Source organism: Phycodurus eques, chromosome 20 (genome assembly GCF_024500275.1).
Source record: "Phycodurus eques isolate BA_2022a chromosome 20, UOR_Pequ_1.1, whole genome shotgun sequence".
NCBI classification, from domain to species: Eukaryota; Metazoa; Chordata; class Actinopteri; order Syngnathiformes; family Syngnathidae; genus Phycodurus; species Phycodurus eques.
Window position 1 is genome coordinate 16135711 of NC_084544.1, and position 288358 is coordinate 16424068.

General features: G+C 43.6%; 1 protein-coding gene across 4 annotated transcripts; it reads right to left on the minus strand.

Moving 5' to 3' along the window:
* Nucleotides 1-37957: 37957 nt before the first annotated feature.
* phf14 (PHD finger protein 14) lies at nucleotides 37958-197268 on the minus strand. 4 transcript variants are annotated; one of them, XM_061664633.1, is made up of 18 exons: nucleotides 197142-197267; nucleotides 191559-191669; nucleotides 188808-189571; nucleotides 185203-185335; nucleotides 177030-177189; nucleotides 175762-175873; nucleotides 172076-172213; nucleotides 164799-164945; nucleotides 160686-160956; nucleotides 156954-157060; nucleotides 152427-152522; nucleotides 140373-140479; nucleotides 136147-136278; nucleotides 127751-127913; nucleotides 115992-116054; nucleotides 114888-115009; nucleotides 61161-61278; nucleotides 37958-38375 (listed from the first exon to the last, which is right to left on the minus strand). In XM_061664633.1, coding segments are annotated over exons 1-18 (2820 nt in total). In that variant the 5' UTR covers nucleotides 197143-197267; the 3' UTR covers nucleotides 37958-38300. The 4 variants fall into 4 exon arrangements, with proteins under 4 accessions (XP_061520617.1, XP_061520618.1, XP_061520619.1 ...); XM_061664634.1 differs by lacking the exon at nucleotides 152427-152522 and having other exon boundaries at nucleotides 197142-197268; XM_061664635.1 differs by lacking the exons at nucleotides 37958-38375; nucleotides 61161-61278 and adding an exon at nucleotides 89148-89882 and having other exon boundaries at nucleotides 197142-197266.
* Between the last annotated feature and the right edge of the window lie 91090 nt (nucleotides 197269-288358).

Genomic DNA, 288358 nt, shown 5'->3' on the forward strand with positions numbered 1-288358 from the left:
ACTTTATTATTTTTAGCAAATAATCATGAACTTAGAATTTTATGGCTGCAACACGTTCCAAAAAAGCTGGGACAAGGTCATGTTTACCACTGTGTTTACCAACTTTTCTTTTAACAACATTCAATAAACGTTCGGGAACTGAGGGCACTAATTGTTCAAGCTTTGTCGGTAGAATTCTTTCCCATTGTTGCTCGATGTACAGCTTCAGCTGTTCCACAGTCCGGGGTCTCCGTTGTCGTATTTTACGTTTCATAACGCGCCACACGTTTTCAATGGGAGACAGGTCCGGACTGCAGGCAGGCCAGTCGAGTACCCGCACTCTTTTACTACGAAGCCACGCTGTTGTAACACATGCAGAATGTGGTTTGGCATTGTCTTGCTGAAATAACCAATGGCGTCCATGAAAAAGACGTTGCTTGGATGGCAGCATATGTTTCTCCAAAACCTGTATGTACCTTTCAGCATTAATGGTGCCTTCACAAATGTGTAAGTTACCCATGCCATTGGCACTAACACAGCCCCGTAACCATCACAGATGCTGGCTTTTGAACTTGGCATCAATAACAGTCCAGATGGCCCGGAGGACACGACGTCCACAATTTCCAAAAACAATTTGAAATGTGGACTCGTTGGACCACAGAACACTTTACCACTTTGCGTCGGTCCATCTTAGAAGGTCACGGGCATTCCATGTCGGTTTTCAGCACTGCTGCTTATCCTTTACTGAGTAAAAACAAAACAACAAGCAACGGCGTCGGTCGGCCTATCCTCACAATGTCCACTTTTTATTGACAAAATACACGATGCCCCAGAATTTTCACTCATGCCAAAGGCTGAATGCAAGAGTCGCCTTTGCAGCGTCTTGCTCCACATGTACAGCAATGTAACTACACATCTTCACGTTCTCAATTCGTAGTCTTCTTGTCGATTATGGCTAACGTCGTTCGAGAAACCGGGATGACAGTAACTTCATCAAAATGCGACTTCCATATTTATGTTTAGATAACAGCGGTGGGATCTTCAGAGGAGAAAGTAGGTAGCTTCTCTCATCTGGGCTCGAGAAAAATTGTCAATTTTCTGTCATGAATTGTATGACTTTTTTTTTTTTTAGCCAAGAAAAGGAAAGGGCCCCATTTGCCAGGAGGAATACCCGACTGAGGATTTCGTACAACATGCTCGTCTTTGCGGGGGCTGGGAGAATCATTTGGAAAGGTCTGGGATCAGTTTAGTGCAGCTATTAATCAGAGAGCAACTGTACCGGTGTGTGATATATATGTGTGTATATATATATATATATATTTGGAACTTCTCTGTCATGGCAACTATTTCGTTCCTATTAATGGGGGATTTTATCTTTCCGCAGTCCTGCTTCCTGTCTGGCTTTGCAGCCCTGTTGGGTTGCACAAGCTGCAAAAGTGAGGAAATGTCATGGTACTTAGATGGTTTTCTGCTTTCGACCCGGGAGTAGAGAGCATCTAAATCACCAGGAGATGCTTTCTGGAAACGGCACACTTGGCACAAATTGGACAGATGAAGGAGCTTTCCCAATTCACGAGGTTACCCTGGCTGAGGCCATGTTCAAACACGGCCATCCACTTAAGATTTGGTTGTTTTGATTCTCTCTCGTGCAGTGTGATAGCTGTTCTGTTGTCCTTTTGTTCTCGCGTGTATGTGTGTGTGTGTGTGTGTGTGTGTGTGCGCGCGCGCGTTTCTGTGTTTTTCTTTTGGGCAAAATAATTCCTACCTGAAATATCTAATGCATCCTAATTAAGAGTGCGGAGGATGAACCTCCTGGAACGTGGACTAAGGCTGCGGTAAGGCCAGAAGAACAAGCTCCCCGGTCCGCTGCCTGAAAGCTTTCGATTCTGGGATCGACACTGGTGCTTTGCCAAAAGAATTTTTTTTTTGACAGGTTAGGTTCTTTATCTTTTTCCTGGCTGATGTTATCTGATTAACATGAATGCTGTATGTTTTGTTCCATAATTTCACCAGAGATGATTACTCGGCTGTTTAATGGAGAGGATGGCCAGCGGAAAATGCCCAAATACTCCTTAAATGACCTTGACAAGGGTTTGTTCAAGTGAGTTGCAGAAATGAATTGAATTTTCAGTTGCGTGACTCGGCATCCACACCCTTACTCGTACTGTTGGAATATTTATTCGTAAAGATGCATTGTCCGTTTTTTTTTTTTTTTTGGTCATTCCATAGTTCTAGAACTGCAGGGGAAATATTCGCTGTAAGCCTTGCGCAGGCAGGCCCAGCGCCAAACTTCTTACAAGAATGGCGCTACAATTTCCTTCCGACTGGGAACCGAGAAAACATTGCCAAAGATGATGTTCCCGACCTGGAGTTCTCATCGTTGATCAAGATGGGAGGTTGCAAAACAAATTAGATCTTCGGAATGACAGTCTCATTGGATATTGTTGATTAATTTGCTTCGGTACTGCAGACGGTTCACTTGAAGATCATTTTCAAAAAAGAAGAATCTCGTGGACTTTGACCCGGTGACCTGGGATGCAGCCAACGCTAATTCTATTCATCTATTAGTCTGTCGATTATTTTTTTCCGATGAATCCAGGAATCGTATTTTTAAAAAACTGTTTTAATTTCCATCAGTTCATTCAAAAGAAAATTCCAAATGGCATTGAAGAGAATGCACACACAAATTGACTATGATTTAGTTACGTTGTAGAGGTTAAGGAATATAAAATGGTTGTACTCTGTTTTATTGCCTGTGTTTTGTGTCATTTCTGTACTAGAAATATGCTATACCCATTTAGTGTGTTCAATAACTGTCTCATGTGTGTACATATATATATTGGTGCATATTTTGTCCAGTAGGGGGCATCTCATTATTGTTAGTGGGGGAAGAAAAAAGGCTCAGTTCGACTCGTAGAGCTGTGGAGAAACCGTGTTATCATATTTGATATTTTTTTTGTCAGCAATTGAAAAGCTGTGTTTTTTTTTTTTTTTTTTGTGCATCTGAAAAAAATAGACCCTGATCAGGTCTTGGTTGATTTAGGACGTTGAAAGTCGAGGCAGAAACGCATTCAAATCTATTGCCGTGAAATTCAGTCATTCCGAATTGTCAACTTCAAATAATGATCTCAATGTTGTCAGATATACTTGAAAAATAAAGTACATGTGGGAACCTTGTACCTGACATCTGTTTTTCGATTTGCATTTGAAGAGCAATTGTGTCGCACTCCGCTTCAAGGCGAAGCGTCACGCTCACGCAACTTCAACTTGAAGGCCTCAAGCTGTGATGGAAAGGAACAGAGAGCTTTGCCGTGGCTGCCGACACTGAAAAGGTGAGCACTTTTTACACGCTTCTGAAATAATTTGACTCAAGTTACATTTAATTATATATTATTAAATTCCTCTGTGTGAAGAAAGTGGATCATCTCAACCGTTGATATTGATGCACTCAATGTCCCTCGAGTGACGTAGCGGTTAACTAGACAGTCACAGACACACTGTCAAGGTCAGCGTGTTCTTTGTTCATGCGTGTTTGGGGCGGATGCCGCATCACAAAATTTGGTATCCACTTGTAAGCGCATGCACACAAACGGTCACGTGAATGCAGTGTTAATGTTCAAACTGTTCCTAATGTTGCAGTGGGTTGGAGTACAATTTAGGAATTATACCTGTCAGCAGTAAAGCCTGCCTCATTTTAGTTGAACACTTGGGTCTACGACCCTACTTCATTTAAATATTGATCATTTTGGTGGCGCCTCGAGAGTGCAAAGTATTTTTAGAGGCAGGACTTCTCTGTCCCTTCTATATCTGGTCCGGCCACAGGTGTTTGGAGAATTCCGACGTACCGCAGCTGTTCCGGAGAAACGTTTCCTTCAGTTCCAACTCCTCATAAAGCACTTCGGATCAGACCACCCATGTTTGTGGACGCCATATACATTTTCAGATGTGATTGGCAAAGAATAAAAATATGGGTGAGCATGTCAGAGTAAGCAGAACATTGAAACACTCACCTGATTAATTTATGGTTGGTGTCTACATGAACCAAGGACAATGGTGCAGGAACACTAGGTTCTGCGAGCTCCAAATCCAAGTTGTACCATCCTTGCCAAAACTCCTGCTCCATCCACCCGCTGCACCCTATGCCACTAAATACGGTAGCCTCCGGCTAACAGCTCACCTTTTACCAGTCTATACCCAGCATGGAGCATTCTTGTTTTTATGAACCTGACAACACGATCAAGTTCATCGTCAGATATTTGTGAATAGAATCCACGAACAGAAAGCCCATGTTCTTTCATACGTCTGTTCACGGTTCTTCGTGAAACCCCATAAAACCTTGAACAATATTCCACTGGAAGACCAGTACATAGGAGACTATGAACGTCATCCTCGTCAATTTCCAGGCGTGGTCGTCCCCGATTCCCATAATTTACAGTTACAGTATTTGACACGTTAACTGAGGCTTCAGGAGCTGGAGCAGATACAACATTCAAGCTAAGGGCGTTGATCAACTCCTGTAGACTGTTAAGGACTACAGGACAGATATATAGCTAGATTAGATTGATAGACTACGGTCATTCTCGCAAAGACTCACTTCTGTCCCGAGTCGAGCCTCCACTACTCTTTCCCATAACTTCATTGTGTGGCTCATCGACTTTATTCCTCTATAGTTCCCACAGCTCTGCGCATCACCCTTGTTCTTAAAAATGGGCACCAGTACACATTTCCTCCATTCCTCAGGCATCTTCTCACGCAGCTAGAATTCTATTGAACAAGCTGGTCAAAAACTCCACGGCCACCTCTCCTAGATGCTTCCATACCTCCACAGGAATGTCATCTGGACCAACTGCCTTTCCATTTTTCATCCTCTTTAATGCCTTTCTAACTTCCCCCTTACTTCCTGGTCCACCACACTTGCCTCTTCTACTCTCCCTTCTCTCTCATTTTCTCATTCATCAGCTCCTCGAAGTATTCTTTCCATCTAGCTAGCACACTGCTGGCACCAGTCAACATATTTCCATCTCTATCATGAATCACCCTAACCTGCTGCACATCCTTCCCATCTCTATCCCTCTGTCTGGTCAACCTGTAAAGATCCTTTTCTCCTTCTTTAGTGTCCAACCTGGCATACATGTCATCATATGCCTCGTTTGGCCTTTGCCACCTCGACCTTTGCCCTGTGTCGTATCTCAATGTATTCCATTCGCCTCTCCTCGGACCTCTCAGTGTCCCACTTCTTCTTAGCGAACCGTTTCCTTGTATGATTTCCTGTACTTTGAGGTTCCACCACCAAGTCTCCTTCTCTCCTGTCCTGCCAGAAGATACACCAAGTACTCTCCTGCTTGCCTCTCTGATCACCTTGGCCTCAGTGGTCCAGTCTTCTGGAAGCTCCTCCTGTCTCTCCTCTTCCCGAAAAGTTTTCAGAATGAGCTGCATGGCTATTGGCCAACAGTGGCGTGCACCTGCCACCTGGTGGAAGTGGACGGCCAAGGCTCCCACGGGTCCTAAATCCTCCAGCCATTCTTAAAAGTGACGGCTAAACACTACACGTCAAATCAAGTTTCTCTGAACGTGTTTGTTATTTCATGGCAGTTCTTGTAACTAGAATCTCTGTCCAAGATTCAATTTCCCCAGATATGATGCTTTTTATATGTTATTTTTGGGGGGGCTAGAGACGCAGTCTGACGTTGAGCTTTTATTTTGGTACTTCAGCCTGTCGGCAGTTTGGATTTGCATTTTAGCTAAATATTTAGTTCCACCCGAAACATTTAGCTTTAACATTTATATTTAGATATATATTTATCATTTATCTATAACGTTAAAATTTCCATTTAATATGTAGATATACATGAACCATTTGTATTTATATAACATTTAGCTATAGATTTAACATTTAGATATATATTTTAACATTTAGATGTAACATTTAGATTAATATTTCACATATAGATTTCACATTTACATTCAACGTTTAACATTTAGATTTTATTGTTAGATATTTAGATATGAAATATTTACATTTACATTGAACAGTTTTTTATATATATATATATATATATATATATATTTAGATATACAGGGTGATTGAAAAGTAACTTCCTATTTTAAAATGCTTAGAATTTATTCAGATGTAATATTTTTCTCTTTTTTTTGTGTGTGTGTGCATGGAGTGGCCAGCCAGAAGTCCTGACTTAACACCCTGCGGCCCTTTTTTTCTGTGGGGTTGGTTCCCAGGCGGCTTGAGAAACCGGTGGCTCATGCTGGCGCCCAAATCGAATCGGAAATAAAACTCCAATGCAAATAAAATTTGAAATTTACATTTTTTTTAAAATTTCCAATAAAAATCCACTTTCTTCTCATGTTCATTTCTTGTCAGAATTATAGTTCAGAAATAAATGAAAAGCACTTAAAAATAGGGAGTTAGTTACTTTTCAATCACCCTGTATATTTAACATTTAGATTTCGTATTTATATTTACATTTACATGTAACCTTTAAATTTATGATGTAGGCGCACCATTTAATATTTCTATGTAACAATAGAGTTGACAACTATAGTACTAAATGTTCAGAAAAGTTCATTAGTTTGGTTGTTGAATATCAATATAAGAATGGTTAATGAATGAATTATGTATTAATGTGCCGTCGCTTCTGCGACGTGCATTGCAAAATAGTCGAATACGGATTCACTTGTGCGTCCGATATGTGCTTTGTCGTTCGCGAAATTGCACATGAGCGAGCGTTGAAAGAATTTTTCTCAGGTATGTTTGATAACTTGGCGCCACGGTGAGTGACTGGTCATCACGTCTGAGGACCCGGGGTTCAAATCCGGTCTCTCCTGTGTGGAGCTCGAATGTTCTCCCTGCGCCCGCGTGGGTTTTCTCCGGGTTTTCCTCCCACATCAAAAACCGCGTATGGAATTCACGAAAGGCACGAAGTACAGGTAAGCTCAATGAGCGATATGCTGGCAAATATGGCTGACGAGTTTTGTCTGAAAGGACGGATGCCCAATCGCCACTTGGGGTCTCTTTCTGCACGTATGTTGTATTTGCACTACTTGCTGCTATAACAGCCATATTAGCGCTCATGTTTGTAGTTTTGTCACTGTTTACTAACAATAGATTACCTCATACTGTGTATATAACCTTTGACTGATACACCACAACACACTGCACACTTGATGCTCTCTTTCCACTTCTGGTTCTACGTTCAACTCGATTTCGTTTTCAATTTTCGTGTTGCTCACAATGACAATCATTCTCAACAGTCTCATCGAATATGGCGTCGCCTCTCGTCTGTCCATCTGAACACGAGGTGGCACTATTGACTTTTTTTTTCTCCATGAGGTCTTCAGTCGTGAACCGTTTGCTGAAGCAATGGGCTGGAAAGCCTCCGTTTCATAGGGCTTCGCCTGCCCATCAATAACAAGGGCTCAAGGGGAAATCAAATCTAATTATTTAAAAAAAAAAAAAAAAAGGAAAGCAAAGACACGGTTCAGCAGGATTTAAAAAAATAAATAAAAAATAAACTCCTAAAAGCAAAACACAAAGTAACAAAGAAAGAGAAACTATATCCTCACCACCACGTCCTCATCAAACAATTTAAAAAAAGGTGTCCAAAGACTAAAATAGGACTTGAAGCCAAAAAAACCCCCCAAAAAACATATTCTTTACATAACAGAGAAGCCTCAACTGAATATAAATTGCATAAGAGCTGAAGCCATCCGTGGGTTGACGTCCTTACTTTCCATCGCGGTCAACTAAATTGGATTTCTCCATGTTGGGATTTCGATTAGAATGTGCGGCGTTTCCAATGCATTTGCGTGTATGGAAATCAAAGCCATTCTTATTGATTCTATTTCTCGTGCTTTACTTGAAACTGCTACCATTCTGAATGCAACGATACCTCACAATTCAAGAAAAAAAGAAGGCATCTTCTTGAGGTTTCTATGCAACGGTGTGTGCCTTCACCACTGTCACGTGTTGATGATTTTTGGGACCTTCAAAATATATTATTGAACACCAATACAGACTAAAACGTTACTCGGCTTGTAATGTGGCCCTTGGGTGTAATTGTGTGTTGTTGTCGGTTATTTAATTTTTGTTGTCATCAAGTTCTTCCAAATACTTCAGCGCTTGCTTATAGAGGTATTCATGGATGACAAAAGGCATGAACATTTAATTCAACGAGAACATTGTAATTGGATGAGTACTCTCTCAAAACAGGAATGTAAGCAACGTTTGCATTTTGAAATCATTTGGAAGAATAAGGTAGTCCAGCAGATGGTACTATGTCATCACAGGTTTTCTTGGGCAAGGGACATGGCCGGCGCGCCACCAGGGATTTGGGACACTGTCGAAAAACTCATATGGGCTCCTCCGCATCCCTCTCGCAAATTTTCCCGAGGGCCTGCGATTGGCTGGCGACCCGCATAGGGCGGTACCTGGCCTCTCGCCAAAGCCGGCTCAGTTCACCCGTGACCCTAATTATCATAGGCGGTGCGGAAAACGGACACATTTGAATTATTGGCAGTTGTTATCTGTCAAAATGTAATCATTGTTTCTAAGAAAAGAAAATATACTCAAGGAAGATTTGATGCCAAAATGTCTTTACCGTTAGGTGTCTGAAATAAAGTTCAAAATGCTAATTATAGTTGAACTACGATTTGCTTTGTTATTATGACTTTATTTTTTTATTCATGTGCAAGATTAAGTCAGAAATATGCAGAGGCCTGAGACATATTTGTGCCGAGGACAAATCAATACATTTTGAAGCAAGTGGCCACACTCCACTTTTTCTGTGTTCCAGGAAAGATAAAAGCATTGACGAAATAAATTCCGTACAATAACGTATTTCCATTTAAATGTCACATAGAATCTGAAAAGTATTTATGAATATTAACCTCCGCCCTCTGCTTTGTTCACTGAGTCCAATGTGTCCAAATATTTGTGTACAATGTTTGAAGGAGGCCATTGTGAGCGTGAAGGAGCTTGTGGTCAGCTCGCCACCTCTGGAGATGATGGCCTGCAGACTGGCCCAACTGTCAGATTCTCTCTTTTGTGAGTGTGTCTTGTGGGTCCTTTGTGGGGGCTGGACAGGCTGATCCCGCCGGAAAAATCCATCTGTCCTTCCAGCCTTGTATTCACGTCAAGCCGTTTCCGTCAGCCTTCGTGGGATTTCATTGTCTTGCCACCGCTAACCATCCCCACCTCCTCTCAAAGCGGACACCTTCAATGGTACCCCGATGAAAGAAACATAATAAACTGCCCTTTTGTTTGAGCAAACATTTAAACAGGAGAAAATACACTTATGCTAATGAAGCCTTATCGTGTTCAGCTCAGACGTGGGGTGGTTGTGATTGCGCCATCCAACTGAGGCTCCCTGCTGTGAGCTGAAGTCTGCAGCCAGCTGACTGGGATCCAGCAGATTCTTCTACTTAAGCACTGTTGTTGCTGTGTCTTCCACTTTTCACCCGCTGACCAATAGCAAGAAACTGCCACTGAAGACCAAATGTAGGAAGGATATGAGGGAGGGCGTTCACTGGCCTTGAGCACAGACTTCCATAGATGCTGGCAACAACCTTCGTCTGTTATCTTGGACTGGATAACGTACGAGTTCGTAAGTTGGTATCATCCTCTGGAATGTAAATGGCATTCGTTCACAGGCAAAACAAAACCAAATCAAGATTATGGACGAGAGTGTTCCCTCGCTAGCGCCACCTAGTTCAGATTTAGTATATTGCATTTTCTTTCATTGCATCATATTGTGCAGAATTTTCTGTGTCGTGGGTTTTGAGTGTATTTGTAATTTTTGGGTGATAAAACAAACACTTCCGAGCCTGCAGCATTGAAACTTGAAAAAAAGCAAGAAATATTCATTCAAAACACATACAGTATTTCAAGGAATAAAATACACATATGTTGATATGTTTAAGAGTTTAAAAGGTCTTTAAGAGTATAGACAAAGTATGGTAGAAGTCAATAGGAGTGTAGGAAAGAGCAGTCAGATTCTGCGGAGGTTAAGACAGATTTCAAATATTTAATAAAAAAAAAAGAAAAATGTTTGGTCGATACTTCACAGATTCGACCTATTGCGGAGTGGTCTGGCACCTAACCCCCTCGATAAAAAAGGGATTACTGTATATGGTCTTTTAAAAGCAGCTGTTTTCCACATAAAAGCATCTCAATTGTCAAAATCTGAGGAAAAATGTTTTCCCAATTAAAATTGCAGGCAGATTTTCTCAGCTTGCTAGAACAGAAGACGCAGCTGTGTCATGTATTTCACATAAGACTACTCTTTTCATGAAATAAAACTTAATAATATAAAATATTTAACAAATATACACAACCCCTCAGTCACTGATGGTGTAGTGGTACACTCGCCTGACTTTGGTGCGGCCAGCGTGGGTGCAGTTGCCACTCAGTGACGGTGTCAATGTGAGTGCGAATGGTTGTCCGTGTCTGTATGTGTCCTGCGACTGACTGGCGACCAGTTCAGAGTGTAGTCCGCCTTTCGCCCGAAGTCAGCTGGGATAGGCTCCAGCGTCCAGCGACTAACCAGGATGAGCGGTGTTGAAAATGGATGGATGGACCCAACCCCTCCTTGAGCCGTCACCTTATCGTGGTGGAGGGGTCTGTGTGTCCCAATGATCCTAGGAGCTAAGTTGTCTGGGGCTTTATGCCCCTGGCAGGGTCCCTCATGGCAAACAGGTCTTAGGTGAGGGACCAGAAAGCACGGCTCCAAAAACCCCTATGACGAACACAATTAATGGATTCAGGTTTCCCTTGCCCGGACACGGGTCTTCTGGGTCCCCCTCTGGAGCCAGGCCTGGAGGTGCCTGCACCCATGGGGACAGCCCGAAAGGGTAACGTGGGTCCCCCTTCCCATGGGCTCACCACCTGTGGGAGGGGCCATAGGGGTCGGGTGCAGTGCGAGCTGGGCGGTGGCCGAAGGCGGGGACCTTGGCGATCTGAACCAACGGTGAGGGATGCCGTCAAGCTGAAGAAGGAGTCCTATCGGGCCTTTTTGGCCTGTGGGACTCCTGAGGCAGCTGATGGGTACCGGCTGGCCAAGCGGAATGCAGCTTTGGCGGTCACTGAAGCAAAAACTCGGGCATGGGAGGAGTTCGGTGAGGCCATGGAGAAAGACTTCCGGACGGCTTCGAGGAAATTCTGGTCCACCATCCGGCGTCTCGGGAGGGGGAAGCAGTGCACCACCAACACTGTGTCTAGTGGGGATAGGGCGCTGCTGACCTCGTTGAGAGCCGGTGGGTAGAATACTTAGAAGACCTCCTCAATTCCACCGACACGCCTTCCCATGAGGGAGCAGAGTCTGGGTTCTCTGAGGGCGGGCTCTCCTATCTCTGGGGTTGAGGTCACCGAGGTGGTTAAAAAGCTCCTCGTTGGCAAGGCCCCGGGGGTGGATGAGATTCGCCCGGAGTTCCTCAAGGCTCTGGATGTTGTGGGGCTGTCCTGGTTGACACGCCTCTGCAACATCGCGTGGACATCGGAGACAGTGCCTCTGGATTGGCAGACTGGGGTAGTGGTCCCCCTTTTTAAGAAGGGTGACCGTGGGGGTGTTCCAACTACAGGGGGATCACGCTCCTCATCCTCCCTGGTAAGGTCTATTCAGGGGTGCTGGAGAAGAGGGTCCATCGGGAAGTTGAATCTCAGATTCAGGAGGAGCAGTGTGGTTTCCATCCTGGCCCCCCAACCAGTCTACATGTGTTTTGTGGACTTGGAGAAGGCGTTCGACCGTGTCCCTCGGGGGGTCCCGTGGGGGGTGCTTCGGGAGTATGGGGTACCGAACCCCCAGATACGGGCTGTTCGGTCCCTGTACGACCGGAGTCAGAGTTTGGTCCGCATATCCGGTAGTAAGTCGGTCGTTTCCGGTGAGGGTTGGACTGGCTGCCCTTTGTCACCGATTCTGTTCATAACTTTTATGGACAGAATTTCTAGGCGCAGCCGAGGCGTAGAGGGGGTCCGGTTTGGTGGCCTCAGTATTGCATCTCTGCTTTTTGCAGATGATGTGGTTCTGTTGGCTTCTTCAAGCCGTGACCTCCAACTCTCACTGAAGCAGTTCGCAGCCGAGTGTGAAGCGGCTGGGATGAGAATCAGCACCTCCAAATCTGAGACCATGGTCCTCAGTTGGAAAAGGGTGGCGTGCCCTCTCCAGGTCGGGGATGACATCCTGCCCCAAGTGGAGGAGTTCAAGTATCTTGGGGTCTTGTTCACAAGTGGGGGAAGAATGGAACGGGAGATCGACAGGCAGATCGGTGCAGCGTCTGCAGTGATGCGGACTTTGTATCGGTCCGTTGTGGTAAAGAAGGAGCTAAGCCGAAACGGTGAATAATGTAGGTGAAGAGTGATGTTTCACATTGATCTAAAGAATCATTGTTTTACCGACTTCAAAGCGCTGGATTAGGGGAAAGGATGAATGGAACAATAAAAACCAAAATTAAAAAGTGCATTGAAGAAACAGGAAGGCCGTGGACACAGTGTTTGGAATTAGTAAAGCTGTATATAAACATAACAAGTACTTCAGGGCTAACACCCTATGAAACATTGTTTGGAAGGCCTTATAAACTACCTCAATTTAAGAACCAATGGGAAACAAACGATGAAGCTAATTTAGCTGACTACATGTGGAAAATGTTAGAAAATCAACGACTAAATTGAGGCTCATTCCAAGTATTGTTGACAACCCCCACAGCTGTAAAGATAGCAGAAAGGTAAACTTGGATTCATTTGACACATTCCAAGTGAGTACAAATTAGTAGATCAAATAGCTGCAGGATTTGAGTATTCGATCTGTTAGTGGTGTACAACCAACAAAAACGTAGACAGAATCAACTACATCCATTACAACAGTGCAAAAATTGGGCAATTGGACGCAGAGTGGGTTTGAAGCTGTACATGAACAGCTATCAGCCACATCACTTATGGCATTCCAAAACAGGATAGCTGTTGACATGTTGTTGGCTGAGAGGAGGAGTATGTGCTATGTTCGGAGAACAATGCTGCACATTCATTCCCAACAACACAGCTACGGATGGCAGTCTCACCGAGGCCATAGAGGGACTCTGAACCCTTAATGGTAAAATGGTGTTGACACCTCCATGTGGCACTCCGGGATGAATGCCTTTGGAAAATACAAAGCCGTGGTGTCCTCAATTTTGGTATCCATCGCTGTTTTTGCAGTAATCTTGACCTTGTGTGGATGTTGTTGTATTCCTTGTCTGCGTTCTCTCATTAATACATTGATAACAACAGCAATCTCACCCATGGAGAACCGAATGGCTCACATGTATCCTTTACTTGGTCCTGACCCTGAAGATAATTACAGTAATGATGATAATGACGTGCATTATGACCTGCCTGATTTATTTCAAGATCCAGGTGACTATGTATAAAGGCGTGCTGGAGCCTATCCCAGCTGTCATCGGGCAGGAGGCGGGATACACCCTGAACTGGTTGCCAGCCAATCGCAGGGCACATAGAAACAAACAACCATTCGCACTCACAGTCACGCCTACGGGCAATTTAGAGTCTCCAATTAATGCATGTTTTGGGGATGTGGGAGGAAACCGAAGTGCCCGGAGAAAACCCACGCAGGCACGGGGAGAACATGCAAACTCCACACAGGCGGGGCCGGGGATTGAACCCGGGTCCTCAGAACTGTGAGGCTGACGCTCTAACCAGTCGTCCACCGTGCCGCGTGTGTGTGTGTGTGTGTGTGTGTGTGTGTGTGTGTGTGTGTGTGTGTGCGTGTGTGTGTGTGTGTGTGTGTGTGTGTGTGTGTGTGTGTGTGTGTGTGTGTGTGTGTGTGTGTGTGTGTATACATGTATGAGGCGTTGTAGATTTAATTGTGTTCCTGTATGTTGGTATTAAGTGGAATGCAGCCCTATGGGGGGCACAAGCAAGTGCAAAGAGTGGCCCGGATAAATGCACAGGGTTACGTCAGGAAGAAACTTTGCCAAACAAATATAAGCGTTCATCTAAAGAATTCCATACCGGATTGGTGGTGGCCCAGGCAAACAAAGTCAGTTAACCTACAGGCCGCCGGTGAAAATTCAGCTTCTGTGGGTCGAAGGAGGAGGAGGTGAAGTAGAGGTGGAAAGCAGATTCTTCGGCAGAAAGAGAAGAAGAAAGCATGGAGCCTGGAACTGATTGTGGGGGCTTCAAATGGGATGATGATGGGACTATGACAGGAAAAGCTCAGGAGTTGGTTGGACATGATGATAAGGAGAAAGGGTGGAATATTGTGTGTCCAGGAGAGCAGGTGAAAAGGCAGTAAGGCTAGAAGCTTGGGAGCAGGGCCCGAATTATTTTACAATGGTGTAAATGGGAAGAGAAATGGAGTAGGGGTTATTTTAAAGGGATAGTTGCCTAAGAATGACTTGGAGGTGTCTCATCAGGTCAAGTGATGAATGTGAAATTGACTGTGTGATGTATAATGTGATTAGTGGCTATGCCCCACAGGCATGTGACCTAGAGGTGAAAGAGAAAGAGATGAAGTAGTTTTGAAGATCCCAGAAAGACAGAGAGTCGTGATTGGTGAAGGAAACAGGGGTGATGAAGAAGTGATGGGTAATTTGGCATCCAGGAAAGGAACTTGAAGGGACAGAGGGTGGGAGACTTTACAGAAAGGATAGAAATGGTTGGAGTGAACACTTTCTTCCAGAAGAGGCAGGAACATAGGGGTACCTATAAGAGCGGAGGTAGAAGCACACAGGTTTTGTTTGCCCTGAAGGCTCCGTGTCGCAGTCCGCATGGTGAAGTTGCAGCTTATCCATTTTGTTGAGCAGGGAGCGTACTGTAGATATGCAAGATGAATCAATGGAATCGGGGTTCAAAATCCCCACTGGCGAAGCTTCAACAGGACGCCGGCGTGCTTTCCCCTGCCTGCTCGGCTGCTTTGTCATCCCGTATAAAGGATCTGTATACCTTTAATGCCAGAACAGTTTTTTCTGTGCAACAGGAGTTTTATATTGTCCCTCTGTGGTTATTTGTATTATGACGGCTAGTTATTAAAAATCACAGTCGGACAGAACGAGGTTTGAGAGAGGAGAGAGAGAAAAGAGAAGACACAAAAAAAACAAAAACAAGACAGGACACTAGATGTAAGAAAAACAAACAAAAAATACAACATTACAACACTACAATGTTACATTAATGCGGGTAGTCGTGCTCCACCCTGTGAGGGAGTGACTGGACAAGATAGGATAGGACAGGAGAGGGACAGAATGGGAACAGAACAGGACATGGGCAGTGAACCCAGCAGTGCAATGGGATTGTGGTGGGAGAGGCTACGTACAGTATTATCTCAACAACTGCAGAACCTGAGCGCAGGTGAGAAGACCATCCAGGAGGTGCCAAGTCATCAGCTTTGTAAAGCAATTAGGGAGTGGCCCCACACAACTAAGGACAAAGTCCCTTGGGTGTTTTTCTACGGACACAAGCAAGTGAATCGATGCGTCACCCATGAACAATAAATGTCAGAAGTGTCAGGGCGGTCCGCCATCCCCACCGAAGCACCCCAACCGGCCACCAAGATGAGAACGCAGGAACCTAATGCCGTCCCGTCGGCCAACGACCACCCCCACCCACCAACCCACGCGTCCTACCACCGTCAACCCCCGGGAGAGTGAGATGCCCTCAAACCCAGCAGAGCCCAGAGAAGTAGCCAACTGCCATCTCACCCAGAGGGTGAGCCGGTGGGCCAAGACAGGTTGGGAGGAGGGTACCGGCAACTGGTGACCTACAGCCTGCCCCCCCCCGATCTGGACCAAACAACTCCACAGAACATGTATATATGTCATGCATTAAAAGACATGGGGGATGAATTTGTGTGATGCTTTAAAACCTGGGTGACAGGCACGGCAGGGGAGCGGAGTATCTGGGCCAGAAACAGCCCAGATATAATGAATCCCAGTCCGCCGCCCGCATTAACTTGTCCTGCACTACCCCCTGAAGAAAGTTGAATATTTACCCAATGTAACTCCTGTTGTAAGAAGATTCACTGGCTGTTAAACTCCGGTTGGAAACACTACCTCTGAGGAACAGGCAGATGTTGTGTTTGACATGATTTATTACAAAAAAGGTGTAAAATTGAAATACAGAAAATGTATTTGTTAAAAAAGTGCAATAGAAAACACACACAAACAATCAAATATACATCAAATTCAAAGGTGTTACGTCATGAACAATTGTATAAAAATGAGGCAGAATATAGTGTCTACTAAAAATATATACACTTACTCGTATTTCCACTCAAAGGGCTGGAACGAAAGGTTTGATGTCAAGATTGATGTCGATGCATAAAAAGGAACACACTTCTAACTTCTGTGCAACAGTTTGTCAAAGACAACTTTCACCTTGTAACCTAAAATAATGAATTTATGCCCTCTAGCTGGTGGGAAGACTAACCACATGTAAAATTTTCAACTACAATGTGCATGTCCGGAAGTGTCCAGCACGAAAATATTTACAATGTATGGTCTGAGTGGGCGGCACGGTGTATGACTGGTTAGAGCGTCTGCCTCACAGTTATGAGGATCGGGGTTCAATCCCCGGCCCCACCTGTGTGGAGTTTGCATGTTCTCCCCGTACCTGCGTGGGTTTCTCCGGGTACTCCGGTTTCCTCCCACATCCCAAAAACATGCAGGGAAGGATAATCGAAGACTCTAAATTGCCCCTAGGTGTGAATGTGAAAAAATGCATACCGTGCTATACCTCGTGCAGCCCTGGGCTCGTCTGATCACTGCTTAATTCACTTAATACCGATGTACAGGCAAGAACTTAAATGCGCGAAGCCTACAGTGAAAACAGTGAAAAAGTGGACCAATGAAGCAAATATGGAACTTCAAAGCTGCTTTGACTGCACAGACTGGAGTGTCTTTGAAAATTCCGCTGGCAGCCTGGATGAATATACGGACACTGTTACATCCTGTATCAGTTTCTGTGAAGAGGTTTGTGTACCAACAAAATCATTTCGCACATTCAACAACAACAAGCCGTGGTTCACTGCTAAACTTAAGCAGCTTCGCAAAGCTAAGGAGGATGCATATCAGAGCGGGGACAAGGCCCCCTATAATTGAGCTAGAAACCAGCTGACTAAAGAAATTAACATTGCAAAGAGGATCTATGCAGCAAAGTTGGAAAAACAGTTCAGCGCTAACGACTCTAAATCAGTCTGGCATGCATTCCAATCGCTGACAAATTACAAACGACGATCCCCCCAAGCTGAGAACAATAGCACACTAGCCAACGACTTGAATACCTTCTACTGCAAATTTGACAAGGACACTTTCACACCCCACACCCACCCGGCCGCACCCCTGACCACAATCACACTTCTGACTTCTGCGTTAACCATCCATGAACAGGATGTGAGACGTATCTTCATACAACAAAAGATTAACAAACCGGCAGGCCCAGACCATGTGTCCCCATCCTGCCTCAAAGTCTGCGCGGACCAGCTCGCTCCAGTCTTCACACCGATCTTAAATAGATCTCTGGAACTGTGTGAAGTACCATCCTGTTTCAAACGCTCCACCATCATTCCAGTCCCCAAGAAACCTGCAATCTCGGGTCTAAATGACTACAGGCCTGTCGCCTTGACATCTGTGGTCATGAAGTCCTTTGAACGTCTCGGGCTGGACCACCTCAAGAGCTCTTCTCTCTCTACACGAACGACTGCACCTCAGCGCACCCGACTGTCAAACTCCTGAAGTTTGCAGATGACACCACTGTCATCGGCCTCATCAAGGACGGTGACGAGTCTGCATATCGACAGGAAGCGGAGCGGCTGGAGCTTTGGTGCGGCCGACACAACCTGGAGCTGAACACGCTCAAGACTGTAGAGATGATCGTGGACTTCAGGAGGCATCCTTCGCCACAGCTGCCCCTCACGTTGTCCAGCTGCCTTGTGTCAACCGTCGAGACCTTCAAGTTCCTGGGAATTACAGTCTCTCAGGACCTGAAGTGGGTGACCAACATCAACTCCGTCCTCAAAAAGGCCCAGCAGAGGATGTACTTCCTGCGGCTTCTGAGAAAGCACGGCCTGCCACTGGAGCTGCTGAGGCAGTTCTACACAGCGGTCATCAAATCAGTCCTGTGCTCTTCCATCACAGTCTGCTTTGGTGCTGCTACAAAAAAGGACAAACTCCGACTGCAACGGACAATCAAAACTGCTGAAAGGATTGTCGGTACCCCCCTACCCACCATTGAGGACTTGCACGCTGTCAGAACTAAGACAAGGGCGTGCAAAATCCTCTCGGACCCTCCGCACCCCGGTCACCAGCTCTTCCAGCTCCATCCCTCAGGTAGGCGCTACCGATCAATGCAAACTAGAACTAGGCGACATTCCAACAGCTTCTTCCCTCTTGCGATCAACTTCTTAAACACCTAAACTACAATTCCATTACAACATGCTGGCAATTTTTTGACTTGAGTTCGTTGTCACATTTCTGTGGGGCCAATTATACATTACTCGTGCACTCACTGTAGTTGTCTCGCCACGCTGCACTATTTGCATATCTGTTGTTGACCAATACTGGCCACTCATGCCAGAGTAACATTTGCTCCATTTGCACACTGATTGAGGAGTATCTGCAACATTTGCACAACCAACATTGTCCCAGATTATTGCACTACTCGTCACTTTCAACCGCATCCACTTCCTTGAAGTCTCTGCGCCCTTTGCACAATGGTCATTGCACCGGACTATTGCAATATTAGTCATTCGAACTGCTCGAAGTGCTAGAGGACTGCATTTTTTGCACAATTGTCAAAAAAAAAAAAAAAAAAAAAATGTACCAGCATTACCAGACAACTAGCAAACCTTTACTGCTCAATGACTGTTTTTTTTTTTTGGTTTTTTTTGTCAATGTCTTTCTGTCTCCAAAATGTTCTGTAAATTGAGTCTGTTGTCGTACTAGAGCGGCTCCAACTACCAGAGACAAAATCCTTGTGTGTTTTTTGGACATACTTGGCAAATAAAGATGATTCTGATTCTAATTCTGTGACGATCAGATTGTCCCGCATGCTTCTTTTCATCTATCTTTCATGATTTTCTTTTCCCTTTTGAGAATTTCTTTCTCTGCTGTTGCTGTCATCATGGTTGCAGTGGCGGTAATTGGCATGTGCGAAGTGTGTGATCACACAGGGCGGCATGGCTGGAGGGGCAGGGGTTTTTGTTATGGGTGATAATACCATGAGCCCACTCTCACACCGTTGAAAATCGACCCTTGGGCCCCATCTAGGGATGTTGGGGCCGCTACCTAGGGCCGTCGCACATTGCGCCATTCAAGTCAGCATCGCTACTGTGCAACATTTTCCTCTCTGAGCCCCTTTTGCTTGTTTGTGCATGAACCGCAAACTGTTTTTGAGCTCTATGATCTCTTAGTGCAACAAGTCATAGGTTAGTGATGATTACTTGTCGATAGAGTCAAGGACGCTGGCTAATGTTTTTGGCGAAGCAAGGAGTAGGTTGTCAGTTGCCATCGAAGAAGCTTTCCTTTTTCTCTACATATGGTGATCGCTGCAGTTGCTGGAATCTTCTATGACAAGATGATTGGCACAACCATCAATGAAAGTCTCGATGACTCCACTTTAGTTACTGGTGTTGGCAGAGTAGACAAAAAAGAACAACAGAACGGCATTTGACATTTCCCCTAAAGTCGATCAAGCAAATGGCCAAATGTCCATTTTTATTTTCTTTTCAAACAAAAATGTATACAGCATTGATAAACACAAATGTATATATTGTTGTAATCTGATTTCAAAATGCTTCTCATCATAAAATATAGTATACATTATGATATCATTCAATTCAAATGGGTTCAGCACATACCAAAACACTAAAAGCTAACGGTTGAATTTGTACTGTTGCTGTGTATTAACACTGGCACATTGTGCAACTTTTAATTGTATCCATCAGCCAAATGTGGCACTTACAGTTCACCAATAGTAAGGTTCACATAATAGTAGGATGTGGCTGCAGCGGGATCATGGGGACTGTCACACTCCCTCTAATTCAGAGATAAATCAGAACAATTTAATGCCGGCGACTCGAATGAGCACTGCGGTTAAAGAGAGGAACGAGCCCTTAATAAATAATGCTTCTTTGACAGTTCATGGAACTGTGGAAATGCAATTACCTTCAATTGTAAAATCACTAATGACCTTTAAGATGTGTGCCGAACAGAAGATACAGGCTCTAAATCTGGAAATGTTTTATTAATTATTTTTTTTATTTCCCTTACCTTTTCAATGAGGTGTATTTATTTACATGGTGTTTTTAACTATAGGCCATTTAAAATACTACAGTATAGTCTAAGTAATGGCTCTGCATGTTATGTCTTTAATTGTTATTTTGTAAAGGATATTTTAAGACACTAAATCGGAAAGTAATTTAATCTGGTTCTATTTCAGATTCTTTCATTTACTGTTGATTCTGTTTTGTTGTGGGGTCATGGGAGAAAATGATAAGATAAGTTAGTAATAATTGTGAATGCATAATGAATTAATCATCTATAAAGGACTAATTATTACTGCTACTTCACTTAAAAGAAGGCATCACTATGGTTTCTGTCTGCACAGAAAGGGACCCAATAGTTACTGTTGATGAGGACAGAACCTCCACATAAAACAAATGTCAAGGACCTATGTGACAGTAGAAATGTGCAGGGGAAAACGTTCCCCCTCCCTGAGCTGTCAACTTATTTTGGTGGAGGGGTTTGTGTGTCTCCACGGTCCTAGGACCTAAGTTGTCTGCGACTTCACGCCCCTGGTAGGGTTACACATGGCAAACAGGTCAGAGGTGCGGGACCAGAAAAAGCACGGCTCAAATGACCCCTTATGATGATGAAAATACATGGATCTCAGTTTCCCTTGCCCGGACGCGGGTCACCGTGACCCCCTCTGGAACCAGGCCTGGAGGTGGGACTCAAAGGCAAGCGCCTGTTGACCAGGCCTGCACGCATGGGGCCTGGCCGGGCACAGCCCGAAGGGGCAAAGTGGCTCTCCCTTCCCATGGGCTCACCACCCCTGGGAGGGGCCACGGGGTATTGGGGACCTTGGCAACCCAATACCGGCTACAGAAACTGACTCTAGGGATGTGGAATGTCACCTCTCTGGCTGGGAAGGAGCCAAAGCTAGCTGGTTGAGAAGTTCCGACAAGATAGTAGTCAGCCTCACCTCCATAAATAGCTTGGGCTCAAGTACCAGTCCTCTTGAGAGGGCTTGGACTATCATGCCCATAGAGAGAGGCACCAAGCAGTTGTGGACATAGTTATTGCCCTCCTGTACATTGGGGTTTACCCTGGTGGACAAGAGGGTAGCCTCGATCCGCCTTCGGGAGGGGGGACGGGTACTGAAAGTTATTTGTGTCCTTAGAGTGGGTGCTAGAGAGCACTCCTGCTGAGGACTCCGTCATTCTGTTGGGGGACTTCAATGCTCACGTGGGCAATGATGGGCGGAGCTTTCAACCGATCACCACCAGATGGTGAGTTGGCTCCAATGGTGAGGGTGGATACTGGTCCGACCTGGCAGACCTAAACGTGGGGATCTGTTGGGAAGATCTGGCAGAGTGCCCTGTCAGAGGGAGCTTCAACTCCCACCTCTGATAGAACTTCGGAAGCAGGGGACATTGAGTCCGGATGGACCATGTTCCGTGCCTCCATTGTTGAGGCGGCCGACCAATGTTGTGGGTGTAAGGTGGTCGGTGTCTGTTGTATGGGATTTCGTCAAGCTGAAGAAGGAGTTCGGACATTGTGAGCCGGTGGGCCGAAAACTTCGAAGACCTCCCCAATTCCTCCCCAATTCCAACGACAAGCCTTCCCACGAGGAAGCAGAGTCTGGGGACTCTGTGGCGGGTTCTCCTATGTCTAGGGCTGAGGTCACCGAGGTGGTTAAATAGCTCCTCCGTGGCAGGGGCCCAGGGGAGGACGAGGTCCGCCCAGGGTTTCTGAAGGCTCTGGATGTTGTGGGTCTGTTCTGGTTGACACACCTCTGCAACATTGCGTGGGGACTGTGCATCTGGATTGGCAGACTGGGGTGGTGGTTCCCCTTTTTTAAGAAGGGTGACTGGAAGGTGTGTTCCCACTATAGGGGTATGACACTCCTCAGCCTTCCTAGTAAGGTCTGTTCAGCGGTTCTGGAGAGGAGGGTCTTTTATGTAGTCGAATCTCAGATTCAGGAGGAGCAATGTGGTTTTCGTCCTGGCTGTGGGACAGTGGACCAGCTCTACACCCACAGCAGAGTCTTCGAGGGTGTGTGGGAGTTTGCCTGAGGACTTTGAGAAGGTGCTCAACTGTGTCCCTAATGGATTTCTGCACTGGGGTGCTCTGGGAGTATGGGGTACTGGACCCCTTGATATGGGCTATTCAGTCCCTGTATGACCGGTTTCAAAGTTTGATTTGCATTGCCAGCAGTAATTTCGTTTCCAGTGAGAGTTGGATTCCGCCAAGGCTGCCCTTTGTCACTGATTCTGTCCATTACATTTATGGACATCATTTTTAGGCTCAACCAAAGTGTTGAGGGAGTCCGGTTTGATGACATCAGTATTAAGTCTGTGCGTTTTGCAGATGATGTGGTTCTGATGGCTTCATCAAAACGTGATCTTCAACGGTCGTTGGAGCCGGTCGCAGCCTAGTGTGAAGTGGCTGAGATGAAAATCAGCACCTCCAAATCTGAGGCCTTGGTCCTCAACGGGAAAAGAGTGGAGTGCCTTCTCCGGGTCAGGGAAAAGATCCTGCCTCAAGTGGAGGAGTTCAAGTATCTCAGGGTCTTGTTCACGAGTGACTACAATGGGAGATCAACAGGCAGCATCTGCAGACATGCAGACTCTGTATCGGTTGTGATGAAGGAGCTGAGCTGAAAGGTGAAGCTCTTGGTTTACCGGTCGTTTTATGTACTTATCCTCACTTATGGTCACGAGCCATGGGTCGTGACCGAAAGAACAAAATCGCGGCTACAAGTGGTCGAAATTAGTTTCCTCTGCAGGGTGTCCAGGCTCTCTCTTAGACATAGTATGCGAAACTCAGCCATCCGGGAGACTTACAGAGTCAAGCCGCTGCTCCTCCGCATTGATAGGAGCAGGTGGCTCAGGGATCTGGGTAGGATGCATCTGGGTAGGATGCCCTCTGGATGCCTCCCTGGTGAGGTGTTCCGGGCATGTCCCACTGGGGGGAGGCCCCGGGGACAACCCAGGTCACACTTGAGAGACTACGTTTCTCCGCTGGCATGGGATCCTCCCAGAAAAGCTGGACGAAGTGGGTGAGGAGAGGGAGGTCTCGGCCTCCCTGTTTAAGCTGCTCCCCCACGAATTGCCCTCAGATAAGCAGAAGAAAATGGATAGATGGATGGCTTGGAAAAAGTGCACACAAGTATGGAAATGCTAACCCCTGTGTACACACATTTTGGAGACAAGGAAATTTAGCAACGCAGATGGTGAGATCATAATCATGTGTCTCACACAGATTTTGCACTTTGTATAAGATTTTATGTTGTCAAGAAGAAGAAGAAGAAGAATCACCTTTTATTGTCATGAACATGCATCCATGCACACAAAATTTGTTCTCTGCATTTCACCCATCACAGTGAACACATACACGTTAGTGGAACACACTGGAGCAGGGGGCAGCTGAAGTGCCCGGGGAGCATTTCGGGGTATCAGTGTCTTGCTCAAGGACACCACAGCTGTGAGTCCGGGGGATGTTGGCGGATGGTCCAGTCGGGGTCTTGAACCTAGGTCCCCCACGGTGGCAGGCGATGATCTGGTCCCTTTCCGATCACTAAAATCATAAATCCCACATCGGTTCAGTTAAAGCTCCCTCAGTCCCTCAAGATCCACCCAACATTTCATGTCTTTTTGCTCCAACCTGTCTCCATCAGCACCCTGAGCCCTCCAGCCAGTACAGTAATAATAATAATTGGGGCCCCCCCCACGCATTTCATGTGCCCCCACCCTTCCCTTTGAGACTGAGGTGTGGCGAAGGGTCTGCAGACAGGGAAGACACAAACAGGAGACAGGGGGAATAAAAAAAAACCTGATAATACAAAAGCTGGTCATAACACAAGCCAAAAGGGAAATAATCCATTCCAGTGTCAAACCAAAGAAAATACAAAAGATAAACAAAAACTCAAATCACACCAGCGTTACATTTGAAATATCCTTAAAAAAGGGGTATATGTTTTTATTATGATGATGATGATGATTATTATTATTATTAGTAGTAGTAGTAGTAGTAGTAGTAGTAATAGTAGTCGTCGTTGTCATCGTCATATTCCTTTAATTCTTTTAGGTGGAAGTAATGCACATTCCAACCATAATGAGCAGAAAAAGAAACCATTGGCTGATGACTTCTGTAGATTAACATTATTTTTACAATGAATTAATTACACTGAACATCATAAAATATATAATGATATTATGTTAAATATATAATCTCAAAATGAAGGCATGCCTTTAGGCATGTCAGAAAGCTGCTTACTGTGTGTAAAGATCTGTGTGGAGGAAATGAAAACAGCCATAAGTCAAGAGCAAGAACAGTGATTAGGTTGTCAGGCTGATGTGGAATCTGGTCTCCTCAGGAGCCAATCACGGGGAGGTCTATTTCCAGAGGTTGTGTGCACAGCACAATTTGGGCGGCAGATGGTATTTGAGTAGGAGTGGTGTGCAATTTACAGTAAACATATTTTTTATTCATGGCAGGTCATGCAGACAGCAGTATGCCATTTAATAAGAGCATTCCAACAACCTGATAGTACAAGACTAAAGTGAGACAGAGTAACCTCAGTGTGACTCTCTAACAAGCCATAAACTTGTTTACTTTGGTAACTTGTGCTGTCATCGGGCAGGAGGCGGGGTACACCCTGAACTGGTTGCCAGCCAATCGCAGGGCACATAGAAACAAACAACCATTCGCACTCACAGTCATGCCTACGGGCAATTTAGAGTCTCCAATTAATGCATGTTTTTGGGATATGGGAGGAAACCGGAGTGCCTGGAGAAAACCCACGCAGGAACGGGGAGAACATGCAAACTCCACACAGGCGGGGCCGGGGGCTCCAGAGTCTACTAGGGCTAAAACGGGCAGAGACGGATCATTCCAGCATGATGGTAGCAGAGATCTGAAAAGGGACAGAAGAGGAGGAACTTGCATTCTGACTCACCAACTCCTCCTTTATTGCCAGTTTGATGGACATGTGGGACAGTTTGCGATGTAGTGGCCCGCCTCTCCACAATACAAGCACAGATTAAAGGTTCTCCTGCGTGTTTTCTCCAAATCTGAGAGTTTTGTTCGGCCAAGTTGCATGGGTTCACCGATCTCGGGAAGCGGGGCTGGTGACGAAGTCTGCGGTTCAAAGGAGGATTTGAGCATGGAGTGCTGTGGAGAAGGAAGTGGGGTAGGCGGAGTCTGTGACTTCGAGTTGCGTTCCTTCCTCCCCTCACGGAGACAACAATACAGTCTGACAGAAAAATCAGCTGATCTAGGGAGCTTGGGTCATCCCTCGAGGCCAACTCGTCTTTAAGAGACTAATTTGGGGCCCCCCTCAAAACTTCCTGTAGTGCCTCATCATTACTGTTACTCTCGGCAGCGAGAGTCCGAAAAGTGATCGCAAATTCAGCCACACTGCGAGAGCTTTGTCGGAGTGACATTAGCCGTTTAGCGGCCTCCCTCCCGCGCACCGGGTGGTCAAAAATCTTCTTCATCTCCATGGAAAAAGAAATTTTGACGCACAGACAGCTGACCGTTTCTCCCATTCCACCGTGGCCCACGAGAGCGCTGTACCCCGGAGGACAGCCGATGAGAAAGGCAATTTTAGCGTTGTCGGTGGAGTACGACTGCGGTTGCTGTTCAAACACAAGTGAACACTGGACCACCAAAAAAGGCAAAACAAGATTGCCGTCGTAAGGGGCTGGTGCGGGTGCATACGGTTCACGCATTACGTGGGTGAGGGGGGCAGTAGGAGTGGTGGTTGTTGCAGCCGGTGGCTGTGCGCAAGGTTGCAGTAAGACAAATTGATTTTGCCGGGATGTGAGAGCTTGTGAGAAACCACGTACCATTTGAATCAGCAGGGTGAGGGCTTGGTCGTGTTGCTTCAAAAGCATGCTCTTTCCGGTAACTGTTTGGCGAAGGGGATCCGTCTCCGCTGGGTCTATGACAGGCCAGACCATGCTGTCAGGATTCAGGTTGCAAGTTGGACCCAGATGCAGAGAGGACAGGGAAGTGAGTTTGTGAATAATTTATTGCAGCTTGGAAGCGAACAAAGGAACTCTAAGAACTAAATCCGGTATTGGCAGGGTTCCAACGAGGACCGGTCTGGCAGGGTAGGAGTCCGTGTTGTTGGTGGACCGCAAGAGGTGAGCACTGGTTTGCGGGGAGCAAGGGCAGATAGCAGACTGGGGACAAAGAACAAGAATTAGGCAGCGGTAACTCACTATGTCTTCAGAAAGCAAATACAATATAATATCACTCGCGATAGCTAATTGGGCCAGTATCAGGGCAAGAATCCTCTCATCTGTTCTAAGCATTCCGTAATGTCGGGTAACAGCGACGTAAGATTGTCCTTCCTTATGTCAAAGTTTCACCTTCTCATGAATGTTCAGTCACTTCCCCTTCTTTTTTGGCTCACCAGAAGCCTTAACCCAATGGTTAAGATCATCGCCTACCACTTAGGTTCAAGACCCCAACTGGACCATCCGCCAACATTCCCCGGACTCACGGCTGTGGTGTCGTTGAGCAAGACACTGATACCCTGAAAATGCTCCCCGGGCGCTTCAGCTGCCCCTGATCCAGTGTGTTCCACTAACATGTGTATGTGTTCACTGTGATGGGTAAAATGTAGAGAGCAAATTTCATGTGCATGCATGTTCATGACAATACATTTTCTTGTCTGTTTGGTCTTTCTCTGGTTGCTTTCTTATAACTGTATAGTGACTCTGCCACCAGGGCAAAGAGCATCTCTGTGTTTTTGGCTCTTTGCATTTTTTTATTTCGCTGCGACTAGGCTGATTTTTATTTTATTGGTAAAAAATCCTACTTCAGTTTACTGCTTAAAATTCAGTCAGGCATGGCTCCCTGAATTTGGCTCCATCTGCCTCCACCATACGAATTGTGACATCTAAGGCATGTAGACTGACAGAAACATTTTTCATGCCATGATTTGTAAACACTATTCATCGATTCATTCAGTCATTGCGTGAATAAAGGTGTTATATGTTTGGCACTTTTTTTTCACTTTTTAGGCTATGATGGAAATATAACGGTAAGGTTTTGTTATAGTCTTAATCTATTCGGAACAACAACTAGGAGCAGGGATTGGCAATTAATTTTCCCAGCAAGGTGCCAGATGACAAACTGCAACAGCTGTTGAGGGCCATTACGCATTAATGTTCAATATAAATAGGTTTCACATCTTTAAGCAGTAAATTACTTTATTTTATTGATTTCGATAAACTGCTACGTGTTTACTGTTGATGTAATATAGGTTATTAAAATTAGCAAATAAAAATATAAAAAAAAATTAACTTGTCTTATTAACATAGCAGAACATACCTATACAAACAGTACATTATCCTATTTCATCATTATTAAATACCACTATTTAATGAACAAAATGTGCATAGTTTTTCAGTGTTTCAGAGAGCAGTATTCAACTAATTAGATGTCAATGTTGTGACAAAGTGTAGGTTTCCTTGACTGAGTTCAAGGCATAACAAAAGGTTGTCCCGTCATGTTCTGCAATGGTAATGTCCTGAGGTAGATCCTTGTTGGTTTTCCCAATGAAATAGAACTGGGAATAAAAAAAAAAAAAAGATAAATCCAGATAGGATGGGTAGCATATACCTGTAATTACCCATCATCTTTACCACTCCTACTACAATATGAGGTCTTTTATTGGTTGATATATTTCAGGAGGACTGTACATTGGCTGATAATTTTCACAAGGTAGACAATCTTCTATTCAGGGCCAATGATGGGTGATGTCTGTAATTTCCATAAAGATGTAATAGAAAGGACAATAAGCAGCTTGTATCTGTACAGCCTTGCAGGGTATTTACCTTTTTATGCAGGTGTAAATATGATAGGTGCCAAGGACATGCTTTTTCAGATAGATTTCCTTTTGGTATCAAAAGCACATGTGTGCGTACAAAACATATCTTTCAGGTGTTTTCATGTCTACAAAAATGTAAACAATTCTGATTTGTTTTTTTTTGTCAATATGGGGTGCTGTGTGTACATTCATGAGGAAAAAAATGAACTTAAATGATTTTAGCAAATGGCTGCAATATAACAAAGAGTGAAAAATGTAAGGGGGTCTGAATACTTTCCATATCCACTGTGTGTATATATATTAGTGACTCTGATCCAGTTGTCAAAGCAACCCCTCCCCCCCCAATACACGCACACACACACACACACACACACACACACACACACAACTAATAGACTCTACATTCTTCCCTAAGGCCCTGCTGTGCGAGGCGGCCACTAAAGGACGCCTGCTGGACCTTAACCTAATTAGCAGCTTCCTGTCAAATCAGTCCCATTTTCTGCCTGATTCTGATTCTTCATCACGTCACGGCGCCAGTGAACAACAGCGGCCAATTCTGAAATGGCATTTTAAGTGACAAATGGAAACTAGTTTTGGACACATTGTTCAGTCCCGACGGTCCGTTTTATCCGATATCCATTATATTGGGGTTTGTTTTATCAAGGTTCCACTGTATTTCCAATTGGAAGCTTTGACTGTGAAGGGTGAGCGGAAAACTGCAAATTCTAGCTCAAGTTCACCAATGACCTGACACCGTGACTCACTCGCACTGCAATTTTGTCTTTATACAGTTCCATGTCAGCATTATTGCCTGTTGCAGCCGTGGCCCAATGGTTAAGATCATCGCCTGCCACCTCGATCCTTGAGCTAGAAACTGACACCCCAAAATGCTCCCCGGGCGCTTCAGCTGCCCCCTGCTCTGTCTTTCAGCTTTGTCTTTAACAAAGACAAAGCTTCATCATGAATGTATGTATGCTATGGAAGTATGTCTGTGCCATCAGATTTGGAATCTGAATTACTAACACTGAATTTGTTTTACCATCAAAATATTCAACATTCTTTTCAGCTTCAAACATTCAATATATTCAGCTCCTAATTCAACATTCACCTGCACCATCCATCCATCCATCTTCCGTTCCGCTTCTCCTCACTAGGGTCGCGGGCATGCTGGAGCCTATCCCAGCCATCTTCGGGCGAAAGGCGGGGAACACCCTGAACTGGTCGCCAGCGAATCGCAAGGCACACAGAAACAAACCATCATTCGCACTCACATTCACACCCATGGGCAATGCAGAGTCCACGATTAATGCATGTTTTTAGGATGTGCGAGGAAACCGGAGTGCCCTGAGAAACCCCACGCAGGCACGGGGAGAACATGGCAACTCCACACAGGCGGGGCCTGGATTTGAACCCCAGTCCTCAGAACTGTGAGGCAGATTCCTTTAAAATTCAATTCACCTTGCGACCCTAGTGAGGATAAGCGGTATGGGAAAATGGAAATGGTATTATTGCTGGAGTGCAAAATAGCTTTTTCATGATGTGAGCTACAATGGAGCCTGTGCTAATAATGGCTAACATTAGCCTGGTGGCTTTGTTGTTTTCATTTGTTTTTGCGACCTGTACAGGTGGAGAATGTTTAAAAGTAAAGTACTGTGTAGCACTGAATGACCTCTGAACTTGGGATGCACATTCCCAATATGGTTACAACTGATCAATTGTTTATCAAAGATCAGAGCATATCCCTTATCTGGATATAACAGAATTCATGGCTTCTATACTGTAACAATTACTTTATAGAACATCAATACAGCTCAAAAGTAATATAAAAAGTAAGAAATAATCTATACAGACCCTTAACCCTATATATGCTAATACAATAATACAAATGATTGTAACATTAACAGCAGTATCTTGGATTTTATTGAAAAGAAAAAACGTTTAGACTCCCACAAACAAAACGAAAGCAACTATACCTGTATAATATAAATTGAAATGTATATGTAGCCCCATATAATAATGATTTATATTAATATCTGTACCGCTACCTCCTTATATTTTGTAATGATATGTATGTTTTTAAACTGATTGATGTTTGCAAATTCTTTTCAGCTCCACACTCATCTGTTCCTGAGTCTCACTCCCAGAGGTGGGATCAAGTCATTGCTTTGCCCTCAAGTCCCGAGTCAAGTGTCAAGTCAAGTCTCAAGTTGAGACAGGCAAGTCCCGAGTCATATCGCAAGTCCTATACTTTGAGTCATTTTTACTAACAAAATAAAAGCATATTTTAATATGCTTATTTGGCGGCATGGTGGACGACTGGTTAGCACATCTGCCTCACAGTTCTGAGGACCGGGGTTCAATCCCCGGCCCCGCCTGTGTGGAGTTTGCATGTTCTCCCCGTGCCTGTGTGGCTTTTCTGCGGGCACTCCGGTATGAATTGGAGACTCTAAATTGCCCGTAGGTGTGAATGTGAGTGCGAATGGTCGCCTCCTGCCCGATAATAGCTGGGATAGGCTCCAGCACGCCCGCGACCCTAGTGAGGAGAAGCGGCTCAGAAAATGGATGGATGGATGGCAAAAAATTGGCAGCATGCTGTCATGGAATAAGTTAGCAGTTTAAGAAGTTGATGGCAAGAGGGAAGAAGCTGTTAGAATGTCTGCTAGTTCGAGTTTGCATTGATTGCATATCTATATATAGATATATATGTGTATATAGTCCTCCACCCTTGCTATCTCTTCTCCCTGGAGCCTCACTCTTCCCCCACCACCCGTCTCATTTATGGACATATATTCTGTTTTACTTCGGCTAATCTTCATTCCTCTCCTTTATAGTGCATGCCTGCATCTTTCTAACTGTTCCTCCACCTGCTCCCTGCTTTCACTGCAGATCACAATGTCATCTGCAAACATCATGGTCCACGGGGATTCCAGTCTAACCTCATCTGTCAGCCTATCCATCACCACTGCAAACAGGAAGGGGCTCAGGGCTGATCCTTGATGCAGTCCCACCTCCACCTTAAATGTGTCTGTCACACCTGCAGCACACCTCACCGCTGTTCTGCTGCCCTCGTACATGTCCTGTATTATTCTAACATACTTCTCTGCCACTCCAGACTCATGCATGCAGTACCACAGTTCCTCTCTGGGTACTCTGCCATAGGCTTTCTCTAGATCTACAAAGACACAAAGTAGCTCCTTCTGACCTTCTCTGTACTTTTCCATCAACATCCTCAAGGCATCCAGCCATCAATTTTCTTTTACCGCTTCTCCTCACTAGGGTCGTGGGCTGCTGGATCCTATCCCAGCTATCTTCAGGCGGGAGGCGGAGTACACCCTGAACTGGTCGCCAGCCAATTGCAGGGCACATAGAGACGAACAACCATTCGCACTCACATTCAAACCTACAGGCAATTTAGAGTCCTCAATCAACCTACCACATATGTTTTTAGGACGTGGGAGGAACCCGAGTGTCCGGAGAAAACCCACGCAAGCACGGGGAGAACATGCAAACTCCACACAGGCGGGGCCGGGATTTGAACCCCTGTCCCCAGAAATGTGAGGCAGATGTGCTAACCAGTCACACACCGTGCCGGCCATCCTCAAGGCAAATAATATATCTGTGGTACTCTTTCTAGGCATGAAACCATACTCGCCATGTTGCTCGCAAATACTCACTTCCTGAGTCTAGCCTCCACTACTCTTTCCCATACATTTCAAAACTTCAAAAAGTTTTTTTTACCCCATTAATAAGGTAGTGAACATTGTGCAAAAATGTAAACATAAAATGCAAACTATAAGAAAAATGTCATCAATTTATTTCTTATTATCTATCAGTCGACCTATCTGGTCTTCAAACCCTTGCTGGGCTGAGTTCGGTTGAGCCAGCAACTCTTCGAGGTGCCTCTGACTGGCCTCCTTGGACTCACGGAGGATGTGGCGGGCGTCATCTTGTTCCCGCCGACGTTTATGAAGCCCTGTGGATGTTTCTGCTGGGTGGGTGCTGGAGCAAGAGGCAGGGTGACATCTGAGCATCCAAGCTTCTCTGGTCTGCTCTCTGCTCTTACTTCCACCCTCCATGATGTGCCAACCATAGGAAAGACAACATCATGATGCCCTGAGGTCAATATGGAACAGCGTCTTGTCTCTATTAAAGCCTTTGTTTGCAGACATGGCAGGAGATGGTGAAGGGCTGAGGGTGCAGGCAGCATTCTCCTCCAAGCGCTCTACAATACAGTACATATGAATAATTGGTTATCAATCAGAATCAGAATCATCTTTATTTGCCAAGTATGTCCAAAAAACACACAAGGAATTTGACTCCGGTAGTTGGAGCCGCTCTAGTATAACAACAGACAGTCAATTGACAGAGAACACACACAGACATTGTATTATAGACGTCACTTTTGTTACTTTTAAAATTTTATTTTGAATCTATTGTGATGTTTCTGTCCTTAGCCATAATCAGCTTTGCCACAGTGGTGGACGCAGTCGCGCTGATGTAGTTCGTAGCTGCATCATGTGTTCTCTAGAACATATGGGCCAGAAGAATTTGTCCTCCTGTGTGGACCTAAACACCGGCCAGTGTTATTGTCTACATAGACTCGAGGGGGGAAAACGTTTACATTGCAGCTATTTATATTTTTGAATGACAAATATTTTGTAATCCAATTTTTTTTTTGTTATATCCAGATTAGGGATATGACATGGTCGATGATAAACGATTGATCAGTTGAAACAATCTTCAGAACGTGCATCCCTAGTTAACAGGTTTTTCATTGCTACATAGTATTTTACTTGTAAACATTCTCCACATAAACAGGTTGTGAAAACAATATCTCCCACGAAGCCACCAGGCTAATGTTAGCCATTCTTAGCACGAGCTGCATTGTAACTCGCATAGTGAAATTGTATTTTGCACTCCTGCAACAATGCCATATACAACCCCAATTACCAATGAAGTTGGGACGTTGTGTTAAACATAAATAAAAACAGAAGACAATGATTTGCAAATCACGTTCAACTTATATTTAATTGAATACACTACAATGACAAGATATTTAATGGGTTGGGTAATCTCGCTCCAAACGGGGGCGCTTACTTGAGCTCCTGTTTGATCTCCACTTCTAGATTGTCAAAGATGAAGAAGGGCTGATCGTGACCTGATCGTGGGCACACGAAGAAGGGCTGATCGTGGGTACACATTCTAACATACATGCTTACATACACATACCTCTCTTTCCACTCAACTAGGCCGATACCTGTTCTGCCATTAAACATCATTCATCTGCGAGCTCTAGCTTTGAACAATCAGCTGTTCAAGGACAGTTGTGCTGGCACCTGCAGCAGAAGGATTATCATCTGAGGTGACGGAAGAGATGTCAGCTTTGCTGGAACCGGCCAGTGAAGGATCCTTTGCCCGAGACAGCTGCTCACTGTCTGCTATAAGATGTGCAAGTAGTTTGCTAAGTTGCTCCAAGAGCAACCTCCTTTTTTTTGCCGGTTTAAAGAAGTTTTTTTTTTTTTTTTTTTTTTTTTTTTTAAAAAGGCTGCCCCTCCGTAGCTACTGCTGCCTCTATACACCACCACAACACCTAACAACTCAACCACCAATGTCAGAAAAATATTACAAAAATAATACAGAAAAGACTAGAAAATGGAAGTCACATCTTTGTCCTCCAACAGCGAATGCTGCTGACAACTCAAAATGTGGCCAAATGGAGGACAATTTCCCGACAATGCCTTGAAAATTGCACCACAGGAAATGCACGTTGACCTCTACCCTTACTAATAGGTCACACAGATGCGTTACTCTAGAGAGGATAGGAGACGGACGTTTTATTGATTAAAAATGACTTGATTTAAAATAACACAAAGATGTCAAAAGTGCACCATTTGAGTGCCAAAAATACCAAAATGAATGAAAATAATACCAGACTATAATATTATACTTTAATAAAAAATTACAGTAATGACATGATGAAATGGAATTTAAAAACTTGAAACACTTTTTTGTCACACATTGTCCTTCAATGCACAATGTGCTGCGTTGTCATTCTGGTGTAAACTGGGGTTACTATATGACAGACATATGGTAGACAGTGCTGTACTGTAAAGTAATGTAGCTCCTCTCTTGGCTTCTCAGTATAGCAGTAATATCGTTCTTCTGCAGAGGATAAAGAATATATGTCTGTGAGTATTGTTATATTATCTGTCCACACGTTGCTGTACAGTTTGTGGTATATCCAATATCCATAGCTTACAGGGTAACAACACATAGCTGCTAATTGTTAGCCAGTGCTCCAATAGTGTTTCCCATTGTATGTTAGCATTAAGGTAGCGGAGGCTATGTGGTTGTTTTAAATACACTAGTAATTCTCTTTGATTTATGTTCCCGTCAGCTGAGAGTGGCAATAAACAGCTTGAAACCTCTTTTTTTTGGAAGAATATTTCCTAATTATATCTGCTAAATGTGTTATGTGGTTTTACAAATGATGACACAACACACCCTTCTGACAAGAGAGTTGTCAGGTAAGCACCATTATTCGTGTTTTGTACATAATCTTCCACTGGTACTTTTTAATATTCTGCCGGTGTAAGTGAGTGAATGGCATATGTGGGAGACTGGTGGGACACTTTGTCATTAATGTGCCCATTGCTGTTATCATACGCCTAATGACATCGCTCTCAGATGGCATGCTTGGAGCTCAACTGTGGGGAGCCTCAAACGACTGCAGAAGCCGACGCTTCAGTCCCAACATCAATTATGTCTTGTCACCCAAAACAGAAGCCTCTAGATAATGTCTTTCATGGTCCAACAATCTTACAGGGCTTCCCTCCTGCCTGGACTTGAAATGGGCAAATTAATAGTCTCTTTGAAACAAATGGTCATTACACCCCTCGGTGCCTTAATATCAGTATGCAGAGTATTGGCATCCTGGCTTTGACTGCTGATAGAAAATAGATCTGAGAATCATACTTAAAGGGAAAACTGTTTGACAAGGTTGCATAGAAGGTTGCATGCATGATGAAACCCCTCCCCCACACAAACTCTCCTATGCATGTGTCATACAATTTTCTCATAGTTATGTTTCCTCTGCCCTGTTTTGGACAGGAATAATGTTCATTGAGCCTTATAAAGTGGGTAAGGCGATGTCATTCATTCATATTCCATCACGTATCCTGTTTAGGGTCAAGGGTGAGCTGGAGCAATTCAAGAATACAATTCAAGAGAACCAGGATCTAACACTATCCAAATTGACAAACTGGATTAACCACGTTTAGTCAAATGGCTCAAATAAGAAGGGTCTTTTCTTTAAAAGAATGTATTTAAATAGGGCTAATATTTTTTAATATATATGTATATATATATATATATATATATATATATATATATATATATATATTTTTTTTTTATTATTAACAGAGGAGGTAGTTGTGTAAAAATGCTAATATTATTAAAAGCACTTACTATGTTGTAACGTGGTGGTCTACTGTCTTGGATTAAGGGGTCCCCACACTGTTCAGAAAGTATACCTTATTCACCCTTTTCCACTGCAGGAACCTTTTCAGGAACTTCCTGCCCATTTTTAAGAACAAGGGTGATGTGCAGAGCTGTGGGAACTATAGAGGAATAAAGTTGATGAGCCACACAATGAAGTTATGGGAAAGAGGAGTGGAGGCTAGACTCGGGACAGAAGTGAGTATTTCCGAGCAACAGTATGGTTTCATGCCTAGAAAGAGTAACACAGATGCATTATTTGCCTTGAGGATGTTGATGGAAAAGTACACAGAAGGTCAGAAGGAGCTGCATTGTGTCTTTGTAGATCTAGAGAAAGCCTATGACAGAGGACCCAGAGAGGAACTGTGTTACTGCATGCGGAAGTCTGGAGTGGCAGAGAAGTATGTTAGAATAATACAGGACATGTACGAGGGCAGCAGAACAGCGGCGAGGTGTGCTGTAGGTGTGATAGAGGAGTTCAAGAGATAGCGAGGGTGGAGGACTTTAAATACTTGGGGTCAACTGTCCAGAGCAATGGTGAGTGTGGTCAATAAGTGACGAAATGGGTCCAAGAAGGTTGGAACGGGTGGAGGAAGGTGTCAGGTGTGTTATGTGACCGAAGAGTCTCTGCTAAAATGAAGGGCAAAGTTTATTAAACAGTGTTGAGGCCAGCCATGTTGTATGGATTAGAGACAGTGGCACTGAAGAGACAACAGGAAGCAGAGCTGGAGGTGGCGAAAATGAAGATGTTGAGGTTCGCTCTCGAAGTGACCACCTTGGATAAAATTAGAAATGAGCTCATCAGAGGGACAGCCGAGGTTTGATGTTTTGGAGACATAGTTAGAGAGAGCAGACTTCGATGGTTTGGACACGTCCAGAGGAGAAATAGTCAGTATATTAAGAGAAGGATGATCAGGATGGAGCTGCCAGGCAAGAGAGCGAGAGGAAGACCAAAGAGAAGGTTGACTGGATGTCGTGACGGACGACATGAGGGCAGTTGGTGTTTGAGAGGAGGATCCAGGAGATAGGCTTACATGGAAAAGGATGACGCGGTGTGGCGACCACTAACGGGACAAGCCCAAAGGAAAAGAAGTGCTCTTGTGATTCATCCCGATTAATAAAAATTAAAATCTGATTTAAAAAAATAATAATCAATTGACAACCCTTATATAACTGGCCAGATGTGAACTGATCTGGATGTCCCCAGAACTGTGAGGGGCACATGTGCTAACCAGTCGCTCACCGTATGTGTGTGTGTGTGTTTATATATATATATATATATATATATATAATATATATATATATATATATATATAGTTCTGAGGACCCGGGTTCAATCCCCGGCCCCGCCTGTGTGGAGTTTGCATGTTCTCCCCGTGCCTGCATGGGTTTTCTCTGCGCACTCCGGTTTCCTCCCACATCCCAAAAACACGCATGCATTGGAGACTCTAAATTTCCTGTTTGTGTGACTGTGAGTGGGAATGGTTGTTTGTTTAAATGTGCCCTGAGATTGGCTGGCAACCAGTTCAGGGCGTACCCCGCCTCCTGCCCGATGATAGCTGGGATAGGCTCCAGTACGCCCGCGACCCTTGTGAGGAGAAGCGGCTCAGATTTTAATTACTTACTTTACTTTGATTACATTTTGATGAATTTTCTTAATTTCGAATGAGTGCTTCAATGGGAGCACGGTGATTGACTGGTTAGAGCGTCTGCCTCACAGTTCTGAGGACCGGGGTTCAAATCCCGGCCCCGCCTGTGTGGAGTTTCGCAGTGTTCTCCCCGTGCCTGCGTGGGTTTTCTCCGCGCACTCCGGTTTCCTCCCACATCCCAAAAACATGCGTGGTAGGTTGATTGAAGACTCTAAATTGCCTGTAGATTGTGAATGTGAGTGCCAATGGTTGTTGGTAAACCGGTTCAGGGTGTCTTGAAGTTAGCTGGGATAGGCTCCAGCACTCCCGCAACCCTTGTGAGGAGAAGCGGCTCAGAAAATGGATGGATGGAGTGCATCAACAGGACCCTTAGACGTTTTCTCTAAGAAAGTGGATTAAAACCATAGATTATTATTTTCAAATGAACCCCATATTTCAGACACTGGAGGCTTCAAAACAGTAATGGGCCATTTTCCTAAGACATTTTGGTAAAGACATTTTGGCATTCAAATTTGGAAATATATAACTTTAGAATAATTGTTTTTCTCATGATCAATTATGACCTTTTGATGGATAAAAACCACCAATAATTGAAATACTCAAATACGTGAAATGAACGGTGGCATGGTTTCAGTGCATTCTTTGAATCATTCAAATTCGGCAGGGTTGTTAACAACACTCTTCTCTGTGGTGTGTCAAATTCACAAGGACTTTATTTTTGCTTCATAGGGATTTTAAGAAAATAATACCTACAAGAATGTGAAGTGTAGAGAAACAGAACTTCGCGGCTGATGTTTGAACATGGGGAGAAAGTTCACTCACTCTATGTCACAACTTGTCAATAAAACAGGTAAAGCTTGTGTGAATGCGAAACATAATCTTACACACACAGAAGCTGTTTATGAGACTTCTGGCACTTCCAACCTTAGACTCATCTGAGCTGAAGAAGCCTCTATGTACTCTTCTCAAATTCTTCTGGGGTGATGCTAACATTATTTACTGATGCCGTTTAAGATCTACAAACTTTTGTAGTTTCTGTGTAGTGAAAAGGTGCTGTGCTGGGTTGCTAGCAAATGATCAAACTGGAGGGAAATTCAATCGGGGGTTTATCTTCAGTTGGGCATTTCTTGCTCGGATATCGCCTCTTCAACGGAGTACTCTTCCTCCAGTCGCTCCTCTTCTTCTTCCTGGAAACACATGACACACTGCTATTATTAAAGGCAGTTATGAAATACATAAGCAGTGCAGAGGACACACATACTTTCATCACACGTACTCATCATTTTGTGTTTGGCTCTTAGTAATTGCATATCTTCTCCGACCGATCGACACACATCTGCCTCGCAGTTCTGAGGACCGGGGTTCAATCCCCGGCCCCGCCTGTGTGGAGTTTGCATGTTCTCCCCGTGCCTGCGTGGGTTTTCTCCGGGCACTCTGGTTTCCTCCCACATCCCCAAAACATGCATGCTAGGTTAATTGACAACTCTAAATTGCCCGTAGGTGCGAATGTGAGTGCCAATGGTTGTTTGTTTAAATGTGCCCTACGATTGGCTGGCGACCAGTTCAGGGTGTACCGCGCTGGGATAGGCTCCAGCACGCCCGCGACCCTAGTGAGGAGAAGCGGCTCAGAAAATGGATGGATGGATGGATAATAATAATAAAAATAACGACATTCTTGCCTCACCATATCGCCACACTATCAAGCACTGTGTGTTGTGTGCTTGTGTATGTGTGAGTGTGCGTTTTCCTGTGGATGTATTTTGTGTTTATTTGTGTTTATAAGTAGGGATGGGATCTTGTTCTTGTACTTTTCTGGGTCATTTTTGCAAAATGGAGAGCAGATGTAATAAACTCTTATACATAGACCCTTTCCAAAAAGTTTGAATATCATGGAAAAGTTTATTTATTTCCATAATTCCAGTCAAAAAGTTAACCTTTCATAGATTATAGCTTCAGGGCTCACAATTTAAAACAAATTCAAGTATTTATTTGTTTATTTTTACACAATTTGTGTTTCCAGCTCATAAAACACACAGAATCAGGAATTTAAAAAATGTGAATACTCACCATTTACTTCTTAGTTTTTGAAGAAGAAAAAGAGAATTTAGGGTCACATGAAATCAATCAAAATATGATACTTTCAAAACAATATATTAATCTTCAATACTTGATTGGGAATCCCTTTGCTTCAATCACTGCCTCGATGCGCCGTGGCATGGAGGCAATCAGCCTGTGGTGTTGCCTGGGAGTTATGGAAGCCCAGATTCCCTTGATGCTTGCTGTCAGTTCTCCTTTGTTTTTGGGTATGGTGCCCATCATTTTCCTCGTGATAATACCCCATCGATTCTCAATGGGATTATCGCTGATAGATTCTTGAATCTTCTCTGTTTGATAATCCGCTGAAGCCCACAGTCATCTCTGTTGCTGGTGCATCTTCCCCTGCCACATTTTGTCCTTCCACTAGACTTTCCATTGAGATGCTTGGACGCAGCTCTCTGTGAACAGCCAGCCTCCTTGGCTTGTGCCCGGCAGCGGGCGGGGGTGTGTCTTGACTCCGTTGAGGTTGGTGGTCGGTCGCCTCGTTGACGCACTTGGGGTGTGTTTGTGTTGTGGGCGGGGGGAGTTTTGCGGTGTGCCACACACTTCGGTGGGCTCCTGTCCTGGCCTTTCCTCTCTTAGCTTGTTCTCTTGGTTAGTTTTTGCATGTGCCCCCCCCTTGATCCTCCCATCAACAGATTACTGTTGTAATGTTACTTCTGTTCAAATATCTAGACTATCTCACTATTGTTCTGCTGTGGTGTTCACCCCTAGTCCCCTTGTCCACTCTGTCCCCTAAAACCCTTTACTGGCCGGCTCCATTTTCAATAAACATCAGAATAATTAAAAAACATTTCAAAATTAAGCACACCAAAACTGTTCCAGCAAAAAGGCGTACAGATCCACGGGGTACACGATGAACTGGTCGCCAGCCAATCTAGTGAAAACTGATTTTTTGAGAACTATGGGAGAAGAGGAACATGTAAAAGCAAACTTACATCTATGGTGTAGGTTTTGATAGCCCATGTATTATTACCTTTTTACTGTTTTCATGTCTATTTCAGGGATAGCCCGTTTATGTCTTGGTTTTACCTTTATTAACAATCATTTTGGACGCTTGTATCCGTGATCTTGATCTTTTTGTCATGACCCATAGGGGAGGGTAGGAACGTAAATCAACCAGGAAATTGAGAGCTTTCCCTTTCGGATCAGCTCATTCTTTACGACAGATCGATACGGAGTCCGTATTACTGCAGATGGTTCACCAAACCGCCTGTCAATTTTGTGCTCCATTCTTACTTCACACGTGAACAAGACCCCAAGATGGATAACTTGAACTCCTCCACTAGGGGGAAGATCTCATTCCTGACCTGGAGAGGGCACTCCATCCATTTCTGACTGAGGACCGTGACCTCAGAATTAGAGGTGTTGATTTACATTCCAATCCCTTCACACTCTGTTTTGAACTACAGATCGACCGATTATCGGCCGGCCCGATTATAGGCACCGATATTTGGAATTCGGCTCAGATGCAGCCACGCCTCTCTCTCTCTCGCTCTCTCTCTCTCTCTCTCTCTCTCTCTCTCTCTCTCGCTCTCTCTCTTTCTCCTGCCATTTCTGTCTTAACCATTGTTCCACCCACAATGCCATCTGATAGGTTAAGCAGCCACAGAACGAGTGAAGGGCAGAGCCCAGCTGAAGCGGAAGCTTTCCTCACAAACACACGCCAGAGAGAGAGAGGTTTTTCTCGTGTGGAGAAGCTATGGAGAGCAAAACTCATGTGTCGAAGGTAAACGCAGAAAACTCTCCCAAAATAGTAATAAACATCCCAGTGCTCTACATCTCACAACTAGTAACGTTACATTACAGTGAGCAGCAGAGTTACGTAAGAGCGGAGTAAACAGCAGCCGCAGCTATGCTAGCTCCGAGTATCTCCGGACATGACTGAGAATTATTTGAAAGAAGGCTGCTGATAATATCGATATGGAAACAGTCCATGATAGCAAAAGCATGTGTGTGTGATTGAGAGAAAGTGCGCAAAAAACTTAATTCACTTGTTTTATTGGAGGGAAGCACGTAAGTCGGAGGCTCATTTGCTTTTACCGTAACATTTGTTCCCCGGTGTGGCTCTAAACGCTCAGCAGACTATGTATTAGCAATGGGGAGAATGTATGCAATGTGGAGGATAGTGTGTGTTCACATGAAAGTCACATGAAAAACTCTACAGCTCACGACTACCACAATAACGTAACGTTAAGGGCGGCACCTCTGCTAGCTCGGAGTACCTCCGATATGTCCGTGAATCACCTGAAATATTGCTGTTGATGACATCAATGTGGAAACAATCAATGATTGTGTGATTGTGTGTGTGATTGTGAGAGAGTAAGAAATGCAATTCAGTCTTGTTTTGTTGCAGGGAAGTACGCTGAGATGAAGGCTGACAAGTTTTGAGCATAACATTAGCTCGCTGGTCCTGCTCCAAATGCTGAGCAGACTCAAGGGGAGAATGTGCGAATCAAAGCACTTCCCGTTCTACGGTGCTTGATTCAAAACAAAGTATGAGTTTCAAAATAAGAGTCGACATGTATAAATGAACTAAAACCTGCGGGCCAGATCGGACCCCAGGATGGGCCAGTTCTGGCCCGTGAGCCATACGTTTGACACCACTGTGCAAAGGCATTGTGAGCTATCACCATCAGTCAGTTCCCTCTGGGAAGAGGAGAGAGGGGAGAGGAAGAGAAGTGGCTGTTGGGAAGGGGAGCAGAGGGAGATGCAGTGTTCTGAGTGCTCTCAGGTTGCTTTTCATAGGTTGGCAAGCCTTCTGGTGCTAACATACATTTTATATGAGTGTGAAATGCCACATTGTTCATTTGTTTTGAGGTTTTTATAGATCAGGAGCAGCATGTATCTGATGTCATGTGAAGCACAGAGAGACTGAGAGAAAGAGTCAAAATGAACCCTAGGTGGCAACAGAGACCAGCTTTAATGCTGCTTGGCTTGATATCGCCACAAAACAGCACACCTGTGCCAATAAATTCACACTGTAAAGGAATCTCAATGTATGACACGGGCTGTAGTTTATTAGGATTACAGCAACTTTATCAAACTCCTAGGCTTCTGAAGAATTTCCAGTTTGTCTTTTTGGAATGCCGAAAGTCCCAGCCACTTATGTCTTGTCCAGGTGTGCCTATGTCTCTCTTCAGTCTGTTTGCATTGAGTTGCTTTTCTCCCTCTCTCCCCCCCTCTCTCTCGCTCTCTTTCTGAATATTGTCCTGTGTTGGATCATGTTGCTTGTCATCTGTCGTAATGAGTCTGTCCCTTGTGTTTGCTTTACTTTATTCATCAGAATCAGAATCATCTTTATTTGCCAAGTGTGTCCCAAAAACACACAAGGAATTTGTCTCCGGTAGTTGGAGCTGCTCCAGTACGACAACAGACAGTCAATTGACAAAGAACACTTTGGAGATATAAAGACATTCATAAAAACAGTGACTGAGCAATAAAGGGTTGCTAGTTATCTGGTAATGCCGGTACAAATTTGTATTTATTATTATTTATTTTTTAACAATTGTGCAAAAAGATGCAGAGTATATGTGTGTATGACTAATATAGCAATGGCCATTGTGCAAATGGCGCCGAGACCTCAAGGAATGTATGCAGTTTAAAATGACTAGTAGTGCGATAATCTGGAAACAATGTCGATTGTGCAAATGTTGCAGATACTTCTCAGTCAGTGTGCAAGTGGGACAGATGCAACTCTGGCATGAGTAGCAAGTATTGGTCAACAACAGATGTGCAGCGTGGCGAGACTACTACAGTGAGTCCAAGAGTAATATATAATTGGCCTGACAGAAATGTGACAACAAACTCAAGACAAAAAATTGGCAGGATTTTGCCATAGAATTGTAAGTTAAGGAGTTGATGGCAAGAGGGACGAAGCTGTTGGGATGTCTGCTAGTTTTAGTTTGCATTGTTCGGTAGCGCCTACCTGAGGGAAGGAGCTGGAAGAGCTGGTAACCAGGATGTGGAGGGTCCGAGAGGATTTTGCACGCTCTTGTCTTAGTTCTGCCAGCGTGCAAATCCTCAAAGGATGGGTAGGGGGGTACCGACAATCCTTTCAGCAGTTTTGATTGTCCGTTGCAGTCGGAGTTTGTGCTTTTTTGTAGCAGCACCAAACCAGACTGTGATGAAAGAACACAGGACTGATTTGATGACCGCTGCGTAGAACTGCCTCAACAGCTCCTGTGGCAGGCCGTTTTCCTCAGTAGCCGCAGGAAATACATCCTCTGCTGGGCCTTTTTGAGGATGGAGTTGATGTTGATCGGCCACTTCAGGTCCTGAGAGACTGTAATTCCCAGGAACCTGAAGGTGATGCCTCCTGAAGCCCATAAACACTTCTACAGTCTTGAGCGTGTTCGGCTCCAGGTTGTGTTGGGCGCACCACAGCTCCAGCCGCTCCACTTCCTGTCGATATGCAGACCCGTCACCGTCCTTGAGGAGGGCGATGACAGTGGTGTCATCTGCAAACTTCAGGAGTTTGACAGCCGGGTGTGTTGAGGTGCAGTCGCGTAGAGAGGACACAACCTTGGGGCGCCTCGTTGCTGATGCCGTGTGTGGATGAGGTGGCCTCCCCCAGCCTCACCTGCTGTGTCCTGCCCGTCAGAAAGCTGTAAATCCACTGGCAGATAGCAGGCGAGAGGCTGAGCTGCAGAAGCTTGGAGGAAAGGAGTTCAGGGGTGATGGTGTTGAACGCAGAACTGAAGTCCACGAACAGGGAAAAGCTGCCAATCTTCCGGTCCTACTGCAATAAAAAGATTGCCGACAAACACATCCAGCCCAACCACATCACCAACATGGACGAGTTGCCGCTCACTTTCGACATCCCGGTGAGCCACATTGTAGAGAAGAAGGGGAACACCACGGTAGAGATACGCACAACGGGGCACGAGAAGTCGGCTTTTACTGTTGTGCTTGGTTGCCATGGTAATGGACAGAAACTGCCACCTATGGTGATTTTTAAGAGAAGGACGCTGCCTAAAAAAAGGTTTCCAGCCGAAGTCATCGTTAAGGCCAATCAAAAAGACTGGATGGACGAGGAGAAAATGAGAGAGTGGGTGAGTGAGGTGTACGTAAAGAGACCCGATGGTTTTTTCCACGTGTCACCGTCCCTGTTGATCTGTGACTCCATGCGCGCGCATCTCACAGCCGCTGTGAAAAACCAAGTGCAACTAAGACTGGGAAGCAACGGCGGGCGAGTTACGCCACCATATGTGAATGGATTGTGGATGCTTGGGCTAAGGTATCTGCTTTGACTGTTGTCCAAGCTTTCGCGAAAGCTGGCATCATTGCTGAACAGCCTCCCGGCAACGAGACTGACTCTGACAATGACGAGCGGGAACCCGGCATGTTTGATGGAGAACTTGCCCAGCTGTTCATTTCGGATACAGAAGATGAGGACTTTGATGGATTGGTGGATGAGGATTGATCAAAAAATAACGTGAGTACATTGTTAAATACTTCAATGAAGTACAACCGAACTCAGTTTTGCTCCCACTGCCTTTTTAAAAACATAGTTTTAGCGTGCATGCATGCTACCGTATGTTTTAAGCTAGCGTATGTTTTACCATGCCTGCGCCCAATAATACGGTGTGCCTTATGTATGTGTTAAATACGGAAATACACCCCATAACTGAGACTGCGCCTTATTTCTGCTTTTCAGAAATATTAATGACTAAATTGTCCTCCAATTCTGGGATGACAGAATTTTTTTGCCACGACATTTTTTCAAGATCTGTTCTAATTTTTAATATATATAACACTGGGGAAAAGGGTATGCAAATTTAGGCATTTATATTTGTATGCATGTTCTCAGCAAGGCGAACAACAGTGTGTCAGTGCTTACAAATGTGACTGTTTGGTTTCAATATTAAATCACGGGTTTACCGTTTATTTCTATTCTATTCTAGGAGTGGGTTTTCTACACTGTATATACATTTTCCTTCAAGTGCTGCTGGCTGAAGCTGGGCTTTATTCTTTTTTAGGAAGGCTTTTTTTAGTGGTTGCTTAAAATACTGTTGAGATCAACAATTGGCTGTGTGTATGTACACTTCTGTTAAAAGGGTTATTAGACATGAGCTTGGTCCAAAGAAATGGATCCCCAGGCGGCCGGGTCACAAACAGTAATCACACACTACGAGCTCCACAAATTGGCTCCTGAGAGGCGAACGGGTGTCCGTAGCATCTAGTTAAAGCGATTGAAGCGACTTCTAGCCATTGATTTCCCCTTCATCATCAGCAATCTGCCAGACACCCTTGACCATATTCTGTCATCCCAGAGGGCGAGTAGAGCTGCTCTTACTTGCCTTTAAAATTCACATTAAACTGTGGTTATACTTTGGCCATGTTGAAAAGACAACCGCCTAGGATGGGATGATCATTCCTTCAGGATCTCAGAATGCTTGAGTAAAAGCCAGACATTAAAAAAAAGAAGAAGAAGAAGAATTTCCAAGCAGAAGACAAATCAACTCAACTACGATATGTTCTCAAATACTGTTTCAATTAGTTGCCAGGTACATTGAACACTTAAACTTAAAAAAAAAACACTTTTCCCAAAATAGATACCTCCTTTCCCCCAATCAGAAGCTCCCACCAGCTGCTGATGTGAACAAACAAGCCACCAGAGCGTCGATGGAGCACTCGCTAATTTCATTCGATATGTAAAGAAGAGAGCGGCACGGTGAGCGATTGGTTAGCACATCTGCCTCACAGTTCTGAGGACCGGGGTTCAAATCCCGGCCCCGCCTGTGTGGAGTTTGCATGTTCTCCCCGTGCCTGCGTGGCTTTTCTCCGGGCACTCCGGTTTCCTCCATGCTTGTATTTGCATGTATGTATCCGGCGCTGGCTGTCTGTGTGCAGTATGACATCACTCACCGAGCAGGAAATGCAATCGGACCGCTCGCATTTCCTCGGTTATCCAAGGCCTCGGTTATTGTTTCAAATCCCGACGATAATCTGATTTAGAATATGTTTTTCTATGATTTTACAGGTGCAAATTGATCGATTCGCACACACGCCGCCGGTGCGGTGCTCGCTTGTGACGTAACACCGATCGACATGGCCCATATATTTTCTGTCGCTTCCAATGCTAATTTCATGTAATTTATCAAATACATTTTTGCTGTGCTATATTTATTCCTTACTACTGTGTATTTGAACAACATAATATATGCAGTGTTTGTTTATTCTCGCCTCTTTCATTGTTTTTTTTTTTTTTGTATACAGTATGTTTTATGTAACATTCTGTCATTCAACTTTGGACTTAATTAAAAATGATTAACATGATTATTATATGATGTCCGTTTCTGTGTTTAGCAAGCTTTTCGGTGATACCAATGTTTTGAAAAAATGTTCAAGATGAAGAAAGATTTTGACTTTTAATTTTTCAACTTTTACATTTTGACTTTAAACGTCCACGCATTGGCTGAGATGCAAATAAAAGGATGCCCCTTTCGTAGGGGGATGGAGGCGCGCTTTATGCAGATTGGAGCTCGTGGGCACAATGTCGTCATTTGAAATGAAACCTGATTCATTAACATATGCTGGGTGGTGAGAAGAAAACTGGCCGGTAAGTGTGTGTCAAGAATCCAACGGTAACTTTACATATACACTCGACTTGTGCACAAAGTGAGAACATTTCTAAGCATTTATTAACGAATGAGGTCCATTGACTTTATATAACAGCTACTGAAATGTTTTTTAACAAATCGGATTATGTCTTATCTGTAGTACTTAGCAATGCTTTCTTTCTATTTTTTTTCATATATAAAAAAAAATAAATTTGAGAGGAAGCCTTTCCTGTAAAATAGATACCTCTTTCATATACCATTCCGACAAACTCATTTGGAGTTGGTTCCTCTTTCGCAGCTATAGCAATTTATTTATACAACATTTTGGAGTGTGTATGTAGGAATTTTTGCAGAAATTTGGAAAGTCAATGTTCAATGACAGGGCTTGGTTGGTCATCTCTGTTAAACTTGGTATTTGATGGAGTTGAAGTCATGACTGTCTGCGAGCAGGTGGAACAATGGGGTCTAATTGATTACACCGCAGTGAAAAAGTCAAACATGCCCGATGTAAAATAGAGTTCAGTGCTTTAAGATCACAACAAAACATTAAACACGAAGGGCTTCCTGAGTAAAAGTGGCTCTATGGCTGTGAAGCATGGAATTTTCCAAGGACCAGCATTTTCAACAGCAATCCTTTTCATGATAAGTACTGCATCCCACACAAGTTCACAGTCGAACACTTTAAATGCTGCCTGGGCAGCTTTAAGAGCTTTTGGCATTTCAAACCTTTTATCCACGTCTTCTGGTGTGATTCACCATGGCGCCCAGCATGCAAGGCAGCGCCGCAAGAGTGTAAATAAAGCCTTAAACAAGCACGCCCTTGGTACTGTAACCGGCATGAATTAAAGACCATTCGTATATTGCGGCAAGATTGTGACTTTATTACTGAAATCAATTCAGCGAGGGCCAGGGGCGAGAGAGAAGGGATGAAGCCTTGGTCACAGCAAGGTTTATCTAAGCCACGCAGGCAGAGAAAAACACTGTGTCTATAATGAACTCAAGCCTTTCTGATTAAAGGTTTTATTGCCTCTATGCACAACCGAAACACGTGCACGCAAATTCCTGAATGTTCTGGCAACTGTAAATCAACAGCTTCTCGGTATTACCAAATCCCCTACACCTCAACAATACAAGACGATCACCAGGACAGATTGTCATCAAAGCTATCATTCGTTATCAATCAAGGAACTGGCAGACATTTCAATGTACCGTGACCTTTTGTAAGAAAAACGGCAATTTTAAGAAAATGCACAAAAAACATCAGAAAGAGCTTTTGGATTAAATTGGTAGGTCGGGTTTAAACACATTGATCCAAAAATATTAAGCCAGCTTCATGGCCCAGTCTCTGGAAATCACTATTGAAAACACTATTTAGTTGCTGCACATTAAAACATATAAATAGAGCTAAGTATTGTTGGAAAACACAACATATGTATACTTTTAGACTGTATTTGTACGGCTGAGACTCGCTCGCTTAAAACCCGGAAATGCCACGTTGTCGTTCAGTTGAGTCGAGTGGGTGGGTACAAGTGGGCAGGTATGCTTGAATATTAACTGACAAAACTAGGTCACGCCGTCAGCAATTTCAAATTCTGTCGGTCTTTGTGTTCAAAGGCTATTTATTGCATTCAATCGACAAACCGCATAGATGTCAACCTTATAACATGTCACAGACTCAGTATCCCCTATGTTATGCATAACATAATAGAAAAAAAAGATTCTGATGTAATTATATGAAACCAGTTATCATTAAATCTTAAAATAGAAATGCTAACATAGATGCAGATGTAAAGCAATATGCAATTAACATTACTACAAATGACAGTAGCTATGGAATTTTCAAGACAGTGTGACTTTTATTTTTGAAAGAAAAGTTGTAATTTTTTTGTGTCGTGCATGCTGCAAACTTGGGAACCTCAGGCAGCAAAGTGTGTAGTGTGCATGTTCTCCCTGTGCCTGCGTAGGTTTTCTCCAGGTACTCCGGTTTCCTCCCACATCCCAAAATCATTCATGGGAGGTTGATTGAAAACTCTAAATTGCCCATAGGTGTGAATGTGCGTGCGAATGGTTGTTTGTTTATATGTGCTCTGCGATTGGCTGGCGACCAGTTCTGGGTGTACCCCGCCTCTCGGCCGAAGCTGGCTGGGATAGGCTCCAGCACTCCCGCGACCCTCGCCCTCGTGAGGAGAAGCGGTACAGAATATGGATGAAAAAAAAGAGAATGGCAACTTGTAACTCAAAGATAAGAGAGACATCAACTTTCCGACACCATGAAACACTCGGTGCAGGTAAGCTACTCTAACTTCACAATTTAGCTCACTGATAGCTGATCAAATATGAACACATTTTCAAATCCGGTATGCACTGAATTGAAAACACATTCGAATGATAGACAAGACGGAGACTTAAACTGTAAACTACAATTGTGAGCATGTTAGCATAACAGAGGTTGAACGTATTTGTCGACTAATCGGCACGTTGACTTTGCCACTGCACAAGGACGCTTTATAGCTTGTGATCAACTAATCGCCACTCGGGTAGACACGGATGCCTTGCTGAAATCAACAGGTGTTGGGTTTACGTAGTAAACTAGCAGCGGTGCCTCAAGCGTGTAGCAATATTTGACTAAAACATGAGACTGAAAAGCAAGGTCGCCTGCAAAATATGCAAGACTCTCCTGCAATATAAGAAAGGTCTGTATGCACACCCGTCCGAAAAGGCTAATGCTAACACCAGCTGACAAGCTGTAAATCCTAACCACCAATCACTCTTGTACCAGTAAGAAGGGAATATACTTTAGAGCTTACACAATGACACGGAGGCAACCCAGGGTCGATTAATAACCTTTTCATTGTCAAAATGAACGCTTAATGTGTTAGAGAAACCGACTAACTGCTGTCTCTCGTTTTGCACAGTGAGCACGAGCAGAGCTTGAGGCGACACACACGCGGACGGACTGCCCACCCCCGACTCATTGATATCTTTAGGGAAAGTCGGATCTTGTGTAACTCTTGCAACAACAGTCCACGTAAACACAACTGAAGGTTTGATGAAACTTTATTTAACCTTTATTATTTAACCAGGTAAAAGCTGAAAAAGAGATGTAAAATCTCTTTTTCAAAAGCGACCTTGCAAAGAGGCAGCAGAAATTATACAGTACTAGGGCTCGACACTAACTTTTGCACTGGTAGCACATGATTTGGTCGCACCCTTTTTTGGGTGCTTACGGCATGACCATGCATGCTGATGCATAGTTGTCTTAATTGGCATACCGTAGTTTTATGGAGCAAAGATTGAGAGTGACTCGAGACATGATACTGTTTGCAAAATATTTTCCTGGGAACAAGAGGTTTGTCTGCAACAAGCAGCGGCTGACAATACAGGTCAATTATTTTATATACCGGGTGAATTCACGTTTTAAATCATGGCTCAGGAAGGCGATACAGTAAATCAATCTGTTCTTCTTACCAGGCTTTCAAAATTTAACTTCTCTCGCAAGGCTGTGAGCTGGATTGAATCATATCTGCATGATCGAACACAATCTGTATCAGTTAACAACTGCAGATCTGAGTCTCTTAGGCTAACCTCTGGAGTCCCTCAGGGATCAATATTAGGCCCCCTTTTATTTAGTATTTATATCAACGATTTGCCCACTGTTTGTTCTGAAGCTGAGTGCGTAATGTATGCAGACGACACGGTTTTCTTTGTTCATGGTCGCTCCAAAGATACTGTTGCTGCTAAACTCACTAATACGATGTCCTGTGTCACAACTTGGTTGCAGGACTGCTGTCTACAGTTTGTTTCTAAAACTGTAGGCATGTATTTCATCACCTGACCTTGTTAATGGAGAAAAAAAATGCAAATTGTCAGCCAATACAAATGTATTGGGTTAATAATAGATTCACAGCTTTCCTTTAAAGCCCATATTGACAAATTGTGCAAAAACATGAAATTAAAAATTCGAAATGAAATGTCAATTGAAGCCACAATAATGTACTTGCATTCAATGATTCTTAGTCACTTTAACTATTGCATAACCAGTTGGTCCCAGGCTGGTCAGAATGCAAGAAAAAACATTGGAGGTTTTGTACAAACAAGTAATTAAAGTGATGGATAAAAAACCAGGGCACTATCATCACTGTGCAATTTTAAAAAAATGCAGTCTTTTAAACTGGGTCAGTCTTCACATATTTGCAGATTTCAATTTGATTTATAAAGTAGTGCATGATTTGGCTTTTCATCAGCCAAAGAAACGGCTCTGAGCGTGTCACTCGAGGCTGTCAGAGGTGACTGTCTCGTTCCTCTGCGCAGGAGCACTTTCACTAAGTCAGCCTGGTCAGTGAGGAGCGCTGGCGAGTGGAAGGAGGTTAAACTGCTTTCAACATACAAGGCCTTCACAAAAAAACGGAAAATGTGGCTAGTTAACACCTACAGATGCCAACACTAAAAGACAAGTATGTTGTGATGTTTTTTTTGTTATGATCACATTTTTGTGGTTTTATTCTCTCTTAATAGCATAGAAAGTCTTTGATTATGTATCCTGTATTATATTGTCTTATAGATATATTTTACTGCTTTTTTTTTACATCATGGCCAGGGGACTACAGATGAAAACTAGCCTTCTGGCTAATCCTGGCTTTTTTAACCATGTGTACTTCATATGTTTTATGAAATTGCATTGTCCCCTTTCAAATAAACTGATTAACGATGGCTAAACTATAATGAATTGTTAACAGAATGCCTACCTGATCAAACATAGTCATAAACCTGTCTCAAATGCCAATCAAACAAAACAAATTCACGCCAATTGCAAAATGTTTTATCTTAACATTTGTGTATACACTAATTGACATAAATAAAAAATAATTGTGTAAACTGTACATGAAATTCACATTTTAAATCAGACAAGAGGTTGTAAGGGACATTTTGTATATTTTCATGTTGGCGACCAAGTTGACCACTAGGTATCACCATTGTATCTGTTCACATGCAAAGACGCTAAGACGCCACGTTGTTTGTTTTATGATTTGGAATGGATGAAACATGCAGAATTTGGACACCGTTTTGAATGCCAGGCGGTACTGAGAAGACCACTAACAATGAGAAAGATACATAAAGGCAATGACGATCAAGGACTTGTTTCATGAACTTGAACAAGCACGTCAAACCCTGCCTTGTCTACTATGACCCTCAGTGGCTTTAACCTGGACTTAGCCACTACAGTAGTATTATTAGGATTAGTGCATAGAGCAAAAGACAAAAAACCTTTTTAGTTTTGAAAAAAACTCTCTGTTTTTGTTTGCTGTAATAAATTAGGTGTTGGCTCAAAGTTAAAGAAAAAAGAACACTAAACTACAGGTATTTCCACAGATATTTTGAAGGTATTTCAATTCAGCTAGTGTTGACTAGATGCAACAAGACGTATCTACTGTAGCTAAGTCGGGATAACTGATAATATAGAGGTGTGTAAATTGCTTTTTTCTTTTAAGTTGAGCAAATGTTTTACAGTGTGGGGAGTCAGACGGGGTGGCTGATGTGTACAATTTTCACTGAGTCGGAATTTATAAAGTTTGCGACACGTAAAGCCAGAGTTGAGTGCTGCCAGTGTTTGCCAGCCTTACAAACGTACAAGAAAACATGCAAGTATACGGGTAGTGTGTTACGTGAGAAGCAGAGAGCATGAATTCCATGTCGGGCTTGTCAGAATTGTCTGCCTTGGTGAGTTGGAGATTAAAAAAGTGGAGGGAATCGATGTCACGTCATTATGAATCTGAGTGGGTATCGGTAATATCTTCGCCCTTGTCAGCGGCACTTCCTCGCCCGACGACGGAGGGGACCGCTCCGGCAAGCGAAGCTCCTTCTCGCCGTGGCGAGGGGGCACGCCCGTTGGCACTCCATAATAACGAGAAGGCGCTCTTTCTTCAGAAAGGAAAGTGTGCAGGTGGATGAGCTTGACAAAGCAGTGAAAAAGACTTTCAACAACTCTGTCCAATATATCGAGAATGTGCTAGAGGAGCATTAAAAGATGCGCTCGTGCAAGTGCGATCAAATAAAATCTTTACTCACGCACGATGCAAAAAAGAGTCGCCTATGTCTCAAGCTCAGAGTACACACATCAACATTCATAAATTCATAGATAAAAATAATTTAAAATAACAGCGATATTAAAATATATGGCATCTGATTTCAAAACAGTGACAAGGAATTCAACAAATGTGTCAAGCGGAATCCGGTCAGACAATTTTGGTTTAGCTTGCAGTGAGTTCCATGCATAACCAAATGCCTTCTTGCCCAGCTCTGTGACGACACGAGAGACAATCAGAGTGAGGAGGTCATTTGATTGTAAACTGTATTCTCCTCGGTTCCTAACGAGATGAATTCCAAGATAGGATGGGACCAAACCTAGTAAGGCCTTATGAATAATAGTCAATAAATTAGTAGATCTTCTGACAGAAAGGGATCACCATTCGATTTTTGGGGGGGCCAACATGCAATGATGATTCCGATTTTGATGATTCCGACAGTATACAGTGAACATAGACGTGACTGGTGCACGCACACACAGTACATCGCCATAATCAAGTAACGGAAGAAAGGTTGCTGACACACAGCGTTTCCAGGCTCCATGAGAGAAGCAAGATCTATTCCTAAAGTAAAAACCAAATTTTACTCGAACCGTGGTACTTGAAAGTTGAGACGATCATCAATCTGGAAACCCAGGCATTGATAACACGAGACCAGTTCAATGGCTGCACCCTGGCAAGTTAAAACAGGGAGATTTGACAGCAAAGTAGCTCTGGAAAAGAGCATAACCTTTGTCAGACAGGTCTGAACAACATTAAAGGACGACTGAAAAAGAGATAACTTGTACAACAGATGATGCGAAACAAATCATTGTGTCGTCTGCATAAAAATGATAGAAGGCAAGTTGACTCATTTTATGTTGCTACGTCAGGGCGTTAGCCATATTTAATGTGGCAGATCCAACCATAAACTAATGCAAGGTTAATGGACTGAACTGGACTGTAAAATGTTAGAGCCATTCACACACACTAATATAGTGGACACCAAAAACAATGTATGTCATTTGGAAATCTGATGTTTCCATACATTTACTCCCATATACAGGATATTTCAATATTTATCTTTGCAGTGACATTGGCAGCTGTAAACACACAAGCAAATGATCAAAAACATAACATGTTTCTCAATAACGAATATACATTTGATTTCATTTAACTTTTATAGGCATAAATGCATTTTTTTGGGTGTCATGATAAGTGAGAAAAACCTTCTAGTATCACTCCGAAATACATTATGTTGTAACTGAGCAATTGTGTAGAACTTGACTTATCTCTAGCCTCAACCAAGTAATGATTTGCCTCACCAATCCGTAAGTAGGTATATATTTCTGTAGTTTTGCGGCATTAAGAGGTCTGAACAATTACAGACAAGTTGTGATGATTAAACTAGTTGGTGTCTACAATGCACTTCTAATATCCATATCAGGGGAAAAAAATTATATGATACATGCATAGTAGGCAAAATGTATCTACTAGGTTTTTGATTTTAATACTTTTTCAATTTTTTTATTTCAGGTGAAAGTGGGACTGCATCAGCTGATGGCGAGGCTGACAGATGTGGTGGGACTGGAATACCCACGGACAATGATGTTCGCAGATGAGATTGTGATCTGCAGCGAAAGCAGGGAGCAGGTGCGAGAACATTTCGAAAGGTGGAAGCATGCGCTGGAAAGGAGAGGAATGAAGATAAGATGAAATAAGATGAGCGAGGCTACAGGGAGAAGAGATAGTGGCGGTGGAGGACTTTATATACTTGGGGTCAACAGTCCAGAGCAAAGGGGAGTGTGGTAAGGAAGTTGTGTCTACAAATTTATGTTTAATATATAGCAAATATTATTTCTATTAGTTTGATTCAACCTTCACAGGCTTTATTGTTATGTTGTGACTACTAGCATCATATTGTGCCTCATACTTGTTCCTAGTTATGTTGTGACTACGAGTGCAGCTGGACATAGATACTTGTTTGCTTTCCTTCTCGGTCTCTCTCACTTCGATATAACGGAGGGGTTTCCTGTCTGGGCTTCAGTAAGGGATGACAACTCGTAAGACTTGTACCTTTTCCTCTCTTTGCAAAGACTTTGTTTATAAAACAGTGGTGAGGCCAGCCATGATGTACGGATTAGAGACCGTGGCACTGAAGAGACCACAGGAAGCAGAGCTGGAGGTGGCGGAAATGAAGATGTTGAGGTTCGCTCTCGGAGTGACCAGGTTGGATCAAATTAGAAACGAGCTCATCAGAGGGACAGCCGAGGTTCGATGTTTTGGAGTCAAGTTAGAGAGAGCAGTTTTTGATGGTTTGGACACATCAAGAGGAGAGACAGTGAGTATATTGCGAGAAGGATGATGAGGATGGAGCTGCCAGACAAGAGAGCTCGAGGAAGACCAAAGAGAAGGTTGACGGATGTCGTGACGGACGACATGAGGGCAGTTGGTGTTCGAGAGGAGGATGCAGGAGATAGGCTTACATGGAAAAGGATGACGCGCTGTGGCGACCCCGAAAGGGACAAGCCGAAAGGAAAAGAAGAAGAAGAACATAATTAATAATTCCGACATGTTTATAAATTCATACATCATTCACATCTCAGAAATGTATTATCTATTTTGCCGTCTGCTACTGTGTGAATGCAAAATGGCTGTCTGTCTTATCCTGCCTGGCACTTCAGCTCACAGATCCTTCTGGCGTATTGCAACAAAATAATTCAGCTTTCTTTTCTGTGGTATTAACGGCACCGTTTGTAAAAGAACCCAAAAAAACATGAAGATGCATTTGTGTTAGTTTTCTTTAGAAAAGGCATATTAAGCAATAGGAAAAGAATCCTATGCTGTATATCCTAAAATGTAATTCTTATCTTCAGAAAATAAGTTGCAAATCATAAAATGTCATTTCAGACACCTAATAGTGAAGACATTTTAGCATTAAAAGCTAAAGTTAACATACTTCTGCATCTCACCTTTGTGTCTTCATGCTTGGCAGAACAAGAACCTTCAGGTGACTGACTTTTCAGGTGCATAACAGTTTGGAGGAGATTCATGTCTGTACATGAATAGACACAGTGCTAAAAAGTGTTTCTTTGTTCGAATCACAGTGGAGAGTACAAAGAGCAACTTCTTCCACACTCATTACTGCATAGCTCTTCTTTCGGATGCCACACATCTTCCTCTCAAGTAAGAGCTGATTCTTTGCAGCAGACTGAATTTGACTGGCTACTATCTCTGCCAACAGCTGCATCCGTTTCGGAACGATCACTTAATAATCTGCACTTAATGTTGGCATTTAAGAATCTGTCTCCCCTCACAGGAAAAGGTGGCACATGGGTTGGCATTTAAGGCAGATGATAAAGGTTTTCTTAAATACAGCTCTCATCACAGATTGCTTTTCAGACGCCCTTAGTGGAGTCAATTATCTCCCGCCACTTGCTATTACTGATACACTCTCAACACATTATGCCTTTACATGAGGTGTTCTCAAAAATGTCACATTCTTAACAGACTCTGAAAATATAGACTTTGCTACATTAGCAGTGATGTACAAGCCTGGCCATCTTTTGTCCATTTGTTGCCTCTCTCTATTCATTGTGATGAATTGATTATCTTGAACTGCAAAAATCTTTTGGAATATATCATCAGAGTAGACACACGACCCACTTGTAACATGTCTTTTAGCAGGCTCAACATATAGTCTTTGCTCAAGAAAGAGAGAGTTTTTTTTATGCTAATGAGTCACATACTGCACATCGCGTCTATACAGCATACGTAATTGCTGCCTTTTTCTGGAGGCAAAGTGTATTAAGAGAGCCAATGCCCAGAGGTTATTCCATTTGATGTAAACGTACGAGAAAGTGGGGGAGGAAGAAATGCATTCAGTGGGATATTTTCAAGGGACTGTGCTAAGAGGTGGCACAACGAGGAGAATAACAGAGCACTGTCAAATAAGCCAGTCCGAATTGACTTGTGTTAGCTGTAAAAGTTCTGTAAAATAAAAGTATATTTGAACAAAGTCTATACTTGAGGTGAAATAGGAAAAGGGAATGTAGTGAAAATTGTCTCGGGAAAAATGCTCCAAAATTAAAGTTGTGCCGATCTAACAGCTGTCACAAATGACATTATGAGAACTTATTTATCTGCAAATCTCATGAGAATTTGTGAGAATAAGCATCCAAACGATTACCTGATTGTTTTGATTTATTTTGTGATGCTACCACTGAAGAGGAAAATAACTAAGAAGGTGATGATCAGAGGACTTGAAATGGAGCTACCTGTGAAGTGCAATATGGCTAAAGTGACATCAACATTACTAATAACGAGATGAAAGTGCACCACAAAGTGGAATGTCCATCCGTCCTTTTTCTGCATCACTTGTCCTCATTAGGGTCACAGGTGATCTTGAGAGGGGTACATCATGGACTCGTCTTGGTGGCCGCTCAATCGCAGGCAAAGTGAGATCATCTGATGGAGTTGCACAGTTAATTCGTTCAAAGTGTTAATATACACTGTGATTGGCTGGCAACCAGTTCACGGTGTAACCCGCCTCCTGCCCGATGATAGCTGGGATAGGCTCCAGCACGCCCGCGACCTGCGTGAGGAGAAGCGGTTCAGAAAATGGATGGATGGATGGATGGATGTTAATATACAGCGGCTAACTCCCTCCCTCCATTTTCTTCTGCTTATCCGAGGTCGGTCGCAGGGGCAATAGCTTTAGCAGGGACGCCCAGACTTCCCTCACCGCAGCCACTTCATCCAGCTCTTCCGGGAGGATCCCGAGGTGTTCTCCCAGGCCACCCGGGAGACATAGTCTCCCCAACGTGTCCTAGGTCGTCCCCGGGGTCTCCTCCTGATGGGACGTGCCTGGAACACCTCACCAGGGAGGCTCCCAGGAGGCATCTTTATCAGATTCCCGAGCCATCTCATCTGGCTCTTCTCAAGGCGGAGGAGCAGCGGCTCTACTCTGAGGCCCTCCTGGATGACCGAGCTTCTCACTCTATCTCTAAGGGAGATCCCGGACACCCTGCGGAGGAAACTCATTTCCATTTTCCGGGATCTTGTTCTTTCGGTCACGAGCTGACCCACAGCTTGTGACCATAGATGAGGGTAGGAACGTAGATCGACCGGTAAATTGAGACCTCCGCCTTTCGACTTAGCTCCTTCTTTACCACAACGGATCGATACAAAGTCCGCATCACTGCAGACGCCGCACCGATCCGTCTGTCGATCTCCCGTTCCATTCTTCCCTCACTCGTGAACAAGACCCCAAGATACTTGAAATCCTCCACTTCGGGCAGGATCTCATCCACGACCTGGCGAGGCCACGCCACCATTTTCCAACTGGTCTCATCTTTGGAGGTGCTGATTTTCATCCCAACCGCTAAAGTGAGAGTTGGAGAGAACAGCTTGATGAAGGCAACAGAACCACATTGTCTACGAAAAGCAGATATGTAATACTGAGGCCACCAAACCAGACCCCCTCTACGCCTCAGCTGTGCCTAGAAATTCTCTCCGTAAAAGTAATGAACAGAATCGGTGACAAAGGGCTGTCCCCGATGTCAACACAATGTTGCAGAGCCGTACCAACCAGGACAGCCCCACAACAGCCAGAGCCTTTAGGAACTCTGGGAACACTGATCTCATCCACCCCCTGGGCCTTGCCACCGAGGAGCGTTTTAACCACCTCGGTGACCTCAACCTCAGAGATAGGAGAGCCCGCCTCAGCGATCCCAGATTCTGCTTCCTAATGGGAAGGCGTGTCAGTGGAATTGAAGAGGTCTTCGTAGTACTTTCCCCACCTACTCACAATGTCCCGCATCGAGGTCAGCAGCGCCCCATCCCCACTATATACAGTGTTGATGGTGCACTGCTTCTGCCTCCTGAGACGCCTGATGATAGACCAGAATTTCCTCGAAGCCGTCAGAAGTATTTCTCCATGGCCTCACCAAACTCCTCCCACGCTCGAGTTTTTGCCTCAGCCACCAAAGCTGCATTCCGCTTGGCAAGCTGGTACCCATCGGCTGCCTCAGGAGTCCAACAGGCCAAAAAGGCCCAATAGGACTCCTTCTTCAGCTTGACGGCATCCCTCACCACTGGTGTTCACCGACGGGTGTAGCCGTTGCCACCACGACAGGCACCGACCACCTTACGGCCACAGGTCCGGTCATCTGCCTCAGCAATGGAGGCGTGGAACATGATCCACTCAGACCCAATGTCCCCCACCTCCCCCGGAACCTGGGTGAAGTTAGCTGGAGGTGGGAGTTGAAACTCCTTCTGACAGGAGATTCTGCCAGACATTCCCAGCAGACCGTCACAATATGTTTGGCTTGACAGGTCGGACCGGGATTTTCCCCCTCCATTGGAGCCGACACACCACCGGGTAGTGATCAGTTGACAGCTCCACCCCCTCTTCACCCGAGTATCAAAGACATGCGGCCGCAAGTCTGATGACACAACCACAAAGTCGATCATCGAACTGTGGCATAGGGTATCTTGGTGCCAAGTCCACGTGTGTAATCCCTTATGCTTGAGAGCCTGCCTGCAGAATGATGGCCTCCCCAGCGGGAGCGCTCTCCAACACCCCCCTCCTAGGACTGCGAAAAGGGTGGATACTCTGAACTGCTGTTTGGGGCAGAGACACCAACAACAGTCTGGACCTGTCCCCCCACCAAAAGGCGGAGGGAGGCACAAGCTCGGGCTTCTTCCCTGCCAAAGAGGTGACGTTCCACGTCCCTAGAGCCAGCTTCTGTCGCCGGGGATCGGATCCCCAAGGTCCCTGCCTTCAGTTAACTCATATTTATGCTTTTGAATCTCACACATAGGGATGCGAGGTATATTCAGTATGCAGTAGATGGTAGAAATTCTGCCTACGGTGTGTGTATGTGTATGTGTGTGTGTGTATATACATATATAATACTGTTAGCGAGAGAGAGAGAGAGAGAGAGACCACTCTACCGACCAATCGCCATAACGCTTGTTGACGGAGATGGAGGAGCTGTCACCTGCCAGCACAGTTGTTTTCTTTAAACCCAGCGTGGAGCTTGTTAAAAGAAACGGTGCGTCCAAGTCAAACAGTCAGTCATGTTCCCTGCTTTCCCGGCTGCTCGCTAACTATACTGGCAGAATGCTTGGCACCATGTTGACTTGCTCCGAACCAGCTTCAAGCTGCGGCTGTCTCACAGCGCGGCTAAACTCTGACCTTCCACGGTGAAGACTTCGAGCATCTTACAGTATGTAAGTCATTAATCCTCACCTTTATGTCAGCAAATAAGATACACCTCTGACAAGTATCATCATCACTAATGGGCAACGAGGAGTAGCTAAGCATTTGACACAGCGGGCAAGATGGAAAAGCCATGCTAACTACTTCGCCAATGTGAAATCGAGATGAAGTAGTTGCAAAACACCAGTATAAGTCCTCAGATGGTAAAGTACACAAAGTCTGGCTGGAACCACATTTAATATGCACCGCAAATGAACAGGTGAATTAAAAAGTGTATAGAGAGAAGCAGGATAGGGTCAAGTGTATATTACTATTTTCATTTGTTATAATATCAGCAAATATTATATGTGCTTGTTTACATTATTTTCCACCATATTTGATCATTTTCACAATGAAGTTTATATCATGATATACACTGTTATTATGGAGAGGATTCAATTCATACCGTGATAAGAATTTTAGACCATATCGTTCAGCCAGAGTTACGCATGATGCATTCAAGTCTCCATTTTCTTCTAAGATATGAACCGACTGGTTAGCACATCCGCCTCACAGTTCTGAGGACCGGGGTTCAAATCCTGGCCCCGCCTGAATGTGAATGCAAATGGTTGTTTGTTTCTATGTGCCCTGCGATTGGCTGGCGACCAGTTCAGGGTGTCCCCCCCTCTCGCCCGAAGATTGCTGGAATAAGCTCGAGCACGTCCTGCGACACGCGTGAGGATAAGCGGAACGGAAGATGAAGGAATGAATTAATCTTATTATACATTGGCTAACTTATATTTATGACAGTTGAGAATATATACTGTTACAACAGGATATTGTCGTTTGTAAGGTGACAGTTTGACCCTGGAACAGAACAATTCAAATAAATGTTTCTAAATACAAACACATTTGGATTGGATCGTGTCGGACCTCAGAGGTCCCACTCCAAACACATGCTGGCAGCAGGTCATCTAACTGCTCAAGGAGTTTGTCCTCCATTGTTTTCACAAGCAGGCACACCCACTCAGAACGTTCACTCACCTTGGAGGAAGATATGTCACATTCCTGGCAGATCCAACCGTATCCCGTCTGCTTGGGGGATTTCTTTAGTGGAGGGTCCAGACACCCGAAGTGGTAGCAAAGGTGGCACTCATCACACCTGAGGTACACACACGGGTAGTGCATGTTATGCCTCATGCTAATAAAGGCAGATTCTTCAATGATGGGACCAGTTGAGGGGTGATGATTGATGATGACTATAGAGGTAGCTGTGATTCATGACAATTTTTTAATGTGTCCTCGTTCCCGCGAATCAGACCCCAGCATGTACCTTAAACAGCTATTGAGTGCCCACTAGTTCATATCACCTGACAGATAAATACCATACTACTGTCAGATAAAAATCATCCTGCAGCTGCAATTTGCTCAGGATAAGTTACTGAGTTACTTTGTCACCCTAGGTCGCAGTTCGATGATCGACTTTGTGGTCGTGTCATCGGACTTGCGGCCGCATGTCTTGGACACTCGGGTAAAGAGAGGGGCGGAGCTGTCAACTGATCACCACCTGGTGGTGAGTTGGCTCTGATGGTGGGGGAAGATGCCGGTCCGACGTGGCAGGCCCAAACGTATTGCGAGGGTCTGCTGGGAAGAAGGAGTTTCAACTCCCACCTCTGACAGAACTTTGCTCATGTTCCGGGGGAGGCGAGGGACATCGAGTCCGAGTGGACCATGTTCCGCGCCTCCATTGCTGAGGCGGCCGACCGGAGTTGTGGCCGTAAGGTGGTCGGTGCCCGTCGTGGCGGCAATCCCCGAACCCGTTGGTGGACACCAATGGTAAGGGATGCCGTCAAGCTGAAGAAGGAGTCCTATTGGGCCTTTTTGGCCTGTGGGACTCCTGAGGCAGCTGATGGGTACCGGCTGGCCAAGCGGAATGCAGCTTTGGTGGTCGCTGAAGCAAAAACTCGGGCATGGGAGGAATTCGGTGAGGCCATGGAGAAAGACTTCCGGACGGCTTCGAGGAAATTCTGGTCCACCATCCGACGTCTCAGGAGGGGAAAGCAGTGCACCATCAACACTGTGTATAGTGGGGATGGGGCACTGCTGACCTCGACTCGGGACGTTGTGAGCCGGTGGGGAGAATACTTCGAAGACCTCCTCAATTCCACCAACACGCCTTCCCATGAGGGAGAAGAGTCTGGGTTCTCTGAGGTGGGCTCTCCTATCTCTGGGGTTGAGGTCACCGAGGTAGTTAAAAAGCTCCTCGGTGGCAGGGCCCCGGGGGTGGATGAGATTCGCCCGGAGTTCCTCAAGGCTCTGGATGTTGTAGGGCTGTCCTGGTTGACACGCCTCTGCAACATCGCGTGGACATCGGGGACAGTGCCTCTGGATTGGCAGACTGGGGTGGTGGTCCCCCTTTTTAAGTGTTCCAACTACAGGGGGATCACACTCCTCAGCCTCCCTGGGAAGGGAGAGGAGGGTCCGTCGGGAAGTTGAATCCCAGATTCAGGAGGAGCATTGTGGTTTTCGTCCTGGCCGTGGAACAGTGGACCAGCTCTACACCTTTGGCAGAGTCCTCGAGGGTGCATGGGACTTCGCCCAACCAGTCTACATGTGTTTTGTGGACTCGGAGACGGCGTTCGACCGTGTCCCTCGGGTGGTCCTGTGGAGGGTGCTTCGGGAGTATGGGGTACCGAACCCCCTGATACGGGCTGTCCGGAGTCAGAGTTTGGTTTGGTCCGCATATCCGGCAGTAAGTAGGACTCGTTTCCGGTGAGGGTTGGACTCCGCCAAGGCTGCCCTTTGTCACCGATTCTGTTCATAACTTTTATGGACAGAATTTCTAGGCGCAGCCGAGGCATAGAGGGGGTCCGGTTTGGTAGCCTCAGTATTGCATCTCTGCTTTTTGCAGATGATGTGGTTCTGTTGGCTTCATCAAGCCGTGACCTCCAACTCTCACTGGAGGAGTTCGCAGCCGAGTGTGAAGCGGCTGAGATGAGAATCAGCACCTCCAAATCTGAGACAATGGTCCTCAGTCGGAAAAGGGTGGCGTGCCCTCTCCTAGGTCGGGGATGATCATAATTTTAAACTGCCCTGATAAATTCTAGCATGATTTAGACCAATATAATTAACTACACGCTTATTGGAGATTAATTAACTGAGAAGGGTAATATATATATTCATTTTGAAAGCTTTTGACACATAAACAATATTCTTTTTTGGGGGGAACACTGGTGTGATTTCCAACTATAAGAAACCCATCCACACAATCAAATTGAAATTACGAATTAATTAATTAATTATAAATAGCGTAAACCCCATTAATAAATAAAATCTGCAAAGTAGTATTTATTTTATGAATTCATATGTTTCATATATGAAATTCAATGCCAATATGTCACTTTAGAGAGGTGCAGGAATCTTATTTGTCCACTTGAGGTCACCATCCACATACTCAACAGAAGAAAGATGAATGTGCGCTGCTTTAATGACATGAACAACAGCCCACACGGACATCGTGTGGCGAGCCCATTTCCTGCTTTAAGCACTGGCGCCATCCTCAAACTGATGTTCCTGGCAATGAAGCCAGCAAAAAGCATTACGGAAACCCAGAATTCATGTCGGTGAAGTTTTTAACGACAGTAAAGCTGAAGAAAATCAAGCTAAATGTTGCTCTTTAAATGCATTTGTTCCTGTCGATTATGAGTGTGTGTGCAATGGTTATTCTTCGGGCTAAGGTTTGTGAATTTATTTCATAAAACTCTGACTGTAGCTTGTGTTTTAAAGTGTGGCTTTCCAGTAATGTTCTTTGAATCCTCAAGCAATTAGGTGATTTTATCTAATGTATTAATTGAGACCTCTTTTTGAGCCATCACCTTATCATGATGGAGGGGTTTGTGTGTCTAAATACGTTATCTGGCGCTTCACGCCCCTGATAGGGTCAACCATGGCAAACAGGTCCTAGGTGAGGGACCAGACAAAGCACAGCTCCAAAAATCCCTATGAAGAAAACAAATATATGGATCTAGGCTTCCCTTGCCCGGACACGGGTCTCCGGGCCCCCTTCTGGAGCCAGGCCTGGAGGTGGGGCTCAAAGGTGGCCGGGCCTGCTCCCATGGGGCCCGGCAGGGCACAGTCCGAAAGGGTAATGTGGGTCCCCCTTCCCATGGGCTCACCACCTGTGAGTGGGGGGGGGGGGGCATAGGGGTCAGTTGCCGAGCTGGCCGGTGGCTGAAGACAGGGACCTTGGCGATCCCATCCCCGGCTACAGAAGCTGGCTCTAGGGACGTGGAATGTCACCTCTCTGGCAGAGAAGGAGCCCGAGCTGGTGTGTGAGGTCGAGAAGTTCCGACTACATATAGTCGGACTCACCTCCACACACAGCTTGGGCTCTGGTACCAGTCCTCTTGCGAGGGGTTGGACTCTCTTCCATTCTGGAGTTGCCCACGGTGAGAGGCACCTGTATGTTGGAGTTCACCCCGGTGGACGAGAGGGTAGCCTCCCTCCGCCTTCAGGTGGGGGGATGGGTCCGGACTGTTGTTTGTGACTATCCACCAAACAGCAGTTCAGAGTACCCACCCTTTTTGGAGTCCTTGGAGGGGGTGCTGGAGAGCGCTCCCACTGGGGACTCCATTGTTCTGTTCGGGGACTTCAATGCTCATGTGGGCAATGACAGTGAGACCTGGAAGGGCGTGATTGGTAGGACAGGCCCCCTCCGATCAGAACCTGAGCGGTTTTCTGTTATTGGACTTCTGTGCTCACCACGGATTGTCCATAACGAACACCATGTTCAAGCATAAGGGTGTCCACACATGCACTTGGCACCAGGACACCCTCGGTCGCCGTTCGATGATCGACTTTGTGGTTGTGTCATCGGACTTGCGGCCGCATGTCTTGGACACTCGGGGGCGGAGCTGTCAATTAATCACCACCTGGTGGTGAGTTGGCTCCGATGGTGGGGGAAGATGCCAGTCCGACGTGGCAGGCCCAAACATATTGTGAGGGTCTGCTGGGAACATCCGGCATAATCCCCTGTCAGATGTTTCAACTACCACCTCCGGCAGAACTTCAGAGGTGGGAGACATTGGGTCTTAGTGGCCCATGTTCTGCGCCTCTATTGCCGAGGCGGCCGACCGGAGCTGTGGCCGCAAGGTGGTTGGTGCCTGTCGTGGTGGAAATCCCCGAACCCGTTGATGGACACCAGCGGTGAGGGATGCCGTCAAGCTGAAGAAGGAGTCCTATCAGGCCTTTTTGGCCTGTGGGACTCCTGAGGCAGCTGATGGGTACCGGCTGGCCAAGCGGAATGTGGCTTTGGTGGTCGCAGAGGCAAAAAAAAAAAAAAACCTGGGCGTGGGAGGAGTTCGGTGAAGCCATGGAGAATGACTTCCGGGCGGCTTCGAGGAAATTCTGGTCCACCATCCTGCGTCTCAGGAGGGGGAAGCAGTGCACCATCAACACTGTGTATAGTGGGGATGGGGCGCTGCTGACCTCGACTCGGGACGTTGTGAATCGGTGGGGAGAATACTTCAAAGGACCTCCTCAATTCCACCGACACACCTTCCCTTGAGGAAGCAAGAGTCTGGGTTCTCTGAGGCGGGCTCACCTATCTCTCGGGTTGAGGTCACCGAGGTGGTTAAAAAGCTCCTCGGTTTCAAGGCCCCGGGGGTGGATGACATTCGCCCAGAGTTCCTAAAGACTCTGGATGTTGTGGGGCTGTCCTGGTTGACACGCCTTTGCAACATCGCAGAGGCGTGTCGGGGACAGTGCCTCTGGATTGGCAGACTGGGGTGGTGATCTTTTGTGGACTTGGAGAAGGCGTTCGACCGTGTCCCTCATGGAGTCCTGTGGGGGGTGCTTCGGGAGTATGGGTTACCAAACCACCCTGTATGACCGGAGTCAGAGTTTGGTCCGCATTGCCGGCAGTAAGTCGGACTTGTTTCCGGTGAGGGTTGGACTCCACCAAGGCTGCCCTTTGTCACCGATTCTGTTCATAACTTTTATGGACAGGATTTCTAGGCGCAGCCGAGGCGTAGAGAGTGTCGGTGGCCTCAGAATTGCATCTCTCGATAATGTGGTTCTGTTGGCTTCATCAAGGCGTGATCTCAAACTCTCACTGGAGCAGTTCGCAGCTGAGTGTGAAGCGGCTGGGATGAAAATCAGCACCTCCAAATCTGAGATCATGGTCCTCAGTTGGATAAGGGTGGAGTGCCCTCTCCGGTTTGGGAATGAGATCCTGCCCAAAGTGGAGGACTTCAAGTATCTTGGGGGGGTCCGGTTTGGTGGCCTCAGTATTACATCTCTGCTTTTTGTAGACGATGTGGTTCTGTTGGCTTCATCAAGCCGGTCTCTCCAATTCTCACTTTAGCGGTTGGGATGAAAATCAGCACCTCCAAATCAGAGACCAGTTGGAAAATGGTGGCGTGGCCTCTCCAGGTCGGGGATGTGTTCCTCCCCGAAGTTGAGGATTTCAAGTATCTTGGGGTCTTGTTCACGAGTGAGGGAAGAATGGAACGGGAGATCGTCAGGCGGATCGGTGCAGCGTCTGCAATGATGCGGACTTTATATCGGTCCGTTGTGATAAAAAAGGAGCTAAGCCGAAAGGCGAAGCTCTCAATATACCAGTCGATCTACATTCCTACCCTCACCTATGGTCACGAGCTGCGGGTCGTGACCAAAAGAACAAGATCCCGGATACAAGCGGCCGAAATGAGTTTCCTCCGCAGGGTGTCCGGGCTCTACCTTTGAGATAGGGTGAGAAGCTCGGTCATCCGGGAGGGGCTCAGAGTAGAGCCGCTGCTCCTCTGCATTGAGAGGAGCCAGATGAGATGGCTCGGGAATCTGTTTAGGATGTCTCCTGGACGCCTCCCTGGTGAGGTGTTCCGGGCACGTCCCACTGGGGGAGACCCCGGGGACGACCCAGCACACGCTGGAGAGACTACGTCTCTCGGATTGACTGGGATCCCATCGGAAGAACTGGAGGAAGTGGCTGGGGAGAGGGAAGTCTGCTGCCCCCGCAACCCGACCTCGGATAAGCGGAAGACAATGGATAGATGGATTGTATTACTTGAGATTACTCAGTTAGGTTTCTTTCCCCGCTAAGAGCCTAACTGACATTATGTGAGTCATTGCTGCCACATTAAATTCAGATAGCCATAAAGATACCTGTGTCAATATGCAGGTGAGTAACTGCACTACACTGATTTATATATATTAGAAAAATGGATTATACTGAATAGATGTGTTCCCACTTTGTCAGATTATACACCAACATGATGATAGCTGGGATAGGCTCCAGCACGCCCGCGACCCTCGTGAGGAGAAGCGACTCTGAAAATGGATGGATGGATGGATGGATGTACTTTCACCAACTTTTTCAACCTTTCACTCCGATACCGTTGATACCAAGCTCAACATCAGCACACACAACACACACAACCATTCAGCATAATATTTCAGAGACATCTGAGAATCGGGACATTGCTGACTTTGATCGCATGGAGGGAAAATGTACAAATTTGGCCTGATTGTTGGTACAGTGGAACCTCGATAAAATGGACCCCGATGTAATGGACATTGGATAAAACGGACCGTCAGGACTGAACAATGTGTCCAAGAATAGTGTCCATTTGTCACTTAAAATGCCGTTGACAATGTCTGTTAGTTCCAGAATTGGTGTGGCGCAATGAAGGAAGAGAATGGGACTGAGTCACAGATATAAAATACTACTAAATCCAATTCCAAAAGAAGTGCCTCCCGTGCCTATGTGGCGGCCATGTTGAATGTGGGGCGCATTGATGTGGCGGCCATGTGATGATCAGAATCAGAATCAGAATCATCTTTATTTGCCAAGTATGTCCAAAACACACAAGGAATTTGTCTCCGGTAGTTGGAGCCGCTCAAGTACAACAGACAGTCAATTTACAGAACACTTTGGAGACATAAAGACATTGACAAAAAACAATTGTGCAAAAATATGCAGAGTCCTCTAGTACTTAGAGCAGTTCGAATGACGAATATTGCAATAGTCCGGTGCAATGACCATTGTGCAAAGGGCGCCGAGACTTCAAGGAGATGTATGCGGTTTAAAGTGACGAGTAGTGCGATCATCTAGGACAATGTTGGTTGTGCAAATGTTCACAGATCCTCAATCAGTGTGCAAATGGAGCAGATGCTACTCTGGCATGAGTGGCCAGTATATGCAAATAGTGCAGCATGGCGAGACAACTACAGTGAGTGCACGAGTAATACATCATTGGCCCCACAGAAATGTGACAACGAACTCAAGTCAAAAAATTGCCAGCTTGCTGAGGCTATAAATGGGCCTTTGTATTTATTTTAGTAATTGCAGATTACTCGGGTTAGATATTTATTGCAGGTCCCTTGTCTCTATACTCATCATTAAAAGAAGCCCCGAACATACCACAAAACAATAACCAACAAAAAGCAAAGGACCCATGCAATGGTCACGTTTAAAGTATGGGAGATAACAATGTCAAACCTAACTGATGAAAATTATCCACCGACAAAAGAGAATTGTGCACAATTGTCATCATGTGAGATGGAGCGACACAAAATGTGATCCGCAGAGACATGTTGATGATTGCGTATTTTTCCCTCATTCACTCACACTTCTATACACAAAGGAGCTAAGAATCCTGGTTGGGCTGAGTAGTCAGCATAACTGCCTGACTATGGGACTTTGAAGTGCCCTCTGGCCAACCAATAAATGCATGACAAACGACCAAAGTGTGTTTGTTTCCCTAATGAGAAAATTGTTGTACACAGCCGACCGACTTCACATGAATCTCCAACGAAGGAAACAGAAAGGTGAAACAATTAAAGTATGTTGTTCGGGACTTGTAAGGACTTCCTTAGATCCCATTAAGGGATCTCAATATGAACCACACATGCCATACCTGTCTATATTAAACCATCCATCCATCCATCCATTTTCTGAGCCGCTTCTCCTCACTAGGGTCGCGGGCGTGCTGGAGCCTATCCCAGCTATAATCGGGCAGGAGGCTGGGTACACCCTGAACTGGTTGCCAGCCAATCGCAGGGCACATACACACAAACAACCATTTGCACTCACAGTCACACCTGCGGGCAATTTAGAGTCTCCAATTAATGCATGTTTTTTTGGGATGTGGGAGGAAACCGGAGTGCCCGGAGAAAACCCACGCAGGCACGGGGAGAACATGCAAACTCCACACAGGTGGGGCCGGGGATTGAACCCGCGTCCTCAGAACTGCGAGGCTGACGCTCTAACCAGTCGTCCACCGTGCCGCCTATATTTAACCATATACAGTATATATGTCCAGCATATACAGTGGGTACGGAGAGTATTCTGACCCCCTTAAGTTTTTCACACTTTGTTATATTGCAGCCATTTGCTTAAGTCACAATTTTCCCCCCTCAATGTACACACAGCACCCAATATTGATAGAAAAAAATTGAATTGTTGAGTTTTTTTTGCAGATTTATTAAAAAATAAAAACTGAAATATCACACAGCCATAAGTATTCAGACCCTCTGCTCAGTATTTAGTAGAAGCACCCTTTTTTGCTAATTCAGCCATGAGTCTTTCTGGGAATGATGCAACAAGTTTTTCACACCTGGATTTGGGGAACTTCTGCCATTCCTCCTTGCAGATCCTCTCCAGTTCTGTCAGGTTGGATGGTGAACGTTGTTGGACAGCCATTTTCAGGTCTCTCCAGAGATGCTCAATTGGGTTTAAGACAGGGCTCTTGCTGGGCCATTCAAGAACAGTCACGGAGTTGTTGTGAAGCCACTCCTTCGTTATTTTAGCTGTGTGCTGAGGGTCATTGTCTTGTTGGAAGGTGAACCTTCGGCCCAGTCTAAGGTCCTGAGCACTCTGGAGAAGGTTTTCGACAACGATATCCCTGTACTTGGCCGCATTCATCTTTCCTTCAATTGCAACCGGTCGTCCTGTCCCTGCAGCTTAAAAACACGCCCACAGCATGATGCTGCCACCACCACGCTTCACTGTTGGGACTGTATTGGACAAGTGATGTGCAGTGCCTGGTTTTCTCCACACACACCGCTTAGAATTAATGCCAAAAAGTTCTATCTTGGTCTCATCAGACCAAAGAATCTTATTTCTCACCATCTTGGAGTCCTTCAGGTGTTTTTTTTAGCAAACTCCATGCGGGCTTTCATGTGTCCTGCACTGAGGAGAGGCGTCCGTCGGGCCACTCTGCCATAAAGACCCGACTGGTGGAGGGCTGCAGTAATGGTTTACTTTTTAGAACTTTCTCCCATCTCCCGACTGCATCTCTGGAGCTTGGCCACAGTGATCTCTGGGTTCTTCTTGACCTCTCTCACCAAGCCTCTTCTACCCCGATCGCTCAGTTTGGCCGGACGGCCAGCTCTAGGAAGGGTTCTGGTCGTCCCAAACCTCTCCATTTAAGGATTATGGAGGCCACTGTGCTCTTAGGAACCTTAAGTGCAGCAGAAATATTTTTGTAACCTGGGCCAGACAAACTGATCAACTTTATTGTTTCTAGCAAATAATCATTAACTTAGAATGTTATGGCTCCAACATGTTCCAAATATGCTGGGACAGGGTCATGTTTACCACTGTGTTACATCACATTTTCTTTTAACAACATTCAATAAAGGTTTGGGAAATGAGGAAACTAATTGTTGAAGCTTGGTAGGTGGAATTCTTTCCCATTCTTGCTTGATGTACAGCTTCAGCTGTCCCACAGTCCGGGGTCTCCGTTGTGGTATTTTACGCTTCACAATGCACCACACATTTTCAATGGGAGACAGGTCTAGACTGCAGGCAGGCCAGTCTCGTACCCGCACTCTTTTACTACGAAGCCACGCTGTTGTAACACGTGCACAATGTGGTTTGGCATTGTCTTGCTGAAATAAGCAGGGGCGTCCATGAAAAAGACGTTGCTTGGATGACAGCATATGTTTTTCCAAAACCTGTATGTCCCTTTCAGCATTAATGGTGCCTTCACAGATGTGTAAGTTACCCATGCCATTGGCACTAACACAGCCCCGTACCATCACAGATGCTGGCTTTTGAACTTTGCGTCCAAAACAGTCCGGATGGTTCTTTTCCTCTTTGGCCCAGAGGACACGACATACACAATTTCCTAAAACAATTTGAAATGTGTACTCATTGGACCACAGAACACTTTTTCACTTTGCATCAGTCCATCTTAGATGAGCTCGGGCCCAGGGAAGCCGGCGGCGTTTCTGGGTGTTGTTGATAAGTGGCTTTTGCTTTGCATAGTAGAGTTTCAAGTTGCACTGACGGATGTAGCGCCGAACTGTATTTACTGACATTGGTTTTCTGAAGTGTTCCTGAGCCCATCTGGTGATATCCTTGACACATTGATGTCGGTTTTTGATGCAGTGCCGTCTGAGGGATCGAAGGTCACGGGAATTCAATGTTGGTTTTCGGCCTTGCCGCTTACATGCACTGATTTCTCCAGATTCTCTGAACCTTTTGATGATATTATGGACCGTAGATGATGAAATCCCTGAATTCCTTGCAATTGTACGTTGAGGAACATTGTCCTTAAACTGTTCGACTATTTTCTCACGCCTGTTCACCTGTGGGATGTTCCAAGCAGGTGTTTGATGAGCATTCCTCAACTTTCTAAGTCTTTTTTGCCATCTGTCTCAGCTTTTTTGGAACGTGTTGCAGCCATAAAATTCCAAGTTAATGATTATTTGCTAAAAACAATCAAGTTTATCAGATTGAACCTTAAATATCTTGTCATTGTTGTGTATTCAATTAAATATAGGTTGAACATGATTTGCAAATAATTCTATTCTGTTTTTATTTATGTTCAACGCAACATCCCAACTTCATTGGAATTGGGGTTGTGTTTGTATATCGTTGGCACGGTGGACGACTGGTTGGCGCATCTGCCTCACAGTTCTGGGGAACTCTATGTGAAGGAGATGTGTTGTACTGCGTGAGGCAAATGGTGGTCACACCAGATACTGACTGGTTTTCTGACCCCTCCCCCCCCCCAGACCCCCACAATAAAGCAAAACTGCACATTTCAGAGTGGCCATTTATTGTGGCAAGCCTAATCAGCATCTTGATATGCCACACCTGTGAGGTGGGATGGATTATCTCCACAAAGGAGAAATACTCACGAACGCAGATTGAGACCGGTTTGTGGGAAATGGCCCTTTGTATGTAGAAAAACTTTTAGATCTTTGAGTCCAGCTCACGAAAAATGGGAGCAAAAACAAAATGTTGCGTTTATATTTTTGTTCAGTGTATCATCATTGTAATGCATTCCCTGAAACACTCTTCGAACACAAACACCAATATCTTTAACCTTGATTGGTTACCACCAAAGGACGGCAGATTATTAATCAGTTACAAATATCAGATTTCAATCATTATGAAAAGATGACTTTTTTTTTTTTTTAAACACACATTTCCCAACAGATTTACATAAAAAAAAAAGCTAAGGTTTATCTCTGTCCTAATCAACTGCTACCACCAACCTCTATCTGCTCCAAACACTGCCCTTACACAGCAAGGTCCTTGATGTTATCAAAGCCATTTGGCCTGCTTTAATCATTGGGAAAATTGAGCATTCCCCTCTCTACATCCCTTGTACTTTGAAAGCAGACAAAATCCAATCACTCATAAGACCGGTTATTGATTGATGTAATCTTATAGGATGTAAGGTGTTTGAGGGGACGTGCCAGATTGCTTTTGTCAGCTACATGTGTTAGTCTTGGCTGGTGATTTGTGTCTTCTTTCATCTGGTGTTTAATATCTCAGTGATGTTCTCAGATCACTCCTTTGGAACCACTAGGGAGACATACCTACAGAGCTAAGGCTTTTATTGCCTCGCAACCACCTCTTTGAAATTGCCGTCAGATTTTGACCAGCTTTCAGCAGGTGGAAGTCTCATTGACAGGCACCATTCATCAGCGCTCCTGGGACATAGTCAAGGATGCATTACCATACTAAATAAAGTCACACTGGTGAACTCTGAATAAGACAGTCAAACAGTGATACACAACAAACCGTGCTGATTTTTTGAGGTATTTAACTCCCGAGCTACCTCTATCTACCACAATCCATTCTGTGATGTTGGTCGATTTGGTCGACTTCGGCTTTCAAATGCATAAAACAATAAAATAGCCTTTTAAACCTCCCCTTAATAAATGACCAAATGAGGAGGGCTAATGTGCACACCTCCCCACACATCTTTAAATAAAACTGACCATCATTTAAACATAAAACAACACAGAAAACACAGTACCTTTCGGTCACAAGTGACAAGCATATAACTACTAACCAGAGGTGGTCGTTAGCTAGTTAGTGGGGATGCGCAAGATGCTAACTTAACAGTAGGGATGCACGGAAAATTCGGTCAACATAAATGTTCGGCTGAAAATCACCCAAAAGTGCATTTTTGGTTCTCGGTTGAAAAACGTTTGTCAGCGAAACAACACAGCCGAAACAGGATGTTGTGATGATGCAAGCAAAAACTGCGGCCAGCGTGCGGGGGGTTTATACACGATGGGTATGTTCGGAAATACAATCTGCCGCCCTAACTCTTCGTGTTCTGAGAGGCAGAGCACGCTTCCTTTCTTTGACTTGCATGAACAGCTTCCTCGCTCATCCATTTGCAGTGCATTTCTGAATGTATTCTATATTGTGAAAAACAAAAACAACTGCACCTCCACAATGAAAAGTCACCCATTCTCCCTCCTTTCCTGACGGCTCGCAAACTGGGGGTAATGCTATGCACGAAGCTAACTTGCTCCAAGTCCGCACCGGCAACGAGCAGCTCTTCTAAGTAAGTAGTCCTCGCATCTATGGCGGGGATCAAGTTACACTTCAGATATGTACATTTATCACTATAAAGGTGGACAGGGAGTAGCTAAGCATGCAAGACACCAAGCAAGAAAAGATAACAAGGGAATATGGAGAAGCCATGCTAATTACAAAGCTAACGTGAAATGTTGAGCAGCGAAACACCAGAATAAGTGCTTAGGTGTACAGTACACTTTTAACATACCGGTAACTCCAACTGGAACCGTAATATGGCCACCAAATATAAACAGCAAATTAGCAGGTAAATTAATGAGTGGCTCGAGAGAAAATAATAGAACAGCGAACAGCTACACAGTTAACACCCGAAAACCAGAAACTAATTGGTTACCGTGTACGTCAGCAAGCGATGAGGAGCTTATACTGTTAGGTGTTCAAACTATTTAGGTCAAAACTTATAATTTTAAATATTAAATATTTATAATATCAGCAGTATTATCTGTTTGTTTGCACTATTTTGCACCAGAGTGGTGAGTTTTTTACACAGTGATAAGTCTCTAAATTACATTACTTTTTTTTGCCCTCTCCAGGTCGGGGATGAGATCCTGCCCCAAGTGGAGGAGTTCAAGTATCTTGGGGTCTTGTTCACGAGTGAGGGAAGAACGGAACAGGGAGATCGACAGGCGGATCGGTGCGGCGTCTGCAGTGATGCGGACTTTGTATCGGTCCGTTGTGGTAAAGAAGGAGCTAAGCCGAAAGGCGAAGCTTTCAATTTACCGGTCGATCTACGTTCCTACCCTCACCCGACCCACAGCTCGTGACCGAAAGTACAAGATCCGAGCGGCCGAAATGAGTTTCCTCCGCAGGGCTCTCCCTCAGAGACAGGGTGAGAAGCTCGGTCATCCGGGATGATCTCAGAGTAGAGCCGCTGCTCCTCCACATCGAGAGGAGCCAGATGAGGTGGCTGGGGCATTTGATTCGGATGCCTCCCGGACGCCTCCCCGGTGAGGTGTTCCGGGCATGTCCCACCGGAAGGAGACCCCGGGGACGGCCCAGGACACGCTGGAAAGACTATGTCTCCCGGCTGGCCTGGGAACGCGTCGGGATCCGTCCAAAAGAGCTGGATGAAGTGGCTGGGGAGAGGGAAGTCTGGGCGTACCTGCTAAAGCTACTGCCCCCGCAACCCGACCCGGATAAGCGGTAGAAAATGGATGGACTGATTACTTTTTTTTATTATTAATTTAGCTTTGCTAATGGACTATATGCTCTTTGTCTGTTGAATTTATTTCATTACATAAAGTAAAAAGAAATGTTGACATGAAAATGCCAAATTTGAATGAAAAGAAGCAGAGAATAGCTCATAATTTCTGCCCTTTTTAACAGGAAATATTTACGTGACACATTTAAATAACCCAGTCAGAAACACTTTCCATTCTAATTCTACACTGTAGTTAACGTCATATATTGCCCTGCAGTTCCATTATATGAGCCGGGAGGGCGCTTTGCGTCCTCTCTCTCTCCCCCCTCGCCTCTCTGTTTTCAGCACCCGTCTCCAATCAGCCTCATCACCACCGGTATATAAGCCTGCCTGTTCCAGGAAATCCTCGCCAAAGTATTGCAGTTACTTCCAGCGGTACCACGCCCCCCCCCCATGTTCCTGGTCCACGTCATTCCTGCCGCCAAGCCAGCCGCCTGTCCTCACCACTGCCTGCCACCTGTCCGCACCACCACCGAGGACCACCGCCATTACCTTTCCTCAATAAACTGTTCATCATTTTACATCTGCCTCCGCCTGCTCTTGGGTCCAGCTACTCCCCATACGTGACAGTTTATACGTATTGCGATATATACCATTACCATAAAGGGATTCCATTTATACCATATGAATTTTAGGCCTTATTCCCCAACCCTCAATCACTTTTTGTAGCAGTTAGTTTATGACAAAAATATGAAGAAAAAACAAATCTGATCTTACATTTATGTACAATGAACATGTAGATTAGTGTAAGTTTAAACATTTGGGTAAAAAAGAACATTTTTGCATACAGTATTACATAGTTATATACAGTATGTATGACAGCAAGTGCATGTGGTTGTTATTGATTTATTGAACCAATTTGAAAAAGGACTGCTTCACAGAACCTTTTTTGTGTCCTTGCATTATTAGAGTAATAGCTTATCATGTTTTGATGTATTAGATGTTTGCAAATGTTACTGTACATAGTGAATATTACACGGCAGCTCGAGTTGAAGAAAATCGTGAACCGAATTTAAATCACAATATCGCCCAGAAAAATCTCAATTACATTTGTTCCTAGAATCTTTCAGCCCTAATTGGTATAATAATTTATTTCTGTGTTTCGGTTTTCAGTCTTGGTTTCCTCATTTTCGGTTTTCGGTTTTGTTCCTACTGAACAGCCTACATCTTCATTTGGTGCATCTGCTTGTCAAATAGCACATACAGAAGGCTCAAGTTTTACCCCACCAGTGACAAAATCAAAGTCCTTGACCTTGTGCACAAAAAAGGTCAATACACCAAGTACTTGGACAAAACATCAGTCTCCAACTACCTGAGACAAATTCCTTGTGTGTTTTGGACATACTTGGCAAATAAAGATGATTCTGATTCTGATTCTTCTGCTTAGAAAGTGAGTCCTCTTACTTCACGGCAGATTCTGGGGAATAGCTTCTCTCCCTTTCTTCTTCCTTGCCATTCTTTCAAAGAAAGCATTGCAAAGAGGCACAAAAAGCCATACTGAGGTGATAGTTTTGTCATCCTTAAACTATAACAGTAGACGACACAACCCATGTTTACTGATGTTTCAGACAAACTATAAATTGTACAACTTTTGGTGTGCTGGAAGTTTAAGGTAACAAACATGAGTATAAATTTGGCCTATGGCGGAGGTGCCGAAACTATGCCCCGTGGGCCCTTTACGTCCCGCCATCCATTTTCATTTTACCGGCCTCGAGATACAGTAAACCCTTGTCTATCGTGGGTTAACGTTGCAGAAACCCCCTGCAATAAATGGATTCCGCAAAGTAGACACCAATGATTTATTATATTACGTATTTATTGTTATAGAAATTCATAAGTTTCCTATAATTAGATTCAATGCCAATATGTCACTTTAGAGAGGTGCAGGAATCTTATTTGTCCACTTGAGGTCACAATACACACACTCTACAGAAGTACATGCCTATTAAAAACAGGTGTGCTGTACTTGAGTCTCGTGAACAACAGCCCATGTGGACATAATGTGAAAGCATTGGCACTGTTCCTCACACTGACAGTCCTGTCAACGTCGTCAGCAATAAGCATTATGGGAACCCAGAATTCGTTGCCTTGATGTTGTTGTTGTTGTTTTTAACTACAGTACTGTAGTTGTAGAAAAGCAACCTAAATGTTGCTCTTTACTTGCATTTGTTCCCGTCAATATTGTTAGGAGAGTGTGCATTAGCTATTTGTCTGACTAATTTTGGTATAAGTGAATTTATTTCATAAAACTCTGACTGTTTTTTAAACAGTGTCTTTCCAGTCATGCCCTTCGAGGTGCTTTTATTGTCAATTCTTCAATATGCGTAACACATACAGATTAAAATTACGGTACTCAAGGGCCCGCGGTGCAAATAATAACAATATAAATAGCTAAATAAAACTATGGTGTATATATAGTATAAAAAGTATTAATTGAATGTGCAAATATCAAAGATCAGGTGACATGTGCAACATAGTCAAGGTCAGGGAACCAAGGCAAATAAGACATAAATTAGATGACAAAACCCCAATGCTGCTAAAGTGGCAAGTGCGACTCTGTGTCTGGTGTGTGTGTGTGTGTGTGTGTGTGTGTGAGAGAGAGAGTGTGTGTGCTTCTGCATGTTTGTGGGGTGTCAGAGTTCAGGTGTGCAGAGGACAGAAGAGGTAGGAGGGGGCAGAGAGTTCAGATTCCTGACAGCCTGATGAATAACTGATGAACTGTCTGAGTCGGCTAGTCCTGGCCCGCAGACTCGTCCCTGATGGCAGCAGACTGAAGAGGCTGTGTGATGAATGGGTGGCATCCCCCGCTATGCGGAGGGCTTTGCGGGCAAGGCGGGTGCTGTAAATGTCCTGCAGGGAGGGACGAGAGGTTTCAATGATCTTCTCAGCTGCCCTCACTATGCGGTGGAGAGTCTTGCGGCAAGATGCGGTGCAGGCTCCGTACCACACAGTGATGCAGTTGGGCAGGATGCTCTCTGTGGTCCCTCTGTAGAACGAGCACATGATGGGGGCTCTGGCTCTTCTCAGCTTGGGCAGGAAGTAGAGATGCTGGTGAGCTGGTCCAGGAGAGGTCCACGGTGATGTGCACTCTCCACCGTAGCACCGTTGATGTTCAGGGGCGCATGCTGTGAGTGCGCTCTCCCGAAGTCCACAACAATCATCTTGGGTTTTTTTCACATTTCGGGAGAGATTGTTGTCCATGCACCACCCGGCCAGGTGGCTCACCTCACTCCTGTAGTCTGTCTCGTCCCCATTGCTGATGAGACCCACCACAGTTGTGTTGTCTGCAAACTTGATGAAGAAGTTGGAGCTGTATGTCGGTCTGCAGTCATAGGTCAGCCGCGTGAAGAGGAGGGGACTCAACACACAACCTTGAGGGGCCCCCGTGTTCAGAGTGATGGTGCTGGATGTGTTGCTGCCTTAGAGTCCAGGTGTGTGAGGCGTCATCGGTTCACCGGTTGGACCGATATGCAAATTGGAAGGGGTCAGGGGTGCTGGGGGGGGAGGTGGGGGGTGCTTGGGATTTGATGTGGCACATGACTAGCTGCTTGAAGCACTTCATCAGGATGGGAGTGAGCGCTAACGGACGGTAGTCATTGAGGCAAGAGGGAGACGACTTCTTCGGGACCAGGATGATGGTGCTGGGTTTGAATCACGTGGGGACAACACCCTGACTCAAGGAGGTGTTAAAGATGTCCACAAAGACATCTGTGAGTTCAGCTGCATAGTCCCTCGAACAGGCCCAGGTACATTGTCTGGGCCCGGGGCTTTTAGTATGTTGATCCTGTTGAGAGATCTTTTCACGCTGTCCCGGGTCAGTGTCAGCAATTGGTCACCAGGTGGGGGTGGAGTCTTGTGTGCAGGGATGCTGTTGTGTGCCTCAAACCGAGCAAAGACGTCATTTAACTCATTTAGCAGGGAGGTGGAGCTGTCGCAGGTCTGTGGTGAGGGTTTATAGTCGATAATGGTCTGAATACCACGCCACAGACTCCTGGTGTCAGTGCAGTCACTGAAGCGGTGAGCGATCTTCCTGTAGTACTCTCTCTTAGCCTCCTTGATGCCACGGGACAAATTTCGCGGGCCACATAAATTGATGTGGTGGGCCAGATGTGGCCCCCGGGCATTGAGTTTGACACCAGTGGTCTGTGTGTACTCATGAAGGTCTGTGATGGAGATGTAGGTGGCAGCCTGTTTGAACATGGTCCAGTCTGTGGTGGCGAAACAGTCTTGAAGTGCCTCAAGGGACACTTCTGGCAACACTGTTTCCTAACTGGTTGGGAGACTTTAACCAGTGGTCTGTAAGCTGGCATTAGCATAACAGTGAGATGGTCTGAGACGGCAATGTGGGGGAGGGGAACGGCCTTGTAGGCCCCTATCAGTGGGGTAAAAACATTGTCCAGAGTGTTATTTCCCTGTGTTGGAAAGTCAATGTTTGAGTAGGGTTTAGGAAACACAGCCTTGGGGTCATCATTGTTGAAGTTCCCAGCAAGAATGAGGAAAGCATCTGAGTGGGCTGTCAGCTGTTCACTGATATGATCCTATAGCTCATTTAGCACCTCACTCCTGTTTATTGCTGGAGTTTGGCCGCTTATTTCCCTAGGTAAATAAAACGGCCGGCACTTCAGAGCAATAAACTACAGTAGCAGTGAGAAGTGTTGACTGACCAAGATAGCGTCCGGCACCAGGCGTCATTGATGTAAACACACAGTCCGCCGTCGCGAGTCTTACCTCCCGCGAGAGTTCTGAGCATGCTTGCCGGTCGAGCTGAATGGCGCTGTCAGGAACGCTGCTGTTAAGCCATGTTTCCACAAACACAAAAACACAGCAGTCTCCCACAGTCTTACAGGTAGAGCAAAGCAGTCGAATGTAATCCAGCTTGTTGTCCAGAGAGCGTACGTTGGCTAACACGATGGAGGGAATAGCCGGCTTGTGTGGTTTAGCCGCTAGCCGAGCTCGGATACCTCGGAGCTTGCCGCGTTTCTGCTTCCTCCTTTCATGGTGCCTCCACTCTGGGCGTGACGCAGGAGTGGGGATCGCAGGTGTTGTAGGCACCTGGAGCAGACCGGTGTTCCGTAGCTCCTCAGTGAGAGTAGAGTTTAACTCCGTAAAAGTAGTTCTGTCGATGTCGAGCACGTAGAACACGTCTTGGAACATGTAGACATGACGAAGACAGACTAAAACACTGACATATAAGACAAAAAACACCAAAACACCGTTTGTTTGGGTGAGAGAGCAGCCGCTGCGTATGCACGCGCCACCATCTTGAGGACAAGGTTTGAGATTATGGTGATTTACCGAATGTCTGAGTTGAGATTACTCATTAAGGTTACCTTTTCTGCTAAGAATAAGAGCCCACTTGACCTTATGTGAGTCATAGTTTAAACTCCCATCCATCCATCAATTTTCCAAAATTGCTTGTCCTCACTAGGGTCCCAGCTGACTCCGGGCGAGAGGCTGGGTACACCCTGAAGTCGTCGCCATAGGGCACATATATACGAGAGTATTCCCTCCGTGCATCGGTTTCAGCACCTGGGCATGTGTGTTTAAAGCGGAATGAACAGGGCAATTCCTCTTGTCAGGTATTCAATCAGGTGGGGCCGCTAGCACGCACACACAAGGGGACGTAGTAGAAATGAGAAGGAAAATGATTGCAAAGCCAAATGCAACAGCCACAGTTTGGGAATATTTTGACTTCAAACTGAAGGAAAGTTAAGGTGAGCCCACCAATATACAGTATATGACAAATTTGATGTCATCCTGACAGTAAACGCTTACTCACTCATGATGCGTTTTGGCCCACAAATACAAATGTAGCACTTCACAAAAAGTGTATCGCAGTTCATTACATTGCATAACAAAAACTGCCCTTCAATACAGATGAAAAGCCAGTATTTGGAGAAATGCAGCAAACGTTTGACAAACAGTATGAATTGCCTGTGAGAAATAAGTCACAAATGGCAATCCCACACTTTACATAATACTTTACACTTGACACTTCACAATACTTTACATAAAACAAGACCTCACAGACATAGCATTTTAAAGTGACTATCTCGGATTTTATGCTGAAAATGTGTTTTAAAAAAGCAAGCTATGAGCAATTAACCACATCTGAAAAATAATTGCATCCTAACTCAAACAAAATATGCTACTGTGAATTCCGGACTGAAACTAGATGACAGCACTGATGGACTGTATAAAAGGGTCAGTGTAGATGTTTGCTTTTTTTTAATGTGACTTGTGCAGCTGAGAAATAATGCTCCCCCATAGAGAAAAGCCCTCTGGGATGTATTAAAGCTTTGTGTCTACATGAATCATGTATTGACAGTGGGACTTGAGGTCTGGAGGCTCTCTCCAGCAGCATTGGCTGAAACAAGGCAGTGAATTTATCACAGGTGGGAAACGCAATTACCAAGGGAGTGGTCACATGACAGAAATCAATATGACACAAAGCAGTCACCTGCTGACTCTCATCTATGATAAAGTGCACCAGTGTCTTTTCATTGCAAGAAAGATTAGTGGACTTTGCAAACCTCCTACTTTTTGATTTACTGTTGGCTTCCCAACTGAAACAAGAGCCATTGTTTCATGAGACAGGGAAGTAATGAATGGACTTGTAAAATACTGAGAAAACACCTTAGAGAAAAATTCAAGTCAGTATGGCTGTCTTTATTAGCTAACCTGGATAGAATTAATTCAATGCTGCAATGGAAACAAATGAAAGCTGAGGAGTCCATTAAAAAAAAAAACGACCAATTCTGCCCTTCTTGCCTGATGCCTTGCCGACATTAGCTGAACTATCACATATTATCCATAAGGTGGCCCTGGTGGACAAGAGGAAATGCTTGAGAAAAGAGGAGGGGCAGTACGGTGAACGACTGGTAAGCACATCTGCCTCACAGTTCTGAGGACCCGGCTTCAAATCCCGGCCCCGCCTGTGTGGAGTTTGCATGTTCTCCCCCTGCGTGCGTGAGTTTTCTCCGGGTACTCCGGTTTCCAAAAAGTATTTTATTGCGGATAAAATCAAGCCTTCCATCCATTTTCTTAAAAAAAAAACATCCTCCCTCGTGCTGTTCAGAATCCTGTTAAGATTCTTCAATCCAGTGTAAGTGTTAACCTACTTGCGTATTCGGCAAAACGGGTCTAAGAACTTCCTCCCGGTTCAGATGAATGGTGAAGAGGGCCATGAAAAAACTGTGGGGAATTTACAATTGCAATGTATTATTTTTAACACAAGATGCCACCACAGAGTCACCACAAATTACAATATTCAATGTTTAAGCTTCATTTGTGTGTACACATACCAGAATAATCAGCATTATTGGCCAAGTATAATATATATATATTTATAATGGCAATTGTGCAATGATGCAGTTCAAATTGGCAAATAGTGGAATAGTCTGTTGCATTGACGATTGTGCAAATGGTGCAGAGAGTCCTCAAACACATAAGTGGGCGGTAGTAATCAACAACAGTGCGCAAAGAGTGCAGTGTAATAAAACAGTGAGTGCACGAATAATTTAGAAGTGACCCGGGAGGGGCCGGTGGGGTCCGGCGGCGGAGTGGTTGGGGCTGGCGTGGGGGATGGGACCCCCACGCCGGCCACCAACCTTGTTGAGGTTGGTGGCCGGTCGCCTCGGTGCGCCGCTTGGGTCGGGACTGTGTTGTGTGTGGGGGAGGGCTTTCGCGGTGTGTGTCCGGGCCCCGACCTGCTTTTGCACCGATGGGTATTTTTTTTATTTTAAATTTTTGGCATTTGTTTTGGGCCCCGGGCCGGCGTGGGCGTCGATGGCAGGGGGGGCGACTTGGCATTGGGCTGGAGCTTCGCCGTGGCGGCCTTGCGTCGCAGTGGGTTGGGACGGGGTTCGCATGTGCGTTGTCTCGGGCACACTCATCGATGGGGGTCAGGGGGATCGGCTTTTCATGGCATTTAGTTTCATCCATTGAAGGGGAAGGGTGGAAGGTCACTGGTGCCATGTGGGGTTGCTTTTCGTGTCTGTGACCGTCTTGCCTCACCTCCACCAGTTTCTCCAATTTTAATGCACGAAACCCCACCACACATATTCATGGTACAGGCGTAATGGTTGCCATTCTGAGACCTGATAACCATAATAATAGGGTGGGAGGTGGGTTGTCACTTTTCTCTTGGCTGGTCTCCTGGGGCCTGCGCCCTCCCCCACCCCTGTGTATTGGGCCGCTGAGGAGTGCCCCCACCCCCTCCCGGTTCCACGTGGCGCTTGGTTCCGTTTCTTTTGGGGGCCTGGGTCGGGGGGGATTGCGTGCTTTGGATGGGGGGGTTTCCGGGTTATGGGCGTCTATTGTCTTGGCGGCCCGCGGCTTGGACTGGGATGGGCATTTGGCTTGGGGTTCTTTATGGCCAGTATCGGTGTCGGACGTGTGGGCTGGGGAAAGGTGTGTGTGGGTTTTAATGTATTTATTTATTTTATATTATTTTATTTTATTCGTCTTTGGCCTGGTGGCCGGGCCTGCACCCATTGGGCCCGGCCGGGCACAGCCCGAAAGGGTAACGTGGGTCCCCCTTCCCATGGGCTCACCACCTGTGGGAGGGGCCATAGGGGTCGGGTGCAGTGTGAGCTGGGCGGTGGCCGAAGGCGGGGACCTTGGCGATCCGATCCCCGGCTACAGAAGCTGGCTCTAGGGACGTGGAATGTCACCTCTCTGGCAGGGAAGGAGCCCGAGCTGGTGTGTGAGATCGAGAACTTCCGACTAGATATAGTCGGACTTGCCTCCACACACAGCTTGGGATCTGGTACCAGTCCTCTCGAGAGGGGTTGGACTCCACTCTGGAGTTGCCCACGGTGAGCGGCGCCGAGCAGGTGTGGGTATACTTATTGCCCCCCGGCTCGGCACCTGTACGTTGGGGTTCACCCCTGTGGACGAGAGGGTAGCCTCCGTCCGCCTTCGGGTGGGGGGACAGGTCCTGACTGTTGTTTATGCCTATGCACCAAACATCAGTTCAGAGTACCCACCCTTTTTGGAGTCCTTGGAGGGGGTGCTGGAGAGCGCTCCCGCTGGGGACTCCATTGTTCTGTTGGGGGACTTCAATGCTCACGTGGGCAATGACAGTGAGACCTGGAAGGGCGTGATTGGGGGGAACGGCCCCCCCAATCAGAACCCGAGCGGTGTTCTGTTATTGGACTTCAGTGCTCGTCATGGATTTTCCATAACGAACACCATGTTCAAGCATAAGGGTGTCCACATGTGCACTTGGCACCAGGACACCCTAGGTCGCAGTTCGATGATCAACTTTGTGGTCGTGTCATCGGACTTGCGGCCACATGTCTTGGACACTTGGGTGAAGAGAGGGGCGGAGCTGTCAACTGATCACCACCTGGTGGTGAGTTGGCTCCGATCGTGGGGGAAGATGCCGGTCCGACGTGGCAGGCCCAAACGTATTGTGAGGGTCTGCTGGGAACGTCTGGCAGAATCCCCTGTCAGAAGGAGTTTCAACTCCCACCTCCAACAGAACTTTGCTCATGTTCCGGGGGAGGCTGGGGACATCGAGTCCGAGTGGACCAAGTTCCACGCCTCCATTGCTGACGCGGCCGACCGGAGTTGTGGCCGTAAGGTGGTCGGTGCCTGTCGTGGCGGCAATCTCCGAACCCGTTGGTGGACACCAACGGTGAGGGATGCCGTCAAGCTGAAGAAGGAGTCCTATTGGGCCTTTTTGGCCTGTGGGACTTCTGAGGCAGCTGATGGGTACCGGCTGGCTAAGCGGAATGCAGCTCTGGTGGTCGCTGAAGAAAAAACTCGGGTATGGGAGGAGTTCGGTGAGGCCATGGAGAAAGACTTCCGGACGGCTTCGAGGAAATTCTGGTCCACCATCCGACGTCTCAGGAGAGGAAAGCAGTGCACCACCAACACTGTGTATAGTGGGGATGGGGCGCTGCTGACCTCGACTCGGGACGTTGTGAGTCGGTGGGGAGAATACTTCGAAGACCTCCTCAATTCCACCGACACGCCTTCACATGAGGAAGCAGAGTGTGGGTTCTCTGAGGCGGGCTCTCCTATCTCTGGGTTTGAGGTCACCGAGGTAGTTAAAAAGCTCCTCGGTGGCAGGGCCCCGGGGGTGGATGAGATTCGCCCGGAGTTCCTAAAGGCTCTGGATGTTGTGGGGCTGTCCTGGTTGACACGCCTCTGCAACATCGCGTGGACATCGGGGACAGTGCCTCTGGATTGGCAGACTGGGGTGGTGGTCCCCCTTTTTAAGAAGGGGGACCGGAGGGTGTGTTCCAACTACAGAGGGATCACACTGCTCAGCCTCCCTGGTAAGGTCTATTCAGGGGTGCTGGAGAGGAGGGTCCGTCGGGAAGTCGAATCTCAGATTCAGGAGGAGCAGTGTGGTTTTTGTCCTGGCCGTGGAACAGTGGACCAGCTCTACACTCTCAGCAGGGTCCTCGAGGGTGCATGGGAGTTCGCCCAACCGGTCTACATGTGTTTTGTGGACTTGGAGAAGGCGTTCGACCGTGTCCCTCGGGGAGTCCTGTGGAGGATGCTTCAGGAGTATGGGGTACCGAACCCCGATACGGTCCCTGTACGACCGGAGTCAGAGTTTGGTCCGCATATCCGGCAGTAAGTCGGACTCGTTCCCGGTGAGGGTTGGACTCCGCCAAGGCTGCTCTTTGTCGCCGATTCTGTTCATAACTTTTATGGACAGAATTTCTAGGCGCAGCCAAGGCGTAGAGGGGGTCAGGTTTGGTGGCCTCAGTATTGCATCTCTGCTTTTTGCTGATGATGTGGTTCTGTTGGCTTCATCAAGCCGTGAGCTCCAACTCTCACTGGAGCAGTTCGCAGCAGAGTGTGAAGCGGCTGGGATCTGAATCAGCACCTCCAAATCTGAGACCATGGTCCTCAGTCAGACAAGGGTGGCATGCCCTCTCCAGGTCGGGGATGAAAAGCCTGCCCCAAGTGGAGGAGTTCAAGTATCTTGGGGTCTTGTTCACGAGTGAGGGAAGAATGGAACGGGAGATCGACAGACGGATCGGTGCAGCATCTGCAGTGTTGCGGACTTTCTATCGGTCCGTTGCGGTAAAGAAGGAGCTAAGCCGAAAGGCGAAGCTCTCAATTTACCGGTCGATCTTCGTTCCTACCCTCACCTATGGTCATGAGCTGTGGGTCGTGACCGAAAGAACGAGATCCCGGATACAAGCAACCGAAATGAGTTTCCTCCGCAGGGTGTCCGGGCTCTCCCGGAAACCCTGATAGGGTGAGAAGCTCGGTCATGCGGGAGGATCTCAGAGTAGAGCCGCTGCTCCTCCGCATTGAGAGGAGCCAGATGAGGTGGCTGGGGCATCTGATTCAGATGCCTCCCGGACGCCTCCCTGGTGAGGTGTTCCGGGCACGTCCCACCGGGAGGAGACCCCGGGGACGACCCAGGACACGCTGGAGAGACTACGTCCTTCGGCTGGCTTGGGAACGCCTCGGGATCCCCCCGGAAGAGCTGGATGAAGTGGCTGGGAAGAAGGAAGTCTGGGTGTCCCTGCTAAAGCTACTGCCCCCGCGACCCGATCCGGAAAAGCGGTAGAAAATGAATGGATGGATGGATGGAGCCGGGTGCTGTGGGGCGTTGCCTCCTTTCCTGATTTTCATCGTTGGGACGTGGGGTTGGAATTTGGGGTGCTGTGGGACGTCGTATGTGTGGGCTCTGTCACGGTTCATTGTGGTGTGGGGTTCCTGCGGTGGACTATCAAGACTGAATATCAAGACTGTCTCACTATTGTTATACTGTGGTTTTCACCCCTAGTCCCCCTCTCCACTCTGTCCCTCTGTCTGTCCCTTTTTCTGTCCGGCTGCATTTTCAATAAATGTCAGAATAATTAAACATTTTAAAATAAACAGAGGGATTATTTCAAAGTCCGCTGTTTCACAGCAAAACTGTTCCAGCATAAAGCCATACAGATCCACCATTCTGCAAGGCCATGCAGCTGAACAGGACAGACTATTAAAAAAATAAAAAATAAATAAGAATTGTCCCGACAAAGATGTGCAAAATTGGCAGCATGTTACAATGAAATTTTAAGTCAACTGTTTAACGAGTTAATGGCAAGAAGAAAGAAGCTGTTAGAATGCCTGCTGGTTGTATTGCATTGTATGATCGCACCTACCTAAGGGAAACAGCTGGAAGAGGTGCTGACTCGGATGTGGAGGGTCCGAGAGGATTTTGCATGCCCATATCTTAGTCCTGGCAGCGTGCAAGATTTTTTTTGGCAGTCTTGACTGTCCGTTGCACTCTGATTTTGTCTTCTTTGTCAGCACCAAACCAGACTGTGATAGAGTAACACAAAACCGATTCGATGACTGCTGTGTCGAACTGCCTCAACAGCTCCAGTTGCAGGCTGTGCTTCCTCAGAAGCCGGAAGAAGTACATCCTCTGCTGGACATTTTGGAGGATAGAGTTGATGTTGGTATCCCACTTAAGGTCTTGAAAGACTAATTCCCAGGAACTTGAAGGTCTCGACTGTTGACACAGGGCAGTTGGAGTGTGAACTCTGAAGTTCATGATCATCTCTACAGTCTCAATCTCCATGAACAGGATCCTCACGTAGGTCCCTGCGCTGTCTATGTGCTCAAGGATGAAGTCCAGTCGCATGTCGACTGCGTCATCCACAGACCCGTTTGCTCGGGAGGAAAACTGCAGGGGGTCCAGCAGGGGTCCTGTGACACTCTCTAGAGTTGGTCCAGCAGCTGTGTGAAAACTGGAGTGAGCTCTTCCGTGCAGAGTTTCAAGCAGAAGGGGGACACACTGTCTGAGCCTGTTTGTTGCTCTTTTGTTGTATAAAAAACTGAGTCAGAGGAGTGATGGTGGTGGGTGTGAGTGTCCTTTTCAAATCTCAAGTAGAAGGTGTTCAAGTCGTCAGCCAGTCCTTGATTGTTCTCTGCTTGGGGGGATTATTGCTTGGTTGATTGTAATATTTGCCAAACTGACGCAGAGTCGTTAGCAGCAAACCCGTTTTCCAGTTTTTCTCCGTGGCAATTTTTTTCAGGGTGGGAAGGTGGTTGGGGGGGGGCGGGGGGGGGGGAGGTGGAGTGATGATGCTGGTGCCTTAGGTTCACTGGAGGTAGGAATTGCTGAGCGAAGAAAATGAGAATGGCAAAAATGGCTATAACCAATAATTGCCAGGTGGGTCCAATCGATTGTGGGGTTGTGTTTTTTTAGCCCCGGATGTCCAAGGCCTAATGGGGTTTCTGGAGAGGGAATGACTAACAGTTGGATAGTTTCACGGTGGTTGCCTGAGATGAGGCAGGTGATAGGAGCTGTCTGTAGAGTCACATGGGATATGAGGCGCCCGTCCAGGACTGTAACCATCTTCGGAAGAGGGAGGGGTTCGAAAGGCAGCTGGAGTTGACAGGCCAAACTCCCGTGAATGAAAATGTCGTCGGCTCCAGAGTCGATGAGGGCAGTTATCAGGGAGTTGTGGTTTAGTCAAAGGATACAAGCAGGAATGGCCATACGAAAGGGAGCTGGGGATGGAACTGGCTTGACTTACCACGGCGGTCTCAGCCCGTGGGGAGCCCGGTCTTTTGGCTTCTGGGGGCAGGAGGCGATGAAATGGCCTGGCATGACCTGTGACTAAGATGGCGCTGACGCTCCAGATGGTCCAGACGGGTCTTACCCAATTGCATAGGCTCCTCAAGTCCAGTGGGGGACTTGAGGAGCCTGTGATGAAGTGTCTGCTGGGGCTTCCGTAGACAGCGGGTTTGCAGGGGAGGTTGTGCCCGCAGAGGCTGCTAGTCAGCGGGCCCGGCTCTCTTTTTCTCTATCCCTCTCACAAAGGCGATTGTCCATTTTTATAGCTAGGAAAATTAGTTCCTCTAAGCAAATGGGCGCCCTTTCTACCCGCTAATCCATCCTTCAGTCATTCAGACAGCCCCTGAGAAAAAAAATCCCATCTTGGACCCCTTATCCCACCCACATTCACCTGACAGAATCCAAAACTTGATAGAATATAAGGCGGCAGGTTTGGAGCCTTGAGTAAGGGACAGGAGCCGCAAAGAGGCCTCCCTGCCCTTAACAGGGTGGTAAAAAAACTTTTTTCAATTCAGCTGAGAATAATTCGAATGCGACTAACACCATTGAGGCATTATGCCACAAAGCTGTAGCCCACTGAGCAGATGTTCTGCGCAGAATATTTATGATAAAAGGTGGGGTAACTCAGAGGCAGCAGGTCAAAGACTCTCGATCAGTTTAATAAAAACTGGCCACAGGAACCTAAATCACTAGTGAACATGAGGTTCCTTGTTAGGGAGGGGGGTTGGATGGAGGCAGCAGGTTCGGGAGGTATACTCACGGGGGATTCGGTTAGGCGGGGGTTGCCGGAGTGCATAAATAAGTTTAACAATAATAAACTTGCTGTTTTAGGGTGTTAATTGTGTCCATGATTTGCTGCAGAGCTTTATCCTGTAGGCCGATATGGGCGCCTTGGTGGACGAGCGCTTCCCTCAATCCTTCCGGAATTGCTGGGTCCATAGCGGCCAGAGTATTTTGTCATGGTATGTACCAAACGGTATTGGACTGGACCCAAGACTGAGACTGAGGAATTAGTTGGAAGGGGTTTATTAGGGAGAAGCACAAGGTCAATAATTCCAAGGCGTTCCGTAGGAGCAGGGAGCATGGGGCGAGACTGGAGCGTGACCAGGTGAGTGAACTTGGCAATACGGCTGGAGCGAGCGTCATGACAGGAGACACAGGAGGGCACTGGAAGAGGAGGAACAACAGGGAGTAAGTTCGAGCATGGGTATCAGAGAAACAATTCTTACAATCGTGAGCCAGGCGTCCGCTGGTGTACCGCGTAGGAGCGAGAATACTCTGGCGCTTGAACACAGGAACAGGCAGGGTTAAAGGTCAGAGGACAAAGATTTAAAATGTTTTTTTTTTTTTATATATATCTCTAGAACCCGGGGACGACCCAGGACACGCTGGAGAGACTACGTCTCACGGCTGGCCTGTGAACGCCTCGGGATCCCCCTCGGAAGAGCTGGATGAAGTGGGTGGGGAGAGGGAAGTCTGGGCAGGGACGGCTAAGGCTATTGCCCAACCTCGGATAAGCGGTAGAAAACGGATTGATGGATGGAACTTTAGAACCCCTTTACAAACCACCACTGCCATTCCAAAGTCATTATATAGCAGATATATTAAATAGATAAATATGATGCAGAATGGGCCTTCTGTTTTTTGCATCCCGCGCCTTCCGGTCTTCGTCTCTTTCCGACGCTGTGACGTCACACAAGCCAAACATCCTGTTCATTCGGCGTTGTGTGCTATCATTCCATGCTGTTGTTCCCGTCCTTGTATATTTGTTGTCGTATGATTTAACGATGTCACGATGGTTTATTGTGTGGCATTTGGCTGTACAAATGGTTCAGGCAGCGGCAAGAGTTTTTTTTTTTTGCTGGCTTTCCAAGTGAAGAAGAAATACGTGACCAGTGGATAGGGAAAGTCAATCAACAGGGGAAGAAATGTGCTCAACTATGGGTGCCTAGCAAGCATTCCAAACTGTGCTGATCACTTTGAACCGGCGTGTTTTGAAATAGGCTGAGCAGAAAGCATGGGATACAGAGGCAGAAACTGAAACCAGCCACGGTGCCAGGTATTTTTCCTACGGCCATTGGGATCTCAACCGGCAGCAAGAGAACTAAATCTCGCAGCCGACACAGTGTAGCAGCGAAGCAGCGGAGACAAGAGGTGAGGATTTCCTTGTACAACCTAATTTCAATGAAGTTGGGATGTTGTGTTAAACATAAACATAAATAAAAACAGAATACAATGATTTACAAATCATGTTCAACCTATATTTAATTGAATTCACTACAAAGACAAGATATTTAATGTTCAAACTGATAAAAAAAAAAAAAGCTGGGACGGGGTCATGTTTACCACTGTGTTACATCAACTTTTCTTTTAACAACATTCAATAAACGTTTGGGAACTGAGGACACTAATTGTTGAAGTTTTGTATGTGGAATTATTTCCCATTATTGCTTGATGTACAGCTTCAGCTGTTCAACAGTCTGAGGTATCTGTTGTCGTATTTTACGCTTCATAATGCGCTGCACATTTTCAATGGGAGACAGGTCTGGACTGCAGGCAGGCCAGTCTAGTACCCGCACTCTTTTACTACGAAGCCACGCTGTTGTAACACGTGGAGAATGTGGTTTGACATTGTCTTACTGAAATAAGCAAGGGTGTCCATGAAAAAGACGTTGCTTGGATGGCAGCATGTTTCTCCAAAACCTGTATGTACCTTTCAGCATTAATGGTGCCTTCACAGATGTGTAAGTTACCCTTGCCATTGGCACTAACACAGCCCCGTACCATCACAGATCCTGGCTTTTGAACAGTCCGGCTGGTTCTTTTACTCTTTGGCACGGAGGACACGACGTCCACAATTTCCAAAAACAGTTTCAAATGTGAACTCGTTGGACCACAGAACACTTTTTCACTTTGCATCAGTCCATTTTAGATGAGCTCGGGCCCAGAGAAGCTTGCGGCGTTTCTGGGTGTTGTTGATAAATGGCTTTTGCTTTGGATAGTAGAGTTTCAAGTTGCACTTACGGATGTAGCGGCGAACTGTATTTACAGACATTGGTTTTCTGAAGTGTTCCTGAGCCCATACGGTGATATCCTTTACACATTGATGTCGTTTTTTGATGCAGTGCTGCCTGAGGGATCGAAGGTGTCGGGCATTCAATGTTGGTTTTCGGCCTTACCGCTTCCATGCACTGATTTCTCCAGATTTTCTGAACCTTTTGATGATATTATGGGCCGGAGATGATGAAATCCCTAAATTCCTCGCAATTGTACATTGAGGAAGATTGTCCTGAAACTGTTGGACTATTTTCTCACGCACTTGTTCACAAAGAGGTGAACCTCGCCCCATCTTTGCTTGTGAATGACTGAGCAATTCAGGGAAGCTCCTTTTATTCCCAATCATGGCACCCACCTGTTCCCAATTAGCCTGTTCACCTGTGGGATGTTCCAAACAGGTGTTTGATGAGCATTCCTCAATTTTCTCAGTCTTTTTATGCCACCTGTCCCAGCTTTTTTGCAACGTGTTGCAGCCATAAAATTCTAAGTTAATGATTATTTGCTAAAAACAATAAAGTTTATCAGTTTGAACATTAAATATCTTGTCTATGTAGTGTATTCAATTAAATATAGGTTGAACATGATTTGCAAATCATTATATTCTGTTTTTATTTATGTTTAACACAACGTCCCAACTTCATTGGAATTTGGGTTGTATATACCTACGACTCTATTATGGTGACTATGCACTGGGGAGTAGGAAAGAGTACTGATGTCTGTACTTTTGCCGATATGACAAGCCAACAGACACACGGCAAAGACTTTGTGTGCAGTGTGTTATAACAACACTCGCTCAAATTGCGATCATCCAGTGACTTTGACTCAGAGACCCTCGGAGTGCAACGCTCGGCAAGACCCAGCGGCCAATGAAGCAGCGGACTCGGGTAGCAGCGTAAGACGACAGAGGCGCAAGCGGCGGCGGCTTCATCGGTTGCAGAAATGCGGTTGTCGGGGCGGACTAACAACAAAGTTAAAAGACAACCCCTACAGAGCGCTGCTCTTATCTATCTTCCTCTAAAGTTTTTGTTGAATGGACAATAAATTAGATCATCTACAAATGGAACTAATACAAAATATAAAAACGCACAACATCCCTCCTTCGTTCGGCGGGACCAACGCGATTGCGCATCCACTTATGACGTGCGTGGGGCGGCTTTGCTCGATTGGCACCAACACTCTCCCCCTCCTCGGCACTTTTCGTCCAGCCACAAATTTAAATGTCTTTAAATACATGTAAACATGAATGATCACCCATTTGTATTTATTTAAAAAAAAAAAACATGAATATTTGAACCTGTATATTATTTGTATATGTTAGTATTGATTTTACAATAACAATCTCAATCTCGTTGTACTTGTGACAAAAAAAAGTAATGTCAATCAAGTTTCTTGAATAGTATCCGTAGGTAAATGAGATTGCAGGGCAAAAGAGGCATCTCATAAAAACACACATTCTACTGTCAACAATTAAAGCAACAGTACTTGGATACAGTATATGCAAAGTCCAGAGTCCACTGCCCTTAATGACGACGACATATGTTATTAAGAAAAACAATTGCCTATGAGATAAAACTGTCCCTGTACCGCTCGGTTCTGCATTTTGTAACCGGCAGTCTATTTCCCGATGGCACCGACTGGGAGCGGTAGTTCAAGGGGTGCAAAGGATCTTGCATAATGCTGGATGATGCTGTTTCTGAAGCTGGTCGGCGTACGACGACTCCAAGCTCGCCTGATGCTGTCCAATGAGGTTGCCAGCCCACGTCACAAATCTGATTGAGGGCGTTCTTATGGTTTGCAGATGCCTTTCCAAACCATGACATCAAGCAAAAATATCAGATAGATACAATAAAAGTGTGATAAAACATAAGAGTTCTGTCAACATTAAACTCAGAGAGTTTGGTGTCAAGTCTTACAGATCGCCTCACAGTTGGCCTCAAAATTCAAATCCTGTGCAATTGGCCCATGGTTGGTCTCCCCATCCTGGAGCAGGGTCACGATCACTGAGTTTTCTGTGTATTTCAGAATTAAACTGTTTCCATATTGGCTCTGCATCATGCTGGTGGACAGGATAAAGAGGAAGGGGGCCAGGACACACCTTTGTCGTAAACCAGTGGAACTAACTGCAGACAGGGTCAGACAACACGCCAAAAGGCATGATATTATCAGACCAGTTTAATATAAAACACAATGAAAAGCAATATACATACGTAAGGGGTACCCGCTCTAGCTTTCTATCAGTTTGGGGGGTTTTTTGGTGTCAAAACCGTTGAAGACCCCTGATATAAACCATTCAAAAATTATATTGGTTTTCGGGATAGGTTTGGAGAAGCAGTTTATCGGTTATTCGTGTCGGTGCATACTTAAAAATTGTGAATGTTGAACCATCAGCGCACTGCACAACACTTCAGCACATATTACAAGATCTTAAAGGTACGCTAAACCAAATTTCTTTCCCTCTGGTTAATATTGTGTTCGTGGAATAAGAATTCAACAGAGTACTTCATCAATCTCAGGGTGTCACCACGTTGTGCGAAAGCACCTTCTGCTCTAGACCGGAAGTGATATCAAAACAACCATAGCGCGTTGCCTTGTCTACAGCTCAGAGTGAAGGTCTTTTCACATTGCTCAGTGTGTGAAAGGTTCACGCGGCAGCCCGCAAGGACGAAGGCACCCCGGTGAGACCAATGCCGACAATGCCCATATTTGGAACGGTTGACGGCGCAGCGCGCAAGGAAGTTGGGAAGCTTTCCTCGCTGTGAGACGAGCAGACTGCATCCCGGCAATTATGTACAATATTTGTCATTGTTGCAAAAAAAAAAGCTCTGGCTTTGCTTATTTTAAGGAGGCAGAGGAAACGAGCAGAAAAAAAGGAAATGTTTGCATCCGAGACTCATTTTACAGCAGGACCTCATCCGTGAGCTACAGTTCCACGATGACCCCTTGAAGGTCACTTCAGGCTGGCAAAGAGCTTTGAACGGGAGTTTGAAAGCCTCTTGCAGAGACGTATTGTTATCGAATTTCGCTATTCGGGATAATAGGACACCACATTTATTATGACTTCCTCCATTTCCCTCTTGCCGTTTACAGTCAAAGTCCATCAAAATAGCACTCAGAAAACCCTCCACCAGCCCCTCTCCTATTGGAGGCACTTTCTGACGTCACTGTGCCGTCTCTCTTGAATAAAACATTTTGTCTATTCGAGGGTGCGTCACGTCGTGTCAATCGCCCTCTGCCCTTGCCGCGCTGCAGCACAGCATTCTGTGGTCCCGCCCTCACATAACATGCCCAATAAATGGGGAAGCCGACGCCACGCTGCGGATTGCCAAGTGTGGTGTGAAAAGGCCTGGGTTATGTATTCTTTAGTGCCAAAAGGCACTAAAGGAGAAGAAGCTGTTTTACGGTATCTCTGGCTTTTTGCAAGACTTCTTCAAAAAAAAAAGGACCAGCCACAGCAGCGTGTGGTAAGAGCATATGAAGAGAAGAAGAATACACACCGGCAACAATGTCAAGCCACATTTCGAAGAAACTGCCCTAACTCTCAAGTGAATAGGGTGAGGTCAGCAAAAACAAAATGCCACCACTACATCAGTACCGCAGGCCAATTGTCAGAACAGTAATGGGACACGCTCACATCACTGAAAAGGTTACTGGAACTTCTCTACAAGCCTCTTTCTCCGTGAATGTGGGTACTGGCCTCAGTTTCATCAGTTTGGTTTTAAACAAAAACATGGACCTGATTTGTGTATACGTTAGTGATGTCACGATACCAAAATACTGACTATACCTGCATAAAGTACCTCAAGACCGGTACTGAAACGATACCACAGCAAAAATCGAAAACATAACTAAAAGCAGTGAAATTGACACTGACAAAACAACTTCAAATACTTTATTTTTATTAAGTCAAAAAATGTACAATTAACTTGCCTCCATGATCATGTATATATTATGTGACAAACGTGTGTGTCTTTGAATGTATAGATATACAATTGTACAACTATTTAAAGTATATGTATGACATATACAGTCCTTTAGGAAAAATATTAGACCACCCGTGTTTCTTCAATTTCTTGTTCATTTTAATGCCTGGTACCACTAAATGCATTTTACTTGAAGAATACATAACCTTGATTGTATTAATAAATATTATTTGGGTTATTATAAGGAAAACCATAGACAATTGCTAGAGCTAGATATCAGCTCTCAATTTGAACTCCTATGAGCTATTTTACTTGTCATTGTTATATTTGTCCAAACAAATGTACACTATATTGCCAAAGGTATTCGCTCACCTGCCTTGACTTACATATGATCTGAAGTGACATCCGCTTCTTAATCAACAGGGTTTAATATGACATCATTAATCAATAGGGCTTAATATGACATCGGTCCACCTTTTGCAGCGATAACAGCTTTAACTCTTCTCTTTCCACAAGGTTCAGGAGTGTGTGTAGGAAATATTTGATCATTCTTCCAGAAGCGCATTTGTGAGGTCACACTGATGATGGACGAGATGGCCTGGCTCCCAGTCTGCATGGAATTCATTCCAAAGTTGTTCTATAAGGCTGATGTCAGGACTCTGTATTGGCCACTCAAGTTCATCCACACCAAACTCTTTGATCCATGTCTTTATGGACCTTGCTATGTGCATTGGTGGACACTGTGGGGTTGGAACAGGAAAGTGCCATCTCCAAACTGTTCCCACAAAGTAGGGAGCAATGAATTGTCCAGAAGCTCTTGGAATGCTGAATCGTTCAGAGTTAATTTCACTGGAACAATGGAGCCAATATTTTGGACAATTCCATGCTCCCAACTTTGTAGGAACAGTTCTTGAAGTTCTAACATGCCTGTGCACCAGTGCACAAAGCAAGGTCCATAAAGACATGGATGAGAAAGTTTGTTGTGGATGAACTTGACTGGCCTGCACAGAATCCTGACCTCAACCCGATAGAACACCTTGGGGATGAATTCGAGTGGAGACTGAGAGCCAGGCCTTCTCATCCAACATCACTCTGTGACATCACAAATGTGGATTAGGAATGGGATGTCACTTAAATTCATATGTGAGTCAAGGCAGGTGAGCGAATAGTTTTGGCAATATACTGTAGTGTACCTTCAGTAGCACCAGATATTAAAAATGAACAAGAAACTGAAGAAACAACAGGTCTAATATTTTTTCGATGACTATCGATATATATATATATATATATATATATATATATATATATATACGTAATTTACTTTACTCATACATAATACTTTATAAGCTTTTAGTGCAGCATTATTGTATTTGACTGCATTTGATTTGTCCTATTGTAAAATAAATGTGCATTTGCTCAGTCGCCAGGGCTGTTTTTCATTGCGCACGAAGTCACGACAATCCAACAGTAGACGTTTTTACTCCACTTCGATATTAAGTGATTTTCCTTTTACTTCTTTTCCTTTGGGCTTGTCCCCTTTCAGGGTCGCCACAGCGCGTCATCCTTTTCCATGTAAGCCTATCTCCTGCATCGTCCTCTCGAGCACCAACTGCCCTCATGTCTTCCCTCACAACATCCATCAACCTTCTCTTTGGTCTTCCTCTATCTCTCTTGCCTGGCAGCTCCATCCTCATCATCCTTCTACCAATATACTCACTATTTCTCCTCTGGACGTGTCCAAACCATCCAAGTCTGCTCTCTCTAACTTTGTCTCCAAAACATTGAATCTTGGCTGACCTTCTGATGAGCTCATTTCTAATTTTATCCAACCTGGTCACTCCTAGAGCGAACGTCAACATCTTAATTTCTGCTACCTCCAGCTCTGCTTCCTGTTGTCTCTTCATTGCCACATCTATCATGGCTGGCCTCCCCACTGTTTTATAAACTTTGCCCTTCATCTTAGCAGAGACTCTTCTGTCACATAACACGCCTGACACCTTCCTCCACCCGTTCCAACCTGCTTGGACCCGTTTCTTCACTTCCTGACCACACTCACCATTGCTCTGGACGGTTGACCCCAAGTATTTAAAGTCCTCCACCTTCGCTACCTCCACCTGCTCCCTGCTTTCACTGCAGATCACAATGTCATCTGTGAACATCATGGTCCACAGGGTTTCCAGTCTAACCTCATCTGTCAGCCTATCCACCACCACTGCAAACAGGAAGGAGCTCAGGGCTGATCCCTGATGCAATCCCACCTCCACCTTAAATTCGTCTGTCACACCTGCAGCACACCTCACCGCTGTTCTGCTGCCCTCGTACATGTCCTGTATTATTCTAAGATACTTCTCTGCCACTGCCGACTTCCGCATGCAGTACCACAGTTCCTCTCTGGGCACTCTGTCATAGGCTTTCTCTAGATCTACAAAGACACAATGTAGCTCCTTCTGACCTTCTCTGTACTTTTCCATCAACATCCTCAAGGCAAATAATGCATCTGTGGTCCTCTTTCTAGGCATGAAACCATACTGTTGCTCGCGAATACTCACTTCTGTCCCGAGTCTAGCCTCCACTCCTCTTTCCCATAACTTCATTGTGTGGCTCATCAACTTTATTCCTCTATCGTTCCCACAGCTCTGCACATCACCTTTGTTCTTAAAAATGGGCACCAGTACACTTTTCCTCCATTCCTCAGGCATCTTCTCACCCACGAAAATTCTATTGAACAAGCTGGTCAAAAACTCCTCAGCCACCTCTCCTAGATGCTTCCATACCTCCACAGGAATGTCATCAGGACCAACTGCCTTTCCATTTTTCATCCTCTTTAATGCCTTTCTAACTTCCCCCTTACTAATCATTGCCATTTCCTGGTTCACCACACTTGCCTCTTCTACCTTTCCTTCTCTCTCATTTTCCTAATTCATCAACTCTTCCGAGTATTCTTTCCATCTTTCCAGCACACTATTGGCACCAGTCAACATATTTCCATCTCTATCCTGAATCACCCTAACCTGCTGCACATCCTTCCCATCACTATCCCTCTGTCTGGCCAGCCTGTATAGATCTTTTTCTCCTTCTTTAGTGTCCAACCTGGCATACATGTCATCATAAGCCTTGTTTGGCCTTTGCCACCTCTACCTTTGCCCTATGTCGCATCTCAATGTATTCCTTTCGCCTCTCCTCGGTCCTCTCAGTATCCCACTTCTTCTTAGCTAACCTTTTTCCTTGTATGATTTCCTGTACTGTGAGGTTCCACCGCCAAGTCTCCTTCTCTCCTTTCCTGCCAGAAAATACACCAAGTACTCTCCTGCCTGCCTCTCTGATCACCTTGGCTGCAGTGGTCCAGTCTTCTGGAAGCTCCTCTTGTCCACCGAGAGCCTGTCTCACTTCTTCCCGAAAAGCTGCACAACACTCGTCCTTGTCTCAGCTTCCACCACATGGTTCTCTGCTCTGCCTTTGTCTTCCTAATTTTCCTCCCCACCACCAAAGTCATTTTACACACCACCATCCTATGCTGTCTAGCCACACTCTCCCCTACCACTACCTTACAGTCGGTAACCTCCTTCAGATTACATCGTCTGCACAAGATGCAATCCACCTTCGTGCTTCTACCTCCGCTCTTGTAGGTCACCCCATGTTCGTGCTTCTTCTGGAAAAAAGTGTTCACTCCAGCCATTTGTATCCTTGTTGCAATGTCTACCACCATCTGTCCCTCCAAGCTCCTTTCCTGGATGCCGTACTTACCCATCACTTCTTCATCACCCCTATTACCTTCACCAACATGTCCATTACAATCATCACCAATTACGACTCTCTATCTGTCTGGGATGCTCAGAACTACTTCATCTAGATCCTTCCAGAATTTCTCTTTCACCTCTAGGTCACATCGTACCTGTGGGGCATAGCCGCTAATCACATCATACATAACACCATCAATTTCAGCCTCATCACTTGATCTGATACTCTTTTCACCTCCAAGACATTCTTAACCAACTCTTCTTTTAAAATAGCCCCATACTCCATTTCTCTTCCCATCTACACCATGGTAAAATAATTTCAACCCTGCCCCTAAACTTCTAGCCTTACTGCCTTTCCACCTGGTCTCCTGGACATACAATATATCAACCTTTCTCCTCATCATCATATCAACCAAGTCCCGAGATTTTCCTGTCATAGTCCCAACATTCAAAGTCCCTATATTCAGTTCTAGGCTCTGTGCTTTCCTCTTCTCTTTCTGCCAAAGAACCCGCTTTCCACCTCTTATTCTTCTTCTTTTACTTCGACCCACAGTAGCTGAATTTCCAACAACGCCCTGCAGGTTGACGGCACCGGTGGTGGACGTTGTTAACCCGGGCCACGACCGATCCGGTATGGAATTCTTTGGATGGACGCTCATATTTGTTTGGCAAAGTTTTAAGCCAGATGCCCTTCCTGACGCAACCCTTTGCATTTATCCGGGCTTGGGACCGGCCTACAGTTTGCACTGGCTTGTGCCCCCCATAGGGCTGCATTAAGTGGTTTTCCTTTTACATTCAGGTCAATTTTTACTCTTCTCGAACTCCCCAATTTACGGAGCGTTTGCCGACGTCGAGTGAAGCCTCTATCCTGGTCAGCTACTGGGCAGCGGGCACCTGCGTTAAATCGTCCCATGCTATCAATGCTATCGAACATCTGCTGGTAATCATGACTCTTGTGTGCATCGAGTGCCAGTTTACCTAACAGCACAGGAAAATTCACTACATACTGTGTTACACTGACTTTTCTAACATAGCCATGTGAGCAGCGGACTCTGAGATTTGGTCCCAGTGGCTAACGCTACCGCATGCTAACGTGTCCGCAGGAGCTCTTCAGCTGTTTGAAGCCATTTTATTCTCCCGGCTCCCACAGAGTTGCATGCACAAGCAGAATCCTTATCCCTGACTCCACACTTAAAGGCATTTATAACTTGTCAGGGGACAGGAAGTAATTGGCTGACTGTCAGGTTTTTGTGTACTGCCCTTTAAGACACCATATGAGCGCTGTTGCATGTGTGTTTTGTTTTGTTTTGTTTTTTTAAACTACAGGTACTAAAAAAAAACTGGTAACTCCTATTTTTGACAGCAAAATACATTGGTATGGTACGGGTAGGGTACTTGGTGCGACACTAGTATAGTTGCTTTGAAAGTATAGAAGCCAAAATGTTTTTGTGCTTTATAGATGCCTCCAAGTCCTTTGACAAAATCAATCATAACAAATGATTCAACAAGCTGTCCCAAAGACCTGTCCCCACATATATACAGCATAGATATTGGGAAATCAACACAATTCTCATCTTTTTGGCTCCAAACACCACCACAAATCATCTGAAATGAAACGTACAAGATGTGCTCTAACTGCATGCAGACTTTCAGCTTTTAATCTGATTGTGTTTACATTCGGTGCATACGGTGTATGAATTACAACAGTTTGTCTATATGCCTCCCACTTTTTAAGGGAATAAAATAATGTGTCAAATTAACAATCATAAAAAAAAACAAAAAACTTTCGCTTTTCAATACTTGGTTACAAATCCTTTGCAATGAATTACAGCCGAAGTCCGGAATGGACAAAAATCACCAGACACTGGACTTGATCCCTGGTGATGTTCTGGCAGGCCTCTACTGCAACTGTCTTGAGTTCATGCTTGTTCTTTGGGTATTTTCCCTTCAGTTTTTTCGGAAGTGAAACGGATGAGCAATCAGAATCAGGTCAGGTGATCGACTTGGCCAATTGCTTAATATTCCACTTCTTTACATTAAAAAAAACCCTCATTGCTTTCACAGTAGATCCGGGTCATTGCGCATCTGCACAGTGAAGGACGATCCGATGAGTTCAAAAGCATTTGGCTGAATATGAGCAGATAATATTGCCTGAAACATTTCACCACATGGGATGGTTCCAATAATCCATGTCTCCAATCTGTTGACCATCATATTTAGACGAGGCTTCCTTCTGGGATGATAGCCATGCAGACCAATTTGATGCAGTGTGCGGCGTATGGTCTGAGCACTGATGAGTTGACCGCCCACCCCTTCAACCTCTGCAGGCAGGAGAACGACTTGGAATCTCCGCTTAGTGTCCTGTGAGGGGTCCTCCTTGGAGGACCTTACAAATCCAAGTGAACTCATTCAGACTGCAGTGTGAAAGATAAGAGTCTCCAAGGGCTTCTCAGTTCCACAGTTGACAAGGATTGGCGACATCCCCTGATTTAAACTTCCCAGCTAGGCAAGGGACAAACTCAACATCCCCTTGACTTAAACAGTGCACATGGAACTGTTCATGAGAAAAGCAGTGTGGGCGGTAGGGTCATATACGTAAGTAATCAACTGCTTTTTCCTAAATGTGTTTGTTATGGAGAATTTTAGAGGCGTTTCAAGTGCTTCTTTCGAAAATTACACAAAGATTGTGGCCAATTGTCAAGTTGTCAGTTGTAGCCCAGAGCATGTTCATATAGAGCAACAAAAAAAATATTATTCAGATCTTCAGAAAGTTCTTTACTATGAGGTGCCACAACAAACCTCCAGTGACCAGTAATGACAGTGTGAGCAAGGAACCCAAATTTAACACACCTGGTCCCCATTCACATCGGCACGGTGGACGACTGGTTAGCACATCTGCCTTACAGTTCTGAGGACCCGGGTTCAAATCCGGCCTCGCCTGTGTGGAGTTTGCATGTTCTCCCTGTACCTGCATTGGGTTTCTCCGGTTTTGGGGTGCTAGCTGTTGTTCATGTGAGGTAGGTGTTGTTGCAATGATGTATGACAACATTATAAGGTATAATAACTTGAACAAAGCAGTGTTCGGAAACTCAAGCAAACAATCATTTTTTTTTTTTTTTGTCATTTTGGAGGTGAGGGGATTTTACCCGACAGCTACAATAGATAAAATATGAGTTAATACTGCCACTTTATAATATAATAAATTCCTTTGCCCCCACCGGCTATGCAGTGTCTCCAGTTGTTTTTCTTCCGAAAAGGTTGTCATTTTGGAGGTGGGGTGATTCCACCAGACGATATTACTGTATATAAAATAAGACGGAATCCTGCCACTTTATAGTACGGTACATTTCTTTTTCCATAACAGTTAGGCAGTGAATTTGGTCTCCACTTCTGCCACTCACGTCACATCAAGACATGGGCGGGCGGCCGTGTCGATTTTAGCTTATGAAAAAGGGGAATTCCAAAGGCAATTATTATTTTCCAGTTGCTCCAGAAGGGACTAACACTATTGGAAATGGCTGCCAGTTTCATTTTCTTAAATCTTGAAATGCGCGCAAACACGCACACACACACACACAAACACACACACACACACACACACACACACACGGAGTACGGAAAGCATTTAGACCCCCTTAATTTTTTCACTCTTTGTTATATTGCAGCCATTTTCAAAAAATCATTCGTTAATTTGTTTCCTCAATGTACACACAGCCCCCCATATTGACAGAAAAACACGGAATTTATGACATTTTTGCAGCTTTACTAAAAAATAAAAACTGAAATATCACACAGCCATAAGTATTCAGACGCTTTGCTGTGACACTCCTATATTTAACTCGGGTGCTGTCCATTTCTTCTGATCATCCTTGAGATGGTTCTACACCTTCATTGGAGTCCAGCTGTGAATACACTGATAAGACTTGATTAGGAAAGCCACACACCTGTCTATAGAAGACATTACAGCTCACAGTGCATGTCAGAGCAAATGAGAATCATGAGGTCAAGGGAACTGCCTGAAGAGCCAGAGACAGAATTGTGGCAAGGCACAGATCTAGCCAAGGTTACAAAAAAATTTCTGATGCACAGTGGCCTCCATAATCCTGAAATGGAAGACGTTTGGGACGACCAGAACCCTTCCTATAGCTGGCCGACCGGCCAAACTAAGCAATCGGGGGAGAAGAGCCTTGGTGCGTGAGGTAAAGAAGAACCCAAAGATCACTGTGGCTGAGCTCCAGAGATGCAGTCGGGAAATGGGAGAAAGTTCTAGAAAGTCAACCATCACTGCAGCCCTCCACCAGTCGGGGCTTTATGGCAGAGTGGCCCGACGGAAGCCTCTCCTCAGTACAGGACACATGAAAGCCCGCATGGAGTTTGCTAAAAAACACCTGAAGGACTCCAAGATGGTGGGAAATAAGATTCTCTGGTCTGATGAGACCAAGGTAGAACTTTTTGGCCTTAATTCTAAGCGGTATGTGTGGAGAAAACCAGGCACTGCTCATCAGCTGTTCAATACAGTCCCAACAGTGAAGCATGGTGGTGGTAGCATCATGATGCGGGGGTGTTTTTCAGCTGCAGGGACAGGACGACTGGTTGCAATCGATGGAAAGATGAATGCAGCCAAGTACAGGGATATCCTGGACGAAAACCTTATCCAGAGTGCTCAGGACCTCAGACTGGGCCCAAGGTTCACCTTCCAACAAGACAATGACCCGAAGCACACATCGAAAATAACAAAGGAGTGGCTTCAGAACAACTCCGTGACTGTTCTTGAATGGCCCAGCCAGAGCCCTGACTTAAACCCAATTCAGCAGCTCTGGAGAGACCTAAAAATGGCTGTCCACCTACGTTCACCATCCAACCTGACAGAACTGGAGAGGATCTGCAAGGAGGAATGGCAGAGGATCCCCAAATCCAGGTGTGAAAAACTTGGTGCATCATTCCCAAAAAGGCTCATGGCTGCTTTAGCTCAAAAGGGTGCTTCTCCTAAATACTGAGCAGAGGGTCTGAATACTCAGTTTTTATTTTTTAATAAATCTGCAAACATTTCAACAGTTCATTTTTTTTCTGTCAATATGGGGTGCTGTGTGTACATTAATGAGGAAAAAAAATGAACTTAAATTATTTTAGCAAATGGCTGCAATATAACAAAGAGTGAAAAATAAAGGGGGTCTGAATACTTTCCGTACCCAGTATATATAAACACACACACAATATATATATATATATATATATATATATATATATATATATATATACATATACACACACACACTATATTAGGGCTGCGCGATTATGGCCTAAATAATACATTTATTTTGATCAGTATTGTAATCAGGACTATTAGTCTCGATTATTCATCATGTTAGGGAAAAATATTTGTTTTAATTGCACTACTTTTCAACCAACAATATGGAAATATTTTCAGTGCAAAATTAATCTTGTTATAAGAATAAGTGATAGATGATAATAAAAAATAAATGAACCCCAAAAAAACCCTACCAAGGGCTAACTGAATAAATATAATAATAATTCAATAATAATTCAATATCTTGAATTGTCAAGGATGGCACGTCACCGTTGTTCTGCTTGACTCTTGGTCAGTCGTGCACGGTCATAAACTGTAAAGACCTCGCCAGTTGTAATGTCCCTCTCTATTTACTCCCAGGGGTTTTTCAATGTGGTCAGAGGACAGCCGAAAAGTTAGCGTCAAGGCAGGCGCTACGACGACCGTTAACAGTGTCTTACCATGACACGCCGCCAACTTGAAAATAAAAGCCGACTATACGACTACATTGGATATCAAAGCCATTTGAAGCTTTTATTTTGAAGTTGGTCAAGGAGCGTGTGTCGGCCCATAATGAAGTCTTATACATACGTTCGCCGCCCCCTGGTAGCTGTCAGACGAGGTTACAGGCCCTGCTGCAAATGAAGCACTTAATATGCAGCAGTGCCAGCATTTTAAATATAAAAAATTGCAGACGATCATGCTCATTCAATCATGGCAGCCAAAATCGCGATTATGATTAAAATACAATTAACTGTTCAGCCCAAATGTCTGTCTGTCATCTATCCATCTATATACTATATATATATCTATATCTATATACTATATATATATATATATATATATATATATATATATATACATATATATATATATAGGTGTCTTTTATACTGATAACGAGTTCAAACCGGTGCCATTAATAGAGCTAACAAGTGGAGGACAGAGGAGCTCTTAAAGAAGTTGTTACAGGTCTGTGAGAGCCAGAAATCTTGCTTGTTTGGAGGTGACCAAATATGTATTTTCCACCATAATTTGCTAATAAAGAAAATCAGACAATGTGATTTTCTGGTTTCGTTTTTCTCATTTTGTCTCATAGGTGAGGTATACCTATGATGAAAATTACTGGCCTCTGTCATCTTTTTAAGTGGAAGAACCTGCAAAATTGGTGTCTGACGAAATACTTTTTGGCCCACTGTGTGTGTGTGTGTGTGTGTGTGTGTGTGTGTGTGTGTATATATATATATATATATATATATATATATATATATACAACCCCAATTCCAATGAAGTTGGGACGTTGTGTCAAACAAATAAAAACAGAATACAATGATTTGCAAATCATGTTCAACATGTATTTAATTGAATACACTACAAATACAAGATATTTAATCTTGAAACTGATAAACTTGATTGTTTTTAGCAAATAATCATTAATTTAGAATTTTATGGCTGCAACACGTTGCAAAAAAGCTGAGACATGTGGCAAAAAAGGTTGTGGCAAAAAAGGATAAAGTTGAGGAATGCTCATCAAACACGTGTTTGGAACATCCCACAGGTGAACAGGCTCATTGGGAACAGGTGGGTGCCATGGTTGGGTCAAAAAGGAGCTTCCCTGAATTGCTCAGTCATTCACAAGCAACGATGGGGCGAGGTTCACCTCTTTGTGAACAAGTGTGTGAGAAAATAGTCCAACAGTTTAAGGACAATGTTCCTCAACGTACAATTGCAAGGATTTTAGCGATTTCATCCTCTACGATCCATAATAGCAGCAAAAGGTTCAGAGAGTCTGGAGAGATCACTGCATGTAAGCGGCAAAGCCAAAAACCAACATTGATTGCCCGTGACCTTCGATCCCTCAGGCGGCACTGCATCAAAAACCGACAATGTGTCAAGGATATCACCGCATGGGCTCAGGAACACTTCAGGAAACCAATGTCAGTAAATACAGTTCGGCGCTACATCCGTCAGTGCAACTTGAAACTCTACTATGCAAAGCAAAAGCCATTTATCAACAACACCCAGTAACGGCGCCGGCTTCTCTGGGCCCGAGTTCATCTAAGATGGACTGATGCACATTGGAAAAGTGTTCTGTGGTCCAACGAGTCAACATTTCAAATTGTTTTTGGAAATTGTGGACGTCGTGTCCTCCGTGCCAAAGAGTAAAAGAACCATCCGGACTGTTCAAAAGCCAGCATCTGTGATGGTATGGGGCTGTGTTAGTGCCAATGGCATGGGTAACTTACACACCTGTGAAAGCACCATTAATGCTGAAAGGTACATACAGGTTTTGGAGAAACATATGCTGCCATCCAAGCAACGTCTTTTTCATGGACACCCCTCCAGCACGCTCTTGACGGTTCCGTGGGCTTCTTTTATGGACCTTGCGTTTCAGTTCTTTCCATAGATTTGGATTGAACTGGATTCAAAGTCAGGGGTTGGCTGGGCCATTCTAGCACCTTTATTTTTTGTTCCCTTGAAACTATTTGAGTTTCCTTGGCAGTATGTTTTGGATCATTATCCTGATGTCCACCGTTGTTTCATTTTCATCATCCTCGAAGATGGCAGCAGACTTTTGTCAGGAATGTCTCGGTACATTTGCCAAGTCATCCTTCCTTCAATAATGGGGTTTACTAGTACCATTTGCTGAAAGCAGCCCCACACCATCATGTTCCCACCTCGGAACGTCACTGTGGTGTTTTTAGGGTGCATTTCTCCTTCAAACGTGGAGTGCATTATGGCATCCAAAGAGTTTCATTTAGCTCTCATCAGATCAGACTATATTCTCCCAGTAATTAAATTGAACTGGCTTATCCAAATGTTCTTCAGCAAACTTTACACGAGCTTTGACATGATTTTTGTTCATCTTGCGTGATGACCAAACACACAGGCCATGACGGCGGCGCACATTACTCAGTTTTCCTTGTGACAACAGTACCTGCTAATTCCAGGACTTTTTGAAGCTCTCCACGGGTGGTCCTTGGCTCTTGGACAACTCTTCTGATTCTTCTTTGCACTCCTCTGTCAGAAACCCTGCGGGGAGCACTTGATCCGAGGCAAATTAATGGTGCTATGATTGGCTTTCCACTTACGTATTATGGCCACAACCGTGCTCAATGGAACGTTCAGAAGCTTAGATATGCGCCTCCAACCATTGCCATCGTTATGTTTTGCAACAATTACTTTGCAATGGACTTGAGACAGCTCTCTGCACTTACCTATCATGAGATGTGTCTCGACTCACACCTTGAAAACGAGACCTTTTGTAGGCAATCAATTCGGACTGAACCAGCTGATATTCATGTGCACTGACAAGGGGCTGTTTGATTGATAGCTTTTAGGTGTTGATTTGGCTTTCCGTGCCTTTTCGCACCTCCCTTTCAGAATCAGAAGCATCTTTATTCTTATTCTACATGTGGTCAATACTTTTGTCCTGCCATTTCAAGTTATTACACATAACTTAATTTCTGATCTTTTTTGTTCTTCTTTCTTTGTATGTATGGATTGCTTGGGTTGTTCCCAACATCTGGTGAAATTTTCACGTCAATAGCACCTTTGGAAATATATTTAGTGAGAAACATGGTGACATGTTAAATACTTATTTCAGCCGCTGTGCATACTGTACATCCATACATCATCCACATATATACAAACTTACACAAACGCACATTGATGGCGATTACAGATACACGATAATTTCCAGCAGCTCAATTTTACATGTGGTCTGTATGAGCCGGGGCAACAGCTTAGTATATAAGCCCCCACCTACAATGCCAGTTCCCAGGTGATAAATCACAGACGACAGAGGGCATTACATGCACAAAGGGCCGCTGCCGCCGCACGTTAAGAGCAATTAATTAGCATGCTGGCACTCATTTATCACTGCAGCAATAAGATGAAAAGTCACGAGTTTATTAAAGCCCCACTTAATTTTCAAGAGCAGTGGCTGAGACACCTCACACACATGCACAGTGTAATTAATGTTAACAAATATGCAGCAAATATGATTTTTAATCAAGTATACATGTACACAAATAAAATCCAAGAATCACTATAGTTAGCTACGCTTCAACCCACTTATAAAGGATTGTAATTATGCTCAGTTAAAAATTACATTTGCAGGTTGCATGGAAATCAGCTATTAGACAATGTATGAGAAATGACAGGTTATGATTGAGCAAAATCAAGCTTGCATCTGCAAAGGCCAATGGAATTGGTTGCTCGCAAAAGCAGCAAACACCGCGCGGGCAATTCTTGGAGCCAAAAGCTTTCTCCACAAAGTGACATTTGGGGGCACAATTTGACACTTATCTGGCGCCTTGAATGAGGAAAAAGTAGCTGTTTTGACAGCCTTGACTGAGGACCACCAGGGACTTGGAGACAAAGCTGGGCTTCTTTCTGAAGACATGCCAGGGCAGCTGTCAACTTCTGGATATGACACATGAGGAAGACTTCTAAATACCCAAATACAATAACATTTGTATTAATCTAATGCAATCACTACGCGCAAGGAATATTTGTGTATATTGCACACGACAAGCTTCTCTCAAACAACTCTGGCCTTCCACTTCAAATCAAGGCACAGACAGTCACACATGCAAGGTTGTTGGAAGTGACGTTTACCTTCATCTAAATACAGTTTGAATACTTTTAGAGTAATCTCTCGCAATATGGCAGTTTGCTTATTGCGGGTATTTTTTTATAGGTCAATGTAGCGCAGTTACTCAGCTACACATCTCTGATACAGTTAGCTTTAGTGGCTATATCGTTTTAGTTCGGCAGCAATGACTCACATAAGGTAACGGGGCTCTTATTCGTAGCGGCTAAAAGAAACCTTACTGACTCTTCTCATCTCAAACAATTGGCAAGTGACACAATTGCTTGAGGATGCAAAGAACATGACCAGAAAGCCAATGTTGAAAACACAATCCAAAGTCAGAAGTTTATGAAATAAATGAACAAGTACCAACCTTAGCCAATGCACACATTCATAACAATAGCGAGATGAACAAATCCAAGAGCGATGTTGACAGTACAGTACTGTAGTTAAAACCATCACCGCAATGAATTGCGGATTCCCGTAACGCTTTTCGCGGACTGCTTTGCCAGGACCGTCAGTGCGAGGAACAGTGCCAATGCTTAAGGCAGGAAATCGCCTGTTCGCACCACGTTCGCATTGGCCGTTGTTTACATCGTTCAAGCAGAGCACACTTTCTTTCTAGTAGGCATGTGCTTATGTAGCGTGTGTAATCCTCGCGATGTGGGTTTACTGTACTTGTATAGATGGGTACTTCATGTGTTACGCCCCTTTTCCATTGCATAAGATCTACTAGTTCTACTACCTGCATCAGCAAGAAATGATGCAAATAAACATGCTGTTGCTGTGCCTGATGGAGTTTTGTACTCCACAGTCTACATTTGGCAGCTGTCCATTTTCTTGCTCCCTCGAGTAAAATTCGTCTCCATATCAAGGCCGACAACCACAAGTTCGAACCACTGCTCCACCCACTTCTTCATGACAATTAAAATGGAATACAGGGCATGTTTAGTTTTTTTTGTTTAATCCAAAAGGCAGCTTAGTGCATAACTGTTGTCATTAGTGACACAAAAAATAAATACAATGATCAAATTTCATCATCAATAAGTTCTCATCTAGCATCAGACTGACATCTACTTCATTCGATTGAGAACTTACTGATGTCCAGCCCTGGCGTCCAACATCACATCACATACTTAGTGGTGCTCAATATGATCAAAGCAACCCAAATTAAAGAGGCGTACTATTATATGAAATAGGCTACAAAAGAAGAACAAGCTCTCAATCTCGTTAGCGGTAGCAGCAGTTGAGCCGTTCAAATCGGGATGCGAGTGAGTTCATCTCAGAGCAATTCTGTATTTCAGATTCTGTCGGTTTCCGTGGTACAGCTGTTCATCCAGTTTGGATCAGTTGATCTTTGCGGGCTGTTGGGGGTGCTCTTGTTCTCTCTCTTCTTCTTCTTCATCCTGAATCAACTGTCATTCTTCAAATGCCTCAATTTCGACTTTGTTTTGTCTCTAGCCAATGGTCATCTGTCCCAAGTTTTTATGCCGGGTGAGGTGGCTGCCCCGGCTCTCACAACCTGTGCAATGCAAAGATAGAAAGAGTCAGGGCAGCACACCTCAAACCCCCAACATAAAAACAATAGCAACTTCAATATTCAAAACCTATTCAATATGACTAGGATACACAACAAATACAGAAACACTACACCTTATATATGTAAGTTTACCTTTTTTTTTATAAAGCTCTAGTTACATCAATGGGTTACCCTAACCCTTATTACACCACTCACAAAAAGTTCGGGATATTCAAATGTGGCTGCAATTTCAGGATGAACCTAAAATTGCTAAACTTGGATCACCTTTACAAGTGAACTCAACTGAACTTTTGAACGCACGTTTTACACAACTCGCTCTTCTTTAACAAGGATCTGGATGGCAAAATTGTTCGATCGATGAATCGACAAATACATTTCCTGGACAACAGCTAACAATTAGCCACTGCGAGGCTTCGAACGGGATTTTCTCAGAGGGAAGTGACCAGCAGGTTGCAACAGAGATACATAGCTACTGGAAGAGTCACAGAAAGGCATCGAAGTGGACGTACTCAAAAATGCATTGGTCGATCCATGAATTAAACAACTGCTGTGAATTTTGTCAATTAGCTCCTTAGTATAGTTTTGTACAAAGCACTGAAACACTGAACAGATAGACATGAGCCCAATATCCCCAACTTTGTGTCAGTCGTGTGTACATTAAATTGGTTATCCACACAGTCATGAACTCATTTATATTACATTTATATTTATATTATTTTGTGCATGCAGAGATCTCATCAGAATGGGGAATATTTGATCAAACATTTTTTTTTTTCATTGCACGAAACTGTCCTTCCCTCATTACCAGGGTTTTCTAACCTCAATTGAGCCAAGGCACCCATTTGACGTAAGAAAATCACACAGCAGCTCACCAAATTAAAAGAAACTACACAACTAAAACAAAACAAAAACTAGGAATGAGTCATTTCTAGATAATTTGATCAATAACGGTAAAGACATGGCCCACTGAATTCCCTTTGGAAAATCAATTAATTTACTCATATGAGTATTTGACGCGACACGGTGGACGATTGGTTAGCACATATGCGCCTCACAGTTCTGAGGACCCGGGTTCAATCCTGTGTGGAGTTTGCATGTTCTCCCCGTGCCTGCGTGGCTTTTCTCCTGCTCCGTTATTATGATTGTACGAAGAGGAGAACGTAACGCGTACTTAGGATCATTTATGCACTTGTCGCACATGCAAACTGTGCAACTTACATGATTTGTAGGAAGCTGTTCATGTCTTTACCGTTACAAAAAAAGTGTATTTCAATGGGCCACCACCATTTACTCTGTCAATAAGGATTGCCTTTACTATGAAACATTTTCAATCATCAATCATTGTGATAAAATGGGACTTAAGCATGGTTGTTTCAGCATGGGAGACATTTACCCATATACAGTGCTGTGAAAAAGTATTGGCCCCCTCCTCAAATTCTTATATTTTTGCATCATTTCCTCGGTTTAAGGTTTAACATCATCAAACAAATGTAAATATCAGACAAATATATCCCAACTGGACTTAAAATGCCGTTTGTAAATGGTGATTTCATTTATTAAGGGGGAAAAAAATATTCAGGTACCTGGCCCTGCGTGAAAAACTAATAACCCCAATTTGTTAAATCATGAATTCATTGTGTCGAATCTCAATTTTTGGATAATTTTCACTGATCGCCTGATTACCTGCAGACCTGTTCCAACAAGAAATCACTTAAACAGATGATGTCCTGACAAAATCAAGCTGGACAAAAGATCTAAAAAAGCTGCAACAAAACCACACGATCTAAAGAAATTCCTGAACAGTTGCGAAATAAAGTCATTGACATTATCAGTCTGGAAAGGGTTACAAACGTCATTTTCTAAAGCTTTAGGATTCCAGCGAACCATAGGAAGAGCCATTATCCTCACATGGAGAAAACACGGGACAGTGGTGAACCTTCCCAGGAGTGGCCGGCTGGAACCACCCCCCTTTCGGCTGGGCATAAAGGCCGGAGCCCCCCTTTGGCGCTGGCTCTCGCTCGCTCGACCACCTTGCCGAACACTGGCTCAGCCAGGAAGCCCCGCCTCTCACCACGAGGTGGCGAGGACACATCAGAACTTTCCCCGCCGCAGGGCACCCTGCCAGCGCCCCGAGCAACCCATTCGTGTGCCTGGGCAGCTTACGGGCAACCTCCGTTGGGAGGGAAACGGGCGGGCATGTCTGCTACCAGGATCACCCGCAGGCTTTGGTCACTCTGCGCTTGGAACTCTTTTTCTTGCTTTTTTTTCTTCCCCTTCTTCCTTTTTCCGTCAAATCCACCTGTTCTCCGTACGGACCGGACTGCCCAAACATTCGGGAGATCGACCAGCCTGCCTGAATCGTGTTCCACGCAACGTAAATCCAATTTGCCGTCTATTCATTTACAGATTGGTGCATATTTGGGTTTCAAATTAAAGAACAGGAACCCCCAAGCTCTATGCATTGTCACCGCGCATGCTCATTCCACCCTCACCTCACAAGTTCAGCCTCCTTCTACCAATGTTCGTCTGTCCTTTGTTGTGCTTTTCTCTGCATTGTTCCCCTGTCGATTCCCCTGTTAGATTTCAGAAAATGCTCTCTAAAAATCCACTACCTGTATCATTTGTGTGTTTGGATTCGACAAAAGACCTCTGGTTATCGAGAACTCTTATCGAATTCCTGGAGCAACCTTCAGATTACAAGTCACAGAGAGTTTTTCGTCACTTTGTCCTAAAAAGAGACGTGGTGCCCCTTTTCGAGATCAAATTATTTGATTTTAACGCTTAAACCTAAAATCACGCTAAACGGAAGCAACCCAGGCGTCGCTTCCGGCTTATTCTTTTCTCCTAAATTTGATCCAAACCAATATACGCTACCCATACATACATACATTGGTCTGATATTTACATGTTTTATACATACATACATTTGTTTGATATTTACGTTTGATGATCTTAAACATTAAAGTGGGGAAACTGCAAAAATATAAGAATTTCAGAAGGGTGACAATAGTTTTTTAAGGCACTGTAAAAACAAAAAAGCTAGATTTAAAAAAAAATATGTTTTTTTTAACCAGTGTATTTATCATTACTGATCAAATTATAGGAAAATGACCCATATATCGGTGGCAGATACAGATGAACAAAGATACTGTACCGTGGCTCCCTTGCTATATGGAGGTTCACCTCGTGCGGATTCAATGCACTGCAGATTTGTTTTTTTTTCATATTCATATCACTCATAATTCTTTGGGATTTTGAGTGTACGGTGTATTTTTTTTGTGGTAAAATCAAAACTTCCTAGCCTAAAACATTAAAAACAAAAACATGTCATTAAAACACATACTACAATGTGTATAATGTAAATAGTGTACAGTAAGTGTGTTACTGTAGGTTTAAGACTTTAAAAGCTGTTTAAAAGTACGGAATACAGAAATGATTTATGAGTATAGTAGAGCATAATAGGAGTGTGGGGAAGATGAAAAGAGTATGGAGAAGTTCATCAAACTTTATAGACATAACATAAAACTTTCAAATATCTATAAATAATCCCACAAATATGCGGTGGCAGATTTCACTGATTGTAGGGGTGATGCGGAACCGAACAGCTGTGATAAATGAGTATATCTGTGATTAATCAATGCTAATGATTTGGGCAAACGAATTTGAAACCGGATCATTTATTTATGTTACAAGTATTATTGTTATTTCCCACGGCACCCTGGTTGGGAATCGCAGTTCGATACAGTTCCACTCGTAAAGTACAATCCATTTGATGATGTCTGCACCTGGAATTGCAAGAAAGACGCAGATCGTGCTATTCGTTATACGTTAATGAAGTGTGCAAATGTATGTGGCAGGTCAATACGGAGGGCCTATGGAAGCGATAAGGTCAGTCCTAGATTTCTGTTGAGCCTAGGCAATGAGCACCTAATGAAGATTGAACTTGAATCATCAGGACAGTGCTTGTGACACATGCATGCGCAGCAAATGTCCAGCCCCATGCCACTTCGAACCCACACGCACTCACATTCTCTCACCTCACAAGATTTTCATTGTCACCCGGTCCTTTACAGGTCGCACACTCAGTCCTTGTGTCGTCTGCTTTGTTTTTTTTGAGCACGGCAGACTGCCGATGTCTGCGCTCCCGTGGCAGTGATTCCTAAGGAAAGATAGATGATAAGAATCAAATGCTGTATGGGCAAATGTTTCTGATCGAAATGTATAAAAAAAAGAAGTGCGGGGCTATACTAACTGAATGCAACGGATTAAACAGGCTATTTACGGTGAAGACGCTGAGGATTGTTCCACTTTCCACATTGAAGTCAGTCAGCGTGATTTTTTTTTTTTTCCCCAAATTGCCCAGCCCTAGCATTAACTATCCGTCGAACTGAGGTTGGTATTTGTGAATTGATTTCATAACATAATAGCATTTCATGACTGCGGCATGTGTTTTAAAACAGCGGCTTTCCGGTCATGTTCTTAGAATCCTGAAGCAATTTGGTGACTTACCAAATGTATGACTTGAGATTAGTCGGTAAGGGTTTCTTTCCCGGTCGACCTTGTGTGAGTCAGTGTTGCCATATTAAAATCATACAGCCGCTAAAGCCAACAGTACTAGAGATCTGCAGGTGAACAACTGCACTATACTGACCTATAAAAAAATAAATAAATCTACGATGCGCTGAATCCGCAGTAAGTAAACTGTGATATCGCGAGGAATTCAAAATGGTTCCCCCCTAAGTTGACCCCCTTGAGCTTGCAAAAGAGTAGGACGTTCACACATTGGCAGGGAGGTACAGCAATGTTCTTCTCAGCAAGGAACCATTGGATGCTCAGGACACTGCGAGGAGGCGCATTGTCATAGCAAAATAGCCACGAGTTGTCCCACCACAACGCTGACCTCCTCTTGCGCACTCAACGAAGCAATTGCCGCAGGATCTGTTTGTAGACATGCTGTTTGATTATCTGGCCCAAATTAAAGGGGGATAACTCCGTTTGTAGTTTGGGTTTGAACTATATCGTTTATGGCATTATTCCTGGAACTTTTCACATGTAACCCAATGCTTAGATGACAATTCAATCACTCATTCCATCAATCTCGACAAAGGAGGTTCTGGCATTCCTTGAAGTGAGTGACAAACCTCAATCTTGTCTTCTCTGTCTTCACAGATGGGGACATTCTTTCTCTTCTGCCCTCTGGTTCTCTGTGAAACAACAAAAACAAAAAAAATATTCAATGAAAACGAGAAACCAATTGAAATCATATAACCTGCACAAATCAACAGATTGTAAAAAAAAAAAACCTTTTCAGGACCGGAAGTAAAAATAAACAACTGCGATAATGTGGTTGCACAAGCTGGTCTTCAGTCAATCAGAAGGTACATGTCGACAACCAACCATTTACACAAATTGATTGATACCTACGGATAGACTTAACCTAGCATACATGCCAGAATCAGAATCATCTTTATTTGCCAACTAACAATGTCTCGTGAATATTGTGGAAAATCTTCCCCAAATATTTTCATAAAGTCAATTGAGCGCATGATATATAGGTGTACATTGTACAAAAAATAAAATCACACTGTATAGTCGTATACAGGTACCTAAGGGTGGTGAAAAAGGTGTACGCTTACATTCCAATATGATATGCAATGTCTAATGTTACACATTTATATATATTACGGTAATGTGCGCCGCCAATCTGAGATTCCTGACCTGCTCGGGGCAGTTTGCCATGTCACCATTGTCAGCGTAGCATATTTGTTGCTCCTGCACTAAACAGCAGAAACTGCTACTCATGAGTTGAACTTCAACTAAGATAGAAAATGAAAAGTAATCGCTGCCGAAGACGTGGGAAACCGAGAAGCAGCGCGGCGGTTCAAAGTGGGTGAATCGAATGTGAGATTGTGGAGGAAAACGAAGGAGAAAATCATCCAGCAAAAAGCACATGCAAGAGCTTTGGGACGTGGGAAAGAGAGATGGAAGAAGAGCTGCTACAGATTGTAGCCGAACGGACGGCGAGTGGCTGCGCTATCAGCACTGCCGAACTTCGTCTCAAAGCTCTGACAATATTGAGGAATAGAGGTAACCAAGACTTCAGGGCATCCGCGAACTGGTGCTACTTATTTATGAGGAGCCACAAGCCGATGATGGGGATAAATTGACGAAATACCAGCAGTTCATCATTCGGCTGAGAAAGCAGCGAGAGTAGGAAACTGGGTGCATAGCAAATGCCGATCAAACACCCCTCACCTTTGATTTGCCAAGCACTCACACAATTGATCAGAAAGGTGGAAAAACTGAGGATAAAGTCTACTGGGAACGAAACACCCCACTTTACTGTAATGCTGGGCGCGTATGGAGATGCTACTAAGATGAAGCCATACATAATCTTTAAACGAAAAACTCTTCCCAAGAACTGCCAGTGGCCAAAGGGCGTCATAGTGAGATGCCACCCAAAAGGGTGGATGGCTGAGGCGCTTACTAAGGACTGGATTACGTCGGTCTGGTGTAACCACAAGCAACTCTCTCGGAAATGCTGGTGCTGGATGCCTTTTGGTGACATTGCATGCCAGACATCAAACAAATCCGAAAATAAAATAAAACGGACTTGGTGATCATTCCTGGTGGCATGACTGCGCAGTTGTAGGTAATGGACGTATCGTGCAATTGCCCTTTTAAGAAGCACATGCGGAAGAAATGGAATGAGTGGATGACTTCGGGGACTCATACAGTCACTGCAGGTGGCAATGTAAGGAAACCCGAACTGGTACAAATAACAGCATGGATAAAAGATGCATTGGATGCGGTTTCCCCTCACATAATTTCAAGGGGTTTCAAAAAATGTTGCCTCACAAACGCCATGGATGACACAGAGGATGACATGCTGCGGGAGGAGGATGAGACCGCTGTTCATGATGCAATGCAGGAGGCACCGGAGCAAGAGAAACTGGACCAAGTCGTCAATGATGAGTTCTACAGCGATGAGTCAAATGTGGCTGCGATGGATCTTCTTTTTCAGAGTGGAGATGAGTCAGATGCTTCTTTTCAAGGCTTTGCCGAGGACGTGTGATGCAGTGGATAGACTGCACTATGCACAAAAGTTTCATGCATAAACTTTTTCTTGCACAAAGGCTTCTTATGTTAAACAGTGTAATAAAGTAAAAAAAAAAAATAAAAAAAAAATTTATATATATATGGTTAGCGCATCTCCCTCACAGTTCTGGGGGCCGGGGTTCAAATCCCACCCCCGCCTGTGTGGAGTTTGCATGTTCTCCCCGTGCCTGCGTGGGTTTTCTCCGGGCACTCCGGTTTCCTCCCACATCCCAAAAACATGCATGGTAGGTTAATTGACAACTCTAAATTGTCCGTAGGTGTGAATGTGAGTGCGAATGGTTGTTTGTTTAAGTGTGCCATGCGATTGGCTGGCAACCAGTTCAGGGTGGACCCCGTCTCCTGCCCGATGATAGCTGGGATAGGCTCCAGCACACCCGCGACCCTAGTCAGAATTGGAATAAGAATCACCTTTATTTGCCAAGTATGTCCAAAAAACACACAAGGAGTTTGTCTCCGGTCGTTGGAGCCGCTCGAGTACGACAACAGACAGTCAATTGACAGAGAACACTTTGGAGACAGAAAGACATTGAGGAGAAGCGGCTATATATCTATATCTATATATATATATATATATAGATATATATATATATATATATATATATATATATATATATATATATATATATATCTATATATATATATAGATAGATAGATATATAGATATACACACACACACACACACACATGGTGAGTTGAATGACTTACAGTCCAAAAACAGTGACGCCAAGTCCGGGCTGCAGTGTGATGTCGATACACCATTTTTCGCTGATATAGAAGCATTTCTCGCTCCCTTTTGTTTTCCCCGATAACTCCATGACCCTGTCTGCCTGGTGTAGTCGGAAGCCCGGAAGCATTATGGCGCCATTGAGGACCCGTCCACAAAGTCATGTCTGCGTGAAGCAATGGGCGGAAGAACGTCCAAAGTCCTGATTGGGCTTTGTGAGAAGATGAAGCTCGTCCATTTTGTTGGGTAGGGAGCGTAGATTTGCTACGTCAATCGATGGGAGCGGCATTCAGAATCCTCTCTTACAGAGCTTGACCTGCACTCCAGCTCATTTCCCTCTGTGGCGTTGCCTTCGCCTCCATGCGCCGTAGACCGCGGCGGTCCCTTCGATGAGTAACTCAGAGAAAAACTGAGCGGATTTGTGAAAGTTGGTAAAAAAAAAGTTTGGGGTAGACTCCCCAATGTTTAGCAAGTCTTCCCTTGTCTAAGTGAGTCGCATAATGTGTCCAAATATGAACGAAAAACAAAACAGACAGTACTAGAGAGCACGTAACCGAGACGACCACGTGGTTAGGTGCCATCCGAGCCCAATTATTTGTTGTTTTGGCATTGGTATTGTCACAGACATGCTCTCGGCCGAAACGGCATCGCTGTCGCCACTCCCCCGCCAAGGTAGACGACCACGGGGATGCCAGATTTTACTTCACACACAGACGCTAAATGAATTACAAGCCAGTAGCATCAAAGCCGAGACACAGACATCGCACCTGGACGTTACATTAATTAAGTTCCAGCCTGGAGAGCCTCAACAACAAAGACTTCTCTTTCCCGCTGCCTGTAAAGACATTTGCCCATCCGGGCTGGGAGTTTGGACAGAGCACGAGCCACACCCACATGTAACGGAAAGCCATTGCAACCCCGGATTAACTAATTACAACCTTCACTGGACTTGAATGTGATATACTATTTTAAGAACTTTACATGAACGCCACTAGTGATTGTATTTCTGCAAAATTGAATGTCTGATGTAAAATCTGTTTGTCAACTGAACCGGATGAAATGTTTCACCCTAACCCAACATGAATGCCACATTGCAAATATTAATGTTCCCAACAATCACATCCACTTGAAACATTGGATTAATGAGGAAGGGCGCGTGACAAGGCAAAGCGGAACAATGGTCTCGTTACCTTAAATCCATTAATTAATATTTTATTCCACTGGTTTTAAACAACAAATTATACTAAAATGAAATCCCATGCTCACTACCAACCTCACATCACAAGTCAGTTTCCTTTGCCAATGTTCGTCTGACCTTTGTTTGTTTTTTTTCTGTATTGTTTCCCTGTAGATTCCCCATGTTAGATCCTTAAATTTTCCATGAAATTCACTACCTGCATTGTTGTTTGTATTTGGGTTCGAGGAAAAAAAACTCTGGTCGTCTAGAACTCATCTAATTCATCTAGCAACCTTCAAATTACGAGACTGAGGATAGAAGGTTTGTCGTCATTTTGTCCTGAGGTTTTATACATCTAAAAGGTGATATATATATATAGATTTACTAGATAAAATAGGTTAATCTATTACGCTGTAATTTAAAATTACGCTAAACCGGAGGTAACGCAGGTGTCACTTGCAGTTTATTCTTTTCTCCTAAATTAATGATTTTTTTATTCAACTAATATATGCTACAGTATCTTGTATTTTAAAGGTATATTCATTCATTAATTCATCTTCCGTTCCGCTTATCCTCACTATTTTGAATGAATATTACTAATACCAGGGTAGCATATACTGTATACTCGGTTTTTGGATGCATGGGAAAAAACCTACAGGAAAAGAAATCCTGAAAATGATGTCTCATTTATTCCAAAATGGTGTCTTGTTGAAGTGCAGTACTTCACTGGACACACCTCATATCCAGCATGTAGCTGATTGAACTGTTCGTATAACAATACGTAAAGGTGACTTAAAGGGGTGGTAAACTATTCTTTTGGGTTTTTATGTTTATTAATTTGTCAAAACCATGGTCTTCGTGATGTGTAATGTTGCTCGTCATTTTTGTTTTGTTCTAAGACACCAATCACAATCTCTTTATAGATATACTATATATGGGGCAAAACTCACCCAATTGTTTTCTTTGTACAGTCGGTATGCAAAGAATAAACAACAAATCTTCACGTGCTTGTGGAGCTGCTGGAAAATATATTTTTTTAAATCAATAATAGCAACATTATCATTAACAGACGGTGAAAACAATCCCAGATGTTGCATATGTGGCTCAAGCACACATGCCAGATGGAGTACTTAACGTCAAGACGCTGCCCAACTGCTCCTTCACTAATATGTCTATTTTATATATGGTAGTTTACACATTGGGTGCCTATTTAAGTCATAACGCAGGCTCGTCAAAGCTGACAGATGTTTAGGCACACAGCCGATCGAAGCTCTGCTGAGGTGAGGCTCTTAAAACTGCAGGTATTTTAGAAATCGGAGGCGAAATCAATATTTTATTTCAGTACTTCAGTGCATATTTAGTAAGTATGGATCATTTCACAGCGGATCAAATGAATTACCAGTTACCAGATAATATTTTTACTCAACATTCACTGCTGATTCATGACATATTCATAGGGAATCTTTTGTTGCTAACGTCAATTAGGGTTGGAGTTAGAAGCAAGTCATGTCTCGTGAACAGCAACTTTTTTCAGTGTGCAGTCAACATCTTGAGCCCACATATATAGAAAAGACAAACATCTGTCATTGAGTATTTTTTGCCATTTAGTTGGATTGTTTTCTTTCCTTCCTCTTTATGAGAGGAGTAAGTGTCAACGTTATATTGAAAATTTGAGCATTTAATGGGCCTGACAAAAAAACGAAAACTAGGAAGGCCGACTTCCTGTGTGCGCAGGGATAACGAAGCTAACAATGGGCTGTTGACATGATGGTTTAAACCCAAACTTGTTAGAAAATTTTTTTCTTTATCGCTGGCTGGCATCTTTGGTTAAAATTAAAATACATGTATATAATTTGTTTATATGCATATGAGAGATGATATATGCAAACACGAACAAAGCCTCAACATGGGATATGGTCATCTTTGGTAAGTGTTGACCGAACCGGAATGAAGAGCTACGTCCTCTTTTGCCGAATGCGGAAGCCAGTTGCAAATAACCCCTATTATATATAATGCCTGGAAAAAAAGTATTTATATGCCTTAAAACTTTTTCACATTTATCCACCTTACCATTCCATAAACTTGAATGTTTTTGAGATTTTATTGTGATTGACCAAAACAAAGTCGCACATAATTGTCAGGTGGAAATGAAATGATACATTGTTTTCAAAGATTTAAGCAAATAAAAATCTGACAAATGTCATGTGTGCATTGAGCCCCCCCTCCCCCATTACTTTGTCCAGTCACCTTTCATTTTGGGTATGTCTCTACCAGCTTTGCACATCTAGACACGAAAATCTTTGCCCATTCTCATTGCAACAAAGCTCAAACTCAGCAAGATTGGATGGAGAGCGTCTGTGAACAGCAATTTCCAAGTCTTGCCACAGATGCTCAATGGGACATACAGTAGGTCTGGACTTCGACTGGGCCATTCTAACATATGAATATTGTTTGATCTGAACCATTCTATTGTAGCTCTGGCTTTAAGTTGAGGCTCATTGTCTTGCTGGAAGATGAATCTTATTTCCGTTTTTTTTTTTGTCTTTTGCAGTCTCCAACAGGTTTACTTCTGGGATTGCCCTCTATTTAGCTCCATCCATCTTTCCATCAGTTCTGACCAGCTTCCCTATCTTTGCTGAATAAAAGCGTCCCCACATTTTGCCACCACCATGTTCGAGTCCTTCCGTGGACTCAGGGCCCACTGAATTTCAACGGAAACGAAGGGACAGAACGACTCTGCGGCTCGTGAAAGCGTGTGCTGTGTATCTCTCCTCTCTCACACTGCTTGCAGGCAGAGGAGCAGCAAATGCGCGATAGAAGTATTTGTTTGACAGCTGGAGGCGGGATTTTCAGAGCACCCAGAGACACGCCCACAGCGTCTGGAAGCTCACAGAATCTCTCAATTCTTGACCATTTTGAAGCCTGATTTCACATACTTTGTGATGTTATCGTTTTATTCATTGACCGGCTTTTCTGTTGGTGTGTCGAATTTCCAAAACATTTTTTTGGGCCTGTTTTGTGTCACTTTCAGGACTGGTGGGACAAAATCAACCTTCACAAGTGATGAAAAGGCTAAAGCTTCAAGAAAGAGCGGATGATCCTCGACATATAAGCTTGTGTGTGAAAATCCTTTATCCCTCAAGGAGACATTTCCATTACACTTTGGATTTTTTTTGGATGGCTTTTCATGCCCACACGTAATAAGGGAGAGAGTCACTGATGGTGCGCACAGGAGTAGTTACCGGAGCAAATGGTGGGTTCAATGCCATGCTGAAGGGCACCTTTGTGGGACTCTGGATGCAATTCGGCATCTCTACAAGAACCAGTCCTGCTTCCAAATGCCTTTGTCAGTTAGGGTCCAATGTTTTTGTCTCTTTATTTTGTCTCCATGTCAAGTGTTAAACTCATATCTCCCAGTCCACAAGCCTCATCCAAAACAATGCAGAGCATGTTGAAGTTGCTGAGACGTGTTGTTCCTTTTTTTTTTTTTATTTGTAACTGAGACCAACAACAACAATACTGACTACAGAGAGTGTTCCAGAGCAACAAGAGCAAAGTCCCCTCAAGTCCCAGAGGAGTGTGAGAAGGTCAAATATTGACAGTGGGGAAAAAACAAAAGGGAGGTGAAAGACTACCCCGCCACTGCAACAAAGCTGTCAGATACAAATCTTGAATGTCTCTTGAGGGCGGGTGTCAGAAGCTCTATAGCACTGAATAAAGCATTGTCGGCTCAGATAAGTAGGATCCAGCTAGGGCACAGGTGTCAAAGTGGTGGACCGGGGGAAACAAATACGGCCCGCCACATCGTATTATGTGGCCCTGCGAAAGCAGATCAAAATTACTAATTACAGTCGTAGCGGCCCTCCGAGGGAAGTCATAACTAGAGAGCGCGTAACCGATTGGTCATTGCACTGGACTATTGCAATATCAGTCTTTCGAACTGCTCTAAGTGCTAGAGGACTGGATCTTTTTGCACAATTGTCAAAAAAAATAATAATGCACCGACATTACCAGATAACTAGCAACCCTTTATTGCTCAGTGACTGTTTTTGTCAATGTCTTTATGTCTCAAATGTGTTCTCTGTCAATTGTTCTCTGTCTGTTGTCGTACTAGAGCGGCTCCAACGACCGGAGACAAATTCCTTGTGTGTTTTTCGGACATACTTGGCAGATAAAGATGATTCTGATTCTGATAACTACTGATGTGGCCCGTGACAAAAATGAGTTTGACACCCCTGAGCTAGGGTGTCAGTACATAAAAAACGGAGCAGAATATCCAATACACAGACCAAAAATTTGCTTTTTGTTTTAAACACTACATAAGTCAGACAATATACTAGGGGTGCCCTGATCCGATCTTTGAGATCAGAAATCGGCCCAATGTCAGAAAAGAGTATCGGATCGGACTAGATCTAAAAGGTTCGGAGAATCTGGAGAAATCACTGCATGTAAGCGGTAAGGCCAAAAACCAACATTGAATTACTACGCTTAAACAACAATCCATTCCATGCTTTGCTCCAGCACTTTTATCCAGCAGATCCCACGCGATCAGAAACACAGGTTGCTAAGGTGCTAACATAGTAGGAAAGAGTAAGAGTGAATGTTGCTTGCTTGAAGTCGATCTACATTCCAGACAAAGTTCACTGTAAAACTAAACTCTCATAAAATAATTATACCCATTAAAAGTTCAAATACACCGAAGCCACCACAGACTTTTCTTCATTTTTGTTCATAAAAATTGCTAGCTCAAAGCGAACACACAATACACACCATTTACGAGTTCATGAAAATTAGCCTTGGCACATAAACGCGCGGCACAGTGACCGACTGGTTAGAGCGTCTGCCTCACAGTTCTGAGGACCGGGGTTCACAATCCCGGCCCTGCCTGTGTGGAGTTTGCATGTTCTCCCCATGCTTGCGTGGGTTTTCTACGGGCACTCCGGTTTCCTCCCACATCCCAAAAACATGCATGCTAGGTTCATTGAAGACTCTAAATTGCCCGTAGGTGTGAATGCAAGTGCGAATGGTTGTTTATTTATGTGTGCATCAAAAAGTTCAAGTGTATTGCCGCCCATGTGGAAAAAGCAAATGCTGTTCCCACCATATACTGACAGTAAAAAAAAATAAAAAAAATAAAAACAAATGAATTGAACTTTGTTATTTTGCACTTTAAAAGTATTATTTATTGAGATTATTTGTTAAAAAATATTAAAATGTAGAATATGCCTAAGTGAAGCAGTGGTTATGTTGCAATTTAAATATACATTTTTGTTTTTGGTTTATTGAAGTTATTTTTCAGGATTTCCTCAATTTTTATTTATTTCATTCAATTGTAGTGTATTCTTATTTTATAAATTACTTTATGTCACCCATTCCCACCCATGTATGATTACTGCTGATATCGGAGGGGACCTATATCAGCATCGGCCAAAATTCAAGGATGAATTATCGGTATTGGATTGGAAGTGACAAAGGACGTTCCTACAATAGACTCTATATTTGCACGAACATTATCACAAATTAATTTCTTAATCATATTATTTTATCTCTCAAGTGAGAAAACTCTTGATTGTAGTTGGTGGAAGTTACTAAAAAGTAATAGAGCGCTCAAAAAAAACCACTGAAACTTATGTGTGGCATCAGCAACTGATGAGACAAAGATTAAGATTCATGAGAGTGACGGACAGGCTATAGTTTGGTGTAATATCATTGTTTCTGCTTGAATGGCGTCATCTGGAACGATTCTTCGCTTATGATGTAGTACATGATGGCAACAGTAAACTGATCCCAGAAGTTCTGAACTTCGACATTTTGTCGGCTAGTTAAAGATGCAACCAAACGAGAGGTGCAAGAATGAATCAATAAAAATTGATAATCAATAGTGTCGGCACGATTTGTCGTGTCGTGCGTTATTACGTCACCCGCTCCGTTGCTGCGTTGCACACACAGAGCAGCGGACCCAGAGGCTGTTCTCATCGTGCATGACCTATTTGTGTCTCTAAACCAGTGAATATGCTGAATTTGGATGATGTCAGCGCTGCGCATTAATGATTGGATCGTGAATAACCAATCACAATTAAGTCGTGATGCTTTCAATATGCGCAGTGACTGTCCATACTCCAGAAGTCAAGGGAAATGTTAAGTGCTCATTTTCCTTCGAAACTACAACCCCGATTCCAATGAAGTTGGGACGTTGTGTTAAACATAAATAAAAACAGAATACAATGATTTGCAAATCATGTTCAACCTATATTTAATTAAATACACTACAAAGACAAGATATTTAATGTTCAAACTGATAAAAACTGATTGGCACTAGCTGTTTGCTGTTTTCATCCTCATTCATTTCCTCCTCTCCCTCATCTGCCATTCTTTCTACACCCGCTGCTGCTGAGATTCTCACTGTAGGCCTATGGGCCGGCTCTAGCCAATAGGAGACCAGTATTTAGGGGGGTTCATGGCGATGTGCATTTGAGGTCGCATCTGATTGGTCAAACTCAGTTAAACGCCACACACGTGCAACAAAGCATACAATACCGAATTTTTTCAGAATAAATTAATGAATTGCATGTCTTTGCGATACACATATTGCATGTGTCATTATCGTGATGACAATATATTTTTTATTTATTGTGCAAATGACAATGTTCAAAGCCATTTTGAAAATATATCATGTAATTAACTTTAAACTTTATATATATATATATATATATATATATATATATATATATATATATATATATATATATAAATATATCATGCAATTAACTTTGGGGAAGTTGTGTATGCCACCAAGTGGACATCAGTGGAAACGCAGTGTTGCACAGTATATAAATAAACAAAACAAAAAATCAGCTAAGACGACCCCAAAAATTGGTCGACGCAAAAATGTCTGCCTTGAAGCAATACAAATTATGATTGAAGGCATAGTTGAATGTAGTTGCACCACCAGGAACCAATTTGCGCCTGTTTGGTTACTGCTACGGGAGCTGGCATATATAGTCTTCATAACTATGGTTGGGAACTCGGGACCCTTGGATGTCCAAGCTTCGGAATAACTTTAAACCAAAAAGGAGGAAAATGAAGTGGTTGCACTGACTGCAAACGTGGAAGTGGCCTCACATGGCAGCTTGGGAAAGCACATTTTACACGCTGGCTGGACGAACTTTGTTGTGTACTAAGGTAACGTGTTGTTGTTGTTGTTGTTTTAAAACTTCCTAACCAATGTAATATACCCTACGATTACTAGTTAGAACTTACTGTAACCCTACCATCGCTAGTTAGAACGTACTGTTATCTCATGTTTGCCTGCAGAGAATGACACACATAAGATATGTACAGATAATAAGACAATACAGTACTTCATTTAAACTCATTTTGCACAACGCATTTATATCATACACTTAGTACCCACGTATGCAGTTAAAGGATCGAAGGCCATCCCTCATAAATGAGGGATAAATGTGGTTTAACTTATTACGACTTCAGTGGTTGCTTTCATTTTCTACTGGTGACAGTTAATTGAGAGATGTGAGATCTGTGAGGTACATCTGCAATGCAACTATTGTTACGGCTCCTTATTTGTCAATAAAATGAAGGCGGTGTTTTAAAGAGTGTTTCGTTTTTGACAGTCGTACTGATTGATACCGAGTTCTGCTTATACTTCAATGACAATTCATTGTTAAGTCACTGCCTCTCCAGTTATTTTACAAGGGTGACAGTTTTGACAGCCATATAGAAGTTCAGCCAGCATCGTGGAACGGGCTGTGGTCAAACTTTGAGGGGCTGTATAACTGTATTACGAAAATGATCTGTAAAAAGAGCACCTTCAATTTTATTTTTCAACAGTTAACATTTTTTGGTTTGTAAAGAGTACACACCGTGCCTCGAACTTGAGGTCGTTTGGGCTCTGGAGACATCTCTTGCGGGATGAATTTGATTGGCCCTTTGATCTGCCTCCTGGACCTCTTGGTACCGTCGGGTAGCGTCTCCATAGCAATGTCAGCTTCATCGCTGCTTGCCTGGTCACACTCTGAGCATTGCCTGGGAACAAGAAGTTTATTTCATAGAATAGAACTGATTAGAATATCAGATTGCATTAGCCATTTAAAAAAAAAAAAAAAAAAAGGAAACAGCCTTTTAAAGCATGTTTCAGTCAAATGGCTGAATAAACGTTAAAGGGGACACATTATGGATAATTGACTTTTTAATGCTTTGTAGTGGGGTCCCTGGGGTACCGGACTGAAAATAAAAAAACAACCAAGTAAATCTTTTGCTGCTTGCTTATTTCTGAAAATTTGGTACCAGTCTTCTCGAGAGGGGTTGGACTCTTTGCCCCTCGGCTCCATACCTGTACGTTGGGGTTCACTCCAGTAGACGAAAGGGTAACCTCCCTCCGCTGTCGGGTGGGGGGATGGGTCCTGAATGTTGTTTGTGCTGATGCACCAAACAGCATCTCAGAATACCCACCCTTTTTGGAGTCCTTGGAGGGTGTGCTGGAGATTGCTCCCGCTGGGGACTCCCTCATTCTGCTGGGGGCCTTCAACGCTCACGTGGGCAATGACAGTGAGACTTAGAATGTCGGGGCTTTCCTGCTTCCGCAGCTCCCCCCCGCGACCCGACGTCAGATAAGTGGCAGTAAATAGATGGCGAGATGGATAATCAAACGCAAATGCTGGCAAATGTATATTGGTGGTTTTGAAATCTTTTCAATGACCTCTTACACCACTCTCATGTCAATATCATAATCAGTTGACTTTTTGCAATTAAATTTTTTAACACTGTCAATTATTTATTTCTCATCCACTGCACTGAGAAACATCAAGATTGATTTCTATAAAATCATCCATATTTTCCCCAACTGTCAGAGCTACGAGGTGGGCGGAGGTTTCTGTAAGATTGGGAAATTGTAAGCCACCTCAGTCTTACTACAAATGACATTATCTTTGGCAATTACTGTTCTGATTGGCTTAGATGTTTTGCCTCTCATGCAAGTGGGTTTCATCCTTTTAGGCACATAGGCTAGATAGGACAGCTCAAGAGTGTTGGTGTGGAAACCCATTTATTTATCCTCGAAGTTCGAAGTACATCCCAACCACGAATGGTGTCACTGATTTGACATGCAAAATGACAGTTATTATGATACACTGGAGAGGCCTAACCCTAACCCACTCAAAGTCCTTTGGTTGGAATCACACTTTTTTAATATTTCATTCAGTTGAAACGAAGGTTGTGGAGACACCTGAAAAACAAAAGTGGCTGTTTCTTGCTTTGTTATTTTTTTTAAAGGCTATATTATTGCATCTCTTCTGAAAGGACAGCATTGTATGTGGAGGGGCGGTGGATATATATATATATATATATATAGATATATATATATATATATATATATATATATATATATATATACACACACACACACATATATACACACACATATATACATATATATACACACACACACATATATATATGTATATATACATATACAGGCGGCACGGTGGACGACTGGTTAGAGAGTCTGCCTCACAGTTCTGAGGAGCAGGGTTCAATCCCCGGCCCCGCCTGTGTGGAGTTCGCATGTTCTCCCCGTGCCTGCGTGGGCTTTCTCCGGGCACTCCGGTTTCCTCCCACATCCCAAAAACATGCATTAATTGGAGACTCTAAATTGCCCGTAGGTATGAATGTGAGTGCGGATGGTTGTTTGTTTGTATGTGCCCTGAGATTGGCTGGCAACCAGTTCAGGATGTACCCCGCCTCCTGCCCGATGACAGCTGGGATAGGCTCCAGCATGCCCGCGACCCTTGTGAGGAGAAGCGGCTCAGATAATGGATGGAGAGAGAGATACACACACACACACACACACACACACACACACACACACACACACACACACACACCCACCCACACACATTTATATATTCAGAGTGCTATTTCTCTTTCAGATGCAGGAGTCTTGACCCCGAACAGTTAGCCCGGCTGTGTTGTGACGTGTCAGCTCAGTGGTTGCATGGTTGCCACGGTACATACATGTTGGTTTTCCCGATATATACATTGCCTTATCTTACAAAAACAACAACACAGATCTTACATTTCCCAAACGAATGTGGGAAAATGTGTCATGATTTGAGAATAATGCCGGTATTTATGTAATACTTTGTACAAAAGCCTTTGTTTGCAATGACAGGTTCAAGACGCCACCTGTATGGAGAAACTAGTTCCATGCAGTGTTCTGGTGTGATTTTGGCCTATTCCTCCACACAAGCAGTCTTCAAATCTTGAAAGTTCCATGGGCTTCTTTAATGGACCGTGAGTTTCAGTTCTTTCCATAGATTTCCTATTGGATTCAAGTCAGTTGATTGGCTGGGCCATTCTAGCATCTTTATTTTTCTTTGAAACCAATTGAGAGGTTCCTTGGCAGAATGTTTTGGATCATTATCCTGCTGAAATGTCCACCCTGATTTCATTTTCATCATCCTCGTAGATGGCAGCAGATTTCTGTCAAAAATGTACATTTGACCATTCGTCCTTCCTTCAATAATGCAGTTACCAGTACCATTTGCTGAAAAGCTGAACCTGCTGATATTCATGTGCACTGACAAGAGGCTTGACTTCTGTTTGATTATTGATTTGAGCTATTATCCATGCCTTTTTGCACCTCCCTTTCTTCATGTGTTCAATACTTTTTCCCTGTGTCATTTCACATTTTTACACATAATTTCTGATCTTATTTGTTCTACTTTTTTTGATTGTATGGATGACTTGGGTTGTTCCCAACATCTGGTTAAAATTTTATGTCAATAGCACCTTTGGTAATATATTTAGTGAGAAAAATGGTGACATTTTAAATACTTATTTCAGCCGCTGTATATATATATATATAATTAATTAATATAATTAATTCTATAATATAATTTATATATATATATATATATATATATATATATACATACATATATATATATATACCTACACTGTAGTGTAGTGCTGCCATGGCAGCAATGCGCCAGAGGAACTTTTTGTCCGAGGAACTAATGTCCCTGTTTGAAAGGGTCACTTATTTGCTTTGGAGGCTGTTCTCTTCAGTCTCCTCTTTAGCATGTAAAATGCATGCTCTTTATTGACCTTTCACCACCTTTCCATTATGCTGCATCTCCCAATCAGTTTGGTTGTATCTTTCTTTACGGTAGGAGACAAACTGTTGCTGTTGATTTCTGAGTTCAGTTTTCTCTTGCCTGTCCCAGAAGAGGCCATACAAGCACACGCCATTCCCTCCAACGAGTTTCACAGATGAGTTTGTATGTTTGGGATTATGGGTGGGAATTGATCATATTTTATTAAGATCAATGTCGTTTTCGATTCTGCTTATCGATCCAATTCCTTAACAATTCTCTTTACGATTCCTAAGTAGTTTTATGGGGGGGGGGACGTACTTCTCCACAGTTTTCAACACAATAGGCAACCATTTTATTTCTTTCAAATTATGTCTGCATTAGACTTTAGAGCACATAACAAAAGCAGGCTCCGACGTTAAGCCTTTTTGAGTGGTGGCCCGAAAGTCAAGTTGTGGTGGCCCTGTCAGAACCTGTACTGGGCCCGTATACATTGCCGTGAGAAGGTTTTGGCCCCCCTATCAAATTCTGATTTTTTTTTGCAAAGTTTTCCCACTTTAAGATCATCAAGCAAATGTAAATGTCGGACAAATATAATCCAAGCGATCTTAAAATCATGTGTTTAATTGATTTCATTGATTCAGGAAAAAACAATATTCAAAGTTACCTGGCCCTGTGTGAAAAAGTAATAGCCCCCTAAACCTAATAACTGGTTTTGCCATCCTCAGCAGCAACAACTGAAATCAAGCGTTTTCTATAACTGGCAATGAGTCTGTCACATCTCTGTGAAGATATTTTGGCCCATTCTTGTTTGCAGAATTAACTACTTTTTCACACAGGGCCAGGTAACGGCATTTTTTCCCCCTTACTAAATGAAATTACCACTTAAAAACATTTTAAGTGGTAATTTCTGTGGAGACGTTCGTGACTTATTTACACAAGGGGAAACTTGCTTAACATGAGGGAGTCTACTCCGGACCTTCACAAATCTGCTGAGTTCTTTCTATGAATTCCTCACTGGTGGAGCGAGTGCAATCCATGGCGCATGGAGGAGCCGAAAGCGACGCCACAGAGGGAAGCGAGCCGGAGTGCAGGTTAAGCTCCATAAGAGAGGATTCCGAATGCCGCTCACGTCGATTCACCTCGCAAATCTACGCTCTCCACCAACAAAATGGAGGACTTTCATCTTTTCACAAAGACCAGCAAAGACTTCGGAAGTTCCGCCGCTCTGTGTTTCACGGAGAAATAGCTATGTGAACACATCCCCGATGGCAGCATAATGCTTCCCGGCTTCCAATTTCACCAAGCGGACCGCGTCACGGAGCTATCGGGGAAAACAAAAGGCGGTGGAATATGCTTCTGTATCAATGAAAAATTGTGTATTGACGTCAACGACCTCAACACACACTGCAGTCCGGACTCGGAAAAAAAAAACACCTAGATTGACCCCTCATTATTCTTGGAGAGTTTAACAAAGCACAACTCAACCATGAACTCCCTAAATACACACAGCACATTGACTGTCCCACCAGGGAAAACAACATTCTAGACCACTGCTACACCACGCTAACTGACGTATCCCCCGTGCAGCGTTGGGCTCGTCTGATCACTGTTTAATTCACCTAATACCTACATACGGGCACAAACTTAATTGTGCAAAGTCTACGGTGAAAACAGTGAAGAAGTGGACCGATGAAGCAAAGCTGGAACTTCCAAGACTGTTTGGACTCCACAGATTGGAGTGTCTGAAACTTCAACTGCCGCCCTGGATGAATATACGGACTGTGTCACATCCTAAATCAGTTTCATTGAAAATGTATGTCTACCAACAAAGACATTTCGCACCTTGAATTTTGCACATTCAATAACAACAAGGTGTGGTCCACTGCCAAACTTCAGCAACTTCGCCAGGCTAAAGAGGACACCTATCAAAGTGGGGATAGAGCCCTGTACAATCGCGCTAGTAACCAGGTGACAAAATAAATTCAAATCACAAAGACAAATTATACAAAAACGATGGAAAAACAGTTTACTGCTAATGACTCTAAATCAGTCCGGCGTGGATTACAATCGCTTACGAACTACAAGTAACCATACCCCCAAGCAGAGAACAATAAAGGACGAGCTAACGACTTGAATATCTTCTACTGCAGATTTGAAAATGACAATTTCACACCCCAAACCCACCCAGCCGCACCAGCGACAACCATCACACCTCTGACTCCCCCTTCTAAATTGACCACACATGAACAGGATGTGAGACGTATCTTCAAACAACAAAACATTAACAAAACATCAGGCCCAGACCTTGTGTCCCCATCCTCAAAGTCTGCGTGGAGCAACTTCCTCCAGTCTTCACACAGATCTTCAATAGAACTCTGGAACTGTGTGAAGTACCACCCTGTTTCAAATGCTAAACCATCATCTCAGTCCCCAAGAAACCTGCAATCTCGAGTCTGAGTGACTACAGGCCTGTCGCCCTGACATCTGTGGTCATGAAGTCCTTTGAGCACTCCGTGCTGGACCACCTATAGAGTGTCATAGGTCCCCTGCTGGACCCTCTGCAGTTTGCCTTCCAAATAAACAGCTCTGTGGATGACGCAGTCAACATGGGACTCCACTTCATCCTAGAACACTTCAATGGCGCGAGGACCCTGTTCGTGGACTTCAGCTCTGCGTTCAACACCATCATCCCCGAACTCCTCTCCTCCAAGCTCCTTCAGCTCAGCGTCTCACCTGCCATCTGCCGGTGGATTTACAGCTTCCCACCCTTGAGGACTTACACGCTGCCAGAACTAAGACAAAAGCTTGCAAAATCCTCTTGGATCCTCCACATCCCCATCACCACTTCTTTCAGCTTCTTCCCTCTAGTAGGCGCTATTGATCAACACAAACTAAAACTAGCAGACATTACAACAGCTTCTTCCCTCTTGCCATTAACTTCCTAAACAGTTAATTTACAATTCCATTGTAAAATGCTGCCAATTTTGTCTTGAGATTGTTGTCACATCTCTGTCGGGGAACTTCTACATTATTATGTAGTCTTGTCACTCTGCACTATTTGTTGTTGACTAATACTGGCCACTCATCCTTGAGAACTATATGCACCATTTGCAAAATTGCCACTGTTCCAGATTATTGCACTACTAGTCACTTGAAACTGCTTAAACTTCTTGAAGACTGCACCAGTTGACAAAAAAAAGTATTAGTATTACAGGTCACATTTCTTTGCTGAGTCACTCTCCATAGTGTGTTTTTATGTTTTCATGTCTCAAAAGTATTTTTTTGTGAAAATTCTGACATAATACCAGGGCCAAACATTAACTGTGGCCCGGTGGCCTGGGGCCACTATGCCGCTGTGCTGGGCCACCACCCACACATAGACACTGCCCCACTTTTTTAGCTTACTCCATGCATGCAGCGCACAACACTGCCCTTAAGAGGCCAAGGGAAACATAGCAGGAACCGCAGATACATTCGTGGCTTTGTACAACCCCAATTCCAATGAATTTGGGACGTTGTGTTAAACAAATAATAATAGAATACAACAATTTGCAAATCATGTTGTACCTATATTTCATTGAATACTCTACAAAGAAAAGATATTTAATCTTAAAACTGATAAACATGATTGTTTTTAGCAAATAATCATTAACTTAGAATTTTATGGCTGCAACACGTTCCCAAAATGCTGGGACAGGTGGCAAAAAAGACTGAGAAAGTTGAGGAATGCTCATAAAACACCTGTTTGGAACATCCCACAGGTATACAGGCTCATTGGGAAAAGGTGGGGGCCATGATTGGGTAGAAAAGAAGCTTCCCTGAAGTGCTCAGTCATTCACAGGCAAAGATGGGGTGAGGTTCACCTCTTTGTGAACAAGTGTGTGAGAAAATAGTCCAACAGTTTCAGGACAATGTTCCTCAACGTACAATTGCAAGGAATTTAGGGATTTCATCATCTACGGTCCATAATATCATCAAAAGTTTCAGAGAATTTGGAGAAATCACTGCATGTAAGCGGCGATGCGAAAAACCAACATGCCTGTGACCTTCGAACCATCAGGCGGCACTGCATCAAAAACCGACATCAATGTGTAAAGGATATCACCACATGGGGTCAGGAACACTTCAGAAAACCAATGTCAGTAAATACAATTCGGTGCTACATCCCTAAGTGCAACTTGAAACTCTACTATGCAAACCTAAAGCCATTTATCAACAACACCCAGAAACGCCGCCAGCTTCTCTGGGCCCGAGCTCATCTAAGATGGACTGATGCAAAATGGAAAAGTGTTCTGTGGTCCGACGAGTCCACATTTCAAATTGTTTTTGGAAATGGTGGACGTCGTGTCCTCCGGGCCAAAGAGGAAAAGAACCATCCGGACTGTTATGGACGCAAAGTTCAAAAGCCAGCATCTGTGATGGTATGGGGCTTTGTTAGTGCAAATGGGATGGGTAACTTACACACCTGTGAAGGCACCATTAATGCTGAAAGGTATAAACAGGTTTTGGAGAAACATAAGCTGCCATCTAAGCAACGTCTTTTTCATGGACACCCCTGCTTATTTCAGCAAGACAATGCCAAACCACATTCCGCACGTGTTACAACAGCGTGGCATCGTAGTAAAAGAGTGCGGGTACTAGACTGGCCTGCCTGCAGTCCAGAACTGTCTCCCATTGAAAATGTGTGGCGCATTATCAAGCGTAAAATACGACAACGGAGACCCCGGACTGTTGAACAGCTGAAGCTGTACATCAAGCAAGAATGGGAAAGAATTCCACCTACAAAGCTTCAACAATTAGTTTCCTCAATTCCCAAACGTTAATATAGCCATAAGATTCTAAGTTAATGATTATTTGCTAAAAACAATCAAGTTGATCAGTTTGAACATTAAATATCTTGTCTTTGTTGTGTATTCAATTAAATATATATATTAAATATAGGTGAAAAACATGATTTGCAAGTCATTGTATTCTGTTTTTATTTATGTTTAACACAACGTCCCAACTTCATTGGAATTGGGGTTGTATAAAAATACACATTCTGTCTGACATTAAATCAGACTAAAAGTTTTACCAAGCACAGTAACATAGTAAGCCCTCATTGATATGATTCTGAATAACACATGCGGTTGCACCTTGTTTCTTCATTTTACATGTCTTACCAGTAGCTGTTCTTGGTCTTCTTGGGCATGCGTGTCAGTGGTGGCTCCAGGCAACCCAAATGATAGTAGAGTTTGCAGGTGTCACACAGCACTAGCAGATGTTGGTCTTGGTTCTTTTTACAGATGCCACAGCTGCCGACACAACAAAGTTGTTTATGAGTAACAGCTGTTTACATTAGTCATGATGAACACATAGAATGTCGAAAAGTAATAGAATGTAGAAAATGATTTATTTTCCTTTAATTGTCTGTTCCATTGTTTTGGATACCAAATTGGACTCATATCCACTACCTATGGTTAAAAGTATGAAAGACGACCTTGTACGTAATTCACCATGAGTCAATAAATGGAACGACATAGTTTTATAGTGTCTGTTCAGGAGGTTGCAGAATTGCTGGAATGTATTACTGATTGTGTCAATGCCTACTGAGAGTGAATTATTTTTTTAAAATCTTGAGCCAAAACAGTTCAGCGAATGTTTAGTGTATTATCAACACAGATTTATAAACTCCTAGGATATGCTCAGTGTTGTACTTTCCTTTACACAACTAGCAATACAACTACAGTTTGTTAAAAAAGTATGTTCAAAAGTATGGTGGCAAAGTGCAGGGGTTCTGCTTGAAAAGGTCCAGAGACGTAACATCTCCGCCATCGAGTAACGAAGCGGAGTTGCAGAGTCAGACACAGCACAATCCACAGCCAGTCGGTCAGTGTGTCATCAGCCATTGCAATTTGTGGACGCAGGGAAGCGGCCAGGGACTCTGGCAGGGTGGAAGCAGACTGTGCTTTGTGGGGGCACACCAGAAGGCTGACCAGCCACAGAGCACGGGGGGGAGCCACACAAGAGTCCCAAACAGGTGTGTACCCACTGGCGAAACTAGCTTTTGGCTAACAAGGGGCAATAAGCAGCAGAAAGCTAAAGGCTGTTTAACTACTCTTATGGGGTTGCAGAGTGTTCGATCGAACAAACCGAGTCTAACAAATGGGTTTAAAATGCAGCACTAATATGAACCAATCTTTAGTGAATTGATAAAACTACAGTACGCACATAATAGCAAAATCAGCGGAAGAGGTGCAGCAGCTTGCCAGCGATCCCTACAATATTATGTTGTATTGTATGACATACAGTATGTTCAGGGTGAAAAGCTTGGGTTTTGAACTTTCATTAGTTATCATAATATATAATACATTCCAATACAATTACTGTTGCTCTTCATTCCTTTTACAGCTTTACCGGACACCTTCCTCCACCCGTTCCAACCTGCTTGGACCCGTTACTTCACTTCCTGACCACACTCCTCATTGCTCTGGACTGTTGACCCCAAGTATTTAAAGTCCTCCACCCTTGCTATCTCTTCTCCCTGTAGCCTCACTCTTCCCCCACCACCCCTCTCATTCATGCACGTATATTCCGTCTTACTTTGGCTAATGTTCATTCCTCTCCTTTCCAGTGCATGCCTCCATCTTTCTAACCGTTCCTCCAGCTGCTCCCTTCTTTCACTGCAGATCACAATGTCATTTGTGAACATCATGGTCTACAGGGATTCCAGTCTAACCTCATCTGTCAACCTATCCATCAGCACTGCAAACAGGAAGGGGCTCAGGGCTGATCCCTGATGCAGTCCCACCTCCACCTTAAACTCCTCTGTCACACCTACAGCACACATCACCACTGTTCTGTTGCCCTCATCCATCCTGTATTATTCTAACATACTTCTCTGCCACTCCAGACTTCCGCATGCAGTACCACAGTTCCTCTCTGGGTACTCTGTCATAGGTTTTCTCTAGATCTGCAAAGACACAATGTAGCTTCTTCTGACCTTCTCTGTTACTTTTCCATCAACATCCTCAAGGCAAATAACGCATCTCTGGTACTCTTTCTAGGCATGAAATCAAACTGTTGTTCGCAAATACTCACTTCTGTCCCGAGTCTAGCCTCCACTACTCTTTCCCATAACTTCATTGTGTGGCTCATCAACTTTATTCCTCTATAGTTCCCAAAGCTCGACACATCACCCTTGTTCTGAAAAATGGGTACCAGCACACTTTTCCTCCATTCTTAAGGCATCTTTTCACCAGCTAGAATTCTTTTGAACAAGTTGGTCAAAAACTCCACAGCCACCTCTCCTAGATGCTTCCATACCTCCACAGGAATGTCATCAGGCCCTTTCCATTTTTCATCCTCTTTAATGCCTTTCTAACTTCCCTCTTACTTCCTGGTCCACCACACTTGCCTCTTCTACTCTCCCTTCTCTCTCATTTTCCTCATTCATCAACTCCTCGAAGTATTCTTTCCATCTAGCTAGCACACTACTGGCACCAATCAACATATTTCCATCTCTATCCTTAATCACCCTAACCTGCTGCACATCCTTCCCATCTCTATCCCTCTGTCTGGCCAACCTGTATAGATCCTTTTCTCCTTCTTTAGTGTCCAACCTGGCATACGTGTCATCATATGCCTCTTGTTTGGCCTTTGCCACCTCTACCACCTCTCTTTGCCCTATGTCACATCTCAATGTATTCCTTTCGCCTCTCCTCGGTCCTCTCAGTGTCCCACTTCTTCTTAGCTAAACTCTTGCCTTGTATGATTTCCTGTACTGTGAGGTTCCACCGCCAAGTCTCCTTCTCTCCTTTCCTCCCAGAAGATACACCAAGTACTCGCCTGCCTGCCTCTCTGATCACCTTGGCTGCAGTGATCCAGTCTTTTGGAAGCTCCTCCTGTCCACCGAGAGCCTGTCTCAGTTCTTCCTGAAAAGCTGCACAACACTCTTCCTTTCTCTGATTCCACCACATGGTTCTCTCTTCTGCCTTTGTCTTCCTAATCTTCCTCCCAACTACCAAAGTCATCTTACACACCACCATCCTCACACTCTCCCCTACCACTACTTTACAGTCGGAAACCTCCTTCAGATTACATCGTCTGCACAAGATGTAATCCACCTGCGTACTTCTACCTTCGCTCTTGTAGGTCACCCTATGTTCGTGCCTCTTCTGGGGAAAAAAAAGTGTTCACTACAGCCATTTGCATCCTTGTTGCAAAGCCTACCACCAAGCTGTCCCTCCATGTTCCTTTCCTGAATGCCGTACTTACCCATCACTTCTTCATCACCCCGATTTCCTTCACCAACATGTCCATTACAATCTGCATCAATCACAACTCTCTCTCTGTCTGGGATGCTCAGAACTACTTCGTCCAGCTCCTTCCAGAATTTCTCTTTCACCTCTAGGTCACATCCTACCTGTGGGAAATAGCCACTAATAACATTATACATAACACCCTCAACTTCAAGTTTCAGCCTCATCACTCGATCTGATACTCTTTTCATCTCCAAGACATTATTAGCCAACTCTTCTTTTAAAATAACCCCAACTGCATTTCTCTTCCCATCTACACCATGGTAAAATAATTTAAAGCCTGTCCCTAAACTTCTAGCCTTACTGCCTTTCCACCTGCTTTCCTGGACACACAATATATCAACCCTTTCTCCTAATCATCATGTCAACCAACTCCCGAGATTTTCCTGTCATAGCCCCAACATTCAAAGTCCCCACATTCAAATCTAGGGTCTGTGCTTTCCTCTTCTCTTTCTGCCTAAGAGCCCACTTTCTACCTCTCCTTCGTCTTCGACCCACAGTAGCTGAATTTCCACCGGCGCCCTGCAGGTTAACGGTGCCGGGGGCGGACGCTGTTAACCCGGGGCACGACTGATCCGGTATGGAATTCTTTAGATGGACGCTCATATTTGTTTGGCAAAGTTTTAAGCCGGATGCCCTTCCTGATGCAACCCTCTGCATTTATCCGGGCATGGGACCGACCAGCGTACAGTTTGCACTGGCTTGTGCCCCCCGTAGGGTTGCATTTGTATGCTGATCTTAAAGAATGTTGGAAAAATATGGAGAACAAAAATAAGAATTTGAGAAGGGGAGAAATAATTCTTCACCGAAAAATCTACAGTGTGCAGTTGATTTGCCAGAGATTCAAACTATAGCATAATTTCACAATGCAGCCAAAAGAAAAAAAAAGGAAAAAAAATATTTTAACAAAATAGGTTTGGAAAATACACATCAATATACTGTATGCACCATTATTTGCATCACTATTTTAAATTCCAAATTGCTGTACATAGACTGGAAATGGCAAGCCATCCTACTGTTTCTGCCGCTGGTGTTTGGTATTTATAAAGTAAGTGCACTAAGATTTCAATGTGTGTGAGATCTCCCACCTGTAGAGAATTGCTGGCAGGCTGGATGGTTTCCCTTGAGTTCCCTCCTCTTTCTTGCTAGACTTCCTCTCTTTGGGGGCTTTTAAAACAGCTGGAGTGTTTAGTTCCTGTAGAACAGGGGAGAATATCACAGTTCTGTTAAACAGTTCCAGAAGCGGTCATGTTCCACCCATGAAACACAGTCCTGCACTTGAAAGTGCCCATCCATGTAGTGCAGATAAAATGTCTCCATTTCTTAGTGTTAATAACTTTTTGAGTAGATTGTGCAATACATTCTTTGGGGAAAAAAGACTTTTTTTTTCAGGTTACAACAAGTAAATAGCATTCAATTTCACTGCATGAAACCTAAATGGACCCATTGAACTCGTGTTTTTCGTCAACATAGCTCATTACCACTTTATAAAGACTGTACCATTTCATAAATGTTTAATAAATACTGATAACTTCAGTTTCTCTCGCAGGTCTCTCCCGTGGACGCTGCATTTTTTCATCCTCTGACTGGTTCAATTTCCCGTCCTCTGATCGTTGTCCTGCAGCTAACTCTATGGGATTCATTGGGGTTCACGCAGGTCCCAAGACGGACGAATATCGTACATGATTAAACATTCATTTTCAAAGGGGACTTTTCTCGAAAAACTGGACATTGTGAGGAGAGAACGGCTTGTTTGTTTGAACCCAGAAAAGGGTTTATTCGCTTCACTGCTAGAGCAGCCACAACAACAGCTACAGGTCGCTCTGACAACCCAACAAAACTCTGAGCGGGAAAGGATAATGGAGTTTGTCTATAAATAATACGCATCTTTGGAGAGTACGATGAATTTTATTGAAAGTTTTAATGTTTTTTTTGTCACGTTATTAGAAGTTAGAATTAATTTATTGGAGAGGTTTGTATTTTTTGGAGGTGATGTTGGAAGCTAAAGATTGAATTATGTTTCTTGCTTAAGTAATGATGGTATACATAGTCACAAATCTTACAGTGCAACCAAAGTCATTTTCCGTGTTTTGTTTCCAAATATGTTAAAAAGTGTTGAACACATGCAAAGACAGAACAATACAGTACTGAATTGTTGAGATATAGCTTAAAACTCATTCACCTAGCTGTTCCTGATTTTGTGGGTGGGGCTAGAAACTAGCCCCGGGATGTCACGGGGCTGGAGCGTATATCCCACTATATAGACAACAAGCGCCTCTAATCCATGCAGTGGTCATGTGGCGGAATTGCACTTCCTTGTTCCTAAATAACTTCACCCAGTTCTACCAGTATAGCGTACATTTGGCCAAGAAACAATGCTCACAACTTGAAAACACACCTCTTCCCTCAAGGGTAATGCGTTTTGTGTTATTTGGGCAACGTGTCTTGCCGTTTTGCACCCACACACGTTGTGTTGCGGGGCAGCAAGGAAACGGATGAGATCCGCCACCCGGCAGCCCATTGTCTGCTGTAAATCCAGCACAAAAAGCGATCATCTGAAAATTCATTCGGAGTCGTGCGACTTTTGGCACAACATTTGTTGGCCACAAAAGCCCTTTGCCCGCTGAATTTTAAAGGAGGTAAAATTGTCCTGGCGGCGCACTTTATGGTCATGATGCCAGTTCACAGGCTGCTTCTCTCCAGCCAGTAAAATCCTGCGATACCTCGGTCGCTGGAAAGGACGCGTGAGAGAATGAAGGTGGTATGTGTATTTGATTGATAGGAGAGGCGGAATTTTCAGAGCGCTCAGCGACACGCACGCAGTCTGCAAGCTGAAAGCATGTCTCAATTCTTGACGAAATTGAAGCCTGATTTCACATGCTTTGCATTTTTTTTTTTTTTATTCATTCATTCATTGTCAAGCTTGTTAACAAGACTTCTCTGTGATGTTATTTTTCTCCTGTTTGGTTGCACTTTAATGAAACTGAGAGCTACTTCTTGGGTACTGACTAATGCGAAGGGCTACCATTTTAATACACACATCTGAGATAAAAATGCTCAAATTATCTTTCGTAATATCGTTATTGGTGGCACGGTGCATGCCTGGTTAGCACATCTGCCTCACAGTCGTGAGGACCGGGGTTCAATCCCCGGCCCCGCCTGTGTGAAGTTTACATGTTCTCCTCGTGCCTGCGTGGGTTTTCTCCTGGTACTCCGGTTTCCTCCCACATCTCAAAAACATGTGTGGTAGGTTAATTGAAGACTTTAAATTGTCCGTAGGTGTGAACGTGGGTGCGAATGGTTGTTTGTTTATATATGCTCTGGGATTGGCTGGCGACCAGTTCAGGGTGTACCCTGCCTCCCGCCCGAAGATAGCTGGGCTAGGCTCCAGCGCGCCTGCGACCCTCGTGAGGCTAAGCGGTACAGAAAAGGATAAAATATTGTTTTATTATATGTTAGAATTAATAATTAATTATTCAAACGGATGTAAACACACTGATCAGGTTAATGATTTCTCACAATAATTTGGAAAGAGATAAATATCAATATGGATCACTTTATTTCTGTAAAGCTCTTGTCAGTGTTTACATTTTCAAATGATCACTTCTACACAATGTCCCATCGCTACGAGCAACTTCTCGAACAAGCCCGCGGGCACCACGTTGGTGACCCCTGGTATACATCCTCAAATATGCTTAAACGCCTCTCTCACTGTGTAGTGCCACGCATAAGTGTTGCATGAGCTGTTTCATAATTATTGTGAGAAATCATTAACCTGATCAGCAGCGTCTTTACATAAAGGAAGATCGTTAATTATTCATAATAAAAACATAAAATAATAAGATATTTCCGGTGTTAATTGAAGCAATATAATGTATGAGTACTGAAATATATTGACTTCTTATAATGGGACTGAAGTGTCCACAGCATGTTACGAAACCCGCCGTTGTCCACTACAGAATTGGGTCGCATGTCGAAAGCAATAAATCATATTTGAATCATATTGTCCAAATAAGTCGGGTAAAGTTTTTGTAGGACGGGTGCTCCTTGTTTTTGTCTGGCACTTGTTTTGTCATTGTGGTGATGTCGGTGTAAATGTGATGTCATGTTAGTTGTATTTACACCACCCTAGTTAAGCATTGTGTGACACCTGCAACATATCATTGAACTTTTGGCTACGACCTGCTTGTCATATGGGACATACTTAACACTAAAACCAAATGTACCTCCAAAGGGCACGTAGCGAGTACGCATTGACAGACAAGGTGCCACCGGAAACCCCCCCCCCCCACCACAAAGACTCTTTGATGTGCAGAACTGAAATAGCGACCAAAGGTTGCGAGATCCTTTCTCCACTGGGAACATTGCTGGAACGCAGACGACACCTGCTGTGGACTTGCATTAGTTTTTTTTTTTTTAACCAAAGACAAATGTCTGTTTGGATATTTTACGAACTCTGCTGAAATATTGCAAACATATGCTTGATTTAAAGCCAAATAGTATGAAATTTTGTATTGAACAATAAGCAGGTGATGTTCAAAGGCTAAAGTTTAAACAATGATTTTATATGCTTGATCTATGAGTAAGAGTACAAAGTTGGGAGTATTTTATATTAATATATGACTTTTACACTATTTTTATGGCTAAATTGTTAACCAAAATTCAAGTCGATGGGTGTGATCTTCTCCATTTTCCCCGTCTCTTAGACACACCTCCTGGGTATTTAACCTTGGACTACCGCCTCCTCTTTGCTTTTGTTCAATCTTGCTTCTTGGCTCCTGGTCCTTCATGCTGCAAGTTACCGAAGCCGCCCCTCCCCCCTCCCCTTTTCTTCGTTCGAACATGCGGTTCGACCAGCGCGAGCCTGGGATGGAGACTTGGCTTCCCGGCTAACGTAGGTCACCGCTAGGCAATCAGAGCAGTTGCTACTAAAAATAACAGGTACGCTTCCAGCCAAGGGTGAGCTCTCGGAAGTTGCCAGCGGGTCCCTGAAAAGGCAGGAAGAGAAAGGGTCACATTCTCCCACAGTCGCGTGAAGAACAACTTCCCTTTTTCTTTTTCCGCCTGTTTTTGTTTTTACCTTTTGGACATCTTCTTCAACTAAAGCTGCCTTTGTGCCTCCCAGGACAACTGAGAAAGACCATCCCCAAAGACCAACTCATCTACGTTCGTGAGTAGAACATGGCAGTCGTTGCCAGAATGTACAAAATTAGTGCCTACTAATTTTGGGGGGAAAAGCCAGCTTCACAGAAGTTCCAACTTTGTACTAGCTCAACACGCTATGAATAGGTTATTCATGCTGATTTTTAGCCCAGCAACCCACGATGTCCTATTTCCCTTTTTGTATGCCTATTTTTCTTTCATTTATCATTACTGTTATTTTCTTTTTGTGGTAGAGTCCCTCTGTATGTTACCCCATAGTTCCTCTTCTGGATTTAATTAAATGTTTTATAAAATTCCACTCCCAGTTTGTTTTTTTTGTGTATGCTTTTGTTCAATAGTGAAACCTCAGTAATCTCGAACTCATATTTTATCCGTGTAGGAGATCAGAGACTGATCATGGTTTTTCATCCCTTTTCCTAAATTTTACACATCTAAAAAGAGACGTGGTGCCTCCTTCCAGGACAGAAATAGTTTGATTATAACGTTAAACGTAAAAACCAAGCTAAACAGGAAGGAACCTAAATTTATTGCGTTTTATCCTAAACCAATATACGTTACAGCCATATTTGAAGGATGGTGGAGGATTTTCGATATCAGGAGGGTCTATGGAACTAGCCATGTTTCAACGGCGAGTTAGCTTCGGTCTCAGCAGCTTGGGGTACGTTTGGAAATGTTCTCGGGACAGCACATTTTGAGAGTAGAGTTAGGGTGTCTGTGAATTTCCGAACGCACCCTTCCTTGGTCGGAATGAATGGGAGAGGAGCAACATAGTGGATCTGTCCTCCTCATCAGATGTTGATGCAGTTGGCAGAAAATGACAAATTGTCATTTAGTGCGTACTGAACCATGAATCAAACGATTCAATCCAGATACGTGTTGTTCATCTGTTCTTGAATTTCTTTGGATCGTGGCATTTTGTTGCAGGATCTAAGTGATTTCTTGATTTAACAGGTCTGGAGGTAATGAGCCTTGAGTGTGTTCAGTGAAAATGAAGTTGGCTTTCCAAAAATGTGATTAGCCACAGTTAATTAATGATTTAACAAGGGGGGGAATTACTTTTTCACACAGGGACAGGTAGATTTGAATTATTATTTTTTTTCCCTGAATAAGTAAAATCACCATTTAAAAACGGCACTTTACGTTGAATTGGGTTCAACGTAAAGTGCTGCTTTTCTGATACTTACATTTGTTTGATGATCTTAAATAATAGAGTGAGGAAACTAAGCAAAAACATAATAAAGAGGAAAAAAACTTTTCACGCCAGTGTATATAATATCTCACAAAGATAACCCAGTACAGTAGATATAAAATGCAATTTGTAAATGTTGATTTTATTTATTAATAAATGGGAAAATAAACTAGCCCTGAAAAGAGTAGTGTAATTGCCAACCTAATCAACCTAATAACTGGTTGTGTCACCAATGGCAGCAATCACTGAAATGAAGCGTTTTAGACTAATTAGTAGAAATATTCGGAGGGTTATTGGAGGGTTTTCAAGCATTTAAGCATGAACTGCATATCTAAGATCACAAAACAGCATCTTAATTCGATTTTGACTTGACGACTCCAAAACCTTAATTATTATTCATTTTTATTTTGCCATTCAGAGGTAGACTCGGGTCGTTGTCCTGCTGCATAACCCAATAGCACTTGATCTTAAGCGGAAGAACTGATGGCCACATTACCATGTTTGACTGATGATATGATCTAATATCAAATGCTGTGTTCTTTTCACACCAGATTTAATGGGCCGCACACCTTCCAAAAAGGTTAACTTTCATTTGGAGATTATTTCTCAGAATGTCTGAGGGATCATAAAGTTGTTGCTTGGCAAATGTGAGACGAGCATTTGTGCTCTTGTTTTTTTTTGTTTTTTTTTCCCCGCTTTGAAACTCTGCCATGGAAGCTATTCTTACCCAGCGTCCTTTCTTATGGTTGAGTCATAAACACAAACCTTAACTGAGGCCAGTGAAGCCTGCAGTTCTTTGTATGTCATTCTGGGTTTGTTTGAGACCTGGATGAGCCGTTGTTGCACTCAAGAGTGGTTGGCTGACCACTACCGGGGAGGTTCATCTCTGTTCCCAGTTTTATCCCTCTATCCTTCCATTTTCAATACCACCTATCCTCATGCGGGTCGCAGCTGAGCTTGAGCCTATCCCAGCTGATCTTAGGGACAGATCCTCATGTGGTCTCTGTAACCAATCGCAGGGCCCAAGTTTTCTCTCTTTCTGGATACTGGCTCTGATCGTAGTTCATTTGAGTCCCAAAGCTTTGGAAATGGCTTTGTAAGCTTTTCATGAATGACCGTGGCATGATGCATATCTTTTTGAGATCGTGAAGCCTATCTCACTGTGTCTGATATGTACTACTAAGTGATTTGTTGATTTCTAAAAACTGTGGTAAATCATTTAACTCAAGATTTAACAAGGGGAGCAATTACTTGTTCTTCTGAATGAAACGTTCGCGAACTAAACAACACTAACAGCCGGCAAAACGGCAGTTGGATGGTTTCTGTGACACATTTACCATTCATTTTGACAATAAAGAGGTTATTCATCAACCATGGGTTGCCTCTGTGTCATTGTGTAAGCTGACGCTACAGCAAATTGTCTTTTTACTGTTACGAGAGGGTGTTTGGTGGTAAACTTTCACAGCTCGTCAGCTAGCGTTAGCATTAGCCTTTTCAGACGGGCGTGCAAACAGACAGCTCTTGTGCTTTTCTTATATGTCAGGAAAGACTTCCATAATTTGCAAGTGACCTTGCTTATCAGTTTCATTTTTTAGTCAAATACTGCCACACGCTTGAAGCACCGCAGGTAATTCGCTACGTCAACTGCTGATTTCAGCCAGGCGTCCGTGTCCAAATCACAGAAGGTCGATCACAAGCTAAAACTGTCATTGCGCAGCGGCAAAGTCCACGCGTCAATTGGTCGACAAATACATTCAACCCCAAGCAGACATTGTAAAATAAATATTCAAAATGTCAAATCAAATGCGAAATGAGCATATGAAAATATGAATAGCTGGTTTCAAGGTTTTCCCTGATTTTTTAGGTAAATTTTGGGGCATATCATTAATTTAGGTCCCTCATGCAAATGAAGACCAAACCCAGATAAACTCAGAGCACAGCTTTTTTTTGTTTTAAATTAGCTCATTTCTGTCCTCAGAGTACTACATGTTTACTTATCAGAAATTCTGACTGTGTCTGGCTGCTCATATAATCTAATAATAATAATAATAATAATAATAATAATAATAATAATAATCAGGTTTGCTGCCTGGAGTGGCCCCTCAACAAATTTTTGGGGGGAACAAATAAAAAAAAAAAAAAAAGGTTATTTTATCGTAAACGTGGTAGAGGAAACATGGCCGGCGCCCACACTCAGAGTGGCCCCTTTATTAATTTTAGGAAGAAAAACAAATTGACCATTATGACGCAATGGCGAAGCGCTGCGGTAAGAGAAAACTCGACCAAGAAAATTGCGTTCCATTGTGGCCCCCTAGCAGCACTACCAAAATAAATGTGGCCATCATTTAAGTTGCCCATCCCTGATATAAACGCTAAGGTTGCTGCACATGAATTTGGAACGCTGCAATGATTTTTTGACAGGAACTACTTGAGACGTTCAGAGTGTGTACATTATCAGCTGATAGTGTACATTTTCGGAGCCAATCAGAATTGAGTATTCACCAAGACCATGGTATAATACTGTGTGCTCTACAACAACAAACAAACATTGTAGCTGTGCTTCTCAGCGCCTTAAAAAAAAAACATGGCTCAATCTACTGTGTGTGTGTGTATATATATATATATATATATATATATTTTAGGTATTCATAATTTTGTGTTTTAGAAAACGGAGCTGGTGTAACAGTCTTGAAAACGTATATTTTTCCATCCAATCCACCTATTTTCCATACTTTTCCAGAGCTGAACAGTTATGAAATCCAATTCTATACTTTTCGTACTTGCTTAGGAACCCTGTCACCCAAACAGTCTACATGTGCTTTGTAAACTAAGACAAGGCATTTTAACCGTGTCCCTCAGGGAAGTCCTGTGGGGGGTTCTACAGGAGTGGGGTACCAGACCACTGATACAGGCTAATTAGTCAATGTATGACTGGTGTCAGAGTTTAATCCGCATTGCCGGCAGTAAATTGGATTTGTTTCCAGTGAAGGTTGACCTTCCCTTTGTCACCGATTCTCCTTTGTCACCGATTCTGTTCATCATCCGTATGGACAGAATTTACAGAGACAGCCGAGGCGTTGAGAGGGTCCGGTTTGGTGGGCTCAGTATTGCATCTCTGCTTTTTGCCGATGATGTGGGTCTGTCGATCTTAAAGGCTCGCGAGAGCAGTTCACAGCCGAGTGTAATGCTGTCGGGACGAGAATCAGCAACTCTGAGGGCATCGTACTCAGTCGGAAAAGGGTGGAGCGCCCTCTCTGAGATCCTACCCCAAGTGGAGGAGTTCAACTATCTTGGGGTCTTCTTCATTAGTGAAGGAAGAATGGAGTGCGAGATCGACAGGCATATTGGTGAAGGGTTTGCAGTATATGGACTTTGCATCGGTCCGTCGTGTCACAATTGACCTAAGGATCTGTGTTCCCGGTCTCAGCTATGGTAATGAGCTGTAAATTGCGACCAAAAGGAAATATCATAGAATCAAGCAGCCAAAATGACGTTCCTCCGCAGGGTGTCAAGGCTCTTCCCTAGAGATAGGGTGAGAAGCTTGGTCATCCCAGAGGGGATCAGACTCGAGCCACTGCCCCTTCAGTCTGGGGATCTAGTTAGGATGCCTCCCTGGTTAGGTGTCCTGGGTGTGTCCCACTGGGAGGAGGCCCCGGGGAAGACGCAAGACACGCTGGAGAAACTGTCTCCTGGCTGGCCTCGATATACCTTCATGTATCCATCCATTCTCTGAACCGCTTATCCTCACTAGGATTGCGGATGTGTTGGCGCTTATGGCAGCTGACTTTGGGCGAGAGACGGGGTTCACCGTGAACTAGTCATCAGCCAATCGTAGATGACATATAAACAACCATTGCATTCACATTCACACCTGCAGACAATTTATAGTCTTCAATTAACTTACCGTGCATGTTCTTGGAATGTGGGAGGAAAACGGAGCATCTGAAGAAAACCCACGCAGGCATGGGGAGAACAGGCAAACTCCACACAGGAAGGACCGGATTGGAACCCGAGATATCAGAACTGTGAGGCGGATGTGCTAACCAATCATGCACCGGGCCACCCCACCTTGAAATTCCCTCTAGAAAGTCTGAATGACATGGCTAGGGAGAGGGAAGTGTCTGGGCTTCAGTACTTAGGCTGCTGCCCCCGCAACCCGACCCCTTATAAAAATCTAATTAGAAAAGGCAAACTTTATTTTTGTTTTCCTATTTTCACTTCCTGTGGGTCTAGTGATCATGTGCTGCTATTGTCACCATAGCGAACAGTAAATGGTATAAGGGTTGCAAAACAATACACTTTTTATTCAGGTCGATTGTAAAGGTGTTATTACGTATGAACAGGATTCGGGCTTCAGCTTTGTGGGTCGCTGCAATAGTTTGCATGTGCACGTACGTGTGCGCACGCCCACACACAAGATTTATCACTGTGCAAAAGCATGACAGAACGATGCACAGCTCACAAGAGAGCATGTAAATACTGTATATACCGGTAGTTGAAGTTAGTATAGTAGAGTAGTGTATACGGTTTCATCTGATTGCAGACAACAAATTCCCTCTCCATCTCTTTAGGTTTTCCCGTTGGCCCCGTGATTGACATTGAAATTGACATTTGGAGTTTTACCATTTCAAATGTTTCTGTCCCAGACCCACAAACCCTAATGACGCGAAGTGTAGGCTTTGTGATCAAGTGCCGCCAATGTTGTCGTTCATGAGTGAAAACTGTGTCTTATACACAGAACATCATTAACATTACAAATGACCTTTTTTATACAGATTTTAATCTCTTTTGGGAAAATTCAATTTAAACTATGTTGTAAATTTTGTGTTGCACCCCACAGAGAGAACCAGATCATACACATGCAGACATGCAAGATTAGACCCTCTGGTTCCAAAGCACAAGACCCTGCAGAAGACTTTTTACATGGAAAATCTAAATATTGTCAGCAAAATAATGAATTTTCACCATGAATTACAAACAAAATATTATGTCTCAGATGTGCTTTGTGTCAGAGGTGTCTCGATCCGAAATTTGAGATGAGATGTTGTTCCGATGTCAGAAAGGAAAAAAAACAAAGAAAAAAAAAATACATCTGATCGGGCTGGGTCTAAAATGTCAGATTTGACCAGTCCTATACAAGTAGTCCACTCCATGCGCCGCTCCAGCACTTTTGGCCAGCAGCGCCCGGATGGCATGCAGAGGCCACATGATCACAATAACGAGTAAGAGTGAATGTTGCTTGCTTAAAGTCGTTTGACACGCCACTTTAAGTTCACTGTAAAACTACACTCACATAAAAGAATTCCACCTTCGTTTCTTTGTTTTTGTACACAAAAATCGCTAGCTCAACGCTAACGCACAATGAATGAATAACACCGTTGATGAGCTAACGAAAATTAGTATCAAAGTATCAAACTTATACTGTAGCTCTTAAAATATTGAATATTGGTACACAAACGGTGTTTAAACACAAAAAGGCAATTTCACAATACTCTCAGGCTGTGAAAAACAAGTTATAGTAACAATATTCGATAGTGACTTCGACTTCCTTTGTTACTGCAAGTGTGTATCTTATTGCGTGCACCACACTGCCCCTCAGGGGTCAAGATATGCACAGCAGGAACCGCAAATATCACTACTATATATCCCAGATGCATTGCCGCACATGTAGAGAGAGCAAATGCAGCTCCCACAACATACTACAGTAAAACAAATAACTGAATTGAACTCGAATTGTTATTTTGCAATTCAAAAGCATCATTTGTATTTATTACTTATTGAGGTTATTTGTCATGGTTTTCTAATTTATTTGTATTTTATCTATTCAAATGTAGAATATGCTTATGTTTAAGTTAAGCAGTGGTTATGTTGAAGTTATTTTTCAGGATTCCATCCATCCATCCATTTTTCCGGGTCGCCGGCGTGCTGGAGCCTATCCCAGCTATCTTCGGGCAAGAGGCGGGGCAACCTGAACTGGTTGCCAGCCAATCGCAGGACACATAAACAAACAACCATTCGCACTCACATTCACAACTACGGGCAATTTAGAGTTTTCAATTAACCGAGCATGCATGTTTTTGGGATGTTGGAGGAAACCGGAGTTCCCGGAGAAAAGCCACGCAGGCACGGGGAGAACATGCAAACTCCACACAGATTTGAACCCCACAGTCCTCAGAACTGTGAGGCATTTTTCAGGATTTTCTAATCTATTTTTTATTTGTTTTATTCAATTGTAATACATTCCAATGTTTAAAGTTACTTTATGTAACCCATTGGTTAATAATAAATGGGTCCGTTTTTTTCATGCCTACTGTTGCAGATTATTGTTCTCGGTTTGAGTAATATGACTTGATCCAGCCTTTTCTAACATTCCATACTATAAAATAAGTATCGCTGATATTGGTGTCAGCCAAAACTCAAGGCTGCAATATCTGTATCGGTAAAAGGTTGCATCGGGACATCCCTGCTTTGTGGGGGTTTGGCTCCCAATGACTCCTTCAATCGTGAGTATGACGTACTGCGTGCAAACACTGCAAGAATACCTTGGTTATTTGGAAAACATCATATTTTGCAAACCGAACACAATCCTTGTTTGCAATCGGTTGCTATAGAAATGGAGAGGCATGCATGACCACCAGTTGCTCGGTCGAACTACACAAATGTTAGGTCAAGCAGACGATTAATAAATGAATGCATGAATATACTACTACTATAAAAACATTCATTCCTAAGTCAATGGAAAAGGAAATGGATTAAGAAAATGATATGTGTGAAACGGTGGTAGTGGTACCTGGCCTAGGATGTCCCCAAGCAGAGTCCACATAGCCTGGCCTTCACTTCGCAGATCTCCATTGACATTTAACAGCTCCTCTAGAGATTCACAGAGCTTCATGCATTCATGCATGACACAGGAGAAAACATGAGATCAGTCCTGCTCCACATACAATTTATTACTGCAATTGTTGTCATTACAGTTCACAAGTTTTGTCAGTGCTGTACCGGTTGTATCCACTTCTAATTGTTAAATATATAGTGCTCAATGCAAAACAACAATGATCCTGATTTTGACTGATATGCAGTCAACTTATTAGAATGGCAGCTAAGTTCAACATTGAAATCACATGTTGCATGTTCTTTGTCTCCACTCCCATTCGTAATTCATCTTCAAAAAGGCTTTGCTCTTCTAACAAAGAAAACCATTTTTGGGCATTCGCAAATTCACCTACTGTATTCGCCCATTATTTTTTGGAACCTATCCCCCCTTGTTTGCGGGAACCGCTTTTATTCAGGTTTTTCATCGTTTTCATGGTAATTCTAAGAATTGAAGAACAATTATTGGCAGATGTTTGCTATTCGCGGTCAGGCTTGGTCCCTATTCACTGGTTGGTCCACTGGAATCCCCCAAATTTCTCAAAGAGTGTGTCTGGTTGAGTGCACATCCTGATTTGACTTAAGCTATGCCCGACTTTAGCTTTCAAATTTTCTCGTCTATTGACAGTACTACAACAAAAACTCTGTGCACAGTTTTTCTACAACTACCACTTTGACGGGCCGTTTCTGATCAACTCAGATGCATGAGAATGACAAATCAAAATATTTGATCCCAATTTTATGATATGATATAAACTCCCATCTGAATATATTTCAAGTGAGGTCAATTCCTTTATTTTTGCTATCGACGGAAAATATTTGGCTTTGCACAAATATGAGCAACATCTCAACTTTTATTTCCAGGTCTTACACGACTCAAAAAAAAGTTCTAGATATTTGGCCTTTAGGTGAAATTACAGGATGAACCTAAAATCCACAATAATCGTTACAGTTTAACTTAATTTGACCTTTTCAAAACCTTTGAGTACATATTTCCATCTGTTGAATGATTCAGTACTTTATGAATGTGCTGTTCGCGAACAAGTCGCCGACTTGAAAACCTCACAACAGTAGTTTGACCCATGAACAGCATTTCCAAAGATGTCCACTTCTATGTCTTTTTGTGACTCTATCAGTCCCTCTGTATTTCTGTTGCAACCTGCTGATGACACACTGTGACACTCTAAGCTCAGTGGCCACTTCCCTCTGGACTATCCTTCTACTACTACGTTAGAGAACAGCAAGTTATGGAAAAAGCGCTGCAACGTTGAACACTTGTGCGTGGATCTGCATTCAAAAGTTTAGAGAAGGTCAAATTGAGTTCACCTAAAAAGGTAACGGTGGATTTTAGGTTTCAGCCTGACAGTTGAACAGAAAGCCGAATATCTCAAATGTTTTGAGTGGTGTACATCTGGATCTGACACCCAATTAGAGGCACTTTTTTTTAACCCACCCATTTTTCATGTGGGCAAAAGTATCGGAATATGTGACTGAGTCGTACATATATACATATACATATATACATATACATATATATATATATATATATATATATATATATATACATATATATGTATATATATATTAGTTTTATATATATATTATATATATATATATATATATATATATATATATACATACACATATACATATATATATATATATATATATATATATATATATATATATATACACACACACATACAGTGGGGCAAAAAAGTATTTAGTCAGCCACCAATTGTGCAAGTTCTTCCACTTAAAAAGATGAGAGAGGCCTGGAATTTTCATCAGTTATACCTCACTTATGAGAGACAAAATGAGGAAAAAAACTAAATCCAGAAAATCCCTGATTGTCTGCTTTTTAAAAGACTTTATTGGAAAATTATGGTGGAAAGTAAGTATTTGGTCACTTACAAGCTAGCAAGATTTCTGGCTCTCACAGACCTGTAACAACTTCTTTAAGAGGCTCCTCTGTCCTCCACTCGTTACCTGTATTAATGGGACCTGTTTGAACTTATCAGTATAAAAGACAGCCGTCTACAACCTCAAACAGTTGCACTCCAAACTCCACTAATGCCAAGACCAAAGAGCTGTCCAAGGACACCAGAAACTAAATTGTAGACCTGCACCAGGCTGGGAAGAATGAATCTGCAATAGGTAAGCAGTTTGGTGTGAAGAAATCCACTGTGGGAGCAATTATTAGAAAATGGAAGACATACAAGACCACTGATAATCTCCCTCGATCTGGGGCTCCACGCCAGATCTCCCCCATGGGGTCAAAATGATGACAAGAACGGTGAGCAAAAATCCCAGCACCACACGGGGGGGACCTAGTGAATGACCTGCAGAGAGCTGGGACCAAAGTAACAAAGGCTACCATCAGTAACAAGCTACGCCAACAGGGACTCAAATCCTGCAGTGCCAGACGTGTCCCCCTGCCTAAACCAGTACATATCCAGGCCCGTCTGAAGTTTGCTAGAGAGCATTTGGATGATTCAGATGAGTACTGGGATAATGTCATATGGTCAGATTAAACCAAAATAGAACATTTTAGTAAAAACTCAACTTGTCGTGCTTGGAGGGAAAGAATGCTGAGTTGCATCTAAAGAACACCATACCTACTGTGAAGCATGGGGTGGAACCATCATGCTTTGGGGCTGTTTTTCTGCAAAGGGACCAGGACGACTGATCCGTGTGAAGGAAAGAATGAATGGGGCCGTGTATCGTGAGATTTTCAGATGGACTCCAATGAAGGTGTAGAACCATCTCAAGGATGATCAGAAGAAATGGACAGCACCCGAGTCCAATATATGAGTGTCACAGCAAAGGGTCTGAATGAACTTATGGCTGTGTGATATTTCAGTTTTGCTTTTTTAATAAATTTGCAAAAATTTCAACAATTCTGTTTTTTTTCTGTCAATATGGTGTGCTGTGTGTACATTGAGGGAAAAAATGAACTTAAATGATTTTAGTAAATGGTTGCACTATAACAGTGAACATTTTAAGGGGGTCTGAATACTTTCCGTACCCACTGTACATATATATTATATATATATATATATATATATATATATATATATATATAATTATTTATTTATTTATTTATTTTAAAGTGGGAGAACTTGCACAATTGGTGGCTAACTCTAAATACTTTTTTTGCCCCACTGTGTATGTTTGTTTGTGTGTGTCTCCGTGCGTAGTGGGGCAAAAAATGTATTTAGTTTGCCACCAATTGTGCAAGTTCTCCCACTCAAAAAGATGAGAGAGGCCTAGGATTTTCATCCTAGGTATACCTCACCTCTGACAGACAAAATCAATGACAATGACAGAGGTCGTTTTCTGTAAGGTTTTCACACACTGTTGTTGGTATTTTGTCCCATTCCTCCATGCAGATCTCCTCTAGAGCAGTTCTTATTTGGGGCTGTCGCTAGGAAACATTTCTGATAATTTAAAAATACCAGTGACCTTTAGAAACTGCACCGACACATTTCAATAAAATAAAAAACAAAACAATTCTAATAATACAAACATTCATTTCACACAAGACGGCATCTTGTGCAAACAATTGTCGCGTCTGCCTCCGACTCAGCCAGCAGGGCGTGAGGGGTGACGATGTGTCATCCCAATTCCTCGGGCCATTTACCCCTTCCCCTTAGCCCGGAACAAAAAGGAAGGGCTCAGGAGTAGATTTGGGAGTGGCCCTGAAACCCTAGAGAGCATAGATATCAAACTGGTGGCCCGGGGGCCAGATCCGGCCCGCCACATCATTTTATGTGGCCCCCGAAAGCAAATCAAAATTGCTAATTGTGTTCTGGTGCAATAACATTGAGATATTTGCAAGCATTTTTTTGTTATCAATCCCCCTTTGAAAAGAAATGTAATAGTTGAAAAACATGTTCTTATAGGCTTCTGATTTCAACACTGGTTATTCATCAATGTCTTGTGTATACTGTATGTAATTATATGAGGTAATCTTTCGTTTATATGGTTCACAGTCGTAGCGGCCCTCCGGGAAAGTCATAACTACGATGTGGCCCGTGACAAAGAGGAGTTTGACACCCCTGCTATAGAGCATTCATATCACCTGCTCGTGAAGAGACTAAAAGGAATATAACCACCAAAATGAACAACAACGCAAGGGGCTACGGTAAACACCTAGTCCACCAACACCTAATCAATAGAGATGTCATTCACGTTAACATTCATCATTTGTAATGCTGATTTACCCCTGCTTCGTGTGAAACACTACTACTCATTTGATCGCAGCTCTCTTAACTTCGTTAAGGGCAACTATTATAAAGCTGTCTAAGAATCCTGATAAGTAAAACAATATTTGCTGGTGGAAAGGTGACTGCAAACAAGCTCTGGTTGACCTTTAAATTGTGATTAAATATTTGAAAAAGACTAAATTGAAAATAAACTAAATTGTTTCAGGTTGTCGGCTCACCCTGTTGTACTCCACATGAAGTTTGTCTTGCTCATTCTCCAGCTTGTCTTTTAAGCTCTTCTGCTCAGAGATGTTGTCCTGGATCTGGATCATTCGCAAATTACGCTCTGAATATCAATGGGACAAAAAAATCAATAGCAAGATCACAATCTATGTACAGGCAAATCACAAACTTGTCTACCAATGACAGCTATGCATTATACTGCTGGCTAAATTTGTATGCTTTCAAGGTTATTTGCAGGTAGGGCAGCTCTGCCTCATCTGGCATCACAATCATTCATTTAAGGGGGTTAAAAAAAACTTTTTGTTCGGAAAGAATCAAATTTGGTCATCGAGCAAAGACTCCAAAAGCAACACAGAAGTCAAGCAAGCTCCAAGCAAGTAAAGCACTGCGTCATAGTACAGTTAGGTCCAATAGTATTTAAACATCAGTGACTTAATTTGTTTGTGATTTTTGCCTTCAAATAACCACAACCACTGTTTGTCAATTAAACCTTTGTGATCTTAGCATGGACTTTCAGCTTTAATTTAAGAGGTTAAAAAAAAAAAAAAAAAGGTATTTACCCTTTAGGAAGTACAGTGGAACCTCGGGTTAAGAACGACCCAGTTTATTCAGGTTACGTCTAAAATTTTCGTACAAAGCATACCTCGACTTAGTTTTTATTTTCGGTGTGCGAACGGTCTTGGTATGGACGAACGGAAGGATCTATGGAGTGCTTTGACTCGCGCTGCATGATCATTGACTCCATGCATAACACTTTGATGTAAGCTGAAAACGAGTTGTCTGCTCTGTGGTGTAAGGCGGAAATCTGTTGAAGGCGGAAGTTCCGCATCCACATCCCAGACCATCCAATCACAATTCTAATAGTGAATATGACTGAGGTTATAAAAGAAATCAAGAAATCCTTTTATTTATCAAAAAATACTATTTACAGTATGTATCTTAGTTATTGCAATAATAATAATAATAATAGTAATTGTAGCGTCTCTTTAATTACGACAACGAACGGTTAATGTTGGCGTAATCATGTCAAAATTGCTGTCCACATAGATTCCTTCATTCATTCATTTATTTTCTGTACCGGTTAGCCTCACTATATGAATACGAAACATGCCAGCACACTGTAGAAGCCTGGCTAAGCGACGTACCTACGTGGCGGCCATGATGGCAGAGGTGACGTACCCATGGAAGGCAATGCATGGACTTGAAATTAAGTCGTAACTTGCTCATTTCTCACCTGATTTTCATAAGCGTTACCGTTTTGTCAATGCCAAAGGATATGCTATCAACATACATTTAAAATATGCCAATCAAAAAAATTAGCAAAATGATTAAACATGCAGCAAATTGGCCAAAAGCAGCAGTTCATCTTTCAAATGACAATGTTCCACATTATACAACCCCAATGAAGTTGGGACGTTGTGTAAAACAAATAAAAACAGAATACAATGATTTGCAAATCATGTTCAACCTATATTTATTTGAATACACTACAAAGACAAGATATGTAATGTTCAAACTGATAAACTGTATTGTTTCTAGCAAATAATCATTAATTTTGAATTTTATGGCTGCAACACGTTCCAAAAAAGCTGGGACAGGGTCGTGTTTACTACTGTGTTACATCACCTTTTCTTTTAACAACATTCAATAAACGTTTGGGAACTGAGGACACTAATTGTTGAAGCTTTGTAGGTGGAATTCTTTCCCATTCTTGCTTGATGTACAGCTTCAGCTGTTCAACAGTCCGGGGTCTCCGTTGTCGTATTTTACATTTGATAATGCGCCAGACATTTTCAATGGGAGACAAGTTTGGACTGCAGGCAGGCCAGTCGAGTACCCGCACTCTTTTACTCTGAAGCCACGCTGTTGTAACACGTGCAGAATGTGGTTTGGCTTTGTCTTGCTAAAATAAGCAGGGGCGTCCATGAAAAAGACGTTGCTTGGATGGCAGCATATGTTTCTCCAAAACCTGTATGTACCTTTCAGCATTAATGGTGCCTTCACAGATGTGTAAGTTACCCATGCCATTGGCAGTAACACAGTCCCGTACCATCACAGATGCTGGCTTTTGAACTTTGCGTCCATAACAGTCCGGATGGTTCTTTTCCTCTTTGGCACGGAAGACATGACGTCCACAATTTCCAAAAACAATGTGCCGTTTTTTTAGGAATTGCCGCCTGAGAGATCGAAGGACACGGGCATTCAATGTTGGTTTTCGGCCTTGCTGCTTCCATGCAGTGATTTCTCCAGATTCTCTGAACCTTTTGATGCTATTATGGACCGTAGATGATGAAATCCCTAACTTCTTTGCAATTGTACGTTGAGGAACATTGTCCTTAAACTGTTCGACTATTTTCTCACACACTTGTTCACAAAGAGATGAACCTCGCCCCATCTTGTGAATGGCTGAGCAATTCAGGGAAGCTCCTTTTCTACCCAATCATGGCACCCACCTGTTCCCAATCAGCGTGTTCACCTGTGGGATGTTCCAAACACGTGTTTGATGAGCATTCCTCCACTTTCTCAGTCTTTTTTGCCACCTGTCCCAGCTTCTTTGGAACGTGTTGCAGCCATAAAATTCTAAGTTAATGATTATTTGCTAAAAACAATGAAGTATCAGTTTGAACATAAAATATCTTGTATTTGTAGTGTATTCAATGAAATATAGGTTGAACATGATTTGCAAAGCATTGTATTCTGTTTTTATTTATGTTTAACACAACGTCCCAACTTCATTGGAATTGGGGTTGTACATTATGAAAATAGTTGAGTATTGATGTAAAACACATAATGCGTTATACTTTATATACTATTTATATGGCTTGGGATGGAGAGGCTGCCCAGCTCACTTAGGAGCCGGAAATGTATTTTTCCCTTTGTCTTCAGCAAGTGAAATACAAACTCAATCGTATTCAAGTTAGGTGAGTGACTTGGCCATTGCATAATATTTCACTTATTTCCCTTAAAAAACACTGGTTGCTTTCGCAGTAAGCTTTGGGTCATCTGCTCTGTGAAGCGATATCCAATAAGTTCCGAAGTATTTGGCTGAATATAATATTAAAGAAGATAATATTGAAGATAATATTGCCTGGAACACTTCAGGATTCATCTTGTTACTTTTGTCAGTAGTCACGTCATCTGGCCATGGAACAGCTGAACAGCCACCTGTCCCATTACTTTTGGTCCCTTAAATAGTGTGAGGAAACCTATACAAACTTGTAATTCCTACAACGTTCACCTGATTTGAATGTACAAGGTACTTTTATTGTCAATTCTTCAATATGCGTAATAGATACAAAGGATGGAATTACAGTACTCAATGGCCCGCGATGCTACAAAAGACAGTACAAATAATATCAATATAAAAGCTAAATAAACTACAGTATATACAGTATAAAACGTAACGTAAAATTGAATGTGCAAAAATGTGAATGTAAATACCCTCGAAGTAAAGCCGTAAGTCTGCAATCAAAGCGCATCTTCATTTCACAATCCATTGTGATGGTTTTTAGAGGCAAAAAGAGGAGAATTGTGTCCCAATATCAATAGACCTGACTGTATGCTTGAGCAAAAGCACTAAACATTAGCTACACTCATTGAAACTTGTACAATCACAAAATAGAATGGGTGTCAGAAGGACATTGCAAGCACTGTGACCAGCAAAAATGAATTTTCAAATGTCAGGGACCAACCAGGGACAAAAGAAATTACATCGGTGGGACTCTTACCTAAGTAGTAATTGACAAAGTCTGCAGTGAGGGCAGGCTGCTTATGTTTCCGACGTCCATCCATGCTAGCATTGGTGTCATATGTGTCCACCGGGAAAATGTCTGTGCTGATTCCCATTAGCTCTGCCTTTCGCATTAACTTCCTGATGGCTGAAGCACTAGAGGTCAGGGGCCGCGGCAGCTTCTCCCTTGGCACCCATGCTTGAGGTCGGGTGTTCCTGGACAGCTCTGCTTTTGCACGGTATTGTTGCAGGCGGGTCGTGATTCGAGCCTATGGGTGCAGATGCATTACGAATAGGAATGAACAAATCGACATTGAAAAGAAGAATCTTTTCTTAATTGATTCAACTGGTTAAATTAAGGTTAAAGGAGGAGTTTGCAGTTTTCAAACTGCTAGATCTGAATATAGCCTCACTTCACTACATCTCCACCAGCCCCCTCGCTTCTCTGCCCAAAGAAACACCCCCAGCTCACTAACGTTACCGTGCACGGAACGCCAAGGTTGCTACATTGCTAGCATGACTTATTCATTATTGAGTATTGCCAAAGACAAAATGTTAACGGTTGGATGTTGTATTTTTTGGAATGTACAAGAGAGGTGATAAATAATGCAGCCCTATGGGGGCCACAAGTCAGTGCAAACTGTAGGCCGGTCCCAAGCCCGGATAAATGCAGAGGGTTGCGTCAGGAAGGGCATCCGGCTTAAAACTTAGCCAAACAAATATGAGCGTTCATCCAAAGAATTCCATAACGAATCGGTCGTGGCCCGGGTTAACAACGTCCACCACCGGCGCCGTCAAGTTGCAGGGTGCCGTTGGAAATTCAGCTACTGGGGGTCGAAGAAGAAGGAGGTGGAAAGCGGGTTCTTCGGCAGAAAGAGAAGAGGAAAGCACAGAGCCTAGAACTGAATGTGGGGACTTTGAATGTTGGGACTATGAAAGTAAAAGCTCAGGAGTTGGGTATTATATATTGTGTGTCCAGGAGAGCAGGTGGAAAGGCAGTAAGGCTAGACGTTTAGGGGCAGGGTTTAAATTATTTTACCATGGTGTAGATGGGAAGAGAAATGGAGTCGGGGTTATTTTAAAAGAAGAGTTGGCTAAGAATGTCTTGGAGGTGAAAAGAGTTTCAGATCGAGTGATGAAACTTGAAATTGAGGGTGTTATGTGCAATGTTATTAGTGGCTATGCCCCACAGGTAGGATGTGACCTCGAGGTGAAAGAGAAATTCTCGAAGAAGCTAGAGGAAGTAGTTCTGAGCATCCCAGACAGAGAGAGAGTCGTGATTGGTGCAGATTGTAATGGACATGTTGGTGAAGGAAATAGGGGTGATGAAAAAGTGATGGGTAAGTATGGCATCCAGGAAAGGAACTTGGAGGGACAGATGGTGGTACACTTTGCAACAAGGATGCAAATGGCTGTAGTGAACACTTTTGTTTCCCAGAAGAGGCACAAACATAGGGTGACCGACAAGAGTGGAGGTAGAAGCACGCAGGTGGATTACATCTTGTGCAGACGATGTAATATGAAGGAGGTTACCAACTGTAAGGTAGTGGTAGGGGAGAGTGCATAGCATAAGACGGTGGTGTGTAAGATGACTCTGGTGGTGGGGAGGAAGATTAGGAATACAAAGGCAGAGAAGAGAACCATGTGGTGGAACCTGAGACAGGACGAGTATTGTGCAGCTTTTCGGGAAGAGGTGAGACAGGCTCTCGGTGGATGGGAGGAGCTTCCAGAAGACTGGACCACTGCAGCCAAGGTGATCAGAGAGGCAGGCAGGAGGGTACTTGGTGTATCTTCTGGCAGGAAAGGAGAGAAGGAGACTTGGTGGTACAACCTCACAGTACAGGAAATCATACAAGGAAAAAGGTTAGCTAAGAAGAAGTGGGACACTGAGAGGACCGAGGAGAGGCGAAAGGAATACATTGAGATGCGACGTAGGGCAAAGGTAGAGGTGGCAAAGGCCAAACGAGGCATATGATGACATGTATGGCAGGTTGGACACAAAAGAAGGAGAAAAGGATCTATACAGGCTGGCCAGACAGTGGCAATGATTAGAAAGGCATTAAAGAGGATGAAAAATGGAAAGGCAGTCGGTCCTGATGACATTCCTGTGGAGGTATGGAAGCATCTAGGAGAGGTGGCTGTGGAGTTTTTGACCAGCTTGTTCAATAGAATTCTTGTGCGTGAGAAGAGGCCTGAGGAATGGAGGAAAAGTGTACTGGTGCCCATTTTTAAGAACAAAGGTGATGTGCAGAGCTGTGGGAACGATAGAGGAATAAAGTGGATGAGCCACACAATGAAGTTATGGGGAAGAGTAGTGGAGGCTAGACTCAGGGGAGAAGTGAGTATTCGCGAGCAACAGTATGGTTTCATGCCTAGAAAGAGGACCACAGATGCATTATTTGCCTTGAGGATGTTGATGGAAAAGTACAGAGAAGGTCAGAAGGAGCTACATTGTGTCTTTGTAGGTCTAGAGAAAGCCTATGACAGAGGACCCAGAGAGGAACTGTGGTACTGCATGCGGAAGTCTGGAGGGTCAGAGAAGTATGTTAGAAAAATACAGGACATGTACGAGGGCAGCAGAACAGCGGTGAGGTGTGCTGTAGGTGTGACAGACGAATTTAAGGTGGACGTGGGACTGCATCAGGGATCAGCCCTGAGCCCCTTCCTGTTTGCAGTGGTGATGGATAGGCTGACAGATGAAGTTAGACTAGAATCCCCCTGGACCATGATGTTTGCAGATGACATTGTGATCTGCAGTGAAAGCAGGGAGCAGCTGGAGGAACAGTTAGAAAGATGGAGGCATGCACTGGAAAGAAGAGGAATAAAGATTAGCCGAAGTAAAACAGAATATACGTACATGAATGAGAGGGGTGGTGGGGGAAGAATGAGGTTACAGGGAGAAGAGATAGCAAGGGTGGAGGACTTTAAATACTTGGGGTCAACCGTCCAGAGCAATGGTGAGTGTGGTCAGGAAGTGAAGAAACAGGTCCAAGCAGGTTGGAACGGGTGGAGGAAGGTGTCAGGTGTGTTATGTGACAGAAGAGTCTCTGCTAGGATGAAGGGCAAAGTTTATAAAACAGTGGTGAGGCCAGCCATGGTGTACGGATTAGAGACAGTGGCAATGAAGAGACGACATGAAGCAGAGCTGGAGGTGGCGGAAATGAAGATGTTGAGGTTCGCTCTCGGAGTGACCAGGTTGGATAAAATTAGAAATGAGCTCAGAGGGATAGCCAAGGTTCGATGTTTTGGAGACAAAGTTAGAGAGAGCAGACTTCAATGTTTTGGACACGTCCAGGGGAGAAATAGTGAGTATATTGGTAGAAGAATGATGAGGATGCAGCTGCCAGGCAAGAGAGCTCGAGGAAGACCAAAGAGAAGGTTGATGGATGTCGTGAGGGAAGACATGAGGGCAGTTGGTGTAAGAGAGGAGGATGCAGGAGATAGGCTTACATGGAAAAGGATGACGCGCTGTGGCGACCCATACCGGGACAAGCCGAAAGGAAAAGAAGAAGAAGAAGACAAGAGAGGTGATAAATGTACCTGAGGTGAGGACGGTGATGTTGGCGGTGCGTGTTCGAAGCTCAGTGATGCAGCCATCCGCACAGGACTCCACCGTTGCATATTTGTCCGATTTGTCTTGAGAGCTGTCCAACTACTTCTTTTTAACTATTGTTGATAACCAGAGTTCAATAACCCGGCCAAGAAAGTATAATAGTCTAACTTTGCGACAGGTTGCTGTGTGCGACAGACTGTGTGTGCATGTGCGTGCATGGCAAATGATGACACATTCTTTGGTCACAACTTCCGCAGTAACAGTCTCTGGCATGCTGCTCGTCATGTTTTTGTCATGTTGTCAGGTTTTACTATAATAATTAAAACAGAATTAGAGGTATAAGATGTGGCCAAAGAAGGATGATTTTTCAAAATATCATTTTAAAAATCTTCTACTGTCAGGTCACAGAGTTTTAACAAATATGACAACAAAAATTTGGGGGGTGACTGCAAACTCCACCTTTAAATAAATAAATAAAAAGTACAGTAGAGTAAGCAAGTAGTGTTATATATCTTCTGCTGGAGGACCGAATATAACAGTAATTATGTGGCATTTTACCTGAGCTTCAGGAGTGAGCTGCTTCTCTCTCTCTAGCAGAGACACCTTACAGTAAGACTGCAAAGCCAAGTAGTTTTTTCTTTTCCACTTCCTATCAAAGCGATCTGCATGCTGCTTGCAGTAGGCAAAAAATGGATCCGCAATATCCTAAAGGACCAAAAAATATTCACATAATTTGAATGTTACGGGGACAGGAGGAATGTTATCTTTCATATGATTTTAAACTCAGTATTTGATTCAATTTTTTTAAGCATAAAAAACAAACTATATCAACCTCTGAATCAAAAAAATAATACACAGGACCATTGAACAAATCTTTAAAGGTGAACATGCGACTTGAGCATATAAAGATAACTTTTTCCTCCAAGGGCCGCGTATAGAAAAGTGCAAGGATGCAAGAGCTACTTTGACATTCTTCAGAATCAGAATCATCTTTATTTGCCATGTGTGTCAGAAACACACAAGGAATTTGTCTCCGGTAGTTGGAGCCGCTCTTGTACGACAGCAGATAGCCATTGTGACAAAACATACTTTTAGGACATAAAAACACACAACGGAGAGTCACTTACTTAGCAATGAGGGGTTGCCAGTCACGTGGTAATGCTAACACAATGACAATTGTACAAATGATGCAGAGTTCTCAAGCAATTTAGAGCAGTTTGAAATACCTAATAAAATGATAACCCGGTACAGTGTCGATTGTGCAAATTATGCAGTTTTCTCAAGCAATATGGAGCAGTTTGACATGACTAATAGTGCAATAATCTGGTAAAGTGACAATTGTGCCAATGATGCAGTGACTTCAAGCAATTTAGATTTGAAATGACAAATAGGGCGATAACGGTCATAGTGACAAATGTGCAGAGACCTCAGGAAATCTGAGCAGTTTAAAGTGACAAAGTGCAATAATCTGGAACACTGACAATTGTGCAAATGGTGCACATAGTTCTCAAGTACATGAGTGGCCAGTATTAGTCAACAACAGAAATGCAAAGTGAGTGAACAAATAATGTTGTTGTGTCCCAACAGCATTGGCAGCATGTTACAATAACATTGTAAGTTAACTGTTTAAGAAGTTATTGGCAAGAGGGAAAAAGCTGTTGGACTGTCTGCTGGTTTTGATTTGTATTCTTCGATGGCGCCTATCTGAGGGAAAGAGCTGGAACAGGAGGTCCAAGCGGATTTTGCATGCTCTTGTCTTAGTTCTGGCAGCGTGCAAGTCCTCAAGATATTGTAGGGCGGGTATTTTTTCGGCAGTCCTGACTGTTCATTGCAGTCGGATTTTGTCCTTTGTAGCAGCACCAAACCAGATGGATGAACACAGAACCGATTCAATGACTGCTGTGTAGAACTGCCTCAACAGTTCCTATGTCAGGCCGTGCATTCTCAGAAATTGCAGGAATTACCATCCTCTGCTGGGCTTTTTTGAGGATGGAGTTGACGTTGGTCTCCCACTTCAGGTCCTGAGAGACTGTAATTCCCAGCTAAGTTGAAAGTCTCAAAGGTTGACACAGCGCAGTTGGACAAGGTCGAGGAGCAGCTGTGGCGAAGGATGCTTCCTGAAGTCCACAATAATTTCCAGTCTTGAGCATGTTCAGCTCCAGGGTATGTCGCCCGCACCAAAGCTCCAGCTGCTCCGCTTCCTGTCGGTACCCAGACCAGTCAACGTCTTTGATGAGGCCAATGACTTTGGTGAGAACTGTAAACTTCAGGAGTTTGACAGCCGGGTGCATTGAGGTGCAGTCGTTACTGTAGAGGGAGAAGAGCAGCGGCGAGATCACATCCTTGGGGCGCTACGGTGCTGATGGTGCGTGTGGATGAGGTGGATTGCCCCAGCCTCACCCTCTTTGTCTTGCCCGTCAGGAAGCTGTAAAACCACCGGCAGATGGCAGGTGAGATGCTGAGCTGAAGGAGCTCGGAGGAGAGGAGTTTGGGGATGATGGTGTTGAACCCAGATCCTGAAGTCCACGAACAGGATCCTTGCGTAGGTCCCTGCATTGTCAAGGTGTTTTAGGATGAGGTGCAGTCCCATGTTGACTGCGTCATCCACAGACCTGTTTGCTCGGTAGGCAAACTGCAAGGGGTCCAGCAGGGGTCCTGTGAAGCACTTGAGGTGGTCCAGCATGAGACATTCAAAGGACTTTATGACCACAGATATCAGGGCGACGGGCCTTTAGTCATGCATACCTGAAATTGCAGGTTACTTGGGGACTGGGATGATAGTGGAGCGTTTGAAACAGGGTGGTAATTCACAGAGTTCCAGAGATCTATTGAAGATCTGTGTGAAGACCGGAGCGAGCTGGTCCGCACAGACTTTGAGGGAGGATGGGGGCAAAGGGTCCTGGCCCGCCGCTTTTTTGATCTTTTGTTGTTTGAAAATACGTCTCACATCCTGTTCATGGAGTCAGAGGTGTGATGTTGGTCGGTGAGATACCAGCGAGAATGAACGAAGCAAACTCGCGCGGCAAGAAATATGATTTACACTCCAAGTCTGGGCTGCAGTGTGTGTTGAGCACCGTGACGTTGGTACACCATTTTCCATTGATATCGAAGCATATTCCGCTACCTTTTGTTTTCCCTAATGTAAGCTTCATGTCGCGGTCCGCTCGGTGGAGTTGGAAGCCGGGTAGCAGTATAGCGCCATCGAGGATGCATTCACCAAGCCATGCCTCCATGAAGCAGAGGGTGGCGGAATGTCCAAAGTCTTTCCTGGTCTTTGTGAGAAGATGAAGCTCGTCTTTTTTTGTTGGGTACAGAGCGTAGATTTGCAAGGTGAATCGACGGGAGTGGCATTCAGAATCCACACTGTCGAAGCCTGACATGCGCTTTGGTATGCTTTCCTCTGTGGCATCGTCTTCGCTTTCTCCATACGCCATTGACAGCAGCTTCTTCGCCCGTGAGTGATACTGGTAAAAAACTGCGGATTTGTGACAGTTGGTGACAGGAAATCCAGAGTAGTCTCCCTAATGCTTAGCAAGTCTTCCGTTGTGCAAGTAAGTCACCTAATGTTTCCAAAGACGAACGAAAAGCACAAAAAGGAGTTACCAAGGAGACCACAGGGTAGGCGTCATCTTGGTAAATTCTTAATTTATCAAACGAGCTCAAATCAATCCATCAGTATAGTAAAAGATATGATCAGCAATTATATATAGTGTCATTGTCATATGATTTGATAAATAACGGTGAAGACACGTGTAAAAGAAAATGTTTTCAAATTAAGCGATTCGGTATATGCTGCCTTGATTGTAATATCGATAGAAGTCCTATTTTCAAAAATTTAGGATTTAAAATCTTGGGCCATAATGGTAAAGATAATCCAAGAGATAAATACGAATTTCATGGCAGCCCAATGCCAAGGCAGGGATCTCAGTTGCTGTGCACACCCCGTCTGAGATGCACAAAAATGAGCAGGGACCCATAAACTAAGATGAATCTGCGTCTGAGGAAGCAATGCTAAGGATTAAAGTATTCCGGAGGGGTGCTGGAAATCCGCCGTTAATTTTTTTTTTTTTTTTGACAGGGTAAGGCTCTAGAGTGCGACTAATATTGTCACATATGTGCCCAAATTTCAAAATGGAATGGTAAAACAAAAAGAGAGAGAGTCCACCTGTACGACCAGCCATTTGAGGAAGAAATGTGACTTTAGGCAGACAAATGAAATCCATCTGGTCTCTAAACCAATCAGCGATAGTGAAGGGCTGGGCGGGAACCTCCCACGCTCCATCTGACTGGTCGTATGCGTGCCTGTGTGTGTGAGCGCACGTGTGCATGCTTTTCAAATGCGGGCACTAGCGTCGCAAGCGTCCTCAAAGCTAAGTTTTCTGACGGCGAGTCGGTAGTTGTACAGTTTAAAAAATGTGAGTGGCATAAATGGAATTAGTTCCAAAGCATAACGCCACTGAAACGCTGTGGGAACATTTTGGATTCAAGAGAGATTAACGCGGCCATCCCACTAACCCCAACAAGCCGGTATGTCGAATTTGTATGAAGTCACAATTTAAAACCTCAAAGTGACAAAATCCATTTTAAACACAACCATCCCACCCAATTTCTTCAGCTGGGAACAAAAAACGTTTATAGTGGGGCAAAAAAGTATTTAGTCAGCCACCAATTGCACAACTTCTCCCGCTAAAAAAGATGAGAGAGGCCTGCAATTTTCATCATAGGGATACCTCACCTATGAGAGACCTATGAGAGACAAAATGAGAAGAAAAAAAAACCCAGAAAATCACATTGTCTGATTTTGAAAGAATTTATTAGCAAATTATGGTGGAAAATAAGTATTTGGTCACCTACAAACAAGCAAGATGTCTGGCTCTCACAGACCTGTAACTTCTTCTTTAAGAGGGTCCTCTGTCCTCCACTCGTTACCTGTATTAATGGCACCCGTTTGAACTCGTTATCAGTATAAAAGACACTTGTCCACAACCTCAAACAGTCACCCTCCAAACTCCACTATGGCCAAGACCGAAGAGCTGTCAAAAGACAGCAGAAACAAAATCGTAGACCTGCACCAGGCCGGGAAAACTGCAGTAGGTAAGCAGCTTGGTGTGAAGAAATCAACTGTGGGAACAATTATTAGAAAATGGAAGACATACAAGACCACTGTTGATCTCCCTCGATCTGGGGCTCCACGCAAGATCTCACCCCGTGGTACGGTGAGCAAAAATCCTACACGGGGGGGACCTAGTGAATGACCTGCAGAGAGCTGGGACCAACGTAACAAAGGCTACCATCAGTAACACACTACGCAGCCAGGGCCTCAAATCCTGCAGTGCCAGACGTATCCCCCTGCTTAAGCCGGTACATGTCCGGGCCCGTCTGAAGTTTGCTAGAGAGGATTTGGATGATCCAGATGAGTACTGGGATAATGTCATATGGTTAGATGAAATCAAAATAGAACTTTTTGGTAAAAACTCAACTTGTTGTGTCTGGAGGAGAAAGAATGCTGAGTTGCATCCAAAGAACACCATACCTACTTGTGAAGCATGGGGTGGAACCATCATGCTTTGGGGCTGTTTTTCCTGCAAAGGGACCAGGACGACTGGTCGATCCGCGTAAAGGAAAGAATAAATGTATCGTGAGATTTTGAGTGAAAACCTCCTTCCATCAGCAAGGGCAATGAAGATGAAACGTGGCTGGGTCTTTCAGCATGACAATGATCCCAAACACACCGCCCGGGCAACGAAGGAGTGGCTTTGTAAGAAGCATTACAAGGTCCTGTAGGGGCCTAACCAGTCTCCAGATCTCAACCCCATAGAAAATCTTTGGAGGGAGTTGAAAGTCTGTGTTGCCCAGCGACCGCCCCAAAATATAATTGCTCTAGAGGAGATCTGCATGGAGGAATGGGCCAAAATACCAGCAACAGTGTGTGAAAACCTTTTGAAGACTTACAGAAAACATTTGACCTCTGTCAATGCCAACAAAGGGAATATAACAAAGTATTGAGATGAACTTTTGTTATTGACCAAATACTTATTTCCCAACATAATTTGCTAATAAATTCTTTAAAAATCAATGTGATTTTCAGGATTGTTTTTTTTTTTATCTCTCATAGGTATAGGTATACCTCACCAGGCCTCTCTCACCTTTTCAAGTGGGAGAACGTGCACAATTGGTAGCTGACGAAATAACCTTTTGCCCCGCTGTTTTATCTATTTAGGTATTTATTTCGGTACGGTGGAAAACTGGTTAGCACGTCTGCCTCACAGTGACGTGACTTAGAGTTCAAATCCCGGCCCCGCCTGTGTGGAGTTTGCATGCTCTCCCCGTGCCTGCGTGGGTTTCCTCCCACATCCCAAAAACATGCATGGTAGGTTGATTGAAGACTAAATTGCCCCTAGGTGTGAGTGTGAATGTTTGTCTGTTTATATGTGCCCTGCGATTGGCTGGCGACCAGTTCAGGGTGTACCCTGCCTCTCGCTCAAAGATAGCTGGGATAGGCTCCAGCAGGCCCGCAACCCTTGTGAGGGTATGCGGTACAGAAAATGGATGGATGTAGTTATTCATTCATTTATTAACAAACTGCCAGATCACAGCTTTCAATTAAAGGCGATAAGGGCCCATTCGAAAATATCTTCCCCTGCACTGAGCAGCAACACAAATCAAGTCTCTACATTCATTACGAAAACAAAAGAAATGCACTGGATTACAGCATATCGTAACATTACAATCTTGAAAGGGGTATTTACTTCATTAGTGTGATGTTTCACAAATTGGACCTTGACACTGATCAAAAAGTGGTGCAAGCTTCTTTTTATTCATTCAGGTTATGAATTTTATTTTCGTTGTATAAACCTTTATTGTTATGGAGTTACCGCTTCAGGTGAGTCATCTTTTTCGAGGGAGTCCATTATCTTTGTCCCTCAGGAATATTTTGCGTCTTTCAGACATGCCAAGCGCTATCATCACCTTTCAAGAGCATTCTGAATATTCTGTCAGCAACATTTAGATTTTTTTTCAGGAAAAACATGCATCGCAACCAAGACCAACACACACCACCAAAAAGACTGTAAACGACATATATTGTATTAAATTAACCTCAATCATATACGTATGATCACGATTGTAACAATTGCGCAAGTAGTGTGGAGTATGGTCAAGACAATGCTGTTTGCATCTATGCTACTTGAAGCAGTGACCAAAATGGAGCAGGCTAAGCAGGCAGCAGGCCAAGCGTGCGGGCTGCTAACCTACCAACTAGCGGTGCTCTTAAAAGTCCCTGCAAAGTGAACAAAAATCCATCTTGTAAATTTGACACACCACAGAGATGTTTGGGACAGCCCTAATAATCATCATTAGTAGTTGTAGTCCTAAAATGTCACCCTGTTAGAAGTACCATGGGCTTTGTCAAATGAGGCAGCTAAAAACGGCCAGCGGGCTGTACATTTGGAAACCCCAGTCATAAAGGATTATCTTTTTGTGAGTGCGTGCGTGCGTGCGTGCGTACGTGCGTACTATCGATTGCAAAGAGGAAGATGTGATTTTCCTATTAACAGTGGTTTACTTTCTTTACACTTGTACACTTCCAGATAAGAATGTAACAATGTTCATACGTTGCTTAAAATATGACCTGAAATGTACTGTTCATAAAGGTTGGAGAATGGCAACATTTTAACCCCGAAACACTGAAATACCCTCCTTTTTAAATTAAGTCTAAATTACTAAAATGTTTCATTTATTAATTTATTGATGTCCAACTTTAGCAGTTGTTTTTCCGCGGTAGTATTTTAGAGTGACAATACAACTCTGCTTTTGTTTCTCTATGCTCTCCCCACCTCTTCTGCAGCAGCTTCTGAAAGGAGCCCCTCTCTTTGCGCACAAGTGACATGGAAGTAGGACCGACACATTCCTGCATCACAGCTGACGCACACACCAGTCCTGGCAAAGCGATTATCTTCACAGAAACTGCATTCCTAAAAAAAAAAAAAAAAAAAAGACACTTGCGTTTGAATGCATTCAAACAAACAAATTGCCCACTCAAATCTTACCGTGTTTAGGTTTGTCCAAGAAGGAATATACGAGATCAAATCATTTCTCAAGGATATATAAGGTGAGCCCTATTTTTCTGCTAAAGTACACCAGTTAATGAATTCACTTCTCAAATGCTGTAATTTATAGGTTCCATATGTTGGCTATTTTAGACCGCCATAGTGTGACTCTCTAACATGGACTCCGTATAAAAGTGTCAATTTCATTTCAAAGAACACCTTGGTTTTGTCATGCGAGTGTCGAGAAAAGGCCTCTCTGACAGCTACAGCCGCCCCCCCTCCTTCCCCTCTAACTATTGGAACAGGAAGGTCAATTCCTTTGTTTTTGTTGGAAACTGAAGATATTTGAGTTTCAGATCAAAAGATGAATGTGAGAAAAGTTCAGAATTTCAGCTTTTATTTCATGGTATTTACATCTGGATGTGTTAAACAACTCGGGACAGAGAACCTTTTGTTTGAAGCCACCCGCTTTTCAATTGAGCAAAAGTATTGGAACCTGACTGATGGGTGCTCATTTTGGAATTGGAGTTTTCAATCATGAACTGCCCTGAGGTCAGATCACAGCACTTTAACTGGATTTAAAGGACCTCTCAAATCATGTGAGAATTGGCATTTATTCCATAGCTTTGGACTTTAAAACAATGTCTCCAGAAAATAACTCCCCCCAAAATAGACTCAGTAGTCATTTTAGGAATGTTTTCTGATGACATATTTGATTTTCAGAGCCAGACTTCGATCCAACCTCGCAAGAGCCTGCTGACGTCGGCAGTGCAAGATGAGGAAATTTTTGTTGTGTTGATGTGAGTGTACAACGGTATTTGACATTTTGGTGGGAGCAAGCTTGTGAGGAAAATGAGACGACTGGCACCTGGCACCGTGTTTGTACCATTTACTCAATGACACGAATATATATATATATATATATATATATATATATATATATATATTTAGCATAGTAAATTAGCGACTGATCTTGCACAGATCTCGTTCATTATACTGCACTTATGTATAAAGGGGGTGAGCAAGGGGGTGCAGTCATTAGTATTACTATGGGCGGGGGGGGGCAGATGCACTTCACAGTTGTGCAGCAACAGCAAAAACTGTTTGTGAGCCTCATAGTTCAAGATTTTAATGTCCTGTGGCGTTTTGAGGGGAAGAAAATTGAGTGTCCGGGTGGGAGGGGTCTTTAAAGATTCCACTGGCTTTCCGCAGGAGTCTGCCAGTATATGTACAGTGCCGTGTAAAAGCATTAGCCCCTCTCTCAAATTCTTATATTTTTGCAAAGTTTTCACACTTAAATGTTTAAGACCATCAATCAAATCTAAATATCAGACAAATACAACCCAAGTGAACTTAAAATGCTGTTTTTACAACCCCAATTCCAATTAAGTTGGGACGTTGTGTTAAACACAAATAAAAACAGAATACAATGATTTACAAATCATGTTCGACCTATATTTAATTGAATACCCTGCAAAGACAAGATATTTCATGTTCAAACTGATCAACTTTATTGTTTTTAGCAAATAATCATTAACTTCGAATTTTATGGCTGCAACACGTTCCAAAAAAGTTGGGACAGGGTCATGTTTACCACTGTGTTACATCATCATTTCTTTTAACAACATTCAATAAACGTTTGGGAACTGAGAAAACTAATTGTTGAAGCTTTGTAGGTGGAATTCTTTCCCGTTCTTGCTTGATTTACAGCTTCAGCTGTTCCACAGTCCGGGGTCTCCGTTGTCGTATTTTACGCTTCATAATGCGCCACACATTTTCAATGGGAGACAGGTCTGGACTGCAGGCAGGCCAGTCTAGTACCTGCACTCTTTTACTTTGAAGCCACGCTGTTGTAACACGTGCAGAATGTGGTTTGGCATTGTCTTGATCAAATAAGCAGGGGCATCCATGAAAAAGACATTGCTTGGATGGCAGCATGTTTCTCCAAAACCCGTATGTACCTTTCAGCATTAATGGTGCCTTCACAGATGTGTAAGTTACCCATGCCATTAGCACTAACACAGCCTCATACCATCACAGATGCTGGCTTTTGAACTTTGCGTCCACAACAGTCCGGATGGTTCTTTGTCTCTTTCGCCCGTAGGACACGACGTCCACAATTTCCAAAAATGTGGACTCATCGGACCACAGAACACTTTTCCACTTTGCATCAGTCCATCTTAGATGAGCTCGGGCCCAGAGAAGCCAGCGGCGTTTCTGGGTGTTGTTGATAAATGGCTTTTGTTTTGCATAGTAGAGTTTCAAGTTGCACTTACGGATGTAGCACCGAACTGTATTTACTGACATTGGTTTTCTGAAGTCTTCCTGAGCCCATGTGGTGATATCCTTTTCACATCGATGTCGGTTTTTGATGCAGTGCCACCTGAGGGATCGAAGGTCACGGGCATTCAATGTTGGTTTTCGGCCTTGGCGCTTGCATGCATTGATTTCTCCAGATTCTCTGAACCTTTGGATGATATTATGGACCGTAGATGATGAAATCCCTAACTTCCTTGCAATTGTACGTTGAAGAACATTGTCCTTAAACTGTTTGACTATTTTCTCACGCACTTGTTCACAAAGAGGTGAACCTTGCCCCCTCGTTCCTTGTGAATGACTGAGTAATTCAGAGAAGCTCCTTTTCTACCCAATCATGGCACCCACCTGTTCCCAATGAGCCTGTTCACCTGTGGGATGTTCCAAACAGGTGTTGGATGAGCATTCCTCAACTTTCTCTGTCTTTTTTGCCACCTGTCCCAGCTTTTTTGCAACATGTTGCTCCCATAAAATTCCAAGTTAAGGATTATTTGCTAAAAACAATAAAAGTTTATCAGTTTGAACATTAAATATCTTACCTTTGTAGCGTATTCAATTAAATATAGGTTGAACACGATTTGCAAATCATTGTATTCTGTTTTTATTTATATTTAACACAATGTCCCAACTTCATTGGAATTGGGATTGTATATGACTCCAAAACCGCTGTCCTAACTCTGTGTACAGCGTCGACTTATGATGTGCTTTTGTGTTGCTATTGCGCATCGCGGTTTGAGTGTCTTTTGTCCATTTCATGTGTTCCGGATCTACAGAGGAATCCCAATTGACCCAAAAACCTCTGATTGAAAAGTACAAGTCGCTACTGCTGCCGCGGCTGCTTGCTTTAGTCTCCATTTTGTTGTTGTTTGGTCGAGTGTGGCTTCCGTCCATACAATGCGAATCACATGCAACGCGCCTCTCACTGGCCAGGAAGTGAATCAATTCAGAGGATTTGCTGAATCACAAGTGAATTGCAGGGGAAAGAATCGCAATGCATTGATGAATCGATATTTTTATCCACTCCGAGTGTATTCATTTAAATCCAGGTTGATAAGATTTACAAATCATTATATTCTGTTTTTATTTACGTTTTACACAACATCCAACTTCATTGGAATTGGGGTTTGTACATTAAAATGGACAAATGAAATACTTGCCTTGGCCCCATATTTTGAATAATTCATCTCAGTGAGCGTCACTGGTCGGAGTTTATCAATGTCTCCAAATGCAACCCCAGGAACATAAAGTGCACATACCACATGCACCCATCTGAAAAGATTCAAGAAAGTAATTAAAATGGCTGAAAAGGAAGACACTACTTACCAGTTGAATTCATTCAGTGACTCAGCTCGTAACTCAAGTTTACTAATATCTCAAATTATGAGAGTGATGAGGGACATTAAGATGATGATGTGCTGCTCGCTGCCGCCATTTAGGAGCGATATATTTGAAGCTTGCTCATACCTCAAATTTTGGCTCGCAAATAAAAGCACAAAAATAAGTGGGAAAAAAAGAAAGAAAAAAAATCGACTGAGCAACACCTCATAATAACTCGTCAAATTCATAAGTTGCTGCACTCGTAAGTCGCGTCCAGGGGCGTCAAACATCGGGAAAACTTGACAACTGACCGTTTGGGGGCCCCACGGCTGTCCGACAGCTTCCCCGCCCCCCCTCATCCCTGTCAACTTGAAGGAAATGTCTGTCATAATATCAGTATGGCCAAACATGTCCTGAAGCACCGCGTTAGCAAACGTGACCTTCAAAAAGAAGTCGAGTGGGAATTATTTGGAAGGGACAATTAATCAACAGTGTTGTTTGTAGCTGAACGGAATCAAGCACGGAGCAACCAACTCCGCAGCTGCATTTAGTCATTCGACGCATGCTTCGAAATAACGACGGAATCGAGCCATCCCGAAACTTTCAAACATGAAAAATAGACTGATGGATTTTGGTTTCCACAGACTAACAGACAGCTCAGTTTGGTGTGTCACAATTTCAAATGCAGATTGACGGAAAGGGAATCCAAAGTCCAATATAGAGATATCCATCTCTAGCAAGCAACGGCTTCACAGTTTAATTTGCTGTGTTTTTCATGCTCTACTGAAGTAGTAAATTTGGGTGCAGTCTGGCTAAGGAGCACTATCAGCGATAACGTGGCTGAAGTCTCCACGCTTCACATAACACACTCTTTTCTCTTATTCCCTTTATTTCACTCTCTCTCCTCTCTTTCCTCCTCTCATTCCACTACCAGCCTTCTCTCTAAGTCTCTAAGTCAATTTTCTCTTCTCCAACTGAACACAAGTACAATTCAGATACCCGTTGGCAGACTATACCATTTGTATTTGATTCTGCATCCATTTGTTTTGCTACCTCGAAATTTTGCTACCTCTAATCTCTAATGGGTCAATCTGCTACTGTACCCTACCTCCCTGCATCTGTCTCTTTGAAGATACCATCCTGGTTGGGGCAGAGCTCGCAGCTTGGCATCACGCCATTCTTACAGGCATCACAAAACCAAGGTTCTGTTGAGTTCTCTGATGCCGAGCTCATTATAGAGTCACTCTCCCCATCGACGCCGTAACACCCTGAAAAAACAGAAAATGTTCCATGTTACAGACATGCAAATGTCACGTACATATCTTATTAACGGCACGACACATTCTACAATTTGTGTTTCTCCTTTTAATTAATGAAATAATAGATAAGTGCCTTCATTTGCCTATTTACTTGAATTCACTACTTTTCTGGAAGTTGTATGTCTTAAGCGGTTCACCAAATTATTTGTGTTAGAGGAACATTGGCATGTGCAAACACAAGACTCGATCACCCATCTGCGATGATCCATCCAGTAATTTTAAATTACTCTGGTCAAAACCTGCCAATCAAGTGTGGCACTCAAGTTCTACTAATTGTTTGATTTGAAAAAATAAGCCGGACAGAAGAGGAGCAAGAGCAAAAAAACATTCTAAAATGGTTCTCAGAATTTCCTGAGGTCACTGATACCACTGCTATGGTGATGTGGTTGCTATGGTAGCTATTATAGCTGCGAGATTGGTCATCACTACAAATGAGGGCAGAAATCAGTAGTCTGCCTCTGTTGGGGAGATAACGCTAACTTCTAATTCAGTCAACCACCCTGCAGGCGTTTTGAGCAGTGAGAAACTCACAAATCAAAAGCTTAGATTTATATATGCCCAATGGGTGCTTGGCTAGAGTAAAGCCGCCCATCAAAAGCAAGCATTGCAGCAGAGTCATTTTTTTAGCTCTACACTTTGGAGTGTGGATGGCCTTTTCTGATTGAGACCATTTGCAATGTCTCAATATGGCCTGAACCTCTTTGCTGAGGGTCTGTTGTCACCATTGGTTTATGTTTTGTTTGGGTGTTTTTGTGAGATTGACTCAAAGGGATGCGATTGGCTGGAGCCTGTCAAGGTGTACCCTGCCTTTTGCCCAAGGTCAGCTGGGATAGGCTCCAGCTCAATGGCGACACTAATGTAGACAAGGGATATAGAAAATGGATGGTTGGAAGACTCGAAGGCCAGTGACAAATGTTTATTAAGATTATATTCTGATAAATATTGAACACCTGAATTTTAAGACAAGAGCTTTCCCCCTGCAGGAACCTTTGCAGGTTTTTCCCTAGCTACCCTGGTAGCTTGAGTTGCCCCTGTGTCCCCAGCCAAAAAAAAAAACTACCAGGGTACGGAAGGTTCCCCCCGGGTTATTTCCTTCCTCCTGGTGTGTTTTCCAAAAGCTACCAGGATCTCTTTGAGGGGGGCGGGCTGTGCTGACGAACGCTAATTGGTTGACAGACCTCTGTAGACGTTTACTTTTTCCTTCACAGAGCCGCCATTATGCGACATTATGCAAGGCTAGAAATCAGATCTTTTCGTATTTCCGCTGAGCCACATTGGTGGACATGCAACAGGCTGGACAAACTCGGTGCTCGCCGACCTTATGTCACCGGGACGATGCCGGGCTCGGAGGCGAGGTCCACCGCTGGCCGTCTCGGCCCCCCTAAGGTGCAGAGGTCCGAGCCCAAGCGGGTGTGTGCATTTTCCTCTACCGGGCCAGAGGAGACGAACACCGGCGTGAGGCTGGCTGGCGGGGACGCTCTGATGGTCCAATCCGGTCAGTCGTGGGGGGAAAAAAAATTTAAAAACCTTCCCAGGCAGTAACTCCTCCAGAATAATGCTGTGTTTGCCAAAAGCAAGACAAGGAAAGAAGCCAGGCTTTTTGTCTGTTTGTACGTTCACAAATAAATATTTGCAATGTACAGTCTTTTTTTGTTGTTTTTGTTTTATGCAAACCTTTACATAACACTTCACATTGCTGTCTTTAAAAACTGACTAAGAACTGTCCATGAAGTTAAGTATTTTTTATTTAGTGAACCTTATCCAAATAAGGTATTTGCAATGCTAACCTGGCTGCAGACAGGTTAGCAATACAATTACAAACTGTACAATATGATATAGTAACAAGTTAAATATTAGATTACATCATAGCACATGGTGAATAAAAGGTCCATAAAAAGCATGTGCGCAGATATTCTCTAAAGCTGGAGAATTTGTATGAAGAAAAATGGAATCGCCTGAATGCCAAGAAACATCTTTTTGAATAAGTAAATAGTTCATATATATTTAATATTTATATTTAAATGCAGATGCGACTATATATGTGATTTATTGTTCTCAAATTTGTAGTGGAACGGTGTAAGGCAGGTCTGTCAAACTCATTTATGTCGCAGGCCGCATTGCAGTCACGGTTTCCCTCAGAGGGCCGTTGACTGTGAGACCATATAACTGTCACCTCATAATACTATTACATAAACACAACAAATTGATGGATACCAAGTTTTGAAATCAGAAGTCAAGGGTAATAGTTTGTTCAAATTAGTTACTGTAAACAGAAAATACTTGCAATAGCTCAACAATACTATTTATTATATATGAGAATTTGAGCAAGAATCATCTTTGTCAACTTCCAAAGTTGACACAGATGATTTGCTTTCGCGGGCCACATAAAATGAGTTGGCGGGCCAGATTTGGCCCCCGGGCCTTCAGTTTGATAGCTGTGGTGTAAGGCTTCAGGAAATCGAATAACTAGATTCGAATTTATCGAAATGTACCTGTATATAATACATCTCCTGATCTCAAAGACTGTCTGCAGCCAGGTTGGCATAACAAAGGAGAATCAGTTCTCAATTGCCTCACCTGGATAAAGGATTAGGTATCAAAATATTCGAAATGTATATTAAGATATAAAATAGGACATGAACTTTAAAGCTTGAAATACCAGCGTTTTTTTTTTCTTTTAGATTAAGTAGGTGTCAGTATTGAGCAACATCAGACTCAATTGCTCAAGCTACCCTGAACTAATAAATGCGATGGAAACACAAATCACATGGGCCACAGGAACCTTTTGCTACCAGGAACTCAAAGTTCCTGGGCTGATTGGTGGAAAAGCTCCTCATGTATATGAAGGATCAAAGAAAAACAATGTTCACACCTTCACCTGTGCGCGTGTATACAGTGGTGCCTTCGGATGAGTTTAACTCATCCCTTGACCACGCTTGTAACACATCTCAAATCATCTTTCCCCATTGAAATGAACAGAAATGCCATTAATCTGTTCCAGCCACACCCCAAAAAAAAAAAAGTAATGTTTTAAGGAGAAAAACAACACGATAATGTTATTGGCTATAAAAGCATTAAGTAATTATGTCATTAAAAAGAATTGAACTGTTTTTTGTCACGCTTTCTCACGAAATGTACATTGTGCTGCTCATTCTGGTATGCGCGCCTTGGCCACCTGGGAGCAGTTGAAGACAGACATACAAATATAATGTACTGGGGAATCAGCTCCTCTCTCGGCTTCTCAGTACAGCAACAATATCAGTTATTCTTCAGAGAGGATAAAGATTGCACTGACTACGTTAGCGTCTGTCAATTCAGCAGCCGCCTATAGGTTACAAGCGTTGGATCACGTCTTTCACTGAATAGTAGGGATACCCCTTGCAGAATCGTCATTTTTAGGGCTACGGAAAGGAATTTCTGTAATCCCTGTTTATGGCGTCATTGGTAAAACCCCTAGATCAGCCTCCATTTAGCTGTGTTGGATTTCGATTTTCTAAACTATGGCTGCACTTGCTTGAAAGTTTTTGCTCAGAAAAAAACGTTAATGATTTAGTCTAAAATGAAGAACAATCTGTCAGATACTTTGAAGAAGTTTGTTCTTCATAACATTTTTCACCACATTTGGTGCATACTCAAGAATTGTTTTATGTCCATCAAAATTGGTTGTCAGCTTGTGAATGGCAGCCGTATTTCATTTGCAAATGCAGGCGTGATTGTTTAATTAAAAAAAAATTGGGCCGATTTGCGACGTAAAAAGTAGGATAAAAATCCTTAATCCTTACAAATTAGGGCTCATTTTATTCATGTATCACTCCCCTAAGCCAATGAAATTGTCTATTTGTATATACAAGTATTTTGAAAATTTTAGTAACATAATTATATGCCTTTGAGTATTGTTATAGTCTGCATGTGTAACCACATACAGTAATGCTCATTGTTAGCCTGTGTGCCTATTGTTTCAAATACACGTGTAATTCTTTGTCTTATGTTTAGTTTGAGAGTGGCAATAAAAAGCTTGAAGCTTCTTTATTTTAAAAGAATATTTACTCAATATAGCAGCCAAATTCCTGGCTGTTTTAACGTGTATTAAGTTTGCTGTCATGTTCTGTGTAAGGAACGTTGATTTGTTTTCTTCTGTTAGTTGGTGCTCCTGGCATTTTCCTTGGTTTCCCCTTGGCAGCGCAGGGAGGACTTGAATCGGGAGGTGCACCCCTGGTGCGCAATTGTAATCAGCTCCCAGTCTGAAGCCCTACGACCGCACCAGAATGGTGCTGGACCATTTCTTATTTGTCCTGCTGTGCACATTCTGGATGGATGCCTGGGATATTCTCTGAGCACTTTTTCTTGATACTTGATTGAAATAAAGACGTTTACTAATTCCATCCACGCTCTGTTACTCCTTTGGGGTGCCAACATTTGCACTTGCAAGTCAAAGCAAAAAAACAAAACACAAAAAAAATCGGCCTATCAACGCCGCATCTTGAAAGACTCGTAAGTCTGGAACAAATTAAACTGACAGCTCAATGCACCACTATAAGAACTTGAGCGCGTTTTTTTGCATCGGTGGTTATCTGGATCAATTGCTACTTATTGATTGGCCACATTCTACCACTATAATACACCGACAATACTAATCGTTTTCTGGATGCCAACATTTACAGAACAGCTCACGTGTCATTATTTAAATGCAAGTGTTAGGTATTTAATGTTATTCAGGCAACTGTAATGTGTTGGAACGCAAATCATTGTGGGTACGTAACTCGCAGGAACTGTGTGTTCACATGTCAGTCGTCATGTAGTGTGAACCACAGGCTAACGTGTGCCTTGAAATTGACGACCTACCTCCTTACATAAAATACTGAAAACCAACTCCTAAAAAAGGCATTGCTTTTTTTGTTTCGGTCCAACTGAATTTAAAAAAATAAATAAAAAATAAAACTGTTGCTAGGTAGGGTTGGGCATCGTTTGAATTTGAGCGATTCCGGTCCCGATTCCAGTTCCTTATTTCGATTCCCGTTCCAAACGATTCTCGGTTCCAATTCTTTTAGGCAGTTGGCTCAAAAATGTTTTTAGACTAAAATGAACATTTGACTCGGAGGTTCTTTATAACCAGTATCAATATCAAACCTATGAACTAAAACGCAATGTGCCGATTGACTTTATTTATTAATTAATGTTTCAGCTAAAAGTTAAATATAGCATTGTTAAAATCGTTACATACATACATATATATATATATATATTTGAACTTGAACTCCTGTTTTAAGCTTGTAGCCTTTTACTTTGAAGGGTACGCACCGGAACTCAGCAATTTGGCACGAAAAGTAACTTTACACGGCACCAGTGGTATTTTTTATTTTTTTTAATGGATGGAACCAAATGCTATAAAACGTTGATTAATGTCCTTACCCACCGATGAGGCACAAGGTTAGTGTTTGCGAAACTGTGAGACGCTTGTAAATTTTGTCCCAATTCATTGTGATGTAAAGTTGCTGTGGTGAAGTTCTTGCTCAATGTTAAGCTTTTCTTTTCTGTCATCGGCTCTTACGTTGAATTTGAAGACTCAAAAAAAACGCTAAAACCCATTAGTGCAAATGTGCAAACAACCGTTTGCTGTCTCAATGATGGCATAGATTTATTGTATTGCTTCACTCACCCAATTGACTGAGAGTTGACTTCACTGAAGCTCCGCACGGTGTAGGCTGAGACGCTACACATAATGAAAGCCTCCTTTGCACAATATAATCTTATTCCACGTGTTGCATTGAGGCGACTGGTAATTAATTTTAACAAAGTTAAGACACACTTTTGTTCGACGACGCCGTTGGGCACAAACACGTCTTCATACGCATTCTTTGTTGGTTTTCGCCACTTCTTCTTCGGGGGTCGGCGGACCAGGCATCGAAACTGGGAACCGAAATGTTTTGTTTAACAATTCCAGGAGAACTGGAATGTTAGTCGCAGTTTCGATCGGTTCTCAATTCTCGATGCCCAACTATATTGCTAGGCATATAACTACCAGAATGGGACAAAGTTGCAACAGCTGTGTGAACGTGAAAGTTCTGTCTCAAAGGCACAGGCGAATTACAGACCCTTTCCAAAAAATTTTAATATCATGAAAAAGTTTATTTCCATAATTCCATTCAAAAAGCTAAACTTTCATAGGTTGTAGATTTAGGGCCCACAATTTAAACAATTTCAAGTATTTGTTTATTTTTACATAATTTGGGCTTCCAGGTCATAAAACCCTCGAAATCAGGGATTCAAAAACTTTGAATACTGTGAAGAAATAAGCCCAAATTTTGCAGGCCATAAATGTTTTAAACTGAATGTTACACACTAATCATCTACTAAACTCGAAGCACCTGCACTGGTTTCCCCAGATGTCATTAAATGGCTTCAGTTTGGTTCAATTGTCTCATTTGGGTTCAATATGGGCAAGACTGCAGACATGACAACTGGCCAGAAGCCCACCATTGATACCCTCCATAGGATGGGTAAGCCAGAAAAGTTCATAGCTGAGGAGACTGGCTCTTCACAGAGAGCTGTGTCCAAGCATATCAATGGAAAATCTAGTGGAAGGACAAAATGCGGCAAGAGAAGATGCACCAGCAAAAGAGATGACCGTGGGGTTCAAGGGATTATCAAACAGAGAAGACTCAAGAATCTAGCAGAGATCCAGAAAAAGTGGAATGAAGCGGGAGTCACAGCTTCAAAAACCACCATATTCAGACGCATCCGGGAGATGGGGTACAACTGTCGGGTTCCTCGGGTCAAGCCACTTCTGAGCCTGAGCCAACGAAGGAAGCGTCTCAACTAGGCCAAGAAGAACAAGGACTGGACTGTTGTCCAGTGGTCCAAGATCCATTTTTCCGATGAAAGTAAAGTGTGCCTTTCATTCGGGAATCAAAGTCCAAGGGTTTGGAGGAAGACGGGCGAAGAACAGAACCCAAGCTGCTTGAGGCCCAGTGTGAAATATCCACAGTCAGTCATGATTTGTGGTGCAATGTCCAGTGCAGGCGTTGGTAAACTCTGCTTTCTTAAATCCAAGGTCACCGCAACAGTCTACCAGAATGTTTTTGAGGACTTCATGATTCCTTCCTTCTGCTGAGGATCTGTATGGAGATGCAGTTTGCATCTTCCAGCAGGACCTGCCCCCTACTCATACCGCCAGAAGCACCAAAACCTGGTTTGATGCCCATGCCATCACAGTGCTTGACTGGCCAGCCAACTCGCCAGATCTAAACCCCATTGAGAATCTATGGTGTATCATCAAGCGGAAAATGAGGGGCACCAGACCCAAAAACAGAGAAGAACTGACAGCAAGCATCAAGGGAATCTGCTCTTCCATAACTCCCAGGCAGTGCCACAGACTGATTGCATCAATGCCACGGTGCATCAAAAGGCAGTGATAATAGCAAAGGGATTCCCAACCAAGTATTAACGATAAACATTACAAAAAATGAGAATTAAATGGTCATTTCTTCACAGTATTCACATTTTTTGAATTCCTGATTTCGTGGGTGTTTGAGCTGGAAGCCCAAATTATGTTAAAATAAACAAAGAAATACTTGGAATTGTTTAAATTGTGGGCCGTGAATCTATAATCTATGAAAGTTTAACTTTTTGAATGGAATTAAGAAAATAAACTTTTCCGTGATATTCCAATTTTTTGGAAAGGGGATATATATCTGTGATGCACTCATTTGGCAAAAAGTGTGAAAGGGGCTGCAGGTAAACCAATAACTACGAAAAGTACAGCCTATGCATATTACATGAATTCAACAAAGGATCGTAACCTTTTTTTTCTGAGCTACTTGCAGACAATCTATACTACAGACACTTGCACTTTATACCACCATCAACATTATTTGTTCAGTGTTGACTCTTTCAGGTGATATTTAGCTTTCACTATTTCCTCAATCAATTTGTCGAAAAAAAGTGGAATTAATGGCATCTTACCTTCATGTACAGTAACGCCACAATTGTCGCACTGAATGATCTCATCTGCATCCTCGCTGTTGTCTCCCAGGCAAACCGAGCAGATGAGGATGTGCTGAGCACTCCAGGTCTGGGACCGATCTAGCAAGGAATCCTGATGAAAACAAAACAAAACAAAAAACAGCACAACTGTAGTGCTACTGAACCCTTCTAACCACAACTTCAACTAAAACATTTCATACCGGAGACACAAACTAAAATGATATATTGTGCTGGTCTATTTCTGGCAAATCGAAATGTTTTGAGTTATTATATGGTTATTTGTGAATAACTATGGTTTAGAATGAATTGTACACAATTTTGACTAATATACCAAAGACCTAAAATAGTGAAAATTTAACTATGGGTTATATTGTCCACAATCCATCCATCATGCCTGCCTGTCACTCTCACACATGTTCAAGTTTCACTAAGCCTTCTGTCATGGACATAACAGAACTCCTATCGATCCAAGTCATTCACCTGCCAATTAGACCCCCTTCCTAAAGTTCTTGTTAAAGTTTGCCTCCCTTTTCTGGTTCCTCTCATCAGTAATACGCCTGAACCTAAAAGTGTGGTGTTTTGTTTGAAACGCTAGCTTCTCGTTCTCTTCAAACTAATGATGGTGTGGATGATGTGCCAAATCATCATCTTCTCCCACTTATCCAGAAACTGGTCACAGGGGCGGCAGCCTAATCAGAGATGTCCAGACCTCCCTCTCCATGGCCACTTTGTCCACCTCTACGAGATAAATCGCAAGGTGTTCCCCGGCCCAAATGTTCGGATGTTTTCATATCGTGGAAAAGTCAATTTAAGAGGGCGTCACAACACTGACGTGTGTCACAAATCACTCATCTCCATAGCTGAATTATTACTATCACAAAACGTCCACTTAATGCTTTGTGAAATTAAATTAAACCTAAATATGATCAATATGCAGAGCCAATTCCTTGCAGTGCATAACTATTTGTATTGACTTGTTAATGTGTATGTATAGTGGACGCAATCCACTATACAAATGCAAAAGAATCATCAAAACTTTATTTTCTTGATGTAGCCAATGCATTTGACGACATTGCATAATTATTAGACTTTCATTGCTTAGTAACCATGAGCCAGTGTAATTAAAGCCAAGCAAATTTATTCATACAGTGCAATTCATACACAAGGTAACTCAATGTGCTTAAAAGCATTTGAAAACTAAGGGAAAAAAACAGCTTATAGACATCTAAGAACAGAAATAAATAAAAATACGATGAAACACCGTACAGTGCAAGAAAGATCATTTAAAAGTGGAAATCTAAAAAGCATGAGGGAAAAGTGAGGAAAAATAATTGTGTGTGGCATAACAGCGAAACGCTGCTTCACCATGTTTGCTTTGGACTCTGTGCTCCACTATTTGACCTGAGTCTGTAGATCTCAAAGACCTACTGGGTTTATAGCCCATGAGCATTTCTGTCATGCATTCAGGACCTAAACCATTTACTGATTTATAGACCAGTAGCAGAACATTCAAATCTATTCTAAAGCTGACTGGGAGCCAGTGTAGAGACTTTAGAATTGGAGTCATTTGTTCTGACCTCTCTGTTTTGGTCACAACCCGAGCTGCAGCATTCTGAATATGCTTCAGCTGTTTAATGCTGTTTTGGGGGAGTCCAGTCAGAAGACCATTACAGTAGTCAAGTCTACTTGAGATAAAAGCATGGATGAGCTTCTCCTCGTCTGTTTGGCACATGGAAGCATTCACTCTGGATATATTTTTCAGCTGGTAGAAGACTGTTTTAATAATCGATTTGATATGACCGTTGAAAGTCAGGTCAGAATGTATCAGTCCACCAAGGTTTCAGACTTGGGCTTTGGTTTTTAAAGAGAGTGACTTCGGGTATTTACTAACAGCAATCCTCTTTTCTTTACTGCCAAAAACAATTATCTGCGTTTTGTAGTGGTTTAATTGAAGGTTTTGGCTCATCCAGTTATTTATCCGTTTTAGACAGTGACATAACACCTCAATTGAACTGTAGTCATCTGGAGACACGAAATATAACTGTGTCACCTGTTGTCAACATTAAGGTTTTGAAGAATTTGACCCAAATTAAAGTGACACTAAGCAGATATCTGCTTTGTTACATAGCACATTAAATAAGTGCTGAAAACATACGCAAAGACATAATATTGTGCTCAATTGTTAAAATACACTTTAGCTTAAGCATCTTTTTCACTGGCTCTAGGGACGTGGAATGTCACCTCTCTGGCAGGGAAGGAGCCCGAGCTGGTGTGTGAGGTCGAGAAGTTCCGACTAGATATAGTCGGACTCGCCTCCACACACAGCTTGGGCTCTGGTACCAGTCCTCTCGAGAGGGGTTGGACTCTCTTCCACTCTGGAGTTGCCCACGGTGAGAGGCGCCGAGCAGGTGTGGGTATACTTATTGCCCCCCGGCTCGGCACCTGTACGTTGGGGTTCACCCCGGTGGACGAGAGGGTAGCCTCCCTCCGCCTTCGGGTGGGGGGACGGGTCCTGACTGTTGTTTGTGCCTATGCACCAAACAGCAGTTCAGAGTACCCACCCTTTTTGGAGTCCTTGGAGGGGGTGCTGGAGAGCGCTCCCGCTGGGGACTCCATTGTTCTGTTGGGGCACTTCAATGTTCACGTGGGCCACGACAGTGAGACCTGGAAGGGCGTGATTGGGAGGAACGGCCCCACCGATCAGAACCCGAGCGGTGTTCTGTTATTGGACTTCTGTTCTCGTCATGGATTGTCCATAACGAACACCATGTTCAAGCATAAGGGTGTCCACATGTGCACTCGGCACCAGGACAACCTAGGTCGCAGTTCGATGATCGACTTTGTGGTCGTGTCATCGGACTTGCGGCCACATGTCTTGGACACTCGGGTGAAGAGAGGGGCGGAGCTGTCAACTGATCACCACCTGGTGGTGAGTTGGCTGCGATGGTGGGGGAAGATGCCGGTCCGACGTGGCAGGCCCAAACGTATTGTGAGGGTCTGCTGGGAACGGGTCAAACTCGATGCATCAAGGAGCTAGGAAGATTGTACTTAACAGATCAACCCAAAAGTCTCTCCAAAGAGCCTGGGTTTTCAATGAGACTTTCTGCCTGTGGGATGGTTCTGGACTGGACTGCTCTTTGTTCGAATCACTAGCTACAAATTAGTACTGGGTGTGAGACAAAAGTGACTGTGGTCTAATTCCTTTCCCGGGAAAAGTAACACATTACTTTGCGCGTTACTCAAAATGGGGGTATTTGGGAGTAACCCGTTACGTTGTAAATTTGTACTTTTTGACCGGCATCACTGTTTATGGAATACTTGAGATGTTCCCAACATCCACTTATCTATCCAACTATCCATTTATCTATCACTCATCCGAGGATACCTCACAATGTGGGTCCTGCTGAACACCATTCTCGGCTTCAGACACAATCCCCTCACATGTCACTCACATGGTCAAAGATACGTGACAACAGCTAAGTGAAAGAAAACCTGGTCTTTTTCAGTTCAACACCCATAAATTGGAGGGTTTCAGGGGCGCTATAAAGTAGTAAAAAGACAATGACGAAACAACGCACGCTTACCTCATTTCCTTTGCCTTGGGACATGCTGTCATTTGTTAATTCTTCCTCAAAAGCATTGGCACTCTTAGCCTTTTTCTTGAGTTTCTTCACCTCCTTGTCACTCTCACTGCTACTGTTGTTTTCTTCATCTTCCTTATCCTCATCATCATCATCGTCAGTGTCATCATCATCGTCGTTATCGTCGTCGTCATCATCATCATTGTCATCCTTGTCATCATCATCTTCATCACCATCATTATCTGCACTACCCCCATCTTCTTCCTCTGTGCCACCTTTTTGGGTCGCTGCCTTGCCTTTCTTCTTCCCCGCTGTGGGTCTCCAGTCATTGTCATCCTCACTATCATAGTCATCCATCTCATTCAGCTCCTCCATGGTTGTAAAGTCAAGTAGTGGACGGTTCCTGCGAAAGTTCCATTTTTTGGGCTCAGTCTCAAGCACGTCAGCATTATCATTGACAAGCCTAGACGCCAAGGTAGAGACACTGCCAGCGTCTGCACTGGACTCAGGCTCCAAAACCTTCTTGCTCTTTCGTCTGCCTTTGGGCGGACTAACGCCAGGGGTGTCTTTCGTGGAGGTGTCTGAGGAGGTCTGCTGTTTCGACTTCTCTTCATCTTCTGCCAGGTTGTCCTCAGCAGTCAGATCTTTGGTCTTTTCTTCATCGATAACATCGTCAAAAGAACCCACATTGTCCGAGTCACTTTCAGAACCTGCAGCACTTAGCTTAGCGCCTTCCTCGTCACTGCCGTTGCCTGTCCCATCTGATCCTATTAGAATACACGACAAACGGAAAATGAGAAACCCAAAGTTACACGTTTGGATTCTACAGTGCTATAATACCAAGTCCATTTAGCTGTCCAAACAATAAATCAGAGCCCTCGAAATGTGGTCCCAGTTCATTTCTCTTCAAGTCTGTGCAGCAATTAGCTTCATCTTAAAAGAAAGCACTCCTAGTCCACAAGGCTATCTTTGCTTTATACTAGTGTTCCATTTGCCACAAATGGATCATACAACAAATTTGGAACGGGAACATTAGTCCACAGAATAAAACTTATTTCATCCAGTACTGACCTGGATGTAATGGAATGAAACGGACAATCACAAGAATCGCATCGATAGCGCTAAAATGAAAATTTAACGCAGAATCAGAATCAACTTTATAATTCAATGAACTATTACGGTCACGTCACAATTCTTTAGGGCATCACGCAACTGCCCGTACTGTACTGCCATGTACATAGAGTCCATAACATCAATATACAGCAAAAATGAAAAATCCAATATGTGCTACGGACAATGGACAAATAGCACAGACCCTTCAGAGTTTAAATGTTCACAATGTATAGATGAAGCAAAAACCATTTTGCAAATTTTAACCTTCATTGCAGAAGGGTCCGAGTTCATTTGGCATGTTCACACGTGTAAGAAATGTCCAAAGGAACAGCTGAAACAGATCAAGTGTGAAAACACCCTAATGGACTGTGTTTCAATTTTCGCTGTTTAATGTACAAACGGTGAGCACGGCTCCCTGCCTAGACATATCTGTGACAATTGAAACGCGTCAATAGCAAGTAGCCATGATCAGGTAAGTAGCTACATTGCAGTGGAAAAGGGGGCCTCGAGAATACTAGTCAGGTGTGGTCACAACTTCGCCTGAATTGACAGTTGAAAGTCAAGTTTTAACATCCTGATTATGTAGAATTTGAATGAAAGAAGGGAACTAGCACTGGGAACTGTCAAATAGTTTTGTTTTTATTTTTTTAATTATTATTTTTTTATTTATTTTTAAATCAGGCTCAACAAGTAAAGCAATCATTGTATTTTCAGCATTAAAACAAAGGGCTTTACTGCCAGGTAATCTTAAAAGGTTCTGCAGAACAAAAATAAAAATAATTTGCTGGAAAAACGCATCTATTATCGCCGAGCCATGTATTTTTATGTTCTTTTTGTAAAGCCCATTGGCAATCGGCTGACAGCACAGCGAGATGGAACATTCCAGTAGAGGTCCGACAGGCGGGGAAGATTCCTTTCGGGGTTGACGCTGGAGAAAGCTGGGCCATTAACTTCTTGAGATGATGCAGAAAAACGTCCGGCTCACGATTGGCAATGGTGGAAGTTTACAGCTGCTTCATGTAAGGTACAGTTAGTGCCGTATTGAAGAGAGTCGTTGGCGACATGTGCATTAAACAAATTAGAGTATCTTTGTATCAATGAGTCAAAAACCTAATAAAATGGCTCATAGTAAAGTAGTAATTGGGACTTTTACAGGTTGCAAAGCAGCGACATACAGTATGAACTTCCGGTGCATTTTTATTTCCGAAAGAGTAATATGTAAGCCATTACATTTTTAGTGTCATGTAAGATGAGCGTAATGATTGATTTTGGGATCATTGTTTGGGGTATATTATATGTTAAACTATTAAAAAGCCAATTTGGGGGGTGCAGGGGGTGTATATTATTCTTGAAAACATCTTGGTCCCTAACCCCCACAAATAGCGAGGCTTCACTAAATTAAACACATTATTAATAAAAAAATAAAAAAAAATAAAAAAAAGAAATCACAGACCGATAAACAGTGATCATGAAAAAAAATAAATGTGTGCAATCATGCTGACTCAACTGAAAAGCGTGGTTATTAGTTTCAATTTCCAAAAAACAATTGACCTGCCAACAAACGGCTGAATAATTGATGCATGAAATGTGTGTACTCTAATACTATTAATCTAATACTGTACAATGAAAGCTAATGCATACCTGAGGCATCTCCAACTTCAAAGTCACTGTCATCTGAGCTGTTATAATCCAAGGCATCGAGAAGTGAAGCAGCAAGAGGTTTCACCTGACGCCGTTTTAAACCTCGGTCCACTAATATAAAAGAGTCACAGAAAACATGGTTAGCGTTTCCGGTTTTAAAAATGCAGGTTTACATGGATTGATTTGAAACAAATCAAACTGTCCCTGACAACATTCTGTGGTCTCTTTGTGCCGATAAACAATTCAAATAGAGGAAACCTTTTTTTCTTCTTTAAATCTATATATTAGTATCATTATGATGACTTCCTCTCATAATGAGATACTAAGGTTTAATGACGAGATACTAAGTCATAATTATGAAGTTCCATTCTATAATTAGGGCTTCGGTCAACCACCAATGACAAGGCTTGTGCATGATCATGTACACAAGACAATCCAAAATTGAGCTTCATAAAAATAGTGTGCAGCCTACTTGACCATGACAAAATGGAGTAAATGTTTCTTAACATTATGGAAAATACACACACACACACACACACACACAGACAGTGGGTACGGAAAGTATTCAGGGTCTGTAGTCTCTCCAGCGTGTCCTGGGTCGTCCCCGTGGTCTCCTCCCGGTGGGACGTGCCCAGAACACCTCACCAGGGAGGCGTCAGAGAGGCATCCGAATCAGATGCCCCAGCCACCTCGTCTGGCTCCTCTCGATGTGAAGGAGCAACGGCTCTACTCTGAGATCCTCCCGGATGACCGAGCTTCTCACCCTCTCTCTAAGGGGGAGCCCGGACACCCTGCGGAGGAAACTCATTTCGGCCGCTTGTATCCGGCTCCTCGTTCTTTCGGTCACGACCCACAGCTCGTGACCATAGATGATGGGTAGGAACGTAGATTAACCAGTAAATTGATAGCTTCGCCTTTCGGCTTAGCTTCTTCTTTACCACAACAGACCGATACAAAGTCCGCGTCACTGCACACGCTGAACCGATCCGCCTGTCGATCGCCTGTTCCATTCTTCCGTCACTCGTGAACAAGACCCCAAGATACTTGAACTCCTCCACTTGGGGCAGGATCTCATCCCCGACCTGGAGAGGGCACGCCACCTCTTTTCCGACTGAGGACCATGGTCTCAGATTTGGAGGTGCTGATTATCATCCCCAGCTGCTTCACACTCGGCTGTGAACTGCTCCAATGAGAGTTGGAGGTCATGGCTTGATGAAGCCAACAGAACCACATCATCTGCAAAAAGCAGAGATGCAATACTGAGGCCACCAAACCGGACCCCCTCTACGCCTCAGCTGCGCCTTGAAATTCTGTCCATAAAAGTTATGAACAGTATCGGTGACAAAGGGCAGCCTTGGCGGAGTCCAACCCTCACCGGCTTCAGCTTGACGGCATCCCTCACCATTGGATGAAGGACTCCAAGATGCAATACAATGTGCACCAACACCATGAAACTTTAAGGCACTATGTCGTTACTGTTGTAACATTTGTCCTAATACGACATACGGCCAGTGTGTTTCAATAATGGATATTGTACATAATGTGGTTCTCTCCATTGTGCCTTGTGTGTGTGTGTGTGTGTGAGTGTATATATATATATATATATATTATTATTTTTTAAATATATATCCCGAGTTCCCTCCTGGAGCAGTCACCTTATCGTGGTGGAGGGGTTTGTGTGTCCCAATGATCCTAGGAGCTAAGTTGTCTGGGGTTTGACTGGTAGGGTCACCCATGGCAAACAGGTCCTTGGTGAGGGACCAGACAAAGCACAGCTAAAAGACCCCTATGATGAACAATATATATGGATTTAGGTTTCCCTTGCCTGGACGCGGGTCACCCGCGCCCCCTCTGGAACCAGGCCTGGAGGTGGGGCTCAGAAGCTGGCTCTTGGGATTTGGAATGTCACCTCTCTGGCAGGAAAGGAGCCCGAGGTGGAATGTGAGGTTGAGAGGTTCCACGGTGAGAGGTGCCGAGCAGGTGTAGGTATGTTTATTGCCCCCTGACTCGGCGTCTGTATGTTGGGGTTCAACCAAGTGGATGAGAGGAAAGCCACCCTACGCCTTTGGGTGGGGGGGACAGGACCTGAGTACCCACCCTTTTTGGAGTCCTTCGAGTGGGTGCTGGAGAGCGCAGCCGCTGGGGACTCCATCGTTCTGCTGGGGTACTTCAATGCTCACATGGGCAATCACAGTGTGACCGGCAAGGGCGAGATTGGGAGAAAAGAGCCCCCGATCAGAACCCGAGTGTTCTGTTATTGGACTTCTGTGCTCATCACGGATACTCCATAATGAACACCATGTTCAAACATAAGGGTGTCCACACATGTACTCGGCACCAGGACACCCTCGGTCACCCAATTAAGAAGCAGATTCTGGGGTCTCTGAGACGGGCTCTCCTATCTCTGGGGTTGAGGTCACTGTGGTGGTTAAAAAGCTCCTCTAGGACAAGGCCCCGGGGGTGGATGAGATTCGCCTGGAGTTCCTCAAGGCTCTGGATGTTGTGGGGCTTTCCTGGTTCACACACCTCTCCAACATAACGTGGACATCGGGGACAGTGCCTATGGATTGGCAAACTGGGATTGTGGTCCCCCTTTTTAAGAAGGGGGACTGGAGGGTGTGTTCCAACTGCAGGGGGAATCACACTCCTCAGCCTCCCTGGTAAGGTCTATTCAGGCGTGCTGGAAAGGAGGGTCTGTCGGGAAGTCAAATCTCAGATGCCGGAGGAGCAGTGTGGTTTTCGTCCTGGCTGCGGAACAGTGGACCAGCTCTACACCCTCTGCGGGGTCCTCGAGGGTGCTTGGGAGTTCGCCCAACCAGCCTACATGTGTTTTGTGGACTTGGAGAAGGCGTTCGACCAAATACAAGCAGCTGAAATCAGTTTCCTCCGCAAGCTGTCCAGCCTCTCCCTTAGAGATAGGGTGAAAAGCTCGGTCATCCGGGAGGGGCTCAGAGTAGAGCCGCTGCTCCTCCACATTGCTCCACCCTGCTAATGCTGCTGCCCCTGCGACCCGACCTCGGATAAGCGGAAGAATGGATGGATGATATATCCCGAGTCAAGTCCCAAGTTGAGACAGGCAAGTCCCGAGTCAAGTCTCAAGTCCTACACTTTGAGTCATTTATTATTCACAAATTAAAAAAAAATATTATATACAGGCCCCTCCAAAAGTATCTGCAAGACAAGGTCAGTTTGTTTTTGTTGTATACTGAAGGCATTTGGGTTTCAAATCAAAAGATGAATATGAGACATAATTCCAGATTTAATTTCACGGGATTTACATCAAAATGTGTTAAACAACTCAGGACAGGACACCTTTTGTTTGAAGCCACCCACTTTTCAAATGAGCAAAACTATTGGAACAGACATTAAATTAACTTAAAGTGAATAACTTCTATTTGGTGGCATAACCCTTCCTTGCAATAACTACATCAAGCTTTCGACCGAGTGACTTCACCAGACTGCTGCATTCTTCATTTGAAATGCTTTTCCAGGCCTTTCCTGCAGCCTCTTTAAGTTCTTGTTTGTTGCTGGGGACTTCTCCCTTCAGCCTCCTCTTCAGGAGGTAAAATGCATGCTCTCTTGGGTTAAGGTCCAGTGATTCACTTGGCCAGTCTAAGACCTTCCACTTTTTCCCCCTGATGAAGTCCTTTGTTGTGTTGGGTGTGTGTTTTGGGTCATTGCCTTGTTGCATGATGAAGCGCTTCGGATTAGTTTGGATGCATTTTTCTGTAAATTGCCAGACAAATCTGTCGTTGACCAATACTAGCCACTCATGTACTTGAGAAGTATCTTCAGCATTTGCACAATTGACATTGTTCCAAATTATCGGACAACTAGTCACTTTAAACTGTATAATTTCTTGAAGCCTCTGCGCCATTTGCACAATGGTCCCTGCACCAGACTGTTGCTCTATCAGTAATTTCAATCTGCTCTAAATTGCTAGAGGACACGGCCTCATGTGCACAATTCTCCAAAAAAGAAAATTAAAAAATTATAATAATAATTGTAGGCATTACCACGTTACTTTTAACCTCTTATTGCGCAGTGAGTGTGCTTTTATGTTTTTGTCTCAAAAGTATTCACTGTCAATTGACTGTTGTCGTACCATAGACCAATTCCTTGCGTAATTCTGACATACTTGGCAAATAAAGATGATTCTGAAAATGGTTTCGTAGACTTCAAAATTAATTCTGCTGCTACCATCATGAGTTACATCATCAATAAAGATTAGTGAGCCCATTCCAGAAGCAACCATGCAAGCCCATGACCTCCACCATGCTTCACAGATGCAAGCCCAAGCCATGACATGACCTCCACCATGCTTCACAGATGAGCTTGTGTGGTTTGTATCATCAGCAGATCCTTTCTTTCTCCATACCTTGGCCTTTCCATTATTTTGGTAGTGGTTAATCTTGGTCTTATCAGTCCAGCAAACTTTCTTCCAAAACATTTGTGGCTCATCTCTGCAAAATCCAATCTGGCCTGTGGAGGTTGGCAGCGATGTCACTGACTATTGTCTTTGGGTGTTTCTTCGCAGCTCTCACATTGTTTCTGCCATCAACTTCAGTACACACCAAAAACAAAGGAATTGACCTTGCTGTTCCAATACCTTTGGAGGGGACTGTGTGTATATATATATATATATTATCATGACTGTACGGGGTCATTGCCGGTTCTGACAGGGCATTCACAACTTAGCTCATGGTGGTCCTCAAAAAGGCCTGCCAGTCAGACCCTGCACAATGCATGTCCTTCACATATGTGGCACCATTTAAAAAGGGTAACAAACAGGCTTTCTAGCTGTATACGTTTTATCGCCAAGAATCATTACTACATCGAAGAAATAATCCACCAAACACAAATGCCCTTACATGTTGTGTTATGTCAACATTTGTTCACAAGACTGTTTTAAAGTATTGACATACATATTTAAACCCCGGTCACTGAACTGACACGCATCTATTTGAAGCCCATTCACTGCCACTGACGGCTGTTGAATTCCAATATCCACGCTAACATGGAGGACTGGCATCATGCATGCACGCACACTGCGTAGCGCCGCTGACGCTCCACATTTTAGCCTCCGTTATCAGCACAGAGCTGAAACAAAAGTTTCGAACATCGTCACGTTCGCATTATCGTCCACCGTAAGCCAACCAAGACGATCCGCGTCGACTCGTACGATTTGCGCTTATCGCTGCAATGTTGTTGTCAGTCACAATGTTTGCGTCTCCCAATCGGGTTATGTAAGCTAAGCACAACATAGCCAGCGTTAGCAGCTGTCGTTGACGATTCGGTGAGTTCCGAGTATAATAATCCATCCAATCGAGCTCAGTTCACGTATGTACATGTGGGGATTATCGCGAGACAATTTATCCTGGGGCAATGCTGCTTCAGTAGTTTAAAAAAAAAAAAAAAAAAAAAAAAAACACACACAGCGAACAATCCCAATTCCGAAATGGGATGTCTTCTAGCCGGCTAGCTGCTAACTCAAACCAATGCTAATCGGGTCTTTACAGCTGTCGCACAGGCGGAAGTAATTGCAGATACGTTATTGGAGAGTGCACGTTTTGGGTGACTTACTTTGGTCTATTCGTTCGTGTTTCTACATAAACGAAGCGAAGGCAGGTCTCCCTTTTTTGTTTTTTGCAGCAAGCGTGGACAATGGAAAACACAGAAGTGACGTCCGCAATAGCAGCTGGCTATAGTTGCCATAGGGACCGACACAGCGGAGTTCTCATTCAGTCATTCGGGAAGGAAGCACCAAGATAAAAGTATTCAGACCCCTTACTTATTTTTTAATTTATTTATTTATTTATTTTTACTCTTTGCTATATTGCAGCCATTTGCTAAAATTATTTAAGTTTATTTATTTTTCCTCATTAATGAACACAGCAAACCATTTTGACGGGAGAAAAATGGAATTGGAATTGTTGAAATGTTTGCAATTTATGAAAAATGAAAAACTGAAATATCACAGAGCCATAAGTATTCAGAACATTTGCTCAGTATTTAGTCGAAGCGCCCCTTTGAGCTAATAAAATGATTCAAATGATGTGATGGGGGGAAAGAACAGTGTAACTGTACATGTGTCTTCCTTTTTGTGGTAAAAGCACTTTGACATTTTTATCTTTCTCCCTAGTCTTTAGTTGATTTTTTATTTTTCAACTTAGTAGCTAATTGTGTGAAGCTAGGTCTTGCTGTTGAATACCGATTCATACACATTTTCGATTGGTAAGGGATTGAGATGCTGACGAATGTTTTTCAGCACCTCACATGTTCTACTGTTCATAGTATCCATCCATCCATCCATTTTCTGAGCCGCTTCTCCTCAGTAGGGTCGCGGGCATGTTTGAGCAGATCCCAGACATCTTCGGGCAAGAGGCGGGGTACACCCTGAACCGGTCGCCAGCCAATCGCAGGGCACATAGAAACAAACAACCATTCGCACCCACGGGCAATCCAGAGTCCTCGATTAATGCATGCTTTTGGGATGTGGGAGGAAACCGCAGTACCCGTAGAAAACCCACGCAGGCACGGGGAGAACGCGCAAACTCCACACAGGCGAGGCCGGGATTCGAACCCCTGTCCCCAGATCTGTGAGGCAGATGTGCTAACCAGTCGTCCACCTTGCCGCTTGTTCATAGTACTTCTTTATTTTTTTTTATTTTTTTACATTGTCTATTTCTGATTTCTCTCTTAATGCCCAGGGGTTGAGGCAGAATGTCAAACGTAAAGCTTTGTTTTGATTTGCAAAACAACAACAAACTAATGTTTCTTTTTTTTTCAGGGGACACGGGGTTAAGAACGATGCACAATGGGGCAACAATATCTGGTTATCACATGGCTTCGAAAAGGCAGCAGTTACTGCTATACTGAGGGACTTCTTCGATGGCGACATTTTACATTCTGAAGGTGACCCGAAAGGGATAACTTTATTTTAATCATCAACCCTAACAACACTGTTGTCCTGTTAGTTAATGTATATGATAGTAATGGGAGGAGATTGAAACATCGCTATAGATGGTCGTCTCGACAGATGGCCTCCACGAACCGATGATTATACAGCTACCAATTTGATACGATTCATGCACAAATTTAACTTAACAGATATATGGAGGGTGGGAAAAAACAAATGTGAATTCATATACGTGGAGCAATAAAGCGCATACGAGTTTGTCAGGCATAGATTTTTGGTTGGTGTCTAATTGTTTTGATGGCAATGCTATCAGAATAGATTTTGACACAATAGAACATACATTTATTTATCATGCCTCGGAAAAATTGGGTTTTGGGCCATACTTTAGCAGTGCTATCAAAACAATGTACACTAACGGAAACCGTTCGATCAAGTTGCATTCTGGTACTTCTCCTCGATCCTTCCTTGAACGCAGAGCCCGGCAGGGATGTCCAATATCTCCTTATCCTTTTTTTTTAAACTTTGTACTCAATTATGCACTGATTATATGAAGCTTAGTCCACTTAAATGTATCGCAATTGCAAACAATGAAGTTATCGTCAGTCAGAGATCTCACTCAGATACCGCTGGCTATTGATCTGGTTAATACCTTCTCTCCTGCCTCTGGTCTTTGCTTAAATATAAAGAAATGTGAACTTCTCTCTCGAAAACATTGCGACATCCCTTCTATTTGTAATATACCTGTGAAAGACTCTATTACGGCACGGTGGAGCACATCTGCCTCACAGGGGTTCGAATCCCGGCCTCGCCTCTGTGGAGTTTGCGTGTTCTCCCCGTGCCTGGGTGGGTTTTCTCCAGGCACTCCGGTTTCCTCCCACATCCCAAAAAATATGCGTGGTAGGTTGATTGAAGACTCTAAATTGCCCATAGGTGTGACTGTGAGTGCAAATGGTTGTTTGTTTCGTGTGCCCTGCGTTTGGCTGGCGACCGGTTCAGGGCGTACCCCGCCTCCCGCCCGAACATAGCTGGGATAGGCTCCTGCACGGCCGGCGACACTTGTGAGGAGAAGCGGCTCAGAAAATGAATGGATGGATGGAGGCTCCAGCAGCCCGCGACCCAGTGAGGATAAGCGGGAAAGAAAATGGTTGGATGGAAGACTCAATTACTTACCTTGGTATTACTATCACCAAAAATGGAAAGGCCATGTGCAGCTCAAATTTGGATATAATTATCGATAAAACATGAAAAAAAAATTAACCAGTGGTTGCAGCGTGACTTATCACTGAGAGGAAGAATTCTGCTGACTAAAGCCGAGGGACTATCCCGCCTGACATATCCTGCTTCATCTCTTGACGTAAACAAAAAGATTTCAAACGATATAGACAAAATGCTTTTTCATTTTGTTTGGAAGAACAAAATCCACTACGTAAAAAAATCTGGAATAATGAACTCGTATGATAATGGCGGCCTTACCTTCTTGGACTTCAATACTTAAAATAATACATTCAAAATAAATTGGATAAAGGAATTCCTGAAGAACCCACTCTCAATTTGGAATTTTATCCCAAATTGTATTTTTTCCAAGTTAGGAGGCCTAAATTTCCTCAAATTTTTCTAATTAGAATATTCAAAAACTCCCCACAAAACTATCCAACTTTCATAAACAGATGCTTCTCTCATGGTCATTGATTTTTCTAAAGATAATTTCTCTTCGCATAAATACTACTTATGGAATAATGGACACATTTTACAATCCTTATTTTACCCTCACTGGTTTTCTAATAACATTCTTTTAGTGAGTCAATTATTTAACTCAAATGGCTGTCTTTTAACATACCAACAATTTATTTTGAAATGTGGAACTCTTAGTGAATTTAATATTGTCATAAATGCGATTTCTGCTGGAGTCATTATGCTTTTTAAAAGTTTGGAAAGTCAGAACTTGAGCATAGAAATATTATCTCTTAATCCAACCAAAAGTGAAAATGGTGTGATTGGTTAATCTATAAAATGCAACAATAATCGTAATTTCCGCACATTATTTCAAAAAGGTGTTGCATCAATTTCATTTGTAGTTTATTATTGGAATAATCTTGTTGATAATCTTGAGTTGAAAAAAATATGGAATTTACCTGCAAAATATTTGATGAACAATAAAGTGAAAGAAGTATCATTTAAAATAATTCATAGGCTTTACCCATGTAATGTTTTTCAACAGTGGTGCATAAAAGACATTGATACTAATTGCTGTTTTTGTGAAGGAACCCCTGAAAATATTTTTCAAATATTTTGGAATTGCCCATACTCTGCCCAATTATGGAAATATATATATAAATTGATAGTACTCTGTATAGAACCAAATCTTTCTCTTTGCTTTGACCATATATTGTTTGGCTTCATTAACTAGGCACCTGCATGCAAAAAAAACAATCTTATATTATTGTAGTGCATATTGTTTTTTGGATAATGCAGCCGTATGGGGGGCACAAGTCAGTGCAAACTGTAGGCCGGTCCCAGGCCCGGATAAAAGCAGAGGGTTGCGTCAGGAAGGGCATCCAACCTATATATATATATATATATATATATATATATATATATATATATATATTTATACGTTGTGAGTCGGTGGGGAGAATACTTCGAAGACCTCCTCAATTCCACCGACACGCCTTCCCATGAGGAAGCAGAGTGTGGGTTCTCTGAGGCGGGCTCTCCTATCTCTGGGTTTGAGGTCACCGAGGTAGTTAAAAAGCTCCTCGGTGGCAGGGCCCCGGGGGTGGATGAGATTCGCCCGGAGTTCCTAAAGGCTCTGGATGTTGTGGGGCTGTCCTGGTTGACACGCCTCTGCAACATCGCGTGGACATCGGGGACAGTGCCTCTGGATTGGCAGACTGGGGTGGTGGTCCCCCTTTTTAAGAAGGGGGACCGGAGGGTGTGTTCCAACTACAGGGGGATCACACTGCTCAGCCTCCCTGGTAAGGTCTATTCAGGGGTGCTGGAGAGGAGGGTCAGTCGGGAAGTCGAATCTCAGATTCAGGAGGAGCAGTGTGGTTTTCGTCCTGGCCGTGGAACAGTGGACCAGCTCTACACCCTCGGCAGGGTCCTCGAGGGTGCATGGACCATGTTCCACGCCTCCATTGCTGAGGTGGCCGACCGGAGCTGTGGCCGTAAGGTGGTCAGTGCCTGTCGTGGTGGCAATCCCCGAACCCGTTGGTGGACACCAACGGTGAGGGATGCCGTCAAGCTGAAGAAGGATTCCTATTGGGCCTTTTTTGCCTGTGGGACTCCTGAGGCAGCTGATGGGTACCGGCTGGCCAAGCGGAATGCAGCTCTGGTGGTCGCTGAAGCAAAAACTCGGGTATGGGAGGAGTTTGGTGAGGCCATGGAGAAAGACTTCCTTTCTAGGCGCAGCCAAGGCGTAGAGGGGGTCCGGTTTGGTGGCCTCAGTATTGCATCTCTGCTTTTTGCTGATGATGTGGTTCTGTTGGCTTCATCAAGCCGTGAGCTCCAACTCTCACTAGAGCAGTTCGCAGCCGAGTGTGAAGCGGCTGGGATGAGAATCAGCACCTCCAAATCTGAGACCATGGTCCTCAGTCGGAAAAGGGTGGCATGCCCTCTCCGGGTCGGGGATGAGATCCTGCCCCAAGTGGAAGAGTTCAAGTATCTTGGGGTCTTGTTCACGGGTGAGGGAAGAATGGAACGGGAAATCGACAGACGGATCAGTGCAGCGTCTGCAGTGATGCGGACTTTGTATCGGTCCGTTGTGGTAAAGAAGGAGCTAAGCCGAAAGGCGAAGCTTTCAATTTACCGGTCGATCTACGTTCCTACCCTCTTACTGGTTAATCTTCGTTCCTACCCTCACCTATGGTCACGAGCTGTGGGTCGTGACCGAAAGAACGAGATCCCGGATACAAGCGGCCGAAATGAGTTTCCTCCGCAGGGTGTCCGGGCTCCCCCTTAGAGAGAGGGTGAGAAGCTCGGTCATCCGGGAGGATCTCAGAGTAGAGCCGCTGCTCCTCCCCATTGAGAAGTGCCAGATGAGGTGGCTGGGGCATCTGATTCGGATGCCTCCCTGGTGAAGTGTTCCGGGCACGTCCCACCGGGAGGAGACCCCGGGGACGATCCAGGACACGCCGGAGAGACTACGTCCTTCGGCTGGCCTGGGAACGCCTCGGGATCCCTCCGGAAGAGCTGGATGAAGTGGCTGAGGAGAGGGAAGTCTGGGCGTCCCTGCTAAAGCTACTGCCCCCGCGACCCGACCCGGATAAGCGGTAGAAAATGGATGGATGGATGGATGGATATATATATATATATATATATATATATATATATATATATAAATTTTACCGAAAGGAAGACGAGCCTTTATGTTCTTTTTTGGTCAGCACTGGTTTTCACCTTGGAACTCTGCCATGGATTTTTTTCCCAGACTCTTCCTTATTGTTGAGTCATTAACACTGACCTTAACTAAGGCACGGGAGACCTGCAGTTCTTTAGATGTTGTCCTGGGTTCCTTTGTGACCTCCTGGATGAGTCATCGCTGAGGTCATTGCTGAGTTCACCACTGGTCCATGTTTTCTCCATCTGTACAAAATGGCTCTCACCTTGGTTTGCTGAAGTCATTCGTATTATATTTACATTTCTTTGATTATCTTAAACATTAAAGTGGGGAAACTATGCAAAAAAAAAAAAAAAAAACAAGACTTTGAGAAGGGGTCAAATACTTTTTCATGGCACTGATATCAAAAACAGTAAATAGGTGAGGGTTTTCAACAAATAACAGCAGTTACATTGTACCATAAAATCTGCAAAAAGGCAAACTTCAAATGTGTGGCCGTTCACTGTATTATAAAATTAAATATGGCCACAAGTTTTGGAAACTCAGTATGGTATAAAGGCATACTAAGTACAAATTAATGAACCTTTACACCCCAAGTAATATACTGTAGTTTCTGAGGCATGCCTCTGAAAATAATATTATTGTTTGACTAAAATGCAAGTCTTCCGTGGGGTGCAAGTTAAATATTTCACTGTACAGGGGGTACTAAGTTTACAATGGAGTTCCATTACACACGTCCACATAATGACAGTAAATACTTGAATGTAAAACACAGCTAAGCCATAAATATAAAACTATCCAAACATAGTAGTAATTTAAAAAACGGAGTAATTGAGAGGGCCTTCAGTGCTGCATGACCATGTATTTGTACACTTCTGTACAAACTAGTTAACTGCGCGCCATTCGTAACCTCAAAACATTGTGTGTCGGAATCGTTGTAACCTGAGGACCACTGCAACTTTTAATACCTGTCTGCGACCCACCCATAATGTATCCGTAACTCCATTTGGGGTTTGGGTTTTGCAGTTAAGAAACACTAGTATTGAGGGTTGATTTGTTGTTTAAATGCCCAAACTAGAAAATAACACAAAACTGTTAGCTTATCTCAAATAAAATGTTACTTTAAAAACATTCTAATTCGGCTAACATACACTACAAACTGTCAAAATGGTGGTTAAATATTTGCTACTGCAGAAAACATAAAACCAAACGTCAGTTGATATGTGAATATTAATGAGAGCATGTGCAGTTATATAGAGTATATCAAGTCTTAAGTCTAGTATCAACCTTTTGATGGCAAGCTGTGCTGGCTAATTGAAAGTGATTTAATGATGCCCTTGGAGTTCCTTTATTGATTCAATGAAACTGGCTCAGAATATTCACTTCTGTTCCAGTCTCTCAAAAGTGACACATCATTAAGTATGATGATTGCACTTTTATGCAATCATAATAGTCATTCACTCTTCTAACAGCCTTTTCCTAACCAAGCACAAATTGCAGGGACAGCATGTATTCCTGGCAGGTACAACGTACAGTATTTGTATGAAACGCCTTCAGACACAAATGTGAATGTCAAATTGTCCTCCGGCTATGCTCATATTCATTTTCTCCTGATTATGTCTTTGTCATGTCTGTGATTACTCACAGACACTCATTTCAGAATACATCATAAATAATTTACACGCCATTAGTTGTGATCAAATTTTTTAAATATGTCTCCAGCATGGTGAGGGCGAGGGTTTTTTACGTACTCCATTTAGAAGCCCCAGCAATACCATACATGGTGTGTTTTAGTGCATTGGGTGATTGTCATTGCTCAGTGAAAAACAAAGTCAATTAAGAAAATGGGTTTATTTTTAATTGGTTTATTGAAACTGGCCTGGATGCGGATGGATGGATAGATAGATAGATAGATAGATAGATAGATAGATAGATAGATAGATAGATAGATAGATAGATAGATAGATAGAACAAAAAACAACAAAGACAAAAGGGTGACGTGACCAGGTAAAAGACAATAAAAAGAGTTGGGCGAAACCATAGCAAATACAATCGTACAAATAAAAACGTACAATCAATCAAACAATCAAACCTGAATACTCTAATGTCCTTGTCCTGGCCTACAAAACCTTTGAGCGATCAGAAACTGAGTGTGGCTGACTCCCGGATAATATGCTACCTTGGAACAGTGTCCACACTGCAACACTTTTGGTCTAAGATCCTCAGGAACAAACAGTTTATGTTTAGGAGTCTCCACCGGCACTTGAATATATCTCGCAGGTCTCAGGTCTCACCACAGGTCTCAGAAGTGGACTCATCAGAGGAAGGGCTGAATATCCTGGAAAGTGCCTCTGGCTTGGTGATCAGGGAACCTGAAACGGGTCAAAAACAGGGCCCAACGTGCCTGTTGGTAATTCGGTCTCCGGGCAGACTGAATATAGATGAGGTACTTGTGGTTGGTGAACACTTGAAAGGGATCTGCCGCGCTCTCTCGCAATGGGCAGCAACTCCCCATTGCCAACGACATAATTTCTTTCTGCAGGACTGAGGTGACGCAAGAAGAAAGCGCAGGGATGGAGCTTTTGGTCAACTGAAAACCACTGGGACAGAACCGCCCCGAGTTTTGAATCAGAAAAGTCGACCTCAACAACAAAAGGAAAATTGGGGTTAGGATGTGTAAGCACCCTTGAACTAGTACATACTGTAACTTTTTCAGGATAGCAAATGCTGATTCAGCTTCTGGCATTCATTCAAATGGTGAAACATACTGTGGGCAAAATGGCCTTATGTTGCAGAAACAACACTGTGATCCAAAATTTGAGACATATAATGTTTTGTTCATTTTTGTACATTTAACAAAGCCACCAAGATGACAAGTGTTTTTCCCCCAAAATTTATCAAAATAGTATTACAACTGAATACTGTATGCACAACAGTTTAAAAAAAACAATAGGTTGTACAACAAAAAACAAAGGTTGTACAACCCCAATTCCAATGAAGTTGATATAAGAAGATATTTCAGTTTTTATTTTTTAATAAATCTGTAAAAAGTTCAACAATTCCATTTTTTTTCTGTCAATATGGGGGTGCTGTGTGTACAACCCCAATTCCAATGAAGTTGGGACGTTGTGTTAAACATAAATAAAAACAGAATACAATGATTTGCAAATCCTGTTCAACCTATATTTAATTGAATACACTACAAAGACAAGATATTTCATGTTCAAACGGATCAACTTCATTGTTTTTAGCAAATAATCATTAACTTAGAATTTTATTTTACCACTGTGTTACATCACCTTTTCTTTTACCAACATTCAATAAACGTTTTGGAACTGAGGACACTAATTGTTGAAGCTTTGTAGGTGGAATTCTTTCCCAAGGTAACCGTGGTAAAACCATCAGAACGACCGCCAGGAAGGAGGACTCCCAACATATATTGTACTGTTTGTATGTCTGTGGAGTGCAAACGAAATTCCAAACATTTCAACCATGAGAGGTCCACGCAGCAAATCCTTTCTCAAACTTACTTGAGTTTAGTGGTTGTATTGCTTGTATTGTTATGCTGCTGAATAAAACACACTTGCTGAATAAAAGGCAGCAATGTGTACCACGACACAACAACAAAAGCAACAATACATTACTTTTTGAATGATTTCTTTTTTTTTTGCTTCGCTCACTTACCATTGAAGAGCAGTTTTGAGACCTTCTAATACATTTAGGCCAGAGGTCCAAGTTCGAGTGTAGATTAGCAATTAAAGCCGAGAGTCAATTACCCATGTTAGCTTGGATATGAGGTGAAGCGTCTCAGATATAGACCAATATACAATAGGATAAAAGAGGCAGACAGAAAGGATGGTGGGAGTAAGAAAAGTGGAGAATCGCATAATGATAACAATGTTGAGTTGAGAGCCATTTCACAGAGCAGTTATTAAAATAAAATCTTTACGTGTGAGTGTGTGTGTGTGTGTGTGTATGTGTGTGTGTGTGTGTGTGGCCTCCCAGCTTTTTGGAACGTGTTGCAGCCATAAAATTCTAAGTTAATGATTATTTGCTAAAAACAATGAAGTTTATCAGTTTGAACATTAAATATCTCGTCTTTGTAGTGTATTCAATGAAATATAGGTTGAACATGATTTGCACGATCTACGTTTCTACCCTCACCTATTGTCACGAGCTGTGGGTCATGACCGAAAGAACGAGATCCCGGATGCAAGCGGCCGAAATGAGTTTCCGCCGCAGGGTGTCCGGGCTCTCCCTTAGAGATAGGGTGAGAAGCTCGGTTATCCGGGAGGACTTCAGAGTACAGCCGTTGCTCCTTCACATCGAGAGGAGCCAGATGAGGTGGCTGGGGCATCTGATTCGGATGCCTCCCAGACGCTGGGCACGTCCCACCGAGAGGAGACCCCGGGGACGACCCAGGACATGCTGGAAAGACTACGTCTCTCGGCCGGCCTGGGAACGCCTCGGGATCCCCCCGGAAGAGATGGATGAAGTGGCTGGGGAAAAGAGAAGTCTGGGCATCCCTGCTAAAGCTGCTGCCCCCGCGGCCCGACCTGGGATAAGCGGCAGAAGATGGATGGATGGATGGCACTGTTTTTATTGTCACGTTGGCTTAGGAACACTTCAGAAAACCATTGTTCGTTAACACTGTTCACCGCTACATCTACAAATGCAAGCTAAAACTCTACCAAAAAAAAACCCGCTGGTTTCTCTGGGCCCGAGCTCATCTGAGATGGGCGTGACACTCAGCAGAAAATGTTATGTATGCGACATGGAAGAGAAAACTCCTGCTGAGAACCAAACAATTTATGAGAATGATTTCAATTTGCTTTCCATATGACAAGAAAGGAGACCGGTGGAAGGCCATCACAGAGTCGATCGCTCTCAACATTATCAAAGTTAAGTTGCCCGTTTATATGTTGCAAAAGCAGTTATTTATCCAGATACTTAAAAAAAAATCTGTTATGCACTGAATAACTGAATTGTGATATCACGAGGGATGACTGTATTCTACACTTCTCCACTTTTAAGTATTTTAAGTATACCTCGGCTTTACCTCTTTACTGATCACAACCCACTTGTGTTCTTGTCAAGAATGTACTATCACAACCAACTGCTGATGCAACGGGCATTGCTCCTATAAGAATACAGCCTGGATATAGGAAAGGTCTCTGCAAATGTATTCACTGATCCCTTGTCCAGATCATAGGCACCCTATTTTGTTAATGTTCTTTTGTTTCAGACTAGTAAGCAAACCTTTGGTTTGCATTTTGGGGGTGGGAGGGCATCCGATGTAGGCCCATAATATTTTCTGGCCGTCCATCTGTATTGCCAAAGTGTTTGTGGATATTAATCTGTGTGTGCCGGTGGTTGGCTGGGATGTTCCCACTGCCCACCCTCGTCCCATCACCAATCGGTGCCAAGGAAGAAGGCCCTGATGGACGACTGGATCCAAGGAACCCACCCGACCCACTAGCTGCACCACTAACTAACATTTACGATTGTTGGTGTTGACCGTTTTACAAGCAGATAGGGGAGAAAAAAACAACAACATTCTTAACAGACCCTACATCACAGGAAAATTGGCCATAATCATCATTAAGAAGCATACAAAAATTGTGCCTTTGTTGACTTTGATCGGAAGTCAGGAATCTGGCTCAAAAGCAGCCCTGTTATTGGTAGGTGTAAACACAGCACTATTACTCCTCCTAATTTATCATGAAAGTTAAGTGTGTTTCAAAATTGTATTATTCACGGAATGGTTAATGAACTGTTTATACTTGTATGACTATTAACAATGTAAAATGGTTCTTAAACATTTCCATACAGTTAATGCATGTTACTGCGATGGCGACAGAATCTAGAAGGAATTATCCATCCATCCATTTTCCGAGCCGCTTCTCCTCACTAGGGTCACCGCCATGCTGGAGCCTATCCCAGCTATCAACGGGCAGGAGGCGGGGTACACCCTGAACAGGTTGCCAGCCAATCGCAGGGCACATACGAACAAACATTCACACTCACATTCACACCTACGGACAATTTAGAGTTGTCAATTCACCTAGCGTGCATGTTTTCGGGATGTGGGAGGAAACCGGAGTGCCCGGAGAAAGCCCACGCAGGCATGGGGAGAACATGCAAACTCTGACATCACATCCACAGTCCTGTGCTTATGTTATGGACTGCCGTTTTTATTTCTGAAATAAGCAGCACCAATGCTCCTGTGGTTGGGACAACCTTCCCGGCATTGTGTCAGGATCATCCATAACCACAGACCTGCAATGCTGATAAACAGTCCCCATGTGGTGAAAGGGAAAAGGAGGGGTACTTTAGCAAACAACGTTAGGCACTGGGTAATAAATTCATTCAAACAGCCTTGTCAGAAGTGCTGCAGCCCCAAGATGGTATTGTATTTAATTTTCAAACTGGCTTTTGAATGTGAAAGAGGAATGGCACGCTTGAGACACTGAACAAGTAATGCAATTATTGCGCCACTCTATGTTCTCCAGCGATTAATTCATTTTGATTGTGTGTGTATATCCTCGGCCTCCTTTCTCATTAGTAATGATTAATTACAGGGTAACTGACTTGAGTGTTGGACCTCAGCGATATAATGTTTTGTTATTACAAACAGAATACTGTACAGCATTAAGTGAATGTGGAAGAGCACAGAGTGATCTCTCTGTGTAAATATTAGTAAGGCAAGGCAAGGTAAATTTATTAATATAGTGCCTTTCAATACGAAATGTCCTCAATGTGCTTTATATGATTAAAAGCATTTAAAAACAGAGTAAAAATACATCCATCCATCCATTTTCTTCCGCTTATCCAAGGTCGGGTGGCGGGGGCAGGAGCTTTAGCAGGGAGACCCAGACTTCCCTTGCCCCAGCCACTTCATCCAGCTCTTCTGAAGGAATCCCGAGGCGTTCCCGGATCGTCCCCGGGGTCTCCTCTTGGTGGTACGTGCCCGGAACACCTCACCGGGGAGGCGTCCAGGAGGCATCCTAATCAGATGCCCAAGCCACCTCATCTGAGTCCTTTCAATGTGGAGGAGCAGCAACTCTACTCTGAGATCCTCCCAGATGACCGAGCTTCTCACCCTATCTCTAAGGGAGAGCCCGGACACCCTGCGGCGGAAACTCATTTTGGCCGCTTATATCCGGGATCTTGTTCTTTCGGTCACGACCCACAGCTCGTGACCATAGGTGATGCTCGGAACGTAGATTAACCAGTAAATTGATAGCTTCGCCTTTCGGCTTAGCTTCTTCTTTACCACAACAGATCGCCTAACCCTAACCCTCACCGGAGTCCCACTTACTGCCAGCAATGCGGACCAAACTTTATCACTGGTCGTAAAGGGACCAAACAGCCCGTATCAGGGGGTTTGGTACATACTCCCGAAGCACAACCCACAGGACTCCCCGAGTCAAGACTGGTTGGGTGAACTCCCATGCACCCTCGAGGACCCTGCCGAGGGTGTAGAGCTGGTCCACTTATCCACGGGTAGGACGAAAACCACACTGCTCCTCCTGAATCTGAGATTCGACTTCCCGACACACCCTACCCTACAGCAACCCTGACTAGACTTTACCAGTGAGGCTGAGGAGTGAAAAGGGGGACCACCACCCCAGTCTGCCAATCCAGAGCCACTGTCCCTGATGTCCACGCTTTTTTTGCAGAGGCATGTCAACCAGGACAGCCACATATACATCCAGAGCCTTGAGGAACTCCGGGAAAATCTCATCCACCCCCGGGGCCTTGCCACCGAGCAGCTTTTTAACCACCTCGGTGACCTTAACCCCAGAGATAGGAGAGCCCGCCTCAGATACCCCAGACTCTGCTTACTCATGGGAAGGCGTGTCGGTGGAATTGAGGAGGTCTTCGATGTATTCTCCCCACCAACTCCCAACGTCCAGAGTCGAGGTCAGCAGCGCCCCACCCCTCCTATACACAGTGCACTGCTTCCCCCTCCTGAGACGCCAGATGGTGGACCATAATTTCCTCGAAGCCGTCCAGAAATGGTTCTCCATGACCGCACCAAACTCCTCCCATGTCCGGGTTTTTGCCTCACTGACGACCTTACGGCCATAGCTCCGATTGGCTGCCTCGGGAATGGAGGAGCGAAACATGGTCCATTCTGACTCATTGTCCCCCGCCTACTCTGGGACATGGGTGAAGTTCTGCCAGGAGTGAGAGTTGAAACTCCTTCTGACAGGGGATTCTGCCAGACATTCCCAGCAGACCCTCAAAATAAGTTTGGGGATGCTAGGGCGGACCGGCATCCTACCCTACCATCGGAGCCAACTCACCACCAGGTGGTGATCGGTTGACAGCTCTGCCCTCTCTTCACCCAAGTGTCCAAGACATGCGAAGACGGAGGAAGGCTACCCTCTCGTCCACCAGGGTGAACCCCAATGTACAGGCGCCAAGCTGGGGGGGAATAAGTATACCTACAACTGCCTGGCACCGCTCACCGTGGGCAACTCCAGAGTGGAAGAAGACTGGTACCAGAGCCCAAGCCGTGTGTTGAGGCGAGCCCAACTATATCTATTCAGAACTACTCAACCTCACACACCAACTCTGGTTCCTTCCCTGCCAGAGAGGTGACATTCCACGTCCCTAGAGCCAGCTTCTGTAGCCAGGGATCGGATCGCCAATGTCCCCGCCTAACTATATCTATTCAGAACTTCTCAACCTCACACTGCACCCGACCCCTATGGCCCCTCCCACAGTGGGTGAGCCCATGGGAAGGGGGACCCACGTTACCCTTTCGGGCTGTGCCCAGCCGGGCCCCATGGGTGCAGGGCCAGCCACCAGGCACTCGCCTTTGAGCCCCACCTCCAGGCTTGGCTCCAGACCGGGGCCCCGGTTCCCGTATCCGGACAAGGGAAACCTATGTACATTTATTGTATTCATCATAGGGTTTTTTTTTTTAGCCGTGCTTTGTCTGTTCCCTCTCCAAGGACCTGTTTCCCAGGGTCACCCATGGTGAAACAGAAGAAGACCCAGACAACTTAGCTCCGAGGATGATTGGGACATACAAACCCCTCCACCACAATACGATGACGGCTCATGGATGGGAGTAAAAATACATGTAAAAACAAAATACAGGAAAACAAAAGCTTACTAAAATAACGTGTACTAATAGTATTAGTATAGTCTACTATAGTTCTATTATAATGCATTTAGTATTATTTTAAAAAAAGTCTTTCGACCCTGAGAAACAGAACACAAAATATTCCTTTATTTCTCAATACAGTATAACATAACACTTGCACTGGTGATACTGCCCACTCCTATGTTCATATTGTCATCTGTTACTGCTCATTGCATCAGGTTTTAAGTGGTATCTTAACAGGACCAACCCACCCATTATGCAAGATAGGTAGATACTCAGGGTGCCGTGGAATCTAGGGGACGTCAAAAAATCGGGTAGAAATTCACCTTCGATATAATTATATTAAAAAAAATGATTACAAATTACTTTTAATTTCATGTCAAAATGTTTCTACTGTAAGGAAAGAGGAGTAAATTGAAATGAATACAAACAATTGATTACATAAGCAAAGATGAGCAATGTTAACTACAGGGTGATTGAAAAGTAACTCCCTATTTTAAAATGCTTATAATTTATTCATATTTTCTAATATTTTTCAAATTGTTTTTGTGTATGTTCCATGATTAAAGGAGCATGTCTATTCTACCAAACCAACGACTTTGGAAGAACTCGAAGGGCAAATACGTGAAGTTATGTCTTCCATCCCACAAGAGTTCCTTGTGAAATCAGTTCATGTGGTTCCCAGGCGGCTTCAGAAACTAATGGCTTTTTAAAAAAAATAAAACTCCATGCAAAACACTTTCTTCTCATGTTCATTTCTTGTAAGAATTATAGTTCAGAAAGAACAGTCATTGGGTAAAATCCAAAGGAAATCTTCCGCGGATTAAGTGGGCCCAAGTGGGAAGCTGCACATATTTACAAGAACTGGACAATTAACCCTGAACATGGAACAGCTAACATAGATTCAAATTTAAAGCAATGCCCAATTAATATTACTAAAAATGATAACACTGAATACTCCCTCATTGGTACCTGCTCGCTCTCTGTGGGAGAACTGTTGTGACCCCAGAGCACAAGGAAGAAAAAAAAGAGGGCAGAAAAATGTGAGAAAGACAGGTTCCTTCTGCACCTGGGAACAGTGCTCCATTTCAAAATTTGATCTTGTAATGAGTGATGAGTGGAATAAATGTGTTATCAATAACGGATTCAGCATTTCAACAGTTGTTCTAACCGTGTCATACTGAACACTATTTTATGAGTGCTTACCTCAGATTAAATAACTGAATGGTCCATCTAAATCTGTTAGTTTACACGAACATCTGAGGTATTACTGTCATGGGTGTGTGTTCCGGTTTTTGTCTTCCCCCTGTTTCATACACATATGCTCCTGAGAGCATCTTCCCCACCTGTGCCTCGTTCGCCCTAATTACCCCTTGCATTTAACCTCGTGTCTCATTCTTTCTCGTCGCCAGTTCGTTGTACCTTGTCGTCGCGTTCCAGCAATCCTTGTTTCCACGTCAAAGACTCACAGTAAGACTAGACCCTGTTTCGATTATCAACCTCGCCTTTTTCCCTCATGTTTTTGGATACTGTTGCCTTTTTTGGATTGCCCGCCTGTGTACCGATCTCTGCCCATATATATAAACCTCTCTTTTTTGAAACTGTCCATTTGTTTTGGAGTCGTGCATTTTTGGGTCCTATCCTCCGTTCCGTTCATGACAGAACGTACTGGCCATAACATGGACCCAGCAGACTCAGACCCGGTGCGCAAAGCCCTTCAAGTGCAGGGTCAACGCCTGTCAAAGCAGGATGAGCAGCTTGCTGCTCTCCACCTTCATCTAGAGGGACTGTCAAAGCATCAGGACAATATGATGAGACAGGTGGGCTCGCAGTTTGAACTTCTTATGAAAATGATTCAAAAGAAGGAACCAGTTGGCACAACACCCGATTCCGCCACTGTACCAACATTTCCATGTGAAGCAGTCATCATGCAGCCACCTGCCACCTCCGCTGCTGTCTGCCCACAGCTCTCTCGACCGGAGATGTTCTCTGGAGATTCTGGGAACAGTAAGCCGTTCATCACTCAGCGCGAACTCCACTTTGAGCCGCAGGCAGCTGCCTTCCCCACCGAGCGGGCAAAAATCGCTTTCGTTATTTCCCACCTGACTGGTCGTGCGGAGGCGTGGGCTACTGCTGAATGGAGCCGCAATTCCGCCGCGTGTCATTCGTGGGCTTTTTTCATAAAGACTATGGAGCAAATTTTTCAGTTTTCCACACCAGATCGTGAGGCAGCTCGCTCCCTTGTCACCTTAGAACAAGGCAAGCGCAGGATGTCAGATTACGCGACTGAGTTTTGCATTCTAGCAGCTGACAATTAGTGGACTAATAGGGCGCTACTCGATGCCTTTTTTAAGGACTATCCCCCGCCGTCAAGGATCATTTAGTTCCGCTAGACCTGCCGACCGACTTGGAAACTCTCATCGCTCTTGCCATAAGGATCGACAAGAGGCTTTTGGATCGCGAGTTGGACGGAGTTCGGCGGAGGGCTGCGTCACCGCGCACTTGGAGGACGAGCCTCGGTGACCAGCCAAACCAAAGCAGATCCCCTGTTTCCGGTCTCAACCCACTGGCTAGCGTCACCACGGATGAGCCCATACAACTGGGAAGGTTCCATCTCTCCCCTGAGGAACGTCAACGCCAGCTGAGGGAAGGGCGGTGCTTCTACTGCGGTCAGTTGGGTCATTCCGTGAGCAACTGACACATCAAAGTTGCCGGTGCCGGTAGCAAGGGCATGGGAGAGGTGAATCTGAATTTTATTAAGGAAGACCCTACACGGGTTCTTCCTAAAGTGACACTATGCTCTCCTGATCAAGAAATTCATACACCTGTATTAATTGACTCTGGTTCTGACGCAAACTTACTTAACTCCTTCCTCGTTAGACGTATGCCCCTTAGAACCTTTCAAATAAAACGCCACCAGCAACACTTATGCTGCAGACGGCAGTTTTATAGGCAAGATCACTCACCGCACCCAAACACTCACATTGACATTTCCTGATTCTCACTCGGAACGCATTAGTTTTCATGTTTTTGATGCCATGAATCATGACCTTATTTTAGGGAACCCATGGTTGAAATTACATAACCCCCACAGTGACTGGTCCTCTGGGCAGGTTATGTCATGGGGCAGCAATTGCGCCCAGAACTGTTTCAAGCCGCCATGTGATGTTCAGGGCTATGTTTCTAATGACAATCCACAGACCCCAACTGGGGATCCTGATTTATCTCAAGTGCCCACCTGTTACCAGGATATTAAAGATGTTTTTTCTAAGTCCAAGGCCAAATCCCTTCCACCCCACAGACCTTATGACTGTGCTTTTGACTTGCTGCCTGGAACCACACCCCCACGAGGGAGGTTATTCTATCTTTCAGCGCCGGAACACAAGGCTATGAAGGAGTATGTGGAAGAATCCCTGGTAGCCGGGATTATTTGCCCATCTTCATCCCCTACGGGAGCCGGATTGTGACCCTGTATCGATTACCGGAGTCTCAACGACATAACGGTGAAAAACAGGTACCCTCTTCCTCTCATCTTTGAGTTCGTGGAGGGAGCCAAGATTTTCACCAAACTAGACTTAAGAAATGCATATCATTTAGTTAGGATAAGGGAGGGGGATGAATGGAAAACAGCATTCAACACATCAACGGGACATTATGAGTATTTGGTGATGCCTTTTGGACTAACTAACGCTCCAGCTGTGTTCCAGAACTTTGTCAATGATATCCTGCGTGACATGTTGAATGTGTATGTTTTTGTACATTTGGATAATATTTTGATATTCTCCCCGGATGAGGAGACTCACATCATTCATGTCCGCTCTGTGTTGCAGCAGTTACTGCACAATGAACTGTATGTCAAAGCTGAGAAATGTGAGTTCCACAAGGCGTCCGTTTCTTTTCTGGGGTTCGTGCTGGCTCCAGGTGAAATCAAGATGGACCCTTGCAAAGTTGATGCCGTGACTAATTGGCCCACTCCCACGTCATGCAAAGACGTACAAATGTTCTTAGGGCTCGCTAATTTCTACAGAAAGTTCATTAGAAACTTCAGTTCTATAGCCTCTCCTTTGCATGATCTTACCTCGCCACACAGACCTTTTGTATGGAACCTGCTTTGTCAGGCAGCTTTTCAGAAACTTAAATCCAGCTTTACCTCCGCTCCCATCCTTACTTTGCCAGATCTCAAACAGCAGTTTGTGGTAGAAGTCGATGCATCTGATGCCGCAATAGGAGCAGTGCTCTCCCAGAAATATCTCATGGTAAGTTACATCCTTGTGCTTATCTCTCCAAAAAACTGACCCCAGCCGAGAGAAATTATGACATTGGTAACTGTGAACTGCTGGCAGTCAAGGTGGCTTTGGTGGAGTGGAGGCACTGGCTAGAGGGGGCACATACTCCATTTTTAGTATGGACAGATCACAAGAACCTGGAATATCTTAAATCGGATAAGAGATTAAATGCGAGGCAGGCTAAATGGGCTCTGTTTTTCACTAGAAAAACAAAAACAGAGCCCATTTTCTAAAAATGGTAAGCCAGATGCTTTATCGCGCATTTTCTACGCAGAGAATTCTTTGTCCGACCCTAAAACCATTTTGCCCAAGTCATGTTTTGTTTCTGCTTTTGTTTGGGACATTGAAACTGCGGTAAAGGAGGCTCTGGAGAACACTCTTCGGCCAGAAAATTGCCCTGAAAACAGGCTTTATGTGGTTCCGACCTTAAGGTGAAGAGTCATCCACTGGGCTCACACTAACCGGACTGTATGTCACCCAGGCATTGCCAAGACTCAATCTGTGGTCGAACAGCGCTTTTGGTGGCCCAATGTTAGAAGGAATGTCACCAATTATGTCAATGCTTGCCAGGTATGTGCTGTGCTCTCGTAAACGTCCTTCTGGGGAGTTGCGACCTCGGAGTCGCAACTCCCGTCCTTCTGCGGAGTTGCGATTCTCTCACAATTCCCTCCCCTCTGAATCCACTGGTCTATCTCCTTTTCACGTTGTGCATGGTTACCAACGATCTCTGTTTCCTGCCATAGCCACAGAGTCCACAGTTCCACCTCGGTGAGACACTGCAGGAGGACCTGGGAGCGAGCCCGCCAGATGCTGCTGCGCCAGGGACGGTCCTACAAAACCGCTGCTGACCGTCGGAGGACACCGGCCCCGAACTACAAAGTAGGTCAGCGAGTTTGGCTCTCCACCAAACATATTCCACTCCGGGTGGAGTCCAAGAAGCTCGCTCCCAGGTTCGTTGGGCCCTTACCCATCACAAAGATCATCAATCCTGTGACCGTGAAGCTGAGGCTCCCAAGGTCGATGCGGGTCCACCCTGCTTTTCACGTCAGCCTACTCAAGCCAGCCCTGGAGTCGCCTCTGGTCCCGCCTTCCAGGTCCCCTCCTCCCCCCAGGTTTGTGGATGGGGGCCCTGTCTTCTCTGTGAAGCAGCTGTTGTTGTCTCGTCGGAGGGCGAGGGGGTTTCAATATCTGGTGGACTGGGAGGGCTACGGGCCTGAGGAAGGTTCATGGGTGCCGTCTGCGTTTATCGTGGATGACTCGCTCATTCGGGACTTCCACTTTGCGCATCAAGGGGCACCGGGGCCGTCTGGGGCCGGCCGTTAAGGGGGGGGTACTGTCATGGGTGTGTGTTCCGGTTTTTGTTTCACACACACCTGCTCCTGAGAGCATCTTCACCACCTGTGCCTCGTTCACCCTAATTACCCCTTGCATTTAACCTCCTGTCTCATTCTTTCTGGTCGCCAGTTTGTTGTACCTTGTCATCGCGTTCCAGCATTCCTTGTTTCCACGTCAAAGACTCACAGTAAGACTAGACCCTGTTCCGATGATCGACCTCGCCTTTTTGCCTCATGTTTTTGGATACTGTTGCCTTTTTTGGATTGCCTGCCTGTGTACCGACCTCTGCCCGTCTATTAAACCTCTCTTTTTGGAAACTGTCCATTTGTTTTGGAGTCGTGCATTTTTGGGTCCTATCCTCCGTTCCGTTCATGACAATTACAGTATGTACCATACATGATGGTGCTGAATTTACACACTTCAATATATCTGATTCATTTCTTTCGTTGGATTTAAAAGATGTTTTCATTCATCATCTGAAAAAAATGTTTTACCTTTTTCATTAGAATTGTTGCTTCATTAATGTACTACAGTAAAGCCTTGTTCATTGTGGGTGTTTCGTTCCAGAAAACCTCCGCAATAAATGAAATCTGCGAAGTACTGACCAATTATTTATGACACTATTCGATAAATGTCTACATTTCACATATCGGTCATTCCACGGATGTGGTGAAATGTTACGAGCAATTATTAACGGCAAAATACAATTAAAAGGCATCAAATATTAACACACAACAGTATCGTCAGTAATCAAGTATCAACATATAAAATAATATTGTATCAAGAATTTTCCAACTCCAATTATTTTGCAACCATGTCAAATGCATTTTTGTGGTTTGTGACCAACGCCGAAGTGTGACATTTTAGCAGTCATCAACGGAATTAGGCACAGTGTGAAAAATATCGGCAAAATCATGCAACCACTTCACCACTATCTGCTAAAAGGGTGCGCCTACCACTCAACAGAGGTTATTGACATTCCACGGCGAGATTTCTTTGACTTTGACTTTGTCGGTCAAAACGCGTTACGAGCAAGCGCGACTCAATTTCATAACTGTAAACAAACAACGACCATTTTACGACAGCTATTTGGAATGGATGCAATAATCTCCAAAAATAATCATAGAAGGATCACTCAATTGCTTCAGACGACGTAGGAGACAATATTGATTGACTGACATTTTTAAGTGTCTGTCATATTTTTGTTGGAGTGACTTTTTTGCGGCATCGATCACCCAGAACCGTTTTCGGCTTACAAAGGACCAGCATACGGCAGCATTTGAGTTTGATGCGAATGTGGAGGGGCCGGTAGAACCTGGTAAGTGTTTTCAAGAAAATGATGTCAAAATCTTACAAGCATCGATCTTAAACGGTCAAAACATATAATTCGCTGTGTTGATAAAAATGTTGATGTGTGGTGCGCTGTAGATTTTTTCATGACTTGTGTAACATGACATGGGCACTGGCAAAGACCGCTGGTGTCAAAATTACGCACAGGTCTAAATGGCAGTATTATCGTTTACTAACACAGACGTCTGTAGGAACATTGTTTTCAGAACTATGTGTTAACGTTTTAAAATCATAGTATTGTTCAGTCAAGGATTGGTATTTGGAATACATGTTGAAACTCTGGAATGCCACTGTGTGTGTAACTGGAAATGTGTTTGACTGGCAGAAAGCCCAGTCAAAGTTACGTACATGCTGTTCTTCATAAACAATTTTGTGTGTACTTCCAGTACGTGTCCATGGTCATGTACCATATTTTAAAGTGAGAAAAAGCCCAACACACGATAATATTGAGGCTTTTACATGGGGGCTGGTAACTTTGACCTTAAGATTCTGTTATGGGCCTCAAGTCATGGTTACAAACATCAATGACTTTAAATTATTTTAAACAAATTTAAACTGCATTTCCTGAGTCCTCTCTGGACCTTTTTATCATTAATGACTTCTTAAAAATAATAAAAATATAAAAAAATAGTAAAACATTAAAAAGATTATAGTTCATATAGGTATATAAGGGCGGCACGGTGGCCGACTGGTTAGAGCGTCAGCCTCACAGTTCTGAGGACCCGGGTTCAATCCCCGGCCCCACCTGGGTGGAGTTTGCATGTTCTCCCCGTGCCTGCGTGGGTTTTGTCCGGGCACTCTGGTTTCCTCCCACATCCCAAAAACATGCATGAATTGGAGACTCTAAATTGCCCGTAGGCATGACTGAGAGTGCGAATGGTTGTTTGTTCCTATGTGCCCTGCGTTTGGCTGGCAACCAGTTCGGGGTGTACCCCCGCCTCCTGCCCGATGACAGCTGGGATAGACTCCAGCACGCCCGCGACCCTAGTGAGGAGAAGCGGCTCGGAAAATGGATGGATGGATATAGATATATAAAAAATATTTTATTTTTATTTTTTTTTGCCTGACAGAAAATGTCTAAAATGACATGCCCCCCTTTCTGAAATGTCGAGATCCACCCCGGAAAAGGCTTTAGGGCAGTATTATTTTTCTGGTTATTTATTGTTTTGCTTATCACCTATTTATTCATGATTTAATTTCTGCTGTCTTTTACTTCAGATGCCGGTATGCCTGAAGAAATGGTGACTCCTTCAGTTGCGTGACCAAAATGGTCATTGAGACTCCAACTCAGAGTTAATCTGTTCAGTCCGCATCATGAGAAATGTAGTTCATCTAAGGAAAGCGTGTGCCAGAGAAAAATCATAAAACTGAAAGAAAAGCGATTCTATGAAACATTCCGTGAGTCTGAGAAGCTGCTGCACAGTATTTACAGGTTAGAAATGTCATTCCAGGCAAGGGAAAGGTGCAATGAAAAAGCAAAAATAAGAATGAGAAAATACAGACTTTCTCTCAAGGAAAAGGCAACCACAGAGGGTCCAAAACGTCCCATGACAAGACTAAAATTAGAAAAGCTAGAAGCTGAAAAGGCTAAAAAGAGAGAATACAATCGAATCAAAAAGCAAGAACCACGTGCTAGACAATCTGGGCAGCAGGTGCGACGCAATAAGGAAAAGCAAAAAGCAGAAGCAAAGGAACGAAGAAGGAAGACTTCAAAAACACTCGATTGCTCCAATGAAACAGGGTTCAAATGGCAATAGTTAAACCTGAATTAAAATAAAAATATAAACAACCTTAATGTTCCCTATGATCTCAAATGTTGACTTTACATTATCATGCACAAATAATTCGATAAACATAGTTGGTCAAATGATTGAATTGGAAGTTAAAAATGGCAAGTGATGGAACAACAACATTCAAGCTTCAAGTTGATGGTCTAACTATGGTGAAGGGTATCATACCAAGAAAGGAAACTGATATTGGAAAATTCACTAGTCCGATTCATTTCTGATATCCACTGAATTCATTCACTTATACCTGTTAGTATTCAGGTCCTTCATTTTCCATGTTGGATTTTTAGTCAATGTTAATATTTGCCCGAAGTAAATTTTGTTTTACTCGATACTTTGCGATGCATTAACAAGTTGGACATAAGTTGGTTTGTGAACCAGTATTTGTAGTATTTGTATTTATGTGAAAAATTCCCAAAGTTTTCATACAATAAACAGCTTCCCATGTTCATATCTAGAGTCAGTGTTACAAGCGACCACTGGTCAAATAATGGTCATATTAAGCATGTATGTTTTTATCCCATGAACCCCTAAATGTAACTGGTATACTTCATTTTCAACAAAATGATTCAAGTTCTCAAATTTGTCTTCCATGTCACAAATTATGTACCACCCATATGCAATTCAATGCCAATATCTGATACTTAAGAGAGGTGCATGTATTTTATTTGTCCGCTTGAGGTCACCAAGCACACACTTTACACAAGCACATGGCTATGAAAGGCTTGAGTGACGTGAACAACAGCTCATGTGGACATGGCGTTTCTCAGGCTGACGGTCCTGGCAAGGCAGTCAGCTAAAAGTAATATGGGAACCCAGAATTCTTTGCGGTAATGTTTTTAACGACAATATTGTAGTATTAGCAAATCAAGCTGAGCGTTGCTCTTGCATTTGTTCCTGTCAGTATTGTTATGATTCGGTGCATTAGCTGTTTCCCTGGCTAAGTTAGGTATTTTTGAATTTATTTAATAAAACTCTGACTGTGGTCGTGTTTTAAACGGTCGCTTTTTGGTCCAAAAAAAAATTGTATTTCCATAATTCCATTCAAAAAGTTCAAATTTCATAGATTATAGATTCAGGGCCCACAATTTACACAATTTCAAGTATTTATTTGTTTATTTCTAAATAATTTGGGCTTCCAGCTCATAAAACCCACAAAATCATGAATTCAAAATATTAGAATACTGTGAATAAATCACCATTTACTTCTCAGTTTTTGTAGAAAAAAAAGAGATACATTTGGGTCACATTAAATCCATCAAAATATGGTACTTTCAAAAGAATATGTTAATCTTCAATACTTGGTTGGGAATCCCTTTGCTATAATCACTGCCTCGATGCGCCGTGGCATCGAGGCAATCAGCCTGTGGCATTGCCTGGGAGATATGGAAGCCCAGATTTCTTTGATGCTAGCTGTCAATTTTTCTTTGTTTTTGGGTCTGGTGCCCCTCATTTTCCTCGTTATAATACCCCATAGATTCTCAATGGGGTTTTGATCCGTTCGGGTTTGCTGGCCAGTCAAGCACTGTGATGGCATGGCCATCAACCCAGGTTTTGGTGCTTCTGGCGGAATGGGAAGGGGCCAGGTCCTGCTGGAAGATGAAATCTGCATCTCCATACAGATCCTCAGCAGAAGGAAGGAATCATGAAGTCCTCAAAAACATTCTGGTAGACTGTTGCGGTGACCTTGGATTTAAGAAAGCAGAGTTGACCAACACCTGCACTGGACATTGCACCCCAATTCATGACTGACTGTGGATACTTCAAACTGGACCTCAAGCAGCTTGGGTTCTGTTCTTCACCCGTCTTCCTCCAAACCCTTGGACATTGATTCCCGAATGAAAGACACACTTTAATTTAATCGGAAAAGAGGACCTTGGACCACTGGCCAACAGTCCAGTCCTTCTTCTCCTTGGCCCAGTTGAGACGCTTCCTACGTTGGCTCAGGCTCAGAAGTGGCTTGACCCGAGTCACCCGACAGTTGTAGCCCATCTCCCGGATGCGTCTGAATGTGGTGTTTTTTGAAGCTGTGACTCCTGCCTCATTCCACTCTTTCTGGATCGCTGATAGATTCTTGATTCTTCTCTGTTTGATAATCCGCGGAAGCCCTCGGTCATCTCTTTCACTGGTGCATCTTCTCCTGCCACATGTTGTCCTTCCGCTAGACTTTCCATAGATATGCTTGGACACAGCAGTCTGTGAACAGCCAGCCTCCTTAGCTATGAACGTTTGTGGCTTACCCATCCTATGGAGCGTATCAATGATGGTCTTCTGGCCAGTTGTCATGTCTGCAGTCTTGCCCATATTGAACCCAACTGAGACAACTGAAGCAATTTAATGACACCTGGGGAAACCTGGGCAGGTGCTTTGAGTTTAGTTGATGATTACTTTGTGCCACAGCATGGTGGGCGACTGGTTAGAGCGTCTGTGCCTCACAGAGGTCTGAGGACCCGGATTCAATCCCCGGCCCCGCCTGTGTGGAGTTTGCAGGTTCTCCCTGTGCCTGCGTGGGTTTTCTCCGGGCACTCCGGTTTCACATCCCAAAAACTTGCATGGTAGGTTAATTGAAGATTGTAAATTGTCCGTAGGTGTGAATGTGAGTGCGAATCATTGTTTGTTTATATGTGCCCTGCGATTGGCTGGCAACCAGTTCAGGGTGTATCCCGCCTCGTGCACGATGATAGCTGGGATAGGCTCCAGCGCTCCCGCGACCCTTGTGAGAATAAGCGGGTCAGATAATGGATGGATGGATAGTTTGTGACACTCAGTTTAAAACATTTATGGCCTGCAAAATTTAGGTTGATTTCTTCAAAGTATTAAAATTTTTTGAATTCCTGATTTTGCGGGTTTTAGGATCTGGAAGCCCAAATTATGTAAAAATATCTTTTTTTTTTACATATCTATAATCTTTACATAATCTATAATTTATGAAAGTTACATTTATTGGATGGAATTAGGGAAATCAACTTTTCCATGGTATTCAAATATTTTGGAAAGGTCTGTACACTTCGAACCGCTGTTTTGAAAATAAACCTAAAACCCTCGACGGGCGTCGCATGGGCGCATCGACTTGGACATTGCTTTTTCCGGAGGGAAATTTCCGCTTGTTGACAATCGGCCAAGGGGGTGCAACTGATGGTCGTTGCACAGGGTGCCGTTCGGTCCAGGACCACTTCTGATTCTGACTGGATGTTGAGGACCCCTAAAGTTCAATTCCTAGATTCGTTCATCTTTCTTTCCTGATAATTTTTTTTGCTGTGTTAATAATCAATCGAGGGGATTAAAAGCATGGACAACCTTCTCAGGTGTGAAAGCACGACGTGTTCCAATTTAACGTTATAATTTACGTAGATGGCTTGTCAAGAGGTGAGTTTTAATCAAGATTCGAACTACAACATTTAGCCGAATTATAAAGCAAAGTCAGACGTGTGAGACAAACATACAATACTACTTTTCTGATAGCTTGCAGGGCAGAGTAGATTAGGGGAAAAGATGTCCTGGCTCTTCACCAACTGCAGTCGCAGCAGCTCAAATGGAAGGCATGGGAATGGAGGCGAGAGGAACGGGAGGGAGTCTTGCAGAGAAGAGAAAGTTATCATTAAATTGCCATATCTACAAAGCTCTCCCTGCATTCCCCTCTTTAATCTGACACATACAGCCTCATGCCTGCTAACACTCTGCAACGTTGTGAAGCTCAGCATCCTGGGCCGAAAAGAACAGTGCAGCCGAGACAGAAGAGAGGGGGGGGATATAAAAAGGAAAGATAAAACATGACAGGGTGAATCGAGAGAGAAAAAAGACTATTTCATTTGTTCTTTCGAGCAAGCCATGTGGCTTTATGAAGAGTTAAATCGTTGAAGTTAATTGAAAAATGAGATAAACACAGGCTGTAAAAAGCTAGAGGGAAAGATTGTTGCTTGCAATGAAAGCGGTCCACCAATGAAACTCCTTCAGACTGTGAAACCGTGATAAAAAAAAAAAAAAACAACACACACACATAGTTAATTGTCTTGCAATTTTGTCCAAATCTCAGTTTAATTAGAGGGAACATTGAAGAGGGGGGTCTTTCTCCCATATTCTCTACTTCCTGTCAATCTATAGAACAGCCACTAAAAGATCAGATCATTTTGAACACAAGCTTTGACTTTGTTACGAAACCATGCTGAGCAAATGTCTCAGATTATGTTCATAATGTCCTAAACCTTTTCCTTTTTGGTCAATTTTGCCACAGGATGGTTAGCATTGGATTCCCGCGTAATAGTGTTATTTTTAAAGATAATTAGATCGATCATCGACCATCATCGTCCAAACGTGACTCCCTCACTCCTTAGAACTAACCAGTGTTGCCACAGCTTGATTTCAAAAGTAACTACTTTAGAAAAAAAGAAACTTTTTAGTTACTTTCAGCAGCTTCCAAAGTGGCAGGTATATCACTAATCCACATTACATCAAAAAAAGCATTAGCTTAATTGTACCCATCCATCCATCCATTTTCTGAGCCACTTCTCCTCACTCGGGTCGCGGGCGTGCTGCTGTCATCGGGCAGGAGGCGGGGTACACCCTGAACTGGTTGCCAGCCAATCGTAGGGCACATACAAACAAACAACCATTCACACCTACGGGCAATTTAGAGTCTCCAATTCATGCATGTTTTTGGGATGTGGGAGGAAACCGGAGTGCCCGGAGAAAAGCCACGCAGGCACGGGGAGAACATGCAAACTCCACACAGGCGGGGCCGGGATTTGAACCCCGGTCCTCAGAACTGTGAGCCAGATGTGCTAACCAGTCGTACACCGTGCTGCCTTAACTGTATCCATTACTTGGTAACTTAGCCCACACAAGTTACAGAATGTTGTCATCAATATGAACCAATAACTTAAATATTAGTGTAGTTCAAGCCGCATTAAACTAGCAACTTAGTGCAGACTTGACATGCCGACACAGTACAGCAAGTACTGGTAAACGAGCACATCATTCTCACTGTCGATTGTCGTCCATGAAGGCAACTGTGTGTGTGCGTGTACGTAAACGTGAAAGTAAGTGATACACACACACACACCATTGCTCCCACCACAGGTATTTTGATGCGAAGAGCAAGAAAACTTTTTTTCTTACTACGTGACGTCAGCCCGCACGGCTGCACGCGTGTTACACCTGCTCACAGTCCAGACTGTGCCTTTACTATGAATGTCTAAAAATTTGAACTTTTTGAAAATCGGAATTTAGGAGTGGCTGTTTCAGCATGGGACACATTTACCCCCATAAAACCAAGGTGGCTTAAAATATTGCAAAGTTATTATTATTATTATTATTTTTACAAGTGTCTTTACCATTATTGATCAAATTATAGTGGGATAGCACAGCTGAAAAACCGTTCTGAGAGAAGCCAGCACCAATTGCCACAGAGCGCTGAAATGACTCAAACACAAAGGAAATGCAAAGTAAAAAGGTGTTTCATAATAGGTAAAATGGCATGACTCCTTCTTGTGACTGGCTCCAAGCCAGACCTGAGAACATTCAGAAGCTCTGAAATTGCATTGCCAAAGAAACAAAATCTCTCGATTAATTTTTCTCCAGGCGTTTCAAAAAAGGTTTACACAAGCGCCTCGCCTGTCCTTTTGCCTGCACAGTCATCGTTACATACAGCGATGCCGGTTTACATCTGCCTTTCGGACCGCAATTCATATCTGGTTTGATAAACCACATTGCTCATGCTAAATTAATCTGTTTTCATATATTCCTACCAGTATTTTGCCCATTTGATTAGAAATGTGCAAAATAAATTGCACTGCAATTTTGCCCCTTTGGCAGACACATTCCTGGGTTAGTAGAGCAGCTTCCACTTCACAATCAAGTTTGCGCCCATTTTTGCATATGCAAATATTTAGCAAATCAGGTCCAAAGCCTGGTGTGTTGTATTTTTCTGTGTTGTCCCCCCCCCCCCCCCCCCCCCCTCTAGGAGGAAGGAGAAAAGAGAAAATTGGAAGCGGTGGTCACAAACGGAAATCACAGGGTTGGGCAAACTCATGATACATGTGCTCATCGAAACTAACAAGCAAGGAAAATGGAACAAAAGAAAGACATCTTCAGAAGTCCTGGATGCTGCATGGCTGGTTCACAATGCACAAGCAGCACAACACTCCCAGGCAAGTACGAGCTCAACTGCAATTCCTGAATGATTATAAGAAGTGGACGGCTGATTGACTCTGGGTAAATCTTATACAGTGGAATCTCATTTCAACAGAATAATAGGAATGTTTGAAAGTTTTAAAGTTGACCTAAATGTACCTTTAAAACTTGCTTTGATTGTCTAATACAGCAATGAAAGTGCTGTGATCACTGCTGCTAGGGAGGGGTGATAATTGCATACTGGTGGCGAGTCAAGGGTCACTGACATGAGCCGCGAGGTTAGCGCTTTCCCCCCCTCTTTTTTTCACCTCTGTTACAATTGAATGCCATAGATAAAAAACAACAACTGTATACTGTACCAAAATAAGTATGCATGTTCGCGAGATGTGTACACAGCCACACACAAGCGTCAACAACAGCCATAGGTATGAGTAGGTAGATATGACTTGCACTTTTTTACTTGAGTGGCTACGGTGACGCTAAGCTAATGTCCATGCAATACCTTTGGTGGGAACGTCGCACCTGCCAACATGTCTGCCAGTTATCTACTGTATATATCTAGTCTTCATATCTGTGACAACAGCGGCACAAACATTAGAAAAACGTCTCTGTCTGTTGATTGCAGCAGGAAACAACAGTGGCCAATTGTGGAACTAACAGACTTTGTCCACTACAAACCTGACCTATTTTCTGTCCGTTAAATCCAAAGTCCGTTGGTGACAGGTCTGTTAAATTGAGGTTCCACTGGATATCACTATTCAATTAGTAAAATTAATGTTTCAACATGTTATTGATACCCTGACTGAAGATATTTGGTCTGTTAACTAATTATCAGGAAAGTTATATAGAAAGTAGAGTTAGCTATTTTTCCAAATGTATCATACAAAAAAAAAGATGTTTCATGTTGACACTTTCAGACGAGTCAAGCTGAGCCTGTTGTAGTACAAACTAATATTAGCATTATTGTATCAGCCCACACAACAACATGCAGCATTTTCTAATATCCAGTGCTTTAAGCAAGTTCACTCATGAGTCAAATATGATAAAAAAATAAAAATGATAAAAATAAAGCTTACATTTCAGTAAAATTGCCCATTTTTACAATGGTAAAATTTGCTTAACCAACAAAACTTGCACAAGTATAGGACACAGCTTTAACACGGTAAAGCCTATTTTCAGGATACTTTGACAACAGCAGGAGAATATCTTCATTTTAGATTTGTGGTTGACTTTGAAGACTCATGCATCATGGACACTGAGGAGTGATTAGCATACATTTCCAGCATGTAGAATGGATCAGAACTGGGGGAAGGGGGAATATACATACATTAGGAAAAGTGCCATTAGTGGGACGACAGAAGGGCTGATTTATGTATTCTCTTGGCATCAACCGACAGGGACATTAGTGTTACAGATGGGGACAGGTGACGTTGTCAGACCCATCAGTCTGCAGGTGATGCAGTGCCAAAACGATGTCAGAGGAGCAGGCAGAGAGGATTAGGAGTTGGAGGACCGAAAAAAAAGAATATGTATTTTTTTTTGCTGCTCTTCACTTGCTTTCAGACCACCCAGTGGAAGATTACCTTAACGGCTCGAGAAGAAAACGCTTTTGCAGCGGCACAAATGACAATTCAATGATTTGGAAAGTTGCAGAACTCAAAAGTCTGAAGCATTTGCACTGGCAAACAGAAAGAAGTGTCCATGTGCAACAATATTGCTGAATGTTTTTGTTGTTCTTTGACTGTCTGTCTTTGTGTCACCAATACAAATGATTGTCATATAAATAATACAAAGGAAGAAAGACAGAGAAGATGAAGGGAGGGGTCAGGGTAATGTTGGGGGAAGGGTTGTATGCAGACAATGTGTGTAATGGAAGAGTGGGTAGAGAGACAGAGGGAGGGAAAGGGAGAATCAAACGGCTCAATTGGGCCCAAATATCCAAGGTTAATTTTGTGAGAAAGCTGCATTGGCCAGATAAGACCATCCCTGCAAATGAGTTCTGCCTGCCTGGATTACTGCTAAATTTATGCAGCTTTCCTTATCCTTTAACAAGCTCCTCTGAAGTGGCATAATTAACTTGCACACATAAAATGTGCATATTTTCTGCTTGGTGGTAACATTTTTTATTTTACTGCTTTGATTTTTTTTGGTCCTATTCATTAAGATACTTTTTAGTTTACAGATTTGCTCTAGCACAAGTGTCTTCTACTACTTCATAATTCTGCAACATAATTACATCATGACTAAATCATTGCAGTCATTAATTATTTTTGATACATATGGCAAATAAACAAACACAACTTTCCAATTCTTCTCATTTGTACAATGTGTGAATATTTGCAACAAAAAAAGGTGAGAGGGTAATTGTCTGGAATAGATTGAAATACTGAGTCATCAACCATAATGGTGACAATGCTTTTGCGCAGTCCATAAAAACAAGGAGCAGTTAAATGTTCATAGGAGGTCGCTATGGTAAAGGAGAAAACAAAACGTCCAGACCCAGACAAATCATTCAATGTTCAAAGGCAATGCAGCTCAGATGTAAATATCTTAAGCTAACCTTGGGGATAGTAGGCTATATAGTCCCCTACTACACCCCTTCCCACCCTCATCATGCTCCAAGCTGTTGTTTATCTCAACCAACCTCCAGATCCAGATTGGCCTAAAAAAAGCCTCTCGTCATGAGCTATGCCTTGTAGTCCCTGTTTTGGAGCTTGGGTGACGCTTTACGGCACTCGAGCTCTCTCTTTCGCTCCCTTCCCAGTAATCAGCACCACCTTGGCTGTGCACCTGTTTCCAATCAGCCTTCATTATCACATGCATTTAAGCCTGCCAGATCCAGGACTCCTCTGCCAGAGTCGTAATGTTCAACTGTGGTACACCGGCCTTGTACTCACGTAAACTATGCCTGATCGTGAAGGATGCTCAAGAAACCCAACCGGATCCCTAGACTAGACCTCCAGACCGGCTGTTCGTACCCGACTCAGTACAAGATGACGTCCTACAGTGGACCCCTAATTCTAAACTCAACTGTCACTCCGGTATAACCCGCACTATCATTTCTCCAAGCCTGCTCCGTCTGTGCCCAAGGGAAGACCTCACGTCTTCCCCCAGCTGGTCTGCCGCACCCCTTACCTATCCCAAGTCGCCCTTGGTCCCACATCGCCTTGGACTTTATCGGCCTACCTCCCTCTGAAAGTAACTCTATCATCCTTACTATCATTGATCGATTCTCCAAATACGTCCATTACATACCCCTACCCAAGCTACCTTCTCCCTTTGAAACCGCTAACCTCCTTGTCAATCATGTCTTCAAACTCCACGCAATCCCGATCGACATCGTCTCGGACCGAGGTCCTCAGTTCTCCTCTCTAGTTCGGAAGGAGTTCTGTAAAGCAGTGGGCGCAGCGGCCAGCCTGTCTTCCGGATACCATCCTCAGTCCAACGGCCAGACGGAGTGGGCAAATCAGTCCCACAAATCACTTCACTGCGTAGCCGCACGCAACCCCACTTCCTGGAGTACATTCCTTCCCTTGATTCAATACGCCCACAACTCCCTCATCAGCTCCGCCACTGGTATGTCGCTGTTCATGGCCTGTTATGGTTCCCAACCTCCGTTGTTTAGGGAACAAGAGCATGCGGTAGCGGTTCCCGCGGTGAGGGATCACCTGCGCAGGGTCTAGGCCATTTTGAAGGCCGTCAGGGGGGCTTTAACCCGCTCCGCGGAAAGGAATAAACGGTTCGTGGACCTTCATCGTTCCCCTACACCTGAGTAAAAGGTGGGTCAGACGGTTTGGCTTTTCTCCCGTGACCTCCCACTCCAAACTGAATCCCTTGAACTCACTCCGCGCTGTATTGGTCCCTTCCCTATCACCAAAATCATTGATCCTACGTCAGTTCAACTAAAACTTCCACAATCTCTCAAGATTCATCCAACGTTCCATGTGTCACTACTCAAGCCGGTCTCCAACTGCGCTCTTAGCCCCCCGGGCGTACCCAACCCCACCCCGCGTTATCGACAACCATCTGGCGTTCACCGTTTAACGCATCCTTGATGTGAGGCCGTGGTTATCCTGGTAGACTGGGAGGGATATGGCCCGGAGGAACGCTCTGAGATCTGACGTGTTCCCCGCCTTGCTGACCTCCTCCACCATGCCGCCAAGCCATCCACCTGCTTACGCCACTGCCTCCCGCACGTTCCCCAGCTCGACGACCCGCCATTACCCCTCAAAGGTCCAATCCCAAATTCCTTTTCAATAAACCATTCTCCACAAATTTCTCAGCCTCCGCTTGGTTCTGGGTCCAGCTGCAACGGATACCTTTGTTTCATTACATTTCTCACTAGTGTTTGTTCCCTTGACGTACTCTTATCCAAATTTCTCTCTCTATCCATACATCTATGATCATCACTTTTTTTTAATTTATTTTTTTACTATTTTCCAGTCTTACCGAAAAGCAACAACAGACAACTTTACAGAAAAGTTCAAGTCAACTTCATGACATTCTAAAAAATAATTAATCATTTTTCATACATGACCAACACAAAATGTACTTAATTTGCTGAGTTTGTGAATATAGTGGATTTTCCATAGTTGGCCACAATTTATTCTGTGACTCAAGACTCTCCAGACTCTAGTCTTCTTCTTTTCCTTTCGGCTAGTCTCTTTTGGGGTCGCCACAGCGCGTCATCCTTTTCCATGGAAGCCTATCTCCTGCATCCTCCTCTCCAACACCAACTGCCCTCATGTCTTCCCTCACGACATCCATCAACCTTCTCTTTGGTCTTCCTCTAGCTCTCTTGCCTGGCAGCTCCATCCTCATCACCCTTCTACCAATATACTCACTATTTCTCCTCTGGACGTGTCCAAATCATCAAAGTCTGCTCTCTCTAACTTTGTCTCCAAAACATCGAACCTTGGCTGTGCCTCTGATGAGCTCATTTCTAATTTTATCCAACCTGGTCACTCCGAGAGCGAACCTCAACATCCTTCATTTCCGCCACCTCCAGCTCTGCTTCCTGTTGTCTCTTCAGTGCCACTGTCTCTAATCTGTACATCATTCTATTGAACAAGCTGGTCAAAAACTCCACAGCCACCTCTCCTAGATGCTTCCATACCTCCCCAGGAATGTCATCAGGACCAACTGCCTTTCCATTTTTCATCCTCTTTAATGCCTTTCTAACTTTCTCCTTACTAATCATTGCCAATTCCTGGTCCACCACACTTGCCTCTTCTACTCTCCCTTCTCTCTCATTTTCCTCATACATCAACTCCTCGAAGTATTATTTCCATCTATCTAGCACACTGCTGGCACCAGTCAACATATTTCCATCTCTATCCTTAATCACCCGAACCTGCTGCACATCCTTCCCATCTCCTTCCCTCTGTCTGGCCAGCCTGTATAGATCCTTTTCTCCTTCTTTAGTGTCCAACATGCCATACGTGTCATCATATGCCTCGTTTGTCCTTTGCCACCTCTACCTTTGACCTGTGTCGCATCTCAATGTATTCCTTTCGCCTCTCCTCGGGCCTCTCAGTGTCCCACTTCTTCTGAGCTAACCTTTTTCCTTGTATGATTTCCTGTACTGTGAGGTTCCACCACCAAGTCTCCTTCTCTCCTTTCCTGCCAGAAGATACACCAAGTACTCTCCTGCCTGCCTTGCTGATCACCTTGGCTGCACTAGTCCAGTCTTCTGGAAGCTCCTCCTGTCCACCGAGAGCCTGTCTCACCTCTTCCCGAAAAGCTGCACAACACTCATCCTGTCTCAGCTTCCACCACATGGTTCTTTGCTCTGCCTTTGTCTTCCTAATCTTCCTCCCCACCACCAGAGTCATTTTACACACCACCATCCTATGCTGTCTTGCCACACTCTTACAGTCGGTAACCTCCTTCAGATTACATCATCTCCACAAAATGTAATCCACCTGCGTGCTCCTACTTCCGCTCTTGTAGGTCACCCTATGTTCCTGCCTCTTCTGGAAAAAAGTGTTCACTACAGCAATTTGCATCCTTTTTGCAAAGTCTACCACCATCTGCCCCTCCAGGTTCCTTTCCTGGATGCCGTACTTACCCATCACTTCTTCATCACCCCTGTTTCCTTCACCAACATGTCCATTACAATCTGCACCAATCATGACTCTCTCTTTGTCTGGGATGCTCAGAACTACTTCGTCTAGCTCCTTCCAGAATTTCTCTTTCACCTCGAGGTCACATCCTACCTGTGGGGCATAGCCGCTAATCACATTATACATAACACCCTAACCCCGACTCCATTTCTCTTCCCATCTACACCATGGTAAAAATAATTTAAACCCTGCCCCTAAACTTCGAGCCTTACTGCCTTTCCACCTGGTCTCCTGAACATTTTCCTGTCATAATCCCAACATTCAAAGTCCCCACATTCAGTTGTAGGCTCTGTGCTTTCCTCTTCTATTTCTGCCGAAGAACCCGCTTTCCACCCCTTCTTCTTCTTCTTCGACTTCGACCCACAGTAGCTGAATTTCCACCGGCGCCCTGCAAGTTGACGGCGCCGGAGACGGACGTTGTTGACCCGGGCCACGACCGATCCGGTATGGAATTCTTTGGATGAACGCTCATATTTGTTTGGCAAAGTTTTAAGATGGATGCCCTTCCTGACGCAACCCTCTGCTTTTATCCGGGCTTGGGACCGGCCTACAGTTTGCACTGGCTTGTGCCCCCCATAGGGCTGCATTCTCCAGACTCTAGTCTGTAGGTTACAAATAAGTAAAAATCTAAACAAAAAATGACATACTCCCCATTAACTTAACATGTGGCTGTAGCGTGACGGGTGAATCTCTTCACATTAATTCAGGGTGCCAAACTCATTTTCATCTGAGCTGCAGTTGATCTCAGAGTGATGGTTATGACTGTGAACCCCTGTAAATGTAAAATCTGCTCATCTTATTTTTACACAATTGTACATGCATTTGATGATCAGTTGTTACCAACACACTAATAGATACAGTAACTTCTATTAAAATCAGTAGTCATGGAAAATACCATTATTTCCTTGACTACTGATTTCATCAATCAGATAATCATACAACTATAGTAAGATTGATTAACAAAGGTTGGATAAGATAAACGTGCTTGAAATATTTTGTTGCATCAAATATTGTTAAAGTTGAAAATAAATAATAGATATTCTATTATAAATGAATCATATTTAACATGGATTTGCTGCCAAATACAGAACAAATGCAAGAAAGATGAGATCTTACAACAATGGCTGCAGGATACACTTGTTCTGCGCATACGGTGTTAACAAACAGAGTTGTAGCCTTGCATTTAACCTCAATACTGATCTGAGCTGAATGCAGTGGTCTTGTCTGCTTCCTGTGAAATGTTTGGTGACTAATTTTGTGTTCAAATCAGGAGCAATGAGTGTAATATATAATGCAGTGAAAAAGTATTCGTCCCCCTTTGAAATTATTTTCCTCCCACATAGTTTCCCCACTTTGTTTAATTGTATGTAGTTTTCAAAAACTGAAGAAAAAAACACTTTTGTCATATATGTTAAAACTCTCTGCATGTCCATATATTATTTAAATGAACTTTTGAAAAGTCACCCGTCTCCAGCCTCATCTAATGCCTCTAATTTAATTCTCATTATTAATTCGAGAAGTCTCCGTGACGGAGAGAATTGTCCAATCAGACACTGATTGGAGTGTGTCAGGTATTGTCTCACATACACAAATTTACGCCAGAAGGAAGCTCTGGGAACACGAATGTGGAGGCGTCGGCAAGTTTGGCGACAAATGCAAAAATGCCTATCCCTAGTTTGCCCACAACTTCTTCTAATACTCTAATACAAGGAAACAAGGAATCCTGCTCTGTAAACGCAACAGTGTGGGTTTGGAATGAGGTACTTTGGAAAAACAATAACAACAAAGGCCCGGCAGGCTCATTTAGCGCAACAATATCCCGAGCAGCTCAAAATTGTACTTGAATACCAACCAGTGCTAGTGCCAGCAAAAAAACAACATACAGTGTGTATGAGAACGAGCCAACGAGGGGTTTAGGATGAAGTAATTGGTGCTGAGGCACCACGTCTTTACATCCCACTCTTATTTTAGTGATACATTTGTGCATCAACTTTATGATGAGATGAAGAATAATTGATTGAAGCTAACTCTGGCCACATTGCTGCAACCTATGTTTCACTTGACAATCACTGTTATGGTCACAGGTAATGCTGCCAACATGCTTGTCAAATGTAACACATTGTAGTTGTTTTGACTTCAAAGTGCAGCTCATGGATAAAACGTAAAACCACTTGCACGACAAATGGAATATTATGATTCTATTGACAATGTCAGCATGGCATATTTTCTATGTCAGATAATTTTGGGTTTGCTCTCATGTATATTTTCTTCCTGATACATATTCATTTATATTACATGATATGTAGAAATGGCGGCACAGTGGACGACTGGTTAGAACGTCTGCCTCACAGTTCTGAGGATGGGCGTTCAAATCCCGGCCCCGCCTGTGTGGCGTTTGCATGTTCTCCCCGTGCCTGCGTGGGTTTTCTCCAGATACTCCAGTTTGCCCCCCCCCCTACAAAAAAACATGCATGGTAGGTTGACTGAAGACTCGTATTTGCCCATAGGTGTGAATGTGAGTGCGAATGGTTGTTTGTTTATACATGCCCTGCGATTGGCTGACGACCAGTTCAGGGTGTACCACGCCTCTCACCCGAAGATAGCTGGGATAGGGTACAGCACACCCGCGACCCAAGTGTGGATAAGCGGTATGGAAAATGGATGAATGGATGGATATATAGAGGTTATATTTTCCCCTTCTGTGATTATGTTGGGTCTTCGTGTGTATTTTGTAGTTATGAAAGGATCCATCAAGCTCAACACCTTTGTAAAAAAGTTACCTGAGACCACCGCCTCCCAGTTGTCTCTCTGACCGGCCATTCGTGATTATTAATCTCGATTTCTCCTACATGTGAACTGACATGTAGTAGTAAGTAGCCTTGCTCCAACCTTGTCCTGTCTCTCACCAAAAAAAAAGCTTTCTCAAGCATAACCCTTTGACCATCACACTGATATAAAGAATGCATTTGTCTATCCAAACAATAACCCTTTGCTGTAAAATACATTATTATTATCAGTAAAAAGGCAAAAAAATCATCTGATAATTGTCATGTGTACACACACATTTTTGCTGTCAAGTGTATTTTTTTCTTTAGAATTTCATCAAAAAATATTTAATATTTTATTAATTATTAATTTTATTACGTCCTTAGCAGGATCTAGAGAAAGCCTATGACAGAGTGCCCAGAGAGGAACTGTGGAACTGCATGCAGAAGTCTGGAGTGGCAGAGAAGTATGCTAGAATAATAAAGGCCATGTATGAGGGCAGCAGAACAGTGGTGAGGTGTGCTGTAGGTGTGAAAGACAAATTTAAGGTGGAGGTGGGACTGCATCAGGGATCAGCCTTGAGCCCCTTCCTTTTTGCAGTGGTGATGGATAGGCTGACAGATGAGGTTAAACTGGAATCCCTGTGGACGATGATGTTATCAGATGACATTGTGATCTGCAGTGAAAGCAGGTCAACACTCCAGAGCAATGGTGAGTGTGGTCAGGAAGTGAAGAAACAAGTACAAGCAGGTTGGAACAGGTGGAGGAAGGTGTCGGGTTTGTTATGTGAAATTGAATAGAATAGAATCAAATCACCTTTTATTGTCATGAACATGCATGCATGCATGCACACGAAATGTGTCCTCTGCATTTAACCCATCAAAGTGAACACATACACAAGTTAGTGGAACACACTGGAGCAGGGGGCAGCTGAAGCCCCCGGGGAGCATTTTGGGGTATCACTGTCTTGCTCAAGGACACCACAGCCGTGAGTCCGGGAGATGTTGCCGGATGGTCCAGTCGGGGTCTTGAACCTGGGTCCCCCACGGTGGCAGGCGATGATCTTAACCATTGGGCCATGGCTGCCCAATGAAGAGTCTCTGCTCAGGGCAAAGTTTATAAGAAACATATATAATAATGGATACAATTAGAAATGAGCTCATCAGAGGGACAGCCAAGTTAAGATGTTTTGGAGACAAAATTAGAGAGAGCAGACTTTGATGGTTTGGACACATCCAGAGGAGAAATAGTGAGTCCATTGGTAGAAGGATGATGAGGATGGAGCTGCCAGGCAAGAGAGCAAGAGGGAGACCAAAGAAAAGGTTGGTAGAAAAGGTTGTCATGAGGGAAGACATGAGGGCAGTTGGTGTTACAGAGGAGGATGCAGGAGATAGGCTTACATGGAAAAGGATAACACTCTGTGGCAACCCCTAACCGGACAAGCTGAAAGGAAATGAAGAAGATCAACTCCTTAAAATATTCTTTCCATAAATCCAGCACACTGCTGGCACCAGTCAACCCATGTCTATCTCTAGCCTTAATCACCCCAACCTGCTGCACATCCCAAAACGTTTGTGGCTCATCTCTGTACCTCTTTGCAAAATCCAATCTGGCCTTCCGATTCTTTTTGCTGATGAGTGGTTTGCACCTTGTGGTATGGCCTGTATATTTCTTCTCTCGAAGTCTTCTTCGAACAGTGGATTCCGATACCTTCACCCCTACCCTGTGGAGGTTGGCAAACCATTTTGTCTGGCAATTTAAAGAAAAATCCATCCAAACTAATCAGGAGAAGCTTCATCATGTAACAAGACATTGACCCAAAACACACTGCCAACACAACAAAGGACTTGATCAGGGGGAAAAAGTGGAAGGTCTTTGACTGGCCAAGTCAATTACCGGACCGTAACTCAATAGAGCATGCATTTTATTGCATTTCTGAAGGGAGAAACCCCGAGAAATAAACAAAAAAACTGAAAGAGGGTGCAGTAAAAGCCTGGAAAAACATTTCAAATGAAGAATGCAACAGTCTGGTGAAGTCAATGGGTCGCAGGCTTGATGCAGTTATCGCAAGTAATGGTTATGCCACCAAATATTAAATGTTATTCACTGAGGTTAATTTAATCATGTCTGTTCCAATACTTTTGCTCACTTGAAAAATGGGTGGCTTCAAACAAAAGGTGATCTGTCTTGAGTTGGTAAACGCATCTAGAAGTAAATACCATTAAATAAAAGCAGGAATTCTGAACTTTTGTCTCATATTCATCTTTTGATCTGAAACACAAATGTCTTCAGTCTCCAACAAAAATAAAGGAATTGACCTTGCTGTTCCAATACTTTTGGAGGGGACGTTATGTATTTTCTTTTCATTTTTGCTTTTGGAATTTAAAAAATGACAATATTTGCTGTGGTTAGGTGTTTTACAGTGGATGAAATGCCATTTTTTGCACTAAATATATTTCAAACGGTGCTATTGACATACAATTTTCATCAGATGTTGGGGACAACAGAAGTAATCCATACATACAAAGAAAGTTGAACTAAAAAGATCAGAAATCAAGTGTGTGTGATAATGTGAAATGACACAGGAAAGAACTATTGAACACATGAAGAAAGGGAGGTGCAAAAAGGCATAGAAAGCCAAGAAAACACCTAAAATCTATCAATAATCAAACAGCAATCCAGCCCCTTGTAAGTACAAATAAATATCAGCTGGTTCAGTCCTAATTGATGTCCTACAAAAAGGTCTCATTGCCAAGGTGTGAGTCAAGACACATCATGATAGGTAAGAGGAGAGAGCTGTCTCAAGACCATCGCAGAGTAATTTTTACTCTTTTTACTAATTCTTTTCAATTCCGTGTTATTACCAGATCTGAAAAGCGCTTGTTTTGATTGAGAAGGTCCTTTAGGTCACTGGTGATCCAAGGCTTTGTTGTTGGGGAAACAGCACACAGTCCTGGTTGGAATGATGACGCACTCACATACCATAAATTGATAAATCCAGTGATACTGTCTGTGAGGTCCTACTGTAAACGTAGACCCCATGTGGACCACAGAGCATGTCCCAGGATATGCACTCCAAACAGCCCCGCAGCATATCACCAGTTTCCTGACTTCACATCCTAATGACTCTTGCGGTTACAGGAAGCCTTTGAAACACATGAACGTACTGAGGTGTTAACAGCTCAAGATTCGTTTGTTGTTGATGATGGTGAGGAGATCACCTCCGTGACTGTTGGTTCGTGCCCCAGTGGCGGTATTTCGAGAGAGGTCGGAACAGGAGCTGTTCAGGAGTTCATTTGAATTATGACCAAATCTAAATGATGTGGCACATTGCAAATGACGAATAAAACAAAGAGCTGTCCATCTAACCTAGAGAGCAATAATTTTACATTGAAGAAGATTTTTAATTGTGGTCAGGGGCGTTACACCTGTGGAGGACCTATCCTGATGAAAAGCTTCATCAACCACAATTTTCCCACTGTTACCAATATCACTATACACAATACCCCCTGTGCCCGTGCATGGTCAAATGCATGATCCTTGCCCAACCACTGCGACCCAATCTTAAGTGTTCGTTGGGCCCAAAATTGGTGCAGCATCAATTTTTGCGGCCACAACTGTTTTATGTATGGATCTTTGGATTTGGGGTGGCAGAAAATGCATGTACAGTGGGATACACATGTAATTGAGTTCATGTGATTTATTCTGACTGCACATGCACATTGTGTGCTCCCCGTTATATGCTGTATCAGATATAAAAGATATCACCGAAAAGGAAAAAAAAAAGATGTTTTGCACCATTCTTTGTCTCTTACTGTCACTATGGCAACAATATAATTAGTGAATGTGCTCTATCACTGTCAGTAGGATCGGACCAAAATTAATTTCCAGCATTTCACAAATGAGTTGATGAGCTTCAGGTGGAAGGAATTTGGTTGGGTACAACAGAAAAAAAAGAAGCATTGATAACAGACGATTTCTCATCAGAATGGGTTCCATCCTTCGCACGACAATATGCAAAGTGTGTCCATCGTCCACCGAATCATTAGCAAAACCCACAGTTGTTAATCTCCAAACATAAGACAGTAGTTTTCATCAAATCATTTCCACCTAAATTGTTCAATTCAATCATGCACTGTACGCCTTGTGCGTTGAATGAGAAATGAGTATTATGGAATCTTTGCTCAAGCTCCTTACACGGAATAACTCCAAATTCAGAAAGCCTGATTGACTTTTCCCATATCTGATCAGATGATCTCTACTTGCTACTTCTCTGAAAGAAAAGTGCTTTGCCATTTGGAACGTCACAATGTTCATATTGCTAGGATTTTCGTTTTAATCCAGCAATTTTCCCCACTTGAATTGTCATCTCCTTTGAGATAAATAATAAATAAATAAAAAAAATAGAGATATCATTAACAGTATTTAGGGCAGAAATAATCACTCCCCCATGTTATAGACTAGTTGGTTGATCTGTGCTGATGCCTACATTTTTTGTCACGTACTTGGCTGTCATATACTGTAGGTTAGCTGGTCAATTCAAATTCATGCACACAATTTCATTGTCAATATATTGAGTAATTTGGAGAGTTACGTGGAGTTCTTTTCATAATCTTTTTATTACAACAATTGCTTAATTTAGTGTTAACATTAGTGAATTTATTTCTATCAATAAATGGACCCAATATAATATCCCTTTGACTTCATGCTACCCCCAAATAGAACATCTCAAATTATTTTGAGTGGCAGATTACTTCATATTGAAATGTTTAATATCACTGTTATTATATTGGCTATTTATGTGCTCTTTGTGTCATCATACACATTTGTTGTTTTTCCTTTTCATTGAATGCGGGCAAGGGAATTCTTATATATCAGAATCAAAACACACAAAGAATGTTTCTCAGGTAGTACTCTAGGACTTTGAAAAAAGACACTCTAAGAAAATACTGTATCCATGTAGGTCAAAAACACAAATGTGCAAAGTACAGAGTCATTAAGCAATACCAAGTGTCTAAGAGTGCTAATAGTTATACTAATCAACAACATAATTGTGCAAAAGATGCAGAGTGGCAAAGCTGCAATGATGAATAATGGCACCACAGAGATGTGCAACAAGGCAAAGTGTCACAATGAAATTACGAGTCGACTGTTTAAGAAGTTAATGGCAAGGGGCAAGAAGATGTTGGATTGTCGTTTGATTTTGATGTGCATTGTTCAATAGCACCTGCCAAAATTTCATCAAAGGAGCTGAATAATGTTGTCTCGGATGTGGTATGTTCAAGAGAACAGGGACAGGTGGCAAAAAAGACTGAGAAAGTTGAGGAATGCTCATCAAACACCTGTTTGGAACATTCCAAAGGTGAACAGGCTAATTGGGAACAGGTGGGCGCCATGTTTGGGTATAAAAGGAGCTTCCTTGAATTGCTCAGTCATTCACAAGCAAAGATGGGGCGAGGTTCACCTCTTTGTGAACAAGTTTGTGAGAAAATAGTCCAACAGTTTAAGGTCAATGTTCCTCAACGTACAATTGCAAATAATTTAGGGATTTCATCATCTACGGTCCATAATATCAGCAAAAGGTTCAAAGAATCTGGAGAAATCACTGCATGTTAGCGGCAAGGCCGAAAACCAAAATTGAATGCCCGTGACCTTCGATCCCTCAGGCGGCACTGCATCAAAAACCGAAATCAATGTGTAAAGGATATCACCACATGGGCTCAGGAACACTTCAGAAAACCAATTTCATTAAATACAGCTCGGCGCTACATCCGTAAGTGCAACTTGAAACTCTACTATGCAAAGCAAAAGCCATTTATCAACAACACCCAGAGACACCGCCAGCTTCTCTGGGCCCAAACTGATCTAAGATGGACTGATGCAAAGTAGAAAAGTGTTCTCTGGTCCAACGAGTCTACATTTCAAATTGTTTTTGGAAATGGTGGACGTTGTGTCCTCCAGGAGAAAGAGGAAAATAACCATCCAAACTGTTTTGGATGCAAAGTTCAAAAGCCAGCATCTGTGGTGGTATGGGGCTGTGTTAGTGCCAATGGCATCGGTCACTTACACATCTGTGAAGGCACCATTAAAGCTGAAAGGTACTTACAGGTTTTGGAGAAACATATGCTGCCATCCAAGCGAGGTCTTTTTTCATGGACACCCCTGCTTATTTCAGCAAGACTATGCCAAACCACATTCTGCACGTGTTACAACAGAGTGGCTTCGTAGTAAAAGAGTGCGTGTACTAGACTGCCCTGCCAGCATTCCAGACCTGTCTCCCATTGAAAAAGTGTGGCGCATTATGAAGCTTAAAATACGACAAAGGAGACCCCGGACTGTTGAAGAGCTGAAGCTGTACATCAAGCAAGAATGGGGAAGAATTCCACCAACAAAGATTCAACAATGAGTGTCCTCAGTTCCCAAATGTTTCTTGAATGTTGTTAAAAGAAAAGGTGATGTAACACAGTGGTAAACATGACCCTGTCCCAGCTTTTTTGGAACATGTTGCAGCCATAAAATTCTAAGTAAATGAACATTTGCTAAAAACAATAAAGTTTATCAGTTTGAACATGAAATATCTTGTCTTTGTAGTGTATTCAATTAAATATAGGTTGAACATTATTTTCAAATCTTTGTATTCTGTTTTTATTTATGTTTAACACAACGTTCCAACTTCATTGGAATTGGGGTTGTATTATTTATGCATTTTATTACCGCTTATTATGTTTATACGGCTGCCAAATAGCTTTACATATTAATTAATTAAGTAATTAATTAATTATTAATTAGGCTGCACGGTGTCCGACTGGTTAGAACGTCTTCCTCACAGTTCTGAGGAGCGGGGTAAAATCCCCGGTCCCGCCTGGGTGGAGTTTGCATGTCCTCTCAGTGCCTGCGTGGGTTTTCTCCGGGCACTCCGGTTTCCTCCCACATCCCAAAAACATGCATTAATTGGAGACTTTAAATTGTCCGTAGGTGTGAATGTGAGTGCGAATGGTTGTTTGTTTGTATGTGCCCTGCGATTGGCTGGCAACCAGTTCAGGGTGTACCCCGCCTCCTGCCCGATGATAGCTGGGATAGGCTCCAGCACGCCCGCGACCCTTGTCAGGAGAAGCGGCTCAGATAATGGATGGATGGATGAATTATTAATTAATTTAATAAAGCTGAAATCTGAGCTACAGCAGGGTTTGAAACATACGCTTGGAAGTCTTTTCTTCTATTGTTGTCTTATGTATTTTATTATAGTGTTTTAAATGATATTATGTTCCTTTTGACCTGAATGTGAGGCTCGAAGGCGAGCGCCTTGTGGCTGGGCCTGCACCCATGGGGCCCGGCCGTGCACAGCCCAAAAGGATAACATGGGTCCCCCTTCCCATCGGCTCAGGGGCCATAGGGGTCGGGTGCAGTGTGAGCCAGCCGACGGCCGAAGGCAGGGACCTTGGCGATCCGATCTGCGGCTGCAGAAGCTGGCTCCAGGGACGTGGAATGTCATCTCTCTGGCAGAAAAGGAGACTGAGATGTTGTGTGAGGTCAAGAAGTTCCGACTAGATATAGTCGGGCTCGCCTCCACACATGGCTTGGGCTCTGGTCCTCTCGAGACGGGTTGGAGTTCCCCACGGTGAGATGCGGCGAGCAAGTGTGGGTGCACTTATTGCCCCCTGGCTCGGCACCTGTATATTGGGGTTCACCTTGGTGGATGAGAGGGTAGCCTTCCTCTTCTCTTGGTTGGGGGGGACGGGTCTTGACTGTTGTTTGTGTCTATGCACAAAACAGCAGTTCAGAGTACCCACCTTTTTTGGAGTCCTTGGAGGGGGTGCTGGAGACCGCTCCCGCTGGGGACTCCATTGTTCCGCTGGGGAACTTAAATGCTCACATGGGCAATGATAGTGAGACATGGAAGGCCGTGATTGGGAGGAACACCCCCCCCCCCCCCCCTCTTGAACAGAACCCGAGCGGCGTTCTGTTATTGAACTACTGTGCTCAACACGGATTGTCCATGATGAATACCATGTTCAAGCATGGGGGTGTACACATGTGTACTTGGCACCAGGACACCCTAGGTCACCGTTCGATGATCGACTTTGTGGTCGTGTCTTCGGACTTTCTGCCACATGTCTTGGACACTCTTTTGAAGAGAGGGGCGGAGCTGTCAACTCAGCTGTGGCCATAAGGTGGTCGTTGCCTGTCGTGGCGGCAAACCCCGTACCCATAGGTGGACACCAATGGTGAGTGATGCCATGAAGCTGAAGAAGGAGTCCTATCGGGCCTTTTTGGCCTCCGGGACTCCTGAGGTAGCTGATGGGTACCGGCTGGCCAAGCGGAATCAGAGTAGAGCCGCTGCTCCTCCGCATTGAGAGAATCCAGATGGGGTGCCTCGGGCATCTGATTAGGATGTCTACTCGACGCCTCCCTGGTGAGGTGTACTGGGCACGTCCCACTGGGGACAACCCAGGACACGCTGGAAAGACTACGTCTCCCGGCTGGCCTGGGAACGCGTCGGGATCCGTCCGAAAGAGCTGGATGAAGTGACCGAGGAGAGGGAAGTCTGGGCGTCCCTGCTAAACCTACTGCCCCCGCAACCCGACCTCGGATAAGTGGGAGAAAATGGAGGGATGAATGTACAGAGTCTAGAGTCAAGGTAGAGGTTTCTTGTCAACTCTCTTCTTTGTCAGCGAAAGAGCTCAATAACATTACAAATGGCTAAAATGCATGGGTGTACCTAATATTGTGGCTTCACGCCTGAAGGCCCACCACACACTGTGTGACATTCTTGATTTGAACTATTTAGTTCAATCTTGATCTTTTCCCCTCCCACAGATTCCAAACTTTTATTGTTTGCCAAATAAAATTTTACACAAAGGGTCACACTACAAGCACTTTTCCCTGTTGTAGTTGTGGCTGTGATCATCACATGATTGCAGTATTCAGGGATAGTCAGGTTTGAATGTCCCCTTGATGAATAGCGCTTCATTATCAAAACCCAGTCTTTGGTCTCTGCTGCAATCAAGCCATTGATTGCAGGACAATTGATGTTTATGAGAAATAATCAAACACTTCACTAATTTGCCTTCAAAGGAAAATCATCTTTTTTTTCTGTTGACTATGTTTGAAAGAGGTCAAAGTCCAGATTAGTTATTAATTGTTCTGACCTAGAAGAAGCATTAAGTTATTATTTGTTGATTTGTGTATTCATGTACTTATTTAGAAACTCCTTCTACTTTTCCAAATTTATTAAGCCACACAATCCTGATGCGTCTTTACTTGCTTAAACACAAAAGTCAAAACAAAGTCTATTTATGGCCAATAAATCCATTTCCATCATATACATCCTTGTTAAGGTCGCAGGTTAGCTGGGGCCTATGCCAGAGGACACACAGATATATTTGTAGTTCACACTTACATTCATGCACAATTTTGAGTGTTGACCGACGATTAACCTACCATGAGCCTTTTTGGAATGTGGGAAGAAGCCACAGTACCCGGAGAAAACCTATGCAAATACAGGGAGAACATGCAAACTTGCTACTAGAATTTTTTTGACATTGGTGGCTCACAAGTATGTACAACGTACTTGGTTGTGTAATTTCACACTTTGTTGGCAGGACTTCGCCAAGCTAAACTAAGGAGGACAGGGCCCTGTATAATAGCAGTAGAAACCAGCTGACAAAATAAATTAACATTGCAAAGAGAAACTATGCAGCAAAGTTAGAAAAACAGTTTACCGCTAACGACTCTAAATCAGTCTGGTATGCATTACAATCACTAACCAATTAAAAGCGACAATCCCCCCAAGCTGAGAACAATAGTAGACTAGCCGACAACTTGAACACCTTCTACTGCAGATTTGGAAAGGACACGTTCCACTTCCCCCCTGCAGTTTGCCTACCGAGTAAACAGGTCTGCGGATGATGCAGTCAACATGGGACTGCACTTCATCCTAGAACACCTCGACAGCGCAGGGACTATGCAAGGATTCTGTTCGTGGACTTCAGCTCTGCGTTCAACACCATCATCCCTGTGGTTGACCAATGCTGGCCACTCATGCCAGAGTAGCATCTGCACCACTTGCACACTGATTGAGGAGTATCTGCAACATTTGCACAATCGACATTGTCCCAGATGATCGCACTACGAGTCACTTTAAACCGCGTACATTCCTTGAAGTCTCGGCGCCCTTTGCACAATGGACATTGCACCGGCCCATTGCTATATTAGTCATTCAAACTGCTCTAATTGCTCGAGGACTCTGCATCTTTTTGCACGATTGTAAAAAAAAATAATAATAAAAAATATAAAAATTGTATCAGCATTACCAGGTGACTAGCACCCTTTTATTGCTCAGGGACTGGTTTTCTCAATGTCTTTCTGTCTCCAAAGTGTTCTCTGTCAATTGACTGTCTGTTGTCGTACTTGAGCAGCTCCAACTACCGGAGACAAATTCCTTGCGGGTTTTTTGGACATAAAGGTGATTCTGATTCTGATTTTATGTTTTTTAGCTGTCACACATTGCTGACATGCTATCAGGTGACTAGTATTTTCTTTTGGGGGGGAATGATAGCCGTATCTTGGATACAAAAGTAGACTCAACACACAAGTACAGTAAAACGGAATTTAATCATCAAGGAAGCATGAATAATGTGAAAAAATAGATGGCAATAATGTAACAAAAAAACATTGACAAAAGGTCGATACGGTGTCAAGAAGGAGTCACGGCAGAAAGGAGACGCCAGATCAAATAAATCTAAACAACAGACTCAAACCTACATCGGGAAGGCAATGTAAATTCCACATAAATTGCAGATATACGAGACAAAAACAGTAAGTACACTGGAGGCTAACACAAAGACTAAAGTTGAAATTCACGAAGCACACTCAACAACAAAACGCTGACAGTAAGCAATAGAATAATCCAGTCTCCCTTCTGCCACTCCTGCAGATATGAACCTTGCCGAACGAATCCGTCAGCAGGTGCGACGCGGGCGGCTCTGCCCACCACTGCACGTTGATGGCGGCGCACGAACAGCAACACATCCACGCCAGGGACGAACAAACCTTTTGCTGGGCCCTTATTTCTTGCACTGAACGCTGTTTTAATTTGACTTTTTTTCTCTCTTTGTTTTAAATGTTTATAAGCAGTTTTGCAATGTAAAGCACGTTGAGCGACCTTGTGAATGGGAATGCGCTATATACTGTAAATAAATTTGCTTAATTGAGTTTCGCTTGGTCAGAATCAGAATCAGAATCAGAATCATCTTTATTTGATTTTATTTGATTTGTCGGTGTATATAGGTCATTTTCATGTACTTTGATCAATAACGATAAAGACACGATCCGCTGAATGTCCTTTTGAAAAGCAATTGATTTTACTCATAAGAGTATTTCAATTACTGTCAGTTGTTATTCATCAAAAGGTCATAATTGTTTTTCAGAAAACAAATATTCTAAAGTAATAGTTTTTCAACTTTAATGCCAAAATATCTTTACAGTTAGGTGTCCAAAATGAAGTTTCATGTTTTCTGAAGATGCTCATTAAATTTTTGGATATGTAGGATTTTTCTCTTATTGCTTGATGTGAGTGGGCATCCGCCTCACAGTTCTGAGGACTGGGGTTCAATCCCCGGCCCCACCTGTGTGGAGTTTGCATGTTCTCCCCGTGCCCCGGTTACCTCCCACATCCCAAAATCGTGCTCGATAGGTTAATTGAAGACTCCCGATTTTCCGTCGGGATGGATGTGAGTGCGAATGGTTGTTTCTTTCAATGTGCCCTGCGATTGGCTGGTGACAAGTTCAGGGCGTACCCCGCCTCCTGCCGGGCAGTGAGCTGGGATCGGCTCCAGCACGCCCGTGGCCCGCGTGAGGATAAACGGTGTAATAAATGGATGGGTGGATGCGTTTTCCATGAAAACTAAGACAAATGCATCTTAGATCTTTCGAGTACCTTTTCTCGGTTCTTTTACAAACTGCCCTTCTTTGTCACTCAAGCTGTCTTTACCGCGAATGCTACTGGAGAGAGCCCCATTATGCTTTTACAATACACCAGAGGGATCTGTGAGCTGAAGTGCTCGGATGACGCACTTATTTTGCATTCACACTAGCGATGTGTCTGTTGCTAACGAAACGGCTCCAAGATGGGGATCTTTGAAGCAAACGATAAGAGCCGGCTGGTGATTGGCGGCGGCTTTCGTCATTCCGAAGAGAGATTCCGGACGTGATTGGTCAATATGTGTGGCGTCGTCTCTCTCTCTCTCTCTCTCTCTCTCGCTGATTCCACACAGCAGAGGTGGGGAGGGGCGGAAGCACACGCAGCAGCACACAGACTCGTCTTCCGAGTGAGAAACAGATAAAGTAGTGATAGCTGGAAAAGTCGTAAAATGTTGACACATTTAAAATTTATTGACAATACAAAGGCAGTGTAAATTCTGCAGGAAAAAAAAAAAAATCTCTTATCGGGCTGCTGCACAAACAACCTGCACGGGCACCAATATGTGCAATGAGAAGAATAAAGACAAGCATTTTAACCGGATATTAATGATTCGGTGTTGTTTCATAGAAAAAAGTTACAATATTTATTAGTTCAACTGCAAATAGTTTGTTTTTGTATTTTATTTGATTGTAGCGCCTTGTGAAGTGAATAAATAAAGGCATATTTTTATCATAAATATCATGGAACAAATGTTGCAATGTTGTTGTTTTTTTACATTAGTATGCATAATTTTACATTATTTTTGCGAGATAAATGAAGTAACAAAAAATCTGAAAAAAACAAAAACAAAAACACCCAGGAGCCAACAGAGGTCTCTCTTCTTAGTGAGCCATTTCAAAAGAGTCGCTTCTCTGGGAAGAGCCGGAATTCCCATCACAAATTCAGCAAACTAAATGGTTTTATTTCTGAGCTATGAATGAATATGTATGGATTTGGGAGTGTATTAGGTTTAATGAGTCGTTAGGATCATTTACTGTATACACTTTTATTCTCAGTTTGAAGGGCAACACGCAAATTGCGCAACTCTCACAAATTTGATTAAGCTGTCAATGTCTTTCCTGCTATGCACTTTTATCTCGACTGTCATCAAATATTTCAGTAGGCCACCACCCATGATTTCATTTGTTATGAATGCCCAATATTTTAAATCATCAATAACTTTAAAAAAAAAAAAAAAAACGGACTTTAAGCATGGCTGTTTTCGCATGGAAGAGATTTACCCATATAAAACAAAGGTGGCTGTTGCTGTATGGATTCTGCACTAACTGGGACAAGACTTGAGGTAGACCACTTTCCCATAGGAGTCGCTGTGGAGGATTTTGCTCCGACTGACCTGTCCAGGTCCTGAGGGAGATCCACTTTGCAGAAGGCATTTGGGCCCTGTGGTACCTGTCTTGATGGACATTGTACAGCACCGTACTGTGTGATAATGTTGCACAATTCACATCCATGGCAGCCTGGTCATCCTGAAAGGGAGGATGCCCCCATCTGTGGTCCCTTCTCAAGGTTTCTTTGGTTCTCCCCGAAAGGGGTTGTTGAGTTTTTCCTGGCCCGATAGAGGGTTTAGATCAGGAGATATGGGTAAACTTTGTCAACTGTTGGCCTGTGAAGACCTTTGAGACTCTTTTGTGATTAAGGACTATAACAGTGGTGGGCAAACTATGGCCCGCGGGCCACATCCGGCCCATTGATCATTTCAATCCGGCCCGCCAAAGATTGGTACAGAATTGCCCAAATCATATCAAAATCATGACTACATTCATTTGACCTTGTCCTGGAATGCCCAGTGGTTCCACCAGGTAGTGCAGTAGGTACACTGATACATTGACTTGACTTTGGCTCTGCTACTGCTCTGAACCCTTCTTCCGAACCCCTCCAAAAAAAGAAAAGTCGACAGTGAGTGCCACATGTTTAATATAGAATGGACTACTAAATACTTTTTCACTGAAGTTCGGTCAAAGGCTGTATGTCTAATTTGTTAAGAAACCATTGCGGCTTTAGAGGAATAGAACATCAGCCGCCACTTTTGTACCAATCAACGCGGGAACTGATGGCTACGGCTCAGCGGTTAAAATCAAGCTCGCAGGCTCAGCACAACACCTTTATCTGACAAACTGTCATCCAAAGATTCAGTCACACAAGACCCTGAAACAGCACCACGGGAGTTGCAGATGGAACTGATTGATCTCCAATGTGATACTGTCTTAAAAGAGAAGTTCACCTCTCAAACTGGATGAGTTTTATCCTTCATTAAGCGCAGACAAATTTCCAAAAATCCGGAAGATGGCACAGAGGATGCCGGTGGTGTTTGGCTCTACACGTGTGTGTGTGTGTGTACAGACCTTTAGTGTGATGAACACCAACAAAACGTCCTACAGATACCAGCTGAGTGACTGAGAACACACCTCAGCTGTGTTCTGAGAATTGCCACAACAAAACTAACACCAGACTTTTGATGCACTGGCAAAAAAAAGGTGATCAACAAAACAACACTGTTCCCATTAAAAGTAAATCGAAGTATTAACACTACAATGCCTCTTTTTTTTTTTTTTGGTTTTGTTTATTTTTTACATGTAAGCATCTGGTCCTGGCTTGGCCCGCCTTTCAAATTCTAAAAGTCAATGTGGCTCCTGAGCCAAAATGTTTGCCCACCCCTGGGCTATACCAATAAACAAACTTGACAAGTGTCTTTACCGTTATTGATCAAATTATATGAAAATGATCCCTATACATTACTCTGTGTCTTTTCTTTATTGCAGTTAACATGAATTTCGGATCGGCGATCTAGACTAGATTTTTCCCTGGAAGGTCTAGGTTCAGTAATAAATGCATACTACTGTTAGAAGGTGGACATGGTTTCAAAACTACTTTGTACAACATCCTTTGCCTCAATGGAAACAAACACACAGGCCAGTAAATCAGGAGCAAAACTTGATTGTACTATCAGCAACATGCAATTTGTCAAATTTACAAATCAGTGAAACCTATCTTGAAGATGGCATAAGGATAAAAGGATTAAGCAGTGAACACTGATGCCACACTTATTTCGCAAATATTCAAATAATCTTTCAAACCAATGAGTACTTGGCAACACCGAATCAGCTCAAGTGCGCCTTTAGAAATCCGCCTGCATTAACAACCACCGAAAAGCTGTCATATGTTTTGTAACAATTCCAGAGCTTTGTGAACACAGAATAGTCTAGCTCATCGCATTCATAGCGCCTTTTATTGATTATATGTTGTGAAGAGAATGCTCCATATGGACCTTTCTATCACTTGCTACAAGGTCTCTCTCTGCCCAACCACAGAATACGGCAACAGCTTGTAGGTAATTGATCAGGCAAGTGAACTGTAAAATATTCATTTTCTACTTCAACAGCCAGATAAATCTCCAGGGAGGGTTTGAGGAGGACGCTGGCGGAAATATTGCTTATGCACCACGAGGTAGCTGCGGCAGCATGATGGTGAGTAGCAGATAAGACGGGAAGTGTCGCTGTGTTTGGGTGTAGCTGGCAGCGATGGCCGGTCATGCAATTCCCTGCTTGGCTTTAGACCAAGAAGCCAAATCCCGCTCTCCAGCCCTGGATTTCATTTTGCTGGGTTGGGTGGGGTGAGGGGCGGTTGGTCAACATCCTCCATGACTGGCAGGCTAAAAAGCTGATCCTACCCCAGTCTGCTAAGATTGTTTTTTGTGTACCGTTGCATGACACACACGGACAGCACCAACATTAATTCATCGCTTCAACACGCGACTAACACTTTAGCAATGTACCCTTGTTTTCCCTTTATTTGCCAATGTTATTTCATTATTATACTTGTGAATTATTATTATGATAAATTTATTTGTTTATTGAAAAGCATCCCCATTAGCTTGTGCTGTAGCAGTTTGCTAATCTTCCTGGGGTCCACATTTACAGTAAGCAACAATACAAATAATAAATTACAACACATAATACATCAGTACAGTCGTTACACATGATTCATTGTTTCAGTAGTTACTTATAATACAGTACGTGCTAGGGTTAAACAAGTAAACAACATTAACACAAAAGGCACCAGTTATTAATCTGATCAAATATGAACTCAAATACCGTTAAAACTAAAAATGTATTTTGATCCTCAAGCAATACCTCCCAGATAAAAAGATTATCAAATGGATGTAATAAAACCAAATAGAAATAATTTCAGTAAAAAAAAGCAATAATCTGACATTAATTACCTAATAGCTGTAACTTTAGTGTCTTTTAAAATGAAATCCTGCTTTTTTTGTTCTTTCTTAGCGGCTGTCAAGTCATAGTTCATTCCATAGTTAACTAGCTCTGTAAAGCACAGCTGTTTTCTCAAAAAAAGTTAGTTCTTTGAAGGGCTTGTATAATATTACCATTGACCGTGTCCTGGTATTGTGCTTATGGACAGTTTGAGAAAAAAACTATTTGATTTGTCAGGAACTAATGTTTGTGTGTTTCCAGCGTATTGCTGAAAAATATCGCTGTGCTTAAATTTTTTGGATATGTAGGATTTGGCAGCATGCTGGTTCTGGAAGAACAGGCTAAATCAAGCCTAGCAGCCCTTTTTGGAGCAATTTGCAGTCTTCCGAGTTGACTTTTTTAAGATGAGGTGCAGACCAGTCAACTATCATCCAGGTGAGATCAAATTAATGATCTACAAACTCGTTCGAGCATATGAGATAGTACATATGGAGCACATTGTCTTGTCACGTGAAGGCATGCACCCATTTTTAAAAATGATTCTGTTTATATGCTCCGATCATGAAAAATGATTATTAATGACTAAACCAAGTAATTTAAGATTGTCAATTTGTTCAGTCACTTCCTTGGCTCCGTATGTGTAGATTCAGTTCAGGCCTAGAGGCTACTTCGTGACTAGACCTGAAAACAATACTCTTGAGTTTCTGGTATATTCCAGCTCAGCGGCGAGCCGTGCATTTCGGACGTGGGCCTTCGCTCAGCAGTCAGTTGAGGGTTTGATAAGGGTGAGGCCAGCAGAGAACGCTTTGAAGGTGCCCACTGCACACCTTTGTTCAAAATTAGTTTGTTGGATATAATCCATCCATGCGCAAATCTAATTTCTTTAATTAAAAAAAACTTCATCAAATTCATTATATGTTTTTGCTGCATAATAGATTGTAGCGTGGTCGGCATACATCACAATAATAGAATTATTTATAGCGGAAAGCAATTCGTTCGTATTCGTCAGCATTTTTTTTTTTTTTTTTTTTTTTTTAGCGAACTCCATGCGGGCTTTCATGTGTCTTCCGTCGGGCCACTCTGCCATAAAGCCCCGACTGGTGGAGGGCTGCAGTGATGGTTGACTTTCTCGAACTTTCTCCCATCTCCCGACTGCATCTCTGGAGCTCGGCCACAGTGACCTTTGGGTTCTTCTTGACCTCTCTCTCTCTCTCTCTCTCTCTCTCTCAAGGCTCTTCTCCCCCAATTGCTCAGTTTGGCCGGACGGCCAGCTCTAGGAAGGGTTCTGGTCGTCCCAAACGTCTTCCATTTAAGGATTATGGAGGCCACTGTGCTCTTAGGAACCTTAAGTGCAGCACAATTTTTTTTTGTGATCTCTCAGGTCTTACAGTATTGTCTACTTCCATGTTGTCTGCCTGGTGTTACTAATTGTATCATTAGTTACCTGCAGTTTGGGCACCTGCCTTGTGTCATGTGTTCTGTGGATGTAAACACAGTCATATTGCGTATGTGTCACTTGAAAGCTAAACGTACATCTAAAATTAAGACCTAGGCATTTGGAATTGGGCAGTTGGGCTACAGCAGTTCTTCTCAATTATTTTCTGTTTTTCCCTCGGAATAAGAAAACTAACCCTAACCCTAACCCCCCCCCACACACACACAACTATAAATAGTATCATTTGTCTATAAAATTGTCATTGGCACACCTCTGCATAACATTGTATCCTTATTATCGTGAAAGAAAACAAAAAAAGAAAGAAACATAGTTCAACTTACAACAAAGTCTTAGCCTTTGGCCCATTATCTCCGTCTCTTGCTGCCTCTCTTTCTATTCATCCCTGTTACAAATGTGTCCATGTCTCTTGAGGGTGTGTTTCAACTTCATATCGTTTGCTTGGTGCAAAATAGCCCTACACCATAGCGACAGCGACAGCGACAGCGCCACTGCCATCTACTGTAGTGGATGTGCAATTATACTTATTTCTAGTATGGCCAACAACAAAAAAAACATTTTCTCCAGGGTCACACACGCCCCCACTGGCATGGCACCGTGCCCCACTATTTGAGAAGCACTGGGCTACAGTGTGTTTTGCTGTGTAATCCAATCATTTGTGTATTCCTCAAATCCAGCAAGCTTCATCTGACCACAGCAGAGCAAACAATGAAAACATAAAGTATTTATATTAAAATAGTCGAGAAATAATCCTGTGATTAATAAACCCATTGTGAAAGTTTAGATAAAATAGTACAATTTAAGGGAGGAGAGAAGCGGTAGCAAAACTTATCATCAGTCAGTTGGTGGAGGAACATTACATTTGATCCAAGCACATCAAGGTTTTTGCATTTTGTTAACATTCATTATGATCCTGAGAACATTACAAAGATAAGTAGAGCGTTGTCTTTTGCTAAGTTTGTGTTTCAAATGCACTGTGGTTTTCAAGAACAGAAATTTAACATTTAATATCGCACATTTATGAAGCATCTGTATCGAAAAGATAAGCTTTTTTTTAAGACAGCCATAAAAACTCCAAAATGTTCGTATGATATTCCTTCCACATATTACTTTGATGTTAAATTTACTGTTACTGTGTGAGTTGGACATTTCTTCTTTTGGAAGACAGTATTTCCAGCCATCCATTTTCCTATCCACTTATCCTGACTCGGATGAGCTGAAGAGTAGAACGATGTGGTGAACATACAGAGGCTGATGGTGTATTCTTCCTGCTGTATCTAATGTTGACGAGATCTTACTGTCATGGAGGTCTGGAAAAGAAAATGCTCACACCAAAAACTAAAAGCCTGGAGAGAATAAAACTAGAAGTATCAAGAGCATGGGGAAAACCACCTCACCACATAAAATGACCTCCTGATATCCATCGAAGAAAGAAAAGACACAAGGAAGTAAACGAAAACGAAAGACACAACAGGGCCACCCCACCCTTTCGGATGAGGAGTAATTTCCTGCCTGTACACTTTAAAGCAGTATGGCATATTTTGCAAATCACTTGTGTATTGTTCACACTCACAATAGTGCAAATGCAGACAACAGCAGTAGACGTCTATTCTTCTCTGTTTGTCTGCATGACTATGATATACAATAGTGCCTCCCGGTGGCCAAGGCGGGCACACCAGAAGGCGTAGCACACTGATGGATGAAACATTAGGTCATAAGGCATGTTCAATGCTTCACATTTTATTTGTTTTATCACCCTGTGTTTATAAAGTACGTTATAGAGTGCGATTTTTCCTTATTTAAAAAAATTGGGGGGGAAGATGGTGGAGAATGGAACAGATAAATGGCATTTCCATTCATTTCAATGGGGAAAGTTGATTTGAGATCAGTGTGTTTTGAGTTAAGAGCATGAACACCGAACGAATTAAACTCGTATCCCAAGGCACCACTTTTGGGCAATCGTTCTGATATTTTCAGAGGTGAAACGGGCATCAGTAGAGATGTCCACATTCATTTTGGTGATGACTGATGGTAGTTTTCTGACATGAAGCGACTGAGCTTTTTCTGTCTCATGAGCGCCGATCAAGAGGAAAATACTTATTTTCCATAAAATCCAAAATAGTAGGCCGATCATTGGAATATCTTTCGAGGTTGAAGCTGCCGTGAGTACAGACGTCCATGTAATTTGTGACAGTTTTGGGACATAAAGCCACATACGATATGATTGGTTGGGTTCATGAGGCTGGCAAGGATGTAGGATGCCTGCTGTATTTGTAACGTTTTAATCGATGACACCCTAATAACTTAGCGATTGAACATAATTTTGGGATGCAATAACTGTTGTTCATATTAGAGTACAATGATATATGACAGGGCGGCACGGTGGCTGACTGCTTAGAGCGTCAGCCTCACAGTTCTGAGGACCCGGGTTCAATCCCCGGCCCCGCCTGTGTGGAATTTGCATGTTCTCCCCGTACCTGCGTGGGTTTTCTCCGGGCACTCCGGTTTCCTCCCAGATGCATTAAACATGCATTAATTGGAGACTCTAAATTGCCCGTAGGCATGACTGTGAGTGCGAATGGTTGTTTGTTTGTATGTGCCCTGCGATTGGCTGGCAACCAGTTCAGGGTGTACCCCGCCTCCTGCCCAATGACAGCTGGGAGAGGCTCCAGCACGCCCGCGACCCTAGTGAGGAGAAGCGGCTCAGAAAATGGATGGATGGATATATGACAGTAATATAAGGTACAATACAAACTTGAACAAAGCGCTGTTTGGTTGACAAGCAAGCAAGCTGTCATTTTTTTGTCTGAAAAGTTGTCATTTTGGAGGTGAGGGGATTCCACCTGACAGCTACGATATGTAAAATATTAGTTAATGCTGTTACTTTATAGTATAGTACAACCACAATTCCAATGAAGTTGAGACGTTGTGTTAAACATAAATAAAAAAAGATTTGCAAATCATGCTCAACCATGCTCAACAAAAAAGACTGATAAAGTTGAGGAATGCTCATCAAACACCTGTTTGGAACATCCCACAGGTGAACAGGCTAATTGGGAACAGGTGGGTGCCATGATTGGGTAGAAAAGGAGCTTCCCTGAATCGCTCAGTCATTCACAAGCAAAGATGGGGCGAGGTTCACCTCTTTGTTAACAAGTGCGTGAGAAAATAGTCCAACAGTTTAAGGACAATGTTCCTCAACGTACAATTGCAAGGAATTTAGGGATTTCATCGTCTACGGACCATAATATCATCAAACGGTTCAGAGAATCTGGAGAAATCACTGCTTGTAAGCGGCAAGTCCGAAAACCAACATTGAATGCCCGTGACCTTCGATCGCTCAGGCGACACTGCATCAAAAACCGACATCAATGTGTAAAGGATATCACCACATGGGCTCAGGAACACTTCAGAAAACCATTGTCAGCAAATACATTTTGGCGCTACATCCGTAAATGCAACTTGAAACTACTATGCAAAGCAAAAGCCATTTATCATCAACACCCAGAAGCGCCGCCGGCTTCTCTGGGCCCGAGCACATCTAAGATGCAAAGTGGAAAAGTGTTATGTGTCCGACAAGTCCACATCTGAAATTGTTTTTGGAAATTGTGGACGTCGTGTCCTCCGGGCCAAAGAGGAAAAGAACCATCCGTACTTTTATGGACCCAACGTTCAAAAGCCAGCATCTGTGATGGTATGGGGCTGTGTTAGTACCAATGGCATGGGTAACTTACACATCTGTGAAGGAACCATTAATGCTGAAAGGTACATACAGGTTTTGGAGAAACATGTGCCGCCATCCAAGTGACGTCTTTTTCATGGACGCCCCTGCTTATTTCAGCAAGACGATGCCAAACCACATTCTGCACGTGTTACAACAGCGTGGTTTCGTAGTAAAAGAGTGTGGGTACTAGACTGGCTTGCCTGAAGTCGAGACCTGTCTCCCATTGAAAATGTGTGGCGCATTATGAAGCGTAAAATACGACAACGGAGAACCCAAACTGTTGAAGAGCTGAAGCTGTACATCAAGCAAGAATTGGAAAGAACCTTCAAAGCTTCAACAATTAGTGTCCTCAGTTCCCAAACATTTATTGAATGTTTTTAAAAGAAAAGGTGATATAACACAGTGGTAAACATGACCCTGTCCCAGATTTTCCCATCCAAATGGATGGATGTTTTAGTGGCATCTGGAAAAAAAGAATGGCAACATACAAGGCTTGCAACTCAAATATAAGCGACACAGCCAGGGTCTGACATTAATGGTGGCTCAGGGCCACTATGCCACTTTCTTGGGCCACCACCTACATACAGACGCTGGCCAGTAAAAAAGTCACAGAAAATTTTCACCAGCGAAAAACGCCCAAAAGTGCATTTTCAGTTGCGGACTGAAATACCTTTATCACCGAAACATCTCGTCCCAGACAGGATGTTATCATGTTCCCATTTAAAAGGAAAAGATCATTTTGATTTTGTTTGACAGGTCAGCGAAAACAATTTGAGGTTCGGACCCTTGCAACCGAACCCCTCCAAATTTGAATTTAAGATCGCTTGCCTAGGCTCAAAGAAGATCATCAACACCCTGAAACTGACCTGCATCATGATAGCCAAGACAATACAGTGGTTTAACAGGACAGTGTCCACTCAGAAGAGATCTTGTCATAGTCCATGAAAGAAGTTGAGTGCGCATGATCAGCATAATATCCAGATGTTGCCTTTTGAAAGTGTAAAGTGCTGAAAAAATTAGTTCTGCCAACTTTGCTGAAGAGTTTGAAGGGGTGCGGGTCAGCCTGTCAGTGTTAAGACCATATGATGCACACTGCATCAAATTGTTCTGCGTGTTTGTCATTCCAGAAAAAAAGCCTCTTCTAAAAATGATGCACAAGAAAAGCAGCAATCAGTTTGCTGAAGACAAGCAGACTAAGAACATGGATTTCCAGTACCCATGTCCTGTGGTCTGATGAGACCAAGACAAACATATCTGGTTCAGATGGTGTCAAGACTGTGTGGCAGCCAACCAGGTGAGAAGTACAAAGTGTATTGCCTACAATCAAGCATGGTGGTGGGAGTGTTATGGTCTGGGGCTGCATGAGTGCTAGCGGCCCTGGGGAGCTACAGTTCATTGAGGAACACATGAATGCAAACCTGTGCTGTGCTGAAGCGGAGTATAATTCCCTCCCTTTGGAAACGGGGCCGCAGAGCAGTATGATAACATGATAATGACCTCAAACACAACGACAGAGACCACCACTGCCTTGCTAAAGAAGCTGATAAAGGATAAAGGCAAAGCATGTCTCCAGACCTAAACCCTATTGAGCATTTGTTGGCCATCTGAGGAGCTCTGTGATGTCGTCATGAAGTGGATGGGATTCCAATGGCAGTGTAAAGCATTGGTGAACTCCATGCCCAAGAGGGTTAATGCAGCGCTGGAAAACAATGGCGACCACAAAAAATATTGACACCTTGGGCGCAATTTCCACTGAGAGGTGTTCTCACTTCGGTTTCTATTTTGAGGTAAAGTATCACTGTTATTCAAGCTGTACACCGACTATTGTAATTTCTTGTGTATAATGCAATTTTTTCCCCCAAAAAATTGTCAAGTCAATTGTGCGCATTATATATAGGTATAGGGGGAAATGAAAAAAACTTTATAAATGTATGCCGCGATCTAGAGGTGATGAAAAAGCTGTACACTTTCATGCCAATATGCCACCGTCAACTAGAGGTTATGGAAAAAGGTGTACACTTTCATTCTAGTATGCCACCGCCACCGAGAGATAATGAAAAAGGTGTAGCCTACACTTTCATTCCAATATGACAGGGGTACGTATCACTGCATAAATCTACAGTTGTGCTCATAAATTTATATATCCAGGCAGATTTTTTGAAATATTGTTTTTTTTAAATAAGACTGATGACTGAAAAACAACCATCATAAATTTCTTAATGGTTATGTTTTGGTTAATGGTAATACTTTTCTGAAATGCTTGACAGTTTAATTTGAACCCCAGTAAAATAAAATTAAATGTGTTTCGCCTGGTCCTTCATGTTTTCTTAAAATAACTGTACACATCTTACAAATTTGGCCTGGGTAATCAAACACATGAACACAACTGTGTGTTTTCCCGTTTATTAATTAAAAGAAGGGTGTGGAGTTAAAAAAAGAGCAAGTAACTAAAAAGAAAGTATTATGTGTTCAAATAAAGTGCTTAACTGCAGAATAATTCCAAAAATAAAAAAACTAACAAAATACAGATAATACTTCATGTTTTGATCATAGGGGCTGACGCAAAATCATCCATCCATCCATCCATTTTCTACTGCTTATCCGAGGTCGGGCCGCGGGGGCAGTAGCTTTAGCAGGGACGCCCAGACTTCCCTCTCCCCAGCCACTTCATCCAGCTCATCCGGGCGGATCCCGAGGCGTTCCCAGGCCAGCCGAAGGACGTAGTCTCTCCAGCGTGTCCTGGGTCTCCTCCCGGTGGGACATGCCTGGAACACCTCACCGAGGAGGCGTCCGAGAGGCATCCGAATCAGATGCCCCAGCCACCTCATCTGGCTCCTCTCGATGTGAAGGAGCAGCGGTTCTACTCTGAGATCCTCCCGGATGACCGAGATTCTCACCATATCTCTAAGGGAGAGCCCGGACACCCTGCGGAGGAAAGTCATTTCGGCCGCTTGTATCTGGGATCTTGTTCTTTCAGTCACGATCCACAGCTCGTGATCATAGGTGAGGGTAGGAACATAGATCGACCGATAAATTGAGAGGTTCGTCCTTTCGGCTTAGCTCCTTCTTTACCACAACGGACCGATACGAAGTCCGCATGACTGCAGACGCTGCACCGATCCGCCTGTCGATCACCCGTTCCATTCTTCCCTCACTCGTGAACAAGACCCCAAGATACTAAAACTCCTCCACTTGGGGCAGGATCTCATCCCCGACCCGGAGAGGGCACGCCACCCTTTTCCGACTGAGGACTATGGTCTCAGATTTGGAGGTGCTGATTCTCATCCCAGCCGCTTCACACTCGGCTGCGAACTGCTCCAGTGTGAGTTGGAGGTCACAGCTTGATGAAGAAGAATAAGAAGAATCACCTTTTATTGTCATGAACATGCATGCATGCACATGAAACTTGTTCTCTGCATTTAACCCATCACAGTGAACACATACATATGTTAATAGAACACACTGGAGCAGGGGGCAGCTGAAGCGTTTCGGGGTATTAGTGTTTTGCTCAAGGACACCACAGCCGTGAGTCTGGGGGATGGTGGCGGATGGTCCAGTTGGGGTCTTGAACCTGGGTCCCCCACGGTGGCAGGCGATGATCTTAACCATTTGGGCTGAAGCCAACAGAACCACACTGCAAAGCAGAGATGTAATACTGAGGCCACCAAACCGGATCCCCTCTACGCCTCGGGTGCACCTTGAAATTCTGTCCAACCCTCACCAGGAACGAGTCCGACTTATTGCCAGATATGGGGACCAAACTCTGACTCCGGTCGTACAGGGACCGAACAATCCATATCAGGGGGTTCAATACCCCATACTCCCAAAGGACCCTCCACAGGACTCCCCGAGGGACACGGTCGAATGCCTTCTCCAAGTCCACAAAACACATGTAGACTGGTTGGGCGAACTCCCATGCACCCTCAAGGACCCTGCCGAGGGTGTAGAGCTGGTCCACTGTTCCACGGCCAGGACAAAAACCACACTGCTCCTCCCGAATCTGAGATTTGACTTCTTGACGGACCCTCTTCTCCAGCACCCCTGAATAGACCTTACCAGGGAGGCTGAGGAGTGTGATCCCCCTGTAGGTGGAACACCCACTCCGATCCCCCTTCTTAAAAAGGGGGACCACCACTCCAGTCTGCCAATCCAGAGGCACTGTCCCCGATATCCATGCGATGTTGCAGAGGCGTGTCAACCAGGAGAGCCCCACAACATCCAGAGCCTTTAAGAACTCCGGGCGAATCTCATCCAACCCCGGGCCTTGCCACCGAGGAGCTTTTTAACCACCTAGCCGGGGATCGGATCGCCAAGGACCGGACATTGGCCATCGCCCAGCTTACACTGCAACCGACCCCAATGGCCCCTCCCACAGGTGGTGAACCCATGGGAAGGAGGACCCACGTTATCCCTTTCGGGCTGTGCCCAGCCGGGCCCCATGGGTGCAGGCCCGGCCACCAGGCAGTTGGCATTCGAGCCCCACAACCAGGCATGGCTCCAGAGGGGGGCCCTGGTGACCTGCGTCCGGGCAAAGGAAAACCAAGTCCATCGTTTGTCGTCATAATAAGGGTCTTTGAGCCGTGCTGTGTCTGGTCCCTCACCTTGGACCTGTTTGTCATGGGTGACCCTGCCAGGGGCATGAAGCCCCAGACAACTTAGCTCCTCACATCATTGGGACACACAAACCCCTCCACCACGATAAGGTGAGGGCTCAAGGAGGGGAAGGAAAATCATCCATTGTAAAAATGCATTATACATTGGGAGAAGGCTTTTCCAGAATTTTGAGGTCAATTTTGGGGGTGCGTATTATACATGGGTGCACATTATACATGAAAAATTACGGTACTTTACATTGTAGCAAAGTGTGATTCCTTTAAAGCAAAGCAAAGCAAATTTATTTATATAGCGCATTTCTTACACAAGGCAACTGAATGTGCTTTACATGGTTAAAAGCATTTAAAAATAAAGAAAAAAACAGCTTATGAACATTTAAAACAAAGCGAAAAAACATAAAAATAAACTTAAAACAGCGTACAGTGCAAGAAATATCATTTAAAATTGGAAATGCTCTAAAAAGCATGGGGGGAAAAAAAGAGTTTTTAACCTAGACTTAAAAACATGTGCACTTGGGGCTGACGTCACTTCTGTTGGCAACTTATTTTATTTGTGTACAGTATAATAGGTAAATGCTGCTTCACCATGTTTGCTTTGGACTCCACTATTTGACCTGAGTCTGTCGATCTCAGAGCCCTACTGAGTTTATATTCCATGAGCCTTTCATTCATGTATTCAGAACCAAAACCGCTTAGTGATTTATACACAAGAAGCAGAACTTTAAAATCTATTCTAAAGCTGATTAGAAGCCAGTGTAAAGACTTTAGAATTGGAGTAATATGCTCTGACCTCTTCGTTCTGGTCAGAACCTGAGCTGCAGCATTCTGAATGAGCTGCAGCTGTTTAATGCTGTTTTTAGGGAGTCCAGTCAGAAGACCACTACTATAGTCAAGTCTACTTGAGATAAAAGCATGGACGAGCTTCTCCTGCTCTGCTTGACATTCATTCTGGATATGTTCTTCAGATGGTACAAGGCAGTTTTAGTAATTGATTTGATATGACTGTTGAAAGTCAGGTCACAATCTATCAGTACAGCAAGGTTTCGGACTTGGTCTTTGGTTTTTAAACAGAGGGACTCCAGGTATTTACTAACAGCAATTCTCTTTTTTTATTGCCTCAGTTTTGTTGTGGTTTATCCATCCATCCATTTTCTGAGCCGCTTCTCCTCATTAGGGTCGCGGGCGTGCTGGAGCCTATCCCAGCTATCATTGGGCAGGAGGTGGGGTACACCCTGAACTGCTTGCCAGCCAATCATAGGGCACATACAAACAAACAACCATACGCACTCACATTCATACCTACGGGCAATCGAGAGTCTCCAATTCATGCATATTTTTGGGATGTGGGAAGAAACCGGAGTGCCTGGAGAAAACCTACGCAGGCACGGGGAGGACATGCAAACTCTACACAGGCGGGGCCGGGGATTGAACCCCTGGTCCTAAGAACTGTGAGGCAGACGCTCTCTCCAGTCGTCCACCGTGCCGCCTGTTGTGATTTAATTGAAGACAATTTTGCCTCATCCAGTTATTTATCTGTTTTAGACAGTGACACAACACCTCTATTGAACTGCAGTCATGTTGAGACACGGCTAGATATAACTGTGTGTCATCTGCATAGCTGTGATAGTCAAAATTAAAGTTCTGAAGAATTTGACCCAAGGGTAGCATATACAGGCTGAACAGGAGGGGTCCAAGAACTGACCCATGAGGGATCCCATAGGTCATTGCCATTCAATGAGATTGAACACTTCCAATGGTTACAAAATAACTCCTTTCCTCCAGGTAGGACCTGAACCATTTCAGGACTGTTCCATTTAGTCCTTCCCAGGTTTCCAACCTGTTCAGCAGTATATTATTATCTACGGTCTCAAAAGCCGCACTGAGGTCCAACAAAAAATTCATGGCATTTATCTGTTGTTAGGAGTTCTGGAGCTATCTGATTTGGGGGGTTGTGAGCTTGTCAACCACAGCAAACAGAGTGGGACTATTGTTGAAGTACTTACTGATGATTTCAGAAAAGTGTTGCTGTCTAGCCCTGACTAACTCTTGATTAAAATTACAAACACTTTGTCTGCAGAGGTCATCGTCAATTTGGAGTTTAGTTTTTCTCCACTTACGTTCTGCTTTCCTACACTTTGATTTCGAGGTCTTTACCATCATTGTGCTCCTCCACGGTGTTCTAGGTCGCCTCAAGATTGTCTTAGCTTTAATAGGAGTGACAGCATTCATGTCATTTGAGATTTTACAGGTGAAATTATCCAAAAGTTTATCAACTGTCTCAGCATTCACAGTTTGTGGCACAGCAATGGTCTTCATAAACTTAGTGGGGTCGTCTCATTGATGTACCTTTTCTTATTGGACATAGAGGTTGTCTGAACTTTTGGAAGAATCTGTAATTCAAAGAATACACAAAAATGGTCAGGAATAGCCATATCCTTAATGTCAATTGATATAATTTCAACACCCTTAGAGATGACCAGGTCTAAGATGTGACCTTGAGTGTGGGTTGGACTCTTAATATGTTGAGAGAGGTCAAATTTTATTGTCAACATGAATGTTAAAATCTCCCGTTATGACAAAATAGTTGTAGTCAGTACAAATAACTGACATCAGTTCTGAAAAGTCCTCCATAAATGTTTTATTGTATCTTGGAGGCCTATAAATTATTAAAACAATAAATAAACGTTCATCTACAAATCGTACAAGTGCGATAGGTCCACGAATAAAAACCTCAGCATCCAAACATTGCACTTTTGTAAGGAGATCAATGACATCTCGGTTCAGTACCTCTGACTGCTGCTTGAGAAAATCCAGGGCCCATGTGTGTATAATGACATATGTCAATGTTTTGCATTGACTTGCGTTCTTTTTTTCTTGCCATTCGCTGGAGCGACCGTCCACGGTCGCTAACTCGGGCTTGAAGCAGCCCGCAACGCAGGCCAGACGGATTCCTCGGTAATCTGCTGGTGTTGTGTCCTCCCTTTTAGATATTGTTCCATATGTTTCGGTTTTGCTCCAAGTAAATTCCAGGGAGAACTGCAGGATGATCCATTACTGTTTCCCCAGTCCACATCCATTCTCTTTGTTGAGCTAAGTGGTTGTCTGTTAGCACAATTCTGTTCACCATTTTGAGACATCGGTAGAGTGGTTTCATTCCCCGACTGTACATTTACATCCACATACACTTCAAAACGGTGGATTATCGTTTCCAGGATTGACATCCTCTGCAGCAGTCCGTGATAATCCTCAGTGGAAAAGGGAGGCATCTTGATTGCTGGTCTTGTTGCTAATAGCAGGTTTGTGCTAATTAGCAGGCCCCGCTCACGTAATGGTGAGAGGGTAAAAATATTGGAATATAGCAACAACTGACTATCTACAAAAGGACAGTCCAAACTGGTTTAAAAATATCCAGGAGTCCCTGCTTCTAATTTTTTTTAGAAGAAAAACAAGCTTATCAGCAAGAAAAAATGTAAACAGAAGCGAAGCAAGCAGAGCGAGCAAAAAAGCGTCTGCACTGTACGAGAGCGAGAGAGAGTCGTCCCATGAAAAGATATAATAAATTTACAAAAACGGGAGGGGTGTACCCACATTTGTGAGATAATTTATTTATGTACTCTTGTTTGCGTTTATGTTAATAAACATTTTGACTTCTGCCTGCAGTCGTGTCTTTCCTGCTTCCCTGCACTTGGATCCACCTGCCTTTGCCTCCATTACACGATACCAATCTCTGACAATTAAAGGAATTAAAAAATATAAAATAAAAAAACTGCCAAAAAGGCTAGTGATAAATATGCCTTTGACTCAGCTTTGATTACTGTATCTAGCAGGCATAAGATTCTTAAGTCTTAAGAGCGATCTTAATAAATTTCACTCACTTTTGAACAAAAAAGCTCTTCAAATGGAGATGCAAAGTTATCTGAGGTTTGCTAGAATCAAAATAAATAATAATGCTTCAGTGGAGCATGGATACTGTGCTCGTATCTATTTGCTGACAGCCATCTCATTATGTACAGTGGGTACGGAAACTATTCAGACCCCCTTAAAATTTTCACTCTCTGTTATATTGCAGCGATTTGCTAAAATAATTTAAGTTCCTTTGTTTTCCTCATTAATGTACACACAGCACCCCATATTGACAGAAAGAAAAGAATTGTTGAATGTTTTTCAGATTTATTAAAAAAGAAAAACTGAAATACTACAGACTACTGATGAAAACTAGCCTTCTGGCTAATTCTGGCTTTTTTAACCATGTGTACTTCATGTGTTTTATGAAATTGCATTGTCCCCTTTCAAAAATAAACTGAAACTGAAATATCACACAGCCATAAGTATTCAGACCCTTTGCTGTGACACTCATATTTAACTTGGGTGCTGTCCATTTCTTCTGATCATCCTTGAGATTGTTCAACATCTTCATTGGAGTCCAGCTGTGTTTGATAATACTGATGGAACCTGATTAGGAAAGCCACACACCTGTCTATATAAGACCTTACAACTCACAGTGCATGTCAGAGCAAATGAGAATCATGTGGTCACGGGAACTACCTGAAGAGCTCAGAGACAGAATTGTGGCAAGGCACAAATCTGGTCAAGGTTACAAAAACATTTCTGCTACACTTCCTAAGAGCACAGTAGCCTCCATAATCTGTAAATGGAAGACGTTTGGGACGACCAGAGCCCTTCTTAGAACTGGCCGTCTGGCCAAATTGAGACACATGAAAGCCCGCATGGAGTTTGCTAAAAAGAAATACCTGAAGGACTCCAAGATGGTGAGAAATAAGATTATCTGGTCTGATGAGACCAAGATAGAACTTTTTGGCCTTAATTCTCAGCAGTATGTGTGGAGAAAACCAGGCACTGCTCATCACCTGTCCAATACAGTCCCAACAGTGAAGCATGGTGGTGGCAGCATCATGCTGTGGGGGTGTTTTTCAGCTGCAGGGACAGGCCAGGATATCCTGGACAAAAACCTTCTCCAGAGTGCTCAGGACCTCAGACGAGGGCGAAGGGTCACCTTCCACCAAGACAATGACTCGAAGCACACAGCTAAAATAGTGAAGGAGTGGCTTCAGAACAAGTCTGTGACTGTTCTAGAATTGCCCAGCCAGAGCCCTGACTTAAGCCTAATTGAGCATCTCTGGAGAGACCTGAGAATGGATGTCCACCAACGTTCACCATCCAACCTGATAGAACTGGAGAGTATCTGCAAGGACGAATAGCAGAGGATCCCCAAATCCAGGTGTGAAAAAGTTGTTGCGTCATTCCCAAAAAGACTCATGGCTGTATTAGCTCAAAAGGGTGCTTCTACTAAATGCTGAGCACAGGGTCTGAATACTTATGGTTGTGTGATAGTTCAGTTTTTCTTTTTTAATAAATATGCAAAACTTTCATCAATTCTGTTTTTTTCTGTCAACATGGGGGTGATGTGTGTACATCAATGAGGAAAAAATGAACTTAAATTATTTTAGCAAATAGCTGCAATATAAATATATAGAGTGAAAAATGTAAGGGGGTCTGAAAACTTTCCGTACACATTGTAATAACATCTTCGAATGGCCTTGTTCACACTTGCACACAAATGAAGCTCTCCTGTCTGCGCTGTCATTTGCAAGTAACCCGATCAGATTTATTGCATCCACACATCAGTATTCTGCAATGACCATGACCATTGGTTGCTATGTTATTGAAAGAGGTGTCACTGCATATGCTGTTAATGCCAAATACAAGAATGTATGAGCAGTGAAACTAAATACAAATTTACCTGTAGAATGCTGACAGTGAAGCCTTACCTTTTCTTTACTGACGACTGAATGCCACTTTTGCTGCTACATATACAGTACCATATATATATTCTATATACTAACCCTAACCCTCTTCTGCTGGCTTCAACTGGCTAGCCATTACACACATTCTGCCGCTGCATGGCTCTGATCACCATAGTCCCTCAAATGAATAGGCAAACAAATTAAACTCCTTAATATACACTAGTGTATATAGCACGAGGCATACAAGTACTTTTGTTCATAAATTGCAGTGCTAAACTGCTCTGTTACTGTGTATGGTGCAGCGGTAATCTGACTGATACAAATACAGTAGCAGTGTGTTTTCAGCCACAATCAAATGTATCTTGCCATTCAGTGAGCGGTTTTGCGACTTCCCACCGGATGAAAGACTGGTCGTGGCTGGTGGTGAGTAAAAAAAATCTGATTTTGAGGGACAACACTGAGGATACATCTGTCAGATTTCAAACTAACTCCCGTGTGCTCTGGGATCAGAGCTGGATAATTCAAAGGAGATTTAAAGTGATTTATGCTTTTCCGACTTAATGTATTGTACATGCTGCACACAAGTTGTACATTAAAACATCTGATTTGGGGCTGGCATTGTGAACAAGGCCTTAGTCAAGTTAAATAATTACATCTTGGAAGCAGTGACAGATATCTGGTTCCCCCTCCACTCTGCTTCTCTCTATCAGAAACTGCCTTTCCAGTTCCCTGGAGAGTTTTCTTACAATGAAACATGGTAGACCAGATTAAATCTAAAAAACGAAGATAACAACCGAAATTTGCAGCTGCCAAAGACTCTTCGAAGCAATGAGGTTCATTTTTTCTTATTTATTTGTAATAAGTGAGGAAGGTGTTGGAGGAGAGAAAGAATGTAATTAACCTTCTCGGTGAGAGAAATTCTATTACAAGCTCCTATTCTGCCATGCAAAATGTGGTTCGGAGAGATGTCACAGGCCGTCAAGCAGAAAGCCTGGACTGTCTGCATTTTAAACCAAACTTCCAATTTTCTCCCCCTATCTTTCTTCATTCTCACTGAAGCTGGAAATTGAGTATGGCGCACTTATGTGGAGAGGGTGGGGAATAAAAGGTGAGCTTAATCTCAGAGGTATAATTATTTATTCAATCAACATTTGTTTGCTGGTGTACAGTTTGTATATTTTTCCAGCATTGACTATGTCCTTTACTTTACTTAGTGAGACTGTCAGACCCAAACCTTTTATGTTTTTATTTTCCAACCTGTGTTACAAAACAGATCGGATATCAGATGTGAGGTGTCCAAAATGTATAGGATTTCTCATTTGAGTTTAATAACATTCAGTCAACCTTTAAACTCTAAATGTTTTTGAAAGATAGTATTTTAACTTTCTTGACTAATCTAGATAATACTGTTCATCTTTCACAGGGCTTCCATTCACAAGCGAGCAGTCCACGATATATCACCCAAAATCAGCTGGGATAGGCTCTAGCTCAACCATGACCCCACGAGGACAAGTAGTATTAAAAATGGATGGATAAGTGGGGGGAAATAGATGAAACAAGTTCCATGGAGGTAATTGTTGTGAAGCGGCTATCAAATAAGGGGTCCTATTTTAAAATGTAACTTGACCTGTTAAAATGTTATTGATTGAAATAGCTTTGGATTTCAGTAAATGACCCCTTAATGCTTCAAATTCAACAAAGTGTCTTGGACCTGTTGTGCCTGATAATTTGGAACTGTGCATTTTAAGTTTTTTATTTCTCAAAAAAATGCTGTTATCATTTGGAATTTGGTTTCCAATTATGCTCTAACAGTGCATAACTTCAAAATTATGCTGACTGTGATTTGTAGAGGTGGGACCAAGTCATTCCCGAGTCAAGTCTCAAGTCGAGACAGGCAAATCCCGAGTCAAGTCTAAAGTTGGGACATGCGTGTTCCGGGTCAAGTTGCAAGTACTACACTTTGAGTTGAGTCATTTTGAGTCATTTTACCAACAAAATAAAAGTATATTTTAATATATATGACATATTGAATTAGGCGGCACGGTGGAAAACTGGTTAGAGTGTCAGCCTCACAGTTCTGCGGACCCGGGTTCAATTCCCCGGCCCCGCCTGTGTGGAGTTTGCATGTTCTCCCCGTGCCTGCGTGGGTTTTCTCCGGGCACTCCGGTTTCCTCCCACATCCCAAAAACATGCATGAATTGGAGACTCTAAATTGCCCGTAGGTGTGACTGTGAGTGTGAATGGTTGTTTGTTTGTATGTGCCCTGCGATTGGCCGGCAACCAGTTCAGGGTGTACCCCGCCTCTCGCCCGATGATAGCTCAGATAGGCTCCAGCACGCCTGCGACCCTAGTGAGGAGAAGCGGCTCAGGAAATGGATGGATGGATGGTTTTTACAAGAGACCCACTTAAAAAATTACTCTCATGACAAACTTAGATGTAGATGGGTGGGGCAAGTATACCACTCGACATTTTCTGCCAAAGCCAGAAGGGTGACTCTACTAATTAAGAATGGGGTGTCCTTCAGACATACGTCCACAATAGCTGATAGTAATGGAAGGTACATATTGATCATGGGGGAGATGCATACCACTCCAATAATACTGCTGAATATTCATGAGCCTGATTTTGATGATCCAGAATTCTATAGAAAAATATTTAGATTGATTACTGACGCAGCAAATGCCAATTTAATAATTGGAGGGAACCTTAATTTAGTGTTGGACCCATATTTAGACAAATCTATCCCAAAGAAAACTACCATGAGTAAGGGGGGTAGCTTAGTTAAGATGTATATGAACAATATGAATATTTGCGATGTATGGCGAATTCGAAACCCATTGGGAAGGGAATATGCTTTTCATTCCTCTGTGAATAACGCTTATTCTAGGATCGACTATCTCTTGGTGGATGGTAAAATGCTGCCTTATGTACGTTTATGCTACTTACCACAATCTTATTATTTCAGATCATTGTCCTGTCACTTGTTCCATCCCACTGTGTGACCTGGCTAGAACATGAAGAAGATGGAGGTTTGATACGCAATTCATGAATAATTCCAAATTTCAACAATACGTGAACTGTCAGAGCTCTCCATTCTTTGATACGAACGACACAATTGACACATCACCGTCTATACTGTAGGAAACGTATAAAGCCTATATCAGTATGGACAATAAAAGCACTTTGAATTTGGGGACAAACCACAAAAATTACTAGCAAGAAAGTTAAAGAAGTTGGAGAATGATAAAACGATTCACAAAATATGGTCTGCAAATCAGAATCAGAATCAGAATCATCTTTATTTGCCAAGTATGTCCACAAAACACACAAGGAATTTGTCTCTGGTAAGTGGAGCCGCTCTAGTACAAAAACAGACAGTTAATTGACAGAGAACACTTTTGAGACATAAAGACAGAGAAAAACAGTCACTGAGCAAAAAAGGGTTGCTAGTTATCTGGTAATGCCGGTACATTTATTTTATTTTTTTGACAATTGTGCAAAAAGGTGCAGAGTCCTCTAGCACTTAGAGCACTTCGAATGACTAATATTGCAATAGTCCGGTGGCAATGACCATTGTGCAAAGGGCGCCGAGACTTCAAGGAGTGTATGCGGTTTAAAGTGACGAGTAGCGCGATAATCTGGGACAATGTCGATTGTGCAAATGTTGCAGATACTCCTCAAATGGAGCAGATGCTACTGTGGCGTGAGTGGCCAGTAGGTCAACAACAGTTATGCAAATAGTTTAGCATGGTGAGACTACTACAGTGAGTGGACGAGTAATATAGAATTGGCCCGACAGAAATGTGACAACAAACTCAAGACAAAAAGACAAAAAAAAATTGGCAGCATGTTGCAATGGAATTGTAGGTTTGGTGTTTAAGAAGTTATTTGCAAGAGGGAAGAAGCTGTTGGAATGTCTGCTAGTTCTAGTTTGCATGTAGTAGTAGTAGAAATGGGAACCTTCTCGTGTCACATAAGGAGATTAATAACAGTTTTATGAATCTCTTTATTCGTCTTGTTTTACGACTGACATGCAAGACTTTCTGAACAATTGCGACCTTCCTGGACCAAATTGAATGGATCGTGAGAACCTTAACGCTAAAATTCCATCCATCCATCCATCCATCCTTTTTCTGTACCGCCTATCCCAGCTATCTTGCCAAAATAACAACTGAAGAAATTATGAAATCTATTGTTTTCCAAAAGAATGGCAAGAGTCCAGGCTCAGCTGGGATTGGGAATGAGTTTTAGAAACATTCTGAGGCCAAACGTGTTCCTTATTTATTCCAATTATATAACCATGCATATTCTGAGGGGTCTCTACCACCAACATTGACTGAAGCGGGTATTACTTTACTTCCTAAAACAGGTAAAGAGTTGGAAGAAGTGGCCTTTTATAGACCTATTTCCCTATTAAATTCAGACCAAAAAGTACTGGCAAAAATGACTCAGTACTGTGATGACTAAGTTTATACGTCCAGACCACACTGGCTTTATACCAGGTAGAAGTTCTTCTAATAATCTGAAGCGTCTATTTAATCATATTTACTCCTCGAAGATACAAAAGCATTTAGTAATACTTAGTTTAGTCGAGTGGCCATATCTCTTTGCTGTTTTAGAGCAATATTTTATTTTGGGGATAAAATTATTGTACAAAGGTCCTACTGCCAGAATACTTACAAACCAAACATTGTCCACCCAGTTTAAGCTCAGCAGAGGAACTAGATATGTTCTCAGTCCATTATTGTTCGCTCTTGATCTGGAACCTTTGGCACTCCGCAAACACCCCCAAGATCCATGGATACAACACAGCTTTTATTACTAATACTGTATCACTTTACACAGATAACATTTTATTATATATATAACACAACCACAAACGTCCATCCCTGTAATTCTATCTCTTATTGAGAAGTTTGGAATTTTTGCAGTTTACAGGATTAACTGGGGTAAAAGTGAGTTATTACCCATTAAATTAGAAAATCAGGAGTTGCTTGCATCTCTCCCATTCAAAGTAACTTTGGAAAAAAATATATATACCTGGATATTGTAATAACAAGAAAATATGTCTCCCTGTTGAATAAAAATGTTTTAGAGAGGCTAAAATCAGTTTTGGAGAACACTCCCAATTTCACTGGTAGGAAGGGTGAACTCGATTGGCATGGTATTCCTTCCACAATATCTGTACTTAGTCCGAAATATAACAGTGTTTCTGCCCAAATCCTTATTTTCTGCCCAAATCCTTATTTTAAAAATTGGATGCAATCATTATTCCATTTTTATGGGGCTTTAAATCGCATTGCATAAAAAAGAACACCTTTGTAAGCACAGATCTCTTGGAGGCTTGGCACTACTTAATTTGATGCACTATTACTGGGCTGCAAACCTCAGTACGATTTCTCTCTTATTGGATGAAACAGCTTTGCTTCTGGTAGGACTGCAGATGGAGAGGGAGCAATGCCTCCCTTCTGCTATTGGTGCAGTATTACTTTCACCCACCCTTCTGGCAAGTACACTCCATAACTACAACCCAGTGATTCACCGCACCATATGAATTTGGAAATAATTCCAACTCAAAATTTTGTCACTCTGTACACCTATTACCCACAGTACTTCCGTCTTGTGTAGATAATGCTTTCAACTTAAGGAGAGAATTAGGAATTTGTAAATTAAAAGACTTGTACTCTAACAACATTTTTATGTAATTTCAACAGTAACAAGATAAATTTGGACGACTCAATTTTTCAGATATCTACAACTGTGAAATTACTTGCCGCAGTTTTGAGAGGGACAACTGTGCGATTCTGTGTTCAGTTCCTAAGACAGCAAGATGGTTTTGTGTTTCTCCTAACTGGATGTTTTTTTTCCCATTGTTCCCATTTTTACATGACTCGGTGTCATGCATTTGTTTATTTCTTTATGTATTACGTCTTTCCATTTACTATCGCATACCAGGACTTGTAGCCCTTTATTTTATTTAATTTATTTATTTTTTTTCGTTTTGATGCTCACTCTGTGGGCCCTGTTAAACAAAAAAATGACACTTGTGTGGCTTGTGTGTGTGTTTGATGTTTGTTGCTTCCAATAAAAATATTGGAAACAATAATGAACGCCCAACTGGTTTCCTCGTTTAGATAATCAACAGTATTTTTCTTAACTTCACATTGTGCGTATAGCAGGAAACGGCATTTTCTTGTCTCCAAACATGTTTAGTGAGGCAATTTCAATCACAAATATAAATAGATTTCAGTTTAAACTTGCCATCTCTTGTGAGTATCAAAAACATAAAGCATTAATAAAAAAAAAATTAAAAAAAAACGAGGAGCACACGTTTGTGATCTTGTTATAAAGGTACAATTTTATCCAACAGTGGTATCTCAGTCGGAACACTAGGGGGCACTATGTAAGAAAATCACGTCAAAAAGAGGCGAAGAAAAGGAAGCAAAGAAGAATGGAAATTCATGTCGAATAGATGCGAGATGTGGGCTGATCATTTGGTAAATGAAGTGAATAGAACAAGGGTGACATTACAAGGCTGGTTCTTGAGAACACTACACTGACTAAAGCAGACTGCAATGTACAGGAAGCCAAGACAATGCTCACAAGGCTAGCTGCTAATGCTAATGAAAACAAGCATACGTGATGTCAAACTGCACGATTCCCACGATGCAATGTGGAGATTTAAAAATGTTTTGCAATAATTAACGTCCTTATTTTCTACGATAAATGTGAAATTTTTTCGGGGGGAGAAGAAGGGTAAATTAGGCCATTTTAACACATTTGAATCATTTGCAACCGATGTACATGTTCAAATGAAGTAAATTCAAAGGACGTTTTATCAGTGTGCACGGCTGACGACACGGCCAGTCGGCAGGCAGCCGCACCCGGTTGTTGGAGCGTAATTGCGTCGGAGACGCCGGAGGAGATGCCGAGAACGGAATCCTCCGAACATGTCCTCTCCAGTGTATTAAAATTATAATTACTTGAGTAATCAAACAGGAGTCAAAGTTTTTGATTTCCTCTTCAATATGCTGACATGCTTCCATTTGAATTCAAACGATTTATTACAAATGCTATACATACAACATTTACGTATGAACCTTTATCTCATGGGGCTTAGTGTAGGTTACTGTATAAACACATTTGTTGTGAGTTAAAAATAAATGGTATTAACCTTGTGGGGGTGATCATAGTCAGGGGACAGGGAGGAGTCGGCTCCTCCAACACGCGCGCTCAATACCATTTTACAAGGCTGCTGGCTTCTGTAACCTTCGGGAATATTCGGGAAACATATCCGGAAGTGTTTCTTCTTCTTCGGTTTTCTGAGATCACATGTGATCAGCGGTGGAACAGACTCTTTATGTGCGTGAAGGCTACTGCCAAAGTCTTAACTCACACCAAGAAACTGGACCATATTACACCGGTCCTCAAATCATTACACTGGCTTCCTGTGAGTCAAAGCATAGAGTTTAAAAACTTACTCTTGGACTACAAAGCCTCGGACCGAAATACATCCTGGACTCTTCTGGAATGTTTAAAAAAAAAAAAAATGAAGGCATTTTTTTAATGCTTGAAACTGTTTTATTTAATTACTTTCTGATTTTAATACCTACCTTTTAATCATATATATATTTTTGTTCAGCGGAGTTTGTGTATCTATTTTTGTTCAACTTAGACTGTCCTGCATAGTCGTGTTGCACACCTAAGAGAGAACGAGATCACACACATGCAGGCATGCGGGGAGAGAGGTTAAGAGTGAAAGGGGCGCACAAACAGTGCTGCACCTCTCCAGCCTTGCTCAAGGGACACCTCGACAATAGTCACAAAGCAGACTAACATCTCTTCAACTACTAGTCGCTATTCTACTTTTTGTCCACAGCAGGACTCAAGTTACAATCCTCCAGTTATTATTATTAATATTATTATGATTATGTAAGTATCAATGGTTATTTAAAGTCATCAATTGACGACTGACTAGGCAGCATGGTTGTGGAATTTGCATGTGTGGGTTCTCTCCGATTACTGTCTGGCAGATGTCATCAGCAGAGTATTGAAAGGACCTAGTTAATGTTGTTGAGAATATTGGCACTTATTCCATAGGTCTGGACTTAGAAATGATGTCTGCAGAAAAACCAAATCCTCCCAAAATTGACTCAGTAGTAATTTGAGGCTGGTTTTCTGATGAAATATTTGATTTTCAGCCAGACTTTGGCCACCCACATTTTGGACATACCTAAGTCTGTCACAGCCTGACACGTAAGAGCAGGGGCCAATTACATTTTCTCATTGAACTGAAATGAATTCTAAGGTGTAATTGTTGCCAGTATTGAAAGTCTGGATGTTTTAGTTTTTTGTGTGTGTGTTGTTTATGTTGGAAGGCTTGTTGTTTAAAAAAAATAACCACTGAAATTCCTCCTTGAGCAAAGAAGCCACATATGACATGCATTACGTCGCTTTATCGTCCAAAAACACCAGTCAATCTTCACCAAAATGTACAAGTACATTCCTATTAATGTCCACGTACACCTGAAAATATCAGAACAATCGGCTCAGTATTTATGATTCTATCGATGTGTTTCCACGTCAGCAAGGTAGAGCGTCCCATAGAGGAAGTGCTTTGCAGATTTTGTTCCACATTTATACACGGCTTTGTCAGCTCAGTTTTGTATTCATTATACTAAAAATGTCCCAATATGTATCAACCATGAAGACCATATAGGTCCTTTCGGTCCTTCACATTATTGTCTTTCGGCTTTGAGTGGGAAGCGGGAAAGGGGAGCACCACTTTTGAGAAGACCTCAGAATAGTACAGAAATTAAAAGGGTATATTTTATAGCCTAAAGAAAATTGTACATCCCGTGGCTTTGACAGACAGTTATGGGGCAGCACTCGTGGCACCCCCTGCCAGTTGAGATTGCTTTGGCTTAAGGTGCATGGATGCAGCAATGGAGGACGACTTCAAAATTTAGCAATCATGTCTCAAATTCTCACAAAGGTTTGTCATGCAAAAATAGAAACATTTGCACAGTGAAGGCTGTGCCAGATCATACCATCCATGTTAATACAAATAATAGTATTTGTTTATATTCGCATCATACAGAAATATTATGATATTGATTGTATTTTGGATGAATTGTATTATTTATTTATCCATCCATCCATTTCCCATCCCGCTTATCCTCACTTGGGTCGTGGGCGTGTGGAGCCTATCCCAGCTGACTCTGGGCGAGAGGCGGGGTTCGCCCTAAATTGGTCGCCAGCTAGTCGCAGGGCACGTACAGTATAAACCAACAACCACTTCGGACTCACATTCATACCTACGGGCAATTTAGAGTCTTCATTTAACCTACCATGCATTTTTTGGGGATGTGGGACGAAACCGGAGTACCCGGAGAAAACCCACGCAGGCACGGGGAGAACATGCAAACTCCACACAGGTGGGGCCTGATTTGAAATCGGGTCCTCAGAACTGTGAGGCAGATTTGTCCGCATATTTAGAGATTTGATAAATGGATGCTCTGAATAGCGAGCCTGCTTAGGCGTTTGATCTCACACTTACAGTATATTGTACATTTAATACATACACATTTAATAAATAGCGTGAGAGTTCAGGAAAAGGCAGGTTGCTACAAAAAGAGGACTTGAGCGAGAAAAAAACGGAGAGTCTGGATATTTTAAAAGAGGCTCGCCCGCTCCCATTCCTTTGAACGTATCCGGCACGGCACGTAATGCTTACGTACATTTTGGCCACAAGCTTTGCTTTTTCATACAATGGTGCATTATAAATTATGAACATCATTTAGCATTGTTATAAAGCGCAACATTTTATACTTTCTAATGTATTTGTATGTCTTTGGGGCAGCATGGCTGCCGTTCTTCCCTCGCGCTCTTAAAACCCGGAAATGTGTTTATAATGTGAGTGAAAGCATATGTGCATTTAGATTGGCTGTAATCTGAGAAGTTGTGCCGCTAAGCGTCTGCGATTAAAATTTCGAACCATGGCAAAACCAGTGGCCGCTCGTGAAAGCAGTTGCCAAACCCTGCACACTGCACGACAGTTCAGTCGGGTTCGGCCACGTCGCTCGGTGTGCGGCAGCCTTAAGCTTTGGGCACACTTTTCCGTTGTTCACGCGAAGCCGGTGCTGCTGTTTCTTGCCGGCCGGTGTTAGCTGTGTTCATTCGTAGAAGGATATCAAAGTCCAACAGGTCTGGTGGGCTAGACTTTGCTGCTGGCCAGAAGTTCCTCATGACTGAAGCGGAGCATTGAGTTGAAAACGCTGTGTTAAACAAACATACTAATCAGACACAGACTGAAGTAAACAAAAACAGAAAAGTGTTGGGAGAGTAAAAGAAAAACGTCACCAACGCTGGGCGCCATTTTGTGCGTGTTCTGTTGTTTGGTATGTTTTTGAGCTCTACTTAGTGAAGCGCCTCGGATGGGTAGCATCTGCATGTCTGTCCTGCCTTTATTTATGCAGTTATGAGACTACATCTGTGCAAAAACCCTATTAGATGTTTCCCAAGCAGGAAATATCCTGGGTGTCAGCCTGCATTCAGTCAATCTTACCACTGATTGATTCCTATATTGCATTATGCTAAATGCAGCCTTTTTACACACAGCGAGGAGTGTTGTATTGGGAGGATGGCCAGGATTTGCAGGGATCATCTCAGCTGCTCAGCCACAAACAGTGTTCACAGCCAGTTGTTTATTATGAACACGTTTTTAAAAGCTTGTGGCAGGTTGAACTGCAACAGCAGACAACCACATCATCCTGAATTCTCTTCCTGCAATTCGCAGTGGTTCAACAAGGCTAAAGACAAAGCCTCTGAGATCACCTTGGCAGAGGTTTGCTAAGCATATTTGCATTCTAAACATGCTCTAGGAAATCCCCCCATGGCTAGCTTAAACTGGACAATAAAACACAAAAGAGAAGGCAGTAAATGAATGCAATCTTCTTGGAGTGCATTTATTACTGCAGGCATAATAGCACTATTAAGTATGCAAAACAGGCCAATTTCTAAATTCATCATTCACCTTCTTAGACCATTCATCATGGTCTAAGAAGGGTGGATTCATTGGAAAGCAGATGTTTTGAGGATACATCACATCACGATTTGCAATGCAAAAACCCTTCATTTGGAACAGGAACAGGGAACTTCCCAATAAAGGGGTTGAATCATGCCATACTAGGCAAAGATTTAATGCAGTAACTGTGTTGTCAGAGGACGACAGAAAGACTTCACTTTCATGTGTTTCTCAGATCTTACTTGTGCATTTCCATTTTGAAATGATCTTTCTTGCACTGTACAGTTTTAATTGTATTTTTATTTTTCGCTTTGTTTTAAAATGTTTATAAGCTGTATTTATTTTTCCTTTGTTTTAAATGTGTCATATACTGCCCTGCAGTTCCATTATAGTAGCCTGGAGGGCTCTTTGCGTCGTCCCTCTCTCCCCGGGAGCACCACTTCCCACCAGCCGACTCTACAATCTCTCCCGTCCCGAAAAAAAGGCTATGGAGGATTACATCCGCGACTCCTTGGCTGCTGGCCTCAGACGCCCTTCCTCGTCGCCGGTCAGGGCTGGATTGTTTTTCGTAGAGAAAAAAGACACCACTCTCCTCCCATGCATCGACTACCGAGGACTCAATGACATTACAATTAAAAATAAGTCACCGGTACCCCTGATCGACCCGTCCTTTGAACCCCTCTGCGAAGCCCAAATCTTTACCAAATTGGACCTCCGTAACGCCTACCACCTCATCCGTATCCGTGAGGGGGACGAGTGGAAGAGCGCCTTCAATACCCCTCTCGGACACTTCGTGTATCTGGTCATGCCATTCGGTTTAACCAACACCCCTGCAGTTTTCCAAACATTAATTACTGACGTCCTCCGTGACATGCTCAACTGGTTCGTTTTTGTGTACCTCGATGACATCCTCATTTTGTCCCGCTCCCCCGAAGAACACCGCATCCATGTACGCCAAGTTCTCCAGCGCCTCCTCGAGAACCGTCTATACGTCAAACCGGAAAAATGTGAATTCCACCTATCCTCAGTATATTTCCTCTGCTATATCAATGCATAAGGACAACTACAACCGGACCCCGCCAAAATCCAAGCCATCATCGACTGGCCCATCCCTGCGACCCACAAAGAACTGCAACGTTTCCTTGGATTCGTCAATTTCTACCGCCGATTCATCCGTAATTACAGCAAGGTCGCTATTCCCCTCACCAGTCCCACATCCACCAGCTCCCCCTTTCAGTGGACCCCAGCAGCCTCACAAGCATTCAATAAACTCAAATCCCTGTTCACCACTGCTCCCATTCTGCGCCACCTAGAACCTTTCCTCCAGTTCGTGGTGGAGGTCGACGCCTCGGATGCCGGAGCTGGAGCAGTCATCTCGCAGCGAGATCCCACGACCCATAAACGTAACCCCTGTGCTTTTTTTCCTCGTCGCCTATCTTCAGCAGAAAGAAATTATGAGGTCGGAAACCGCGAGCTGTTGGCCATAATATGGGCCCTGGAAGAATGGAGGCACTGGCTGGAGGGGTCTAAACAACCATTTCTCATTTTGACTGACCACAAAAACCTCGCTTACCTACGTACCACTAAACGTCTCAACCCCCGACAAGCACGCTGGGCACTATTCCTCAGCAGATTCAATTTCAGTCTCTCCTTCCGTCCTGGTTCCCATAACACCAAGGCAGATGCACTCTCGCGTATTCACTCACCACCTTTGAGCACAGCAGAACCCGAATCCATCCTTCCGGCCTCCTGTTTCGTTGGAGCGGCCACGTGGGAGATCGAGCAGGTGCTCAAGGAGACCCAAAAGACCCAACCTGATCCCAAGACCGGGCCTCCGGACCACCTGTTCATCCCTGATTCAGCACGTTTGGAAGTCTTGCAGTGGGCTCACAACTCTAAATTAACTTGTCACCCTGGTATCACCCGTACTACCCAATTCATTCAACAGCACTTCTGGTGGCCCAGCCTCATCAAAGACACCCGAGAGTTCCTTCAAGCCTGCTCCATCTGTGCCCAAGGGAAGTCTTCTAACCTACCTCCAGCTGGCCTGCTGCGCCCCTTGGCAATTCCCAGCCGCCCTTGGTCTCACATCGCGGTGGACTTCGTTACCGGCATGCCCCCTTCTGAAGGTAACACAGTTATTCTCACAATCATCGATTGTTTTTCCAAGTGTGTCCATTATGTACCCCTCCCCAAACTCCCGTCCGCCCTGGAAACTGCTAACCTCCTTGTCTTACATGTATTCAAACTCCATGGTATCCCCATTGACATAGTCTCCGATCGAGGTCCCCAGTTTTCCTCTCGGGTCTGGAAGGAATTCTGCAAGGCGGTGGGCGCAGCAGCCAGCTTATCTTCGGGGTATCACCCGCCGACCAACGGCCAGACGGAGCGGACCAACCAAACCTTGGAATCGGCACTGCGCTGTGTTGCCACCCGCAACCCCTCCTCATGGAGTTCCTTCCTCCCATGGATTGAATACGCTCATAATTCCCTCACCAGCTCCGCTACCGGTATGTCCCCATTCATGGCTTGCTACGGTTTCCAACCTCCACTGTTCGACCTACAGGAGCAGGTGGCGCAAGTCCCCTCCGTACAAGATCAGCTCTAGAGAGCCCAGGTGGTTTGGAAGGACGAACTGGTCCGCGGCACGCAACAAGCAGCTCAGACCGTCATCGCTCCCCGACGCCTGAATACAAGGTGGGTCAATCCGTCTGGCTCTCTTCCCACGACCTTCCCCTCCAAACAGAGTCCCGTAAAATCGCTCCACGCTTCATTGGTCCTTTTCCCATCACCAAAACCATTAATCCCACTTCTGTCCAATTATAACTGCCACAGTCCCTAAAGATTCATCCCACATTCCACGTCTAGTTGCTCAAGACTGTCTCCACCTGCGCCCTAAGCCCTCCGGCTGAACCCCCTCCACCCCCCCTGATTATTAACGACCTTCACGGTGTCACGCATCCTTGATGTGAGGCCCAAGCGGAGGGGGTTCCAGTACCTGGTCGACTGGGAAGGGTACGGGCCGGAGGAGCGGTCTTGGATTTCCCCGAAGCTTATACTCAATCATACCCTTTTGGACGACTTCTCCGCGGCTCACCTGGGGAAGCCTGGCAGGACACCAGGAGCGTCTGTTGAGAGGGGGGTACTGTCATATACTGCCCTGCAGTTCCATTATAGTAGCCTGGAGGGCTCTTTGCGTTCTCTCTCTCTCCCCCCTCGCCTCTCTGTTTGCAGCACCTGTCTCCAATCAACCTCATCACCACCGGTATTTAAGCCTGCCTGTTCCAGGAAATCCTCGCCAAAGTATTGCAGCCTCTCCTAGCGGTACCACGGCCCACCGTACTCAAGTAAGCCACTCAACTCCTCGTTCCCTTGTTTACTCTTGTGTCTCCTCGTTCCCAGTGTTCCTGACCCACGTCATTCCTGCCAGCCGCCTGTTCTGACCACTGACTGCCACCTGTCAATGCCGCCGCCTCCCAACACATCCAGGACCACCTCCATAACCTTTGCTCAATAAACTGTTCATCATTTTACATCAGCCTACGCCTGCTCTTGGGTTCAGTTCCTTCCCACACGTGACAAAATGCTTTTAATCATGTAAAGCACATTAAGTTACCTTGTGTAAGAAATATGCAAGAAAAGTACTTTTTTTTTTTTGCTTTGCTTTGTATGAGAGAGCTCTAGTAATTCCTTATAGCCACACCCTATCGGCAGCTCGTCAAAATTTAAAATACATCTTGTATGTCTCTATTTGCATTTCTTTCACTTGTGTATTAATACATTTTTAATTTTTATTTTTTATATTAAGTATAATCCTTTAAGGGAAAATTAAACTCAGACTCTACTCCATATTTTGTGTTGCGCACCACAGAGAGGATCAGATCACACACATACAGACATGCAAGGAGAGATTCAAATTGAAAGGGGTGAGCAAACAGTGCTGCACCTCTTGAGCTGGGTTGTGGGGACAGTGCCTTGCTCAAGCCAGCAAGCAGTCTAGCATCTCTCCAACAAGCAGCTGACATTTTTGTCCGCAGTGGGACCCGAACCATGGCAAAAGCCCAAGTCCATACAGAGGAGCTACTGCTGCCGCAATGATAAAAATCAGAATTTTCAATAATGTGTCCCCTTTAAAGCTTATGTACAATGATATGTCATAAGACTTTTGAGACCTTGAAAATGTGTGTTCTTCATAAAATGGCAGTAAAGCCTAGGGCCTATCTCACTGGCGGAGAAGTTGCCGAAATTGCAGAGACTGCCGAGACTGATTAAGTCACGAGATATATATATATAATATTTAGTTTTTACATTTTAAATTTAGATTTAAGATCTATATTTAGATATATATTTAACATTATTATTGAGGTGCAAAATTTTATATTTGGATTTAACTATAAAGTTGACAAATATTGTTCTAAATGTGTGGAAAAGTTTTTTAAACACTGTTTGAAGCTAAATGTCCATTTTCTTCCGCTTATCTGGAGTCGGGTCGCGGGGACAGTTTACACAGCCACTTCAACCAGCTCTTCTGGTGGGATCCCGAGTCGCTCCCAGGGCAGCCGGGAGATATAGTCTCTCCAGCATGTCTTGGATTATCCCTGGGGCCTCTTCCCGGTGGGATGTACCCGGAACACCTCACCCTGGAGGCCACCTCATCTGGCTCCCCTCCCGGTTGACTGAGCTGCTCACCCAATCTCTAAAGGAAAGCCTGGACACCCTGCGGAGGAACCTCATTTCGGCCGCTTGTATTCGAGATCTTGTTCTTTTGGTCACGACCCACAGCTGGTGACCATAGGTGAGTGTAGGAACGTAGATTGACCGGTAAATTGAGAGCTTTGCCTTTTGGATCAGCTCATTCTTCACCACGACAGACGGATACAGAGTCCGCATCACTGCAGACGCTGCACCAATCTGCCAGTCGATCTCCCACTCCATTCTTCCCAAGAACAAGACCCCGAGATACTTGAACTCCATGATCTCTTTCCCAACCTGGAGAGTGTACTCCACCCTTCTGCGACTGAGTACCATGGCCTCAGATTTAGAAGTGCTTATCTTCACCCGAGCCACTTCGCACTCAGCTGCAAACCGCTCCAGCAAGGGTTGAAGATCACGGTTTGATGAAGCCATCAGAACCACATCATCTTCAAAAATCAGAAACGCAATGCTGAGGCCACCAAACCGCCAAGTAAGGGAATCAGTAAGTAAGGGAATCAACAGAATTGGTGACAAAGGGCAGCCTTGGCAGAGTCCAACCCTCACTGGAAATGAATCCGACTTAATGCTAGACAATGACACCGGTTATATATGCACCTGTAGCGGATATGCTTCTGTAATTGGAGGTGCTACAGGCACTCCCAAACACTTGATAACCACATTCCTCCACGCTGCCCTGCTGTGAGACGGCCACTAGGAGAATGCCTGGTGTACGTCAAGTGTACCTTAACCTAATTAGCAGCTTCCCGTCAAATCTTGATTCCTGGCTTCAAAAGACTCCTTCCCTGACCAAAAGGTTGAGAGACCCTCCTTCAAGAAGACTATATGGTTTATACTCAAACATGCACGTAAGGCGCCACCCACTGGTGTTGACTCGCCTTTGATGTTTGTTAACGGAAGATAAAATGTCCGTTTTGATATCTTACGAACTCTATAGAAATATTCCAAATGTATGCCTTGGTGTCTGTGGCACTATTGTCAGTTTTACAGGTCCTCTGCAAGATTTTTAGAACTGTTCCTCGTGATTTGAAATCAAACAGTTTGAAATGTTGTATTGAACAATAAGCAACCGATCTGTCCACGGCCAAAGTTTAAACAATGATTCTATGTGTGAGAGTACAAAGTTGGGAGTGTTTTAGATAAATATGATTTTAAACCCATTTGATCAAATTTGTAGGCAAGTTTCAGGCTGATGGGTGTGGTCTTTTCCAAGTCGGTAATCCATCTTGCCCACACCCCGCCTCTTGGGTATTTAACTCTTAACTCACACCTTCTCCCTCTAGTCTTGTGTTTTTCCTCTCCTTTTGTCTTGCTGGCAGCTCGCCAGCCGGGTGGCTTACGGCCAACCCCCCTCCCCCTTCTTTTGTTTCCGTTGTTCTTGGGCACCTCCGGTGCCAACACGTGCGCGAACTCCCGCCGCAACCAAGCCATTTTCGATCGAAGAAGCCGGCCATGCGGCTTCGATCGATTTTCCTAGCCACGATCGGTCGGCGGAGGCTCAGCGAGCAACTACCGGCATCCCGTACTGGTCCTGCACACATCTGAGGAACAGAGCTCGGCCCGCCACCAGTTCAACCGGCAGGAAAGTTACGAGCGCATCCAAACGGGACAACAACTTTCCGTTTCCATTTCTTTTTGTTTTTATTTTTGTGCAGCTTTTTCTGCAACCAAATCAGCTTCATTTCCGCCTGAGGTCTGGAGGAAGACCACTCCCCAAAGACCAGCTGATTTGCGTTCGTGAGTCGACACTGCAATCCTTACTATGATGTACAACATGAGTGCCTAATAATTTCGAAATCCCAACTTTGCTTTCTCTCGCTCTGACTCAACGCATTAAATGCTTACACGCTCATTTATTTTAGGCCAGCGACCACACACAATGTCCTCTTTTCCATTTTCGTACGCCTAATTTTCTTTCTTTCTTTCTTTTACCATTAGTGTGTTTCCTTGTAGCTGTCATTAAATATACCATAAAATTCCACACTTGGTTGTATTTTGTGTGTTCTGAGTTGAAGTAATCCTCTTGTCATCTAGAACTCAAAATTTGTGTAGCAACGTTCAGATTACGAGACAGATAAAAAGGTTTCTCGTCATTTTTATGAAAGTTTATACTCATAAAAAGTGACGTGGTGCCCTTTTCAAGACCTTAGTTTGGTTTTAACAATCCATCCATCCATTTTCTGAGCCGCTTCTCCTCACAAGGGTCTTGGGAGTGCTGGAGCCTATCCCAGCTATCATCGGGCAGGAGGCGGGGTATTTTGAACTGGTTGCCAGCCAATCGCAGGGCACATACAAACAAACAACCATTCAAACTGACATTCACACCTACGGGGAATTTAGAGTCTTCAATTAACCTACCATGCATGTTTTTGGGATGTGGGAGGAAACAGGAGTGCCCGGAGAAAACCCACGCAGGCATGGGGAGAACATGCAAACTCCAAACAGGCGGGGCCGGGGATTGAACCCCGGACCTCAGAACTGTGAGGCAGACGCTTTAACCAGTCAAACACTGTGCTGGCTGATTTTAACAATTAAACTTAAAATTACGGTGAACCGTAAATAACGCAAGCGTCGCTTCTGACTTATTCTTTTCTCCTAAATTAATGACATTTTTATTTGACCAATATACGCTGTCGCACCGAACAGCCCGAATCAAGAGTTCCAGTATTCAATATTCCCGGAGCACTCCCCACAAGACCCCTTGAGGGACACAGTCGAACACCTTCTCCAAGTCAACAAAGCTCATGTAGACCTGTTGGATCCGGAATGACTGAATAGACCTTACCAGGGAGGCTGAGGACTGCGAGCCCCATATAATTGGAACACACCCTCTGGTCTGCTAATCCAAAGTGATGTAGCACTGTCCACTCAATGTTGCAGAGGTGTGTCAGCCAAGATAGCCCCACAACATCCACAGCCTTTCTAATAGACTGCAAAACTCCTTCCAAAATTAATATAGACTGCAAAACTCCTTCCCCTATCGGATACCACATTCTTGGGAAACCATGGAACTTGAATACCTGGTGTATCATTAACTCGGTAGTGTCTTCAGCTGAGGGGAGTTTCGGGAGTGGAATGAAGTGTGCCATTTTAGAGAACCTGTCCACGACTGTGAGCATTGTGGTATTTCCTTTCGAGGCCGGTAATCCCGTCACAAAGTCTAGATGTCTGACCAAGGACATTGTGGTATTGGCAGGGGTCGCAACTCCCCAGAAGGACGTTTACGAAAGGACTTGTTAGCAGCACATACCTGGCAAGCATTGACATAATTGGTAACATCCCTTCTAACATTGGGCCACCAAAAGCGCTATTTGACCACAGATCGAGTCTTGGCAATGCCTGGGGCAATTTTCAGGGCTAAGAGTGTTCTTCAGAGCCTCCTTTACCGCAGTCCCAATGTCCCAAACAAAAGCAGAAATGAAACATGACTTGGGCAAAATGGTTTTAGGGTCGGACAAAGAATTCACTGCGCAGAAAATGCGCGATAAAGCATCTGGTTTACCATTTTTAGAACCAGGTCGGTTCTAACGTGATAACGTGAATCTAGTGAAAAACAGAGCCCATCGAGCCTGCCTCGCATTTAATCTCCTAGCAGATTTAAGATATTCCAGGTTCTTGTGATCGGTCTATACTAAAAATGGAGTATGTGGCCCCTCTAGCCAGTGCCTCCACTCCACCAAAACCACTTTGACTGCCAGTAGTTCACAGTCACCAATGTCATAATTTCTCTCGGCTGGGGTCAGTTTTTTGGAGACATAAGCCTAAGGATGTAATTTACCATCCTTGAGACATTTCTGGGAGAGCACTGCTCCTATTCCGGCATCAGACGCATCAACTTCTACCACAAACTGCTGTTTGAGATCTGGCAAAGTGAGGATGGGAGTGGAGGTAAAGCTCGATTTAGGTTTCTGAAAAGCTGCCTGACAAATCGGGTTCCATACGAAGGTTCTGTGTGGTGAGGTAAGATCATGCAAAGGCGAGGCTATAGAACTGAAGTTTCTAATGAACTTTCTGTAGAAATTTGCGAACCCTAAAAACCTTTGTCCGTCTTTGCATGACGTGGGAGTGGTCCAATAAGTCACGGCATCAACTTTGCAAGGGTCCATTTTGATTTCACTTGGAGCCAGCACGAACCCCAGAAAAGAAACGGACGCCTTGTGGAACTCACATTTCTCATCCTTGATAGTTCATTCTGCAATAACTGCTGCAACACAGACCGGACATGAATAATGTGAGTCTCGTCATCCAGGGAGAATATCAAAATATCTTCCAAATATACAAAAACATACATATTCAACATGTCACGAAGTACATCATTTACAAAGTTCTGGAACACAGCTGGAGCATTAGTTAGTCCAAAAGGCATCACCAAATACTCGTAATGTCCCATTGGTGTGTTGAATGCTGTTTTACATTAATCCCCCTCCCTTATCCTGACGAAATGATATGCATTTCTTAAGTCTAGTTTGGTGAAAACCTTGGCTCCCTCCAGGAACTCAAAGACGGTGGAGATGAGAGGAAGAGGGTACCTGTTTTTCATCGTTATGTTGTTGAGACCCCGGTAATCGATACAGGGTCACAGAGTCTTGTCCTTCTTGTCCACAAAGAAAAATCCGGCTCCCGCAGGGGATGAAGATAGGCGAATAATCCTGGCTGCCAGTGATTCATCCACATATTCCTTCATAGCCTTGTCTTCCGGCCCTGAAAGAGAGAATAACCTTCCTTGTGGAGGTGTGGTTCCAGGCAGCAAGTCAACTGCACAGTCATAAGGTCTGTGGGGTGGAAGGGATTTGGCCTTGGACTTGGAAAAAACATCTTTAATTGTCTGGTAACAGGTGGGCACATAAGTCAGGATCCCCAGATGGGGTCTGTGGATTAGTCACTTGAAACATAGCCCTGAACATCACATGGAGGCTTGAAACAGTTCTGGGCTGCAATTGCTGCCCCAAGACATAACCTGCCCAGAGGAACAGTCAATGTGGGGGTTATGTAATTTCAACCATGGGTACCCTAAAATAAGGTCATGATTCATGGCGTCAAAAACATGAAAACTAATGCGGTCCGAGTGAGAATCAGGAAAGGTCAATGTGAGTGTTTGGGTGCGGTGAGTGATCTTGTCCATAAAACTGCTGTCTGCAGCATAGGTGTTGCAGTGGC

Excerpts from the sequence above, each read along its gene's own strand:
- phf14 (XM_061664633.1), bottom strand. Across the intron at positions 175,874-177,029 it reads AAAGAGACAGATGCAGGGAG|ATGGGTGCATGTGGTATGTG; the intron begins GTAGGGTACAGT and ends GAATCTTTTCAG. Across the intron at positions 152,523-156,953 it reads TTCATGTGGAGTACAACAGG|CTCTGTGAATCTCTAGAGGA; the intron begins GTGAGCCGACAA and ends GAATGCATGAAG.